The sequence below is a fragment of the Pieris rapae genome, chromosome 2 (assembly GCF_905147795.1).
Source record: "Pieris rapae chromosome 2, ilPieRapa1.1, whole genome shotgun sequence".
Classification (NCBI taxonomy): Eukaryota; Metazoa; Arthropoda; class Insecta; order Lepidoptera; family Pieridae; genus Pieris; species Pieris rapae.
This window is the reverse complement of record NC_059510.1, coordinates 5,267,678-5,556,035: the sequence shown is the minus strand read 5'-3', so window position 1 is coordinate 5,556,035 and position 288,358 is coordinate 5,267,678. Positions and strand designations below refer to the sequence as shown.

At 32.8% G+C, this 288,358-nt stretch overlaps 17 protein-coding genes across 30 annotated transcripts; 10 read left to right on the top strand and 7 right to left on the bottom strand.

Moving 5' to 3' along the window:
* Positions 1-5,499: 5,499 nt before the first annotated feature.
* On the top strand, positions 5,500-10,685 carry LOC123690546 (carboxypeptidase B-like). 2 transcript variants are annotated; one of them, XM_045634093.1, is made up of 8 exons: positions 5,500-5,679; positions 6,136-6,225; positions 6,724-6,857; positions 8,019-8,179; positions 8,923-9,048; positions 9,148-9,253; positions 9,760-9,906; positions 10,393-10,685. In XM_045634093.1, exons 1-8 carry the CDS (start codon positions 5,559-5,561, stop codon positions 10,654-10,656), a joined length of 1,149 nt encoding a protein of 382 aa, XP_045490049.1. In that variant the 5' UTR covers positions 5,500-5,558; the 3' UTR covers positions 10,657-10,685. The 2 variants fall into 2 exon arrangements, with proteins under 2 accessions (XP_045490049.1, XP_045490052.1); XM_045634096.1 differs by having other exon boundaries at positions 9,760-9,914; positions 10,393-10,537.
* Positions 10,686-10,809: 124 nt separating this feature from the next.
* Positions 10,810-14,136, bottom strand: LOC110998576 (carboxypeptidase B-like). Its single transcript, XM_045633916.1, has 8 exons — positions 13,987-14,136; positions 13,407-13,604; positions 12,735-12,868; positions 12,508-12,668; positions 12,231-12,356; positions 11,857-11,962; positions 11,568-11,714; positions 10,810-11,102 (listed from the first exon to the last, which is right to left on the bottom strand). The coding sequence occupies exons 2-8, from the start codon at positions 13,561-13,563 to the stop codon at positions 10,824-10,826; spliced, it is 1,110 nt and encodes a 369-aa protein (XP_045489872.1). The 5' UTR covers positions 13,564-13,604; positions 13,987-14,136; the 3' UTR covers positions 10,810-10,823.
* A 2,413-nt stretch (positions 14,137-16,549) lies between these two features.
* On the top strand, positions 16,550-26,762 carry LOC110998577 (carboxypeptidase A4-like). The gene is made up of 13 exons (XM_045632661.1): positions 16,550-16,915; positions 17,658-17,809; positions 18,295-18,455; positions 18,840-18,965; positions 19,053-19,149; positions 21,257-21,440; positions 21,698-21,886; positions 23,396-23,529; positions 23,773-23,933; positions 24,665-24,787; positions 25,415-25,520; positions 25,878-26,024; positions 26,377-26,762. Exons 1-13 carry the CDS (start codon positions 16,663-16,665, stop codon positions 26,647-26,649), a joined length of 2,106 nt encoding a protein of 701 aa, XP_045488617.1. The 5' UTR covers positions 16,550-16,662; the 3' UTR covers positions 26,650-26,762.
* Positions 26,763-27,010: 248 nt separating this feature from the next.
* On the bottom strand, positions 27,011-56,676 carry LOC110998565 (runt-related transcription factor 1). Its single transcript, XM_045634372.1, has 6 exons — positions 56,572-56,676; positions 49,548-49,840; positions 48,681-48,897; positions 37,494-37,691; positions 28,218-28,376; positions 27,011-27,705 (listed from the first exon to the last, which is right to left on the bottom strand). Exons 2-6 carry the CDS (start codon positions 49,713-49,715, stop codon positions 27,224-27,226), a joined length of 1,224 nt encoding a protein of 407 aa, XP_045490328.1. The 5' UTR covers positions 49,716-49,840; positions 56,572-56,676; the 3' UTR covers positions 27,011-27,223.
* Positions 56,677-67,032: 10,356 nt separating this feature from the next.
* On the top strand, positions 67,033-69,528 carry LOC110998187 (peptidyl-prolyl cis-trans isomerase sig-7). The gene has a single exon (XM_022266687.2). It carries the CDS (start codon positions 67,224-67,226, stop codon positions 69,219-69,221), a length of 1,998 nt encoding a protein of 665 aa, XP_022122379.2. The 5' UTR covers positions 67,033-67,223; the 3' UTR covers positions 69,222-69,528.
* A 2,563-nt stretch (positions 69,529-72,091) lies between these two features.
* On the top strand, positions 72,092-74,328 carry LOC110998192 (putative neuropeptide precursor protein). 3 transcript variants are annotated; one of them, XM_045634265.1, is made up of 5 exons: positions 72,092-72,274; positions 72,691-72,801; positions 72,878-73,112; positions 73,205-73,348; positions 73,434-74,328. In XM_045634265.1, exons 1-5 carry the CDS (start codon positions 72,199-72,201, stop codon positions 73,957-73,959), a joined length of 1,092 nt encoding a protein of 363 aa, XP_045490221.1. In that variant the 5' UTR covers positions 72,092-72,198; the 3' UTR covers positions 73,960-74,328. The 3 variants fall into 3 exon arrangements, with proteins under 3 accessions (XP_045490221.1, XP_022122389.2, XP_022122390.2); XM_022266697.2 differs by having other exon boundaries at positions 72,661-72,801; XM_022266698.2 differs by having other exon boundaries at positions 72,093-72,274; positions 72,676-72,801.
* An 885-nt stretch (positions 74,329-75,213) lies between these two features.
* On the top strand, positions 75,214-77,826 carry LOC123690057 (protein VAPYRIN-like). Its single transcript, XM_045632657.1, has 5 exons — positions 75,214-75,439; positions 75,603-75,816; positions 76,132-76,302; positions 76,865-76,953; positions 77,465-77,826. Exons 1-5 carry the CDS (start codon positions 75,214-75,216, stop codon positions 77,785-77,787), a joined length of 1,023 nt encoding a protein of 340 aa, XP_045488613.1. The 3' UTR covers positions 77,788-77,826.
* A 728-nt stretch (positions 77,827-78,554) lies between these two features.
* LOC110998182 (mitogen-activated protein kinase kinase kinase 7) lies at positions 78,555-100,479 on the top strand. Its single transcript, XM_022266683.2, has 10 exons — positions 78,555-78,791; positions 78,865-79,164; positions 79,275-79,454; positions 79,858-79,993; positions 80,421-80,521; positions 80,940-81,662; positions 83,038-83,128; positions 97,212-97,390; positions 97,769-97,879; positions 98,423-100,479. The coding sequence occupies exons 1-10, from the start codon at positions 78,708-78,710 to the stop codon at positions 98,516-98,518; spliced, it is 2,001 nt and encodes a 666-aa protein (XP_022122375.2). The 5' UTR covers positions 78,555-78,707; the 3' UTR covers positions 98,519-100,479.
* A 1,922-nt stretch (positions 100,480-102,401) lies between these two features.
* LOC110998180 (polypeptide N-acetylgalactosaminyltransferase 5) lies at positions 102,402-125,342 on the bottom strand. Of its 2 annotated transcripts, none has more exons than XM_022266680.2 (14): positions 125,234-125,342; positions 124,749-124,980; positions 124,419-124,629; positions 124,143-124,272; positions 123,411-123,577; positions 122,850-123,014; positions 119,753-119,906; positions 112,195-112,372; positions 111,785-111,965; positions 107,349-107,488; positions 105,865-105,963; positions 105,487-105,621; positions 104,783-104,949; positions 102,402-104,428 (listed from the first exon to the last, which is right to left on the bottom strand). In XM_022266680.2, exons 2-13 carry the CDS (start codon positions 124,899-124,901, stop codon positions 104,797-104,799), a joined length of 1,866 nt encoding a protein of 621 aa, XP_022122372.2. In that variant the 5' UTR covers positions 124,902-124,980; positions 125,234-125,342; the 3' UTR covers positions 102,402-104,428; positions 104,783-104,796. The 2 variants fall into 2 exon arrangements, with proteins under 2 accessions (XP_022122372.2, XP_022122373.2); XM_022266681.2 differs by lacking the exon at positions 125,234-125,342 and adding an exon at positions 125,078-125,222.
* A 4,159-nt stretch (positions 125,343-129,501) lies between these two features.
* LOC110998183 (solute carrier family 41 member 1) lies at positions 129,502-131,665 on the top strand. Its single transcript, XM_022266684.2, has one exon. It carries the CDS (start codon positions 129,742-129,744, stop codon positions 131,053-131,055), a length of 1,314 nt encoding a protein of 437 aa, XP_022122376.2. The 5' UTR covers positions 129,502-129,741; the 3' UTR covers positions 131,056-131,665.
* LOC110998184 (60S ribosomal protein L37a) lies at positions 131,552-132,425 on the bottom strand. Its single transcript, XM_022266685.2, has 3 exons — positions 132,318-132,425; positions 132,022-132,150; positions 131,552-131,728 (listed from the first exon to the last, which is right to left on the bottom strand). Exons 1-3 carry the CDS (start codon positions 132,318-132,320, stop codon positions 131,588-131,590), a joined length of 273 nt encoding a protein of 90 aa, XP_022122377.1. The 5' UTR covers positions 132,321-132,425; the 3' UTR covers positions 131,552-131,587.
* A 291-nt stretch (positions 132,426-132,716) lies between these two features.
* Positions 132,717-138,522, top strand: LOC110998178 (dihydrolipoyllysine-residue acetyltransferase component of pyruvate dehydrogenase complex, mitochondrial). Of its 5 annotated transcripts, none has more exons than XM_022266678.2 (10): positions 132,717-132,964; positions 133,469-133,644; positions 134,251-134,433; positions 134,680-134,721; positions 135,048-135,230; positions 135,532-135,764; positions 135,845-135,939; positions 136,227-136,426; positions 137,096-137,198; positions 137,535-138,522. In XM_022266678.2, exons 1-10 carry the CDS (start codon positions 132,846-132,848, stop codon positions 137,662-137,664), a joined length of 1,464 nt encoding a protein of 487 aa, XP_022122370.2. In that variant the 5' UTR covers positions 132,717-132,845; the 3' UTR covers positions 137,665-138,522. The 5 variants fall into 5 exon arrangements, with proteins under 5 accessions (XP_022122370.2, XP_022122367.2, XP_022122366.2 ...); XM_022266675.2 differs by having other exon boundaries at positions 132,718-132,964; positions 135,051-135,230; positions 135,484-135,764; XM_022266674.2 differs by having other exon boundaries at positions 132,718-132,964; positions 135,484-135,764.
* Positions 138,523-138,979: 457 nt separating this feature from the next.
* LOC110998191 (radial spoke head 1 homolog) lies at positions 138,980-141,595 on the top strand. The gene is made up of 2 exons (XM_022266696.2): positions 138,980-139,216; positions 141,155-141,595. The coding sequence occupies exons 1-2, from the start codon at positions 139,057-139,059 to the stop codon at positions 141,553-141,555; spliced, it is 561 nt and encodes a 186-aa protein (XP_022122388.2). The 5' UTR covers positions 138,980-139,056; the 3' UTR covers positions 141,556-141,595.
* A 4,675-nt stretch (positions 141,596-146,270) lies between these two features.
* Positions 146,271-165,099, top strand: LOC110998181 (integrin beta-nu). 2 transcript variants are annotated; one of them, XM_045632634.1, is made up of 13 exons: positions 146,271-146,452; positions 152,926-153,070; positions 154,875-155,029; positions 155,325-155,490; positions 155,776-155,920; positions 156,601-156,790; positions 159,247-159,368; positions 160,326-160,652; positions 161,038-161,210; positions 161,672-161,863; positions 162,351-162,520; positions 163,635-163,823; positions 164,638-165,099. In XM_045632634.1, exons 1-13 carry the CDS (start codon positions 146,401-146,403, stop codon positions 165,021-165,023), a joined length of 2,412 nt encoding a protein of 803 aa, XP_045488590.1. In that variant the 5' UTR covers positions 146,271-146,400; the 3' UTR covers positions 165,024-165,099. The 2 variants fall into 2 exon arrangements, with proteins under 2 accessions (XP_045488590.1, XP_022122374.2); XM_022266682.2 differs by having other exon boundaries at positions 152,920-153,070.
* Positions 165,100-168,032: 2,933 nt separating this feature from the next.
* LOC110998193 (estradiol 17-beta-dehydrogenase 11) lies at positions 168,033-206,150 on the bottom strand. Its single transcript, XM_022266699.2, has 7 exons — positions 205,932-206,150; positions 193,498-193,847; positions 178,030-178,154; positions 174,822-174,932; positions 170,164-170,411; positions 169,540-169,656; positions 168,033-169,283 (listed from the first exon to the last, which is right to left on the bottom strand). The coding sequence occupies exons 2-7, from the start codon at positions 193,802-193,804 to the stop codon at positions 169,106-169,108; spliced, it is 1,086 nt and encodes a 361-aa protein (XP_022122391.2). The 5' UTR covers positions 193,805-193,847; positions 205,932-206,150; the 3' UTR covers positions 168,033-169,105.
* Positions 206,151-209,345: 3,195 nt separating this feature from the next.
* LOC110998189 lies at positions 209,346-264,629 on the bottom strand. Of its 4 annotated transcripts, none has more exons than XM_022266692.2 (10): positions 264,284-264,629; positions 251,391-251,844; positions 233,866-237,731; positions 231,240-231,468; positions 216,025-216,146; positions 213,563-213,757; positions 212,425-212,679; positions 211,906-212,078; positions 210,806-211,014; positions 209,346-209,892 (listed from the first exon to the last, which is right to left on the bottom strand). In XM_022266692.2, the coding sequence occupies exons 2-10, from the start codon at positions 251,824-251,826 to the stop codon at positions 209,753-209,755; spliced, it is 5,625 nt and encodes a 1,874-aa protein (XP_022122384.2). In that variant the 5' UTR covers positions 251,827-251,844; positions 264,284-264,629; the 3' UTR covers positions 209,346-209,752. The 4 variants fall into 4 exon arrangements, with proteins under 4 accessions (XP_022122384.2, XP_022122385.2, XP_045490333.1 ...); XM_022266693.2 differs by lacking the exon at positions 264,284-264,629 and adding an exon at positions 252,292-252,491; XM_045634377.1 differs by lacking the exons at positions 251,391-251,844; positions 264,284-264,629 and adding an exon at positions 241,980-242,001 and having other exon boundaries at positions 209,348-209,892.
* A 2,150-nt stretch (positions 264,630-266,779) lies between these two features.
* Positions 266,780-278,021, bottom strand: LOC110998177 (zinc finger MIZ domain-containing protein 1). Of its 2 annotated transcripts, none has more exons than XM_022266672.2 (11): positions 277,682-278,021; positions 277,097-277,245; positions 273,474-273,603; positions 272,249-273,032; positions 271,894-272,026; positions 271,608-271,818; positions 271,043-271,380; positions 270,714-270,861; positions 270,062-270,397; positions 269,647-269,847; positions 266,780-269,401 (listed from the first exon to the last, which is right to left on the bottom strand). In XM_022266672.2, the coding sequence occupies exons 3-11, from the start codon at positions 273,570-273,572 to the stop codon at positions 269,240-269,242; spliced, it is 2,412 nt and encodes an 803-aa protein (XP_022122364.1). In that variant the 5' UTR covers positions 273,573-273,603; positions 277,097-277,245; positions 277,682-278,021; the 3' UTR covers positions 266,780-269,239. The 2 variants fall into 2 exon arrangements, with proteins under 2 accessions (XP_022122364.1, XP_022122365.1); XM_022266673.2 differs by having other exon boundaries at positions 273,474-273,600.
* Positions 278,022-288,358: the final 10,337 nt, after the last annotated feature.

The following is a 288,358-nucleotide window of genomic DNA, read 5'->3' as shown; positions in this document are numbered from 1 at the left end:
GCAATTTGTTATGTCTCTAGGTATGTGTTCGTTGAATTATTTATATGCTATATAACACTACGAGCACGGGCTTTAGGTTACGAATATATTTAACTACCCCGCAGTGAATCTTTTTTTTGTCTGGGTCTTAGGGTAAGTTAGCGCGACATCGACGTCGAAAACTATTTGATTATACATAAATGATATATTGGTTATTTAATATTAGTACCACCAAGTAACGATGCTATCTATACAGATAGGCTTTATTGATGTATTGTGTAGTTCCAAAAGTAAGTCCTGCATTATATTCAATCAAACTTAAATGTAGTTGAAGAGCTGTTAATACATTTTGAATGAAGTTTCATAAATTTGATAGTGCAAGACGAGACTGAGATACGAATAAGAAATACCTTAGATTATATATTGTATTTAAGCAAAAAAGCGTTACGTGTCCACTGATAATATAATAATTACATAAGTGACGTGTGTCTTAAAGACGCAATATTCCTTTGTAATGCAGATGTTTTTGAACAACACAAAAAACAGAAGAAGGAGGTTATAAATATCAGAATTTTTTAAATATGTTTAAACATAGCTTCACAATCCGTGGATCGTTCCTTAAAAGTTACTGTTTTCAAGGAATTTATTACTTTACTTAAAAGCAAAAGTTTTTGATCAAGGCAAACGACTTTGGTAATCGAAAATGGTGTAAAAAATTTTTAATTAAATAAGCTACAATGCTATATCATATACAATAAATACATAGATACAACATAACATTAAACATACTAACTATTACTTACAATTGACATGAAGCAAACCATTTGCCAGTTCAATCAAAGGTAAGTTAAAAACGTCTGTTAATCTATGAACTGCTGTTTTTAAAGTCGATGTTGCCTCCTAGTGTAATTATCAAGCCCCCTAATGCCTAGGCATTGTAACACTACCGAATTGTTTTCCCTTCCACGTAAGATACGGATTCCAGGTAAGCATAATTCTCGGCGCATTCAGACAATCTATTATTATTCACCGATAAATGACGGCGTTGAAATTTACCTCCAAACAAATTCTTATATAATTAAATTTGAGTTTAATGAAAAATACAAGCAGCCAACACAAGAATAAAAAAAATCTTTTCATCATGTAATCATTATTGACCGTATGCAAATATCTGTTATCCGGTGTTTGAACACGGGCGGGTCCCTAATCAAAAAATTGAACTTTCAATAAAGAGAATCATTAATTTTGCTTAGGGAGAGCTCCCGTATAACGAACTCCGCAAAAATCCAAGGATGTTTTCCTCGGATAATTATGTGAAAGACGCTGGGGTCAAACTTTTTAAGACTGTTTGGGCTTTTTAATTGTTTAGGCGCACGATAAAAATGTTCATATACATGGTTTTAAGATTAAGCATCTGACAATCGTAACATTTTTTTTATTTCTATAAAAACAATAACAATTAATATTAGATTCGATATTAAATAAGTACAACTGAGTAAGCCTCGCATTAATTATCTAATTAACAAATAGAAGCCCCAGAAAGTAGGATAAGAATAGCATGAATATATAAGATGATTAAGCCAATCAAGGCAGATAAATATCCGCGACAAAGTAGCATTTTACCGGATATCGACCGGTTATTTTTCTCAGAAGCTATTAGAGTAATGCAGGCAATCCCCCGACATCGCCCGACCGGCGAGAATTAATGATGTCCCTTATTGGAAGCACAATTTTTTGATTCTACCCATCTCCCTTCGTATAGCTCAAAGATTCGCTAAACAGATACAACTAATTCTTTGCGTCTTGAAATGCTGCGTTTTGGAACATTTTCTTTTTAATATATATTAATACAGACGTTCAATTATGATTAATTTAGAAGAGAATACAAGCTTTTTTCACTAAAAATACCATTTCTAGACATATAATGACCGTTAAAGCTAGACTAGCTAAATATGTAAAAATACCAAACATGACTACATAATTTTCAATAATTAACTAATAATGAAAAAAAATATACCTATAAACCGAAAAGAGTTCTTTAACATTAAAACTCTTCGTAAAATCTGCTTTACAGCTTAAATTAAAAATGTATTGTATATTTTTTTTTTAGTTAATAACAAAAAGCAAAAATAATAAAAATTCAGAGATGAGACTTCTTAAATTATTTTATTTTATTCTTTGGCATCCCGCGGGCGATGGAAACCAACAAAAGCCTTGTTTACACGATCCAAGGTTTACATTTAAAAATACCCCAATCACCTAAAGGCAATTCTAATTTCTATCGAGGAGATTACATCCCCTTGACAGTTTTAAACGATTATTAAAAACATGAGTGAGGAAATCGAATTTAAACGGCATTTAAAAACGGGGTCGACCACGGTATAGGTATTGAGAAAGGCAGGTCGAATGTTGTACTGGTAATAACTTCGATTTGATTGCTCAAACCTTAATTGTATTAACTGGTAACTTTTAACGACGTCTTACACTGATGAATAATCCAATTACTCTAATTGACTTTTCATGTGTGTATACTGCGTATAATTCAAATGTCATTTGAGTAAAGCATAGATAACGTTCAAAACAGATTGTTGTTTTTATATTGTAGGTACGTTCGGAGTTTTGCTTTCGAATTATGCCCTTAATTTGAGAACTATTTGAGAACTGGCAGTAAATGTAAAATTGGATTCATTTAATATTTATTTTTTTGACGTTCATAAGTATACATTATGTTACCAATATGAATAAATGAATTTTGACTTTTGACTTTTGAATGTGTGGCGCTCTTAGCGCGATTGCGTTACGTTCCATCCTATGGATACTAACTGTGGGACACTTTTTTATTTCTTTAGTAGGTAGAAGCTGCAAGTAGAAGTTTCTAGGAATTAATGCTATATTTCCAACCTTAGGATGTTTTTAATCTCAAATATTATAATATACAAATCTTCCATTCTACACAATCATCTGAATTAATAAATAAATCTCCTTGAAATCTTTGAACACAGTTGTTAAGTATAATATTGTAATATACGGACGCCCCACATCTCAATTAGGGTGGGTGCCGACATTGCACTATCTTCCAAGTAATCGTGTTAATTATACGCGTCGGTAATCGAACTCCGATCCTTCGCCTTCCAAACTAGATTAGCAACTCTCATACATTTTGTTTACGTTGAATTGTGAGGGTTTGCTCTTTAGCAAACAGATCTGTATTATACATATTACCTGTAAGCTTATAAAATTCATATTTTTTATCACTATCTTCTATTGATTAATATGCATGTACATACATTTTCTTTACTACAATTATCGGTTTATGTTATAAAATTTAGAATATTAAGTATTTACATATCTCATTTAATACTTTTTTAACAATGACATAATAATTATCATCATCTTAAATGTACTAATGTCATACTAATAATTGTTATGTCAAAATCATACATGGAGCTTATATTCCTAAAAATGTATTTACAGTTCGTCATGAGTGTTCTCAATTTCATCAAACTTTAAAAAATAATTTAACGTTTAAACACTCTAAATTAAAGTAACCTGACGTTTATTGTATTGGCGCTATTGGCACAGATAAAAGAGAAGAAAAGAAAATATACAACAGACAATTTTTTATAGAACAGGGTCTAAATTTATATACGATAAGCGATACCGACTTGTTTTTTAATAGCCCAATAAGGAAATACATACATATCATTCACAGAGAACACACGTATTACAGAAAACACAATAAAATAATAAACATTTAAATGATAAGCTAAAAATAAATAATACAATAAAAATAAACGACAATAAACTATATTAAGAAATACAAATATTAAATCAATTAATCGATTTAAAATTTTAATATATTTCTTCTCTGCAATTGTTATTGCAGAGAAGAAACAATTGACGGAACAATATAAATTAAGGAACCTTTAACTATAGAAAAGAGAATTTATGCGACCAATCATGTGTAAAACTATTTAGTGCAGTAACTTATAGTTATACAAGTTAGAAATCGCATGTCCGTTTCAATCAATCCCGTTTGTCTACAATTAGCGTCACTGCGTCCGACTGTTCAAAGTTGAACATAAAAGTTTTCACGTCACTATTCTCAGCAAAATAGAAATAGCCACTCTTAAATTTAAATTTATCGAAATTGTTATTATTTGTTAAATGCGGATAAATCTTATATATAAATTTCTCGTGTCGTGTTTGTGGTAAAACGGCTTTCCCGATTCTCATGAATTTTTGTGTGCATATTGGGTAGGTCTGAAAATCCAACAACATCTATTTTTCATCCCCTAAATGTTAAGGGTAGTCCACCCCTATTTTTTTTTTAAATTCTAGATAAAAAAAATATGATACAGCATTAAAAAATATATACAACCCCTAATTTTCACCTCTCTACGATCAACGCCTGTTTTTTACTATGGATGATGGCAAAATGACGTTTGGTAGGTCAGCTAAATTTTATAAATATAAAGTATTTTAAGGAATTTGTATTCGTCAAAGTGCACCAAAAACAGAACATAACATCTACTCTAAATTCAGACCAGTAATTTATAACTAACCTTATTTCCTAAAAAGTACATTTAACATAAGAAAGTCTAATAACACTACTTACAGTCTATATTAAGAGGGAGACACTCTGAGTATACAATATAGACACAGCTCTAAAGTGCAGTATTTTGTATCTTTATCACTGTGTGTATCACACATACATCTCTGTATGTTTCCAGAATAATACAGTCATTTTACAAACGAATCGCGACGCGTAGTTGAATGTTGATGACCAGTTTTCTGCCCGCGGTTTTCTAATCCCGGACCGAAATTTGTTCACATTTCCACTTGCACAATTTCCGTCAATTGTACTGCGAAAGTTCACTAGTCAATTTATTTAAAAGCCTTTTAAATAAAGCAACAAAAAGTAACTAAATACAGTTTGGTACTAATAATGTAACGTAATAAATAGATATTAAAGGTAATGTCCATTACGATAAAAATTAATTTTGAATTTTAATCTTGAATCTGACTAAGTTTTAAAGGCTTATTTTTGAAGTTATGCTTCTTTTGGCGCGTTAGGGAAAAATGATGAAAGTAAACTTTTACGCACACCGTCACAATAAACCGACACCCTGAAGTTAGCTATAGTCATCTTTTTATTTTGTGATACTTAATGCGTCGTAATAAAACTTTCAATGTATTATTTAAGTATATTGTTTAATTAAATTAAATACCTTTTGTCTGGTGTAGTTTCTTCTAAACGTAGAATATATTTTCTTTAAGATTTTTATCTTGTTACTCCAAAGAAGTACATCTTCTAACGCGTGTAATATACGTACACTCACGTTTTTTTTAATACCTCCACCTCAACCGCAATGACAAGGAAAAATTATTTGTCTATGGTCATGACATTAGCGTTTGTCAGAGCATAGCAGATTTGTAATCAGTTATTACATAACATATTTTCGTAACCCAAATTTTATGTAGTTTTTATTTATTTTTTTGTGAAATCAATTCTGATTAGGTACCCGTACGATTCATGAATTTTATGTAAAAGTAGTAGGTTTAAATTTAGCTTAATTATGGAGTTATATTCAGGAGATGCGTATTTATCAATCAAAAGTGATCTGCTTAGTTCCGACGAAGAAGAAAAATATAAATCGGAGTCGGGAACGCAGACACAAAAATGTTTAACAAATAAAGGTACACAAATATTATTTTATTTTTTTGTGATATCAGAATACATAAACGGAATAATTTGCTATTAGAATTGGTATTTTAATCTTCCGATTGTCATACCGTCTTGTTTCTGTGAAGATCGCGCGGTACAAAACCTAAAGCTGTATTCAGAGCATTCACTATCGATGTTGAGAGGTACAGTTTTTGGTTCTAATACCTACAAACTACTTGCGATCGTACGAAAATATAGATTGTATCGCAGTTCAGATGACCCGTGATCGGAATCGTTCGTCTTTTGTTTTACACGAAAAACGAATTAAAAGCAAAAGACGAGGTTTACTAGCTAACTAAAAAGGGTCAATAAAAAAATGACCCCGATAATATATTATTTAGGTAAATGGCATACAGCATGTTCTAGAACTAGAACTATGTATACTTTTTTTAGTTTATGTAGTAGTTTAATCAACAAAAATTTTATAGGGAAACTATCTTCCAATAGTATGATGAAAGCGTCTATGAGCAGCGGTTTGAAACAAATAATACCAACTAATAAACCGAAAAGAAGACGAGGTATATATTATACCTTAGACATAGACATAAGATATTATATTTAGTACTAACGAAACACACAAAATAATACAAATAAAGAAAATAAAAGAATGAAAAATAACATTTTTTTTTTCTTTTAAAGGTGTGTATTAAGTGTGAAATGTGTGGGTTTTGTGATAGTAATCGGCTCTGGCTTAGCATTATGCTGAGGAGCAGATTGTTGTACAGCGCTGGTCATTCTGAGACCACAACAGCTAGCGACTGATCGCAAAAAATAAAAATAATATTTATGCTTAATTTATTATGCATCCTTCAAATTGCGTATGGTTGCCGGCTGTGGGTACCTTTAAAGTAACGCACATACTACATAAAGCATTTTTAATTGATTTTCGAATCGTATAATGCCGCGGAAATCAATACATAAACAAAAAAATAGTTGGAATGGTTTTTGTAATAAAAACGAACTTGGCATACAAAATATTAATTACAATTTTGATTTTTTATTATGCTTATTTTCAGTTAAATTAATGAACTGGAAAAGATATCATAAGCTAAATGTAATTTATTCTTTTTTGGACGAGCTTGAGAGGGACTATCCGGCGATATGTACAGTGTCTGTAATTGGAAAATCGGTTGAAGGAAGAGATATTAAGGTTTATTATTAACTATCTTTAGCAGTAGCTTCTTTTTAGCTACAGGCGATAAAACACTCACTTTCTAAATTTAAAACTTCAAAAGTGTTCGCTACTAGGCATAGTCTGTTAAACTTTTAATTAATAACATTTTAGGCGTAGTTTGCCTGCTACATGTATTTCATTATTACCAACCGCGAGTTGACACAATGTGAGCTGTAAAAATGGCGGCCTGTGTCCATTTTGCTATATATTTATGTCCCATAAAATTGTGGAATTTACTGAATGACTTAAACTCTTCTCTCACTCTTCTCTCTGTACTCCTCTCTCAAAGTCCACTAAAAATGCGTGTCTTTTTGGGCGTCCGGCAGGCTCGTTTATCCCCCTATTATATTTAAATCTTAATATATATATTTCTTGTGTGCGTGTGTATGTGACTGAACTCATCCTAAACGACTGGACCAATTTTGATGAAATTTTTTGTGTGTGTTCGTGGAGATTCGAGAATGGTTTAGATTCACAATTTTATCCGCTGGACAATGTTTTTTTAAATTAATTAGTAGTTGTTGATTTTGGAATGTTTTACATTGGATCCGACAGACGGCGCTACCATCGCACTGTCAAATTTTAAATAATATTCTAATTTTAATTTTAGTCTGTCCCGACAGTTAGCGCTGCGATCAAATTAAAAAAAAGTTTTGTTATCATTGTGTTATTGTAGACCATGTGCTGGATCGTTAGATATTGTCATAACATTTGAATAATAATTTTCATCAAAATGGTCCAGAATGTTTTAGCTTATTAAAAAAAGTTTGAAATTTTCAAATTAAAGACGTATAGACAGGACAACGTCTGTCGGATCCGCTAGTATATATAATTATATATATATATATATATATATATATATATTTATTCGATTTATTGTCCCAAGCTACAAAAAAATGTTATTTACCCATCTAAGTATATTACATAAATATACATGTTAACTGGCTAGATGACTACGACTATGAGGTCGTAGTTTCGAACCCCGGCTCCACCAATCAAGTTTTTATTTTTGCGCGCAACATATTTATTTATACATTGAAGAAACGAAATCTGAGGAAACCAGACTTACTGAATTGCTGTGACTCGCAGAAAAGAAATCGGACACAATGACTAAATTTTTTGTCATATTTCTTTCAGATGTTAAAAATATCAAACAGTGACGCCGGTAACGCTGCGGTCTGGTTAGATGCATCAATACATTCAAGAGAATGGATCAGCACAGCTGTTGTTACCTACTTAGCTGAATTCATCGCTAAGAATTTTCAGAAACACCCCAAATCGATTACCAATAAAGACTGGTGCGTACAAACAGTATTAAGATTTTGTTTTACTGCAATAATTTAAGTCAACGTAATGACAATCAAAACAAATAAATATAAATTGTATTATATTTAAGTGATTTGGTAAATTTTGCAAAAAAAATTTAAAAATAATTAAAAAGGAAGAAAGTATATTTTTTTATTTAAAGTACACATACATAAAGAGGGCCCAAATCAGCTTCAAGTTGCAACAGCAACACTGATTTGGTCCCATACTATCTTTGATTATAATATTATAACTGATTTCAATTTTGTGTATACTTTAGATAACCTAGGCATACAATTTGACCTTCCTTTCAGAAGAACGCGTTTTGGCCAAAATTCACCGATGTCCAGATTAGGCATTCCAATAAACGAGCTAGATCTGGATATCGATAGTTGCTTCCCTCACCACCTTGCTTTGAAATCAATTTTCATTTAGTTTCTATAATATATGAATAATGTAGTGTTTTCTCTTCGTATTTGTTCTGTTTTCCTGTAAGTGCTTGTCACATTAAATTTTGCAGTTTATTTTTCTTGAATAAGTAATAAACACATGTATATGTCATCTACATTTCTAGGTCTAGGGTCTCTTTCAGGGTCTAGATAGTTTGCAATATTATTTTCGTGCATGTGAACATTTTCGGTTTGTCATGTTCATTTGTTTAGTTACGATATAGCGATACTATGGTCATTTTTCAATTTGTTACTACCCGTTTAAGAGAATACACATTATTTTACAGGCATATTGTACCGGTATTAAACCCAGATGGCTACGTATTCACACATACAAAAGATCGCATGTGGAGAAAGAATAGAGCACATCACGAGGGAGAACGCGTGGGAGTCGATCTTAATAGGAATTTCAGGTTAAATGTTATTTAATTTTTTTTATTATTTATATTGAAAATCTTTATAAAATATCATATAATTGCTATATACACTTAATTTTTTCTAATATATAATAGCTATGGGTGGGGCAATAATGGCGACCAAGGTTCATCAGGAGAGCCAACCAACGTGTTCTATAGAGGTCCTGCGCCGTTTTCTGAACCGGAGACAGCAGCAGTACGGGTAAGGAATATATAAATTTGGGTCAATAGTTCCAGACTCAAGATGCCTATGGGCCCAACTGCCTCCGATGGCCTTATAAAAAAGAATAAGGTTTATTCTTTCAGTAGTGTTGATTTTATTCGGCTTCTACCCTCGGCTGCACTCTAATTGAGTTTCTGTCTATGTACATTTAACACTCGTTCATGCGCTGAAAGTAAACATTGTAAGGAAATCGCATACCTTATCCATCCAAAAATCCAAAGATCCAAAAATATGACGGTTTGTGGCAGTCACAGAAGTCTACCTACTTGCCTATTAAAATCACCAAATTATCACGAAACAGACACTGAAGAAAAAATCTGAAGTCCAAACCTCAAAGATACAATCGACAAGCACCACTGCTTTTTTTCATATTTCCTTAAGTGCATGATCAATATTATATATTACTGTATATGTACTAAGAACATACAATAGTTAAACATATAAGAACATATGACCCCTCGCTATAGACCTGTTTGAATTTTCAGGACACGATCCTCGGGTCAGCGTCGCCATTCAAAGTATTCCTGTCGTTCCACAGTTACTTTGAACTGATAATTTTCCCTTGGGGATACAAATGTGAGCCGTGTCCTGACTACTTGCACTTACTGGAGGCCGGCACGGTTATGGCAAGGGTATTCGCGTAAGAACATAGTAGATTAGTTAGTACATCCTGTTTGCATGGGACTTGTAGGTATTAATAAAAAAACATTTAAAAGGATAAGTCTCAATTAGCTCAAGAATGTCTTAAAATAATCAATCAGCTTCAAAAAATTTATCATTGATCTGGAATTCATTTCGCTTGTAAATATTCATTACGTATATATTTAGCATAAACCTTGCGCGAACTATGTCATAGTCATAGTCCAAAAAAATTCTTGCTTAGGGGTCAAACACCAATGTACTATGTGCGCATTCAACAGTCACTAGATCGGTTAATGAAATCATCGTGAGGAAACCAAGGGCCAAATAAGTCGACGGCGTATCAAGCACACTTGGTCAACTTCTTGCCTATTAGATTGACCATGAAACAGATACAAAAATTTTAGGCCCAGACGTAAACAGGTTGTGGCAACATCTGTGTGGTGTAATATAACTATACTAAAATAACTTATTTTCAGGCAATATATGAAAGTACTGGTATGATCTACAAGGTTGGAAGCACGAAGGACCTAACCTACTTTGCATGCGGTACAAGCACAGACTGGAGTTATGCTATAGCAAAAATACCATATTCCTTCATGATTGAGCTACGTAGCAAAAAATATAGATTCCGGCTCCCGAAGGACCAAATTATCGAAACGTGTATAGAAATCTCTAATGCTGTGACCAGTTTAATGGATTTTATAGATAACACCAAATTTAAATTTAAATCAAAAAAATAATAAAATCCATAAAATTAAAAAAAATGGTAACTGTGTGTAACTTGTAATCGTTGTTGTTTTTATTACGTTGAATTATGTTAAAAGAGTTTTAATAATAAACAAGGGATAGATATAATATTTTATTTCAATAAAGAAACAATTACTAAAGGACAGCAACATGCAATAATTTACTCTTTTTTTCTTGAAAACATTGTACAATTTATACACTTTTTCTGATCCACAAAATTAGCTAAAGCTAACACGCCATTCAGGACTTCTTGGCAACAGTCTTGGATCTCTTCTTTTGGTAGGAGAAATTTGAACTCCTTACTTCGCAGTTCAACGAGATATGAGAACGGTATGTGTGCGGTGCCATAGCTCCAATCAATACTAGTTCCAGCAGCCAAGTACATGAGATCTTTGAAATTTCCAACTTTATACATACGACCGTTTGTTTCATACATTGCCTACAATCAAAATACAAAATTAGCTATTGGATACTAAACGAATAAAATCTCAGCATTGTCAGATTGTCATTGACTTATTTACGCTTATTTGCAGTGATTCCGAAATACAGTACAATTAAAATATATAAAAAGGAGGGCAACTGGTGGCCTTATCGCTTTCGGGCGACCATGCAACCGACCTGTGAGGCGGAAATATTAAATTAGATGAGGTGAGCGCCAGAAGAACAAAACAACATAAGATATAAAATAACTTAGACAAAAATAATGAACCAAAACAAAGCAATAAAAACTTATGTAAACATACTTATGTACATCTTCACTTCCAAGTAACATATTTCCATTCATAGAACGACATATACAGCTTTGTTAGTCCATGGACGTAGATGCATGTGCGTGTAGAAGATTTTCCTTCAATTAGGTGGCAATAGAAAAATTTGAATAAAGCATTTTCTACTTAACATATACCTTAGCCATGGCTGTGCCTCCCTCCAATAGCCTGACATAATCGGCACAAGGCTCATTGGTGAAACACCAAGGAAAAGATATCAACTCGCTGTACGCATGAAATGTGATAAATATCTTGAAGGGAATAGTTGAATACAGTATTAAATCCTGAAAACCAAAATAAGTATGAGAAGAATTAGTACAGGACTCAAGTTAAGGATAGGCTAATATTATTAAAAGAAATATAAATGCCATATATTGTCAGATTAAATGACCTATTATGATTGTGAATGACCTAATTTCACATTACCTTAACGGCGGCTGCTTCAGGCTCGGAGAATGGCTCGATACCACGGAAATTTTGGTGATACGGATCGCCTGAAGAACATTCAGATCCACTGCGCCCCCAATTATACCTAATCATAAGAGTGTATGTTACAGTAAACACTAAACAAATTTAATCAAGGCCAAACAATTTTATTTTTCAAAATAAGTAATTTATTTAATTGTGTATATGTTCGTCCTTCTTATTCATCCTACGAATCAATCCTGGATATAATTCAATGATATATAATCCTAAGAAAGCACTTATTGATAAAAAGTAAGTATGTGAGTTAGTAGGTAAGTTTAAAGTAGTTTTAAGGAAATATTTTTGCCTCTCATCGTAGAAAAGATGTTTCTCACCCAAAATTCCTGTTCAAGTCTACTCCAACAATTGTGTTATCCACACGAGCTCTGTTCTTCCGCCACATCCGGTCGTGTAAGTGAGAGTGATAATAGCCGTCTGGGTTCACGACAGGAACGATAAACCTTAAACAACATTCATAATTTTTACGATATTTTTACTGAGGTAATACATACATAAATTACAATTATCCAAACAATACAATCGTAATTTCAAGCGCTCACTTTGTTAAAACTCAACTGCCTCCAAATACGTCGTAATATATATTGACCTTACCAGTCTTTATTTGTTATACTCTTCGGTAGATTATTAAAGTTTTTCGCTATGTGATCCGCGATAAAAGTCACAACAGACGTACTGATCCACTCCCGCGCATGTATCGTACCGTCTAACCACACACCTGTGTTCGTAGCGTCACTGTTTGAAATTTTTAACATCTATAAACAATTTAAAATCTATTCATTCATAATTTACTAAACGAATAATTTACATGCAATACTAACTTTTATATCTCTGCCTTCAACAGAACGTCCGATGCTAGTAACGGTGCAGGTAGATGGATATTGAACCTCCAAATTCTCCATAAAATTATAAACAACGTTAAGAGGATAATAATCTTTCCAGTCCAAAGTACGCCCTGGAAAGATTAAAAGGTTTCTTTTTGAATAAATATAATGAGATTCGATAAAACTAATGTTTTTATAAACATTTTGACATCGTATTTTATTTTTTAGCACACTATATTATTTAAACTGCTATCGGCGGCTACTGCCGGCTATTGCCGCCGCAAACTACATTTCGCCTTGATATTATTCTTTTACTTAGCACAATTTTTGCTTTGAGAAATATTAAAATTATGAATAAATAAATCAAAAAATAATTTAGTCGAATTGGTCCAACCGTCTTCGAGTTTTGAGCTTACCAACATATTTTGCGATTCATTTTTATAACTAACTAATTAATTATTTCTAATACAAATGCAAACATTTTTGGTTAATGCTTTAAATAATAAGTCCCAGAGAAAATATACATCTTATCCATGTTCAAAGTAAAGCACGTCTTTATACCACGTACCCATAAATTAATAACATGCCAAATATTTTCTTTCATGGAATATTTACCAAAAAGTAACAAAGTTTTTCTACTGCAACCCCTAACATTAAGAAATTACCTACTTTGAAAAGGATTTTGAGGTGATTTCGATTGTCTTGATAACGAGATGTTGTTTGGACTGTTCGGTCTAACAACTGTATCAGTCGAGGTAACTTCGAATACGATATTTCTATCACGCAATAGTTTTTCCACTTGCATAACCCTATTTCCTTCGACCATAATGTCTAAAGCACTCTTTTTCTGCTTGCAAATAAAAATAGCTGTAAATATTTCATGGTTAGTACTCCTAATTAAAATAAGTGATTTACCTGGTTGATATAATATAAGGGTCAATATCTGTCAAATTGTCTACGTTGGGGTGCAAAGAGAGAGAACTATGTTTTGTTTGAAAAGGCTTTTACGATGCTACTAAATATGTCTTAGAAGTATAGCTGAATGACATTAAATGCCTGAATAAAAATCCATGCTCCCAGTTCTTCAAGTTTTAGTTTTTGTAACAGACATAGCTAGAACTAAAGTAGTAGACAGGGGGATATGAGAGTAGATTTTAATGACTTTACGAAAATCTAGAATCTTAGAGAACATATAAAGGAATATGTTAAGTTATAACGAATAGTTCCTTATAAGGGATGTTATACATACAGCCTTTTGTATCTAGGCTCTTTAGGAATGTCCTTTGCCCTTCTTTTACACATTTTACATCCCATGTTTGGTACCGTCCACTTTTAAGTGCCACTTTGGCTGAATTTTACTAAAATTTTTAAATATAACAAAATGTGACTCATCTAAATTTTGACATGGTTTGACGCAATCTTGAGAGGTGGAGAATATCAAAATTGTCAAACACATTTTTGTCTATGCTATAAATAAAAATTTGTTCGGTATTAGAACCTCAGTTGGGAATTAAAAATGGCACCCTGATTTTTTTTAATGGGAGCGCCCATGAACAAGTTACTATTTAAAACTTTTAGACAGTCAGAAAAATATTCAGGTTTAATTTCAGAATATAGAACGTTTCTATTATTCAAATAAGCCCATCGCACGCAATTAATTGCGTAACAAACGCAATTAATTAATCAAAATAAAATCAAAGTCAAAATAGACCCTGGCTTCAAGCAGTTGGAATTCATCCATATTCGTAATTCAAAAGTGTATTTATTTATTTATTAGGAAACGAAACAGAGACATCCTTATAATAAAAACAAAGTCAAAAATAAAACACAATACAAACATCCACTTACAACACTGGATGCATCCACAACAGGTTACACTTATACAGCCATATGATACAAAAATCAACAAAGACCGAATCACTGAAATCTCACATTCAATAATAATACAGTAGTTGCAGAGTTTTGAGGACAGCATACACTGGAACATTATGAAGTTACTAAAGTCTCGCTGATATAAAAAATTAATACAATAAATAAATTGACTTTGTAATTAAGTATATGATCTGTACACACCTTTGCAGCTTCCAAAGTTGGCGATGCAGTCGCTTAATGAAAATCATTATCATTGATTCTCGATTCGATTACGACAAAAATATTGTATTTTAATTTTTTTTAAATGTGAATGAACTTAATGGAAAATATATTAAAATAATTAATTATTAAATCATACAAACGCTTGAAAAAATGCTTGTTAATATTTCTCGAAATTAATAAATGATATTGTTGTAACAGTTACCTGCTTTTAAATAATTGTAACTGACATAAATGATGTTTAATATTTATTTACCTTACTAACACAGGAAGCTGAATTGATTCCGAACATTAGCCGTTGAATCATTTAATTCATAAAAAATTATATCAAATGTACAGAGATTTTTTATAAAGGATAAATTAAATAATATTAACATGACAAATTCTACAGATCAGCATGGTTTACTGTTACATTTACAGCTCTGAGGGCGTACGTACATATGAGCAGAGAAGTAGTCCCGAGACGTAGTTTTCAAATCGATTAAAAAATATTAGCCAGACGTGAGTAGAGGAGATCCTAAATTCATATCATAGGATCGAGTAATGAGTTATATGTGATAATTAAAGTGAGAAATCGTAGTAAGCCGCGGCAGGCCGCTAACCAGACGGCGACCCCAAACATCACCCGCCACCCAAATGTCGCCTCGACGCTGTCTTACAGGCGTTTATCTTTTTAATTGCGTCTCCCCCTGCGACGCTTGTTACCCGCTTGTTGGATTTATCGGTACCTTTTATATATTTTACACTGTAAACAGTACGGAATCTATTTTGTATGATTGTCGGCTTACCTATAAGGTCGATTTTAAAAAAAAAGTCTGTCGTTATTTCTTTACAGATTTAATGAAGAAGTCATTAGTAAATAAAGGTCATTATTCTGTTTTAAGTACACAAACCTATAATGATAATTATTCTATTTTTAACTACAATTGTATACAATTCTCAAAGATTTATATGTACCCAGATAATTAATTACTATTATGGGACTTAAAATACTTTAAATTGCTTGGTTGTCTGTACATTAACTTATGTATTATAATGGCTATAAGCTTAATATAGATTAATTTAACTTTAGTCCCAGCATCCACGTGAAATTATGTTAGGTCTTTACTTAGCACGCTTTGCTGTGAAATTTTTACACAAAAAACAGCAAACACAACATTAACGTTTACTATGCAAATTAATGAAGTACACAAAAGTCTAATTTACGTTCCTAGTAACCTTAGTACAACCATCGAGGTTTTGGTATGCTTGATTAAACGTGTGGCCAGTAATTCGGCTCTATTCCTTTGACATAAAGTTCAAATTTAAACGGTGTAGAAAAATAAATTGCTGGGATCGGCAATTAGTCGCTAAATGTAGGTATACCAATGTGGGAGATGGGGGGGTCTCCCTGCTTTGTTTTTCATTAGAAGCTGCTTACGGCCCTGTGTCACCCGCTGGCTTAGTATTTAATACGAAAAACTATTTGCTCGCCTATTCTAAGAGATTTATTAATAAAGTTTTCATTTTATCTCATTGTTCTCAAGTTGGAATACAAAGTTCGCGTCGACTAAAAATTTGAAGATACAATTTCAAAGACGCTTCTTGCCAAGTTCTGGCTTGTTAACTAATGAAGTCCCAAGTAGGTTTCGCTTTTGTTCCATTTTGTCTACGTTTTTGATTTATTACATGACATTTGACATTTTCTCAGACACCAACAACGGCCATTTGACACAATAAATACAAAAACAGTTTAAATAAAAGATGTAGGAACAAAAATGGATATTACTTACAATAGTTTAACTTTTACTGGACTTCTAAAATGACAAAACACAACACAAGATAAGCCATAATAATGCAGAGCAAATCCGATCTCTTTTACTTCGATACGCCAACAAAACCGCGATTTTCCAAACGACAATTCTCAAAATACTATTTTCTGAATGATTCTGAATCTGATTTAGACGCAAGTGATGTAAGTCAAGAAAGCTTTGAGGATACAAAGATACCAAACAAACCAACACATAAGAAAGAACTTGGTAATCGATCGATCCCTGAAAAGTTGTCGAAACCTGTTTTAAAATCGGATGACATAATTAGGAAACATGGTATGAACCTGTCTTTTGCGCTTGCTTATTCTATATATTGTTGGGTTTGGTCCGTGAGGTCTTAGGTTCGATCCCCACCTGTGCAACAATGGACTTTCTTTGTATGTGAGCATTAAATTGCCTTAGACTTAAAAAGTTGATGGCGTATGTCAGGCATAGGAGGCTGACGACATGCATATTGTATTGTCTTTTATTAACATAGCTTTTACACATTTAATGAAAACACTTTTTTACCGGATTGAAGCTATGATAATTATAAGTTTACAGTAACACATAGCTTCAATCCGGTAAAAAAGTATTTTCTTTAAAATTATAAGTGCATATTGATTGATTTAATAACGATGATAAAACAGATACAGAAATAAACTTTATAGAAGTAGTGTATCCCTAGTCCAATTGTTCGGGGTTGGGATTTATTATAAAAATATTTAAAAGGATAATTATATATTTAAAGAGCAATGGACTAAGCTAGTGGGGTGGATGAGATTGGGATAAGAGTCGCGCCCGGTACAACGTCTGAATGCGAACTAACACTTAAGTGAATATAATAAAATATAATTAAAATGAACACACTAGCAATTTGTATTGCATGGTGTCATTTACATTGCAAATACCTGTACCAATATAATCCAAACCACAGCCTGCTATATTAACTATGTATTTTAACAAATTTATATTCTTATCAATAATATAAATATGTACATAAAAGTAAATAAAAACTTAATGTCTTATACGTTTTTAGAATCAATCGAAAAGCCGATTCCGTGCTTGGACTGGGAGAACTACCATCGTCTTAACGTGATACATAATTTTATGGACGAAATGGAATATAGTTACCCATCTATATGCACAGTGGGTTTCATAGGAACCTCTCTCGAAGGAAGAGATTTAAAGGTATATATAAAAATATCTTAATGGTTACATGTATTCTATAGGATGAAACCTGCCCCTAACAATAGATGTGATTCAGATTTAAATGTGCACAATAACCATAGCTCACAGGATAAAGAATGCTAGCGGCATGTAAACTACACAGGTCTGGTTGGTAGTAGACCTCAGACATCTGCATCTGTTTTGTCGTCATTTGTTTTTTTCTATTAGGGAAAGAAGCTAATAGTGTACACTCGCGGTATACATTTGGGTCTTAGGCATACATTTTATACACAATGCTTTCCTTTAGTGCTTTAGTGTTAAATGTGGACACAAAAGGTCATTCACTAGTGGTATGTCCTATACAACACAGTCGGGATCGAACCTACGCTCTCAGGGATGACAGTCTCACGCTGAAGCAACTAGGCCCATACTACTGAATACATTGGCTATAAATAGATTTAATGGAAACTAAAAACAAACACACAAGTTATTTGTTTTCTTTTTAGATCCTTAAGATCTCAAACAGTGTTGCTAGCAATGCCGCAGTATGGATGGATGCTGGAATACATGCCAGGGAGTGGATAGCACCCGCAGTAAACACATACATCGCCAACCATATAGCTAAAAACTTTAATACATTGCCAGCATATCTTACCAATAAAGACTGGTTAGTTATATTATTTTTGTTAAAGGATAGACAAAAATGAATATTGACAAACTGTAAATTATTACAAACATAACATAATTATAATTTGGTAGAATTAGTAATGTAGTATATTTGACTAAATTTATAATTTATTTCCATAATTTAATTGAATTTTTGAACTTCTGTTTTTTGTTAAAATTTTATACCTCGCGCACTGAAACTGGATCGCTTTTTTGGATATTAATAGTGTTAACTGGTTTATTTAAGCAACACAAAGTAATTTAATATAAGTATATTCGCTTCATGAAGTTTAAAAAAAATATATGACCATAATTTGTATTCAAGAAATCGTAAAAAAAGTATGTAAAGCTCTGGGTTTAATTTATTATATTGCTTCCTTTTTAGGTACTTTCTTCCAGTGGTCAATCCAGATGGTTATGAATATTCGCACACAGTTAATCGTATGTGGAGAAAGAATAGAGCCTGGCATGGGGGTCAATGCTTGGGTGTCGATTTGAACAGAAACTTCAGGTTATTATCTATCAGATTGAGCTGAAATCATTACACATGCATTTCAATATTAGTATATTTATTTCGGTATATAAATTTCTGTTTAAGTTACGGCTGGGGTGGTAGCGGTTCTTCGGATAATCCAACACATGCTTTTTATCGTGGACCAGAGCCTTTCTCGGAGCCAGAATCATCAGCTATGAGGGTACATTATGTTCATAAAAATTTAGCTTCTGTTCGGCAAATTATATTTAACAATACAATAAATTTAATACATCGTAGGTTCATTTTGTATAAATCGTACACTCTCAATTTCAACTGAAATCCATTTTTTCTCACAATCAGAAGTAATTGTTCACCTATCTCTATAGTAGCTATTTAAACTGATCTGCGTAAATCAAGTGAAAAATGCGAGTGTTTGTGTTTATTTGTTAATATTCTAATTAATATGCGTAATGTTAAGAATATTACATTTTTGAATGATTTTTTTCTGACTAAGCCGTATACTTGTGCCGTATGTTGCGACGTTTAACACTCGTTTAAAACTCATTACATAAACGCTAAACTGTACATTGTAATAAAGTAGGGTAGGTAAATGTATCATTTGGCTGTAATGTGATGTTGATACCAAAATCGTGTCATCGGTACCGGACGCCGAGATTAAACTGCAAACAGGATTTAGTCGTAAATCAATTTCACTGCATTGGTTTTATATCAGTCTGTTGCATTTAATTAATATACTAGGTACGCGTTTAATGTACACGTTTTATTATTTTCAATCCGTTAATTCAGAAAATATACTAAGCTTATTGAGCGATCAGTAATCTTAGTAAAACAACTCTTTGGTTTGTTTGAGCCCCGCTGGTATAATGATTTTATACATCATTATACCAGCGGACATGACCTGGTATTTTATAAAGATAATTTATAAGAAATTATGAACCAGATGCATTGAGATGGTATCGGATAAATTATACTAATTTACTCAGGCGATATTTGAAATATGCTATGCAGATCGAGATTTAAATATCAACAAAGCCTTCCTTCAAACGTTTGTTTAAAATTTCAGTCGTAATTTTATATTTTCAGGATTTTCTGTCCAAAAGCGGTATTTCTTTCAAAGTCTATATAACACTACATAGTTATGGACAAATTATTCTGTTCCCTTTTGCGTATAGAGATGAACTATGCCCGGACTATGTAAGATTACTCGAAGGGGCTGCTGTAATGTCTAAGGTAAAAAAACAAGAATGCTGTTAAACAAGATTGTCGTTTCGCTCAGTTTTTTTGTTGTCGTGGTAAATTTTTATATCGTTATGCCGGTAAAATATCTATCTAACTTAGAGATTAATTTGTTTCTTTCCTTTTCAAAAACAGTTTCGTATGAGTTTTCTATCTTATTTACCAATCTGTCATTCAGTCATTTATCATACGTACCACTGTGTTATTTGATTGCTCTTATATATTTGGTCCAAAATTTAAACAGACTATTTACGAAACCAGTGGGAACATATACAAAGTAGGTATATCGAGGGATGTTATGTATGGTGCGGCTGGTACTAGTAATGATTGGAGCTACGGGGCAGCCGGAATCCCTTACTGCTATCTAATAGAGCTGCGAAGCAAGAAACATAAATTCAAACTACCGAAAGAAGAGATACAAGAGACGGGAAAAGAAATACTGAATTGTGTGATGGCGTTAATGGAATTTATTGATGAGAGGGAACGGGTGAAGGATCAAAGAGATGAGGCTTTCTTATAACAGAAAATAAACATTATCCTAAGTTAAAGTAAGTTTCTTTGAAAATTTGAAAATTTAGTGTTGACAAATTTATCAAAGTACACAAAATAAGTAGTCGCCACGATCGATATTACTTCTCAAAGATTTTAGTTATCTCTTTCCTTACAAACATATAGGCCTATGTTGTGGAAAACAAAAAAAAAACTTGGCGATTAAAAAGAGTGGCGGAGAGTTTATTGCTAGTTCTCTTCCGTTCTACATCCCTGATTTGAGAACTAATTTAATTAGATTTTTGTCGATCATAAGTGTTCAATGTGTTACCAATATGAATAATAAAAAATTACTTTGACTTAAAGACATCCTTCGTGCTAACTACCGATTATGAATGTGAGAATTCACCCGTTTCAAATATGATTGAGGAGAAAATCATATCCGCCATTATTAATTAAAATGTAAGATAAAAACGAACAACGCATTTGATAATACCAACTCGATTTACGAATAATTTTTTTCAAATAAGGTTTTTATAGTTTATGACGATTAAATTAATCCTGTCATTGTCACATTGCAGTCAACAACAAAACATTTTCAAAATTGCAAGTATAGTGAAAATAATTTCATAAAAAGTCTATTAAATAGAACAGTTTCAACAAAAATCACAGTGGCACCACTCAACGCCAAGACCCAAGTCTGGGAAATAAGATTTACGAATGAGGGACAAAGATTGTTTATGAAAACATTAGACACAGCGGGAGGTAGGCGTACAAAATATTTCAAAAGTCAGACCAGGCAAGACCTCCAAGAACTTTAAAAAATATTTAGTTAATTTAAAATGACAACCTTCGATACTCGTTCGGCCTCAATACCTACCTACCTACCAACCGGCCTACAATTTCAGATTAAATCTAGTCATCTCTGTACATTTTGTCTGAAATAAACGTTATTATTACCTGGGAAGAGTAGTGTTGTTATTCGTAAAATTATTTGAGACTGAAAATAAGTTGTATTTTAGCAATTAACATTTGGAAAGAAGAGCATAGTACCATGGATGTGATGGTGGAAGGGCCTAGAGCGTCTCAAGTCGCGGGCATGTTGCATGAAAGGGAGATTCCATATGCAATCGCTGTAGGAGATGTGAATGTACTATTGGAAAGAGAGCAGGGAACTGTTCTGAATAAATTAAGACGACAGCCTAGTGCAAGTGTGTATACGTTATCTTTTTATTGTTATCTTTGTTTCATTTAATTTACAGAAATAATACACAATATTCTTAACCTACATAGTAAAAATATTAATTAGAAATGGATAGAAAAGTTAAATAAAGTTGTGGTCTCTGCGAGAGTGACCTTAAATGCTGGCATTACTCGCTGTATTGCGAGCTCTGGGTAGAAGGTATGAAAACCACGTCCCAAGACTATTGGACTATTGGTCCCAAATGGAACAAAAAAGTTATAAAGTTTTTGTTATTAATAATCGTTCCATAAGCATAATAATAGTTATTGAATATTTTGTGCTCTTGTCAGTTCAAAATTTGGATTTGTACTAATGATTTTTAATGTGTGCGCATTAAATACTTAGTCGTGTGATAAACGCCGTTGCACGCCGTCCGTACCTATCGTCGAAGATACGTTGAATGAAAAATTATTAACATCTTTTATCTTGTGTTTTATTATGTGTGGCTTTGTTGGCGCCATTTTTAATAAATAAATAAAGGGAAATGTCGTAAGGGAATCGATGTCTCTTAAATTCAACGCGAGCAAGGTGCAAATGACAAAATATACTTAGTATCTGTAACATTTTTAATACTGTCATTATTACGTGTATTATTTTAAAAAAGTAAAACTATTTATTGATAATCAGATAAAAAACTTTCCCGTGACGTGTCTAACGGGTCGAGACAGTTTTTTAGATTAAAATTCAATTTAATTGCAATGAACCCGTTTCATTCCCTTATAAATGGATTTTCACAGTGTTTAAATGTGAAATTATTTATTTATCATTTATATCGTTGAAAAATTTGTAGTATTTAACAGGTATTCTGACGACATTTAATTAACATTGTATCAATTAAATCTTCATTTTCTGTTCAAAATTTAAATCAGAAAATATAAATTATTAAAATGAAAATTTTCTTATCAGTTAAACAGTCTAGTCCATTACATTGTGTTATTTAGTTATTACATAATCATTAAGATTACTACTAAGTGAGCCTTTGTATTTTTATTACTTGCATGACGTGGTTAATTTTGTTTATAAATTACTATAATTGCTAAGCCTAAGCCGTATAGTAAAGAACCTTTTTTAATGATACGGGCTTAATTGCTTGAGCTACCAAGGGTACAATATTTAGATTTTCACTAGTAAAAGTTACTTATCGAGTAATCAACACCACAATATCTTCTTCGAATTACGACGAACGACGAATAATCTTTATAAATCTATATAAATTTAAATTTATCTAAAGTTATAATTTAGAATTTCATTTAAGCCATTTATTAATGAATAAGATAATTACCTTGAAAGCTTTAATTGCTATAAGTGTATAAAATAAACTAATGACAATAAGATTTACAATAATTTAATGATTATAATTAGGTAATATTTTTATCATTTAACATATAAATATAACGATTTAGTTGATGTTAATGTAGTTGCATTGTTTCTCTAGAAGCATCAACATAGTAGTTATAATATTGTGAAAATATAACAGATCGTAATATGGATTGGCATACATTCCACCGATTAGATGTTATCTACGAGTTTATGGAAAATTTGGCCAAGGAATACCCTTATTTGTGTACTGTGATGATCATTGGAAAATCAGTTGAAGGAAGGGATTTGAAGGTAATGTTACAGCTCTACAGAAGACTTACCATCAACGTTTCGTTATTTGAATCTACATTTCAACAATGTTGATTTTCATTAAAACAAAAAACTATATTCCACATCAGTACACGCTATAATATTATAATTATATTTTTAAATAAATAAGTCAGCTCAACATAATAATTGTAATGACATTTTATAATTGAAGCTACGGTTATTCTTATTTGATACTTACAAATTTTCAATGTTAATATTTAATAGTTACTGAAGATATCGAATGGAGACTCCTCAAATCCAGGTGTATGGCTTGATGGTACCATACATCCTCGCGAATGGATCAGTGCAGCTGTAGTGACATACATCGCTAATCAGCTGGTTCGCAACTTCCAAATTCAGCCTGATAGCGTTAGGAATAAAGACTGGTAAGATAAAATTAACATTTTTTCTCACTGTTCATGCCTCTGCCGCATATACTTCCCTAAATAGAAGTATTAAACCAGCACTTACTATAATATTTGCGTTGCTGGTAATCGTTCACACTTCATTTTATACGTGTTGCCTACTTCCTTGTTCGAGGCTAGATTTACATTTATGACTTTCAATAACGTGTTAAGCATTGTGTGTTGTACCTTTAAGTGAAAGAAACGAATAATCATAAAGATTGTTGGCGGGTTCCCTTATTGCGTTTAGTTCCAAAGTTATATATAAAGTTATAATACACCAATTTTGAAGATGTTTTATTATGTTGTTAGTCTTATATAAATGCAGTTGTATTATATATTTTTTTAATCATACTACGTAATTCGTTAATATTAGATAATGAGTCTTTTTTAGTTCCTCTTCGGAAAGTCGCCAAAATCAATCCACATAAATATTCAAATCTAAATCTCCCCGGAAATAATGGAAAAAGTAGCAATAAACGTTACGCATAACGGACCTAATGCCCTAGTGTGGATATTAGTCTAGCAACCATTTAGCGATAAAAATTTTACATCTATGTCTTCCTCTGAGGATAATGATTTTAAAAATGAAGTGTGTTCTTTCCAGCTTGACGAGGAGAGATTGAGTTTACATTTTGGTAGAAGCATGGAGAGTATTTGACCTCAAAAGAGTTTGATATAGAACAATTCACTCCATGCATTTTTATTTTCAGGTATATTCTTCCAGTGATGAATCCAGATGGCTACGAATACACACACACATTCGACCGCATGTGGAGAAAAAATAGAGCGCGGTACGGTGAATGTGTTGGTGTCGATCTAAATCGAAACTTTAGGTATGTCTTTTTATTATAATACAAGAGAGCAGTATTCATCCCAGAGATCGTAGGTTCAATCCCCAGCTGTGCACTTAACATTCGCTCGAACGTTGAAGAATAACATCGTGAGGACATCGGCTTGCGTTTGACCCAAAAAGTCGACGGCGTGTGTCGAGCACAGGAGTGTGATCACCTACTTGCCTATTAGATTGACAAAATTGCCCCGACCTAAGAACGTTGTAGCCCAACTGATTCTTTTTTATCATAATACAACATAAAAGGTTTATTCATTGATTTTATTGATTACAATTAGGAAACTAATTAGGACATCAAAGTAAAAAGAAAATTTCTTTTAATCCATGTGTGTCGTATTATTCGGAAATATACACAGAAATTTCATTATTACATTCCTATTAAAATACCAGTTACATAATTTTCAATAGGCACATTGGTTCTACGAACTGTCTACGAAATATTAGACATTTTTTAGTAAGAATTATATAGACAAATAGGCGCTGAAAACATTTTACATTAATTCAATAATTTAATGTGTGCGTGAATTTTTTCTAATATCGAGTAAAAATGTAATAGGAATAATTAATACATAATAGTTGTATGTGTAACAAAACTATGTATCTTTTTCAGTTATGGTTGGGGCGAAAAAGGTGAGGAAGGATCTTCAGATGACCCCGGAAATATCTTCTTTCGAGGGTCAAAGGCGTTTTCTGAACCGGAAACCAGTGCTGTAAAGGTACCCTTACTATTTGATCATCTAATGGAGACTTGACTTAAATTACAAGGAATTTAATTAACTATTTGAAGGATTTTTTTATTTTCATAGTAACAATTTTATAATAATATTACTATGCTAATTAAAAAGATATCTTCACGCGTGAGCTGCTGAATAAATAAATTTATTTATTTTGTCGCGTGTCATCTTTAATGCGGCTTTATTTTTGGAAATTCTGGAATTATTGTAACTTCGGGATCTACAAATAAGTGGTTTATTTGGTGATGAATTTCCATGACATCCCTAGTTCTAGTTGATGTCTATTAAATTAGTCCTTATACATATAATTGTGTCTTATATTAAAGTATGTACTTTCAGCGGCTAATCTTGGAATCTCCGACCACTTTCAAGGTGTTCCTCTCATTCCATAGCTATGGAGAAGTCATAATTTTCCCCTGGGGCTACATTGGCGACCCTTGCCCAGACTATATTGAACTTCTCGAAGGAGGAACTGCAATGGCTAAGGTAATGATTAACATAATACAGTGCTTTTTATCAGCTCGTAGATGATTGACTGTTATGTAGATTTTTATTAAAAGTAGCAATGGAGCAGCGTGAGAAACTATTTTGATTTATGGCCTACTTGAAAGTAATAAAAAGGTATCGGTTACCGATCCTTTACATGGAATGCGGATTGACCTTTTAAAATAATGCTGATGAGAAGGCAAAATATAGTAAATTTTAGTGGTAACGATTTTTTTAAACACCTATATTCTAGAAAAATTTTCGATGACAAACCAAAATTGCTATTTCTAAAGCACGATTTGACCTGAAAATAGGTAATACTACTCTGATTAATTTACTTGGCTTCTTTCAGGCTATTTTCGAAACCAGTGGCCACACCTATAAAGTAGGAAGTACAAAGGACCTTATGTACTATGCAGCTGGCAACAGCATTGACTGGAGCTATGGAGTAGCTAATATACCATACTCATATATGGTGGAACTGAGAGGGAAACAATATAGATTCTTATTACCGAGAGAAGAAATTATACCATCGGCCCGAGAAGCGATGAGCGGCGTAATACGACTAATGGATTTTGTTGATAAAAGGACTAAAAGTGTACAATCTTGCGTTTGTTCTAAATAACACGTCGCTGTGAAATTTAAAAAAAAATTTAACTTACTGTAATTTAATTACTAAACTATACCAACTTTTTAAGTAGTCGATGTATACAAACGTTGTAACTATACAAAACCCATGTCCTCCTTTTTACTTAAATAAATTTTTGAACGCAAATTGTTGTGTAATTACAAAAGCAATGCATTTCGCTGCGGTTACGAATAATATGGATGCAATCCAAAAATGTATTCCATGCACCATCAAATGTGCCGTGCCCCAATATTTTAGTATTTCATATCAGTTGCCAAAAGTATCAATATTATATTTGGCCCGGAATTAAAGTCATGTTAAAAATTTCGATAACTTTATTTACATTCCTTGCATGTACAATCAACAAATAATAAACATCGTAATTTGAAATTCACATTTATCTAACACATACAATAATCACTATACTTGAACGGCCGACACACTCAACCAAATTGTTCTCCCTAAACTATGAGATCCATTTAAAATATCACCATTTTGTTTAATGTCCTTCAATCAGTGACTTTATAAATCGATGTATGAAATAATTGCATCTAAATAACTCTTTGAACACCTAATACGGCCGCCAAACGTCCACTGGCCGTCTTTCTGAAGACATCAGAGCCTGGCTTCTGGTTCTGACTCCTTGGTCTGACCATTCTGGTGAGGCCGGCCGTTTCTTTGAACTCGTGGAAGCTGAGTCTTCCCTATCAGGACTTGAATTCGAATCTTCGTGAGCCTGCGGCGGTCGAAGCCACCAGTCATATCCCCCATAAAGTTGTGAGTATAACCAGGCAGGTGGAGTCGGGAGTAAGGGAGAGTTGAGGAATAGTTGAGCTGCTAGTGCACTGTGGAATAAGCTAGACGGTGGAGGTAAAGGTTGTAAAGGCTTCCGTCTAGTGACGGAAGTGAAAGCTCCGGGACGTTCGTCCGGAGGGGGGCTAGTGGAGGCTGTTACAGAGATGTCATCGTCATCCTGTGGGGAACTCGGCCGGGAATTTGAAGGACTTGTAGTGCTATGCGCGTGCATCGTTGTTGGGTTTTCTGACGTCAGATCTGAAAACAAAATGTTAGAACAATAAAGTTTGCAAGATTATTTTTTTGTTATTATCAACGATTATATCTGCGTTATCATGTGTCAACTGTTACTGTCTATAATTTCTTGCGACATTGTTTAAGTAATACTATTATTTGTATAATACAGCTACAAGTTTATATATGTCATGCCGTATTTTGCAAAATATAATCAATCAATTTAATAGGTGTTTAAATATAAAAACCTAACAACGATATATTATTTGTCTCTAATGCCAAAATATTTTACCTTATCAACGATTTTATCACTAGGTGTGGATTATTCATATTTCAAAATATACTCATATAAATAATCAAAAACGAGTGGTCTTGTAATCGGACACAAAAGCTTTTTTAATGTTAAATTATTCCAAATATAGTGTACGAATTTCTATAGTAATTTTACAAAATAGTTTCAAAATATAACCACAACACAATCACAATTTAAAAACCAATTTTTTTTATAATATCATAGATATACATAAACTACAAACCATTTTCATGTGGCGGTGGAGCAACGTGGGGTTGCGTGTGCGCCGGCGGTAGAACGTGGGGCGTAAAGTGAGGATGTGTGGGGAGCATTGGAGGAGGATAATGCCGAGCCAGTGCCCCCCACTCATTACCCGGGAGACCTGCCAGTTGGTGCGCAATACCTGCAGCAAGGAAAATAAACGTTAGTGATTGGCTAGATAAAAAAAAACAATAATTATGTTCATGATAATATTTGCTATATCTTTGTATAAGATGTTCCACGCAAAACGGAAAGTTTACAAGAATACACACACAGCAAAATTATCCAACGACTTTGCTATGCGACCTGCGCATCTAAACACTTTGCCAAGCTACGTGCCGGGAACTTCTAATAGATCGAGAAGTAAAATAAAAACTATTGCCCGTGCATTTTTACTTCTGAAAAACTACTAAAAAACTTAATCAGATAAATAATTGCACTTTGATGATTAAACTTTTGAATGTAAAACAGACAAATTTCTGCGTTATTTCCGTAAAACATTGCGCTACCTCGCGACTGAGTGTCAAAATAACTCCATCAACAAAACAATAAGACTGAGAGTTATCTGAAACGCTCCACTTACGCTAACGGGCGCTTAACGCACTCATCAGAATATTTAAATAATGAGAAAGACGCTTTTCGACTCCCCCGCAAAGCTTGTTTCAATTCTCGCCTTATCTTACTCGTGGCACTCCTCAATTGTTACTGTACCCATTGCGTGAATCGATTACGTTTGAATTTTAAATAAAGAATTGTATTTGAATTTAAAAATCGTTCTTTTTGCAAGGTCCTATACAGTTGCAGTTTTTAATGAAAAAAAGATGTTTAGTAAAAAATTAATTAAGTTTTGTGTTGACAAGTGTTTAACATAAACATTTCGGACAAATTTTACTAAGAAGTAGATGTGTGTCGGTATATAATGTGTAATTCGACTTTTTATCTTAAGCGGAAATATTTATTCGAAGTTTATTCAACAAAAACCATTTCAACTCTGAAATAAAAAGGGCAAATTTTAATATAAAACTGAACATATCACAGCCCCGCAATATTACGATATCATAAACGCATTTATGAATAAGGAAATGTGTTTCGGTGTCATAATTTTCAGTTGACATTTTTAAGCGCATAAATTAACAAAGTTTGCCGGCGGCACTCGGCTTAACCCTTTAGCACCCACCTTGGGTAATTCCCACCCCGGGCCTAACCCTTTCAGCAATAGAATAAATTACATGCCGTTTTATGTCTCTGATACCGTCGCCTACGAAAATGTAAAACACATTACTTTGAATCCGACCGCTTAGCGTTTATAGTGCTTCATGAGCGCGATGCAATTAGACAAGTACACCTTTTGGATTACCCTCCTTAATCACTTCTTAACCGTTCATTGCTCTGTTTAAAATCTATAATTCATTTAACACTTTTAATTCATCACTAAATATTAATTGTCACAGTAAACTTGCCTGAACACAGAAAGGGTGTCACCTGGTACGTTGAAGTTGTAACGTTTCTGAACACAAATCTTTTTAATTCCAAATCATAAAGAGCAAAGGTCTACTAAAGCATACTAATATACTATGTTTGTTTTATTAGTAAGAATTCCAATAAGCTTAAACACGGTCTTAACTCAAAAAAAACCTTCTGACAAACTTCTTTATGCGATAAATGATAGAATGTTTCATTTCGTATTTTTGAATTCCAAATCATAAAAAGCAAATGTCAACTAAAGCATACTAATATACTATTTTTTTTATTGTAAGAATTCCAATAAATTTAAACACGCTCTTTATTAAAAAAAAACCTTCTAACAATCTTCTTTATGTGTATCGTAATAAATGATAGAATGTTTCATTTCGTATTCCATGTTCAGAGAGCAGAAGAAGGGGTAGACGATTTGCATTCGTTAAAAATGTTCGAATTCTTTGTGTTGTTTGTGTGCACAGTGTGTAATCGATGTATACTGCGATGAAACAATAATGATCGTGGCATCCATTTTTTTAATCTTTTTTATACTCGTTACAATCATTGAAATCTTCAGCTGTGTGAAAAATGTAAAAAGATATATTTTCTTATACAAAAACGATGGTCATCGTTCACTTTAAGGTGCATTTTACTATTTTCATGATTATATAAATTTTGCAAGCGTTACTGATACGTTTAAAAATGGTTTATATTTCTAATGTAAATCCAATAGATTTGTAAAAAATATCAGATTCTAAACTCCTTCAAAATTCTCAACATTGAAACAAAGGATCAAAACCATTTCAGCTCTTATTGAGATTGGCTAAGACGTGGCAGTCCGCTACATTTCCTCCGGTGAAGGGATTTTTTCCAGTTTGAAAAATCGGTCGCCGCCGCGAGAGGGTTGAGTCCAAACATTTTAATGCCATTTGCTAGATTGCGTCTTGCATTCTTCCTGCTTTCTGTGTAGCGTTAATCCGCGAATCGACTAGGATTAAGGGGATAAAAGTATTTGAGTTTTTAGTGTGATTCCGATGTCCTGGGATTAGGGTGGAATTTTTAACGACTGTCTGAGACCGTTCGTGATTAGGGAAAGGGTTAAGAGCACTTTGGTATAATTATTTTACATCTATCGGCCGATTACCCTTTTTTCTCGCTTTCTTAGGACACTTTTTAATCTATTCGTAGAATACTTGATAAGAATTAAAAGTGCAGCTGTTCCGTTTGTTAATATGGAAATAAGCCTTTTTCGCATACGTTTTAATTGAGAACTTCACCAACAATCACAGTTATACACTTTAAAATAGTAATACGTATGAATGTCTATGTCATGTGCTAAAGATACGTATAGTATAATTGTATGATTGTCAAGGAATAGCTTGTGAGCCAGTTATATTATACCATTTTACTTGAGTAGCATTTTCGGAAAGTTATTCCACAAGTGTGTTTAAAACAAAACTAATTATTCACATGCGGAAGATGCCATGAAATTAATTATAACAGTTTTGCGTACATCACGCGTAAAATTAAATTGGCATTGTGATAATATTAATGCGAAACTACATAAAACAGTTTTGTGATAAAAGTACTAGATTGACTTTAATGAATTTATTATGCATAAAAATTTAACGTTCATACCGAATAAGTATTCCAAGTCCTACTTATTATTATTTAATATAAATTATCTATATAATAATATTATAATAGAGCAGTGGCCTAGTGGCTCCAACGTGCGACTCTCAACTCTGTAGTTGTAGGTTCGATCCAATCCCAAAGGCTATGCACAAATGGACTGTCACAGAAATGTGCGCACTTTCAAACCTTGGATTAAACCGGCTTACCGTAGACCCAGAATGTCGAGGGCGTTTGTCAGGCACAGGAGGCCTACTACGAACACTGACAGAGATCTAAGGCCAAAACCTAATAAGGTGAAAGCGCTACTTACAATTTTTTTATTTTACATAGTAATATTGTTTTCAAGTTTCATATCCCTAAATACAGCATTTCTACATCGTAATATTACGACAGTTTTAGAGTTTACACAGCAAGAATAGAAAAGATCTTTGTAGGTTCATAACGAACTAATCTAATGGATTAAACAGCGTCCGCCAGCATTTTACTAAGAAATTACCAATACATTCTCCGTGTCCAGTACCTATGTTACTGACAAACAGCTGTTAGAATGACTGATGTGTATCGTACATCATAATGTTAATAATAGGGTTCGTGAACTAACGACTCCGCTTTGTCAACGACTTAACCCTTCAAGTTCCCTTTGCCGCCATCTTGCGCCATGGGTTTCAATCTGCTTAACACTTAATGAATTTGCCGCTATTGATTTTGTTAAACCCCTTTTTGTTTAGATTAATTAACCTTTTAACCGGCATCAAAGTTTACCTTTAGCGAGGTTGAATTTCAGATTACATTATCACATATTTTATATAAGAAAATTAGAAAAATTCATCAAAGAATAGAAATATTAGATGTCAGATTAATTGATTAAATTTAAGCGAACTTCTTCTATGATTACCTTCGGAAGTATTAATCTGAAGTGTTTATATTTAGATCATTATATATTTTAGTTATGGCATCTATGTAACTAAACCATGTCTGAAAAATAACGCATTAATAACGTAACTGATATAAAAAGTTGTAAAAATGTAAACACTAGAAAACTCGTTCGGAAACACTGTTTCATAAAAATAAAGATAATTTAAATTTAGATGGATGAATTCATACATTGCAACTCTATTAAGAAATGTCCGCAATTTTGTTATCTCTATACGTGTTATGTAATTCTCATTGGTATTTGATGACGTAATACTCGTAGTAACACTTTGACGCAAGATTTATGAGAGCCCCTTTAATCTAGATAATATTTTCTAGTTAATCATCTACCTAATCAAAACTGTATAAACTTGATCGATAATTTCAATGGAAACAATGTATTTTTAAAATACAACACGGCATTCAGCAATTTCCAGTAAATTATTTCCTTTACGTGCATTTCATAGTCAATAGCGAAAATTAAGCAGTGTTAATACGTATATGAAAATGAGTACATATTGTGAGCCTCATTGAGAGTTAATCGTGTTCGCGTCATCATCATACGAATTCATTTGAGAGCATTTAAGGCTGTATAAAAGCGCGAATCACGCCATACAAAAGGCTGTATGGGTGGAACATTTAAAATTTACAAATGCGTAATTATGCACCCGCATTGTCGCGCGGTGGAAGGGTTATGCCGCCCCCCTTTCTTCCCCCTGCCCAGAATCCGGAGCTTCCGGGCCTAATGCTATATTTAATTTTCTCTAAGGCTCCCTCATTAATAATGCGAAAGCTGCGACTTTAAGTGGCGCTCACACGGCGATGCGAAACATGGATGTTCGAATATTTGACTTGCCTTTTATCTACAATAAACATTCAAAATTAAAAGGTTGTTTTTTATATAACAGGTGCAAACGGACAGGAGGCTAATCTTAGATGTACCCACGAACATCGCCACAAGGCTCCCAAGTACGTTGCCTTTTCAGTATTAATACGTCTATGTCTTATTGTTTCTATTCTAGTAAAATTTTAGTTTCATATAGAATTTTATTAGTAGTTCGATATTGTTCTTCAATATTACTTTTATAAAAATATACTGAACGGTGATAAATTAATTACTATATTATAATCTCTAATTAAGAAATAACACTTGCATTTAACCTTTAAAAAATTACCTTATTCTCATGTTAAAGTTTAATACAAGTAGAATGGTATGATACTTTAAATAACAACGTGTACAAATACTTACTTTAAATTTAATAAAACTTGATTGTATATTATATAAAAATGACGTTGGATTCGAGGAATTTGTCAGTAAAATATAATATCCAAAATGAAATAGATTTCATGAATCGTTGTAACGCGAACAACGCGTGAACGGGAGTGTGTATAATTTATCATGATTTTCCAAGGGTTATTGGAGGCAAGAGGGCAGCGAGATCACTTGGATAAGAAATATTAGAACTGTCAGAGGAATTGAATAACTGACTTAAGTGATCGATTAAGTATTTTATTGTGAGTATTCTTTGATTGACTTCGAAAGTTTTAATCTGTAGTGATTTTGTTTAGATTATTACATTTTAGCTATGGTAACTATGAAGCTAAATCATTGCATAAAGTCCATCCTGGCATACATTTGAATAATTTCAACTGATATAAAATGTTGCAACAGTCTAAAAAGGAAGTCGTAGATAAATCGTTCGGAAACACTGTTATATAAAAAAACAAAAGTCAGAGACATCCTAAACGAAATGCCTGCAATTTTGGTTTTGGCGTATATTGTGTAATTCTCATTGGTATTCTTCTTACATAATATATTTTTTTAATATCGAACCACATAAATACTTTCCATTTAACATACAATAACGTACCAAAATCATCATACGACGTTGCATTATTTGTTTTTTATTTTCTACATTTAATTATACATTTTGTATGCGTAGGTATTGCTACCGACCATTATCACAAAGTTATGTCAAATGGTTTAATCATATCAATTAATACATTATAACATTTAATTTGATTCAATTAGTATTCTCGTTACACTCTATACCGAACAAAAATCATGTATCAATGACCAATGTATTCAAAAGCGATGAACGTCAATAAAAGATTAATGTTTCTAAGTTAATATTCAGAATAAACTCTCTGTCAGTCGTATTAATACCAACAAAATGCTTGTAAGCTGTCATTATAATAAATGAATCGAGTAATATATCTGAGAAGAAAGTCTTGAGAAGGTGTAAAAAGCATAATCCAAAATATATAAGGCTACAATTTTATACATGTATATGTATTAAGCGACGGAAGTGCCGCAATATCTGTATCTTGTATGGGTACAAGAGCGCGAGGTGTGTAATTGAGTTACGGCCCTTTGACACCCGACGTAACGAGGTTTGCCCGCCACTTGCCTAGTTGCTTACGATACACTAAATTCCTGTACAATGGAGATGACAGCGCTGCTATAGATTCTATACAATCAATTTACGGTGTTGGATAATCTATGGCTTGGGATTTTTAGTGGATTTTTGTAAAATTTTCAGATCCTCAACCAAACAGCTACAGACAGAAGCATTTTAATTATTCTGTTAAATATATTTACTTATAAATACCTGTGTTTGTGACTAAAAAGCAATACTTTAAAATTGATTTTTTTTCGTAACATGACATACACATTCTGAATATTTTTTTAGAAGGCAAGCAATCCAGACGCAGTTTAAAATTAAAACTTGAATTAACTAAGTTACATTATTTAGGGATTATTCGTAGTACTAAAATTTTACAAACCGTTCAAAGAAATATTTTGAATAGGCAAGTAAATCCAAAGTGCTAATAACCTCTTCATATCCGTAGGGGCGTTGCCTAGCATCTGATGCTTAGATACCAGTACTAAAATTGTGTTGAGCTATACTTTTTTGCTCCTATTATATAAGAGGGAATTGTGATGGATTATTTCCTTTACAAATGCTTATAAAACGTAAAATGATGTTAAGCTTATTAATTAACCATGGAAAATGTACTCTATTCAATATATCGCAAGAATTATTTTGATTTTAATACAGTAAAGTATTATAAAAAATGTGTGTGTTACAATCGCATCCACTTAGTTTCATATGTGTTAATATAATCAAAAAGGTTATCTCACATTATATATGTATTAAAACCAATAAAAACTGAGCAAGTGGCAAAATTTAAATTTCGAATTCCACCTGTAAATTATAAGTTAGGGTCGGGAATTAATGATAATTAATTGTAACTCGAAACTTCTTAACCAAATTAACACTAGAAAGACGGGAAAATCTAACTACCTACAAAGACGGCGACCGGTCAAATGACTCCTCCAATATATTAAACCTTTTTTTATTATTTTAGCTGTTAAAAATGGTAACTATAGTAATAAAACAGGGTTTGATGTATGATTAATTATAATATTTATACACATATTTTACATTTTAACATTTTCTTTACATTACAAGAGCCGCAAAGTGGCTTTTTACAAGCGTCTTTATTAGTTTTAATTTTGCACCTTTGTACATTTAACATTTTCCGAGTTTCCGGATTTTGAGTAGAAGATCGAGAAGAATTGAAAAAATGTACGGCCACCTTCGAGATGCCGCTTTGACACTATGATTTTATGCCATCTGGTAAGCCACATCCACGCCGTACTTGGTGCATTGTAGAAAGGCACAGTTTTTGGCTTTTTCTTAGGGTGATTGGAGTCTATTTCAACATTGTTATGTAACGTGCTAAGGAATAACACGTTCTTTTTTCGTTTTCCTTGATAAATTGTGAGTGTACATCTATCGGATTTCAGGATTTTTGTTTCAAACAAAGTCATATGAAGTGATTTGACGTAAGGTGGAATCTCTCGTAGTGCCCTGTTCATGGTTCCTACAATCGTAGTGCGTTTTGCGAGCAAGTTATTTACCAAGCTTATCGATGTAAAGAAGTTGTCAGTAGTTATATTTCGGCCAGTATTTGCAAAAGGTTCCACGAGACGCATAACAACGGATTCACCAAGGCTTTGGTTTTGTGGCCTGCTTTCGTCCTTTCCTAAATAAGGAAAGCCGTTGCACAAACTTTGAATCCACATCGACACAAGCAAGAAATTTTATTCCAAACTTATCAGGCTTGTTAGCAATGTAATGAAGAAACCTGCATGTAACCTTAGTAGAAAACAGTTGTTCGTCTACTGTAAAATTTTCTCCTGGCTTGTAGCATGATAAGCAGTTCTCAATAAATTTCTTCCAAACGTCTGATATTAGTGCAAATTTGTCTAATTGAAGTGACCACGACGTACCGTCGGTAGAGGTGATAAGACCTTGAAGCTCAGAAACTTTTAAAAACTTAAACTTGAAACTTATAAACACTTATCGGATCTCAGCCGTCAAATGACTGCCGCCGTCTTTGTCGGTATATCAAGATTTTAAATAATAAACAAAAGCGATGTGAGTTATTTTGATATATAGTTTCATTTAACTACTAATATTAATAAAAGTCACAAAGTTTCAATACGTTACGTCAAATGGTTTGTGAATTATTCAACATTAAATTCAAATTGACAGTCAAATGACTGCTCCCGTCTTTCTAGTGTTAAAACCCTTTGCAAATTGTCTATGAGCGCTTCATATAAATCGAAAACATTCGAATTTAGTTACAAAGTAACCTAGATGTTCTTACTTTAATGTTTAAAGAACTTCTCAATACAAAACAAAAATTACATGAGAAACTTAATATTAATATCTATATATACGAGCGAGATATACTTTGCCTTTTTACTTTAACTACGTTTAACGTTTAGGTAAACATATTTTCTTGAAATATTTCAATACAAATAGGAAAATCCAAATCTTACTGTGAACAGTAACTAATTTCAGTAAATGTTATATTTAGTCCCCTTCAAGATGTTCTCAGGTGACGAAGGTCCGGTGACAATTTAATATCGGACCCTCGACTATCGGAAATGGACACGTGTGAATTTGACGTGCAACCGGACAGGATTGGGAACTTTGTGTTAATATCTTATTGCGTTAATACTTGATTTATTAATTTGCGATACAGTGAGCTTTTGTTAAAAATTGATTCCTGCGAAGTTTCTTTTAAGCTTCGTTATGGTAACATATTTTTGTATATATTTAGTTACTGCCGAATTTACGGATGCTGTTTATTTATTTACAAGGCAGGATACAGTACCTACTATCTTCTAGAATAAACCTTCCTACTACTATCTTAAACTAAATAAGTGAGAGGTTACCTGATAATTTGAAAGGCAGCGATCCCATGAGTGGATCCGGGGCGAATCTTGGTCCGAAATGGAATGGATGGAAGCCATGATGTCGTGTCTTTGACCTCGGCTCGCGTGGTCCATCCACTGTTACCTTGATGGCCTTCTGGTATGTCGCCACTTGTGGTGGAGATGTCGCCAGCATTATGGTTAATGTGAAGGATTTACCTGTAAACCAATATAACTATATTATTACAAATTTATTGTTAGGCATTTTTAAGATCCATCCTTCTAGTTATTTGAATGACTATGGGCAGCGGTATAATTATAAAATGGTATAGAATCAAGCAAGTAAGAATAATTTTTAATGTTACTAAGTGTCAGCGTTTCACTTACATTTAAATAAAAATTATCTGTTACCATACTCATACATAAATTGAAATTAATTTAAAATTGTATAAACTTATTATACATTCACCGCAGGTATCAAGGATTTAGCCAGTATCAAACTCTACCACTTAATTAAATAATAAAGACAAAATACTAATATTCTATTTTCAAACTATTTAACAAAGGGGTTTTCAAAATTGTACAAAGCATTTTCTTTTAACACAACTATTCTAAAAATAGGTAATTCCAACTCTCAACCTCCCCAACATTCGTGGAATATTTGGCGCAAGGCACGTCTTAAAACCATCTAGCAAGCAGGAATGCATTGGGGACTGAAAAAATTCAAGACAGTCACAATCGCGTTGATTTGTGGCGTTCGTCGCCAAAATCGCATACCTGCACGTTGAAAACATTCCGCTATTCCAAGCTTAAGATAGCTTCAACACCAATACTGTTTTACCTTTGTACCAAATAGTACTTAGCTTTCGTATTCGATATATAACCAAGCGAATGACTATAGATTTTTCAAAAGCCTGAGAGTGTTACAGATATATCATTCAAATGACAAATATATTTAGATCTAATCAACATCACTGTAACAACTCTTTCTATTAACACAATTGTCAAATGCGCTTCAAAGCAATTACGATAGAAAGGATATTGAACCTACGTTTTACAGATATTTCACGGAAATTTACTTAGAACTGAAAATATTATCATAACTTTATAGTCACACGCTATAGTCGTAAATATATTTGCTTAAATGAAATCGTTGTTACGCAAAGATGAAAACGATAATTTGACATTCGGTTCAATCTAACGTTCGACTTATGATATGTGTTCATTGCTGCTTAACTACCAACGTTACTACACTAGCATCGTTCCACAGCCGTTTGAACACGCAGCATTGAGATGTAATCGTAATATTTAAGTAACGATCGTAGGATCAGGAGTGACGCAGTGGAATGCCACAGTAACATATCCACCGCAGAACAGCCGCAAACACGGCGGCAAGCGTTTGAACAATCGCTGCGATATCGACACATACCAAACGGTAATTCTGGCGAAATTCATGGTTACACGCTAGGAGTCATTAGCGGTAGAAACGTACAACCGATGTCACTGAAATTTCATGTAAAAGCTTATTGACTCGCCCCAAACATTGCAATATTTCAATGGCTGGGAATAGCTGATTACCAGACGGATTTAACCACTATACAAATCGAAGAATACGTTTTTCACGATGAAACCTTCTAGTATATAATATTATAATTACTTAAAGACTTGTGTTTTAATATGTGTGTTTAAATATTTTATTTTAAATACGTTTACACTTAAATATATTTATATTATCTCATTATTTTTTGGCAAAGTTCTCCAACTCCCGCTATTCCTGTCTGCACTATCCACTCTCTGCCATGTACCACCTGCTGTTTCCTTAATTTGGTCTACCAACTTCTAAATTGTCTACCTCATTTGCGTTTATTTAACCTTGTTTAGATGAAGACGTAATACTGTTACAAGTTGCAGAATTTATTTTGTGTTTAATAGTTCTATACGACGTTCTATTCTATGTTAAGTTGATAAAACATAGAATAAAATTACATTTTCTAGAAATGATTCCTAGCTAGACCGATTTATCGCCCCCGAAACCCCCCGTATACTAAATTTCATGAAAATCGTTGGAGCCGATTCCGAGATTCCAATTATATATATATACATTACAAGAATTTCTCGTTTAAAGAGATAAGATAATTAAAATCTTATCTAATTGAAAATTATTTTGTCTTGCGCTTTTACGCCCATTAATGAAAGCTTATAATAATAAACACAGAGACGCTACAACTATTGCTCTTGTACTTTCTGCATCTGTTTGTCGATAATATTTTTCTAAGGCAAGTATCAGCATCTGTACCCGAGACACGCTCTTGCAAACAGATGTTCACCTTCACCAACGAGTATATGTTAAATTATACATATAGAAACATAAGGTGCATTTCATTCGAATCATGTTACCACTAGACCGACACATGAAGAATTTCAAAAATATTGGCTAATGTAATAAAACTGTAATCTTTATCTCTAAATAGCATTTTCTATTGTGTTCAATTTATTTAATACCTGTAAATCTAATCACTTTAAGAACGTACGTGTATGAAAGTGCAACGAACGTAGCCAAATCTCATATTAAAAATTGTGAACAAAAGAAAAGCTCGGAGTAAGCAGGAAACAAAGATAGACATTTAGGGCTGGCTTGAGGCCAAAAGCCACTCTGGCCATGAAAACGATATAAACACACCCCTAGGGGGCTTATTCCTCTCACACCACTCCAAGACCTAAAATGAGCGGCCACCCGCGTATTTTCATAAAACGGTCATAAAGTCAGACATGAGATTGAGAATTTCTTTACCCAATACGAGCGAAGCAAACGGTACAAACAATAAAAAATGTAGATTAACTTCTTTACGTACTAATATATTTATTACTATTATTTATGAACACTTCATTACATTACAATATAAAAATTGAACATAATTAAATGAAAAGGAGGTCAACTGGCGGCCTCATCGCTTTCGAACGATCTCTTCCAGGCAACCACTATTTTAAAGATGGAAAATTTGACTTTAATTTTTATCTTAAATTAATTTAAATAATTTAATAGCCCACTGTGATGGGCGACAAAGCAGGTGATAAAAAAATATAATCAGCGATTCTCTGAAGAAGGACTTCCGGACTAATTTAATGTAGGTTCCTTATAGAAAAAAATTCAATTCAAAAGCCGGGAATGTGAATTTCTTAGCTTTATTAGAATTAATATATCATACTAGTATTAGCAATTGTAGCTATAATAGAAGTGAATTAACGATAATAATTTATGTATTTTTAGTTTGTTATGAACTTAGTACCGTTTATATAAAGCAGATGTCACATTATGTTTTAGATTCAAATATAGAAAACTATAATGCATACCAAATCAACGAACAGAATAAATATGGATTTATTGTATTTTCCTGCCTCAAACAGAGTATGAAGTAGAAAAATCACAACTCCTTAACTCCCCTTCGCCACATTTGTATCAAAGGGCGAACTCATAGAAAAATAAACGCATTCAGCGTTTACTTCATAAATCATTTAAGTTATTCATAAAAAGACGTCTCCCCAAACGCGAACATATTGCAGGCTGCACGTGCGACACACTTCATAAAGTGTGATATTGATCCGCGAGGGGGCGCTTCATAAAAATATGTTTGCACCGTATAACATGGATTTAGATCTAATACTCTCAAAGTGATTTTACGACACAGTTTCACTTATCCGGATTAAAAAAACCTTTCGCGTAGCTGTGTTGTTTAGCCATACTTTTAATTATGCGTTACTTAAGTATTAAACAAAACTATGCAAACAACAATAAATTAATGTAAAAAAATTTTTTAATTTTTCTTTAATTATTCATAGATTGTTCATTGTCAGTTAGCCACATATTAAAAAGTCAAATCTATTTATCAAGCAACGAGTGTAACCTGCCGCACTGCACTGATCCTTGAGAGTAGTGTTTGCCTAATGGCTTTTGCGTGCGACTCTCATACCTGAGGTCGTAGGTTCGATCCCCGGCTGTGCACCAATGGACTTTCTTTCTATGTCCGCATTTAACATTCGCTCGAACGGTGAAGGAAAACATCGTAAGGAAACCGACATGTCTAAGACCCAAAAAAAGAGTCGACGACGTGTGTCAGGCACTGGAGGCTAATCACCTACTTGATGAAATTTAAAAATGATCATGAAACAGATTCAGAAATCTGAGGCCAAGACCTAAAGAGGTTGTAGCGCCACTGATTTATTTTACTTATTGATCCTTACTCCTATATAAGTTATATCGTCTAATCTAAATAAACATTCTTCCTCAACAATATTGATTAAAGCTTTAAGCATCAGAATCCGATTTCAATAGAAATTCCCGTTTCTTCTACGCAAGATTAAAAATCTGCTTTATAACATCATAAAGTAAGCGAGGGCGTTAAGATAAGAATTCTCTCCGATCTAAATAAAAAATGAGCCACAATCGTAATAGCGCTCTTTGATCTCGGTTTCAGGAGGATTTTCAGCTTAGAACGGCAATTTGGGTATAAAATACCCGATACGCATTAGGGGACATTAGCAAATTGACTGCGTATTACCCGCGTATGAGGGAGTATGTATACGTAGTTGACTATTCTTTATGTAAAATTACAATGTATATAATAACAACTGATATATTATTATATTGAGTACTATTTTAAAGAAATGTGTACGTGTGCAAAACTTGTTTTTTACTTTAAACAGACAATAATAATTAAACGAAGTATGTATAACTATATTTTAATATACTCGGCACCAACGTAAAAATATAAGTAATATTTTGTTTTTGAGTTTACAAACGAGTCCCCTATCACCTCGAGACACCGTAAAATTCAAGTTTATTGAGGCGTCTCAAAGAACAAGAGAAAGTCAAAAGCGGGATACAATTAAAAATCTCCCCTGAGCACCTCAAGGCGAGCGGTCAATATTACCAGGACCCTCAATTTTCACCACTCCCCAGCGTTAATAACAATAATTAGGAATGAGTGGTTCAATAATTAAAAACGGAAAGAACCTGCAAAAGACGGGCGCCTCCCTTCAGAACCGTCTACATTATACAATGTATTTCAATTCTTTTTTAATTCAATTTCCACCTTTTAAGTATTAATTATATGGATGATATTCTGTTATTTAAAAATAGTTAAACGTTAGGTTCTATTATATTAAAAATACTGATAAAAATTGGTTAGAATTTTTTTAGAAAGAAAAAGCCATCATCTATTGTGTAATCCAAATCAAACATTATAAGTATTCTAGTAAAAAACATAATTTTTGTTATGTCAAGCAATGAACACTCAATCGAATCAAAATTTCACAACCGGAACCTTTTTAGGTAATCAATTGCGTAATATTCTGCTCTACATGCATATAAAACAAGAATTACGAATACTAATTCATATTCAAATATCCACGTTACACATCCGCTGAGAGGTTTCGAAATAACAGGGCAAATTTATAACCATTAGTTGGTATTAGGGTAACCGTGCACTGCATCAAAGGGGAATCTCTCAAGTTAATAATGAAAGGTGAGGCAGAGATCTTTTTCGCCGCGGCGCTTGTAAAAAATAATTTCCCACCTCCGGACGAGGGCGGGCGGATTGGGGGGCGCCTTTTGTGTCGTTTCACCAACCTTGTTTGACTAACAAGCTCCTTCTGAGTTCATAGTGAGCATAGTTTTGCGTGCATTGTGTCTTTTAAGTTCTTTTGTTCTCGCAAAAATAACAAAGCTTGCTTTTTATACCGAGATTAGCCTCGGGTCATTTGTGAACAAGAGAAACTGTTGTTGAATTTTTATGATATTTGTAACATTTCTTTTTAGTTACAGCCACTTAAAATAATCGTTTAGAATGAAAAAGTTTTGAGAGCAATTGAGCAGGGGACATACGAGCCGGGGGTTTTTATCGTCCTCCGTAAAGTGGGGTCAATCAATCGATTAGCGATGTCGCGTCTTGACTACTGGTGCGATAAATTGGCTCCTTATTGCGTTACAAATATAATGAGATTGAAGGTAGCGAAGCAAATTATATTTTCCGATGTTTCGTGGGCGTGGTTTTATAAATAAAAACCTGAGTAAATTGGATTAATATCATATGTTTCTACGTTATGTGATATACATTTTACATCGTATATTACCTAATTCAGTCTTTAAATATTTAATTCGTGTTTTATAAATTACGCTCTTTTAGTGTAATCCCCAAAACAGCAAAGTGCACATTACGCATTAAAAGAATTCATACCCAAGAGAGAGCTGTCCATTCCCCCACTGACACAGCTAAGCAAAAACTGTTTGAGGGGTCATTAAATTTTTCGCTTATTAAAAATTCCCCGCGCCGTCCATCAACATCAACTTTTTTTAGCAAAACAAAAGTTATGTAGCGATCTCCCCTCGTCCTTAGCGATAATTTGAGTGAGATTTTCTCGCAATTTAAGATAAACAAAGAGAGCGCTTACCCTTAATTGGAAAGCAGAACGTTCAGGAAGGAACGTGACAAATAGACACCTCTTAACTTCTTTTCCACTTCCGCTGGCCTGTATTGGTTTTTACTGAACACACGACTGGCCTTTGTTTGTTTAAGATCTCCTTAATGAATACATCGAAATACTTTTAACTTTTCACTCGCTTTATTTTATTTAAACAGCGCTAATGTTTAATTCCCTTTGTCTATTTACGTTTTAGATTTTGTGAGAAAAAAGATTTTCGTATCAGAGCACCTTATATTGTCGTCTAAACTTTTTATCATTTTTGGTTTACACATGAATTACTCCAATGCAAACTTAAAACGTAACTTGTAAACTTATGCTATGTCAATCAAATATTATAAAATATCATAAAATAGTTTTATGTCGAAATCAATATTATTTCAATAATATGTAAAGATACTGTGTTATTTATTTAGCTAGCCAACAACAACATAGCTATCATGAAAATTACAAAACCAAATGTATGTTCATAGAATGCCATGACCCTAGTAAAATGTAATACTTATAAATATTGGTGTTTGTGCGTACGTGTGTGTAATGAATTGAAATGAAATCGTTTATTTGCTAAGATAGTGGTACTATTAGATAGATTAATTATAAAAATCCGCACAATCAGCCATTTATAAATAGGCATAAAAAAACATTAACATATTCTCATAATAATAAGTTAAGTTATTTAGTGTCAATCTCATTGTCCAAATACGCGCCCACGCTATAAAGGTGTTTTGTTGACTTTAAAAATTTAATCACCATTCCCTTGAGAGAATTGCATGTCAGTGATCTATAAACTCTAGGAAGGTACTTAAATAGTTTAATAGCAATGGCGTAAGAATTTTTTGCATATATCGTAGTTCAGCATGCAGGTACCCCACCTACGAGTTGATGTGTGTGTGTGTGTATCTATTTCTTAAAAATATTTTTTGTTTTATTAAAATTATATGCTGAAATACAGGTCCACGCCTAGTTCTGCGTCAGATAAACCTGACCAATTTGTTTATATAACTAGTGCAACTTTTCCTGTGAAACTTGAAATAAATTATTATAGGTAGATAATAAGTTCTAAATAGTAAGCAGCATGTTAGTGACGTGACACAGTTGCTCCCCCTACAAGTTTCCGACACAAGTTTAACAGTTCAACGGCTGACAGGGCTTACACATATAGTATGAATCATTTATGTAGTATTTATACCTATATGTATATAGAGAAAAAATCATACATGAAAAGACTATGTTGACTAATTAAACATTCAATATAAAAATATGACGTAAAACTAAAATGCATCATTTCGTACTTTGGTCACAAGATGCGTAGGGGATACGAGACCACAACCTCCGCCGGTTCCTCCTTCGGTGTTTGTGAGGGTCAACGTGTGATAGCGTGGACGGTCGCCAATGTCTGATCAAGTCAAAGATCTCCTCAAAATTTAAACAGTTTTAAAAGGATATGCAGGAATTGGTATGCAAACATTACTTGCCAGATCTCACTGTATCAAACCACGATACTCAGATAAGAGTTACCGATAAGAGATAAAATACAGTTAATAGGCACACGCTTCGTTTAATACTAATATCTTTCATTATGCATTTAGCGCCTAATACTGACACCATTGCTTAAACAGATTCAGCAATTCTCTGTAACATCCACGTATCAAAATTGGATACATTAAGCGTTGGGTGGCACTGATGTTTCAACATTAGAGTCTGGAACGATTGGAAGCTACACCGTAGTGGCTTAAATCTATTATCAATGTTTGGACCAAATCATTTTATGAATATATATTTGTTATTTTACAGATATAGATAGATGAAATAGTAACTCAGAACTAAATACAAAGGTTTTTTATATGTACAATTACAATTATTAAATATTTATTGATTTCTTGCAATGATTCGGATATATTAAGTCCATGGGCGGTGTCATTTAACATCAGGTGAGCTTCCTGACAGTTTGCCCCCTGTTCTATAAAAAAAAAATTATTTGAAGTAATATAGATTTCATTTAATTTGCGAGATAATTCTTCTTTGGTGTGCCCGTAGATCTTTGAAAATCGAAAACGAATCAACTCAGAAGGAAATAGCGAGGGCAGTTTCAAAACAAATTAAATTTAGCAACCCTATCACCGTCGCTCGCTTCGTTAGCTCCCTGCACTATTTGAATATGAGACAAGTTTACAGTTCAGCGATGTTCCGCGACCCTTGAACCTTTAACTTTTGTTTCAATATTGAATAGTTTTGCCTATTGCTAGGTATAGTGTTGGTGATTTATAATCGCTTGAATTATAAAAATAAGTATGTTTTTTGTGAACCAGTGGAATAACACATTAAACAGGTATTCCTAGTATAACATCTGCAAAGAAAAAAAACTTTTCTACACATAATAAAAAAGGATGTTATAACATATAGTTAAAAGAGAAAGTGAACAAGCCCCAACTCTAGGATTCCCTGTGTCGTGAGCCAGTCACTAGCCATTACACATGCATGATTTTCGGTACTTGACTTAATAAATTCTACATAACGCTTAGAAGTTTTTAATTGTATAAGAAAAATACTTTCCGTTTTAGCATAGGAAAGTTTGAGAAGATTGTTATAAATGCAAAAGTGACATAGTTTTTTTGTTTTCACGCCTCAATAATGGCGTAGACATATTAAAAACCTCCGATAGCTATATTTTTCAGAAGTTTAAGGAAAAAGATATTGCAGTGGAGGCCAAGTGTAGTGAGCCTCCAGTAGGTTGTACATTCAAATCAAGGGCTCTGCACAAATGGAATGTTTTTTATGCGCTTATATCCGCTATATCCGCTACTAAGATGTAGGTACATGTAATTGATTACATTATCAAACTAAGGAATTATATTAATTCGTTCGAATTTCAAAATCTTAATACTCAAATAAGCATAAACTTTTGTTTATTGAGATATCCAAAGTACTATAAACTTAAATAGTGACTCATAGCGAAAAGCTAGATATCGACAACGAAACCATTAACGAGGCGAAAGGGTATACAATATCACAAGAAGGCACGCAATTAGGAAGAGCTATAAGTGCATTAAGTGCTCTAGACTTAGTATCAAACTGTTTGGTATCATTAGAGCTAAGACTTTAAGCTTCCAGACGAAAAGGGCACCTCAGTTTTACGTTAATTAATTCGCGTTGGGTTTCAATATCTTTATCACTTACAAATATTCTATGACAACCTCCTTGTATATCCCGCCGCATACACTAAAGTTATTCAAATGACGAAATCAGGTTAATAATAAACCTTCATAAGAAAATAGTTATACAAAATGGTCCGACGCTAGTCTAGACTAGAGAGGACCTGTACCTGGTGCATGTCTAAAATATAAAGAAATTTAAGTGATGTACAAAAATACTGTTTAAGAAAATCTAATAAAGACCATAAGTATGCGTGTATGAGTATGTAAATGGGTGTGTGCGTGAGAGTATATTTGAGAGTGTGGTTGAGAGATGTTATAAGAGTAAGAGCGCTGTATGTGGGTTAGTTGTTGCAAGCTCAGAGTGTCTAAAACGCGTGGACCCGTGCTCCCCGCTTGGCACTTTTTAACTGGCGAGGATTATGCCTGCGGTTTCCTTCGCCGTCGCGGATAGGCATCGGGACAAACCGGCAACCGCCGCATCGCATGTCGGGAAGCGGATAAAGCTCTGCTGTTACCGCATCCCGCATAAGGCGATTGTTGGTGTCGCCTTGAGGTTTTAGTGGGTATGCACAATAGCGAGTCCCACATAACCCTTCCGCACAAAGCAGTCGCGCCGCTAAGCCGCCAAGGTATGCGCAATGCATTTGCCCAAGTAAAAAAAAGGAAACTTAGAGTGTCGCTAATGTAGTCTTCTGTAGAATCGAAATTCAATTCTACCTGCACAATTGTTATGTATTTTGTGAGTGTATATACATTATACTCTGAAACAACGGTTTACGAAAATATTTTTTCGGCGTGAATACAGGACCTCCTACGTATTCATGTGCATTAACCACTGAGCCGCCGAGATCCCTTTTAGGGAAATATAAAAGGTCAAACACTCAAATGACAAACTCACTCGTTCATTAGTGATGTCTATAAGAATCTGAACGATCCAAATCAGTTTCGCAAATTAATATCTCTAAAAACTAATACTTAAATCCCTATATTTTGTACGCATAAGCTCCGAAAGCTCTTAGCATTTTCAAGTAAATTCGTAAGAGATCAATTACCTTCAGTGACTTAATATTTAAACAAAGGGAATACTGTTGAAATATTCAACAGCTACTCCTGAGACGCACAGAGCGTGTTCTTGAATGTTTACGAGAGGGAATCCTTTGCGTGGAATATTGAATTTATTATAGTAAATATATGGACGTGCAGGATTATTGATATAAATTCCAAACAAAGAATTCTTTATCAATTTGTTTGTCAATAGAGCAGAGCAGTTTCATATTAAATACAATTTTCATTCAAGGTATACAATATCCAATACTCGAATATATTATGTATAATGTTCATTAAGCAAATAATCATGTAAAAATGATTCATTAAAGAAAACACTTTTTTACCGGATTGAAACTATGTATTATTGTGAACTTATAATTATTTAACATAATCACCGTGACCACGCACGCTGTAAAGCACGCGAAACGTCGGATAAATTTGAAATTATGTTTTATGTATACATATAAATAAATGTGTAAAAGCTATGTTAATAAAAGACAAAATTATTAATTAATTGTAAATTTCGTACCTCTCCCACTTCGTCCCACAAATCTCAGGTCATTGAACTTAGCTACTTGGTTCTTCATAACAGCAGTGCAGTTTCTAAGTTCCGCTGAACAATTTTCATCGTTTCCGGCGCGGACCGTGACTAATGTTCCATCACCGACATCTCCCAATGCAACTACTTTAAATGCTACTGGTAATGTCTTGTTTGACCTCCAGTGTGGTGGTAGCACTGTACATACCTAGAATAAACAAAAATGTCTAATGTTATAACGATAAAGAGGCGCTTAAAGTCTATATTTAAAAAAATATTACTAAATAGTTATTACGACATAATACTTATATTTTTAATTACTCGTTAATCGTTATATTATCACAGAGTAAAATATTATGTTTACTAAGAAAATATTATTTAAATGTAGATTCTGAAATCCTTTTAGCTTCTCTAAGTTAAAAAAGATGTTAATTTAAATTACGCCTTTAAACATTTACACATGACTAAAGGGATTTATAAAAAAAAACTAATAAGTCATCTACAATTATATAATAATTGAAATAAAACTAAACTAAATATTAACATTGCTTATTCTTCCATCGTTTTATGTGGTAATTAGCACATTAGTAATGTGTTTTCTATTATTATATAGATGGTACCTCTTTTTAAGGGCTTTGGAAGACGCACAAAGTAAAAAAACATAATTTATATATAAATAGAGATGTAAGCTTTCCTATTTTTTAAGTAAAAACAAACTGCACACGGTGTGCAAATTTGATTGATATCGGTTCGGTAGTTTAAGAATCCATAGCGGACAAACAACGTGACAGGTAATTAAAATATATTAAGATTACCAACAATAATATCTTTATAATTAAAAATAAATGTATTACTTACAACGTGGGGACAACCAGTCTTCACAAGCTCTCCTGGGTGGTCAGCCAAGAGGCCCTCAAGGGTCCTCTCGGCCAGCAACTCGGCAGTTAACGGCTGACTCGGTAAGCCGTACCCAGATGCTTCATGCCCTAAACCAGTGGTTGAGCTCACTTCACTAGATAGATGCATCGTCCACTGAATGTTACTGTCCAAAGTTAATCACTATATACGTCACATAATTCCATACAAATCATCTTTTCGAGGTTCTTGTTCAGGTGGCTTGAATGGTAGTAAAGCCATCTTCATGTGTGTATCTGTAAAAATAATAATTGAATTTTCTATTAATTTAATATAAAGTACTGGTAACCCCAGAGAATAAGTAACACAGCGAGGAAATGCTGCCAACATGAAAGGTACCAAAGGAACCAAACTTTTCAAATTTATTTCACTTCTCTATTTATCCATCTTAATTATTACTATGTAGGTTCAAAATATTGTAATATTTGTTTGTTATTAGATTAAACACTTTTCTACGGATATAAGTGTATCTTTCTAGTGTAGTTTTCTAGCCGACTATACTACACAGCCTTATTGATTTGTCTGTCTAATTGACACGTTCGTACATGACAAAAACACCGACGCAACTTAGTTCTCTTTAAACTGTCTCATCATGGGTTCAGGTAGGCCGCCAGGCATACTATATATCTATACATAAATGATAGACATCAAACAATCTCTAGTAAGATAAAACGCACAAAAACTGAACATGTTAGCATATTGACAATCGTTTGTACCTTCAAAGAATACATCGCGAGGGAGAACACATTCTCGCTTTGAATTATCTCCAAGCAACTTTAGAACACTTTGTTGGATTTTTTTTATAATACCAATGTATTTACTTAATTTATTCAATTTACTTTTTCTAAAGTTACTGACAATTGGTCTATTAACGTATCGGGTTAGTAAACAAAATAGAAAACTTCAAATGGTTTTCAAAAGACTTAATCTAACAATTGTATACGTTTCCTTAATGCATTATCGATACATAAATTGATCTAGAAACAAGTTATCTTTTATATTTGTAACATATGTTTAAAAAACTTAAAAATATAAATAAATATGATCGTAAAAAATAAACCAAAGAATTAATACTATACAAAATCTGTTTGTACCTACATAAAGTTCAGTATTGTTTGACACCGAAAACAAAATATCATACTTTATTGAAAGCACACTGTGTTTACCTCGACAATAAACAACTTAAACGTTTTTTCTTTGTTACAGAAATCAAAAGATGCCAGTATTGAATTCGTTCCTAAATTAAGGTCAAATCACGAACGATATTAAAACAGTATAGGTAATGTTTACTCCAATATCTGAAAGCTCCCCTTTAACATGTTTGCGAACACGATATGTCGATCGTGATGTTAAACTTAATTTCTACAAGGGGTTCACCCCGTCTGTCTTTTTACGGCCTGATGTTTACTTTGATTCCCGCTCGATAAAGGCTTGTGATCCACGACAATGCCATTAAGTAATTTTGCCAACTTTTCGGCTTTCTTGTGTTGCCATCTTTTATGGCAATGATATATTTTTAGACAGACATCTGGCTGCAATCCCATCTCATATAAGGTGGCCTATTAGAGGGCACGGAAAATCAGGTGGTATTATATAGGTCATTTAGCCGTTTGAATGCACCCATGCTACATTCTAGTCAAGATTGAAAGGTGCTAGGTTGAACTTCAAGATCAACAAGATATTTGTTATTATTATTAATGATAATGAAACGCTTTCTTTCTTTCGCTTTCAAACTTTAAAATAACATATTATTTTATGATGTACCAAACCAAGTAATGTCTTTCTGTAAACGTTAAATACGATATAAAAGGTACTTGACGTAATATTTTACTCAAAAAACTTAATTTTTTAATTAAACAACTGTTGCACAAAATACTTTCCTTTTCAGAATAGGACAGGTTGCAATTTTGGTTTTGACTAAAGTGATTGAAGATGAAAGGGCCTCTGAAAGATCCTTTTTCTCCATTGGACGAAAGAATGTGCATTTTTGTGTACTTTTTTTTATTTAGTCATCACATTGTGAAATTGTAAAAAATACACAATGATCTCCGCCGCGCCTCTCATTATAATAAACTTATAAACTACTATAGTTTTTTATTATTACAAGATTTGTCAATGATTTTTTGGAAATCGGATGGAAAATAACAATGATTGTAAATGAACGTAAACGGACAAAGTACTAGTGACTCGTTTAAATACTAAGAATTGATTTAAGAATAAGTCTTGGATAAGTAGTCTATAAGAAATACTTTTTATATTACACCAACATAGTTTCTTGTGGTACTTTTAAAGTCAATTGATTCGGAGACGTTGTTTTCTACAGAAAAAAAACATTTTTATCTGATTTCTATATAACACATCTTATCTCTTTCGATAGATCTCGGACAGTAGAAAATATACCAAAATTTTAAATTACTTACCTAATCATAATATTCTAGTAATAATGAGTAGTGCTGACCTAATGGCTTTAAAATACGACTCTCATTCATGAGGTTGTACTTCGAACCCTGGCTGCGACCAATGGTTTTACTGTCTATGAGCGCGTTTAACACTCGCTCTTACATGGAAGTATACACCAAGACCCAAAAAGTCGACGTCGTGTGCCAGGCACAGAAGTCTGATTAACCACTTGCCTATACCTAAAAAGTTGTAGCGCCACTGCTACTTTTCCGTCATACAAAATAACATATACAGTGGTGCTTTACGGTCCGTATTCTGGAACGCCTATCAAACTTAAATTGAAGTCGAGATTGAATACGAAAATATGGACTAAATTTACAATAAAAATCAACTACACCTATTTGTCTCTCATGAATGGGTCGGCAATAAAATCTTAGCCCAAAATATTTAAGGTCATAAATAATAAAGCATGGGGACGTACAAGTGGGTAACGCTCGTTACTTAGCCCTACCCCTATAAAGATAGGAAATGGGGTACAATATATTGCACACACCACCGATACTGAAAATATAAAATATAGATTGAAACTAGTTGCTTTGTTGGAAATATGTATTAATAGAAAATATTTATTTACATATAAGTTACTTGCTACGGATGGCCTTATCGCTAACAAGCGATTTCTTCCAGGAAGCCCTAGTATGGAACAAAAAAAACAGACACTTAAAGGAAGTGCAAAAATAATTAACAAAATATAACATCAAATAAATTGTAACACTAACTATTACTAAAATAAAGTAAAACATAAATAAAAAAATTATATCATATATTAAAAATAAACTCACGTCTATCTTGTACCCTAATAAGTAGTTACTAGAACATACAGATACATCGAAATTGCAGAAAACTTCTTCAGAAGCTTCAGAGCTCAGGCTAATTGTTCTTAAATGCAGACATAATCTTATCTATACAACTCGCTGTCGTTAAATACTTAAAAAATACCAAACAATAGAAGCATCTAAAGCCTTTTAAAATAATATATCAAATGATACCCTCATTATGTACTGCATTATGTACCTGTGTGATCCACTGGTACGTTGTCAGCATTTCAGAAATCGTATCCTAAAAGTATGTCGTGGACATACATCCAGATCTCTCTAATTCCACCGTTTTTCGTCATTGTCCAATCCCCAATAATTGTCACATGTTCCACCTCGGACCCTCAAGTATCACTTCTTGAATAAAGCAATCAATAGCTGACCGAACCGGATTCCTAAGGGTCCTCAGAGGGACAAGGATAATGATCGTCCAACGACGGTTACAAATAGCTTAGCAAATGTAATATCCGACCCGTCCTACCCTATTTAAATGTGCTAAAATGTGGACAATTCGATTTTGAGGAATGCTTCTAACTTAGAACGAAGAAAGTGTAATTAAACCGCTAGTATGTGAAGATATCAGATACAAAAGCCTTATTTAGCGAATATAATAAAATATCAGTTAAAATATTCATTTATTAGAACGATTCGAAGTTTTCTCGTATGTCTTAATAATAATAAAAACATTATTAATAACAAATTGGTTGTGCCAAAATTCGTATATCGAATATAATTATTTAATGTAATTTCTTAGTTTATTATAGTCTAAATTTTGGTAACTTAGGTCTTAGTCTCTATGTGGTTTTATTATAAAGTTGCTATTACTAATCGGGTACTTCATATTGAAATTCAATTTTTGAGATTTGAGATTGAAAACACATAAATTTAATTATTATCTTCCAACTGGAAGATTCTCAGGGCCACGTCTTTTAAAATTTCACTCTTTGAACATGGTATTAAAAATAGTTATGTTGTTCTCATCTGTCACGTCTATCGATTTGTAATCGTTATTATTATTGTAATAAAACTTGATAATATAACTGAGAAGTGTCATTTACTTCAAAATATAGACTATTTCTTGGTATTTCGTTTGGCAGCGATTCCTCGCTGCATTGCTATACGAAGAACGAAGAAAACACCAGCTCTGTGGTGCAAGCCAAATTTAAATCTCTCATTAGCACCCACGCACTTGAACCCCACTGCCCAAGAATTTCTACTACAAAATCAAAGTTGAGGGTAGATTATTATTAAAATATAATATTGATTTTGTCGACATCACAGGAGAACGAAGAGCTGGCAGCTACCTTGCACAAAGAATTAGTCTAGCTATTCAAAGGGGGAACGCTGCTAAATTTTAAGGTTAGTTATTAGATATATTTTTATGTATTATGTTATTTCTGTATTAAACTGTGAATAAAGTATATGGCACATTAATATATTGATTTTATATAACAAAATAGAGTAGTAGATAACAAATATAGCGTAGCAGAATGCATATGCACAGTATTGTTACAGTAATAATAAATAATAATAATAAAAGATAACTTGGGAAAAGAAAAGTAAAGAGAAAGCTTTACTTCAATTTTGAAATTGATTTTTCACACCTACTCAAAGTTATTCGAGAAGTAATTTCGCATTTGTTACAAAAGGGTCGTCCCTTCGATATTGGTGACAATAAACAACATCAGGCACAATCAAGCAGTTAAATAAAAATCGCGAGGAATGCGACGCCAGCCGTGACGTCATTTATTAAAACCCATCCACATTTTTTATTCTTTTGTTTTGAAGATGTGTACAGATACAATTTTAGTTTTATACAGTTCAAATTTTAAAATATTATTATTACAAGGTGAAATATATTGTAAATGCCCCATATTTGTGTGTTGTTAAATATATTTTAATTGAAAAAAAATGGATCTCGTTTATAAACAAATACTTTAATTGATATTAAGCAAATAGTTCTAGGAGTATTATTCTTATACAATCTTTTTTATAAGAATAATACTCCTAGAACCTTCACCTTCACTGTCTAAAGTGCTTATATTATATATTTTATTATTGATTTATCTAAAAATAAATATATTATCAAATCATACAGATTGCATACTTTTCTGTGGCATTAAACTTAGATACAATTGACTAATTCTAACTTCTTTAAAAAACGCACTATTACGCTTGATTTACCGCAACTTGGGTTAGTAAGTCTGGTCTCTCTCTGGTTGAAAGTACTTAGCGAAAAAATACATTGGCTTTGCGCTTTAAAAATAATTCACATTCTGCTGGGACATTATTCATAGTATCCGATTCGACGTGGTAATGACAAGACATCATTGAGGATGTCTGTTTATAAGCACATTGATAATAATCAAATTGCACAAAAGAAAGTTAGGCTTTATACTATAGCAATAAGATGCAGTGGAGGAAGTGAATTTGCACCGAATACTTTAACAACACTCTACTTTAACATCCAGATCTTAAAGTAAGAGAACAACACATATAGTTTTGTTTCTTTATTTTTAAAGATGTAATGTATTTCTTTGGCCTCCTCCTTTCCTACAAAAGTTTCGTTTCTATATATTCATATTTATTTATTATTTAGTAACACTATTAAATAATTCCGTAGAACATTATTAAGTAATAACAGATAGTGCCCAAAGATGAAAACATTTTTTTTAATAAAGAAGGTTGTTTTTTTATATTATACGAAAAGAAAACGATTAGAAAAAGTAAAAGAACCTATTTGCAGTATTGGATTGCCCATAAATATTTTATATTTAAAAATGGAATGTATCATAGACGAATATAAATAAAAAATGTAGCTTCATATATGGTGTCGATAATTAGAGACAGGTGTAAGTTAAGGGGAGCGTTCACCTTAATGGGAGTTGAACTTAACTTTTTAACAAGTCCCTTACCGAGTTACGGAAATTGGAAATAATGAGTTTGCGCACTTATCAAAGAGATTTTGTCTCATGTAAATTGTTAGACTAGAATGTTTTGTTTTCGTATATGATTGAATACTATTTAATACTTGAAAAGATAATAGCGAAACGATATATTTTTATATATAACGATGTATAAAAATAATTAGTAATAAATACTTAAAAACGTGAATAGCTTTAAGCAAAGGCTCATTCTTTCTGCCGTCGTGATGTCCTAAATTATTGTAATTATTTTTTTTTTACAATACACATACACGAATACGTAATTTTACGTAAAAAAAACAGTATGTTCGTTTGTTAGGATCACCAGATTCTTTGTTAGTGAAGGATATTAATTAATTTATTTTATTTTTATATTTAAATTTAGGTACAGAAACAGAAAACAGATTGATTAATTAATTAAGATATTATCTGTATAATTTGAGTTTCAAGAACATGGTTTAAGTTCATATTTGCCGTTTAAACTTGAGGAACAAGGTATGTCTAAATACATTACAAAATCTTAAGTCTCAAATATAACTTTACCTATTCCATGTTTAAATTGTTACGCAAACAGAACTTTAATTAATCCACAAGCGTAAAGGTGCGACGTTATCACAATGTGTGCCCTTATCTTAGAAGTTTAATAGTCGCGGCGTAGTGTGAACGCGGCCTAATGAGCTTGCGGTCTACACGAAAACATCACGCATTCAACTCCAACAAACTTCGCCTTAATTAATTTTACAATGTTACAAATGTTCGCATACTCACAGAGATAAAACTCTTTGCAAGTTTTTCAAACACTGGCACAAAACACAAAAGTCCGTACAACAAAAAAAAGTTTCATGAGTAACCGCGAAGGCGCGCGTTCGCCACCGAAACGTGGTCGACATTAAAACCTTAGCGGGAAAGAAACCGTCCCCTTATTACGTCTCGAAAGAAATTCACTCGCACACAGGGAGCGCGAAAGAAGTCCACCCACACAACGACAAGCAACGCGACAGGGGGACGACGTAGGTGTGTGCGTACAAAGTATTAAAAGAGATAGTTAGGTAGGACTTCTGAACATACACGAAGATTTTACCAAAAACATCTCTCTTAAGAAGATTAACTCTCACCCTTTAAACATTAGAGAATCAATAAGTTTTAATGTAGATTTTTTTTCTAATATTATAATATTTGAAATTAGCATAGAAGTAGTAATATATATATACATAGTTTATACGTCATATAGAAGTTTTAGGAAAAAATATTTTTGTAGCCTCTACGTCGCACCGCTACGCTCGTAGCATTAGTTCTTAGCTTGATTGTGTCAGTAGCCAGCTGAAACAATTAATTCTACGGTTTATATTTGATTTTTCAAACTTTTGTATAACCAAATGGAATATGTACATAATAGCCTTTTGAATAATATATTTTACTGAAATTTTAGTTATCTTTGGGACTGCAAGAGTAGCTTCTTATTTTCCAAATACAAGTAAATTTATGTTGCATCGATTTATAGTGAACTGTCACATTACTAGCAAATAATGCGAGTGAATCCACTAAGCACTGCTAATTAATTATATAAAATTGTATTCAGTGTATGAAGTAACAATAAGTGAAATAATAATAAAATAGGGACAGATTTTTTTTTTAATTTTTGTTTAGAAATTTGTCGATGAGTTGCACCACTCAACAATAGATATTTACACTGACACTACTGGCTCTGCGACCCAAAAAGTGTCTAGCAAAGATATTCAAGTACATACATACATACATACATTAAAACATCTCATATAAAAATGTAACACTTGTAAAGTGTTACTAAAAAGTTGTGGTAGTAAAATATAGTATAACGTTAAGCTAAAAGTATTTATCAAAGATTTTATGGTTAGATTTGGTTACTGTTTCAGTGCACTTCTAGTTTCTGTATTTTATCAACCAATAAAATAGACCAAACAGATTTTGGACTGTATTTTTTTCTTGTTAGACAAGGTTTTTGTGCCTAACATGCGGTCGAGTTTTGGGTCCAGGGCAAGCGTGTTTTCTCACGATGAAGTATTCACGAGGGAATGAGAAAGAAAATTCCACAACCATGATTCAGACGCATAATCAGTATAGTAATTTCTTAAAGTAAATAAATTATTAAACTGAAGGGACACATTTCTGCATCTGTTTCGCTGGTACTTGTTTCAATAGAATCTAAAAACATTATTGTAACATCTTAGTTTATATGTACATAAAACTAAGTAAATAATGTGATGGTATGGAACTTAATATTACATTATTGACAAATTAGGAATATTTAATTCTAGGTCTCTTTGAGGCGTTGTTACAAGAAGAATTATAAACTTGTCTTCATTCTAATTGGCGTTTAAATGACCAATTAACATTTTTAAAAAATTAAAAATTTATAGACATAAATTGCATTCACATTTATTTAGTAATACACTTTTTTTATAGAATAGGTGTCAAACGGGCAGGAGGCTCACCTGATGTTAAGTGATACCGCAATATCAATTATTATAGTAATATTGATACGCTTAAATATTATTATAATAATGACAACAGAACCTTTTTAATACTGATTAAAAAACATATATTTCTTTAAATTATCCATGTTCCAATTCAAAATGTACAAATTCGTTGACCACGGAAACTATACAATTAAGTACTCGTGAGACCTGAAATTTGACTGTGCACTTAATTGAAACCCGAAGCTGATCATATCGTTGACAAAAGGATAAGTGTGCCCGAAACCTCTTTACGGTCTCACCCACACACCTGCGACCGCAATACATACACACACAGAAACCACACAACTACTAAGCCAAAACCCGCACGCCCATCCGCCAAACACGCCCAACGTCTTGCGTTTTCTTATAAACCACGACAATTCCCGTCCCGCTCTGACGTTCTTGTAATCGCAAACCTTCTCTTTCTAACGCAATGATGAGCCTCACATAAAGCGAGGCCACATTCCCGCCTTTTTCCCCACTCCATTTTGACAGCTCGCGGCTCCATATCTGGCCGGATGCTAAGACAGTGTTCACAAGTTATATCTATTGTTTATGACCTGAACAAATGTTCAATAATGTCAATTTTATTATTTATTCTAAAACTTTATGCCGAGACGAATGTATTTAGCAATGTTTGTAGCTTTGTCTTTAAAATAAAACCAATCATGTTTCTCACAAAATTGAAACGCTAAAATTAAATTCTTTTGTTTTTACTTCAATCAGTAACTTTATTTTATTGCAATACATTTCAATAAATAATCAATCTCAACAGCATATACTTCTTAAACAAAGCTTAAAAATAATATTAATAGCTTCCTATTGTAACAAATGTGTGTTACAATTAGCACACATTCACTTCAATTCAATAACCCTGCTACTTAACTTAAATACAATAGAATATGATGTTGAAAGACCAAAAAAACATATATTGCTTTAATCTTTGAACAGTGTGCTCAGCGTCTTAGCTTAAGTGGCTCAAGACGCGTTAGCGGGCGCGGGCTGCCTGGGCGGGGCTGCGGAGATGCGGCGCTCCGCTATCGGCACACCGAAACACACATTTTTCCCGCCGCAAACCTCGCGCCGAAGGTTAGCCGCGATCCGCAGACTTGGTCGGAGAAAACGAAAAGGAGGATGTCTTCGTCTCGCTCGCACGCGCCTGCGTCGTCCTTGAGAAAAGCGCGGCAATTTTGACAGTTTCATAAACGCTCGATACAACATGGACGGCAATGACGGCCCTGTAACAAATATACTGTATTAAGCATAATGAGATAATAATTGAAACCAGACAAGATATCTGATTCGTATTATGTGATATACATGAATCTGTTCAATTTATAGTCATATTCAAATACAATTTAAAATTACATACATTTTTTAACTGTTTTTCCTTTATATATCTTATCTTTCGACTACATCTTATATGTTCTTTATATCACACAATTACATGACCTAAATATTAATGCTCTGGACAAACAACAAACCTCGCATTTCTATTGTACATATTTTTAAAATATCATATAATTAGGATCATAATTCCGTCAAACAATTCTCAAGAGTAAGGGCTGGTCGACGGCCGCAGCAGCGGTTACGCGGCTAACCTACAAATTGTCACCCGCGACCATGTGATTAGTTCACACGAACTTGTCTGACCTTTACACCTATTGCTAATTAAACTATACACAAATCTATTAACCCAAGGCATTTGAACCTTTCTTATCCTTTTCTACTGATGGCAAAAAAATAGTATTTCTTATAGAAAAAGCTTCTAAAGCATATTAAGACACGTATAGAAAATAAATGTTTTCCTTCAAAATGTACATTTCAATTGTAGTGTGTAAAATATTCAAGAAGAAGTTTGTACTCTTTCCAAACGGCGAAGTCATAATTGCCAACATTAAGGATATTATTATATGGAACGATGTGAAGACATTTTTATTATTATTATGAATAGGTTTTTAATCCATTCGTGATATTCAATTATTCAATTTTATAAACGTCTTCTTACATGAGAGATAACTTATTTATTTTATACATCCAGGCTATTTGGGAGACATATAATTAGTTATCAAATACACATAGGTACCCCATTCTATGAATTTCTTCACTATCGTGTCTCTATTGTTTACAAGTGGATGCTATAGTGTGTTTTTAATGTTTCACTTTAGAATGTACTTCTTCTTCGAAATTATTTAAGTTAAAAAATGTATGTGAAAACTGAAAGGTGTAAAATTCCGTCTGAAATAAGGCTAAACAAATGTATTATTCCGATTATTTGTAAACTATTAAACTATGACGTCACTGTATAACTTTTGTGCTGATCTGTCAAACCGACACTGTGGCCACAAGCGATACAAGTTTAGGATCACTCCGAAGTCACAACCGTTTTGTGGCTAACACATGAAATAAATATAGGTAGATGATTAATTATAATTAACCAGGTAAATAAGTAATAAAAGTGTCTAATAAAGTGCAGAGAGGTAAGAAGTAACTTTTGAATTTCGAATTTGGAATGTTTTAAATATAAATCGAATCTTAATTGATAAGTAAGGCAATCGTTTATTTATTAGTTTTATATATGTTACCTTTTTTTTTATTTCAACAGTAAATAATGTCCATTATTCAATTATATAGTATAGAATTATTGTTAGTATATACAATTGAATAAAACATATAGATATATCTGTATATCCGTTAAATCACTTACTACTTAGTTTAGAGTTCGTGTTCACGACAATATTCAAAGATAACATATTGTAAAATTTATACCACGTTTTGATAATTGCTAACACCCCATGCCCCAGTTAATGTCCCAGACATCAATCAATAGCGTAAACTCGACACGAGTATGTAAACAGGAAAGCGCAGACGTCACTGAATAAATAACTCGACACTTGTTCGCAAATAAACAATTTAAAATGTCAAGAATAGGGTAAGGGCAACCAACCCTTTTCCTTCTGACATTATGTTTTCTGACAACCAATTTTAAAGGTGTTTACGCTTTACATTGAGAAATGGAATTTACAATCACATGAAACGATGTTATTAACATTAACAATCACCATATATTCAAAACGGGCAAAGGCTTTCACTTGCCTTTACTTGCCCAGTCAGTTTTGATTTGTGTCAACTATCACCTTGTCACGTGGTGCAAAGACGAATGTCATAGATCGAAATAAATGTATTTACCGACTTTTTCAGTACGCAGAGATTGTAGAGAGATGTCATTTGTTTTTGGTACCCGCTATAAGATGTATTATCCAAAATACTTAGCTTTATAACCTCATTTGTATGTGTTCTTTCAATCGACCTCACAGTCATTCTCATAGCTACTAATCAGTCATTCAAAAATGATTATCGATTTTTAAACTTTAATAATATAATCTTAACATAATAATCGTGTTCTCAAAAGTTTTGCTTCAACATAGACATAGCCACTATATTGGAAGACCATTCATTGGTTTATTTTTCTGACTTCCCTTAGCTTGTGTTTATAATCGAACAAAGTTATATATACTACAGCTGTGTTTGAGAAATGAACATTCATAAGTGATGTCGTATTATATCGATAAAAAATACACAGATTACGAAATATGAAAATTTATTTATTTCTGGGAACAATGTTATGCATTCTTATAACACGTTTGACTAGATTAGTGATTAAAATTGAAAATGATTAGTGACGAACAAGATACGTCGAGATAAGACGTATATAAGCCACTGCAAGTTAAAAATACCAACAAAACGAGACTTATTTTGTTTTCCCCACTTAAAGAGATTAGGACACGTGTTCGTTAAAGTTTTGATAGCATTAAGTAAAATAGTATTATGTGGAATTTAATACTTCAAGTTCCCATACTTATAATTATTTGAAATGAATGAGACTAGCTGCCCACAGCACTGGGAATCATGGTTTTGGACACCAGCTCTTTGTCATTTTTCAGTACATCTTCTTTTATTGTGTAAAATACAAAAATCTCTACTTCCTTTTGTTACATCTTTTTACAATATATTTTTAATTTCATGAGCAAAATAAGAGGTGCTTCACAGATTATACATAATTATATTGATCTGCATGTTCATGGATCATGGATCTATGGATCATAATTGGCCCATGCATTATTTCTATTTTCATATTGCAATTTTTAAAAGAATACCTTTTACATAATGGGCGCTAATTACATCGTATAAAGTATCGATATCGACAAATAGGGCAACCCTTTCACTCACCATATGCCGTCGCTCGGAGCGCGCCCTTAAATTACAGAACTTCCCGCTCATAATAGAGAGATATGCCTTTAATATCTGCCTGCTACTGCTTCCGCTATGTTTACTTTTTGCTTTCGTTCTTACATTAGATATTGTATACTGCTCGGCTCGCTAATTAAAAGACATCGCTCTATTCGTTATGTGAAATATTTTTATATTGTGTAAGAAAATTAAATTATAACAAGATTATAATTAAATATAAATTCATCAATCCGCATAAGAAGTTTATAAAATACCAATATTTTGAATGAGTCAATAATAAATCGTTTATTATGTCTACCCACATTTTTGTTGCTGTTTAATTTTGTTTTGTAAATTTATATACATACATCTGTGCGCTCTAATTCTTAGTTTGTATATTGTTTCTCAGTAAGTGAATTATGTATGCAATTCTTATGAAAATTAAGTTATTCTTAACCTAAATCGTTTATTTGGAAAGAAAGTGATACATTCATATTAATTTTATTATAATTATATGTCAAAAGTTGATTCAAATACTCTCCCACATTATAAAAGCACCTTCCCGTAAATATCTAATCACCTTCTCCTTGAAAGCATTACACGGTAGTGATCTATCGTATAACTTCTGGTTAAATAGTTTGATAGCCATGTAACAATGTTTTAATACACTCGTATATTATATAAACCGCAAAAAAACTACTTCACTTTTTCAGCTACTACTAAGATAATAATTAAACGCAGCACAATCCGTGAACTTGTAAAATTATACACAGCTTTTTAACATTCAAAAATGAATTTCAATAAAAACAGTAAACCTATAAAACGAGATCGACGCTGCAAGTATAACGACATCATTACATTCTTTAAATACGCCCCCGAGGAAGTCTGCAATTTCAATCACATTCGCTTCCACGCACCTGCTGACTCCAATGTACGTGCTGAGCTACTTAACCTAAGTGACCCTTGCAATCCCAACTGTGCCGTAGAAGACACTCTATGGCCAGCAATTTAACGTGAACGGGTCGCCATCTGCGCCCGACGCAAAAAACAGACCCCAAATACATTGAAAAGAAAAGTGTATTTGTCTCTGCGGGGCTATAATTGAAGCCAATCGCAGTATCGGGTGTATAACACCGATTCCGTTTTATTTATATGGGTACCTGTTATTGATCATTCAGCAAATATTCTGTAACATTTTTGTATCTTCCTTAGTTCGAAATAATATTTATCAAAACTTATATTGCTGAGTTTGTTTTTAAATCCGTTTTTTATATATTATATTAAATGTAATCTGCATACATTTTTATGTTATTAATGCATAATAATAAATATTTTTTTAATTTAATAAGTTTTCTTATGCAATTCAACAAAACTATTGTATATGTAAAAAAACTGATCACTAAGGGTTACATAATGTAGTGATTTGAAAGTGTTATTAAGATTCGAACACCAAAGAAAACAGCCGTTTAAATGTGTTGTGTGCAGTAAAAATATAGACGAAATACATAGATACTATTAAATTAAAATTCCACTGAATCCCGTAACGTATCGAGAGCATGCAATTTTCTTTCTCCATCTCCCTCAAATTTTTTCAATGTGCGTTCAGGACCATTTAACATTTTTATGTGTAATCTTCCTCGGTGGCGATAAGACAATTTCTGCTTCTCACTTTATTTTATCGGCGACGCTTTACGGCGAAATCTAAACAGATTAAATCTAGAGGGTGAAAATCATATTTGTTGCATTTTATGACATTGTATTATGTATTTTATGACTCTGGATTTTAGAAAAACTTTGAAAGTATTTATAAAAAAAAAATTGTCTTTATATATAGCATAACCTTATCAATATAAGTATTTTATTATTATTATACACTTATACACTTATTCAATTATTTTATTCTCAATGGTTTTGAAATTAAAAATACTACTAAAAGTTATTTAATATAAGACTCATACTTCAACACGAATAATACATTAAATATTTTATATGTTGGTTTCGAAACAGATAAAATATATTGTATATGCACCATAATGCATATATTTAGTCTATACATTGATGATACTTTTACTTAATCATTTGATGGCTAAAGTTTATCTGTTTTGTTTGAAGGTTGTCTATGGTAAAAGCTATCGAAATCACGCTAAGAAAACAAGGCAACGCTCGAAATACAAATCATAAAAGCAATGGGCAAAAACGTACTCTTAAATTATGCAGCATTTGTATGGAAATATAAGCATCAAGCCCGGACCCTCTTCGCTGTTTAAAAATACATACCATGTTATTTGTTGTTAGTTTGACGTTCGCTGATTTGATTGCTTTTTCATGTAGATTCTCTACTGCAAGGCATTAAATTGAGAGTTTATGTGAGATGACTTTAATGTAACTTTTTTTAATTTAATACCAGCCGCACTTTTGGAGAAAAGAAGTCGGTTGCCAATTTTATTGTGTGACATTTAAATTTACTTTAATTATAATATATATAATATTCTCTTAAACTTTAATGAAGATGGACAGGGGATGTACCAAGGCTGTCAGACGATCAATGGACTAAAAGGGTGACTCGGTGCGTATGCTCCATTGGGAAACGATACAGAGGAAGACCGCTCACGAGATGGGCGGATGACATTTTCGAAACAAGAGACTCGAGCCGGAAGCTGCTTACCTATGACAAAGAAACCTGGAGCTCCCTGAATGAGGCCTTCATCTGCGGAGGGGTTCTTGTAAATAATTTTCTTAAAATGTTTCAATATAATTAAGATTTTTCAAGAAACCTTTTTTTTATATTTATTTATTATACAGAAAAATAAACAGTAACAAAACCTACATAACGGATATTACAGCAAACAGCAAATATCAACGACTTAAAATAGAACTCACTACCGATAGTTATAGATGCAACAGGAATAGTAGCTTAAAGTATTACTAAATACATTTGTCAATCAAATGTCAAACATCATTCTCCAAAAACAGACGCCCATTTAAACCTCAACTATACCAAGAAATTATTTGGAGATACAGTATTAGATTATTGTAGATCTTACATCGAAGTTCGAACCACAACACCACAGGACTCGACCAATCTATAGACTATAATTAAAAATATTAACTTAAGTGCCTTTTTTATGAGCGATGTACAGGTTTTAATCAAACTTTCAAATGTAAAAATTAGTTTCATAATACTAAGAATTAACAAACTCAGAAATCGTCGCCCTGAGCAAAGAAAAGTTGTGAAAATTTTGAAAAATCACTCCCCCAGAGTGATCCAATGTCAAAAAGGCAAAGCTGTCATGTTTATATCATATTTTCCATCCGGCAGGGCTTATTATTTCAAAAGGCTACGTAACCTCGTTGGCTTCTACCGAGAACAATTTCAAACCACTACATCTTAGGTAGTGTACAAATTTCAACTTAAAGTATAGCGAATAGAGTTCATTTTTGTATGTTATTACTACATTTATAGGTGAGATCGCCATTCATGCTGGGCTAACCTTATTTCTCGAAGAATTGTTGGTAAATTTTCAATACTCACTTTATTAGGGGCGAAAACGGAAGGAGGGTGAACGAAACTGCCTTTATTAGATTTTCTAGAAACGTGAGCATACAGCCAATTGCCATAGGCTGACTTGCTATTGACACTTCTTTATTGAAAATTAAATTGAAACCTTCAGTGGCATATTAGCTTAGACGGTCCAATATGAATGACAGTTTCCAATATTTATATGACTCCAAAAACTTCAATAATAAAAACAGACGCTTATCTTTTCTGTTATAAATCTAATGCCAGGCCATAAAATCTTCAAATAAATAAAATATAATATTTTATTTACATCTGTAAATTTTTGGGAAAACGAGCACCTACTATAATTTATTAACTGTCAAATATTTTCTTAACACTGAAATAAAATCTTAAGCTATAGTGGTAGCCGTTCCAAGCGTTAATTAATAATGGTTAAAATTTAATTCAGTTTTTGTTTTTTTAAACCACATAGATTAAAGTGAAGATAAAATCTGCATGAAATTATTTTTATATTATTTGAGAATACTTAGAATCTACTAAAAAACTAGTGTATTTCTTTGTTTGCTTATTTTAGATTAATTGTTAGATTCGGCATCACATGGAATAGCGGCATCTATTGGTAATATTTACTAAACATTGAATTGTTACCCGTAGCAATTTCTTCGTATCGTTGTAAAATGATGCATATTACGCTAATTTTAAATATCAACACTAGATGTAGCCATACAAAATTTACAAATTTTAAACTATAATCAAATCTGGCTAATAGATGTCACTATTTTAAATCTACTTACACTAATACACTTGTAGTATATTTAAAAAAAAACAGATTTTATTAGTGTAACTTTTCTATGAATATAAAAATCAATTTAGATTTTTTATTAAACTATCTATATCCTACTAAATAATTATACCCTTTAAGTAACTTTAACTCAAGGAAATTGGAATATGGAATACTCTGGGAAAATTCTCTCTTCGTTGTCAATTGACATACGATACAAAGGACATTGCGAAAACACAGATTTAAACAATCGAAAAACCTAAATTGACTGATAATTTTTAGGTTACAACAGTTTTCGTTTTATTTTGTGATTTGTCCATTTACAATTATAGCAATAATTCAGGCCACATTATTGTACAATATAAATGAATGTGTGTACTTATAACGTGCAGTAATGGCAGTCGTAATAGAAACAAGTCTTGGTGACATTACTGTAGATCTTTACGTAGAACTTAGACCCCAAACATGTCGGAACTTCCTAAAATTATGCAAGATGAAATATTACAACTACAATCTATTCCATTCCATAAGAAGTGGGTTTATAGCCCAGACAGGTGATCCGACGGGTGAAGGATCCGGCGGACAATCCATTTGGGGTGTCCTAGAGGGTCCAGAAAAAAGATTTTTCTCTGGAGAAAAAATGCCTAAAATTCGTCATTCTGAAGTTGGCTTACTATCTATGGTGGGCACTGATGATATGATGGTAGGTTCTCAATTCTTTTTTACTTTGGCCCCTGACTTGAACTCATTAGATGGCACACATTGTGTGATTGGTGAAGTGACTGAAGGACATGAAATTTTAACTAAGTTGAATGAAGTTATATGTGATGAGACACATAGACCTTACCGTGATGTGCGTATAACTCATACAGTTATCTTGGAAGATCCATTTGTTGACCCTCCTGGCTTCAGAGCTCCATCTAGATCACCATCACCAAACCCAGAGCGGTTGAAAGGTGGACGTATCGCTCCTGATGAAGATATTGATGAAACTGAGGGTAAAACTGCAGCAGAGATACAAGAGATGATTGAGGAGAAGGAAGCTAAAGCACGAGCCACAATTCTTGAAATAGTAGGAGACTTACCAGATGCCGATATTGCCCCTCCCGAAAATGTTCTGTTTGTTTGTAAGCTCAACCCTGTCACTACAGATGATGACTTAGAAATTATATTTAGTAGATTTGGAAAAATTGTTAGCTGTGAAGTAATTCGTGATAAAAAGACTGGGAACTCTTTACAATATGCATTTATTGAATTTGATAATAAAAAATCATGTGAAGATGCTTATTTTAAAATGGACAATGTCTTGATTGATGACCGACGAATTCATGTAGACTTTTCACAGTCAGTGTCTAAAATGAGATACTTAGGTAAAGGAAGAGGAGTTCAATATTTAAATGATGATAATAGTGAAGCAGATATGGTAAAAAAAGGTAGATCTCTTAGTAGAGATCGTGAAAACAGAAGGCAGAAATTTAACCATAAAGACTATGATCGAAATGACAACCAAAGAAGTTATGTAAAAACTGATAATCACCGAGATAGTAAATATAGGCGGGATAGGTCTCAGCGTAGTAGAAGTCGGGTACGGGTAGATAACCCACGAAAAGTTAACTTACATGAAGAAAAGAAGGAAAGTAGAAGAAATCATATCAAACATGAAGATGACAAACACACTAGAACAAATAGAAATAGTCTCAGAGACACCAAATACTCTCGTAGAATGTCTTCCCCTTGTAATGGTGGTAGAAGGGAGAGTACCCCCTCTAATTATAGAAAAACTAATCATAAAAATTCCATTACAGATAGAAATGATAAGAAAAATAAAACTTTAGAAAATTCTTGCAAAGCTTCCTCTCATAGCCATAGAGATAGAAAACCAGAAAAAACTGAACATTCAAAAATAAAGAACATAGAAAGCTATGACAAAATTAGAGGAAAAGATGAGAAATGCAGTGCCAACCATAAAAATAAACATAGAAATAGTTTTGATGATGAGGACAAACAAAAATTAAAGAAAAAAACATACAAAGAAGAATATGAACCCAAAACACCATCGCCAATTGTAGATAGGAAAAAAACTAAATCTTCTAAATGTAAAGAAGTAATTAAGGTGACAAAACCATTAAAAAGGCGAAGAAATGTCTCAACATCATCAGAAAGCTCATCAGAATCAAGTTCTAGTTCAGATTCATCCAGCTCTTCTAGTGATTCCGATAGGAGACGTAAAAGAAAAAAAAGAAAGTCATCTTCATCAAGCAGTAGCTCAAGTAGTTCATCCAGTACAAGTTCAAGCAGTGACTCTTCAAGTAGTTCAGAAAGTGAGGATAATTCTAAAATTCACAAAAAAAGGCGTAAATCTTCCAAGATTGTAAAGAAATCTAAAAAATAGCCATACTGTCTAAAGTACAACATAATATCCTTAAACCTTACTTTTTGCTATACAATTGCATTAGATTGATTTCATAATACACAATTGTGCTTAGGTCTTATAGGTTAAATTATATACAATATTTTTCAGTGCTTTAATATTAAAGCTTTATTATACAAATACAAAAGTATAAACAGCAATAACTTGAAAAGTACATATTCTTAATTCTAATTAAATGTACTATTTATGTAAATCTATTTTTAAATAAGTCAAAGAATGTGAATAATGATATTTCTTTACACAATATGTAGGGCAATTATAAAGTTTTTAGTAAAAATTTTGTTTTATTTTTCATACTATAATTTTACAACCATTAACCAACTGTAAAAATTGAGTTTATCCATTTGACCTGAATGCATGTAATATATGTAGTAGGACTTGGATACTTTAAGGATGAGGATGTGCATGCTTCCAAGCATAATGTACTTAAATAAGATAATAAATTTGATAAGTTCATGTATGTCCACAAGTTTCTCGGAAACTAAAAGACCCACCATTTTTCTATATTTTATCATTTAAATACTCCAACTTAGGGAACAAGATTTCATCACGACTGGATCAATAGCTTTATAAATATTCTGGAAAAAACAAATATAATATACCTATGTTCCTAGGTAAACTATAGTATTAAAGTTTGTCAGGATTTTTTATTTCACACCAAATTTCAAGAAGGCAGTTATATATAATAAGGCATATTGTTTTATGAATAATTGACATCAGATATTTATTACTTTAGGTAATTGTTGTATTTTGATTGCAAAATACTTTGGAATTAATTTTTTTAGTACAATATAAAATCAAAATGAATTTATTCATCGAATACACTACATTTTTTTGTAAACAACTTAAATGCCATCTTGCGGCTTCTTTGTTACACCTGTCATACATTTACATTTTAAGATATAATAGGTAAAAGGAAGTGATAAAGATATCAAAGTATCTGGATGATAACAGGACGTTGTTGACTCCGTCCCGAGATTTTATTAAGTAAGCAGTCTGCCTTTGTATTCATTGTATGATAAATGAATGACTGCTATTGTTAACCTCATAGTGTGGCAGGTTATTTCAATTCCACCGTGACATACGTGCAAAATAAAATATTTGATACGATTGCAATATGAATATGATAGATTCAACCATGAAAGATTCACAGCTATTCCGATTAGGCCCTCTAGATATATAAATTATCTTACTTTTTACAGTTTATTCTTCTATAAACATTAAGTGTAATTTAAAACTTAGTCTAATAATTGCACTAATGAGTTTTGTCTGACCTACCTACTCTTTCATATCTTTCTGTCAAATTGTACCCATTAGAACATCAGTAAAAACAGTGCAATAATTAAGACCTTTTGTTTAAAAACAGTACAGTGCCTGTATTTCATTTGTGAAAGAAAAGAAGAAAATCGATCAAAACTTTATTTTCTTAAACATATTTTTCTTCGGAGTGGATTATTTTTTTGCTAAATGAGGATGTACGTCTAATTATTATTATATATTTAGCCACATGATTCATTTTAGATATAAAATTTGACTGTTAAGACGGCAGATAATGTTTTTACAGAAAGTTGCGACTTCTCACTGCTCCAATAATTATTCCCTAGAGAAAATATCCTTTCATTAGGGAATGCTTATTGCAGCATTACTGCCTGGACAGCATAAGAAAATTCTATAAAAATCTTTTAAAATTTCATGTGATATATTCTACTCTAAAATGTCGAAAGGTTTCCACCGATTTTTAGAAATTTAACAACAGTATCTTCTACTTTCCTTATTACCAATTCGACTGCTGAAGAGACTTCTCTTCTTTTACTATTTAGAATTATACAAATGAATACTTTCAGAGTAGGTACAGGAATAAATATGATTTGTGAAAAAGAGTACAAAACTCAGTTAATGAGTTTCACCTTTCACCAATTCACCTTACAATAATCTAGATGTATTTTATAATGAATCAGTATTTTCTAATCAATTAGGTACCTATATATTTATATATCATATAAGCAAACCAAATTTATAAAATGGAAGCATTCGCATTGTCATCACTGAAGCATACTAATAAGTTTGTCTTTTTACATTATATAACAAGCAAACTTATTCGTACTCCAGTAAACATATAATAGGCGTCTGACGACATAAAAAGGAGACAATAAAAATTTGTTTAATGATATGTATTTTATGGGAATATCTCGGCTTGACGTCATACTTTCATCTCATATTCCAAGCACTGCTATTTTCAAAGGGTTTATTTTGGTAATAGGTAGGCAGTTGAGTACCTATCTACCTACGTAGCTTTTACAGACGTCATAGGTTCAGGGATGTACTTATCGTGAGTATTAGTATTAATGTGCATATAGTAAAATCTTGAAAACGCCTATATTGTATGTTTAATATAGGTACATAAATGGAATGCTTTATATTTTACACCTTTTTTTAATAAATTTACTCGATCAAAAGATATTTACTAAGATTAACGAAGACGAGGTACTTCGCTTATTCCCTTTAAAATTTTCAATTACACTAGACAAATTTATAAAAAAGTCTATGTTACCAAAATTCGTCCCTGTGTCTCATACCTACTAGTGAATAATAAAGCCCAGCGTCCATAAAAAGAGAGCATATAAATGAAACACACACAAAAATTCGCGAAGCAATATCTGCAATCCTATATCAACATCAAGAATGATTTAAAACTGTGTGATCTAGTCAAAATATTTTAATAAAATACAATAAATGCGGTACTTAAATTTTAAAAAAAATGTGATAGTCTACTAAATTAAGCAGGGTTAGTGGTCACCAAGCTTTACCGAGCCTGTATCTTTTAATGCGCATGTTCGGGCAATATCGACAGAGACGATAGCTTTTTCTCCGGTTCATGCTGCTGCCTGCCACACGTCCTCTAGAGTAGTGGGAATTTAAAAAATATTAAAACCCGAATATGTTGCTTCTATCGTTTACCGCGTTTATCGCGGTAATTTCTCATAGTGGTGCACTACCTACACCCTCGAATAAAGGTATGTTGATTTTATGATTTTTAAAGGTTTTTTATTTAAGCAGTAGGTTTCAAATCGAATAAAATTTACTTTTGCATAGATTTTTTGTATTGCAACAAGGGTTTTTAATTTGTTTGTATTGATCACCCGGCATGATGCCGCGCAGTTCTATATTTAGCAACAGGTGCCCTGCGCGGTTCTCTCGCGAATGCTCTATGACCTTTATAGATTTTTTATTTCCCAGGTTATAAGGCTACCAAAACCCTGGATGCCTCTCATGCCAATTTATCAAGGTTTCAAGTCCTTATTAAGTCCTGATTAAGCAATATATTATAACATCTTAAATAAGGTTTTATTTGCATTTCACAATTTTTTATTTTTATTATATTAGCTTAAATTTTTTCAAGATTATTATTTATTAGAAAATGGCCCCGTAGCTGAGCTGCCCGAAAATTGGGACCAAACTAAAGATGATACTCAATCTCTATTCCTGAATAAAAGCGACAAAAATGATTTGGAGCCATATCCGCTCGCCCTCAGTGAGGAAGGTAAATATGAAATAGGTACCTTTTTACCGTTAACTTTCTATAAAATTTTAGGCTTATATAACATTCAAAATTACAGGAAACCCCGACGGGTTCGAACAAGCCATTGATCAGAGATATGATTCCCCGGCCGCAAACGGAGAACTAGACAATCTGATCATGAGACCTGAGCTATACGGTGAACCTCCAGCAATCGAAGGTCTTTCTTCTGGATATGACTCCCGGCGAAGAAAACGTGGTAGTGGAAAAGTTGGGGGCGCCGGTGCAGCTACAAAAGTAGCTACGAAATCCAATTCTGGAAAGAAAAATCTAAAGTAAGTACCACTAATTATATCAATATTCATTATTTTAATGTGTCTTTATTCTCATCAATATAATCATCTTAATACTTTTTCTCACTATTTAGACCTCAAGAGGGCCTTTCACCCGTAGATGCCGTGGCTGAAGATCAAGATGCTTACCGTCTTAAACGTGCAGTATCAAAGATTACAGACACTAGTTCAGCTAAGTTAACCACTAAGAAGTCCGCAGAAAAGAAAAAGATTTTCCGGTACGTATCGTAACCTAATAAAATAATCTGTAACGTTTAAAATAAAAATTAATAATACATTATAAACACAACATTCTTCTTATAGCCTTATTTCTGACCGCCGCAAGAGGGATTCTGGTCTAAGTGCTGCAGATGTGCGAGCTCTACTCAATATGTGGGAAGCTCAAGAACGTCGCAAGCAAGAATGGAACACCAATCGCTGGGCTGCAGACCGTTACTATGGGCAAGTTAACAATATTGATGAGGAGCAACCCGAAGTTGATGAAAACGGTGATGTTTGGTATAACGAGCCAGTTGTAGTTGGTCATGAAGGTTACCCACGTCACTCTTACTTCTCTGAACAGAATCGCATGGCCTTGGCGCAAGGTTTGCCTGATCTTTACCAAGTCGATCCAAACGAAGTCGCACGTAGATATGAAGAAGCCCGCCGCAAAAGAATGTATGCTAACAGAATGAAGCGTTTCATGGTCGCACGTAAACGATCAGATGGCATGGCCCATCAAAACAACTATAGGTCCCGCGATGATCTCTACACTTTGGCAGAACTTCTTCGTTCTTCCCCACGAGCCCAGGCGCAAGACCTGCCCGTTTACCGGCGACTTATCCTCTAAATGACATTTCATTTCTGTCAGAGAATCATGGGATATTTATTCTGTAGTTCTAAATATATAATAAGTGCAAACTGTACCTATCGTTACTGCATTTAATGTCAAACTTTATTACTTAGGGTTATGAAATATATTATCTACCTTAGGTAGCATAAGAAAGTTTAGACAGTGGACCTTCAGTCTGGCCTAATCAAAATACTTTCCCTACCTCAGTTAGCATATCCATTAATGATTCGTACAAATTTAATCACACAATTTCAATGATGCGTCGCAAAAATCAAGTTTGGGTAAGAATTTCTTAGTTATACAAAAATTAGTTATTAATAGATGTGTAAATGTAAACCTACTGTATTAATAAATAGCATAATCTTATTACTGTTTTATTTACACGTTAAAATTAAATCAACTTTTTGTTGATATCCTAATATGACAAAACCTTTATCAAGAAATAACTAGGTATTATTTAAAAAAAAGCAATAACTGTCTAGCTTACTGACAGTCTTTATGTCTTCAATAGAGTCTTTTAATGAACTGCATTATATACAGGTGAAGAACCTAAATAAGTATATGATTAATTAGATGTTACTATGAGTGATAAAAGTAAATCAGTTAAAATAAGAGAAAGTATAAAAGGAAAAGCGTTAGATACAGAAGAACAAATTGAAAGACTGCAAGATGGCGAAGCCTCGGCGAGTACAACGTATGAATTGATTTTATGGTTAATTAGCTATTCTAAAACCTTCATTGGTCGAGTAGGCAAAGACTTTTTTATTTCGTTTATCCGGTGTTTTTGCCCGACGTTTCCACTGCCACATCATATCACGGAACTCATAGCAGCGCAAAAAGAATTTAATACAATACGCGAACAACATTCACCAGCTTATAATAGATTTAACAAAATTAAAAAAATGTACAATGATGAAGAATCAAACTATAACAAACGCCGATTTTAAAAGTGTTTGTGTTCTTTCCAGTGATTATAAACCCAGTACATATTCATCAAATAAAAATCGTATCGAATTCGAAATTATTGACAAAGAACCAATTTTCGTTATTGTCGACTCAAGTTGTGAGAGCAATCCCAGCTCAAGAGAAATTTTAATAAATAACAGCAAAGGATGTACAAAAGAAACCGATGTACCATCATATTTAAAGAAGCATGTGTTTCCAGTTGATTTTCCATCAACAAGCAAAGAAATAAGAGAAGGATCTCGGTGCACGACCAATGAAGCAGAGTCGAAAGAAGAATTACAAGTGATGGATATAAATCTGCAAAGTGATAGTGAACTTCCTGAACAAAATTTTAACGACAGTGAAGATGAATCTATAGTCGTTTCTTACCTTAAAAATAAGGATAAAGTGAATCGCAGAGATGGCGTCTTATTTTCGTCGAAGAAGAAGTCTTCTCTACTAAATGATGTCCTTAAACTAGAAACCATACCAGAAAGCGACCAAGTCTCTACTGTCATCGATCCATCAATAAGTGATCAGTTTTTGATAAATTATGACAATAATTATAATTCAACTCTGTAGACTTTTAAAACCTTAAATAAAATGTTCTTTTTAAAATGTTGTTTTTCGTTTGAAGCATAATTTCATTATTAAGTATTGAACAAATTAAAAAAATCTTTTATCATTTAATCCAGAAATATCGGAAAATTCTCTGGACGTATACATCCCCTCATTTCCTGGTTCACCACGATCTCTTGATTATGGATCTGAACCCTCCATTGATTCTGAATTTGAAGAATACCAGCACGATGCTCGGTTAAAAGAAGCTATAGAGTTCCTTCACGCAGACAAGGACCTACTCATCGCTGCCGAAACTGGCAATGATCAACACATCGAGATGATTTTAAGGTGGTTTATTTTTTTTACTGTTTATATGTTATAATATAATATAGCAAATACCGGAAGTTGCATCCCTTTTCAATCCCCAATTAAATCAAATGTAACAGGATCTGCGCAAATAAAATATTATGTACCTCAATTACGAATGATTAAAAGCTGTGTTTTCGTAAATTACCTACTTCATAATAGATAGGACAATATGTTATTTTTATGTCAATAATTATCTTGTGAGTTTGATTTATTTGGTTTATCAACTCGATAAAATCAAATTGATTTAATAAATGGTAGTAGATAGAAATGTTAAAGCTTTTTATTACATTTAAGGAGGACAGATATACATGTTCAACAGATGGACCACCTGGGAAGAAATGCACTGCACCTTGCAGTTTGTTCCGATAATTTGAGAGCTATAGAATTATTGTTGAAAGGTGGAGTTAGTCCCAATGTTAAAGATAGCGTCGGAATGACTCCGCTATCTTTGTGTTTGATGCGCAGGTAAACCTGACGACACTTATGTTTTATGACTGTTAAATGTGCTTCAAGCAGATACATGATAATAAGTTTTTTATATAACTAGTACTAGTACTACAGAGACCACTTGTCTGTGTTGCTACTTCTACAGTCTGAGCGGAAATTCATCATTTCAGGTCGCAACAATGCCTTATTTTACATGCTATGTTGACATGCATCATGCATGTGGTCATCATAAGTCATCACTAATTATCTTGATACTGGTCTGGTGTACCTGTATTTAATTACATATTTTAGTAAAAGTAAAGATGTTATAAGTTATACCCAAAACTTGCTGTTTATTTATATATTTATGTATCACAATTTTCGTGAAATAGGTCGGAAGTGTCAAGATACAGGTCCGGGATTTATTTATTTATAATTTACTATGTAGAAAGATGTCGTCTTATCTGCTAAATTTTGATATAATATACATCTAGTTATTTTAGCAACAAATCGCAGCGAATTGCTTTTCTCGTTTTACTCATTTTCCTCAGTACTTGCGTACTCATTTTCTTACGTTTTGGTTTGTTTATTGTTATTACAGACCGTCGTTGACTGTGGCCAAGCTTCTTTTTGATTATGGGGCTAAACTGATGCCACGAACGGATCCTATGGATACAGGACTGTTCATTCGTAAGCCAAAAATGATTTTATAGGGCCGTAAGTAGGTAATAGTAATGTTATGTAGTATGGTAATGCTGTAGTAGGTATCCAGTATGTATATCTGGTATTGGACGGACAAATGCTATGAGTTCTACCGCTAATTTGTTTCAATATTGCTCGATTGTTTCATAAAAGTCACGGTGATGTGCCATCCTATTTAGTCGGTTGAATAAGGTTGTACTTAGCAAAAGCCATAATATTACGTAGCACTACTTAATTAATAGTTTATCAACGTACTCATGTTTTATCTTCCGATAAAAGAGCAAATTTTCTAAAAAATTGCAATAATTACAGAGTTGTTGCAGTAGGCTAATTATCACATGTAAATAATTTATTGTACCACATAATAAGATTATTAACGCACACCTCATCCCAAATTGACTTCTGAAAAGAAACTGTTCTGAGAGACTTTCGAATAAAGGAGGCATGATCTTTACTTTATATTTAAAAAAAAATTATAATACAATAAAAATATTTTTAGAGTTTGTTATGATGTCAACTCCGACAGATGAAGAAGAGAACATAATGGAACTTCTTATACAAAAAGGTGCTCTTGTTAACGATCCCGATGCACCAGGAGGCCGGCAGCCTCTGCATTTTGCGGCAATGAGCAACAACTGCACTCTTATACGTATTCTTGTGAACTTAGGAGCAAGCTTGTATTTAACTAATCACAGAAATGAAACGCCAAAAGAAGTGGCAGCTACCTTTGATTGTAAAGATGCTTATGACCTTTTGAATGATCTCGAGTTGGAAGATATGGTGCCTATGCAATCTAGAGGACGACAGACAAGTCCATTTTAAATGATGATTTACTACGATAAGATTAGTGCCTGGGTTAGTTATCCCTGTGACTCGAAGCACCAAAAACCCATAAACGCCGTATAACCAATTTTAAAAAATAGTAGAGTTTTTTGAGTTTTAATAATAAATAATTATTTCTGTTTTTTAGATTATTAGCTCCATAGTAGGTGAGTCGAATGTATCATTTCGACAGAGATTTCAGCGATCTCGCGACACCAATAAGTAGCAGTGAATATAGCATCCTTCATATTATCCATATTAATATCCCCTTCCTGGCCCCTTACGGGCAACGAGAGAGAAATGTGTTTATAGTCGGCTAGCCGAATTCCTCGGTTAAGAGAACTTACCTGACTGACTTTGAATAACATTCGTGATTAGTAATACCAAATTAATATATTTTTTTTGTATGGAATCTCGCTGTTGGCCTTAAGGGCCTTTACAGCCCAGCTCGGGCTGTTTTGGCGAGCTTAACTCAGCTGGAAAGGGTGGGTTCCCGCGACTCGCGCAAGGGCGTCTCCTGTGAGACTCAAACCTCGGCTTGGACTGTCGCGGGGGGGTCAATTGCCTCAAGGGCAGGATGGAAGCTTACTGGAGTGAAAGTAATATTTAGACCGCAAACCTTTATGTGAGAGAATCAAATTTACGCCATAGAGAAGCACATTCAATGACATTGACGTAATTATAAAATTTTTGTTTCTCTTCAAATTGAGAATCTGTAATTTGTGTTAATTATTACTCTACTATCTATAGTATTAAAGATGGCGTCCTTGTCGCAGTTGCTATTCTTTACTAAACAATAATGAGCAAATAAATTTTTTCACTATTTTTATAACTTATATTTAAAAATTTAATTAATATTTTGGAGAATCCTATTACCTTCACCAGCTATTTATTTTGATAATGTGATAGTAAGTGAACCGATGGCTTCAAATGTGCAAGGCTCTTCTTTCACTCAACAAACATTTGTTGAGGAAATTGATTACAATGAGATTCAGGAATTACAGGTATTTTATTTTATTAACAAACTTGTTTTTGTTTTCAAAAGTTCAAAATTTAAAGATGTTCTTGTGTAATTAGGTGGTAGGTAAAGGAGCTTTTGGTGTCGTATGGAAGGGTCTTTGGAGGAATACATTTGTTGCTGTAAAGCACATTAATTCCGAGGCAGAAAAACGTCAATTCGCAATTGAAGTGCGACAATTGTCTCGAGTTTCTCATCCTAATATTGTGCAGTTGTATGGAGCATGTACACAAGGTGCTCACGTGTGTCTTGTTATGGAGTATGCTGAAGGGGGCTCATTATACAATGTTCTTCATGTCCGGCCAAAACCGAAATATACTGCGGCTCATGCTATGAGTTGGGCAAGACAGTGCTCAGAGGTAATTACTGCTTACTGAAAGTTTCAATATTTTGTTATACATATTAGTTACATGTAAAGCTTACTTACTTTCCAATTTCCAATTTATTAATTAAAATTAAAATTTTACAGGGTGTGGCATATCTACATGCTATGAAGCCAAAGCCATTAATTCACAGGGATCTTAAACCTCCAAACTTACTATTAGTTGCAGGAGGAAAGAAATTGAAAATTTGTGATTTTGGCACTGCTGCTGATAAAGCCACATACATGACTAATAATCAAGGTAGTGCTGCTTGGATGGCACCAGAGGTAAAATATTTTCTAAATTGTACTTCTACATATCTTCTAAATATAAAAGTTTTTATCATTATTTATTATTTTTATATAGAAATAGATCTAACTATGAAAATGATAATCATCAATAATTTAATTGTTTTATTTTTTTACTGATTTGCAGTAGCTTAAAATAATGATTTTTATAGTTACTTGTTACTTACCAAATTTCAAAGTATATTTTTTTATTACGGATTTTGATGCCTTTGTTACCTTTTAGCTTAAGTCTGCTTTTGGCTTTTTTATACCTGGTGTAGACCATACTACCTATAATAGGAAGTATTTTGTTGTAATTATGAAAAATAGACAATACTGTGTGTTGCCTTAATGCATAATGCCATAGTCTACTATTCTATATTGAAAAATCTATCAATTTCAGGTATTTGAGGGATCTTCTTACACAGAAAAATGTGATGTGTTTTCATGGGGAATTATTTTATGGGAAGTTTTATCCAGAAGAAAGCCATTTGAAGAAGGAGGCACAGCATATAGGATAATGTGGGCAGTTCATACAGGTAAATGTCTTAAATATAAACAAAATACCAAGAAGTTTAAACTGCATTGTGGCCTAATTGGTATAATAATATTACATTTACAGGTAATATTATATAATGCAATGTTAGGATAAGACCATAATCTGCGGTCATAGATCAGACAATGATAAGTACATTGTTTCTCTGTATGACTTATCATATTCTGAACTATGGCCAAAGATATATATATTAATAGATATATTAATGTGATATACATTTTTCAACTGAAATGTGCGGCAAATATTCTTATGTTTGGTTCATAACTTAAATTTCCTGAAACATCTCTGCACTGTGTTTGTTTTTGCATTATTTAATGTCATGGGCTAAGCTTAACAACAAATCAGAAATTGTAGGTTGATTTGTGTCAATTCTACACAAAAGTTTTCTTATTTTTAATATGTTATTTCAGGGGAGCGGCCTAATTTAATAGAAGGGTGTCCGGAACCCATAGAGCAATTAATGACTCAGTGTTGGCATAAAGTTCCTTCAGAGAGACCCAGCATGGCCAAGGTAAGTGTTTCAAACGTTTCTAGCTAGAATTAATGAAAGTAATTGAAATGTAAAAGGCTATTTAAGCTGTCCTTCAGTAAAAAAAAGTGATTTTCTAGGGCCCTTTGTGGGATACTAAATGTTCTTATTGTATTTCATTAATTTTTTCTTATTTTCTTTAATTTCTGATCCATCCGCAATCAGCCTCTTGGCTTTTATCAGATTTTATGAGAAATGATGGAATTTAGGGAACGCAAATCCAATAATTTTAATTTTAAGTATTCCTGAAAACTTTTCCTCAGAAGTTAGAAAAGGCTCACATAATGTACAAAAGGCTGAGTGCATATTCGAGAAATAATAATTTCCAGAATACTGCTCATAGACCTACTTCTTCATTTAAATTGAATTAATGATTAATTGAATTTTTTGTTTTTTTTAGGTTGTAGAGATTATGAAAGCACTATGCGAATTTTTTCCCGGCGCCGATACTCCAATCAACTATGATGACCTGGAAGCAGACGAGGAAGAATACTCTGACGACTACATGATCTACGACAGTCGGGAGAGCTATGACACAGACACTGAGAATATGACACAAGCCCACAATCCCATATTTTCAAATGAATCAAATTCAATAAGGAATACAGGGAAACTCTCCCCTCGGCCTAGAAGCTTTGTAGAGAGCCAAGTGAATAGATTACAGGTGTTAATGGAACCAAAGCCTACAGTGTCTGATTTGAAACCAAAAAAGCCAGAGTTGTTAGAACCAGGTCGACTGGCAAAATTGAACTCCCCCGGATCCGAGAGGTGTATGCCTAGTGAAGGAAGTACTCCTCAGGACACATTAAGAGTGTTTCGGAGTCCCAATATTTTTAGTGAATCCTCTACTCCTCGGGGGCCATCGCCCATCGTTAATTATAATATTGGGAATATGAATCCGAGGCATATTGACATTGAGCAGTATTGGAATAGGGAGAATGATAAGTCTCCAGCGAGGACACCCTCAGCTATTAGCACAAATTCGTCTCGTAAAGAGGATTATAACCAGAATTACTGTGATAAATTGAGTGCGGCAAATAGTCCTATGACTCCGATAAGGGAATACAATGGGAATGTGGGTGATACAAGATATCAGACACCATTGCAAATTGATGTTGATCCTGTAAGTTTTTTATTATTGGCTTGTTAATTTTAATTAGTTGGTAAATTTGAGTGATATTTAGTAAGTATTATCGCTTGATAAAGCCAACCCTCTCATGAAAATGCCTGAAATTAGACTTATTAACGTTGTTAAAACTGGGCCATATTAGGTCATGAGGTATATTTTTTTCTGAGGTCTAAACCTCATTGTGTAGGCATTTGTACTATTTTGCTTAGCCATATAGTCCAAATGCCTACAATAAAGTTTACAAGCGTGCATCTTTACATGAGTTACAATCTAGCTTATTCAATAGTTATGTAGAATTAATTTTCTAAATACTTATGAATAGCTTAAACTAAGGTTGTGTTCATTAACAGTCTTATGCGGCGTCCTAATTGGCAGCGATCGTACGATGCGTTTTTCACACGATCAAAGTGGTCGTGCGATGACCTAACAGGTGTCTCTAATAGATCGCGCGATGTCCATCGTGTGATGCCGTCGTTCGATGGCAATATTGCTTTAAAAATTGCAAATGATATTGAAAAAAGGAAACGTAGACAACATAAAATACTTTATAGATCCAGGAATCTGCGCGGTGAATTTTTCAACCTTTATTTTGATGTACGATATAATAAAGAAGTCTTTTACGATTATTTGTCCATGTCAAAAGAAACATTTGACTACATCTGCAATGGAATACAAGAGAAAATAGGACATTTAAAAGAGATCTGTTGCTTTGATTACATGATCGCACGATCAATCGCATCGTACGATCGTTATTATGCATTTCATGTGCTCGCACGATTACTTGCGAGGTTCAAATAGGACACTCTGATGAAATCTGTATGTGTGTAATGCCAATTACAATTGTAAACATATACAAAATTCATTGTCAGTAACAAAATATTCTAGACCTGTGCATTTATCAGAACTTTTCTAAACTTATCAAACCCAAAACTCAATGTCTTACAGCCAACAGAAAAAAATGTCTTTGAACTTAATTTTTAGAAATATATTCCCACTTACACTGGTAGACCAGTATGTGATTATTCATTTAATTTTATTATTAACACTTTATTGCCTTGTGCAATGGAATAAAAAATAATTATTATAAACTGCTACCAAGCAAGCTATCCAAATTAAAGAGACAATAAAATAAAAATTAAGTAAAAGAGTCCGAAGCTTATTTTATAATAAAATAACAATAAAAAACAATTTGCAAAGAGGAAAAAGAAAATATGATTATTACAAGTAACTTTACTAAATCATACTAAAGGCAATTTTTATGACGTCAGACCTCTTCCTAACATTGTTTGTTTACACCATTTAAACGCCCAAAAAAACTTTATTCAGCATTATTTTTACACTATAATAATAATAGTAAATAACATTTTAGAACTCCTGGGAATTGCGGGAAGGACTTCAAGATATTGACGGCTACGTTGAAGTGAGACACACTGGCGGACTTGACAAGTTTATGCCGATTGGTAAGTTTAATAATAATTAATTTTTACAGCTGTTATTTTATATTGATGTATGTTTATTATTTCTAAATATTTTGGGAGTATAATAAATCAGGTGAATGTATATTTGAAATCAGAATTTTAGATTCATTACAATTACTTTTATTCATTACATTTAAAACGTCAAATGGATATCTCATTGCGCATTGTATTGCATTATTGGAATGCTGTTTGAAGACAAGTATTGCAATGAATTGATTCGCATACACCTTATAGAAATTTTATTCCTACTTTGCCTTTATTGTTGCTACATAAGCAATATGTTGAAAACTAAATTAACACTTATCTTACTTAAATAATGAATCACTATCCCTATGTTGAAGACAATAGGAGATGATGAATGTTTTAAATTGAGTCAAAATTTATCAACATATTTTACTCTTTTGCACATACAAAAAAGTCACACAGAAAAAATGTAGAAGTGTATACATATAAACTTCGAAAATATTAAATTTGTAAAATTAAAAAAAAACTGTTCTTAAACATGACGCTTTAAATAAAATTACTTAATGCCTACATTAATTTCAATATAAATATTCAGGAACCTTGAAACTATTTGATAGAGAAACATCTGTAAACTATGAAACCTCTTAGATGATTCAAGTTCATGCGCAGTAAACATTTGTAAGCGATGAATACTGTATGAGCAATGGCATCGAAATAATCCTGGAACAGGACTTGTCTGAATCACTTCTATTCTGTTTTCTAAATATTTTTTGTTTCAATTTTTAAAGGCAATCTTTAGTCATTATAATTATATCTTTAATCTGCTATGGTTAGGTTTGGTTATCTTGGATTGATATATTTACCTATTTAAAAGCGTCCTGTAAAAGACAGCATTAAAAGGCTTAAAAAACATTCTATAGATTTTTTCTGGCCTGCACGGTTTGTGCATTGTGGCCCAGGGTCGAAACAGGGAAACGGGTAAAAATATAAAATTATCGGATGGAACATTCTATAAGTTAGAAATTAAGTATAATACATGATTACGTTCGTTACTTTGGATATTATTGTGATGTGAATGTAAGTCGTGTCTTCTCTATCTTGAATAGATTTTTACGTAATGTTTGATTTTGTATCTGTAATATCTAGGTGGCTAGTAGCATAACGTAAATAAAACTGCTTTCTCAGAAGCCGCGGCCTAAATGTAGTTTTATTACTAAAAGACCTCTTAGCCCGCTTCTTAGAAGCGCGGCACAAACAACGTTGCCATTTGACATGATACGTTTGCAAATTGTTTGGAAGTTACTCATTACAGTACAGTCGATAAGAATTGTGTTAATATATTTTCACATATTTAACAGCATTAATGATATAATGTTAGGAATTTTCCTAATAAGGCAGTGATAGAAACCTTGTTAATTGAAAACTATTTTATGAATTACAATAAAAACTTAGTAGGTATTTGTCGCCATCAAAATACATATTTTTTTATATAATATACTATAGGCCTTTATGCACTAACCTAACACATACATTGTAACTATATTTATTTATTTTTATAGCAGCTTGGTCAGTTTGGTCACGATGTCTTACGACCTAGGCCCCACCTCGTTGTTTCCACTCGTCTCTTTTACAAGCTGATCTTCTCCACCCTTCCGGCAGATCATCTTTCCATCGCTGTTCCTTCTCTCATCTCTTGCATACCATTCCATGACGTCTTTCCTCTATTTTTCTTTTTGCGACCTCATATGTTCAGTCTAAGTACATTGTTTTTTAATTTATGTTAATACATCACATAGTTACTATTATATACATATAACATATTACTTATTTTTGTGGTTGTCCGTCTGTCACACCGTATGTTCAACATACTCCATTCCATGTCCCGTTGACAAACTGTTAGTTTCTGATTTTTTTTTGCTGAAATAAAAGTTGCCATGACAGTATTATTTATAATCAGTATCGCCAAATGACCTATTTGATCTTCGGTGGCGAGCCTTTTATTGTGTGCTAAAAATCTAAATTCGTATAACCTATTTAACTTCAAGGTTTCACCAAATACAAATGTTTATTTGTACCAAAAAGTAATTCAACAATTCACTATTATGATTTTCGTATTACAATATGTACATCGTTTCCAAATACATGTTTGTACTTTCTTATGGTTCTTAAAGTTTTAAATTCTGTAAGTTATAAATTCTGACTGTTTAATAACATTTTTAACACGTCTAGTAGGGTATACAGCTTCTTTTTTCAGTATAATGATTACCTAACGCTTGAACCCTGTAATTATTCCACAATCTGAGATCAGACCGTGACAGTCGATCGATCCTATCTGCATCCCAATAACCACACCCTACGGAGACAATCCATTTTTGGCGAAGGATAGATTGCCATCTAATCGCTCTTTACACACATATTTCATTATCAATTGAAACCAAATAAAGTAAATAAAACCGTACAAATAATATTAAAATGTACTTGTCTATGTTTAAAACGTATCAAATAGCTTTTTAATCATTTTAAAAATATTATAGGATATTGGCACAGTTAAACTGTCATTTTCATAAAAGGTCTATCCATATACACCGATCGGCCCTACCATAAATAGCTTGTATCGACAGATGGCTATTACATTCCGTCGATTGGTTATTGGCACACTTTTATCAATATTTGGATTAAGATGTTTATGTGATATGTTCAAAAATGGATTGAGTTAGGTGATTGGGCCAAACCCAAAAATTAATCGTAAGTGAATATCACGCATCTAAATTATAGTTCTAGCAGCGACATAGTTCAGTCCAGATGCGTTATAGGACGGTCCCGATATGAGTCACCGTTCTCGGAAGAGGCCGTTACTATTTTAGACTGTGTCCGCTTACCTTCTAGGAACCGCGAGGGACCAACGACCGATCTAAAGTATTGTTAGATCTTGAACGGGGTTGTTGGTACCGTTTTATTCCCGCTAGTATTATGTCCACCTCCAGGAAGTCTCGGTTCGATTAATCAACATTTATATAATGATTCACAATACATCACACTTCTAATTATGCATGCGGAACTGATTATGATATTGAAGTGGAAAATATTATGAATATAATACGAATATTTACGACTTGAACTATGCATGTATGTATGTTTAACTATGTCTTATTCTTGATCTTTTTAAAATAACAAAAAAATATTCCTTGTCGTGACTAAAACCATATTTTTGTTTGAAGAGGCGATTCGAAATTCCATGATTTGCGTGATGAAAGCATTTCCTGTCTAGTTAATATTGACAGGCGTCCGCGCAAATAGCTAGACTGTTTATTTTTTGCTTCCGGTTAGTCAAGAAAATTTTGTCTGTATTTTAGACAATTTTGACGGTGAGTATTCACTTGTCATAGTCCAATCATTCAAAATTTGTGACACGAAACAAAGATCATTAAACCAAGTATTGAAATTAAAAAAAAATAGTTTCTCTTCAAAAACTTGTAGGTACCTTGAATCTAAATTTCAAACTCTCTACTCTCTCTCAACTCTCCGAGCGGCTTGATCCATTGGCGTTGCGTAGAGTGTGGGGTCTCTCTGCATCTTCTACCGCATTTACCATGGAGAGTGTTCAGAGGAGTTGTTCGGATTAATACCTGCAGCTGAGTTTCATCATCGAACGTCGAGGCAGAATACGAAATTCCACCCGTATCACCTCGACGTCCACCGTTCCACAACTGCGCGTTTTTCTAGGCAGTTTTTGCCGCGCACCACCACTTTGTGGAACCAGCTGCCGACTGAAGTATTTCCGAACCAATTCGACTTAGGGTCCTTCAAGAAAAGAGCAACGTACTCGCGAGCCTTCTGGCATTGAGAGTGTCCATGGGCGGTGGTGTCACTTAACATCAGGTGAGCCTCTCGTGCCCGTTTGTCCCCTGTTCCATAAAAAAAAGCCTGGCAGAATATCTTGTTAAGTATCAACGATAACCTGCACGTTTTGATCACTATGGAATCGCAAAAACTTGAAATCTATTGTTGACATTTTAACCCCGGTTCTAGCTCACATTTTCAACACTTCCGTTTTCTCTGGTGTCTTTCCTAATATCTGGAAATTTGCCCATGTTATTCCTATTCCTAAAATCGCTAACCCAGTTACCTATTCTGATTTTCGACCTATTTCCATCCTTCCTTTCCTTTCTAAGGTTCTTGAACGTATTCTTCATCAGCAATTAGTTATCTTTCTCAACGAACACTCCCTTCTTAATTCAGTTCAATCCGGTTTTCGTCCTGGGCACAGTACAGCTACTGCTCTCACTAAGATTACAGATGACATAAGACGTGGCATGGATAATAAAAAACTCACAATACTTACCTTGCTTGACTTTAGTAATGCCTTTAATTCGGTAGACATTGATGTTCTTCTTGCTTTGCTGCGTTCTATTAATATGTCCCCTTCTGTGATTAATTGGTTTAAAAGCTATCTATCGGAACGTCAGCAACGAATTAAATTAACTGAAAGCTTTTCCTCTTGGTCTCATGTTTCTGCTGGCGTACCGCAGGGTGGTATCCTCTCTCCTCTTCTCTTTTCGCTCTTTATAAATTCTATTACTAATCAACTTTCTTCCAACTCTCATCTTTATGCTGATGATCTTCAAATTTACAACCAGTCTACTTTTGATGAATTGCCGGCTGCTATTCTGACGGCAAACTTTGATTTAGACAAAGTTGTGAAATGGAGTAAATCGTATGGTCTTCAGATAAACCCTTATAAGAGCCAGTCTATTATCATCGGAAGTGCATCGTATATAATGAGAATAAATTGGTCAACTTTACCCCAGATTACTATAGATAGTACGGTTGTTCCGTTTTGCTCCACTGTTAGGAATTTGGGCATTACTTTGGATAAAACCCTGTCTTGGCAGCCCCAAATAAATGAACTGAGCAGGAGGATTTTTTCTTCTTCCCACGCACTTAATAGGTTACGCAATTTTTTGCCTATCTCAACTAAAATTTCTCTTGCTCACTCTCTTTTACTTTCTATTCTTGATTATGCTGATGTATGTTATCCTGATTTAACTGAGTTGCAGCTTGATAAGTTAGAGCGCTTACAAAATGTTTGCATCAGATTCATTTTTGGACTCCGTAAATTTGACCATATTTCGGAGTTCCGAAGAAAGCTCAATTGGCTACCCATTCGATTGCGGCGTAAGATGCGCATTTTACAACTTCTCTTTAATATTCTTTTTAATCCCAAAACCCCTAGTTACTTAAAGCAAAATTTTATTTTCCTCTCCGGCGGCAGTTTTGACTTACGTTCCTTAGACAACCTAATTCTTGAAACTCCTACGCATAAAACTGAATTCTATCACTCCTCCTTTACTGTGCAGAGTATCCTGCTATGGAATTCCCTACCAATCGATATTAGACGAGCGCAATCTTTAAATGTATTTAAAAAGCTTCTTTTTGATCATTTTCTTTCTTCCTCGTAATTAGTTCTGCTTATATATATTTATTTTTATAGGTTAACCTTTTTATTTGCTTTTAAATTTTTGTCTATAATTATTTTTATTTATTATTATTGCTATTTTTTCTTTGATTTTGTTTTATTATATTCAATTAGTTATAGTAACGCATGTTCTAAGTTTAAGTTTTTAGTTTTTTTGTTTTTTTGTTGCTTTTGTTAATTGATTTTTTTTGTACTCTACCCTCTGATGGTTTTTCTTTAACGTTGTGTTTCTCATTAGGGTTGCCTGGAAGAAATCGCTTGTAAGCGATAAGGCCGCCCTTTGCCTTATATCTTTTGTTACTGTTTTTTTTATTTTTTATTTTTTTGTTATGTGTGTTTTTGTATAAGGCAATAAAGGATTAATAAATAAATAAATAAATCTATTGGAGTCTCTGACTTATGAAAATACTAGACAGACTATTTTGTAAGTAGCGATCTTATGGCGCGTGCCCTGCTGAGTCAGCGCCCACGTCAATGCGGTAAGAGCAATATCGCGGTAAAGTAAATAAGTCGTAATATTTTCATGGGTGCCGCCGCGGCGGGCTTCTTGCCCGTTATGCGCTACTCAAATAAACAAAAGTGTTGATTTTTATACAGTAACGTCCGCCTGAGAGCCGGCTAGCTCTATCGCTTCTTGAAAACTATTTTACGAATTTATTACAACCGTTTAATGAATAGCTTGAAATGCCATTCAGACTTCTTTGATTTTTTTATATGTTTTTGGTGATCACTCTGAATTCGTAATAAAATCTTTACATTATTTTTGGTACTTTTTGTAAAAGTAAAAGAAAATCCTCTAAACTAAAATTTTGGCAGCACTGTATGAAGGAGGAATGAAGAAGCTAATTGTTTTGTTTAGTCATTGATGGAACTACAACATTGACACACCTGTGTCGTGACTATTAGCTTTAATTTTAAACAATTGTAATTTGCAAAGTGCGAATCTTAATCTACGACCGTTATATTGAGCCTACACATTTGTCGGATGTCAACAGAGACACGCATGAATCAGCTCGCTACAATTAATCTAATTTAAGGTTATCGGGAAGGCATGGGTTGGGACGACGCACAGTCTCGCGCCGCCGTTGAATGCCGGCGCATCGCTGCACTGATGCAACTTTGTCATACGTCCCAACGTATACGCACGCAACCGTGCACGTACATATACCAGTGAGATGCCGCAAACGGATTGTTCCGTACAAGTTTCGATAACTGTGAAAGAGATTTCTAATAAGTTGGAAGTGTTTGTTGACGTTTTCATGAGTGAGTAATTTTGTATTGGATATGCTGATTGATTTTACTTGTATTGAATGATATCAGATTTATTAATACTTCAGTTACAATGTAAGTTGCTAAGTTGTTGATTCATAGTAAAATTTTGCAATGAAAGAAATAAGGTTTAGGACTTTATCAGTAAAACTAAATGACACTTACACCGTTTTTACTAAAAAAACTTATTACTATCTTCTTGATTAATTGTGTTGCTTAATTTAAAAGAAACTGGTTCATTTTTCAATAAGAAAACTCATAGATTAATTAGAAATATTTTCATGGCTTTATATTGTAAAAAACCTAAAACCTCTAATCTATTTGCTTTGCACAACCTTCATGAACTACGGAAAATTAATCACTAAACAATTATAAAATCCCTGAAGCAATGTAATTTGTTAAATTAATATAGTAAATAATAGTATTATGACAAATCACTTCACTTGCCCGCATCTATCAAATCATAACCAAAATAAAAAGCACGCGTCATTAAATGTATAAATTATCAAACACTGGGATCATTGGCTGATGGCAATGCCAAATCTTTCGGCAAACGTCCGTGCAGCGACGATAGAACTTTTCGTTAAGACCGTGAATAATGGCTAATTATTTTGTGAGTGAGCTTTTAGTTGCAAATAGGCTCTATGTCCATTGTCATTCTAAGTGCCTAGAAAATTTATGCCCGACCATCTGTTTGCACTTTGATGTTAAATACATTATGATTGTTTACAGTTTACGGCCCTTTGTTGATTACAAATGAATTATGATGTTTGTTGACACTGAAAATAACGTTTATACCCTTTGAATTTTATCGCTCTCGTGAAAAATATTTCGGCCTAATAAATGTGGAGTAGTGAGACATTTTGCAGACGGCGCTTAACGGTGATTCAGAGAATACAATTGCCTTTATAGCATCGATGTTGTGCGCAAACGTTGGCATCGTGCGTTATGACTAAGACGCTCTAGATATAATCAAAATATATGACATCTGTTATTTCTATTCAGGTACCCAGTGCGTGTTGACATTCGGTAAACGTGTGCGAAAATTTAGGCAACATTAAAGGTCTATTTATGATTGACAATGTCGTAATACACTCGTTCAAAGCACTTCCTCACTCCACTAGCTCCAATAAGTGTATAAAAAGCCTTAAAAAAAATCTCCTAGCGCTCCCAGTCCTGTCCAGTGCCGAATTGTATCGTTCAAAGCAGCAATGTAATATTACAATAATTTTAAACTAATCGTAGTAAATTTGCCTATATGAATATTTTATTGCAAAACACTGGTTTGAATGTTACAGGTAAGTATAGAAGTGCCTGCTCAAACCCTGCTCGTTTGCCTTATGTACCATTAAAAACATGAAAGTGAAGTTCGATTTAATTCATGTAAACCCGTACTAGGCATCGGGAACAAACCCTCTCGATATAATCTAGTAGCATCTGTTTTTTTTTGACAGCGTAAGTAGGTCGGGGCCTGCGCCTGCGTCACACCGCTGGCCGCCGATCATCATCTTGTTAACGTAAAAGTCGTTACGCTTCTCTTAACTTGATGGCCCTTAGAAATAATTCTTATTTTGTTTTCTAATTATATAGTAGACATTATTTAAAAGAAAAATACCCAACGTCGTCTGACGGTAATGGCTAAGTTATTGTAACAATTATTAAAAAAATCTTTCTAAATTTATAAACTTTGAAGCTTTAAATAAAATGAATACTCCATAGCAACGTTCATTCAAGAAATTTTGATGTCAGCCAACAAAATGCTAAATTAATGATTGTTTGGACGCAGACAATGAAAAGTCGATTTAAATTACATTTAGAAATCACATGAGTCAAGATTATTTTGGCTCGTATTTAAAAAATATTAATACTGAGAATACTTGTTCACAGCATTGTATAAAATATTGTATTTGATGAATGATGATTGAATGGTGTAGTAATTCATGATGAAAAGGGGATAAGTAATGGTAAAGTCCTCGTAATTTTAAATAACAATTTTAAGGACTATTTAAAATTATAATAGCTGGTGACACTCTCTCACTAGGGTAGATGCAATTATTGTGCCTATATATTTGTCCAACTACGGTTTATCCTTAATTATAATCAAATGATTTAGCATTTTTTTTTATCCATATAGAAATAGAATAATCATCGTTTAATGTTTCCACATTATTATGAATTATCAGTCACAATAATATATTATAACGGCATCGAAGGGCTGCCTAAACTACTCATATTTGGTCGTAAAACTCATAGGCATATATAAATAATCAATACAATAGAATTAAGCCGGAACCTTTGATTTAGTTCAATATAACCGGTGCGTTGTTCTTAACGATGTTGTCGTAAACGGTTTTGACTGTATTAAATTCTAGAGGTACAACCTAAATCTAGGGTAAATTTCTTGTATCTTTTATACTAGGTTTTACTAAATGGCCTCATGTAAACATTGTAAGCTAAAATCGTTGTTAATATTCTAAAATGTCACAATTCTGTTAAACCACAGCTCCATAAGAGTGTTTTCCATGCCATATAATATAATACATAGATATTTAGGTTTTGAATCTTTACTTTTCAATAGTTATTCAGTGTAGCTTATTTGGTAGCACTCGTTCAAACATATGCATGACTCACAATACTATTTTACAACGATTCCTTTGCCAATCGCTTTTGTATTGCTTCCTGTTGCTATTACACAAAAAAAATTGTAACACTCCACTAGTCAATTATTGTATATAATCTTGATCAATAATCACATTTGCAGTACAAAGAATTTTCCAGCCTATTGGTATTTGTGGCAAAAATCCAGTATAGTGGATCTATTGAAATGTACGAACGAAAAATTGATTCCCTTAGTAATTTCTTTCAAGTACTTTTATAAACTAATTAGCATTACAAGTAAAAAACAAAATCTTAAGAGCGTTCATTTGTTTTAATTTAATGATACATATAGATCAGTCACTAGTCATTCTTTACTACTAGCAAGTCTTGTAAACATTTTCGTCGCTATGCGAATTTACGAAGTCCCTAGTCCTATAACAAGCTCCTGGTTACTGTCTTTGATGTAATCTGGAACCGATCACGTATATAGAACGTTAACGATGATCGCCCTAGATTTTGGTGTAGGAGTTGGCACGGAATTGTAAACTGCCCTCTTTACAATAGGCGCTAAATAGCTAACCATTTCACCGACAACGCACATTAATCCGCTTTAAATATCTATATTTCAATGTGCTCTCTGAAAACCGTCAAAAGATTAATGGATATGCATAGTTCAGTTGGAGAGATATATAGTTTTTCATTTTGATGGAAATAGATCTTGATGTGTCCCATATATTAAGACGTATTAAACTTTGTGACATTAAGAAGATAACTTGCGATAATACTCATAATAATTAATCGTTTTTTGCAAAGAATGTGGTAAATTGATATAAGTAAATTATATTATAAATAAAGGCATTAGGCATGCATGTCATTAATTATTATTATGCCATAATAATAACAACAGGTTGTTACATGGGCCCCCAAAACTAAATAAAAGTTCTATTTCATAATTATGCCAAAGCCTTAATCATATAAGTATATACATAACATTTTATATTATCACACAAGACAACAGTTAATTTTATATAATATAAAGTTGACTGTTGTGACTGATACTGTTTGGTTGTTATTCTGCGTAAAAGTTTAAGTTCTTTTATCTAACAATTTTTAAAATTCTCAAAGGTCTTCTAAACATAGTACTTTCACTTTGTATATTAAATAAAATCAATAATATTAGTACTCACATATGTGATGTTCGTGGTTGTCTATTAAGTATTGTTTTGCAAACAATCATGAATGAAATTAAACCTACTGTAAAAACAAGAATTGTTGTGTTGTACTTTTTATTTGCATAAGTTTTTGTTGCAGCGATGAATGCGTTGATTCACATAAGCAAAACCAAATAATGTCGTATTTTAAACAAAATTGCTGCCCGTTAAAAATTATTAAGGTGTACGTGCCAATAAATTATTTCCAATGTTTCATCACTAATTTGAGCTGTGTATTATTGTCCTTTATATTTTTGTTTTAAAACAGTACAAGGACACCTAAATTCGTACAGATATTTCCGTATCGAATGAAAGTGCGGATGAATCAGACTTTTTTTAAATCTACTACGTGCCTGTCATCTGCCCAACGTTAATCTAACATAACAATTTTGTACATTCAGCTTTTTGGCACACGACATTAAAGTAAGTGTCAGCATTTCAATCTTTCCTACCTAATTACAGATGTCCTCTTAAAATGCCTGCGGATTCTTTTATCTGGGTGGTTTTAATTAAAACTAAATGTGTCACCATTTATAAATATCTCAATGAAATACTCTATATTCGATTTGTCTGTTAGCCGTCGGGACGTATTAATGTCTCCGATCAAAGCCAGAGATCCGATCTTGAGGAAACATATTTATGGCAGCCAGTTGAAGGATTTTATTAGTTTCGTATTAACATCATTAAGCTGTTTGTGTCACGTAAATCCTGAAACTTACCCTCTGCACTTTACGGTGCCCAACCAAAAATAGCTGTGTGTAACATCATGTTATCATAATATATAAGCGTTTAGTTAACAATGTAGCTTGCCAAAACTAATTTCATCCATTGTAATTTTTCATTGTATCTAATGCTTAGCGTGACACCTGAGCTGATCCATCAAGAGACTCGTGACATTAGCCTTATATCCATCATATTGGCTGGACAATAAAATGACATCAAGCTAAGTTCAGAAACATTTCTTCGGTAAGAATTACCATGATTCGTATCGTGACCGAGTAAATTTCAAGCTTTTGTATCGAATAATTTCTTTATCCCTATGTTTCAGAAACAAAAGATAACAATATATATAAATTAATCACCGAGGCCATAAAAATTATATTGCGTTGTAGTTTTATTACTCATGCTAAAGGAAGTCCAATTTGGTCCAGTCCTCTCGGTTACTAGTCTGAGAAATTGAAATACATACGCGTAAACTTCCCTAGTTAAAGTTTTATGGTTCATCGATGTTCGCAGTCGTAAAATGTGTCGTGTATTAGTCATGATCTAACGAATGCCCGGAGACTATCAGTCAACAGCTCTCCCAGTATGCCAGATGCCTGTCAGCGACATGCGTATGCGTTAATTATCACGCCTTTGTCGCAATTATCCACATATGCTGAATATTACACTAACTGAAGTGTCTTCCTTGTACTCGTGTTTGTCACATTCATTATACAATAATGGTGAATAATGGATGTTTTTCAGTATTTTGGTACTTTATCAAGATCGCGTATATCCCTACAACTCTCAACATACCATGAATAGTCTCGACAAATCATGTTAAATTATGTATAGGTATTTTCTAAATAAATTGAAAATATGGAAAGATGTGAGTAGCGTCGTACGAAATTTTAAATATATTGCCATCCACTTCCGACACGCGTAAAATTTTATATCTTGGATTATTTTGGGCACTCCTTAGGACTATGATAGTTATATATCGTAAACATTGAAATTGGCACACCGAATCAACTACGTTTAAGGGCACGTGCTCGGCGTTTTGTAATACACCGTCATAGCCCAAATAAGATTAGAAGAAAACAATTTAACTTATGCACACGGCTTAGCACAGACATGTTAAAAGGCGATGATTAAAGATTTCTCCTGTCCTCGTATATGTCATAAGGGAGGTGCTCAATTGTTAACACGTTAAGTACCGTGTTTTGCGCACTGCTCTTTGGCTGGTGCAATGCGACCGCAATACTACAATCAACTGTTCATTATTACTGAATGAGCGAGTACTATCCGTATGAAAGTGAAGTAAGATCGTAAGGACATCGTCTTTATTTTTTTTTTCACTTTTTAACATTTGTACTAGACATGCAAGTGGCCACCATGCGGGTGTGTAGTAATACGAATGCCTCCTGCATGCGTGGGACGGGGTCGTCGACCTGTTGCAGAGATCCCGCCCTGCCAGCGGAAAGCAGAAAATCTGACGAAGGGCGGCAGCGCACGGCGTCCGCATTTAGCTCGGGCTGACGTCTCTGAGTCATCCCACCGGGAATAGCGGCAGTTTGTTGTTGCATCGTCCGTTCCCGGCTCTCTCACTTATTTCGAGCTAGCGGCATGTATTGCCTGCTTTTGAGTGCTTTTCTTAACACGACAATTATATACGAATATTGCAGAAAATTCACTTAAACAGTTTTTACTTCAATATATAAAAAATAATGAAAAGTTTTTTTATGTTGTAATAACTTGTAAACTTTAAACATTAACAAAATTATAGCACAATTTTGCCCACTCTGAATACTTAAGCATATTAAGGCTTTCGGTTATCACGACACAAGATAGCCTTGGTCTTCACACCTGTGTCTGTCTACCTGGTGATGGTGATATAACAAAGCGCCGTGTACGCTGCGTGGTCTGTACCCACATCTCGGGCCTTGGCAGTTGGCGCGCGCAGTGCCGGTCGTAGTGTCTCGGTGAACGCACGCGCCATGCCCCCGTTGCCTCCGCCCCTCCGGTCCCGCGACCCTCGCGACACCATCCTCACAACCATCAGGGATACAGTCAGCTGTAGTTGGATATTTTACAGTGAGTCTCGCTGTTCGAACGCGTCTAAACGCGGAAGCTCTGTAGGCCACATTTTACGTCAGTGCGTCTTAAATAGTCGCGATTATTTTTGTGCATTTCTTGTGAGTTTTTGACTGTGATTTGAAGTGTTCTCAACCTTTAGGTCTATGTGTGTCGGTGTTATCACTGAGCTTTGTTTAGTTTCACTGCTGCCATCTACGCGTGGGTAAAGTTTAAAATCTAGGTGAACGTCTGACATCAGCACCGGGAGTAAATTTAACTCTTGACGTATTTTAACCCTGCTAAAGAACTGCGTACGATTCTTTTGGATCTATTATAAACTCTTATTACGTTATCTAATTGCTATTGACGACATTGGAAATACGGCATTTTTTTTCGTAAATCGAATTTCGTGTTGCAACGAAAATTGTTATTATATACATACACGTTAAATTAGGAAGAGTATAAATAACTAATGTTGATAGAGATTTTCTCTATTTCTTTAAACATAACTTAAATTCAAATGTTAACTGTCTATTAATTTATATTTGGCCACTTTATTCAAATTTTATTTGAAAAAAATCAAATCGCAACTAAACTAAAAATTTCGGTTTCAAAATCCAACTACTTTTAACATGTACATATAATAAATATGCTTGTAAATAGTTCAAATATTACATAAATTGTTACTAATAATGTTGTAGGCTGATTACACTTATTATGTATATAAAAATGATTAAAATATTGGTTAACTATAAGATTTTGTTTTCAGGTAACAGCAGTAGTTCGGGCGCGGAAGGCGCGGCCCCAGCAACCGAACCTGACCCAGATCTTGATTCTATGCACATGATGCTGGACCCACACTTAAGGCCTATCTCGCCTGACCTCACAAACGAAGAATCCAAGCGGATATTTGAGGAGCACAAGCAGTTGGCGCAGGAGTATCTCAAGGTACGTTATTTAGACCTGCTAGTTTTGTATGTTTTATAAATGAAAGTTGGAAGCATTCTTCAAATTTTTTGTATTTTGCATTCCAATAACGGTTAATGTTGACAATTTAAATTTCTACATGAATTTGTAAAAATATACCATAGATCCAAGGTTTTTACATTTACTGCTTATGACCACATTTACTGTCCTGACAGACATCTCAACCCTGATCATGCCTTTAAATCCCGGTTAAATTAACACCTATTCTTAAGTTAAAGGTATTCTTTGTGAGATTACGGATGTCAATATGTATAAGGGTTGTATCGCCGCTGTGATATTACCCATAATTACAAGCAAAAATATGGGAGATGGGTTTCGTAATATTTTCTTATATTTCAGATACAAACAGAGCTAGCGTACTTGAGCAAACACAAATCGGAGCTCGAAGAAAAAATGGATGATGAAGAGTTGCGACAAAAAAGAGAGATCATACAACTTGAGAATGAAAAGGTAGCGTAATCTCAATTTACATTAAGTCATATAGTTAGTCTTTGAGAAGAAAATTAATCCTCGAATTGTTAACCTACTCGAAAGAGCAACATGTATTTGGGTATTTTTTATAGGGCTGATAACAAACTGCATATTTATAATATCTAGTATTTTCATAAATACTAGATATTATAAAAACTCAGAAATATGTCTTCAATCTGGTATTTATCTGATAAATTTTTAAAAGCTTTCATGTATCAAATTAATTTACTTTTGATGTTTATAATTTTTATTATGGTTTTCATTTTTGAAAATCTCGTAAGATTTTTCGAAATATTTTTTTAATATAAGTCATATTGGCTGACAAACGGATCTTATTTATTGGAGCTATTTTTTGACAAAACATCGAATAATGGAAACATTTTTATGAGCTGTCCAAACGCAATACAATATCTAAGTGTCTAGAAAAGTCTAGATTCTATAGTTTCCACATGAAATTTTAAAACACATTTCTTTCCATTCCATTTCCAAAACAAGCTTTGTATTTTTTAATATTTGTTTCAGGATTCGTTAATTAAACTTTATTGTACATTGAAAAATCAAGTGACTCGAGCGGAAAATGAAAGCTGGCTTCTGGGAGAGGATGCGCCGCACCAGTGACGTCACACGACCCTGACGTCACGTGACGCCGCGGACCACACGCATTTGTCCAATTAGGTCAATTGTCATTTTGATTTTTGGCATGGAATACTTTCGGAAAACGTTTGAGATTTATAGAGACGCCATTTTGTAAGTTATAGTTACCGTTGAATTATTTTTTTCAAGGTTTTCTCACATTACAATAGATGGAAAAGTTTTAGTACTTTTTATGTGTTAAAACTTTACAAAATGGTACTGTGGTGCGTTTTTTTTAATTTTACTTTCTTTTACATAATGCTAATTTTGGTTTACGAGAGTATATGTAATTAAACTTTAAACGCGTATTTAGTACTGAAGGTTTACGCGTTTCGTATTAAATACTAAATCTAGTCAAACTGGACTTTAGTACTTAGAGGTTATCTAGTCTCGATGCGTGTGATCGCGGTGACTGCGAAAGACTTAGAGTACATCGTTACTACATTGATCTCAAGTCGCCGAACGAGTTTTTCATTATATTATAGGCATAGCTAAACAGAATTTTCATAATTAACGATTTAAAGCTGTAGAGCACCAACACGGCCACAAAAGAAAAAAAGAAAAGAAATAAGTTTAACAAAAATAGTATAAATATAATAAGTATAGGTGCGGACGGCGTTCACAAACAATGCTTTTAATTGATAAGTTTAAACAAGGTTTACATAACATGATTGATTTAATTTATTCGAAATAGTAGAGGATAGGATTTTCTAAATCGCGAGTGACGTCATTGACAAATTTTCTCAGAAATAGTTGCACGTCCTTCGTGTATAATTCGATATTTTATTTATCTATACTATTATCTAAATAATCTTTATAAGATTTGATGTTTTTGTAAATAAAAAAATTGTTTGATGATGATTTTAATGATTATAATGTGAAGGATAGTGCCTGCTTCTAGCTATACTCTCGGGGCGTAATTCTGACTATTAATTTACTTCTAAAACTAAAAAAGGCCTCATTGAGTGAAATGCACAACCTTGGCTCGTAAAGTTTTAATTAGTACTGGGATTATGTGCTCCGCCAAAAATTGGTTCATATTTTAGTGGTAATCTGTGGAATAGAAAACAACAGATACATAATATTTTAAAAGAGGTTTAGAATATCGAAATGCGTTGATTATGCGATCTCATTTCAATTCATAAGAGGAGAAAGAGATAGAGAATTCGATTTTAATAGCTATGCCTATACTGATTTTAATGTATGGTTCCTTTTTTAATCGCTTTACATTTGGAATTGATTAATTCCGTCGTTTTCGTTGACTCCGTTTGTTTTTTATTTGATTTGAAAATTTTTGCACACAAAGGATAAAGTTTGCACACATATTAAGCGTTGAAACTTAGAGTGAAGTATGATTCCTGTATTATAAATCCTAATACATTTTGACGTACGGGACGTACGTAACTAAATCTTGTTTCTGATTTAGTTCATTGTCAGCTTAATTTAACTTATTGATTTAGTTTTTTTATGAATAAGGTACGTGTTTATTACTATTTTATGTTAGTCAAAAATCATTTATTCATATAGGTAACACAATGTACACTTATGAACGTTAAAGAAAGAAATATACATGAAATGCTTCTAATTTTACATTTACGGCCAGTTCTCAAATCAAGGGTGCAGAACGGAAGAGCTATGCTGACCTTGTGTGCAAAAATTATCGCAGTAGATTTTGAATAAAAACTATGTTTTTACTAATCACAAAAGCGTTCAAGAGAGCACGTTTTAGGGCTCTTTTAGCTATGGTTCACAATACATGTAGAAGGCCTTGTAAACGAGTGATTTTCGACTTTACTGAGCAACTTAGCCTGTTTACAAACCCCTCTACATTATTATTAATATTTAAATGATGTATTCGGTGTGCATATGATTTTATTAGATTTAATTTAGATATAGATTACATAAGTATTGTTAATGTTAAGTTTAATAAAGTATATGGAATTTTATGTTTTCTTTCACTCAATGCAGTCAGTTTTTCAACCTTATGAGGCAAAAATTCGTCTATTGTAAAGAGTCTATTAAAACCCAATTATTTTTTAAATCACGAAAAATATGTATACATATATGTATGTATTTATTTTGGCACAGTTGAACTGTCATTTTCATACAAATGTCTATCCACATATATCGATCCGACCTAACATGGATAACTTGTATTGACAGATCAATTACAATCTGTCGATTGATTATTGGCACACTATTATTAATATTTGGATTAAGAAGGCTATCCATCAAACTAACGCGGAGTACAAAAGTATCGTAAAGTTAGTAAAGGGTATACGTGGTGCTATTCTGCCGATTTATCAGTCTGTTGTAACATCCACTTTGATATCTGACTCCACAACTCTCCATCACTTCAAAAAAAAGTACTTTTACTTCGTAACATGCAAGATGTCGAATTTGAATTTTGTTATATCCCTTTTCCTCTGAGTTCATCCTAACATTATTTTTGTTACAAGTGAGAGAACAACTACCTGTTTAATAGACCGTATGTTGTAATAATTGACGTTCTGGATAAATTGCTAAAAAAATGTTGGGTAATGAACCACTACTTTGCGAGAATACAGCAAGATTATTCTGGTGAAAAACTATATTATTATATAATTTAGACAACTTGTGTTTTCGTTTTGGTAGAGCTTTTGTTAACAGTACAAGCTTAAAAATCTGCCCAGCCAACACACCGCTTTTTAGTCTCGTATGAAAAATTTGGCTAGTATAAAGGTTAAGAATTATAGTAAAAACCTCCGATTTATATAGGATAATAGTAGAGACAAGTTTGTACTGTTCGTACCGAGTACTGAACATTTCATTGGATTCGATCTCCGGACTATGTTGCGATGTTTAACCATAAACCAACCAAATGATGGATAGACATGGACGATGAACCATGCAAGCAAGCTTTTTTTTTAACGTCAGGAAATGCTGTTACGTATATCCCTTCGGTATTTTACTCCAAGCAAGCGTACTCAAGGTAAGGAAAAAAAACACGATTTCAGTCAAAATATTTTTATTTTTAATTGTTGACTATTGGAATGGTGAAACATTACAGAATAAATAATATAAAAACTGAATTTGGCACGTTATAATATTTACAAATCAAAATATCTTCGAGATTCTGTGTTTCTAATAAATAAATGCTTTTTCGATGCAATCATCGATTGGACGAAATGGACGTAACAAATTATTTACAATAATTACATATTCGCCTTATTGACTGACAGAAATGAAATTTTCGTCAATAACTAACCTATTAACAAACCCAGTAAAAATCTATTAGGAAAAATAAATTGTGATGCGACCCTTAAATTTTAAAATGCCAAATTTCAAAATAAATAATCTCCAAATTATTAAATCTCAATTAAATTCGTTAGAATCGTTTTTAACATGTATAAAACACCCTCATTACCAAGTTAATAATCTCGAATTACACGAAATGCCGAAATCGTATTCAATTCAAAATTACTTAAATGCCATTAAAATCAGCATATCAGTAATTACTACGACCAAATATCGAGGGTTACCATACGTAGTTATAAAATATAATCCTAGATTAACTATGATAATATAGGCAATTCCATTCAGCGCCTATTCTACTCGATATGCACTAAATTATTCTCATTCTTATATAATAAAGAGTAAATTCAACATTTTGTAATACAAGAATTTGAGACATACAAATTAAGGCAACAGTAGAAGTGTATTCGTTAAACCTGCACACAATTCCTTTACACAAACACACAATTGATTTACATATTGTTGTATCAACTCATTTCCTAATAAACAGCACAGAGCTGGCAACTTTGAAATATTTTGCGAAAAAAAATAATATCAAAATAATATATTTTATCGCAAAATATACTAGAATAGGTTCATTTTTACTTTATAAATTTGTAATTAATGGAATGATTAGAATCAATATGCAGATTTAGCGTGTTTTATAAATATTTATAAAAATACCTAATGTTACAATCTCTTGTTGCAACGAAATTAAATATATAATATAACAACCATGCGACGTAACATACATTTATATAAAATCATTCAATAAATTTAATGAAAATAACTCCTATCACTGGCAGTAAATAAGCATTACTCAAGAAAATAGTAACTTCAAACATAGTCATACATCTTCGAGTAAAGACAGCTTACGCACGTAGTCGCAGATAAGAAGAACGGATTTGATATCAGGTCGGCAAAATACTCAAAGATAGTAATTTAATTACACAAGAATTCAAAGTAATAATGATACAATTCCGATAAAAGCGGTGCTTTTTCAATAAATTTTAAACAAGAGTTATACAATTTTAATTCGAACACTTTAAAAATAGCCTTTTTCAGGCCACCGTTTAAACGTTGTAATACACATTGTTATATCAATGTGGTGGAAAACAAACGGGAGTATAAACAATTTTAACTTTATATACGGTTGGATATAAACCCAATCGAGAAAACACGTAAGAAATAAGTCAATAGAAATCGGAAAAGCCCCTTTTGTTTGGAATACAATCTAATTTATTCTCCCACGTTCCTAATCCTCTCAAGACTAGCTTAACAATTACAAAATTACTCGAAGATGTTAAATGTCCATTAAGAAAACATTAAAATGGGGTTTACATGAAGAAGGAAGCATAAATCGAATATGGCACAGAGTGCCCTAGCCTTCTAAATATGATAGGAAAATATATCAACAGAGTGCTAGAAAATATGCAGATAATAGTTCTACTGTTAAAATCTTATTGAATAGATAGATCCTATAAAAACTATATTATTTCTGTCTAGTGAACACCTGCATGTGTTTACCAAGGTAGCATACTTTTCCATTTTTATTCTCTCGATGTCAAAATGACATCTTATTACAGAGGTGTAAAAAATTGTTTATTTGAGGACGTTAACAAATATTTATAAAGAATTGACATATATTTTGAACAAGGAATGTTTCTCTAAAGCGTAAATCTCCAAATGAGGAGGAAAATGAAATTAAGGTGACGCGTAGAATTGCAAAACCAAACTGAAATATTGGAAACAATCTTTAACATATCAAACATTGGAATTTGTAATGTTCAACGAGAAAAAAAACGGAAATGTAAAATCTCTCGAAAACTTCAACAGTCACAGTACTCGAAACAGAAATAAGCGTTAAATAATTATGGAACATTAACAATAAATTCGTGATAATTTCTGGAAAACGTCATAACTTTTGATTTATCACTTCACACGTGGATAACTCAAATGGGCATCATCGAAATTCCTTTTATTATTTATATTCAAATACGCAAAGAAGAATTCAAGGAGTTGCTCAAAATTGTTGTGTGTGTCATAATATTGTAATACATATTTAGTAATAAGCAAATTTTTGGGAGAGTTTTCAGTATTTGAACATGTATAAACTGATACATGCCTTAAACTTATAAACATAAGCTTTTTAAAACGTTTTAAATACATAAAGAAAATTAAAGAACAACTCAAATTTATCTTTGTAGTATTATTTGAGAGTTATTGGACATGATACAACTCATAGATGTATTAATCAGTTTTTTAAGACGTTTTAAACACATACATATATTAAATATTGGAGCTGGTAAAAACTTTATCTCCTTCCAAAATTTAAATTTATCTTATATAATTAATTTATTTGCGTATTTGAACACGATTAGAAACACTTATAAAACTTTGATAACGCGAAAATTTCCAACGTGGATTTAATCTCAAAATTCCATCGTACGATTACAATCTTACGCTAAATAATTCCAAGAGCAAACAAACAGTTTGAGCAACATCAGGGAATACGAGATGTATTGTCAAATTGGGCAAAGTCGATATAAAACTAGACATAGGAATAAACGAATCTAATATATAACGATAGGGGAAGACTGATGTGGTCTATCGTTGTTAAATCTGGAATAAATAAAAATAATTTTATTTTACACTTATACGGCCTTATTAGAAAATATGGATTGAAGAAAACAGTAGATGTTTTTATTTCTACTCCCCTCCGCAAAGGTAACCATGTTATTTAGTGTTAGGTTACCATGGTAACTAGTATGGTACCAACTGTAGCCCATAATAATAAGGCTTTTAGTGAATACTGACGTCACGTATGTGAACTTCCGAAGAAAATATAAGCAATTAGTTTAAACAGTCTTAATAAGTTATCGAAACTAGCTATCTATACAAGTTACAGAGAAATATTAAACTAAAAAAAAATTATAAATATTTTAGTTTTATAATAGTAATAATAAAAAACCTTACATTATCGAGGTGCACTAGCTGCGACGGGCTTGCCACTTGAAGTCAAGTTGCATCAGCCACTGCTGTCCCCTTGACTTATCACACGCCCTCAGGACCGGCTTCCATACATCCGCTGACTCCGGCTTTGTAAGGCACATACCCGTGTTGGAGTGCTTTATCGTGCGCAACTGAAAGATTAAAAAAAAAATTTGTATTAGGAATCTTTGAGCTAAATTTCCGGATATATATCTGTGTAGGGTGTTACCCCGCCCCGTCCAAAAGGTTTTTGACCCCCCCCCCTTAACGCGCCTTACCTTGCCTAACGCTTAACGTTTTTCTACGTTACCCAAGTTGCCATTTAGGTGGTGTAAATTATCGGATAGAAACAAACTAACAAATCCAAACCCCCCCCCCCCCCAAATTCGTTACGTAACACTTGAATGCTCCCTTTATTATTAAGTAGGACCTGGATGACAAAGGATGTGTCACTAGTTTAAGAGCTGTTAAAAAAAAATTCTATATGAAATTTGCCAGCGCATACTTTTTATTTTAGATTTCTTTCATTTTTGAACTTCGTACCTCGAAGGAGTCCGGTCGCCCCACAAGACATGAATAACCCGAGGTCCTCACACATATATAATCTTGAATGGGTTTTTTATTTATTTTTGTAATTCAGAGATTAAGCGCAATTTCTGACTCCTTATGAAGAAAATTTTAAAATCTACCTTAGCATCATAAGTCCACTCCTGGTTTCCTCGCATCCCATGACATCGGATTAGCTTAATTGGACCCCTTGGGTGGGCTGCATCAAGGCAATTGTCATCAGACATAATCTGCTTGCGTTTTGTATATGCGAACACCTGGAAATATGAAAATATTCCACATGTATTTTAAATTCTTATAGAACAAAAAATTCAAAGTAACAGGCTCTTATATAACAATAATTAAGAATTAAAAAAAACTGAATTCTTTTATACTAAATACGACAAATATTGAAACAAATTTAATAACATTTAGGGGAAACCAGTCCAATTTGAACTTTTGCCGAAAAATGAACACATGACCATGTTATTTTTAACTTGTAATAAAAATTAAAATTTTACCTGATTCCCACCCATTCCATGACAGTATCCCATTCCCAGGGGCTGCCCAGCTTTCCCGCCCAGAGTGTCGAGACAATTAGACGTTTCAGCGTTTCGAATCTGAAATTTTGGAATAGAAAAAAAAGAAATAAATATTAAGCAAGTAGTTTCTTATCGTTTACAGAAACTACGTTGGTTTATCTCAAGATCTTGTGTTTGATTACACGGAAAACTAATAATTATTTAAAATAAGTTTCCGAAAGCCGATTCTGATCTAATCATAACAAAGAAACAAACAGAACAGCTGTACATTTACCGTATTTGGTCTTTTATTTATTTACGCTTTTGTAAATTCAAAATTGATGACCTATTTACAAAATTCATTTTAATTTGTTTCGGGATCCACTCTCCTCGGTATCTTCACAAAACTTAGCACAAGGTCTAATTGATACCAAGATTATTACACAATATATGTGTAAGTGGTGATAACGTATCAATAAACAATCCGACACGATAAACGCTGATTTATTTTCTTATCATTTCTGTTGATAGTGATACGAGATTATTATCGCATGCACCTATTATAATAATCAGCAATCTACAATTATTATATGTACATATATAAATATGATATAATTATATATATGTCCGTTCGGTGGAAAATAAATGCTAAACAAAACTGAGACACACGTTACGCATAAATAAATCATGATGTTTTATACATTGTTTTCCTTCGGTGGATATAGGACGCCACAAGAAAGCACGATGCAATAAATCACAATGTATAAAAAAAAAAATTTGGCAAACAAAGGAAAAAAAATTATTGCCAAATAAGTTGCTTTTTATATTAGAATATAATATAATATAAAGCATGCATATCCGCTTGTAGAATCCTCAACCATCTGTAGTCGTTGGAACAAAAAATAGTTTTAATACAGTTGCTCAAAAAGTGGCGTATTGCAGGATCTTTTCCGCACTCGTGCGTTCTCTTTCCTAACTGTCAAAACAATGTCTACTAAAAAGAAATAAACCAGCCACGAAGTTTTTACTAAATAAATCATAGAAGTTTTTATGATTCATGCTAATATTTCTAAAAGGAATATACGCTACATATCTACGTACGACGAATTTATTTCGTGGAGTGAAGAGAAAAATAGCAAATACTTTTATTAAATTACTTTCCCAACTGTATTAAAAATAGTTGTTCAGTACACGTGCGGAACCGCCATTACAACTTGTTCCGACTGTCAACCCTCGCCTTCGTCTGCGCCTCGGCTAGACATTTGTCGGAACTCTACAATGACAGGCTTTCCGCACTCGTAATGAAATAAACTATTCATGAATGATAATATAATGAAATAATGATTATATTCTCTAAGTTAAAAGGCTTACAACGCTCTCACGGACCCTCTGGCATTGCGTGTCCATGAGTGGCGGCATCGCTATAGATATTAGGTGATCCTCCGCCCGTTTGCCCCCCATTCTATAAAAAGAAAGTTACTCACCTCTCCCAAATAATAATATTCAAGAGGCATCTGACTCTCCGGGTAAATATTCTCCAGGTACCATCTGAAGCTCTTGCATTTCAGGTTCTCCCGCAAAGCCTTCCGTTCAGTGACGTCACCGACAGGCACGTTCAAGGCACCTACTCACACATCATTAATGCAAAATCGCTAACAAAAAATTAAAGTTATATAAATAAATACATGCATAAATTAGAATACATAAAACATACCCATAACCATATTATCAACTCATTCTTATTCTGCATAAAAAAATGTCAATCATTAACCAAATGTAATGATAAAAAGACCGGAATAATGATGTCAATAAAAGATTGTTGATCGTAAGTGATAAAATCGTTAATTGTAATTAGCAGAACAAGAACAAGTGCGTTAACCATGACGCGTGTTGCGAGTTATTTAATGAATTAAAATGTGTTAATGCAATGATATAACCCAATGATGCATATTACGGGAAAGAGCAATAATAGCAACCATCTATACTAATATTATAAAGAGGAAAGGTTTGATTTTTTGTTTGTTTGTTTGTATGAATTGAATAGGCTCCGAAACTACTTGGCAGATTTGAAAAATTCTTTCACTGTTGGAAAGCTACATTATTCCTGAGTGACATAGGCTATATTTCATTTTCAAAAAAATAGGCATCCTTACTAAAATTACGATAACATTAACATTTGTTTATTATTTGATACAATTCTAACAGATGGCGCTGAGTTAAAGGTAGTAGTTTGGCAAGACGACGTTTGCCAGGTCAGCTAGTATTATATAAAATATTTATATATAATATTAATGGTTTATATAAATAAATAAGGAATTCGCCAGGATTACTTTTATTTGGCGTAGAAATAGGATAATTTTTTCCTCGATAATCACGATTTGGGAATATTCAAAAAGGAGTGTCAATAATATTAATACATTTGCATGTTAATAAAAATAAGTAATTTTAATATATTATAATTATTTCGTTATTATATATATATTTTTCTTTCTTTGCTTTACTTCCGGCAATTGAAATTGCGTTATATGAAAACGTCTTCAATAAGAATGTTCCAAACCTGATTCGTAGGTGCGTTTGTACATCCAAGAATTTGTATCTGATCGTAGAGTCATATCATAGATTCAATTAGTTTCCTTAATGCACATGTTTTTGCAACGGCAACTTTTAAATAGTATTTCTTCGTTGAAACAATTACAAAAGTAAATCCAAATATACCTCGCGACACGTTCACACCATATATAAGTCACAATAACCTGGGTTAATATTGTAGTAGAAATGTTTCCAGTCGTCAAGCCAAACTTCGGCGAGACGCGCGTTGTTGTGGTTGACGACACGGCCCGTCCCTCCCGGGAACGAATAGGGCGTGGTCTTGCGAAACACGTGGCCCACGTGGGAGCATGGCGCTATCTCCAGAGTGCCCCCACACATCCATACCTGGGGCACAAGTCTGGTATTGCATACGTGGTACAATGTTTTTCTAGCTTAGGGATTTGTTCAATCTGGTTTTCCAAAAGCATGATAATCCCAGCTTCAAAGGGGATTTAATAAACGATGAAGGGAATACTGACGAGGAACAAGAGGGATATCAAGGTTGTATATATATATGTAGATACTCTAGACACACGGTATTTGTCACCAAAACCCTAGGAAACGAGTAATCCTATGGAGGACGTAGTCTTAAGCTACCAAAACTGTCAGAATATTTGTATTGCAATAACAGAGTTACTTTCCGGTCAACATGTCATGTGAAAAATCTGATGTTACAATAATGTATAAAGCGAGAGGTTACGTATAACTTCCTAGACAATCAAAAAATTATATGATTTCACTTTCGAATGCGCATAAAATTTATTCAAAGGTCAATTGAGTCATGATGTGACATTGTTGAATCATATTTCTACATGGCAAGACAATCTTAAACCAATAGAAAATCATATTCTTAATTTGTTATTGCAGCAACCCAAAAAGTAAATCTATCGAATACGGAATAGACATATTGTACGTTATGAGAGTTATTTTCTCCTTAAATAAATGCGAAGAAAATAACATATATGGTCCATGTTTATATCAACATTGCGACACCATTAATTCAATAATAATCAGAAATCCTTTCGTATGTCCTATGCATCTCATTAAATACCTTCCACGAATAATAACACTTAACAGAGGCCATTATTTTATAATTACCCCAATTAACTTCTATGAACTATCAAGATAACGGCTACGATGATAGCCAATTAGCTTCTATTTATTAGTAATTTATGGAGTGATTCAATACTAAGCCCACTAGATGTCGGTTTGAAAAAATTGTGAAATTCTTGATATTGTAAGTTTATAAGACGACAAAATAAAACTGCTATTAAGCAGTACTAGTATAGACTAAACTCTAGGCGATAAAATTATGACGGATGCACTGGTTGGCCAAATAATATCTTTAGAACGTCGAATCTAACGGAACTCTTGTTGGAGCACTCCTGCAATGTACGGGGTAGACCAAACCTTGACCAAAGCTCCCTCATGCTTAGTTCTGTCGCCCAAAATTTTTGTCTAGGGTGGTGCAGGTTTCGGTCGAGTATAATTTACTAATATACCTAAAATAACATTTGGAACAAAAATTGTTTATAAACACGATTATGCCGGTGCCACTCTTTTACATAGTTGTTATATAAACAATTTTCACAGTTATTGAGCGTGAGATGAAACAAATGCGTTCGTCTCAAATTCAACACATTATGTTATATTATATAATTATTTAATACATTAAACAATATACATCGGTAAATCAATGGAAAGTTTCCCAATATTTAAATATTCAGTAAACATTTAAGACATAAATAATGTTAATTATATAAGTGTTATAATAAAAGATTAAATATTTAAACAACTGAATAAACAGAAAACAATATGTTAATTTTATTCGTCTATACTGTATAAGTGTAATAGTTGCTTGCAGCCAAGAGCGCCTGATCACTTAAATCTTACCATTCTTTTGCATTAATTATAACAAATAAGTACATATTTGTCAGAAGTACGAGCTTCATATGTAATATATAACGTAATAAACATATTAAATAATAAGATCAATAATATTTCAATTAGTAATGGTTTAGTTTTTTTTAATCTATACTATTCTATTAAGCCATGACACGGAGAGTATACATGTTTCATCTTAGACTCGGTAAAGGTCTACTATAGCCAATAATGTTTATATTTTTAAACCTGTTCCTAACTAAAATACGATGTTGGAAGATGTAATCTTTCGTAGAGGCAAGTCCAGAATATCTTGGTACAGAAGGCACTGAAGGCTGATCACAAGGTCTATTGGAAAAAAAACCACGAAACTGAAAATAAGAGCTAAAAGGTTGTATCGCCACGTCTAATAAGAAATTATACCATTCCTTAGTAGCTGTATTCAGAATCCGTAACAGAAACAAATGGCGTAACTATAATTAGTACGAAAGACCCTTCAAGGTTACAGCGACCTGTACGAGTCAATGACCTTTGCTCATTTAAAAACCATTCAATACTCTCCGTGAAGAATTGCTGTGGGATTTTTTATATTTAAACCTCATTGCTTCTGCATTGAGAAGAAGCAAAACAAAAGACAAAAGAACGAAAATTCCTAAAAGATATAAGATTAAAGGGAAAATATAAGCATGCAATAGAAAGCGAAATATGAAAATAATGAAACAAAGATGGAATGCAGTTGCAATGATTATCAAATGTTATTAAGCGTTAATAACACACAAATTGTTAATACTCCCAAGCCACAACAAAACTTTGTGCGAGCGTTTCACGCTTTGCCAATTCATTTTCACCTTAAATAATTATTATTAATATAAATGACAATTGTATTGCTTGAAAATAACCTTATTCGCTCATAGGAAAGTTCAAATATTTTATTAATCGACGCTAAAGGATGGTAACACGGAATTATAGGCTGTTTTATATTTTCTTAGAATAAATATCAAATATCTTTACAAGTATTATTCCTTCATCGTAAAGTCAGCCGAAATTCATTATTGATAAAAAAAAACAAAAATAAATGAAATTGTAATCGATCAATATTAAATTTCGAACTCAAAGAGCCGACATAAAATCACGGTAATTGCTCGAAGATTATCACAAGATAAAGCAACGACACATGCACACGATACATTAATACGTTTACACGCCTTAATTGTTTTATCTGTCATTGGTTTCATTTTAACACCTAAAAAAATCAAGTGATTTGGTAAACAAACTTTCCAATTACTAGTAAGATCATGTTATTATTAGCTTATGGCATACACAAGTAAAAAGGTTTCGAAGTTTGACAGTCTAAGAAATTCTTTACCTTATCCCTATCATAATAACAAAATATTTATTCTCTGTAAATCTTTTGGCAAAACGTGCAACGCATACGCAAGTCCAACCGAACCTGGATTCATGGCGTAATAGAACTCTCCCCATTCGTCCATCCACACTTCGGCAACTCTTGCCGCGTTATGGAGGACCACGTTTTGAACTCCACCGGGGAATGAGTACGGAGATTTATCACGAAACACGTGGCCGACGTGAGAGCAAGGCACTATTTCAAGGCGCCCGCCGCACTGCCACACCTTCGACCCGGAAAGTACCAATTAATGGGACATTTGGTCATTATTGCCAAAGCTATCGAGTTCTTTCATAATAATGTTGGGCTTTTATTATTAATCGTAAACAATGTTTTCATCCAAGTAGGATTCAGTCATTTCGGCCTGCATCATATTCGGTAAGCTGCAGACACATTAATCCGACGAATGTTACCCTGAATGTCGAAATTCACCATAAATAAGTCGTATACGATACCCTGAAGCTCATCTCCAAGTTCTCTCCACCCCAGATGTCCATACCCTGGTCGTAAGAGCCGATTTTGTAGAAATAGTCCCTGTCGATGGCAAACAGGCCACCGGCCATTGTAGGCGTGCGTAAGGGAGCTGTTCGGTCGCCCCCTCTTCTCGCCATTTCACGCTCTGGTACACGGTACCTATAAAATATATATATAATTGTAAAGTATCTATAGGTATCTATTACAGTAAGTATCAACTGGCAAATTAAGTATTTAACAATTTGTCACAGAAATTCACCGTGTCTGCATTCGGAGATACATTTTTAGCTTCATTTTGCTTACACAAATGAAGCTAAAAAATAGTTCTAGCGTAATATGTAGTATTTCGGTCTTAAAGGCTAAAATAACATACTATAATAATACAATATACTAATACTTCTGGAATAAAAAAATACGTGAAGAACGAATAAAACTACAAGATAAACATAGCGTACAATGTTGTACGAGTAGGTACGTACAAATTTTATATGGTTTGTCAACTAAACATCCGTTAGAAAATCAAGTTTTGCCGACTCGCTGCCGTTCTAGTAGTAAATGAGACTGTCAATATACTAATTATATCGTCATAGTATTGGATTTATTTACGTCTTGTTTAATTGTGTTAATAAACCAAATGGACTTTTTAAGACAAACATCAAGTACATTTTATAAAACGTATACGTACTACTAGTATAGGTTAAATGTCTTTGTATCAATTACTATGTTTTTAAAAGAGCTATAATAATAAACCAAGATATCTGAGCAACGGCCATATTCTTAATCCTATGTAAAGTGACAACCTCGTTTACTCTATTAAATGTCAAACTCCGTACGTAAAATTCAGCTCTAAAATCTCAAAAAACAGCTCAAAACAAGATTTTTATTGATTGGTGATCGAATTAGTAATTCGTTATAAAAAAGGAAGATCATCTTATATATGTAAACGTAAAACTCACATTAGCTTTGGTTCCATAATTATTTCACAATAGTTGTATTAATATTAATAATACACACAGTTATGTAAAATGTAATTGAAATATTTGCACTGAAGATGTATAAAATAATAAACGAATTAATAAAATCTGCTTGGCGGTTTTCTTACTGTCAAGTTTCTCACCGAGTAATTTTCCTAAACCTCAATTGCATGTATAGAAAATCCATTAGCACAGCGCGACCAGAGTGCGCTATAACTACTGCTTATTTACTAAGCATTTCATTTCAAATACACATTACATTTATAATTCTATCATCTCCTTCAATCTAAGGTATATCTGTGCCTTCTTCCAAAAACCCGCTTATTCTATCTGTGCCCTATTCCAAATCCCGCTTTTTCTATCTGTGCCCTCTTCCAAACCTGTTTTTTGTGTCTGCACACCACCTTCTAAATTGTCTACATTGTGCACCAGTTTAATAGTTTGTAGCTATAATTTTCTATTCCTGTTATTATATGCCCCGCCAATTTCCAATTAATTCTTTTTTTTTTCATTTTAAAAGTATGTTTTATCTAGTCTTCGCTTGCCTATCATTACGTCGTTCCATCGAACTTTGTTTTATATGGTGCGCTTTAGTGAGTGCCCAAGTTTGCCATCCATACATTAGTAGGTACACATAGCACACAAGTATTGACATTTTTTACATACATATGACTAATATTAAGTAGAAGGTCTGTTAACCACAAAAACCAGCTACTGTAACTCTAGACGAATCCGTACGAATTCTACCAATTCTCAAGTTAATTTGATTTGTCACATAATTACAATAGACATTCTAAAGTCATATGTTTATTACTGTATACGTAGTTAGTACGCGCGAAATTTCCGGAAGCCTAAATCCACTCCTCGATTTGGGAAAAAGTAAAGAACTAGTAGCGGTGGTGGAAATTTGTGTATATTAAGGTGTTTTAAGTTTAAAAAAAACTTATATAGAACAGCTGGCAAACGGGAAGTAGGCTCAGCTTATGTAAAGTGATACCCATGGATTATTTCAATGCTAGAGGGCTCGCGAGTGCGTACGCTCTTCAGGCGTTCTTACTGGACCCTACGTCGAATTGGTTCGGAAATATTTCAATGTAACAACAAATCCCCTCAAATGTGTGTTCTCACTTAAAACACTTTTCAATTCCTTGGACGTTTTGGCCAGTAAGATCTTTATAAGTTTCTTTGAGAATCCTCTGGAATAAGATATAATATCTTATTCCAGAGGGATTCCATTCTTTCAAACATCATTACATTCAATTAAATATGTGTGTTATATAGTTTCACGATTTATGAAAGTTTCTTGCCAGTTCTTCTTACCCGCTCTACGCCCTTGACTTCCGAACTGGTGGTAAATGTAAATTTACGATTAATTTAATTTGTTTTTCTTGACGTTCATAAGTGTACGTTTACCTAAATGAATAAAGATATTATGACTATGATTATGACTATTCTTGACCATCATATTATTATTATTAAATTAAGCGTATCACATAATATGTTTAAACAATTGTCTTCTCCACGTCATGTTGAGGATTATTGGCCCACCCTCATCCAACCATCAAAACATGAGGTTGTAGTTTGTGTAATGTGCGCATTCAACCCCTACGGTGAAGGGAAGCATATTTAGGAAAACGTCATTTCTAAGACCCAAATGTCAACGAAGACAAGTCAGGCTGTCATGGATGATGTCAAAAATAAATAAATAGTAACAGATAGGTACAGAAATCTGGCGCCCAGACCTAGAAGGTATTTTTTTCTACCCTGGTCTACGTTTTGACTTCTTTACCGTGTTAGTTTTGAAAACCAAACATAGTTTTCCGCGCACGTTCATTCAAGTCTAATATTTTCTAACAATTTAAGTTACGTCAGGGAACCACCGCAAGCACCGAAATATTTTATATACACTGAATAAAAGAAATATACGTAATCTAAAACGAAGTTGTTCAACAGCACAGTCGGATGTCATGGCCAACCTGAATTTATCATAGCCGGTTATAACGCGAGCCTGATTGTCTATAATAATCATTTTACTTTCATCCTCATCAAAGATCATAAAAAAATTTCCAAGTTTTACAAAAAGCACTTAAAGCTAAAGAACAAGTACATCAAAATCTGAACCATTCTCGAATCCATCAAAACACAATAAATCATCAAAATCCCGCCGTTTAGGAGTGCAATTACAAACACACAAATATATATAAATATAACCAATAACAACACCGGAAAGTTACCACTGTAAACCAGATCAATATAATATCTATTTTCATATCCCGCTTTCCCTAACATGATTAGCAAACTGATCGCTCAGCAAATATAAATTCGTCCATGTACTTTAAATGGAGCCGTATAATGATCTAACTAATAAATAAATAAATCAGTGGCGCTGCCACCTCTTTAGATCTTGGCCTCAGAATTCTGAATCTGTTTCATGATCATTTTTAAATCTAATAGGCAAGTAGGTGATCCAGTGCCTGACACACGTCGTCGACTTTTTGGATCCAAGACATATCGGCTTCCCCACGATATTTTCCTGCGTTCGAGCAAATGTTAAATGCGCACATAGAATAAAAGTCCATTGGGACACAGCCGGGGATTGAACCTACGAACTCAGGGATGATAGTCGCACGTCGATGTCGAGTCGATGAAGCCACTAGGCTAACACTGCTTTTTATCAATAATGATCTAACTAGTAGTCCCTTAACATTCATAACAAGTCCCCTTTAAGGCAATAAAAATTTTAAGCAAGAGCGACGGCTCTTCGCAAATTATGTAATTGACGAGTCATCAACCCGTTTATTTATTAGTTCGTTGGAATTCAAACTTAGAACCGCCGGATACGGAAACTATCCCTAAACTATACTATAAAACTTCAAAACCAATAAATTTAATGAATTATATTTCTACGTAGCCTTTATGATGTACCAAGGCCACCTTTCTCCACGTCTAAACTAAAGTTCACATACAAAACCAGTTCTATCAATAAAATAACAATGTGCATAACGAATACCAATAAGTGCCGTATTTATTATAAAAGCCACAAGAATGAAGATTATTTTTTTTCACAAGAATTCAATTTTTATTTAATTAAATTTTAATTACATATATAATTTCCATTGGGACATAAAACACAACAGAAACTATACCCTGGCGTTAAATTAGATGTGCGGTATGTTTGCATCTTCTACAACATTAACCGTGGAGAATATTTGGAAGAGTTATTTGGATTAATACCTGCAGCCGAGTTTCATCATCGGACGTCGAGATAGAATACGGAATTCCATCTATATCACTTCCACGTCTGTCGTTCAATAACTGAGCGTTATTTCTGGCAGTTTTCCGCGGATCAACTATATGTGGAACAAGCTACCCATGGACGTATTTCCGAATTAATATTTATAATGAGTGACTAGTGCACCTATGTACATAATTTTATTTTATAATTACAGTGATTGCCTAAAAGTCATAAGGCTCATTGCTTTACTTTTAAATAAACCACTTTAATTAAAACTGACATCTTGCAACGAAATGTTAAATAAAATAATAAATAAATAATAATATATAATAACAGAGTTACGAAGAAGAAATCAATTTTAAAAAATCAATTTATATATGAAAGATTTGTTTATAAATGTATAAAGCATATTCCTTCGGAGCAGTAAGTATACACAAAGTTTCAACTCAACCATGAAAGACATAATTACAATGCGTGACTATAATGTACGTACGTACGATAAACGTCATTATCAATTTTCTACTATTTGGTGAAAATGCCTATAAACATGAAATGAAGTTTCAAGGCTTACCTACTTTAAACAAAACGTATGTATACAGATATCAAATAGTGCTTCCTCTAATAGAATTAGGGGATTGTATTAGAACCACTTTTCGACAGTCGTGACCAATCACCGTTAAACCAATTCGTTTTAAAGCTTTGTCACGTGACCATCATAGGAAATCGTCTGAATTATACAAACAGACCAAAACAAAAATGACAAAGATATAACAAAGATAAGGCTTGTTAAATACAATAAAATTGTGCAATGTTTAACCAATTTCGCATCAGCGCTTATTGAAAAATGATATGATCAAATGATGAATTGTCAAACTTTATTATTTTTAATAAGTACACAGCATCATATATTTCTACCTTATAAGTTTATAATCTATTCTAAAATACATGAAAATTACGATCAACAAAAAAATATTACATTTCCAAAATAGAGAAAAAAATATTAACCACAAATTATTTCTTTATATCTTTTATTTAATTTTTTCTCTTTGATTACTGCTGTGTTGTATATTTATGTGTGTGTGTTTTGTTTGTAATAAATATGTCTATGTCTATGTCTATTACTTAGTACATAGTTACTTTAGTACATTTTCGTCTCTTTCTGAGAATTGTGTTTATTACGTGATTAAAAAAAATCAGATTTTAGTTGAAACATTTATAAAATGTAATATTTTACACCCAAACTTAATTTAAGGGAACGATAAAAACAAAAAACAAACTCGTTCTATAATTTAATTATGCTTTTCAGCCCATACTTTGTTATCATAGATCATATCATCTCATCAATGCAAATATGATTCAATAGGCAATGTGTGAAAGTAAGAGATCTCTAATAGATTAACTCGGGTTTATAATCACAGTTTTCGCCTCGCGATGGACTTTAATTAGATTATGGAAACGTATGGCTTACTGTGGATTCCTATTAAGATTACCGACAACACCGCTTTTTATATTTTCATATGTATGTTAATGTAGACATGTGTTTGTCCTAATTTTGTGGTCCAAATAAAAAATTTAAAAAAAAATCTTTGAAACAAATGTTTAATATAGAACTGTTTCGTTTTATATAGAGCATGATTACTATTAGAGTCATTTGTCAAAATCAAATGCTTGCTTTTATAAATAAACAAAGTTGGAGCTTTTTTAAAAAAAATGTTAAAAGAACTTTATTTCTCTTTACAAAAAAAATATTTTATTTACACGAGAAACTTAATATTAATATGTATATATACGAGCGAGATACACGTCGCCATTAACTGTCTCAATTTTAGTCTACTATGTTCACACTAACATGCATCTTTAATGTCTTTTTAAATTTGTCAAACACTCCAATATAGATGAATTTTAGATGGTAATGGTGATTAGATAAATAAATAACAGACTCTGTAAAGATAATACAATCAATACATGAACATCACTTTCCACTTATTAAATTATTGAACCAGTCCAATTAGATTTTTTTGAATCGTATATTGTGTCAGTAGAGGTTGTGCCAAGTGCAAATGAATTGTATATTGCCGCCAATTATTTCTCCCCTATTTTATTATACGTGCCCGTAGTTTAGTCTTTATATTTTACGTTACCGATTTGATAGTAGGTAAGTATATGAGGGTTCGAACCGAGTCTTATGTAATGAGATCATTACATCAGGATAAGACTCGCACGCTTAACAAGCAATCACTGTCCTTAGTGAATAAACGTCAGTTAAAAGAGCATAAACAAAAAACAATATATATAAATCTTAAAAAAACTACATAATTCGTAGAAGCATTCGTGTCATAGTTTCTGTTTTTTTTTTTAAGAAAAAGCCGGTAACTTACAGTTTAACGTCGTTTGATTTTAAATATTTCTATAAACGTGTGTTTGGTATCGCAACTAATTAATTAATACCTCTAACGACATTGGGTAATTTAAGATAGGCCACGACATATTAATAAGGCATTCAGTCTCATATATAAACGAGGTCTACCTATTTAGAGTATAAATAGAGCTATATACTAAACGGACGTAGCGCGAACAATGGTGCGGTTATGCAACCAAAACAATCGTGTGTTACGATCGCCCTAACCTTGAGACGTGAACTTCTATGAAAATTTCTACTATTATGTACATCATATAAATATACATTTTTTAATACATTGTTTTATATAATTTCACATTAATTACGTGAAAGCCTAAATAATATAGAAGCCCACTTGGTAATTTAACAGATAGTCTTATTCAGAGTCAAACTTCTAAAATAAATAATGAAATTTATACGCATTTTTTTATAAGGCAAACCGGCGGCCTCATCTGATTTTAAGTGATACCGCCGCTCATGGAAACTAACATTGCCAGAAGGCTTGCATGTGCAGTGCCGCCTTTTAAGAATTGTTCTCTCTTTTCTGGAAGGACCCTAAGTCGAATTCTGTTCGAAAATCCTTCAGTAGGCAGCTGGTTCAACATAGTGGTGGTGCGCCACAAAAACTGCCTAACGAAACACTCCATTGTGGAACTACGGACATCCAAAAAAATCCCCTGAACACTCAATTTTTACACTTATACACTCTATAATTAAAATTTTTGAGCACTAACTTGAATGAAAATGTAATTTAAAAGCTCGACCCAATAAAAGGTAGAAAACAATTAGCAAACGCTTGACAATGATACAAAATAATTGAGAAACAAAAATACTCCATATTTAAATATGAATTTAAATAAAATACTTTAATTACATTCAAGTATCGGCCACTGCAGCCCATTAATTACTAAAATAATGTCAAAAGCACTCACCATCTGAAGTTGAGTTTCCAATTAAAACCGCCCCACGTCATGTCCGAAGCTTGAATGTACTCGAATGTTGAGTCCGAAATTACATCAATGATCGGACATACAACTGTAGTCCTATCTTCAACGATCCTCGCGAGAAGCGGCTCTAACCAACCCTCTGTTGAAAAAAACTATCGTTTAGTGACATTCTTAAATATGTACTCAGACGTTAGAAATAAAGTATTAATTTCCGCATCATTTTATCATACCAGTCTGGTTTCCTACCGATGTATTTATCAACGAGTCTTGACATGGAAAAATCCAGATTTAATTCCACCATAAAGGTAGCACATACCTAGCCATATAGGTAGCACAACTCGTGAAGTATTTTAGCCAAGTAATTATTTAAATACAATGTTTTTTTTTGTAACAAATCAAGCAGTGAAATTATTTTTGTGTTGATTGGCACCTGAGCAAATCGCATTGAATACCGTTGAGTTATATTTGTTATAGCATGTCGTTCCACTTAGCACGTATAATAAGGTTGGTGAAAGAGTCCATGACCGAATTTTGTCCATCTGAGTGCCTTTGCCTAGTCATTTCTAGCCATAAAAATAAATCAATGAAGTATGGTTTTAGCGCGATACACTGACGGAAGCCTCTATTTCTGTACTGATTTATAATCTCCGACGCAGGTGGAATAGTTAATAACAAAAAATTTAATAATTTCTCATGTGGTTTCTGGTAGTAAAAATTTAACTTCATGTTAACCGAACCGATAACTGCTATAAAGCTTGTGAGATTTACTGAATTTTTATTTTTTACGCAATTGCATTTAACACATAAAAAACATTTTTTATATGTTGAAAAGATCTCTCACTAAAATCCAAATATACGTTTCTACAACACATCTCTGAAGCTTTTAACATAATTAGTATTAACTATTTACTAAGTACTTATGCTAAACTCTTGACCTGTAATACCTTGCCCTATAAAAATACTGTGCAGTTTACTAAAATATACCTTATCATTTAATTTACAATTGACAATACCAAAAAGAGTTAAGTAAATGAGGAAAAAAGTAACATTAATACATTAAATCAACAATTTATTTAAAACATGTAATCTGTATCAGCCTTTATCGTATTATTTACGGCTACAAATTTATGTGTTCCAGTAATCGGTGAAAAATTGTTTCATGTCAATTATTATCGTAATGTATAAAACAAACGAAACGAAATAAAATTGTAATCACTACATATTATAAAACAAAGTCGCTTTCTCTGTCCCTATGTCCCTTTGTATGCTTAAATCTTTGAAACTACGCAACGGATTTTGATGCGGTTTTTTTAATAGATAGAGTGATTCAAGAGGAAGGTTTATATGTATAATAACATCCATTAAATAGTGGAGAAGTACTGTTATTTTAGAGGTTTCTAATGTGATGTCGTAAATAATTACATTTTTTCCGAGTACATTGCAAACGCAGGCTGAACCCTACGAGTTTTATCAAAATATTGTACTAAGTATTGTACACATTGAAAAGGTCTACAGAAAAGTCCGTGATGGTATATGTCTATCTCTTACGGATAACCCACATTTTTATATACAACGTTCACAGATTTTCTGTAGTGTATTTAGTATCAGCATTGCACCCGTGCGAAGCCGGGGCGGGTCGCTAGTACTTATATTATTAAGGAATAGAATAATTCTATTAATATTTCAATAGAAAAATTAGTATTAAAATTTAAGCAGTATTAAAAATTATAGCTTTCGGTGACAATATTTTATTTTCTCTTGTAATATATGCGTATAATTTAAAATCTTGTATATTTAAATTTGGATGTAACTCCACAACTTATTTAGCCTCTAAATTGAATCCTTAGTGAAATCAATGCGAAATTTTTCTTGCGAGATTTTTGGACGAGTTTTCCGAAGTTCTTCACTCACGAAGTCATAATTTTTTATGCACAGTTTTCAAATGTATGAAGTACATACTTTTCCAATAAAAGTTGTTAATTGCACTAACAGTAACAATTTGAGATGTCTGCAGTTCAATTCGCAAACTGAATATTTTTACCAATACACAATCTTTTAATTGGAAAAGTTTGTATGTTAATTAACTTTGAGTTGATGATACCAGGTACAGTTTTAAATATAATTTTGTTATTTTAATTAGAATTAGGAGATTTTCTTTCAGTGTGTTAAATGTAACGGTAACTTTTCTTTTCATTCATAGAAATATTAATTTTAGGTTTGAAGTTCAATTTCAGTCTCGTGATTATCCTTAATAATGAAAAACACAAGTTCTATAAGTCTCAAATAGTTATTATATATATGGTTTCGTCCCTCAGTCTTCAAAATAAAGATTATAAGAGTGCAACACCCGTTCAAGTTCCCGTTTTACTTCACATTAGTGTTACAAATGTATATAAATAATATTCTAAAGAAGCCAGTTAACAATAAAAATAGCTTCTGGCATTAGTATTGAATATTCATTATCCTATAAATATGTAAGAGGTGTGTATATATAGTTATTAGGGTATTCAGAGTCCTAGCGCCGAGTCTGTCGAAAATGTATTGGATTTTGACAAACCTCTACCATAATTCGTTAGTCTCGTTTCGGAATCTCAATTTTGGATTTGGGAATTAAATATGGTAGGAATACTACTGATAATAAATACGTGAGAATTTTCGTGAGAAAAATCATTTCCAGTCCTAAAAATATTTAAGACTTTAACCTTTGCGTCGAATACAAAAGATTTTAGATTTTAAAACCACGGTCTAAGCAAGTGTTTCCAAATTTAGGGTCCACAGGGGGAAATTTGGTTAAATTTGAATATCAGTTTTTCATATGTTTTGAAAATTTACTTGATGTGTTCTTAAAGGAACAATTATAATTTTTTAATATCAAAAATTATATTTGGTAACAAACTCTAGTAGGTTCTCATACAATTTTCAGAAAGGTGGTGACGGCACAAAAAAGTGGTCTCAGTATTTAAGAAATTTAGTTACTAGAAAATAAAGTAAATATAAATATTCATAGAAAGTAATTACACAAATCCTTGAATAATTATTTAATATGTTTTACCCGTATTGGTTTATATCTTATCCATCTTACCTGTGCACTCGCAATGAGCGTCCAAGAAGGTGATGACGTCACCTTTCACGTGTTTCGCGCCGAGGAGACGCGCGCGAATCAGACCCGAACGATTCTCCGTACGAAACAAATGCGTCGGCACCGGCAGTGTTTTAATATACTCTTCTAGCTTCTTGCCTAAATGTTCTGTTAAAGAATTGTTTTAATTTAATTTAATTGCCTTTACAAAGCTACATAAATGTTTAATTTTAGTTGTAATCTATATATAAGTCACAGTTTAGTTTGGATCTAATTTTTAAGATAGCAAATATATTTGTGTACAAATTGTGTCGCATAATTCCAGTCCCTCTTGTATTCTTCTGCTGCTTTTGCCAAAAAGCCGATTTTGAATCGGTTTTGATAGTGGGATGTGTAACAGAAGTATATAATTTAAAAAAATTAGTTTCATTAAAATGCAACATTAAACAAACCATTTGTATCATCGTAATAAACAAAGTTTTTTTTTAATATAAAATAAAATAATAGATATTAATTTTTAATTATAATTAAACATCAAATTTTAAAAACATATAATAAACATACCTTTCTCACTTGCGTCATCAACCAATATAATTTCCTTCAAAAGTGGCCGTGGGGATCTATTTATTGTACTCCATATAGTTCTTATCAGTGTGGACCATGCTTCATTATGGAAAACAATCACTACACTTGTTGTTGGCAGTAGTTGTGGATATGGCTTATCTTTACACCTAGGTTTCCAAAATGATTCAATAATTATATTTTGTATAATAAAAATATAGGTATTCGTATCTAGCTTATTTTGAAAAATTTATCTATAAACAGAATCTTTGATGTAAGGCAAATGTATTACAGTGTTCTAATACTATACTGTTCTAATTTAGTATTAGATATCATTTGTTTTTTCATTGTAAATCAACTTTATCTTTTTTTTTCAATTCTTTTCATTATAACACTATACTATAAGTGGTTTCATTTCTAAATAACTGAATTCAATTCAGATTATTCACATTCTCCTACCTACCTTATCCCTAACTAACTTCACTAATTTAAATTTATCTGTTATTATTACGATGTATATATATTAAAAATTAGATTGAATTTACCTTTATTAAATAAACTATGAAATCTTCTGCTATATTTCATAAAATTGAGCAGGTATTTAACTTCAACAAAAACATGTTAATGGAATTTAAAAACCAGAAAATTGAGCATTATATGTATAATTGTTACTTTATTTTTAATACTCCAAAAATTGTAGTAAAAAATTGTTAGATTACCAAAACAAGAACTTACTTTTCAAATCTAACATCAGTCAATGACCTATTATATGAGATCATGTCGCTAGCCATTAAATTAAATTGATTTTCCTGAAATTTTTCCAACATTATCTTTTCTTGTTCTATTGGAATGTTCACTGGTTTACCTAAAACATAAAAAATACAGGCTTTTCTCAGACTCAGGCTCATTTTTCAAGCTATCAATAAAATAAAAGTTTGTGATAATTCACATTTCAGTTTATAACAAAGGAACACAAATATTAATTTAATTGTGTTATATTTGTAGCATTACCCATTTCTCCTGGTAAGTCTGCTTGAGGTTTTATTTGTGGAGCAGGTTTCCACTTCTTAAGTCTAGATCTTGGATATGAGGGCAAATTTAACCCATCATCACCAACTTCTGGTTCTACCTCATTCTCCTCAAGGTTCGTATCATCATCCCCCACATCTCTATGTAATCCGGCAGCTATTGCAGCTTTTTTGCCCCTTAATTCTTCTACATCCTAGTCATAAATTGAATTTACTTAAAAAAACAATTTGTTTGATTCACATTTAATATCAAAACGCAAGACTCAAAATCGTGGGTGATAATGACTTTTTTATAATAATAATTATCACTTACCCTTAATCCATAATCGTTTGTTGTTTTCTTGTTGCAACCATCACCAAAACAGTCAGAATAAAAAGTTAGTATTGCAACATCAACTAACAACCACACAAGCGATGTAAGAAGGATAATTCGGCATGTGTGTATCCTTATTTTACTTCTAAACATTTTAACTAATAAGATTTACTAGTTTATTCACTGCCACATGTCAATTTAACACGCGAATGTCAGTGGTCCAACCATTCACCTGAAACAATGGGACAAAGATTTTAGGAATTAAAGACTAATCGTCTGGGCACTCGTGTATGTTTTGGTTAAAATGCAATTTAGCGGCTTACACTTACAGACCCGTCTACTTCATGAACCAAGTTATTTTAAAAGTAGGTTTCCGGATATATAATTTTACTATAATTTTTAACATAACATTTGAAACAATTATCTACACTGCCATTACAGAATATTTTCAAATTCCTTAAATAATTAAGTTTACCAAAACTTACGCATATAAGTTAATTATTTTTAATCACTAAGGACAAGCTAACACTACTCAGCTTCCATTCAGGCCAGCAATCAGCCAGTTAGTCTACTGCCCTGTGGCCTCCAATTGCCATCATTTGACAGTGACATTGGCAATCTTCGAATACGCATCACAACCTATTTTCTATGGTCACAACTATCAAATATTCTGTAAAGTAAATTAACACAGTTTTTTTTATGACAGGCATTAGTAAGACTGATAATGTTAAAAATCAATAATAAATATACACAAATTTAGATCAGTAATAAATATACACAAATTGTCGCAACGAACTGTCGTTTGCATACAAATTTAGTACGACTTTCTACATAATATACCACTGTTAAGGCATCTTGAATAGGACCCAAGGCATTTTGACTAAAACCCTAGGAATCCGAATCCGTTTATAGACGGATAAATACCCAAGTTTTAAATTAAGTTCAATAAAGGAAATGTGTGAGTCTATATTCTGAGTCTGATAGTGAGTTTTTATTAAAGTTTAAAATATGAACATTCCCGTATCGAATGCAATGATTGATTGTGAAGGAATAACTAATAAGACAAATCAACATATTGTGTGGTACGTAGAGATCGTGATCCTGGATTTTGTCGACGGTATGGTAAGGATCATGGAGGTGGTGTACTAATTGCTTATTCTAAGAAACTCAAAATTTTGTTGAGAGATGACTGGCAGTCTGACTGTGTTGAGGACTTGTGGGTACAAGTCACATTGAATGGCGATTTTACTATGAATCTATGTATTGCATATCTGCCTGGATATTTATCGTCAAATGCAGCTTGCGATTTTATTCAGAAATGTGGTCGCATAGTTGGTGACATGTCTGATCACAGGACTTGTATATTGGGTGATTTTAATCTTGGTAATGTTCTCTGGTCAACTGAAACTGGCTGTCCTCTGAACAATTGCTGTGAAAAGTCAAAAGCTTTGTGTGACCTATTCGATGTTACTATGTTGCGACAGCTAAATTTCAATAAAAACTATAAGGGTCGAATACTAGATCTAGTTATAACTGACTGTCCAGACTTATTTACAATTTTACCGACATTACACATGAGCCGTCTAGATGAGAACCATCCGACATTTGAACTAATACTTCAAACCACTCCTTCTACATTGATTCAGCACACATTGCTTAAAAAACTATGTTTTCGTAAAACTGACTATGAAAGCTGCAGAAAGGATATATTGAAAATTGATTGGGCTGAATATTCATTTAATATGGGATGTGACGAATTTGTTCTGTTATTTTACAACAATATACATTCAATCATAGAAAAATATACTCCTAAGTCTAATGGTCCAAACAATAAATATCCGCAATGGTATTCCAAAAATTTAATTAAATTGCTTACATCTAAAAACAAAGCTCATATTAGATATAAGCGATTTGGTAACCCAAGGGACTATGACGAGTTCTCTATGCTCAGAACTAGAACTAAAGAAGTTATTAAGAGGTGCTTCAGAACATATATAGAACGAATTGAAGAGGATGTTAAACTCAACATAAAAGCTTTTTGGCGCTACACAAAATCTAAACGTATCACCAATAATATTCCTGGTCGAATGTGTTATCAAGACAAAGTTGGTACTACGGGTGAAGATATTGTAAACCTGTTTGCTAGTCATTTCTCATCAATTTACTCTTCTAATACCACAAATAATTACTTTCCTAGCTTTCCGTCATCAAACTTCTCTATTGGTAATTTACAGATAACTAGAGAGGAATTGTTAAAAAAGTTACAAAGTGTCGATCTCTCTAAGGGTGCTGGCTTTGACGGGATTCCACCTATTTTTGTTCGTTTTTGCGCTACTGCTCTTGTTACACCGTTATTGATTATATTTGAGAAATCTTTGCACGAGGGAGTATTTCCTAGCCTATTGAAGATAGCCAAAGTTACACCAGTGTATAAATCTGGAGACAAAGGTGATGTTTTGAATTATAGACCTATCTGTATTCTAGACTTATTTGCTAAGATATTCGAGGGTTTCATCTATACCCATATGTATAACCATCTCAAACATATATTGAGCCCACGACAGCATGGATTTGTTACTGGAAGGTCAACCAACTCTAATCTTTTATGCTATTCTACTTATTTATGTTCATCATTTAATGATAAAAAGCAGGTGGACGCTATATATACCGATTTCTCAAAAGCTTTTGATAGAGTAGACCATTTTGCATTGCTTGTGAAGGCTCAGCATGTGGGGATTCATGGGAACTTATATAGATGGTTAAGTTCTTACCTTTTGAACCGTACCCAACTGGTTGCTCTGAGTGGTTACGAATCTGTGCCTTTTTTAGCAACATCGGGCGTGCCCCAGGGATCGAAGCTGGGTCCTTTACTCTTTTTGTTATTTGTGAATGACTTGCTTAGCAAAATAAGCAGTGAATGTTTGGCATATGCAGATGACATTAAAGTCTTCAGACGTATATCCGATGAAAGAGATTGTGAGACCTTACAATTGGATATTAATACTATCTCTGCTTGGTGCGATGAAAACTTTATGGTTCTGAATATTGAGAAGTGCCGAGTTATAACGTTTACAAAAAGTAGGAACCCTATCCAGTATAAATATAATGTTAAGGGTATTCTAGTTGATAGAGTTGAGGTGATTCGTGACTTGGGAGTGCTATTTGACTCTGCTATGTCTTTTAGACCTCATTACAATGATATATGTAGTAGAGCTAACCGGATGCTATCGTTTATCCTTAGAACTGCTAAACCATTCAGGCGAGCCGACTCCTTGATTATCTTATACAGCTCTCTCGTGAGAACCATAGTTGAGTATTGTTCGGCGGTATGGACCCCGATATACCAAACTCATATAGATAGATTGGAGGCTATACAGAGGCGGTTTGTCAGAGCATTGTGCTATAAGTATGGTCTTAGGCGAAAAATAAACCAATATGACCAGCGTCTTGCCCACTTTCAAATGGTTAGTCTTGAAAGGAGGAGGTGGGTGAGCGACCTATGCACTTTGCATAAAATAGCAAATGGCTCATCTGACACCTGCCTTTTGGAGAGGCTGGAGATCAAGGTGCCGACGCGTTCTGTGCGCATCCAGGAATTATTTGTTATACCTATGACTGATAACAATGTTTCCCAGAATGCTCCGCTCGTAAGAATGTGCAAATATTATAATGCTGTGTGTGCTGAGGTTGATATTTTTCACAATAATATTTGTAAATTTAAAAAGATAGTTCATAGTAAATACTTGTAACCTTAATTACTAATTTAATTGATTAATGTATATGTATATACATGTGTGTGTGTGTATGTATATATATATTTTTTTCCTTTATTTTTTATTTTTTTGTCATTCGGTTTGATATGTGTATGTTGTTTAGTTGATATTTAGTGTAAATGCTGTGTACAGATATAACTGGAAGTCAGATTTTTAAATGTTGTTTAGTATGTAATAATTTTATGTATGTAGTCAGTCTGTTTTCTGTTTCTGTACCTTAATGTGAAAATAAAATAAAATAAACAATATCTTGGCAACACTAATGCGTAGATGACTCCACGGCCACATACTAATAATAATTATACCATTACTCTTGCCATTCACGTTCTGCTGAATTCGATTCACTGTTTCAATATGTTTAGAATCCGTACCGATTATTTAATACATGTTTTAAGTGGGAGCTTAGTCAAGATTTTATGTATGGAAAGGCGAAAACTAAAATTTCCTGAAAATTGCAGTTCGTGTCGATAATTTTTCATAAAATGTGGTTTTCAATTTTCTAATACACTATTACGGCATCTTGACTAAGCCCCTTTGTATAATGATGAACATAATACTAACAGATCTATATATAAAGGGATCTATTAAATAATCTAAAAATATGTTATATTTATGTTTTACGTCGCAAAAAGCAGAAAAGTTACTGAGACCCAATAAATATACATGATCTCTACTTTCGAATTACTTACATTAATTAAGACTGCAATAACTAATGACAAGAGATACGTATTTAGTATTTATCAAACTATTGTTTAACTATTGTTAAACAATAGTATCTCTGGTGGTTTTATAATTTTATATACATTAAAGTACCTATTATTTTTTTATATTACTGAATTCGATGTAGCATAATATGTTTCAAGTCCCGATGTTTTAACAGTTAACAGATGACAGGTCACTTCACTAAAAAGTATAGAGCAAAGACTGATACATGTCAAATATGATCTTAGGAGATTTTGGCCCTACTAAATTACTAATTAGTAATTAATATAGAGACTATAACACCTATTAAATAATACTTATTTAACTGTTATTTAATGGTAAAATCCATCCATAAGTAAGAAATACCTTACGGAGATTCGATTTTAGATTCTGATTAGTAATTTGTGTAGTATAATAACTAAAACCGCTGGTCGTAATGAATTTTAGTTTCGTAAATTACTTACTACGAATTAATTAGGAAATATTAATTATATTATTAATAGCTTTTTCAATTTAAAATGAATAGAACTAAAAGTATTAACTCCAAAACTGAGTGTAACCACGAGAGTGATATGAGTGCAAACGTGTACAAACTTATTACCAATGAGGATAAACCACCAGATATAAAATATGATAAAGAAAACTCGTGGATCGCAGCAGTTCAAATGTTTGTGTCTTTCCTTCTTGCTGGATTCGGTATGGTAGCAGCAAGCCTTCTCTTGGATGTGGTTCAACACTGGGAAGTATTTCAGAAGATACCAGGTGTCTATATACTTGTACCAGCTCTCTTGGGACTTAAAGGAAATTTAGAAATGACTTTAGCATCAAGAATGTCAACGCATGCTAACATGGGCCACTTAAGTACCTGTTTAAAGCAGTTAGTTGTGGGCAACCTGTGCCTTATACAGTGTCAAGCAGTGCTTGTTGGATTCTTAGCAGCCATGGCTGCTGTGGCAATGGGCTGGATACCTCAAGGCTTATTTGATATTCACCAGGCTATGCTGCTTTGTGCATCAAGTGTACTTACTGCATCATTTGCAAGTTTTGTGCTTGGACTCATTATGATTGGTGTTATTGTAGTCTCCAAAAAATTAAATATTAACCCAGATAATGTAGCTACACCAATTGCTGCTAGTTTGGGTGATTTAACAACTTTGGCACTGCTATCATGGATTTCTTCAATGTTATATCGATCACTTGGCACAAGTCTTATATTGCCATCTATTATTATCATTATTGGGGCAATTTTGGTCCCTGTTTGTGGATATGTTGCATCTCAAAATAAATTTACTACTCAAGCTTTAGATGAAGGATGGGTTCCCGTTGTATCAGGAATGGTTATAAGTAGCACTGGAGGTTTAATATTGGGTTACACAGTTTCAAATTATCAAGGTGTTGCTGTGTTTCAATTAGTTATTAATGGTATCGGTGGAAATATGGCTGCTGTACATGCTTCTAGACTCTCAACATTATTTCACACTGGACAACAAGAGAAATATGTTATAAGTAACACAACTAAATTGTTGATGTTGATGGTGGTGCCTGGCCAACTTGTTTTTGTTTACACAATTGCTTATCTCAAAGCAGGTCATACCTCTGTTACACCTATATTTATTTTAATTTATGTGTGTGCAGCACTATTGCAAGTATTTCTTTTGTTGATAATAAGCCATTATTTGGTTGTGTGGATGTGGAAATTAGGGTTAGACCCAGATAATTCAGCTATACCATATTTAACAGCTCTAGGTGATTTACTTGGTACAGCGTTGCTTGGTGTGGCATTTTATATTCTATTTGCCATAGGGGATCAAGATAGTGATCTAGGTGACTGACAATACATTTTTATAAATATATACCTAAACTAAGACTGTTTAACAATTTTACAATAATTAGTTTCATCTACCTTTACAATTGTCTAACAATTTTGTTGTGATGAATGTACTTATACTTGATTCTTTTAAAGAATACATTAAGTGAAGCAGTGTATGGGATATATTATATCTAAAAACTGCATGTCAATTGTTTTATATCCTATGCCTGCTGTTTTATAATAAAAATAATTTGTATAAATGTATTGAGCTAAAAGTACTTTATATTGGTGCTAATACTGTACTTTTGCATATCATTATTTTATTATTAAATATTTTTACATAGAAATTTATTTCATTTTTAAAATTAATTACTATAGAACAATTATTTCTTCAGGCTGCTCCCTATACTCTACTAAGTATACAGTTATAGAGAGCTTATGTCCTCATATAATATGGTAACATAAAAACATCTTTTACACTGTACCTATAGTTTAAAGCAGCTAATAAAACCCCAAGGCATTTTGTAAATTATTTTATTGACTTATCCTAACATTTACTTGACCTCACGTAATCTTCTGACAGCTGAACGACAGGATGATGCTGCAGTTGTAGAGAAAACCCAGGCCCCACCGGCTACGGTTCTTTTACAACGCTTGCATGACCAAATACCCACACAACTACGTTTCATGGCATCCTGAAATAATAAATAACTTTGTTAACATAGTGTAGTGAATATATGAACAATTGCTATTTTATATTTAAATAGCCTATAGTCTACCTATTCTTAAACTCTTAAATTACAATGTTTTTATGGTCTTATTTGTGATCAAAACATAACCTTAATGACATTGAGATACGAGGAGTATTATATATCTAGTTGGATCAAGTTTAGCTTAAAAAAAATATTCAAAACCAAATCAATCTTTTTATTTAAATTTATTTACAAGTACGCAGTGGGACTATGATAATAAAGAAAAAAATACATACTTTTCCACAGAAGGAGCAAGTATATTTGGCGTGTTGGGTCACTTCCATCTTTTTGACCATTTTACGAAGGGAGGCACCGTAACGTGTACCATATTTGCCAGTAATTCCAACCTTCTTAGTGCGTTTGGCCTGTAAAAATATTCACCACTGTGAGATACATTTTTGTAGAAAATAACACTCACGCTCACGGAAATACAACGGTAATAAACAAATGATATTAATAAGCACTCGATTTAAATAAATTTTAATAGGTAAGTCCGAAAGATTTCCAAAATTATTAAGAATTAGTTTCTCACCATTTTAAAAGAAACCTGCCTAACAAAACGTATGACAGAAAAGAGTTGTCATTTGTAATTTTCCTCCATTCGTCGTTGGTTGACGACTGACAACTGACAACTAACAAGTTATTGACAACTGACAACTGAACTGAGAACCACAGCTAGTATTTCAAGAGTATTTTATATCAGTTAGTCTATCGATGGCTGTGATTGATTAAATGTTCTAAAATAATGTAGTTAAACTTTAAATAAAACTGAAAATTGCCGAAGAGATGCTAGAAAATTTACATCATTAGTATGAACTATCATCAAATTTATAATATTGATAGTTTGAAACTACAGAGTGAATATCAAAATTAAAACTAAATTGACATTGATATAACTTGACAGACTTTTAAAACAGTTATGTGCGAAATCGTTTGAAGTTGAGTGTTGGTTGACTGATTGAACCATTTCTTCGACCTACAAATTGTTAAAGGTCGATTTCGGCTTTAGGAAACCGTCCCGAAAATCTGGACGGGCAAAAATTGTAATATAAAAACAAACATGTTGCGAACGATTGTTGTACGAAACCAAGTTTTGGCTGATAGCGTTAAAAAAGCTATTCGGTGTAATGTCACGAGATGTTTGACCACAGAATTAGCCAGGAGGAAACAAGCCAATAAGTAAGTTCTTTTTAGAGTGATTTTACTTGTTATGATTAATTTTAGTCACTTACGTATAGCGTTTTTTTATCTTATAAAGTTTACTAAAAACAAATCTATAGGTACTAATTCTGCAAGTTCAAACTTAAGGTAATTGCATAATCGTAATGTCAAAACCTTGGAAAATGACATTGGTGGAAGCATGTGCGTGTACCGGTCTATTTGCCGATTCACAATATGTTATTATTTTTTTTATCCGTTTATGATGACAATTATTTTTCCATTTCGCATTCACTAAGTCATGACATCCTTAATCCTTGATCTATCTGTATTTCATCAAGTCTAATGATTTTTATGTTATATTTCGTTGTTTACAAAAATGAAAAAACAACTAACATTAACTCTTAGTGAGCACACAAGATTTCTATAATCATGAGATTAGAATAATTTTTCTCTCAGTATTCATAATAGACTCAGTAATAGTGGCTTAGCATTTTTATGCTTAAAAAATTCAAAAATTTACAGATTATTATCTCCGTCACATCAGCAGTTATCTGCAACTCAGCAATGGAGTATACAAGTAAGGCATTACTCAGATCTACCTCCTCATAACAAAGTAAACCTACCAGCTCTTTCTCCAACAATGGAAAATGGATCTATAGTAAGCTGGGAAAAGAAGGAAGGGGACAAACTTAGTGAAGGTAAAGTGTAATTTTGATTGTTAGAAACAAATATATCATATAATCAGCATTACACTGAACTTTTGTTTACAAATTGGAATTACTTAAGTGTGCTCTATCACAAAGATGCCTCAATATTTCAAGATATTAATTAAGTAAAAACATACAACTTCATTTCTGGGGCAGCAAGAGACCTCAGGCGTAAATAACAGACTATACTAGTAGAATTGTGTTCTAAGAAATAATCAACACTAGCATATAAACTTTTTCTAATACACATTTTGCTTCTTTTCATTTAATGATAACTCTTTGTAACATCAAAATATCCACAGTCCCTTGAGTATTGTTATACATATAGAGTTGCAAAATGGACTAAATTTAAGTCTAGTTGCGGAAAATGAGTCCATCTACCCACCTACTGACATATAGAGTTTACACTGTATAAATTTTTCCAAAATGTATGTGAGAGGCCTTTTTTTCAAGTAAAGTCTGTCTAATCCTGGTTAAAACATACATTTTTATAAAGTTATTCTCATTTTTTTTCTGTGGCAAATAAATGTAAGAATTTATTCACTAACTATTCTTATCTTAATATCGCTGAGTAAAATAAATAAATTAATGTTCAAGGTGACCTGCTCTGTGAAATTGAGACTGATAAAGCAACTATGGGATTTGAAACTCCAGAAGAAGGATATCTAGCTAAGATCTTGATTACTGCTGGTACAAAGGGTGTTCCCGTTGGCAAACTTCTTTGTATTATTGTTGAGAATCAGGCTGATGTTGCTGCTTTCAAAGACTTTAAGGATGACTGTAAGTAACATAACAGTTGAGTTAAGCCTGGCAATGAATTTATTGGTGTTTTTGCTATAAATAATTGCTTCTTTGCATGTATGTTCTAGACTTAAATGATTGATAAATGTAATTTGGTGAATTAATATTGTTATTGTATCTATGAAAATTTGATTAAATAAGGCAATATATTACGAGTAGTTAATATAAATAATAGTGTATTAATTTCTTTAAATTAACACAACTAATGTATGGGTATACCCACAGCATCAAGTGCACCCTCCAGGCCTGTACCACCTAAAGAAAAAGGTTTTTATTTAAAATTTCATTTTTTTTCATATTAACATGCATTTTGTCACTATCATTATTTGCTATTGATTGTATCCATTACATACATTACAGTTTCATCTTTGAATATTCAAATTATTATTATAGCCATTTTCACAATTTCATTTTACACAAACAGTGGTTGTTGCCAAAAGCAGATAATTAATATGAATATCAAAAGAAAAGCCAAATTAATTTAGTTTTTCTGAAAATTAAAGCTAGGATCTTCACATATGTACTTCATTTCAACAAGTTCCATGATGATACCACGATGGCGTTATGGGGCTGAGATGGAATTTCGTTTTTAGCAGCTGCAGCAACTGCCGCACCTTCCTCACCTGCAGCTCCTGCGCCTACTGCTGCTGCTGTCCCAGCAGCCTCAGCCCCACAACCGGCTGCGGCCTCCCAACCAGTACCAGACCAGCATAGCAGGATCTACGCCAGCCCTATGGCAAGAAGGCTAGCGGAGCTAAAGAATATTCGTCTAGGGGGTAAGTTACTTATTAAGTTATTTGTTTTGAAGATTGAAAATCTATATTGTAGGATGTTGTTTGGAAGCATTCTAGTCTATGTTCATTTTGGTATTAAAATTAGTTGTATATGTATTGGATTTAAATGTTTATCTATCTAAATCTATTTCTATTAGTATTATAGTTACTGGACTAAATTATATTAACAATTCTCTTGGAATATTAAAATTACGTCTATTGTGGTACATATTGGTTACCAAATGACCCCTCACAGGCCAAGGGTCTGGGCTGTATGGTTCAGTGAAGAGTGGTGACCTCGCAGGAGCAGCACCAGCACAATCACAAGCATCTGTATCAATTCCGGCACCAGCTCCAGGTGCCACCTTTGTGGATATCCCACTCTCTGGTATGAGGGAAACAATTGCAAAGAGACTGTCAGCCGCCAAGCAGACGATACCCCACTATCAGCTGTCAGCTACTGTCAATGTAGAGAAGACTTTGGAAATGCGAAAGTTGGTCAACGATCGGCTTGCCAAGGAGAAGTCTGATATTAAGGTATGGCTTTTGCAGTTAATATAATAATGTCTTAATAATTATTTTTCCATTTACGATAAAATATTATTTATTAATTTCAGATATCGGTTAATGACTTTATTGTGAAAGCGGTAGCGGCGGCCTGCAAGCGTGTGCCAGCTGTCAATTCACATTGGATGGACTCATTCATTAGACAGTAATATACTTTCTATTAATGAAGCCGAGAAAAAATGCAAGCTTTACTTAACTTACATAACTACAGTAGCATTTCTAAATAATTAGTTAATCAGTGATGTCTTTCCATAAGTATTGTTTATTATAAAAGCCATACTAATAGTATTGGTCCTTCACATTAATAACATGATATCCATCATGTTATTAATGTGTGTTAGTAATGTGTAGGAAGAAAGAAGAACTTCTATATTTAAGTTTATCCTAACTTGATTATACATAGTTATTAAGTTGTTTAATTTAAATTTTTAGATATAGCAACGTTGACGTTAGCGTTGCGGTGGCCACACCCACGGGCTTGATCACGCCCATTCTTTTCAACGCCGACTCACGAGGGATTATTGACCTCTCGAAGAATATGAAAGAACTGGCTCAAAAGGCCAAGGACAGTAAATTACAGCCTCAGGAATACCAGGGTGGAACTGTTACTGTATCCAATCTTGGAATGTATGGTAAGCGAGGAATTATAAGTTGACTCGGCCACAATCTATATTGAGACTGGCCAGGTGCTTTTTATACTATCTTTTATACAATGGGATGCTAAACAAAGCCCTGTAATTATTTGTAGCTTTAATATCTATAATAATCTTTAAGTAATGGCAAAGTCTTGTCTAATTTCACTCCTTTGATAAACCCTAATCGTCCAAAAAAATACTTTGAATAATTTTGTAAAAATCATAATCCAATTGTTGAGGGATAGTACCTATTTATTTTTGACAAGACTTCTCTATTAGTTTCTATATATTATTGGCAAAATGTTCACGCGCTTCAGAAACGTCCTAATCACACCGTCGAAGTCACCCATATATCAAAATCCAACCCTTATTTGACTTGGGTATACATATATATTAGACTTGGCGCCAAATCTAGTTCTCCCATTTAGAAAATTGGATAGGCTTAGTAGGGCTGTTTATATATATGTAACTGCAAGTTAATAAACATTATATTACATATACTTTATATTACAATGATTTTCTACTAAATATATCGATCACCTACTTGCCTATTAAGTTTAAAAATGATCATGAAACAGAATCAGAAATGTGAGGCCAGGACCTAAACAGGTTGTAGCGCCACTGATTTATTTAAATATTTTGTGTAAACACTAATTAACTTTTTAGGTATTACAATGTTCAATGCTATCATCAACCCGCCTCAATCCCTTATCTTAGCCTGTGGTGGACTACAAGAGATTGTTATACCCGACAAGAATGAACCTCAAGGGTATGTTGACAAATTATTTATTTTATTTATTTAATTATAAGAAATCTAACAGCTTACTTAATACATATTATTAAACAAAATACTAATACAATACAGAAAGCCAAAACAGATTACATAGATTAACAAATTATGTATAAAAAACAGAAAACAAGCAAGCGCATTAAAAGAAAATTTTACATTTAAAAAAAAAACAAAAGAATAAAATTAAAAAATTGAAATTTGACATTTAAAAATATTTGCGCCTTCTATCTTTATTTTATTATTTATTATATAGTGTATTTGGAAACGAATATTTAGTGTTAAGATTTTCTATTTAAATTGATTTATATATTCCAGATTCCGTCTAGCTAAATTCGTAACATTCACTGCATCGGCCGACCATAGAGTAATAGATGGCGCGATCGGCGCTCAATGGATGAAGGCACTTAAAGAAAACCTTGAAGATCCAGCCAACATGATCCTATAAGTGAACGAGTGAAAATTCTATAGACTCTTGTTAGCCAATCGTATAGAACTATGAGAAAGATGGTATAGGCGTTATTGCGCACGCAATAATGAACTTTAGTTGTATATAAATAAGGTCAAGTTATCAACATACAAATCACTTACTTAAAATTCTAAGAGAAGTTTTGAAAATGGAACGTTTTCTAATGTTTAAAAAAAGAATGCGTTTGGCTAACCAGAGTTGAATGGAGCAATTTTGACGCAACGAAACAAAATACCGAAGCTATAATTAAATCTACATTATGTATTTTTATTGATGATTAATATTTTTTTTTATAAATTTTTAAATAATGTTGCCTCATCATGCTCCTGTCTTAAATCAATTTATCGGGAAGTGATATGTTTGCTTAGATAATTAGTATTTATTTGAATAGTATGGACCTCGATGATTGATTTGAAATTGTATCCTATTGTTATATTTATTTTATTTGTTATATTTTTTAGGGAAAATAATATTTAAGAGATTATTGTGTACCAATCGTATTATAGACGTTAAATCAGAATAATTGGATATAGTTTATTAGGGAATTGTAAGCTGGGTAAATTCTTAAAAACTACCTTTTTTTATTTATATAAAATCGTTATCATGTAGTCTAAGCGAAAATATTTTAATTATTTTTTTGCTTTTTTTATGTATTTTATTGACAAATCGGTTTCATGCATTTTCTAGTTTTAGTACAATGATAGATCATAGTTTTTCATGAAAAGTGCACCCAATATGAAAAAATTATACAATAAATCTTGTTACCATCAAGGCTGTCGTTTTGATGCTGAAATGTGGTTTTATGAACGTTAGCGGAATATATTTTATTTATAATAATTTTGTTTTATTTCCTAATAACCCAGGTGAGTTAAAATAGCCGTAAAAGTAATTTTTCGTAACTAGTTCGAATCAATAGTACTTTTTAACTTATTTGCGTATAGAAAGAACTCTTTACTGACGACTGATTATTATTATCAGTTTGTTCACGTGAATGCGCTAAATGATCTAGTGAGTTGTAAGGTGGGATTTATTACTCGACTCCATTATAAAAAGATGATTAGGTTTTTTTCGTTAGATGTTTATATAATAATTTCGATGTTAAGCACTTTCCATAGGTCAAGGACATGCAATAAAATAAATTAAAAAGTTGCGTGTGAAAATGGTCATAGACTAATGAGAAAACAAGGTGAAACTGAAAGGTGTGTCAGTTGGGCTTGTCATTAATTTTGCAAATAATTAAATTAATACATCATTATATAAATGTACTTTTATTCTGAATGTATAACTACCAAATTAAAAAATAAAACTTCGTGGGGAGTGGGAGTATAAGAATACATTTATATTTTGAAATTGACAAATAGTCGTTACAAAATGGCTGACTCAACGGAACAGGAGGTTGAAGGCGATGAAAAAAAGGTCGTAAAAGAAATACCTGTAGTTCAGGATCAAGGTTACTTCATCCACGACACGGGAGATACTTATGAAGGGTTCTTTGAAGCAAAAAAGAAAGATAGAAATGTTAAAATGCATGGTTAGTTGACAGTGATCTTACCAATAATTACGGAGCCGGGACCGCGTCTCTCTTTTCCTTTGAACTAAAATCTCGGAAATAAATCTCTTTGAAATAATTCACGTCAATCATATTTATTACTTTTTGAATTCTGGATCAAATATTTTAAATTCGACACTAGCAAGAATTAGACCTATGAGATATCATAGCATCACAATTCTATAAAATGAAAGTATTATCGTTTGAATCAAAACTTGAATAAAGATCAAAAGGGCACCATGGATCACGAGCTCCACTTATTTTTTAACCTGTTTACCTACTTCGAAACAGCCGAGGATCAATATGTTATTACTTATTATCACACTGCTATGTAAATGACCAACGACTGTGCCCATACTCTGTAACATCATATGACAAGTGAGATCGACGTGTTTGTATGGGAGTTTTATGTAGTTCTTCTCAAGAAACGTAGCATTGATGTAGAAACCTTGGTATCGCGTAGAATAAAATCTCATTATTAAATAAGGGTGAGATTTAGAAAGTAATGCCAACTATTTCTCCCGTTTGTCAGAATCCAATAGATTTTTTTACGTATGGGAGTTCAACTTAGCGTCTCGTTTCTCTATCACCTGGAAGAAACCGGCATGCCATAGACCCAAAAAGTTGACAGGGAGTGGCGCACAAAGGCTGATTACGTACTCACTTATTAAAAAGAATAAATAAAGTAACAGATTTTAAAATCTGAAGCCAAGAGCTAAAATGTAGAGCCACTGGCTTTTTTGGGTGATTAGAACTTATGTAAACTAGGTGGATAGGTTATATATAAATTAAAAAGTATATTAATGATAGGTTCATCGCCCTATAATCAAAATTATCGAAGCGTTTCGGAACGCTTTTGTCTTTTAAGTTAAATTTAATGAACCATTCACCATTCCACTCCATAACTTGCGTTATGCTCCAATTGCTCAAAATATTAGATCCAATGTTTTTGTTTGGAGCGAACAAACGATATTTGATAAATCGCTTTATGGTTTATTGATATGACCCCTACTGTTCGCTTCGTGTATCGTTAGTCTGATAAATTGTAAATTGATTGAAAAATGCACTTACGATCAATAAGCTTTCGTTAAGTTTAATTATGGATTAAAGAATTGTGGCTAGGTTAAATGTTGACAAGACTAAAAATATACGACACCTGATAGGCGGCCACAAACTAATATTATAAAGTAATAGTTTGTAAGGTTGTAGGCAAAATATCTACAAAAAAAAGATTAGAATTTTTGAAACCTCGCTGGCAGCAAACGTACGCGTACGTAAGTACGTAAAGCGGAAAATACATGGGGTATTTTCGTACACCTCCAGGTGTGACGAATGAAAAAAAAAATTATTGACGTCACTAGTTGGACCAGCCTGTATATATAAGTTAGCGAATAGTTGTAGAGCGTGAACAAACAAAACAGCCCGTTCAAACTTTCATATTACATCCGCATCTGTCAGTAAGTTTTCGATAAACTCAAAACGGAATGGAATTTATTGCGATTTTTATATATTGAATAATTTATGACGAAGGTTAAGGCTGCCAGTGCGCAGCCAGAGCTGGTCGCTAGTTGAAAATAATATGCGGAGTCATGTAGAAAACACAGTCGAATTGTTAGTATAAGCAAATGGGTAAAATGAGTGTCCATGGACTGCGAAGACCTTTTTGAGCTCCCCGAAGCCTCTATCTTATTTGTTAGCTACAATAGGCATACCGAATACACAGAAGGTTAGGTATCTACTTGATGATATTTATTTTATTTATTAACACTTTGTTGCAGAAACATAATATCATTGACATAATTAAATGAAAAGGAGGGCAACTGGTGGCCTTATCGCTTTCGAGCGATCTCTTCCAGGCAACCACTCTCACTAATTAGAGAATATTAATTACCTTATAAAAGCGAGTACTTCTGTGTTTAGGTCCTGGGGTGTATACAACTGCTGAAGGAGACGTCTACGCAGGTACCTGGGAGGTCGACCGTCTAGGAGGCAATGAAGAATCAACCATAACCTTCACAGATGGCGCTAAATATGAGGGAACACTCAAAGACTGGTGCTACAGTGGCCACGGAAAGTACACATACCCTGACGAAAGCACTTTGCTTTGCGACTTTGCTGAAAACGCTCCCGTAGGAAACTTAAAGCTAATTGATCCAAATGGACACACTTGGCTAGGCAAAGCCGAGCAGGGTTTTGGATGGTTCCAACCGGTTAATCATTTCTATGAGATGTTGGAAAAGACACGCGATTTTAAATATCGGAAGCATACAAAGAGTAGGGATATAAAAGACGCGGATAAGGTTTCGAAGATTCTAAAATGAAATCGTTTTGCAATTAATATACAGGTCTAGATTAAAGTGAATGGAAATTATTTATTTTATTAATTATTGATGATAATAAACAATAAGGTTATTGATGAGTATTTTCATTCAAGTACTTACCGCATGTTTAATTTGGTAGTAAAATTATTGCTAAAAATATTTTTTATTATTATTTGAGAACACAGTTTTTATCGCGCTCTACAACTGTCTCGTGAGCTATAAAAACGATAAATCCTTAAAAAACATACAATAGAACGAATCACTCCGCGGTTGAATTTAGTTAACCATATAAAGAGATATGATGCAATAACCAAATCTACACGTCCATCTTACATTACTTACAAGGCGCATACGTGATTGACTATTATTAAACTTAATTCATAGTACTTCATTATGCTTTCCAATTAAGACGATAGCCAAAAAGGTATAACGGTATAAGGCCTATAAGTGGGTCATTTAACTCTAACTTTACTATTGCAACGTGACAGGAAGCCTTCAAGCATACCAAAATGCATATTAAACCGCCTTAATGCTTAGGCCGCACTGCAAGTTTCTACGTGAGTCAGGAACAGTAAATTCGAAAATTGTTATAGTGATTCTGTTTTTTTTAATGATAATAATATTTTTCTTAATACAAAAGAGTAATAGTAGACTCAGGCAGATCTGTGGCCGAGAAGTAAGTGTCAAAACTCTGGTTTCCTAAAAAGGGATTTTATTTGCTGAAGCTTAGGTCTGGTGGGCTTGGCGTCTCCCGTCGGGCCCGGTCGACAACTAATCCCGAAATATACTCATGATATTTATGGGTGAGTTGAAGCACGCTGGCCGGTGGGAGCCACATTATTGCCTCTTGTGCTATTTATTCCCATCCTTCTTATCCTTATCTTCCTGTCCCCATTTTTTTGTATCATATTCTTGGCAAAAATAATTAAGTTGGAAACATGGTACAAAAACAATATGGTGATACAATCTAAACTTCGCATGTTTAGTTATAAATTAAAGTTAATTCATAATTATTCATATAAATTCATATTAAAATTAATTTTTGTTTCTTGGTTTCCAATTAAATTCTGTTATTTTTTTTGTTACTAAATTTTTTTTTTCAACTTAAAAGCTAGCGGTTTCACTGTAGTGCGTACAAGGCGTAGGAAGCTCCATCAACTCGAACTTAAAGTGAAATATTTAAACAATACAAAACTGGTTGGTGTTAGGTGCAAATGGTATAAGTACCACTTTAAGAAATTAGTATTACACCTGTCGAGTTGATTATAATTGATAACTCTCTTAGTAAATATGGGTAGGTGTGAAGTGTTTGTTGCGAACAATGTTATTAATAGAACTATTATAGCTATATAATTTATATTATATATAATAATACTGTCTGTATTATTTTTAAAAGCATTATTTGAAATCTTGATGGAGAATCGTTAACTCTTATTTTGTATCTTAGCATCATAATATTATTGAATCAGTATTTTTATACCTACTATCATAAAGTTTTGAGTTACTCTATCTGTTTTTAAAACAGCGTATAAAGACAGAGCGACGGAAAAACGAGTATTTTAGTTACCTTCAATTTAGTTTTTATAGTTAAGGTTCTATATTTCATTAATTATAAAATTAATCTATAAAAACTCTTTCAATTAGATATTGAGTGTTAGCATCCGACTATTATGGTAGTATTTCTTAAAAATTCTTTAACTGAGGTAATAAACTGAGGTAACATCGTTAGTACATATATGTGAATAAAAAGGTTAATGGGGCAGCTTATTACAAGGGCTCTGTTCCAGGCTATTTATTTATAAATAATATATCATAAAGATATAATATATAATACATATGTGAATGTGTGAGCACCCTGTATCTACATAATGATTTAGTTATCTGCTGCATTGATTTTATAACACCATCCGCCGATCACTATTTCATTTTAGTATAGTTTAGATAACTTTTTCAAAACAGTAAGTATGGAGCTGATTGCCCATCTTCTCCACATAAAACTTCCTTTTGGAAGGGGCAACTAGTCGTAGACTTTCAAAAAAGCAATTTTTAATAAGCTTATTAAAATAAAAAAATTGACTTTTATGAATGGACTTGTATATACTTCGACAGTAAGGTAAATAACCATATAAATATATTTAGAGAAGCCTACTTTTAAACATAAGAGCAATATTCAAATGCGAAGTAAACGGAAAAAACCTTTTATGGTATTTGTAATCCTTTTAGCCATGTCGCAATTGACGCCATCCTGATTAGTAGCAAATGGTTTACGCCTACAAGCAAGCCTTAAGTAGACGTTCACTAAAAGCTGACCTAAGCCTTATTTCAAGGCCATAACGCCTACATAAAGTACATTCTCAGTTGAAAAGCCTAATTTACCATGCCTTAATAAAAAGCCGAATGATATTCTGTAGTTATTTATATAAAGTATTGAACAGTGGAGCGATTAAGCGTTGATGCACTAAGCTAAAGTTCCGTGGTTTAGTACCTGGTGGAAACATAATTGTTGTAATTGCATATCGAGATTAGCAATGCGGATTTAAGAATTATGTTTAAACGTTTATATCTCATAGTTTTAAGGAATCATATAACTATTTAGCTTTCTCACAATTTTGAGCTTTCTACATGGAAAACTTACGTCATAGAATTAGAAAAATAAAAAGTATATTATATAATAAAATAATAGTGATTTGTAGGGATTCTAAACTGGATCTTTCTTATGCAAATCCTTTCCTATACTTCGTACCCAGGTATAATAAGTTCATTATAATATGTATTATGTATTGGTTTCACAGTCCGTCTACTATAACATATTTGCAAATAATAGTTATCGACGTTTGTTGTAAAAATTGCTGCGTTTGGAAAGACCCAATCGTTAATTATTTGTATATCTTTCATCAGCATTATTAACTCCTACTAGTTAGGCCTGTATTCACTTTGATTAGTGCGAGTGCAAGTGATTAGTAATTTAGTATGACTAGTGCAGGTGTGTAGTGCAAGTAGAGTCTCTTGTTTAGTGGCTCTCTGAAGTAAATTCAGTCGTCGATAGCTGTCGACCAGTATGTGTGGAACTTGAAAGAAGTACTGAAAAAAGTATTAAACGTGGTGCTATCTGAAACCGAAGAAGTTTTTGAAGCTGATCTTGCAAGACCAAGAAAAGAATAGATTCGAAAATGGATTGATAGTAGACCCATTCATGACACCATCATGCATTTACAATTGTAATGTTTAATACGATATACTTCTGCACAAATGTATACTATATATACCTACTTTATGTTAGTACCGACACTGAAATTGATTAATACCTTATCGTGTCCCAGTTCCATCCCGGATTCTGTCTGATAGGATCATTTTTCTTATCCTTCTGACCTATTTTTAAGCTTTCCCGAGATTTCACAATTACAAGCAAACTATTAGCAGATTTTAATAATGTCTTACAATTTGGGGTTTTGCTGTAACTCTCATATTTCGATGACACAGATGCCTGAGTGACCAAAAAATCACGAGAAATCCACAGATTTACCCACCGAAGTTTTTTAATAGAAATATCGTAGGCTCCTACTGTGGTTTGGGCAGCCACATTCTTGTGAATTTATTGCTTCCGCGAGAATCATACTATATTCATCATATCTATATAATCATATATATTCTTGAAAAGAAAATAAATAATAATATAACATATTTTAATATTAAGCCCATTGAAAAAGTGTTTAAATCTAAATTCCCTAAAGCATATGGTCTAAATAAATAGTTTTATAATTTACACCACTATCACACACTTTTAGATGAAAACTTCCTGTATCAAATTACTGAAAAACCTCTTATCAGGCGTCTGTTGTAACACTGTTGTATTCAAAACGTTTCAGTGAAATATAAACGATGTAAATATAATACGGTATATACATGGGCGAGTTTATTTGTAAAGGCTTGATGTCACGTATTAAAAACACGCAATGAATATTTTTATTTTTTTTCGGTATACAACTTGTTGCGTCGCTTCTATCACACGGCGTTTGTAAACGGGCGTTTACTCCAGTCAAATAAAACGAAGAAATTGTCAAAAATTTTGACACTGAATTTTGCATTTTTTATATGATGTAATTTTAATGACACAAAAACAAAGATTTAGTGTTGTCAAACGCCTAGGGTTAAATTACAAAGTTTTAAAGTGGTTTTTCGCAATTACTCGAAACTTTTAAAGATGAGACGAAAAGGGTCAAATTTAAATTGGACTCTGACTATTTGGTGCCATTTAAATAATTTAACAATCTTACAACTTAAAAAACAAATTTACTTAAGTGAAGTTCATCCGAGTACAGGGATGATTAATAAACCTGTTTGAATTAGGGTTTATTTGTTTATTTATTTTGAATCCTACAGTTAACATAAATTATATACATTTACAAACAAATACACTGAAAATATAGCGACAGATGGAATACATTAAAACATCAATTCTATTAAAATCTTTAATTACTAAATCAGAATAAAAATAAATATTTTTGTTGATATTAAAAGTCCACAAAAAACAATATTAATAACTAAATATTTAATAGATACATATAAATTTAAGACGTCAAGTCAAGAAGAAATTTACAACGAATATTGCGCGCGTTTTGGCACAACTGTTTAGTATTGCGAGCTTTAGGAGCTCGTTTGTAAGCCCCATAGCTCTAGTCACTTACAAAGGTAGTCAAAGATTAGTACAACGGCAGATGTCGAAGGGACGGGCGGGAGTTTGCGCGGCGGCGCCGCCGCCTTATCATTTATCGGCCCTTATCTGTTATCAGACATCGCGAAACCGATCGGGTTACAGTTAATTCAGTGCAAATCCAATTCCCGATCATGTACTATAAAGTGTTGTTTTGTGTTTTTATTGGATATGTTTTCTGTCAAGGTGAGATTTTGAAGTTTCATATGTTGTAAAATAAAACAAAATGATTCCATATGCGATTGATAAGAGGTGTGGAAATTGAGTCATGCGTTATCAGTAATCATAGTGATTCAATAATTATGGACTTGGTTTTTCAATGCGTACAGGAAAATATTAAATTTCCACATATGTTTTATTAATCTATGCAATGGTGCATGGTGATTTATATATATATCTTAATATCTCAGTAATTGTTATGAGTAAAATACAAAATTGAAAACCGCAATATTAATTTATAAGATGAAAAGATACATTTATTTTGTATTTGATATGAAAAAATCTAACTAAAAGTCAAATCAAATTGTTATTTTTTTTGTCTTGTGAGTCCATATTAAAAATCCTTTGCCTAAAGAGCCCATTAAAATTAATTTTTATCAGTCCATAAACGTCTCTACTTATCTTCAAAGAATGATATATGCAGCTCATAAAATCCAAATATAACCTCGATGCTCTTCCGGATCCCACCTGCTATATCCATTAGATTGAATGTTTGTTTTCCGACATCTCTGTTTGGTTTTTCATACATCGACAATATAAATTATCAGTGTTATTAAGTCTTTACGTCTAACGACTGCTCATAGTGATAAAAGTTAAAGGTTCACATATAAACGCATTTTTATTGTATTATTGGGTCTGTAAAAAAAAAGATTTTTATTTATTCATTTATTAACACTTCGTCACATTACAATATAAAAATTGAATACAATTAAATGAAGAGGAGGACAACTGGCGGCCTTATCGTTTTTGAGCGATTTATTCCAGGCAACCACTACTATTTTTGTATGTTTCTAAATTGAAAGGATTAAAAAGTTCTTTACAAAAAAACTCAAACTCTGTAAATAGTTGCTTCATAGACAGAGATTTCATGGCTATGATGTTATCCGTTTACTTGCAATTCTAACATAAAAAGATTGATAATTTTTGATAGTAACCTCAAACATAAAACAACAACATAAAAGCTATACAAACATTTAACACCAAATTATCGCGAAAACGTAAGTGACATATAATTACATAAGTAATGATCTTTAAAAAAAATATTTGCATAACATAAAATGTCACAAGTCATGAAAAAACAAAGGAAGGAAAAATGTAAAATATATTTATCAAATTCAAACATTATGGGATAAAATTGTTTTCAACCAACGCACGTGTGAACTTTAAGGTATTTTTTCCGTGTGACGATATAAATAGACAACACATTTGTAAGGAATGGAAACGTAACGTTATTCTTTCTTTGTTTATTTCGAATCTATATTTTCTACCTTTTAAATCAATTTACAATAAATTAAACTTTTTTTTATCCATCTGCAATCAGCCTCTTGGCTTTTATCAAATTTGAAGTGCATAAAGGCAGTTAGGGAACGCAAATTTAACAAGATAAATTAAACAACAACAAATTATTTATAGAGGTATAATTCAATCACTCTGTTGGCTCAAAAAGTGTCTTAGAAACGAGAAACTTTCAATGTTCCCTGTCCTGTGCCACATTCCGTCAATTGCTGGTTTTCTGCAGCTTTCATCCTCCATCCAGCGGTATTTAAGTATTATTCACGAGATTTTTTATTTTAGATTGGTTAAAATACATAGAATTACTTCCTATCCGAGTAGTTCCTTGTGAACTTTATGATATCTATTAGGTTTGGGCCTGTTTCCTCTTGTTCCTTGGTGTAGCCGAAAGTGAATTTATATTTCAACTGTTTCAAGGGTTTTCAATAATTGAAATAAGTTTAAGTTATACATATTTCTGCATCGATTTAACATGTTGAAGAACATAAATCACGCTACTGAAGTAAGCAGACCCAAATAACATACCACGAACCATACTAAATTGTCCATAAAATACAAAGTTAACTTTGTTTCCTGATATTAAGGAAGTGATTTTGCACAAGTATTACTGCGATTCCTGAGCTCGTGCTTTCAAATCCCAGTTAAAAACGAGAGGTTTTATTTATTTTAAGTACATACTTAACACTTTTTGGTAGGCGAGAGAAACAATTGTGAGGAAATTAGAACATTGGCCACACTGAGGAACAAAATAAACGTAACTATTAACGAATGTAAATCTATTATTATTCATAAAATGTCTTATTACGGTTTGAAACGATCTTGCATAAGTTATGTTATTAATTATAGTTATGATATAATGAATAACTGATAATTAAATAACTACTAATATACGGGATATGAGTTTTATTTTGTGGAAAGGAACGTATTTATGGTAATTTACGTATGCTTCTTTGAAACCATCAAAGAATCTGTTAACGCATAAAAAATCTAAAAATATATTGGTAATCATTAAGATATCCGGTGAGAAATTATATTTATCAGAAGCGATTTTTAACTCCAATCTTAAATGCGTTTTGAATAAACTAAAGAATAATTTTACGAACAATCTAATCAGGGTTGTAATTGAAAAGAAATGAGAAAGCATCATATCATTGATCATTGATTTTTACTCATTGTCTTTGCTCACCGGTATTGCATACGGTGTAACAGACTATACAAATATGCATGGAATAAAAAATACATAAATGGATTTAAATATAGAACAGAAATGTTTATTGTTATAAAAAAAACAGAATACCCGTTAAATAAAGATAAATATTTAATAATAATTACAAATAACTAAACACTGCAACGTTAAGTAATGGTGTAAATGTGAAGGCCTACAATGGCTGTGAGAATGTAAGAATGAGGTAGGTGATTTTAAGCACTGGATAATTTCTAATCGGTACCTGCCCCACGCACTTTGTTCGCCTTAATATTCATGATTTTATCATATCCATAAAAATCATCACCAAAGTCCACATATCATGATTATTGATGTGAAACATCTATAGCCGCACGTAAAACCGATTTCTGGCGTGGCGACGCATCGCCACGCTATATGATATACAGTCTAAATGCAGTAGTAAATTTCACATTAAAAATATTTAATGAAAATAATGTTTATTCAACAAATAGTCATCGTTATCTGGAAAAACATCGTAATATTTGATTTTATCATTATGACATATTTAGTTCCTATCACAATCTGTTCTTTTCTGCATATTACTTTTACAAAATAATGTCGATGTTTCACATCTGCCAGGCGTCCCGTGACAGCTCACATTTTTTTTATTATATAAAAAAGCTGTGGATTTAAATAAATAGTTAAATAGGTTAACAAAGGTTTGCGTATATATAAAGCAAAAACATGTTTTGCCACTTGGATAAGATCGTTGATAAAAATTATATTAAGATTGTTCCATGTTTATTGGACCCTTGGAATCCTTTTATGATAATTTATTTATTTAATATTAAATAATATATAAAATTCTCGTGACACGGTGTTTGTTGACATCAGAAATGGCTCGACCGATTATCGTGAATTTTTGTGTGGACTCGGACTACATCTATTTTTCATCCACAAAAATGGAACAGGTGCTAAAAAAAAGAAAAACCCCAAATTTTATTTTTTTTCTAATTTTTTATGATACAATAGTACATATATACGTACATTATCTATTTAATTGAATATTTTTATATATGTTGTTGATCAATCTTTAGTACCATATTGATAGATTTTTAGTTTAAAATATCCTGGATACCACATTTAATTCCCCTTATATTTTAGATATGGTGTTGATTGAACAATATTAGCCTTTAGCACGACGTTTACGTCATTTAAGATAAATGGCATCCCATGGCGCCGTGCGTATCCAATTATTGTCAATACTCGACTTTAGTGGTAAATTAATTACATAGAAAAGGTTGCATGACTGTTTATTTTTAGAATGTTATTCGTAGGTTTGTTTGTGTTGCCTTCTTCAAAATTATGTATATCTTTACCTATACCGTGAGCTTGACAGTACTAAGTTTAAACTATAGTAAAATATCCTAGAAGAGTTTCTTATAGAGGGGGCGATATAAGAATAAGAATTTTTCAAATTTTTCAAATTTAAAAATCGAACAATACTTTAGAGAAGTCATTGGAGAGCTTCTGATTTTACTTACAAAATATCTTAGCTTGTATTGACTGACTTGAGATCCTGCTTGCAATTTTGCTCATATGTGCCAAGTGTACCTATGCCTATATCCTAGTGTTCCTAAATTTGCTAGAAGAAGTTGGAGCAGGTTTTTGGTAATGTTTTATATTCAATTGTCCCATTTGTTAAAGATTTTTCGGTCCCCGGCTAGTTTCTCTAAACAAGTGTATGTAAATAAAAATACGTGCAGACATGTGGACTTGCAGCGTATAAACAAATAAGCCATCAATAGTATGCGACAGGTTTGCACTCGAATTGAGGTCAGCTGTGTCATAATTTTTAACACTTAACCCACAAGAAAACAAATATCGATATTTTAAATAGTTTGATTTCTAATATCTACTTAGTTTTATTGTGTCACCAATATACTTCTCCTGTGTCGCCGATTATGATTTTGAATCATACGGTGACAAAAACTCTCATCTCGTCGTAGGCCTATTCTTTTTTGTCTTTCTGCGTATTTATAAATACGCTGAAGGAAAACACCGTGAGGAAACTGGCGTGCCGTAGACCCAAAAAGTCGATCACGTGTGTCAGACGCAAAACGGTAATCTACTCGTCTATTAGAAAAAGAATAAATACCTGAGCTAAAAGGTAGTAGCGCCACTCTATTTTAATGGTTTAATATTATTGCTTTTATATCATCAAGTAATATTTTTGCTAAAGGTAAAAAAAAGTTTAAGTAATTAATATTATGCTTCGTGGCAATAGTGTGATAAAGGCGAAATCTTTGAAGCAATTTAGGAAAGCGTCCTTAGCATATTAGTTACTATTACATATTATATTATTCTTTATTAAATAATACAGAACAATATAATATATATGTATCTTCGATACAAATTATAATTAATCACAAAAGCATTTCATTACGTATTTCCGTGTTGTTAATACTATTGCGGAAGTAAGTTATGGCAGGTTTCGATCACTAATGAACCAGTCTGTAGCTTTAATGAATGACATTGGTTCTTTTGTTGTTTACCGCTAACATTTATCTATTGTATTCACGCATGTCCCACTTTATCAGATGGAAGTATTTCAATCAGTGATCACTATGTGAACGACGCAGAGAGACTTGGTTTAAATCCCGTTTATAGAGAGAAATGCGTATTATGTATATTTGTATAACATAATTTAAATAACTAAACTAAGACGAATTACGACTTTTATTTTAATAATAAAAAGTTTTTAAAAATAACTAGACCTGAGCTTAAAGCAGGCCCTATAATCAAAGAAAAATACTCCTAAATGTTGTATAGCAGAGTGTAATATTTATGTTAAACGTCACAGATCCAACCAAGAAGACCAATTCCAACCATATTCATCTATTCCGTGGATATTAATCTCTTTATCATGTTAGTCTAGTCTCTATATTACGATATTAATCATGAATTTCGTGGTTTTGATTAACCCAAATACCATGGTTATCTTGATAAGTATAAGTAGAAAAACATAAAAAGGCCCCGTCTAAGAAATCGTGAGTTACATTTGAGGAAAATTTATGGTGTTGTGAAACTCTCTTTATATTCATCTACGCCACGTCGCTTAGTCAAGTTATTTAAAAGGCTATAATAACATATAAAAATGTTTCAGTTTAATTTGATGATTTGCTTTTTTAAAAGAGTACCGAGAGTTTTTTTACGCCGGCTTTTTCTCTCGGCCTACACCCTCTGCCTTTACCGATGAATAGGGATGCCTACAGGTTCGATTTTAATGACGTGGAATAAGTGATACCTTGATGATCTTATGTTCCAAAATAAACGTATTTTTTTAAATAAGTTAAAATTGCATAATTAAATCTAAAATGAACCAGCTGTTATGTCTTAAAACAAAAATCTACTAAGCAAAACAACGGGCTTACTGGCTCACCCCATTGCAAAGGAAATATGATTTAGGAAACAAATGAATACACTGTCCCTTTCAACTAAGAGATACGCCTGTTGAAGTCGATCATATAAACAAAATTGCATTGTTATTGACCTGATAAACAGTAGTTCATTATTGCATTGATATTGGGCACGATGTCAGCTGGCATTGTGCCTCATATGCCAGAAGTCCAAAACGCGAATAGTTTCTACTAAGAACTACTTTTTGCGTATATCTGTGATCTTTTTAACGTTGTTACTAAGTGAGAAAAGATTCACAAGATTATCTAATCACTATCAGACATTTAATGTCACTAAATCGAGCCATTTTAACACACAGGTTTCTGTTACACACCCACACACTACACGCAATTTCTCTCTCATATTATTGTTAAACTTTCTAATGGGCGTTTCGATTTAAAAAAAATTGTATTCCAGTTTGTAAGTTTTTAAATAAAATTTTGAATCGAATAATTTTAGATAACATGAAAATTATGGTTTAAAATTGAAAATAGAATTCATAATTAGAACTGTTTAGTTCCAGTACTGCAGCAACAAGAGCTGGCGAAGAAGCTGGTGTGTATTGAACATGACCAGTGCGGGCCTTGTCTGTCAGCCGCATCACACTGTCGATGGTGCGCTGACCCCTACTATCCCACCACTGCGCCACGGTGCAATGATGATGAAAGGTATCAAGCTAATTTAAAATATACCAACCTAAAAATATATTCCAAATATAATTTCTGATTTATCATTAATCCATATTCCAAACTCAAATTTATTACGTATGAGTATTTTTTTATTATGTTTTCAATCATAAACTATTATCGTAATTAAGTAAGTACATTTTTTAATTAAGTAAAAATAATTACAAAATTTTTAAATACCAAATCATTATAAACTGTTTTCATGAAGTCTAATATAATAATAAATTAAATAATAAACTATGTAATTTATTTATTTTTGTTTAATGAAGAAAATAAATAAAACTATGTCTTACGTCTCTGTAGATTATTTTGAAATCCGAAATTATTTTAGTTATTTGAAAAGATCAAAATGTTAAGCTTTCCCTATTCCAGATGCGTGAGTAATTTAAATTAATACAAAAATAGTTTCCACGTTCATTTTAAATTTAGAACAATGTTCAACGTTTAAATAATTCCATAGAACATTCTTGCTAACCAAAGACTATAAATATAATAGTCTTGCGCTAACATAGATTAGAAATGACAGTTAACATGAAAATGTGTTATGGGAATGTTCGCTTTAATCTTGGATTGTTCTACATGATCAAGAGATTTCTTGATCGATCGTGGAACATGATTAACTTAAAGACGCGGTTATTGCATAGTCACCTAATAGAGAGTGAATCAAATCTTATAATAGTATACTGTATAGTAATATTATATTACTGTTGTCACAATATTTGACATATTATGTGATTTAACCTGGAAACTGTTTTGTAAAATTTATAATCTGTTTAGCTAGATGTGCATTAGTTAAACGGCATAAATATATTAATTTAAAAAAAATATCTCCTATGTATATTTCATTATTCTTGGTATCGGAATCAAAGGTTTTTTTTAAATTATTAATTTGAATTTCGTTAATTGAGGTTTAATAATTAAATACTCGCGCCGACAAAGACCAATTACAATTTGAATTCTCTTTGATGATAGTCTAAATGCCGAATCCCATGCTGGGTTAGTTACTTTTATCATTGATGGACAGACGATTTAAAACAGTAAAAGGGGTCAGAATAAGATGCACATGTTTAAGAGAAATGACCTTTGTACACTCTGAAGTGTTACTTTGTTTTAGTGTAGGTACTATCTTTTGTAATATCAGCAAAAAACGTAATACATAACCAGTTTTCATTTGAACAATATTTTTAAATACTTTCAGGTTACTACTAAACTGTACATAGTACCTACACGAATTATTATATCTTGTAAAGTATATTTGTTTTTTCTATTTTTTTGGCGGCTGTGCAAATATTACTACGTAAGCAGATTTACTGCAATTTATCCCCCCCCCCCTTGAAAGCAAAGCTCTAAAAAATATGTAGTAATTATGAAAAGCTTTTAGATAATCAGATACACCCTCCCACCCCTATAGTGCTTGCGTAATACTTAAACGGCCACTTGGGGCTTGAATCCTGTCGAAAAAAAATTTCACAATACAATGTGATTTAAACTACAAACAAATGTGAAACGTTAATTATAGATAATATTAATTATCAATAATTTTTTTAAAGTTCCTATTAAAATACTACTTGTCTGATAGTACTCGTATTGGTATTGTGTATCTAATACATTTCAACTTGTTACTTAAGTGTGCTTAATTTACATAAATATATTAAATTTTATGTTTCCAATTTTGTCTCATTAGCGGGTAATTGAATCTCATGTACAAGTTGTTAAATAAATAAAATGAAATTATTACTTATATAGCACTCGTCTATTGTAATTAAATGATAAATATCCCTTTCAGTTTGGTAGCCTTTGGTTGCGGCCAAGGTACGATAGAGCGTCCTGAAAAGCCAGTTTGGGAGGTGGTTGAGAACAGCAGTTTGCAAGACATGCTGCCAGACGGCTTGGTTGCTGTACAACTACAGCCGCAGCGGATAAAGCTTTCTTTAAAAGCACGTAAGTGGGTAATGGATGAATGAAGCTTTTTGTCATATTTCTATTGGTGAAAAGATTTGTTAGGGCATATAGGAAGCTAAGCTCTAGCTACGAATCAAACCCAGGTTATACCAATAAAGCCACGAAGGCGGATCGTCATACTTTATACAAATATTAATGGGAAAGTTACAATTAAATTACGAGATATATGCTTTTTTAAAGGTACACTTTTTAGAATATTTAGTTTTCATCCGAAAAAATTGTTTACTATGTTTTCGTTTGAATTATTAAGAGTTGTTATTTACAATTGTTATAGGTGAAACAAAAAAAATCAAGTTCCAATACCGGCCAGCAAAGAACTATCCTTTGGATTTGTATTACTTGATGGATCTCACGTGGTCCATGAAGGATGATAAGAAAACCCTTGTGTCATTAAGAGACGATCTTCCTGAGATGCTGAAGAATTTAACCGATAACTTTAGGTAAACCAGTTTTTAAATTAATTATGATTTGAATTTTATTTAACTATTTTCACTATATTCAATCATAGTGTAAACCTAATTTGACAGGTTATATTCATATAATACGAGTATTAGTGATTAGAGTAGATTGTTGAGTAGTTGTTTATGAAGACGGAATATTTTTAATTTGACATTAGGTCTTACTTGAACACAGAAGACTATTACTATTACTAATTAAATTTCTTATAATATCTACACCACATGCGCTATGACAAACCAGTCATAGATATGGGTTAATTTTTTCAGATTGGGTTTTGGAAGCTTCGCTGAGAAGCCAATTATGCCGTTCATCAGTGTAGACTCGGGGCGACGCGCAAACCCCTGCACGGTAGAGGAAGAAGCCTGTGAACCCACCTATAGTTACAAACATCACCTGTCTCTTACTAACCAGGTACTTATTTATGTAGTCCTGTGGTGTCCGTATGATGAACGTATAACATATTACTACTGAAATCTGTAGCGCGAACATAGATCTTATTCTGTAACAACTGACAGCATTGCCTTTTACATGTTTATTATCTTCATCATCATTGTTCAACTCACCTAAATAACTCTGTAAAGAGTAACGTTAAGTTGTCATCTGATGCGTTTCCGATCTTGATAATGAGATTTTGTTCCGCGTGATCACAAAGTTTCTATAATACGGAATCGAGAGAACTACGTAATAACTTTTAGTTACAGAGTATTTGAAAGAAAATAGTACAAATTGTATCAAATACACTTGCTTGTACGGTGGAAGCAACCTTAACAAACTTAATTTAAAAATACACACTATAATTCAATCAAATACAGTTTACTAGTCGATTTGACTAATCTGTAGCCCGCAGTTTGTGTGAGAGACGTATGGAAATAATATTTTTATATATTATTATTTTGTGATAAAGTAATGATAGTTAAGTTGGTTTACCACAACGCTTTTAACCCTAAGTTTCTAACAATAACAATTAATTTTTGAAATAGGCCATGTTGACTGTAGCAAAAGAGGGCCGGAACGGAATTACACCAGTTTTTAGCCTATACAATTTATAGTTCTATCAAAACCGTCAATTCATTTATACTTATTATTTCAAGGTGAACGATTTCATAGAAAGCGTGAACAGTAGTTCGGTAACGGCGAATTTAGACAACGCTGAGGCCCAACTTGACGCTTTGGTACAAGCAATTACTTGTGGGAACCGTATTGGCTGGAGCCTGCGGAGTCGCAAGATTATAATCCTATTGTCTGACGGATTGCTTCATACCGCCGGAGATGGGAAGTTAGGTAAGACCATAATAAATTTCATATTTAATAGCCTATTGTAAATACATAATGTATGAAATAATAAAATATATGCCAAAGTTAGGAAGCAATGTTATTTATCAAATAGCAAACGCATTACGAATTCAAATGACAGGCCAAAATGTTTTTTTTTTTAATCTGAATATTTTTTGTTCGGGAATCGAATCCTCCGGAACACGCCGTTTAACTATAGCTACAGATGCGGAAATCTTTAGAATACTATTGATATACAATGATTTTACATTGTCGCACTAAGCAGTGTTGGCCTTCAGATTTCTCTCACTCCTGAGGTCATAGGTTCGAATCCCAGTAGTCAGTAGCCCTTGACTTTCTATACATTTAATACTAGCTCGTACGGTGAAGGAAAACATCGTCAGGAACTCGTCATGCCTTAAACCCAAAAAGTTGACGGCGTGTATCTTGCCAATTAGAAAAACAAATGATCATGGAACAGATACAAAAACCAAAACCCCAGACTTAAGAGGATGTAGCTTAAATGGTATTTTTATTTTTTTTCAAGATATAAAAAAAAATATATAAAAAATATATATAATCCAAGTATATTTATTTTATAATTAAGAATTAGAATTTTACGGTTTCACTATTAATAATTTAATTCTGTGGCCATATGTCAGTGACAATTTTATTATTATACTAGCTGACCCGGCGAACTTTGTTCCGCCTTAATGGCAATAAATAAGCAGTTTGGGTTTTTTTATTGGAAAAAATACAAAAAAATTAAATACCTACATTAATCATTCATTATTATTTCTGTATTTTAGTACATAGGTTGCTCTTCACTTAAGTACCTTGTGATACACATTTTTTCATTTTTTGTTTTATTATCAGGCGCAAAAACAAACAACGCTGATGGTCTTCCGACCCGTGAACATGCCACGTATAATTGACCATGGGAAAAACATGAATGTTCTAGATTTAAACCACAAACTTTTAAGGATTGGCCTTGTGATTTGTTGATGGTCATGGCAAATGCAAGACGTATCGGAAATTGAAGTCTTTTAAATTCAAACGGCATATCGATTGGGATCATCGGGATCCTCGGAATAAGAACTTCCTCACCTTTGAATTTTCCTATTATTATCGTAGCGTAAATTACATTGTTCTTCAATTTTCTAACCACCAAACGCATACCATTATGTAGTTCAGGTCATCTACATCTTTATTCTTTTTCTTCTTTTTTATCAGTAAGCAATGTAACTCTCATGTTTGTTGTCAGCTGCAGTTTCGTCACATAGCGCCATAGATTTGACGATTTGAGGCAAGCGTTTATTTCGTCGACAGCCGTAGATCTTGGAATTACTGGCAGTATTTGGCGGAAATCGCCAGACAGTAAAATCATTGCTCCTCCAAAACATCTCGATTCATTGCGTAAATCTTTTAATGTTCGGTTAAGTGCTTCCAATGCACGTTTATGCGCCATTGTGCATTCGTCCCAGATGATGATTTTCGATGCCGCTAAAACTTTGGCCATTGCTGAGTGTTTTGCAATATTACACGTTGGTTCTCCAATAGTTTGAAGATTTAACGGTAATTTTAATTCTGAATGAGCCGTACGGCATCCTTCTAACAATGTGGCTGCTATTTCAGAAGAAGCAACTGCAACCGCTATGTTGGATCTCGCCCGAACAGTTGCTAAAACTAATGACATGAGGAATGTCTTGCCAGTTCCACCAAGGGCACCTAGGAAATATAAACCACCATTTTCATCATCGTTTGCCTTCATTAAAGTATCATAAACTTCCTTTACTCGATTAAATGCGTCATTCGACAACAACAACAAATAGAAACATTCATCATTCTTTGGATGAACTGTATACATACGACCATACCGAGTTTTATAGTTCTCTTCACTGTTTATACGAATGGGCAATAGCACTATCATTATAATTAAATTGTAAATTGTAAAAATAATTAAACGTATTTATTTAATAGAAATATTTTGAATATTGATTTCTTACAAATATCAAATTGTCATATATACGTCATTACATAGCTGTCATTATACGTCAATTACATAGCTATCATTTGCGTTTTATTATTCCAAGTCTGATTCTTATTTGTTATACCACTTTTTATAGTGACTGACGTTTCATGTCAAGTCCCACGGGAACGCTGTCGAACGGGATAAAAAGTATCCTATGTCCGTCTCCTGGCTCTAAGCTACCTCCATACCAATTTTCACTCAAATCTGTTCTTTCGTTCTTGAGTTATAAGTGGTGTAACTAACACGACTTTCTTTTATATATATAGATATGAAATCTTGAAGGCACTATTAAAATATGAAACACTCCATTTATTAATAGTAGTAGTAATAATACTGAGCAAAATGTACTTATCAATGTCTGATCTCTGTCCAAAGAATTTTCTCAGCTGATAAATTAAACCAAAATATTAAATTATTTGCCAAAAAATTCCAGGTGGCGCCTCCCTGAAAAATGACGAGACATGTCACTTAGATGAAAATGGCTACTATGCAGAAGCAGACAAATACGACTATCCCTCCATTGCACAAGTGTACAGACTCCTAGATAAATATAAGGTAAATAGACCTCTTTGTTTAATCTATATTTAAGCTCGCAAGTGTTACGCAAACCTTTTCTTATCAGTACATGTATAGGTTTATTTTGTGTTCTAATCTATGTTTATTTTTGCCAGTTAAACACTGGTAGTGTTTAAATTATTTATGCAGTTGTTAATTCTGGAAAACCGCCCATTTACGCTGTATTATATTGCCGTAAAATACCCGTTCTTAAAAGGCTTCTTTACTTGCGAGCCTTCTTGCAGTGTCCATGCATCCTGCCCGGTCCCTGGTTCTTTAAAAAACCAAGGCGTAAACACATTCAGGATCTTCTCCCCAAAATTCATGCAGTAATTAACAAGTCTTTAGAATAAAGACAACTTGTCTAGTATATTTAATTTCGGTAATGAAATGCGCTGGCGCGTGTTTCTGTGACCCCCGTAACCCATCACATATTTATAATTAATAGATTTTTTATAAAGAACTGGACAGACGTTTGACCTCAATCCCACCTGATGTTAAGTGGGATGCGGCCTAGCGGAGGGCATGCCCAGTAATAATAATTAATCAATAAAATATTTGTTACAAATTGTACAATTTTATTAGACGCTACCTTTGATCCCTCTTCGATCTTATCAAATAACTATAGTCACCCACGAAATTAAGTTTTTGTAGCCTAATTATACTAAGTAAAATTATTTGACATAAGTCATATATGTAATAGTTTATAGAAACGTAATGTACTTTATCCTCAGCGTAACTTTAATTAAATAGTGTTGAGAATTTGCGAATGCATGAGTGTGTCTGATGTGCGTGCACTACGTCTGGATTAGTTTTTGATTAAAATCAAATTATTATTTTTACTGTATGTGCATACTAAACAGTGGTCATGTCTTTGCATTAAATCCGAGTATTAGTAGTGATACAGGCATAAATAAAAACAATATTCCAATTTTAATTAGTATATTTAATATCCAGGTTAACGTAATCTTCGCTGTGACAGAAAGCGTCAAAGACCATTATGACAGTTTGCACCAACTGCTCAGCGATTTCACATACATCGCCAAATTGGAAAGTGATAGTTCCAACATTCTCAAATTGGTAAAAATGGGTTACGAAGACATTGTCAGCGTTGTCAACTTCGAAGATGATAGCTCGGGGCCTGTCAAGGTCAAATATTTCACCGATTGCGGAGTGAAAGGTGGCTCGTTAATCGAGACCCATCGTTGCACTGGTGTCGAATATGGGATGACACTGAACTTTGAAGCTCATGTTACATTGGACTCTTGTTCTGAATTCAAAAAGGTGAGTTTTATTTGCCGTATGGCATCTGGTAAATGGTCTACAAAAATGGAGTTGATTCTTTTTATGGGAGGTTGAAGTTTAATTATATAAGGATTGTTTTAATTGAAATAGCAAGACCCAACACTTAAAAACGATTCAATAAATAATATTACGCACGAAGAATATAAATTTATATTCACTAAGATTTTAATTTAACATTTATTTAAGATTAAAAATTTAAGCACTGTTTAAAAATATTTAGAAGAATTTTTGCATCATATACATTCCTCTAAACACGTCAACTAAATATACTATTAAACGTCATTATGTTCACGAACATTTTGTATGAAGAACAAATGAACTATTACGGCAAATACTAGAAATTTTATACTATGACTATTTTCAGACGCAACAAATAATAAGCATATCGGAAAGTCAGCTGGGCCAAGACACCCTGACTCTAGAGGTGAATATCCAGTGTGGTTGCTCCTGCGAAAGTGATTTGATCAAGGATATGTCTTTATCTTGTCCAAATCATTCACACCTTGTATGTGGAGTTTGTCAATGCAATAAAGGATGGTGAGTAATAGCTTTTTCTAAGAAAAGACAGTTCATGAAATAGTTCTGTTTATCCGGACTCGGTATTGGAAATATGAATTCTAATTGAAAGATGATTTTTTCGGCGTTTGATTGGTCATAAAGAAGGATCGAACGTGTCGCGAGTCTGTGATATGACAAAATTCTTTATAGAACTAGACAAACCGGCAGGAAGCTCATCTGATGTAGGTGATACCGCCGCCCACACTAGCGAGTACGGGTACTGCTTTGCCGATATTCGTTTTTTATCAATCAGATTTAAATTATTATTTTCTAGTTTCTTTGTATATGTTAGCGCCTTTTATTTTACATCACGACCATGTTTCTTCACTTCTCCTGCTGCTTTAATGCGATAATTATTGAAAACGTACGAAATGTCTTTATTGAATTACCTAAGTATGCATAATTTTTAGAATTAGAATCATGTTTCACCGATACTCCAGGTCTGGTCCTAAGTGCGACTGTTCAATAGAAGATGAGGCAGCCTCTGCAGCTCTACTCTCGCAGTGCAGAGAACCGAACTCCACTCGACTGCTGACGTGTTCCGGGGCTGGTGATTGCCTTTGCGGAAAGTGCGAATGCGATAGAGGCTTCAGCGGGAAGTATTGTCAGTGTAAAGATTGTGAAATTAGCAGGTATGTCAAAGTTTTTTTTAATAACGGTATAGCTACGGTCTTTTGATAATTTAAATAAACCTAAAGGGTATTAGGCCCTGCTTAATAGATTAACTACTCCAACGATTCAACCACGTTGAAGTGTTTAATACCAGTATTTGTTTATGAGCTACCAGAGTCATTAGAAAACGGCTATTTGAATTGTAGCGGGATATAATGAAACAATGCCGGCTCATTTGAATGGGCTGTAAATTGAGAGCCAAAAAACCTTTTAGTTTATATTTTGTGTAAAATAAATAACTCTTTTGATTTATCGATAATCGATTTGTCAGTTGAGACTTTCACTGATAATTTTTCTGAGTTGTCAAGTGACTTTGTTTAGTTTCATTGCTAAGTTAAGTGTTTACATATAAATCGCAATGGTGTACAACTAGTCTTAGAACTTTTAGGGTTAAATATCGTTTTATTTTAGATATAAATCCATTATTAATGTGTTTTGAAATATCAGATCAAACGGAATGGAGTGCGGTGGTGTCGGACATGGTGTTTGTGTGTGCGGCCTATGTGCGTGTGAGGCCGGGTGGACTGGGGAAGCCTGTGATTGTACTGATGATGTTGACGCCTGTATTGCTCCTGGAGAGGAAGAAATTTGCTCTGGACATGGGGACTGTGTTTGTGGTAAGTTAAGAAATATAAAGAATACAATACAATACTTTTCACTTTACCTTGAGCTACGTACAATTTTTTAAGTAAACGAACGATAAATGTTTTTACAGGTCAAAAATAACAATATTTAATTTCAGTAATTAAAACGTATGTACTGGCAAGTTCACTAGTACTAATGTAAGCAAGGTGACAGGAAGGTCTTTTTGATCTGATTTAGTAGTTGTAATAAATATATGAGATTATCTGTAAGACTTGAACACACTGGAGTTATCTTATTGCTTATGCTGATATGGATTTTTAAATTAAAGTATTTACAAATCCAGCTATATAATGTAATATTTTTTATGTAAAAAGAGGCATAAACGTTCTAAAATCCCGTATAAAAACGTACTTAATTACAAATAAATTTCATATCTGCTACTGTGAACTTTGCTTTTCAAAAATGGAAAGGCGTTAAAATTTGTAGCAAATTACTAATTATGATTATATGGTCAGCCTTTATTTTGTTAATTTTGGTAGATAATTTGTTTATTAAATGCACATTATCTTTAATTTTTCTAGATTTTTGTTCTTAAAACTCATTGTTTTCCATTTTTCGCCTCCTTGCGGTATTTTCTTTATGCATGTTGTATGTACTTGTAAATCTGATTCAAATGTTTTATATAAAGAACTTACATCTACATAGTTTCTAGATCTGTCATGTCATTCTAATATGGTGATTTTTTTAAATTTCTATAGATTTTGATATAATATTCTTTAATATAATAGATTTTTTTGTTCTATCGTCTATTTCAATCGTTTTCGCAGCAGATACGATGAAAGATATAATAGGATTTTTTTACACCATGGGTGACATTATTGTAGTTTTAGTAGGAAACCTAACTTTTTTTCTTGCAATTAAAATAGCCTATATTTATCAGTCATAATGTAGTATTAACAACAGCGAAATAATTTTTAAAAGTACTTTTATTCAATAATTCGTCACAAACATACTTACATACCAATATTTCCTTTTTATTATATTAGTATAGATTTGACCTTTATCAAGACGAGATTCAAGAAATAGTATTTTGCTTGACGTCGTTCTCTTATGAAACAAGCGTACAAAAGATTTGTTTTTTTTCAGGCAAATGTGAATGTGCTTCGACGATAGAAGGGATGCGCTATACAGGGCCGTTTTGTGAAACGTGTGCCACTTGTGAGAATCCTCTATGCGCAAACGCAGAACTCTGTGTATTATGTAACCTTAACAACAATTGTAATGAAACTTGTACTGTTGGTGGTCTAAACTATACTGTTAGCCAAAGATTGAACGGTAAGTAAAAATTCCACTTATAAATAGTGCACGGTATTAGATATATAAACTCTGATTTTCTTAAGAAAACTTCAAATAGCGTAAACTATCATCTTTTATACGCACTGTATGTCATAAAGTGTAGTAATTTGCTTTGATATGTAGGGTAATGACACTTATAACTGCGGTTCTAAGAATAATAATCGTACTACCATTAGACTGTTTTTTACCGCAAACGAGATAGTCGTCTGCGGTAAAATAAAACGGGGTAATTTTCGTATAGCGTTTACTATCTAATCTTTAATAGGTAACACTGAAATAAAACACTGCTACTGTCTGTTTTTTTTAAATTGAATCTTACTGTTAGCCTAAAGGACAGCTTAGATCAGAGGTTTTGGCGAGCTTAGCTCGGTCGGAATGAAAAGCTTGTCCGGCTTAAAGTTAAACTTATTTAAAAGCGTGTTTAAATAAATTCATCATCATAATTATTTTATCGCACAATCTATTGGTAAATATGCGAACTATTATGATTGTGACACAGCATCATTTAAATGTGAATTTAAATTATATTAGAATGCCACTGTGAAAATAAAAAGTACAGAATCATAATCGTGTCTGGTTTATAGCATCAATAGTTTTAATGTCGATATTTGATTTTAATTGCTTTATATTTAAACCCTCGTGGTCCAAAATATGTCCATTTGGATCGTTTTAACTAGAGTACTCATGTCGCTTTTCATCACAGCGTAAACATAATTTAATAGACCGAAATGGAAAAATGTTTAATATGAATGAAGAAGATTAACATTAAATTATCGAGTCTATTTTATTTCAGAGGACGCAGGAATAAATGACATACCTTGCATACTGCGTCGGGAGGAGGATGGTTTGGAGTGCGAATACAAATACACATACAATGCCGCAGAGCAGGCAATGATATCTATGGAAATAATCATCCGATCTAAAATATGTTCGCAGCCTACAACAGCTAAGATCATGATGAGTGCCATTATAACTATGGCATGTGTGATACTCGGCGGGATAATTATTATTTTAGCTGTAAAAAGCGCGCAAATTGTGTCCGATCGTAGGGCGTACGCAAAATTTGTACAGGAAGCGCAAGAGAGCAGAAAGAACATGCAAGAATTGAATCCTCTGTATATTTCGCCTATATCAAAGTTTACGTTACCAGAATCTTATCCGAGGGATAGGAATGATTAGGATTTAATAGTCATAAGTTATTTTAAGTGAATTACAAACTAGGTAAGCAGATTTACTGCAATTTATCCCCCCACCTCTTCTTCCTTTTGTCAGCAAAAGTAAGAAAAGCTCTCAAAAAATACATAAATTTATTTGTTTATGTATTTATTATGTATTAATTTTTTGTAGGAATACTCGAAAATGCATTTCGTGTTTTCGATACATACATAGACAATGTGTGGGTTTAAAAACGTAAATAATTACTGTTGACGTTATCACCAAATAAAAAAATCAAAGATTCCACTCCCCCTAATAATACTTAAGAGCGGCCCCTTATATACGCGTAAAATATGAATGAGTAAAAACAATAGAAAATCACATATAAGAAACCGATTATTCAGGTCACTTAAAATTAACATTAAAACATTTATTTATTTATTTTATATGTAATCACAGCCTCCGTCTTAATTAATCGCTGGTTCATTATTTTATTTATAAATACATAATTACAGTAGATACAAATCGATAAAGGTCTTTGTAAGTCACGATGTAATTTATTAAAATGTATTTTGCGAACACAACTTTACAAATCATGACAAAGTTAAAATTGAAGAGAGATCTAAGACTAAGTTTTCGGGCATTATTACTAAGACATAATATAGCTAAGGCATAATAACTATACTTTAATGTCTGACCCCCTGTTTTGTACTATAACTATTTTAGTTATATGACTCCTGTATCATTGGATAAATATGTTTGATAGAACACTGTAACTGTAGAAGGGGTTTGTGAATAAAAAGATGTTTCTTTATCATAACTTTAAACTGTTAACAAACGTAGATGTTTCTTGACCTAGTCACTAAAATCACATTTTAAGTTAATTGTCAAATAAAAGTATTTATATAGAATTATATTGCGTTAGTAGTTAATAGTATGTGTATAATCGTTTTTATGTTACTGATATGGAGAAGAATGTATGGTTCTTAGATTGGGTTCTTAGATTGTCGAGTATCCCAGTTAATAATTTATTTAAACCTCCTTGAAAAGACAGTAAACGCGATTTATTACGTTATATTTTTTAACTCGCTGACCATGACTGTAGTGACGTCACAAAAAGCGTGCAGTTATTATGTTAATAAAGTAATAAATTCGCTTTTAAATCTTTTAAGTGGTGTATAAAAATGTATGAGTTGCATTTGTTTTTATTAATAATCAACGTATGTTTTAAATGTTTTTCTTTTAATTTATCCCATTCCAAATAAAAAAAGTGAATTAATTTGAATCAAAAGTACTAGGAGCTAGTAAAGTACAAGGAGGAGTCAGCAAGTCTTTATAGACATCTTGAGGCAATAGACAAAAATAAAGATAATTACTAAAATACTGAAAAAAAGACACTGCCTTGCGTGAAGATAATAAGTTTAAAAGTAACTTTTTTACTAAGGCGAAATAAATAAAATCATCTCTAAGCTATTATACATAGGTTAAGGAGCTACTGCTTCATTTGCACACATTATCTAATGTTAATTAACACTCTTAAGAAAAACAGATATACTAAATACGTAAATCGATAAAAAACATACATAATATTTTTCCAACCAAATATATTATGCTTTATAGTTCAGATTTTTTTATTTAAGACAGTTTTATTTCTTTTCAAGACATGTTAATAGTGTGTTTTTATCTGTGGAAGCGTCAACGTAGACCATGCGCGGTTCGCGTCAATTTTGGCGCCAATGATAAACTAGTGTTTATAGTATTTTATAGGTATATTATTATTGCACATTGCTTAAATAACTATTCATATGTGTATTTATGGTAAATATATTTTGAGGTAAAATGTAATTTTGATACTGAGAAGCTGGAGACGGAAATAATTTGATATTTTTATAAGAATTTTATGGTCATATGTGGAGAACATTAGTTTAGGTACTCGTTGATTGATGATCTGTGCCTTCTAGAAAAAATGGTTTTGGTATTTGATAGGGTAACTTAAAGCGTTTTTAATAATAGCTGCCAAAATACCTTCGTTGTTTTTTTGTTAAATTAAAGTAAAAAATTATTATGAATAATTGTTTAATTCTTTAGGCGATTAACAATATCATTAATTACAAAAATATTTATCGAATTTTAATACCTTGATTTTATCACAATATGAAAAAATCAAGGTATTAAAATGCTAAATTGTACAAACCATACATACTTACAATTTAAACGAATTATTTACATGACATACATATACCTTATTACACAATAATCGGTTAAAGAAGTAATTAGTATTTAGATTATATTTAATTGTTATCCATATAACTTGACCGTCTGTAAGAAAATATATTTAATCATTCTTAATTTTATCTATATTATTGTATCCTGATATGACACCTGTACCAACACAAAGATAACATTTTTATTGTTTAATTGTTTAAACGCATTTAAGGCGCAAAATCTGAAATATTGCTTGTTTTATAGTTCTCAATATTACAAAATTCTCTCGTTACTATCAGCAAAAATTGACTCTATGGAAAATTACTGGCGACCAAGTTAGATGAGACAAACTAAATTGACTTATACAGTTACCTATATACACATAACAAATCAGATCTTGAGCAAATCGTGTTATCTAACCAAACCCCTTTTTGATTACCTAATTAAAAATAAGAGGTAATGCCATAAAAACTGATCTTAAAAACAGCTTTATCACTGCTATAATTACAAAAAGTGGTAACTTTGAATAAAATAATAAAAGAGATACAACTCTTTTATTATTTTTTATTACTCTATTATAATAATAGTCAAATAATAAGGAAAATACATTATATGATGTTATTTTGTTTTTATTCTTTAAAAAAAATCAGTGGCGCTACAACCTCGTTTAGGTCTTGACCTCAGTTTTCTAAATCTGTTTCATGATCATATTTAAATCTAATAGGCAAGTAGGTGATCAGTCTCCAGTGCCTGACACACGTCGTCGACTTTTTGGGTCTAAGACATGTCGGTTTCCTCGCGATGTTTTCCTTCACTGTTCGAGCAAATGTTAAATGCGCACATAGAAAGCCCATTGGTGCACAGCGGGATATCGAACCTACGACCTCAGGTATGAGAGTCGCACGCTGAAGCCACTAAGCCAACACTGCTCCGCTGTTTTATTGATTTAACGCGCGGTTTTGCAACTATAGCAGTAATTAACATTTCTGAAGAGACATAAAATAAACTATTCAACTAGAAATCACATCCAGAATCTCCTGTTAACATATTGACTAAGTACCACAGCTTTACTATTTTATTCCTTAACTTAATGTTAGTATCAAATGTCAATATTTTACGATCGATGACAATGTTTTAAATGTAGCCAAAGGTACATTAGTGAATTTATTTATTTTCAATTCGTCAACTTGTTTAAAATTCTAAAGACGTTGTCAATGTCAAAAGTAAATGATTTGTTCAGATCATTGACTCAAGGTGTTATTTTAAGATATTTATACATTTTATAAATTACACATTATATTTGAATAAGGACACTTATCAAATTGCACCATTACTTAGGTTTTGGTGAGCATAATTAAAAAATAAACCAATCTAGATTATACATGAAGATAGTACAATTCAGATGTCTTAATAAAGTTTACTTACTATGGTTATTTAATTATTCTTAAGGGAATGTTTTTGGTCCATAGTTAATTCAACTAAATTTTATTCGCCAAATATTTTATTAGAAGCACCCTTTAATACGGTTTTTCATCAAGTCAAACCAACATGACATTATACATTGTCAGATATAATTTGTCGTTTAAGGCTTTGAGCTAATTAGATTTATATTATTGTATATATAAATAGCATTTAAAACAAGTATGTGGTCAAATATCGAGAAAAGGTCATTAACATTTTTTGTAATATATAAATGTCGATATTTTATGGGTTTACAGATACTTTTTTATTCTTTAATTTAAACAATACTTGCCGAATTTGCATGGCGATATCGACTCCACTTATACAAAACTTTACATTTTACTTAGTTCCGAACAATAATATATAATTCTAGAGTCAAAAGTGCACACTATTAGAAGTGTCCTTGGCACTATAGAGTCATGGAAATAATCAAGAGAGTGTCAGACACGTCGGTCATCTCTCGCTGGTGGTATCAGGGTCATGGGGCGGGACTCCAATTTTCCGTTTGGTTTGAGAATATCTGCCTCAAGTTTTCTTTCTGGCAATGGCATAGGTGCTGGCATTGCGTCTGGTACTAAGCCTCGGATGAATTCAGAAACGCATGCCCAAGGTACCACCCTATAAATTAGTACAAATTAATATTGGCACAAATAAAATCTTAAATGCGCTAGATATAAGCTAGGAATTTATATAGAATAAAAAGTCTAAACGTATAGCAATGCAATGAAGTTTCATAAACATTAGACATAATTTCCTCCATCAGAATAAAGAATTTGATTAACAGTCAGAGGCGGAGAAAAAAACTATGCCCATGTGCTTCAACTACTTAGCAAGCTACTTGACCTTATGATATTTTGCTTATAATAACCATTACCATTTTAACGGCAACAGCACTCGAAGGTAGCTGGGGATGACTGCGACATTTTCGTTCGTCCGTATAGCGTAGACCACTCTATCTGCTACGTCATTGGAATTCAGCTGAGGGACGATCCTGTAATAGGCGTTGCTTATTCAAATATTCAAATTATATACAAGTATACTATAAAGAAAACAGTGATGCTAAAACTTTTTTGAGATTTTTGGATTTCTGTATCTATTTCGTAATCATTTGTTTTTCTAATAGGTAAGTAGGTGATCAGCCTTCTGTGCCTGGCACATGCCGTAGACACAAAGTCTAACACATGCAGGATTTCTGACGATGTGTTCCTTCACCGTAAGAGCGAGTTTTCACTTAAGCGGCACTTAATAGTTTTACTGTGCAATCAATTTTAAAAAAAACCGAGTAAGTGAATATCATAACCGTTGACTTGGAGGAATCTCTCCATCTACTACATTTCATATAAAAAATAATTTACCAAGTATAAATCGGATATAATGTATTAAAGAAACACGATGACATTAATTTTAATGGATTGGCAACACCACGAAACATGACCTAATAAAGTAATATTTTTAAATATGCAATATTGTTGCCATCTTAAAATAAATAATTAGTAACCTTGACTTTACTTCTTCGAACATTCCAGTTGCCCTGATAAAGTACGGGCATATCAATGACGTGCGGACTCCCTTTATTCCCTTTGAATCTAGCTCCACCTTCAGGGCTTCATCGAAACCACAAGCAGCCGACTTGGAGGCACAGTAGTCCACGAGTTTTGGAACTCCAACATGTCCAGCCATCGATGCTATGGTTACTATATGCCCGTGGTTGCTGTCTATCATATCTGGTATGAAAGCTTTGACCGTCTGAAACCAGGTTACGTAGTTAGAAAAATTGACATAAGTATCGCAGCGCAGCGCGCGAACAACGGAAGTTATAGGATTAGATCAAGGATTAGAGACAAAGCAAGAATTTTGAAGACACTCACTTCTTCGGAGGTTGTGTGCCAGTATAATAAAAATTGATTTAAAACCACCAAAATAATATTTATTTATTCACACTGTTTAATTGTACTGTAACGAAACACGTGTTCTAAATATAAAAATACTAGAATATACAACTTGAACAAAGTTATCGATTTCCATGCCACCTAGACCTAACATTACTGTTGTATTTTTGTTAGAAAAACTGATGAAGCTAAAGCCATCCAAGTGCGATCCAGTGATGATCTAGCCAAATTAATATGACTATATTCCCCTATTTACATTTTGTATATTTTTTGTATTGTGTTCGAGTGTTCTATATGTTTAGTTGGTATCTTGCTCTTTTTTTGTTCTTTTATTGCGGTGCGGAGTGCGAAACTGGATTTTTTTTTTATAATCTTCATTTTCTTCCTTCATATTTTTGAGTATGGGTAATGGCTCTTAATGCCTTATCAATTTACTATCAGAACTGTGGAGGCATAAAGAGTAAAATAAACAAACTCAAAAATAGTATTCTTCTTAGCAACTTTGATATTATTGTTTTGGTAGAGACTTGGTTAGTGGATTCTGTCTTTGATGGAGAGTTGCACTCGGGCGGTTATGATATATTTCGACGGGACAGAAACCTCCAGCTCTCTCATAAAAAGAGTGGCGGCGGTGTCTTGGTCATGGTGAAAAGAGGAATTAAATCTATCAGATTGACTGAGTTTGAGGCCCCGGATTTGGAGGAAATATACATTCACTTGCCATCTCACGCTCGTCTCCTCCTCAATGCTTGTTACTTTCCCCCCGTAACTCATACCTCTGCATACATAAAATTCTTTCAAAAACTGCATGACATACACGCTAGTGCTCGATTTTCTAATTACATAATTACAGGTGACTTTAATTTACCTCATCTCATCTGGTCATCCTCTCCAGATACCCTACTACAATCTGCAAATACTGAGTCATCAAAATTATTGTTGCATACTATATCTTTTATGAATTTAAAACAAATTAATGTAGTCTACAATAACAATGCGCGGCTCTTAGACCTAGTCCTAACAACACTTCCTGGGCGTGTTGATTGCTCTGATGATCCGTTGCTTAATCCTGTTCCTCATCATCCGCCTTTAGATATACTTAGCACTGTTGATAGGTCAACTGTCATGACATCAATTATTTTCAATCAAAGAAATTTCTTTAATGCAGATTATGACTTAATAAATACTGCTATTGATCGGGTAGATTGGGTGACACTACTAGCCTCGCCCCATTCTAAAGATGCTGTTGCCATCTTTTACTCAAAAATGAATGAAATTATTGCTACTAGCATGCCATTCTCTAGACCTAAATCCCGTAAGCATCCAGTTTGGTTTAGCAGAGGGCTGATAAGAGCTCTTAATCGTAAGAAGAAACTTTGGTGTCGTTGGAAGACCTACAAAAACTTGCTCGACTATCAAGAATTTTCTTTATTAAGGGCGCGCGTTAAGGGTCTTATGAAACTCTGCTATAATCGTTACATACAAGGAATTGAATTATCGTTAAAAACAAATATCAAATATTTTTGGAAGTACACGTCTACACTAAAACAGACTAACTTAGGATACCCTAAACTAATAAAATACGGCAGTATTTCATCTGACGACCCTAAACAAATAGTTGAGCTATTTTCAAACTATTTTCAGTCAGTATTTGAATCTCAAACTGACTTAGGTGGAGGCACTATGTACACCGTTGATGAGAGCCTTTCCAGTAACGCTCAGATCCTTCTGAATAATTTATTTTTCGACAAAGATGAAATCAGCAAAGAATTATTTTTGCTTGATCCAAATAAAGGTCCTGGTCCAGATCAAATTAGACCAGTTTTTCTTAAGCGTACATATCGGTCATTATGTGCCCCCTTACAGATTATTTTCAATAAGTGTATGTCCAGTGGCACATTCCCTGACTGCTGGAAATTATCTTACATAACGCCTATCTTTAAGGGTGGTGAAAGGAGCGATGTCGAAAATTACCGACCGATTTCAATACTCTCTGCAATCCCTAAAGTTCTGGAAAGATTAGTTCACCAACGCATTTATTCCAGTCTAAGGCATGTTATTATAGACCAACAGCACGGATTTGCAGCTGGTAAATCTACTCTCTCAAACCTCCTTGTTTTCAGTAATTATATTTTTAACGGTTTAGATAATAACCACCAGATAGACACAATCTACACAGACTTTCAGAAGGCATTTGATAAAGTTGACCATATGATGCTTTTACAAAAGCTGTCTTTTAATGGTATTAAGGGCAATCTTTTAAGATGGTTTACAGCATACCTACATAATCGTGTTCAATCGGTGGTTTTAAATGGGTTTACTTCTTCTCAAATAGTAGTGACATCCGGCGTCCCCCAGGGCTCCATTCTTGGGCCGTTGCTCTTTTCCTTATATATTAATGACATATCCAAATGTTTCTTACACTGCAATTACTTGCTCTACGCAGACGATTTAAAGTTATACAGAAAAGTAGTTACACTTTCTGACGTGAAACTTATCCAGGAGGATCTCGATAGGCTTGATGACTACTGCCAAATAAACAAATTATTCTTGAAATATAGTAAGTGTCAGCATATCGTGTTTACAAGAAAAACACATAACACAATCACCGCCAACTTCACCCTTGGATACCATGCCCTCGAACGTGTGCGGTCTGTAAGGGATCTTGGTGTCCTTTTTGACTCCAAATTAACCCTAGATAAGCACATAGGCTTAATTATTAATAAAGCCTACCGCATGTTAGGTTTCATAACACGAGTCACCAGACCCTTCAAAGACAAAACCACATACATCCACCTTTATAGGACGCTCGTGCAATCCCAGTTGGAGTACGCCTGTCCAATCTGGAATCCGCATTACGCTATATATGTCGCACAACTGGAGGCTGTACAAAAGAAATTTTAACGCATTTTAAATTATCGGATGAATAGTGGTAGGGCTAATTACAAGGAACTTTTAAAAAGATATAAATTACCTTCTCTGAGTACTAGGCGTAATCTAATAGATTGTGTCACAGTGAGAAAAATATGCGTAAATGAAATAAGTTGTTCAGATCTTCTTGAACTCATACCATTTAATGTTCCTGCCAGGTCTCTACGCTTACATAGAACTTTTAATTTTCAGACTCCCAGAACCAACATTGGGTTCCGCGAGCCTCTTCACAGGATGTGTTCTTCCTTAGATTCAATCAAAAACATTGACCCTTTTTCGCACTCCACTACTGCTTTGTTTAAGAATAAAATAAAGCAACTCTTAATGTCATAACTTTATATTACTTTGATGTGTGTTGTTGTCATGTATTATTTTTTGTATCATATATAAGTGTAACCTGTTGTAGATGCATCCAGTGTGTTTGTATTTGTTTTATTTTTGACTGTGTTTTTATTAAGGATGTCTCTGTTTGGTTTCCCAATAAATAAATAAATAAATAAATAAATTACGATGTCGAATTTAGGTGTTAGTGTGTGCGCGCATCGTAAAAATTCACTCTCATTTTTCTCCATCGCGCCAAAAGAAGTAAACTTCAATAATTTAATTTAACATATTTATTTATGTTATTAATATGTTAAATTAAATTATTATTATTATTAGTATACGAGAGGCTATTTTAAGTAATTTTATTGCAGTCAAAATCCCTCATTGGACATTTCTAGTTTCGTAACTGATTTTTGAAAGTGTTGATCAGTCTTCAATACCTAAACAACCGGAAACAACCGAAGATACGCAAAGCCTTGAATAAGTTAGAATCTTAATTCAGCTCAGGTTATTAAGCATTCTCCAAATTAGTCTCTCAAGTCTAGACTGTGTAATTTAGTTAACGGGTTTTGTTAGAAAACAGACAGTCATTTGGTTCCACTTGGTCGAAAAATATATTCGATTTCACGATAATTATATGTACTTTGGTGTTGAGAAAAAAAGTTAATACGAAGCTTTATTTAAATCAAAGTAAAAAATTCCCAATAACTTATTATAATATTTGTATTTCAATATATTATTTTACGTCGAATAATGAATCTTATTGACATTGGTTTTTGCTTACATAATTCATATTTTTAGGTGTACCTACGTAAAAATATGAATTATGTAACGTATGTGTACGTTGTCAATACGTTGGTTATTTTGTTAAGTTTAGAAGACCGGAGTCCGAGTCGAGAGAAATCCTTTAAAATATTTTTTGTTACAAAATAATAAGTTCTTGACAATATTCTGAATAAAAAATGTTTATATGTATCCAATGCGATATAGAACATTTCTTTGCTATACTCACCCAGAAATGTGCTAAGATATTAACGTCGAAGGTCCTCTGAATGAGATGATCTGGCGTCTCCAAAAGATACTGACCCGATACCACTCCTGCATTGTTTATGAGGAGCGACACCTGCAAATTAAATAATTATTGCAACTAGCAGATCATCACAGATTCCGTAAGAATATTCCCAGTGATGCATGTTCAAGACTCAAGTATGACCGTATTTTATTGGTTCATAATACATTGAACTGAAAGAAAATGTCATAGAGCATCAAACTGCAAATGGGCCCTACCCATACTCTGGATATATTTATAGTTGTGTAGTGAAATAACAAAAAGTGTGAATTGCGATAAACACTTAATACTCTTTTGGTTACGAATTTTCTTATGGTAGTCATAAAGTTTTTTATGGTAGTCATTACGAAGACACAGATTCGTATCTCAAGTCACACTTAAGATTAGTGTTGCCCAAAATCGGTCTTGGTCTTGCAGTCTTGGTCTTGTTCTTGCATTTTTGCAAGACCAATACCAAGACCGCCTTATCGTAGCAAGACCAATACCAAGACTGAAGCCTGCAAGACTTGAGCAAGACAATACTTAAGCCTGCAATACTCTTGCGTCTTGCAGTTAGGACAAACTGAGATTTGGGCGTTATCAAATTTCTTTAACAGATTTTCAACTTTATCCTAGAGAATTAAGGTTCAAGGTTGATTGGGAAAATGTGACGTTCTGCGAATAAACTATTGGTCGGTCGGTGTATTATTATATACCTACATATTTGATAATTTACCGACAAAGACGCCGCGGTTTGCAACAAGTGTATCACAGCATTTGACACTGTTTGAGCGCCGCATTCGCCGACAAAGAGTACGGACAGAGGCACACAAAATTGTTACCTATTTTTGTAGGGTTGGTACAGGAGGATAAAATTAAATGACCGTGAAGATGTCTAGCAGTCGGTAGGTATAAATTGAATGCTCTGAGTTTCTTGTACAAATACATTCTCACACTGGCTGTCGGGCGAAATGATAATTAATAACTAAGTAGGTATTGCATCTATTGAATTGCGAATATTTTGATTTCGAAATAATCTTTGTTTATATCGGTAAATGATAGATAGTGAGTGATATACCTAGGTACTAAAGTGTGAGCAGCAACATTGAAAATTGTATATTCCATGTCAGTGCTTTCGTTTTATTAAGTTTATTTTAAAAAAACTCTCAAGTAAGATTTAGAAATTACTATTCAATTACACAGAATAAATTATTGAAAAACAAAAAATTATGCAAAATTATATTAAGACTGAGTACTTAGGGAATTAGTAGAAAAAATATTCTATCGTGGATACCTAGTTATTAAAAAAGTGATAAACGTTGTGTTTACTTAATTTTATTTTTCTGTGCTAATGCCAACATTGACAATCCTACCAAAATAGGTAAAAATTTAGTCCTAGACTTTGTGTTGCCGCCGTCGCGTCGCTTTCATGTCAAAGGTCGCCGCCACTGCCCATGGTTCCAAAGAATAAAATAGGTTTTCGGGTGCTCAGAACGGACGTAGATTATGTTGTCCTCGGCAGGAAGATTGTAGTCGTAAGGATATTATAAAAAAATTAGTTATAATAATATACCTAGCTTATATTATTATTAATACCTATTATACCTTTTTGAAGGACATTGCACTGCAAATTTGGAAGTGGGTGATTTAAACAAACTTGAAACGTGGAAAAACTCCAAATATGAGCGACGTCATATTGCTTTACGCATTTGGTTTTAAAATCACACATTTCCAAAAATCGAGATTTGCAGTGTCGGTTTATCAACTTCTTTCGTATCTACTCTAGTAGCTAGTAACCTCCATAAAAACAGCAGGCAACGTATAGTTCCAATAAAAAAGGAACATAATAAACAATATTATTTGCATAATTATCTACACTTTATTTTTGCGTAGGCATTTATCTCATTTTGATTCTGATACTTTTTTAATCTTTCAAAGATTTATTCTATCTATCAAAGAATGCCGCATTTTTCTTTGTCGGTCTTTGGCTTGTGTGCTTATAAATATGAGTTTTTATTTCAATTTCAGTCATTTCCAATTGAGTTTCGCTTCGAGTCTATCATATTTTTTATTCTCGCCCATTTACCTAGCGAGATACTCTAAATTCTTATTGCTTTCGGAGTGAATGTTTACAATTTGACATGAGTGACGAATAAATAGCAATAGGCTAATAGGTATTTACAAGTCTTGCGAGACTTGCGAGAGTCTTGCTGCAAGATCAAGACCAAGACCAAGACTGAGAGCGCAATACCAATACCAAGATCAAGACCAGGTGTATTGACGCAAGACCAATACCAAGACTGGTCTAAGTCTCGTCTTGGTCTTGCATTTGGGCAACACTACTTAAGATAGCTGTCAAATATGCCAAACTTCATACACAAAACAATATTGCTGTTGTTACTAGATTTAAGTTATGTTCTACGTATAGAATATGCGACTCAGTTTTATTAGAGCTTCTATTCTTGCTAAATATTTTTATACGAACGGTGCGCCTGACCTTGCGATGAACGTACTAGGTACTTTATAAAAAATAAATGAAATATATAACTTCAATGTTGTTTAGCTTACATGCTAAATAATAAGTACATATACCTAAGGTTATATATAATATTAATTTCCTATACTTATTATATATCGGCAAACGGTTACTTTTTTGCTTCTTTTATCTCATCACATGAACTGTCCACATCGTTTTCGGTATACGTCTTTTAACTTTGTTTTAATTTAAATATGACTTAATGTTATTTATTTTTAATTTCTACTCTCCTGTTGTACTTCTTCTCAAACTGTTTTGACAATTTTTATTGTATTTGTCAGATGTTTAGTCAATTCAGCATTGTCTGACATCCGTACAATAAACATGGCAAAATACAGGACATTCGTAAATATTTTGACGTCTCAGAAAAGTTAATTATTAATACAAATTTATTTAAGGAAGTGTGACAGCGTTATAACAAACTTGTGTATTGTTATCAGATGAGGTGAGGCATAATGTTAAGCAAAAACATTAACAAATTATAATATTTATATATATTTATTACACACAAATATGCAAAACTGAGTAGAACTAGGAAGACCTACTGTAAGGGAATAACATATTCGATATAAATTCAATTAGGCGCCAATTCATTCCGGCGGTAATAGTTTTTCGTGTAATAATATATTTACTTACAGTTCCAACTTCCTTCTTGACCTGTTTAGCCACCCGATAGATGTCATCACGAGCAGCCAGGTCTACTACATAGCCGAAGCATTTGCCACCGACACCTTTAACTAACTTCACGGTGTCTTCCAAGCCTGAAATAATATTATGTGTATCTTAATAAACGCAAGATCAAGACGCAATAGTATTTAAGTAAAATTATCATACATAGATTATTATATTCTATCATATTGTATTTCTACATTTGTACACCAACAAGCGATGTTTAAGACTGAAGTCGCGCATTCCAACCTCGTCTATGCATCAATTGATCCCTTATATTTCTTTTGTTTAGAAAAACAACGTCTAATACCCGAAACAACTTTATAAGAAGACATTTTTATTTATTTATTACACTACATTTTTCTATCTTAACAGTAACTACTAATACGATGGAATTCCAAAATAACTCCCACACCAACTATTCTAAAAAAAAAACAATAAAAAAGTTAAACTTATATTCCTAAATTTCAAACCTAACAATATAGCAAGCAACTATTTCTTGATTATACATATCTTGTATAATCAAGAAACACAGTTTCCTGGTGAGGTGGATTTATTTAAGCCCTACCTTTCAGCATTGGGATAATTAAACGGTTGTTGATTATTGATAATCTACTCAGGCAAATACGGCAAACATATCGCAGACGTCATTTACAATACCTATTGTCTTTGCCTTACATGAAGACTTACTTTGGTCATGGTAATATTCAACACACAAAATATGGATGTAATTAATTTCAGCCAAGATGGATGATGATGGATTCGTTCATTGGTTGGGGATGCAACTATCAACCTAGAGTTAGTGCGATTGTACGCGCGCCTTTATGAATTTTTATTCCTACGGATGTGCCCGACGTCCTATAGCGAATCACGGGGCTCCATACTTTATTTACATATACATGTTAAAAAAATTCGAGTTGACTCGACACGATAATATGACGATGATTGATATTTTTAATTTTCGTTTTCTTGTATTAAAAATAATAAAATTCAAATTATAACCACTAAATACATAAAAAAGACTCTTTTACTAAAATAATTGAAACTAATTGCTAATATAATTTCAAATGGAATGTAATAAATAAAAATAAATCTTTAACATTAAGAAAACCTAGTAATGTTGGAATAAAATATCTTGTAGGTAAAAGTTTAGAGTTAGTATCGTCGTTATGCAAAAATTGTACTGAAATTTAACACGGAAGTAACAAAATTTCTAACAATTAAAGGGCTTCTAAGTACGTCATAAAATTAGTAATTACTGTAATAAGACATTCTCTCATTAAAGGTACACGTACACTTGAATCGAGAGATCAAGTTCCTGGCATCATTACATAGAAATGAGAAGTATGTAATAACTTTAATGGGCTAGCGGTGTAAGCACAAATAGAAATGACTACCTCGAAATGGATCTTGTATTGAATTGAAATTCTGCACAGAGTATCACAAAACTCATCTCGGTATTTAACGGCGTAAATATTACCATAGATACTATTAATACAACGTGGCTTATTATGCTACCTAATTTAAAATTATTGTATTCACAGTTTGTTTTTACAACTACTAGGTTCATTTATACGTTCTTATTTCCTGTAGGCATAAATTACACACGAAAAAAAGAAATCTTGTTTTTGTTAACTCTTAGACAAAAAATTCTACTCTCCACGTGTTTAATTTCAAAGTATCGAATTTGCATACCTCGAGTATTAGAAACGAGATACTTTGACCTTGGTGTCATTATTGAGTATTATGAGTATAAGGAAAGTACTTTTGTCATTTTTGGAAAATAAATTTACATATAATTAACCGACATAATCTTTTGCCCCTTCTTTAATGATTACTACAATTAATTTTGAACATAACAAAACATTTTATAGTTTCTTTCATCATCAAGAGAATTAAAACAAATTGCAAAATGTCCAACAAAAAATATTAAATCTCCAACATAAAAAGGAATTAAATAATTCTCTCACATGTTTTAAAGCTTACTTTAACAGCATTTATAATGTTGTAATGGATAATAAATATTGTTGTGTTAAGATTTTTGTTTGCGGAAATATAGATTTAAAGATACATACATAGGATAATTGGCAGGTTCCTGCAAGATAACAGTTATAAAATAAAAATGCATGTTGTTCTCTACTTTCAAGATAAGTAATAAGTTCACTGACATCGTAGATTGTGGGTTGGTGATATAAACTTTCTATAGATAATAACATAGACAATTACCCTAGCTCAGATTACTATAATCTATATCTAACGGGCGCCATCTAGATTCGCGCGTTTAACAATAAATACATATTTAGATTTTGTTTTTATCAATATTATATAATAGATAAAATATATATCTATTATATAATATTAACAAACAGATTATTACTCTTGTAAACTTATAATAATTCGGTTATTTTTGACGATATAGCGGATACAATAACATACGTATATTTATATAGGTAACTTTTCTGTTTGTGAGGAAATAGCAAAAAGTCAACATCACAGGAGACCGAAGAGCTGGCAGCTACTTCGAAAGAATTAGTCTAGCTATTCAAAGGGGCAACGCTGCCAGTATCTTCGAAACCTTGCCTAAAGGGACTCCTTTTAATCATATATTTAATTTTTATGTTAAAATAGTAACAGCAATATGGTCACATTTATTAGGTCCTGTTCCATTAGATGTTATGTTAAATGTTTATGTGTAACGATAAAGCAGCTTTCTCAAATTGCAGTTGTTATAAACGCGTAAAAAGATATTATTAGTTCCTTCACTGAATGAGTTAAATAGGGGTAAGATAATTAGCTATTAGGATATTTAATACTGCCGCCAGCGTTCTAGTTAACAATTAATTATATTCTTATGTTTAAGTAATATATAAAATATTTATTAAAATCTGAAGTTATATCACATATTGAATTAAACTTTTTTTTAAATTAATTATAACATAATACATTACATAGGTTTACAATTAAATTCCTTGATTCACTGTTCATTGCGTTCCTTTCCTCATTTCGCAAGAATGCTGTAACGCGATTGTGATCTGAAGCGTGACCATCACTCCTCAATGATAACTACCGTTTCTCACGGAAGATCAGCTATATGCCTAAATAGATACAATATATACGTGCTGAAAGTAGTGTAGTAGACTCGGATAATATATTAAAATATTTGAATCTGAATTTTCTTATATAACCACGCACTAACAACGCGCAAAATCGAATCGCTAGGATATTTTTTACCTCATTTTGTTGGCATACGAAATACATAACATAATCTATACTAATTGTTTGAAATGCCAAAAAACTGACATCGTATTGAAGGTACCGAAAACTAAAGAAAAAGCTTGTATCTAAGGACTTTATATTTTGTACACATTACATAATTGTTTTTGTACGTTTTTTGCGTAAAGTGTTTGTAATTTAAACATCCAAAATATTTTGTGTTCTTTGTTACTTAATAATAATAAAAGTTTGCCAATTAAACCTTATTCTATTATTGCATTATTTTACTAGCGAGATGATGATGAACATGATGAGGGTGACTCATAAATACTATTTAAAAACTATAATCATCATGGACGTGAGCCGAAATTAATGCACAGGTCAGTAACAAACATATCAAAATCTATAGAAGACATTTTACACAGCATCCAAAGCTTTCAGATGCATAAAATATTCAGAAGAACAGAGAATTCACTTTTGTGTATATTAAATGGAACCAAAACCGAATGTGGCATGTAAATATAAATTCCTTATTTGGCAGAAAAATTGTAGCTATGAAGGCTAACAGTCGAATACATAACCCATCAAGTATAACAGCTAATTAAATATATTTTTAGCAGTATGCAAACGCAAACGATCATAATTTTTGCACGTTTTTACTGACCCATACACACTCAAACTAAGTTCATATATGTAACCAAGTACACTTATGAACGTCAATAGTAAAATTTATTTAAGTGATTCTAAATTTAAATTTACTACCAATTCGCAAGATAATGGCGTAGAGCGGGCGAGAACTGGCAAGAAACTCTCAGACAGTTTCTTTTAATTAAAAGAATTGTAAATTAAAATTAATTAACAATATGGCTGATAAAATAATAAGATATATAAAATCAAAGAATCTAAAACGAAAATATATAATTAAAAAAAAGGCTTAGTACATATTTATAAAAAAACATAATAGGTCACATAAAAACACATATCTGTGCTGTTATTTGAACAAATTATACTTGCGTGTAAAATATTACAAGTTAATGATAAAACATTAAATTAAATTACTAAACACAGATGAAACTAATAAAATATGAATTTTTATTAAATAAAACCTTATTTCGTAATTGATCTTGGCCCAATACACTTGGCGATTGTTCCAATCAGCGAACACTTGCAGAATAGCTATTTCCAGTTTACCTTGTTATAAGGAATCATGTTTTTTGTTTTTTTCGCAGAGATGTAAGGTTTGTGAGATATTGAGGAATAGAGTTTCTATTTTTGTATATATAACAGAATGAGGCACAGAGTGAGGGACTCTCTAAGAAACCTACTTTTCATTTCATTTCATTTATTCATTTAGGTAACATAATGTACACTTATGAACGTCAATAAAAACAATACATTAAATGCTTTTAATTTTACATTTACTGCCAGTTCTCAAATCAAGGACGTAGAACGGAAGAGAAGAACTGGCAATAAACTCTCCGCCACTCTTTTTAATCGCCAAGTTGTTTTCTTTTACACAACGTTTGTAAGGAGCTGCAACCATTATGTTTCATATGACATCTTGAGTAATAATAATAAAATTAATTAAAAACAAAAATTTGTCCTCTATCAGCAGGAGGCATGGTGAAATAGGAGCACGCACTTACATACTCGTGTGAACAACACGCAAATACGTAGTAGAAACAACTAATATAACCGCATACACGAATTCAAGTACGACCAGTCACCACAAGCAGCAACCGTTCACGAGTATGACGCATGGCCAGCCATCGGCCCCCTCGCCATTTTTTAGGGAGAGAGACAACCCGACGCATGGACACCGCCACAAGCAAACTTAATAACTAAAATATTGTTTCTTAAACCTAAATCCAAAGTTATTTATTAATAAAAAAAATGTGAGCTGTCACGGGACGCCTGGCAGATGTGAAACATCGACATTATTTTGTAAAAGTAATATGCAGAATATAATAGATTGTGATAGGAACTAAATATGTCATAATGATAAAACAAAATATTTCGATTTTTTTTCCAGATAACGATGACTATTTGTTGAATAAACATTATTTTCATTAAGGGCCTGTTTCACAATGTATGGTTAAAGTGCCAAATAGCTATGCAACACATAAATTATTCGAAAGATAAAAGTTTCGAATAAGATACTTCGAATTTCATGACGTATAGCGCTATCTGACAGTCGTGAAACGCAAAAATACTATTTATCCTACCAATAGTGTAATAAATAGCTTATTTGGAACTTATCCGGACAATGTGAAACAGGCCCTAAATATTTTTAATGTGAAATTTACTACTGCATTTAGACTGTATATCATATAGACCATCACATACATAGATGTTTCACATCAAAAAGTTGTCCCTTTTTGTTGTAACTGTGAAACGTTGTCCCAGCTCAATTTGTGCATCTGTTTCACGGTCCAATTGCTTATATGTATTGTTTTCACGTGAGTACTACACATTAGGCGAACTTATTTCTTTATTGCGTAACCTGACGTTTTGATCGATTTTCAGTTGACTTAGTAAATAAATCAATGGATTTGTGTAAATGGTAATTTTGTTTCAAGCTTATGTACTAAGTCGACACTTAACATAGAGACGAAAAGTATGTTACGGGTTACCCTTATTTTCATGATTGTATAATAATGATCCGATTTCCTATATATTACGTCACATTTGTTAATATTTATATATTTAAATTACTTCGTAATGTTTATGAAAACATTGATAAAATACTTTTATATGCTGGTATTTAATATTTCATGTTTCGAACAAACTAATATTCTGTTGTCGCTTGCCATATTATATTTGTTTAATTTATAAACTAATTGAGGTTAAAATACTTAGTGAGATTATAAATGTATCACGAGGACCACACAGATTCCGAAAATGGTAAGAGGAATAAGATGTGCAAAGCAATTATATCGTTGACTGAAATTATACATAACATAAGTTGTGTTTAAACCTTACTTGGAAACCGGTTTGTATAAGCTCATAGTTGCAGACACTTTCTTGACATTTAATTAAAATATTTATCTGGGGAAAATTACAAAAACAACGGCTAAAGTATCAACATTTCCAAGGATTTTATATTTTATAAGGGTTTCATTGACTGTTGCTGAGGCTCATAAAAATTGAAATTTATTTTTTTCCCTTTATTTTACTAAATAATATATCACAAAATGTAACGTTAGAAAACCGCTGTGGTTAGTATTAATGTAAACATAGTCTTGTTTAGGAGTGCGACAAATGCATATAAAATATGTTTTTAATTTTCTGTTTATACTGGTTAGCGTTAGGCTATCGAATATCTGATTGGATAGACTATTTATTAGCCTATTGAATAAACGATTTTTGTTAGCCACAACGAATTATTGTTTGGCCGGGAATCAAATTTTGGCATAACTATGAGTTGTGATATACTATTGCATATTGTGATGTTAATAAAACTTAATCCTCCGCGTCATTTGCTCTGTCATAATCATGATATTCCATATATAGATGAGATTCCAACAATATTTCAAAATCTTAATAAAAGCCTATTCGGTCCAGCCAGCCCGATATACAAACAGCAATAATTTTATATATATATATTAGACACTAATTAAGTCACCCTGATCATCTCTTCGTAACCACTATTATCACTTATAGCCGAAGTTGATAACATAACATCTTCAAGCAAAAACAAAAAAACGTGTGCAACTAAATTTAAAAACATCACCCAAAATTACTAGGTACAATAATTACAATTTTATATAAGACGAATGCACTTGAGAAAATCCTAGTTTTGTTAATTAGTTCCACCGTATAAATCTAAAAATCATATTGCATTGCTATATCTAATTTCCTAACTGACGCTAGACGTTCTAAATTACACCAAAATTAACATTGCTTTTTGTCCACACTAATAAACAAAATTTTTATTACTGTTACGCTCATCAAATTAACATATTTATTTTATTATAAAAAATAATTTTATATATAATATTAATAACAAATCTATTAATGAATTTCGTGACTTAGTTATAAGTCTACAGTCTAGACTATAAAATTATGCATTGACACAATATTTGACAAAGCAGCTTGGTTTTGCAAGACATGTCAGTGTCATTTTCATGACGTCAACTGTATGAAAGTGTTATACTATACATATCTGAGCGTTCTCGAATATGGTTGTTCAGTTTGGTCGCCTTGTTACACAGTACCCAAAGAAAAAAATAAAAAGATAACTTTATAAGATTTAACTCGTTATAAGACCTTTAATAAGTTGAATACCATTAAGCCGCCTGTGAACATTTTAAAATAAATACTTAAAATTAACACTCAACGAAAACAATTTTTTATTACTACTACATTACATCATCTCAAATAAAATTAATTACAGCTTACTTCTAGAAAACTAACCTATGTTTCTCGCATCAACTCTTTATGCATACCTGACATACAACGACCAATATTCAAGCCTTGACTAGATTAAGGTATCGCGGAATATGCTTAAAAGGAGTATAATAATATGCTAAGAACAATGTTACATGCATCATGAGCATACCCCACACACCTTCTCCACCAGCCTTGGCTTTTATACAGGCCTTTAATCTGTTTGGACACAGGAATCCATGGATTTACATTTCCAAGGGAAATTTCGCAAAAATATATAAAAAATAAAAAAATTTAATGTTCTGAGATGTCAGCCCGGAAGCAGAGAATCATTATTTAAAGTTTTAACATATTTATTTTTAATATTCAGTATCTCATCAATATTAAAATACTACATGTTAGTCAAGAAATAGGAAAAATAACATCCAATTAAATACAGCAAACAAGTGTAAAAAATTTATAATTAGCGTAATTTTTAAAATGCCAGATCTATGTAAAATATAAAAAAGGTTAATTTGTTAATTGTATAATCATGTTGGATGTTTTTACATTTTTAATGAAGTTTTTCTATTGTTTTTGTTACATAAATTTGCGTAAAACAACGTTAAGGTTGTAGTTCGAGGAAGGTTAAATAGCCCTCAATGAAACCTTGACTTATAAAACTTTATGTATGGGAATATAACTTATTTATTTATTTATATATATCAGAATACATAATATATACATTATAGCTATTGTTTTTGTTAAGGTACGATAACTGATTCTGTGTGCCCAGGGGCAAAGGCCTCCCACATTTTTATTAGTGTTAAAATTTAAATTTGAAAGGACATGACAATCTTCGAATGATCTGGCACTATTGGTAATATATTATATGTTGTAGTCGATCTCATTTTTAAAGCGCCCGTCAGGGGATGACCAGGTCCATCTTTTGTTTTGTTTTTTCTTGATACAGTGAATTTGAGATGACTAAGTGTTGTTCGAAGCTAAATCTATTAGTATCTGTCCATTTCATGATCTTTTTTCCCTCCTAGGGAGTTGGTGATAACTAATAAGGCTTAAAGAATTGAATAAACACTGAGAAAGAGGCAGTCGCGTCTATAGAGGTGTTCAGTTATTTAAATAGATAGATGTTGAGTGGTTTTGTGTAGAGAAAGGAGTAAACACGTGAAGTAAGTGTGATTTTAGCGAGTGAATAAATTTACACTCCATCGGTCATGTTACTTATACATTGTAAATACTTAAAGTAACACTTAATATTTTTTATAAAATCTTTGTTCTGAATTCAGACACTAGGTGTTTTCAATATAATCTGGATCTAGGGCCGTAACTTTTAATAGCGATAGAGATTCTGACTTAAATATGTAGTTTTTACTTTTTATACCAAAGAATATGCTGAGGTGGCGCTATGAATATATAAGGACTATATATTCTATTAACTTAAACTAAATATATATTCTTTATATTTTATTTATCGTTCAAAAGTGCGATTTTTGGTGGTCTAATTGGAATAAATGATTTGATTTCATTTGTGAACTGTCTCTGCTGCTGTATTACAACTAAGTATACAATATAAACATAATGTCTATGTAGATTAAAAAATAAGTGTGTATGATCTTCAGGCTTTTACAACGTTTGTATGCAAAATCGTTTTGTCTATTTTATTATTCCTGTCGTATTTCTTTTTGCGTACATGGTCTACTTGTTGCGCTCTGACCTCTACCACCTTCTTCAATTAATTATAAATATTATAGGTAAAATCGTGTAAAGGTAAACGGTATGTTAATAGAATAAATGAGTTATGGCTTCGTAATATTAGGGAGTGGGTGCAAATTGCAGCTGCTGAGTTGCTGCATCTGGCATCAGTTTGTTCATCAGTCAGCAAACTAATGCCAACCTTCAGTAATGGAGACGCACCAAAAGAAGAAATAATTCACTCACGAGAGTTATACAGATACAGATTATAAATGTACCCTTTTAAATCATAAATAACCTTTGCAGTATCACAGTCATTACTCATGCATAGTCATTATATACATTTACATTTGACATCAGTTCACAGCACAGTCAATTAAGATCCATTATTTTAATTGTTGTTTATTTTCCAAGATAAGCGATTCCATAATCATTATTGCAATTATTTCTGTTATGACTTGTACTATAATAAGCATCTTTTTTAAGACGTTTTTCACTATATGACAAAGACGAACCGACATAACAAAAATGTATAAATACAAATCTAAAACGTATATGTCAAATTCATGATTTTGCTTGTAGTGCATATAATATATTGTCTGTGAATAATCTATTGACAGCAGTGTTTTTAGGTTATTTTCTCGGACGTTAATTGTTTGCTTCTATAGACTATTTAGTGTATGGTTCTATCAAATGTATCAATGGTTGTGATCAATTATATTTAAGATTTTGCAAAGTTACTATAAAGTATGTACTTCAGTAGTTAAAACCTGTGATAAAAAATCGAGTTAATACGGGCACAATAAAAACCACAGGAAATATTGTTGTCAAATGATTATTTCATTTAACAAAATTAGGTCCTATAATATCATAGTAGAGTCTCTCAGCGAATAAATAATTCAATATAGGTATATATTTATATTGCAAAAATTTCCACTACTGATTCGGTTTATGTTTTGATCTGTTGACTATAAAAATACAAATTTGCACTTTAATAGCATATTATATAACATGAAGTTTTCCTTGATCTCTTTGTGGCACTGTGACCTCTTATACATACATAAACGATTTTATGATTCTTTGCAACAGAGTATTTATGCACGTCATACAGGAAATATAAGCGAAAATTGGCAAAAACTACTTAAAGAGATACTCCCATCAGTCATATGATACTAGGATTTTGACAGTTGAAAGAGATTTCGCCGAGCATTTTCAACACTAAGAGAGAGAAAGTGATTTTTACGACATTCTTTATTTAATTTATGAATTTATATAAATTTGACGTTACTCTACAACAAATCAAATATTCGTTTTTAATTTATTTTTATTACTCAAGATGTCATATGGAACATGGTGTAATGGTTTCAGCTCCTTACAAACGTTGTGTAGAAGAAAAAAAAGCCAGTTCCAGTTGCCAGTTCTTCTCTTCCGTTCTACGTCCTTGATTTGAGTCAGTACTGCCAGTGCAGTACATGTAAAATTAGAAGCATTTAATGTATATTTCGTTTTTTGACGTTCATAAGTGTTATGTTATCTACATGAATAAATGATTAATGAATTTTAAATTTTGAATTTTTACATTCCAGCAATAATAATAATTAAAAATAATTTAATTGAAATTAACTTAAACATATAATTTAAGACATTTAGTTAAACGTTTGTTTATTTATTTTTATAGTGACACGGAACCGTAAGAGATACAAAACACATTCAATAGTCACCCGGGGTTCATAATTTAATACTAAACAATAATATAAATAACATAGATAAAGGTTTCATGATATAAAAACGTTTATTATTGTCCTTAAAATGATTAAAGTGCAATCAATGCATCCCGACAAACGAACCGGTTCAGTTTCCGTTTTCCGTTAAGCTATCCCAAGGTTCTTGCGACCTTAACCTGATATAATACATTTATTTACAACAAGACGATGTAAATCTGTTCATCATCGGATTCAGATCAGTACACCCGAGGTATAAACATTTCTAGGCATTGTCTAAAGTCAAAGTCAAGTCAAAGTCAAAAATTTATTCATATAGGTAACATAATGTAAGTACACTTATGAACGTCAAAAAAAAAAGAAAAGTACATTAAATGAACATAATTTTACATTTACTGCCAGTTCTCAATTCAAGGGCGTAGAACGGAAGAGAAGAACTGGCAATAAACTCTCCGCCACTCTTTTTAATCGCCAAGTTTTTTCTTGAAAGGAGTTTGTTTGTCGAGAGAGTCTTTGTTTGTAAGGAGCTACAACCATTACACCATGTTTCATATGCCATCTTGAGTAGAATAGAATAATAAAATAAATTAAAAACAAACATTAATAAAACTTAAATCTCTGGGTAACACAACTGAATATTATACACGCACCAGTAATAATAAGAGAAATATCTTTTTAAAATCTTGCTATTTATTTATATATCACACAATACATTACACGGTACAAAGATGTTGCCAATAATTACCAGATACATATTATGAAATTGAAAATTTTTAGTTACGGTCCTGTTTCTGTGACATTTTCGAAAGCCTCGTAACATAATAATAGACAAAAGAATTACGTGACATAGACGAAGATGGCTGATTTTGTTACATTTTCGTTTGCAACAGTCCAAATAACCATAATTGGCGACCATTATAAAAACGTACATACATTCTCGAATTTTACGAATACATTCTCGAATACGCAATCGCATATGTAACATTGTACCTACTATTAAGCGTAAATCTACGTTTTATTATGCAATAGTAATAATATGGTTTATGTTCACAATTAATTCAATTTAACGTAAACATTGCTATTTTATTAATAAAAGATACATCAAAGATAAGGAAAATATCTTCTTATCAATAAGAAAGCTGCGAAAATATCTTTGATCCACCTTGAGAAATAAAAATGGCTTGTATTGCGAAATACCGATTACGATGTGATTTGTGATGGCCCAGATATCACTGTTCTGACAGTTGGCGCGGTGATGATCCTTTGCGAAGGAAGTGAATTATAAAATAAGACGGTCATTAGACTATCGGGCAAGTAAATGCATCAATGCTTATCAGCCCCTCGTGGCTATAAGCCTGCAGTATATTTCGCCATTGCAATCTGTTTGGTGCTTCTTGCGTCCAACTTCGAACCGGTACTGAGGTTTCTTTAGCTGGTTGTGAGTTCAGTAAAGAAATTTTTTGAGCCTGTTGAATTTTAGAATTGGACTATGTTGGCGTGGTCATGGATGTTATAAAGTTCTTCATTGTAGCAAGCACCGTCGTCGCAAACAAAAAACAAATCTACGGCCACGTATAACGAATAACTAAAAAATCGTATAGAATTTTTGAGTAAGTGCCGAGACAATAGCAGTAATGGAGGAGTTCTCTTATTGCTATATATATATTATAGATATCATCCATTAGTTAATGTCCTAACTCTGTCGAGTTATCTATTATTTGAATATTATCTATCTTATAGTAGGTACTTGAGATCAAGACCTATATAGATAGGACCTAGACAACGTACTACATACAATCATTATAGTTAATATTAATTTTCCTTACATTTTACGTTATAAAATATGAAGAACATGATTGTCGTGAACACTCAATTACCCTTGAAACCTTAATAGGTTTTTAAAATGTTCTCGCATTTAAAGTTTCTAAGGATCATCAGATTTTGTTTGGATTTAAACTCTTAATTTTATTAAACGAATATTAATCTGAGATCTTCAATTGTTTTAACGCGTGTTTAATTCTTATCCAATCAAATATATGTCTTTAATTTTCAAATAATGTTTTTAATTTTATATCATTATTTTTTCCTCTTATCAATATATAACATTAGACAATTTTTATTTTACCGCTCTTTTATATATACCTATGGTATATGTACAATAGGTGCTACAACTTTTAAAGTCCCTCAGATTTCTGTATTGCCTATTAGAAATTATCGTGATCATTTCAAATAGGCAAGTAGGTCATCAACCTTTTCTCCCTGAGACACCGTCAACTTTTTGGTTCTGAGGCATCCCAGTTTCCTCCGGAGAAGCACAGATGTATAGTACCTATCGATCGAATCTAGAACCCATGAGAGTCACACGTTGAAACCACTAAGCAAACAATGCTTCCGCTCATTCAACTCAGTATTTTATTGCAATATGTCTGCCGCCAGTCAAGGCGAGATGAAATCAGTACGTTTCACAAAACGCTTGAAAGCAAAAATTACTGTTCCACAACGTTCCGCTGTTTGATAACCATCTACAAGATTCAATTATAAGAATTATTTTTACAACGTACTTTTCATTCTTACACTCATGTTAAGTATATGCGATGTGTGGCGAGGCACGGATCTTTTAGATAAATTACCTAATAATATTTATTTAACAATTATCCGTAAGATATATTGAGTGCACATACAATCATAACTTATAACAAAACTACTTCAAATCGAATAAATATAAAGTTAAAGTTGTTTAGTTTATTGTATAAATTGTATTCAGGTGTCGCTTCAGAATTTGTCTACAATTATTGGATTACTTTATTACTTTATAAAGTATGATACTTCAACAAGACGTATCTCTCTTTAGAAATACATTACGATATGGTAAAAGTAGCGGCGTATCCAATCAAAGTGGTCCAAGGGCAAATATAAATCCCCGTGGATTTTTTTAAAAACTTAAATATAAAATTCTCGTGTCGCGGTGTTTGTGGCTAAACTCCTCCGAAACGGCTTGACCGATTCTCATGAAATTTTGTGTGCATATTGGGTAGGTCTGAGAATCGGACAAAATCTTTCGTCCCCCTAAATGTTAAGGGTAGTCCACCCCTAAATATACATTTTTTAATTTTTAGATTTATTTTTATATCAACTGTATCAACAATTTTAAAAAATTCTTACAACCCTAAATTTTCAACCCTATTTTTTTATTATAAATGATATACATGGCAAAACGACGTTTGCCAGGTCAGCTAGTGATCATATAATAATAGAAAAGGGTGTCTAAAGCGACACCTTCATTGGTCTATTAAAAATGAATTTTTCCATGTTAAAATTTTCTATTTGCCTAGTGTTGTGCCTTCACATGCTGAAGCACGAAATGCTCGACAGACATCTACATTAGTGAACATTTTAACAGCATTTCCAATGACACACGGACATGTAATAACTTATAACTATCACTCACTTTCCAAACGATTAACTCATAAAACGAATGAAGCATAAACTACAGATTTATCACAGTACTTCAATAGCTTTGTAGGTCAAGAGAAAACATACACTTTTTGTACGAATTTCAGGATTAAGATTTAAGGTAAGTAGGTCATGGCTAGTTCACATTAACTAAATTTAAAAAGTAATTACCATGTCTATGTGGTAAGGTAAGGTTTTATTACGGTGATTAAAAAATATATTTATCTATTTTTTTGTCTCACTGCTGAAAAGAAAGGTGGCTTCGATCCAACCCTGGTTTTTGCTTTGTCTATTGTCCACCTAGGTCTCACAGGAATTTACATTCCTCCAACTATTAAAATTATAACCTACATAACATTATGGTTGATATCCAAGGTCTATAAACTTCCTTATCGTAAATACTACGATACAAGTGTTTAATTTGATTTGAGACTTAAGAAGTGTTAATAACAGTCTTAGGTTATAAAATGCTAAGGATCCGAAGCTCAGAACGAATAAACGGGAACTTTAAACAAGTTTACAAGTGGGTGTAGAATTATTTATATTTCGAATTGCAAGGTTGTTGATATCAAACGGATATTCAACCTCATTTCGTGCGAATTTAAAAATAAAATTTTAGAGTCTGAAATGCATAAATGATTACTGGAAAGATAAATCATAATATAGAAATTAGGACAAAATTTAATGGGTTTTTAAAAACTATAAATTATGTGTAGCCGCTTTAATATGACCAAATAAAGTTATTTAAATGTAAATTTTTGTTAAAAATATTCGCTTGTAAAAGAAATAAACGACCGCGGATCGTTAATTTTTATATGCTAAGCGACTTACATGATATAAAACGTTTTTTCGTATAAACGTAAGATTAAAAAATTACTCATAAGAATACGATTACTATGCAAATACAAATGCGTTGAATATGTAACAATCCGTGTTATTTTAAAACTGTTTACAAACAGATACTGACCTTGCTTATTTATATCCCAAAGTACGATGACACATCCGAGCCTGGCGAGCCGCAATGCTATAAGGCTTCCTAAGCCACCTCCACCTCCAGTTATCAAGGCAATTTGACCCTTCAAGTCCTTTTTCGGGTCTCTAAATATTGATTTGTATATTTCGTAAAATAAGTGTCCAAGTGCCGTCACTAGAGTGACAATAAGCTCGAAAATCGCTTGAACTAAAGTGTATTTGTTCCTCATACATTCTGGTATCTCTCTCGTCAAAGGACCCGGCCTTAACCCATTCATGTATTCTTGCGTTTCGATATTCATTGTTTCCGTATTTAACTATCTATGATCGCATCACCGTTATTATCTGAAACAAAATAAGAGATTATTATTAATATAATAAATACAATTTGTATCCAATCGTTTTCTCATATTGAGGTTTTTTTTAAGCAAGGCCCTACAGGAATACTGTATAAAATATATAAGGTAAATAGGAAGTAAATACTGTGTAAAAAAGACCAGTGCAGTGTGAATTACAGAATACCTATATGCAGTAATGCTGTGAACAACTTATATTACAATAATCCAAACGACTAAAAGCTATGTTTATTGTTTGGGTAACCGTATAAGCAAAATAATATTTATTTCCGTTTATGTTCTTTTATTTTCGTTTCTGTTCGTTTATTTCAGATTATTTTCGTTTGTTTAATATTTTTTCGGTTTAATATAAATAGTGACAAAAATTTTGAATTCATAAAAAAAAGTTATTTGATTAAAGTATACATATAAAATGCAATGTTGGCCGCAATCTTTTGCGTATATTTTCAGGATGAAATGGTGAAAATTAAACAACTCTGTTGCAATCACACATTAATTCATAGTTAAACAGCCAATCATTTAAAAAACGTTACGATTCGGGGCGGGGATTGAATTAAGCGACTATATATATATATATATATATATATATATATATATATATAATAATATCGACTTTCCGATACTTTATACATGGCAACTTTAGGTTTAATGTTCAGTTCAGAGAAACGTTACGGCGCGTTACATGAGGGGGGTCAAGGATCTCCAAAATTTCCGTGATGTAGGTAATACTCGTACTTAAACGCTCCCTTAAGTTATAAATATTATTTATTAATTTAATAAATTAATAAAAAGATGTTATGATTTTCTCAAAGTGTAATTAGACAAGATTTTATTGATTTATCTGGTATGTAATTAACATTACATACCAGAAAATCTTGTCTCATTATTCATGATAACAGAAGTATAATGAATTACTATACTATACCTGACAAAAAGTGATAAATCAATAATTACTCCGTTTTTCTTTTGAACATATTTTAATTTATTTATTCTTTTACTAAAAATGCTAAAACACAATTTCAATATTTTAAATACAGTATATAAGTGAACAAATATTTTTTGCTGGGTTACTACATTTTCTGTCTTGGGTTTTAAATTGACCCGTATAACTTCGTAATTATATATAAAATTTCGCTGTTAAATTATGTTACCGTATTAGTGACGTAACGCAAATTAACGGTTTATTCGCTTTGTAAAGAGTTATGTCAGAGACCTTAGCATAAGCCGACAAAAGCCAATCAAATCGAGATAGTGATCATTAAACAAGTTTTTTTAATTTAGTTTCAATAGCGGTCTAATGGCTGTCCCATCGTAATATGTACGATCACTCGTGATTCAATATGTATTTCTTGTATACATATGTACATGTTTTGGCGTGACAGAATCGGTCTGACATTATCACACTAGACGTAGCCCAAGTATATAATTTGCCATCATCGTAAAGTTCAACTAAAATACCAATTATAAATAATTTTAATGTATCTTCGATAGAGCAGTTTATGCAACTTTTCCATGACGGTTATTTGAAAAGTAGTGTTAAAAATTCCTTAATATAATAAATGAATCACACTAGGTACTTCTCTTGAATGCAATTTCGTACTGGACTTATTTTCTTAAACCAGATTAAATATCTACATAAACATGAGTTTGCCGGTGAAGACGCACAATAACACACAATTATAAATCCAGTTTGACGGGTACAGTTATTTTTAACTCGGTAACTTTTTCTGTTCTTATTTGTTAACAGACAAACACTGTTAATACTTTTGTTTCAATAAGGATTTACTTATTTGAAAGCGAATTGTAAATAATAAATCCTTTAATTGCAAAGAACATTGCAACGTACATTCAGATTAATTATAAAGAACCAAATAATACTAAAAAGCCACATAAAAATAGGCTTGCAAATGTTACATTAATTGTCATAATTTCATAATAATGATTAGAACAGTTAAGTAAGTTATAATTGTTGTCAAAACCCTACGTTTGAAAATTTAACCGGCTTCCCCTTGAAAGAAGGTGGTTAAATAGTTTTATAGTCAATAAATAATAAATTTAGTATTATAATGGGTGTCTCAGTAAGAGTGCACTTTTTCATTTTAAAATGAAAAACAAAGTACTTTATGACAGAGTTGTAATATTTTTATTGTATTGTAAAGAATATATGTTCCGCTTCCGTTTAAGTATGGAATAAAATATCCGGCTAATGACCCCCACGACTCCGATCACAGGCCATTACTCTCATCAAATTTTCCATGACTTTTGCACAGAGATGTCGCTGTATCTCACCGATGAGGCGTTGCATTTCCGATTTGAGGTCTGGAATTATTTCCTTTGTTCAATCCTTGTTCAATTGTTTTCGACATTTCACAAAAATCGCACGTCTTGGTGGTCAGTTAAGATCAGATTTTCGTGAGATAATCGTTGCTGCAATAATTTGAAGTTGTTGAGAACGATGTCGAAATGATGTTTTTAATACAGTTGCTCAAAAAGTGGCATATTGCAGGGAGGTATAGCGTTCGGAAAGTGGGCTATTACACACTCGTGCTTTTTCTTTGCCATTCCCGCACTCGTGCGTTTTCTTTGCCAACTGTCAAAACAATGTGTATTAAAAAGAAAAAACCAACCACGAAGGTTTTATTAAAAAGATTCATAGAAGTTTTTATGATATATGATTTCTAAATATTATAATAATTGGATTCAATAAGTTCGGTCAGGTATCTTTTCATTTCATATCAATTAAAAAAATATTAAAAAGAATTTTATAATATATGTAAATACGTATTTTTAAAAAGTTTACTAATAATTGGATTCAATAAGTTAGGTTAGGTTTATTTTATTTCATATCAATAAAAAAAATATTAAAAAGAAAAAACTAACCATGAAGTTTTTACTAAAAAAAATCACAGAAGTTTTTATGATTCATGCAAATATTTTAAAAAGAAGCTACTATTTGTTTCAATATCAGATTTAATGATTGGACTCAATGAGTTAGATTTGATTTTCTTTCAATAAAAATAGTCTACTGAAGAATTGGCTGTATGGGCCAAGTTCCCTTTGCCTACCCAGAATGGGTGAAGAAAAGAAAAAACAAGCTTTGCTCATATTCTTGCGGTTGGAGCCATTTTCCAAAAATGTTCTTTCGAGTTGAGTTATTTTTTGCACAAAATGAGTAATTTCGACGATATTTTATTTGAATGAATACCACCCGAACGCAGTATAATTGCATAAAATGCTTCGGAGAACAATTTACCGGAAACATATAAGTCGCTACATATCTACGTGCAACGAATTTATTCCCTAGAGAGAATAGAAAAAAAGCAAATATTTTAATTAAATTGCTTAATTTTTTCGCAACTGTATTAAAAATAGTCGTTCAGTACACGTGCGGAACCGTCACTGCAACTTGTCCCGACTGTCAACCCTCACCTTCGGCTGCGCCTCGGCTCGGGTAGACATTCGTCGGAACTCGTTGCAATGACAGGCTTTCCGCACTTGTAATGAAATATACTATTTCGGGTTTTCAGCGACACTCTCCTTTATCAGCTATGTTTTCAAGAAACCGACCGGTACGTTGACGCAAAGAATGTTGACCAGTCTTCTAATGGTTGACACATTAGGTGCACTTTCTGCTGAAAATTAGGTGAAGTTTGCGAGTGGTTTCAGCGTAACTTCCCCCATTTTTGTAATGAGTTTTCATATGATAACGCGTTGTTCTTTCGAAAAGCGCTCCATTTTTAACAATCGGAATAAACAGAAGTGACAGCTGTCAAATTGCAGAGTTGCCACTTGAATGAAAAAAAAATTGTAAAAAGTGCACTCTTAGTGAGACACCCTATATAATAAATAAAAATAAATAAATCACTGCCGCTACAACTTCTTTTGGTCTAGCCCTCAGATTTCTGAATATGTTTCATGATCATTTTTCAAACTAATAGATAGGCAAGTAGGTGATCAGCCTCCTGTGCCTAACACACGCTGTCGATTTTTGGGTCTAAGACATGTCGGTTTCCATAAATTGTTTTCCTTCACCGTTCGAGCGAATGTTAAATACGCACATAGAAAGAAAGTCGACTTGAGGGTCGCACGCTGCAGTCACTAGGACAACTGCTGCTTTACTGTATGTATTTTAAAATAATAAATATAATATGTAATACAATCTCACAAGTACAATAATAGTTTTCACAATTACAATTATAAATTACAAATTACAATTTGTACCAATACGTTCAATACATCGTATGGAACGTATTGGTACAAATTGTAGAAAACCATGGGTATGCTACTTCATACATACCGTGTCGCAATGACGGTCGGTGAATGCAATCATTGCACAAACTGTGTTTGAACTAGGGCTACCGATGTGATTAAAAATACACGAAAAATATATTGGTAGGCACAAAATTCGAAGACGCCTAGACGAATTCGGGTTAATTTTTTAATTACGATTTTTTTTATATTAGGATATTGGAAAAATTGATTTTTATCCCGGAAAATCGAATTCTATGGGGTGGTACAGCAAATGTTCCATATGTAGGTATGGAGCATAATGGAATATGGAAAAGAGCATATTATGACAAACTTTGCGTTGTATTTCAATTTCAATTTAGGATTTTTGAATATCAATCCAAGTACATCGAAATTTCTAAGATGATGTTATAATTATCGTCACTTTGTTTGAGAGTGTAATGTAGATGTTAATTTTTATTTGTTAATTTAAGAGTAGTAGTAACTGAGTTATAATTTTGACTTAATCCTTATTTAGTTGTATATCTTACTATTTTTAATATATTTATTGATTTTCAAACAACATTTATAAACATAGTGTATTCACCATAATACCGTTAAATTATATTCTATATGACATACTTGACATCCCTAACAATACATTTATCACACTGAAGGTCACTATAATATTTACAAACGATCATTTATGAAAATAATCATTCATATGTGTTAATCACGAATACATCATAATTACATGCCAATTATTATTATTATTCACATGTTTCTTTTAACCTAAAAGCTATTGAGTTTTGAAAATTGTGGCACTATAATTGATTTGTCAACTGTCAAGTACAAGTTGGTAACATTATAGAATATGTCAAGAAGATGTGAAGTAGATATTGCGATAGCATCTGTCACAAGAACGAAGTGTACTTAAAATTATTATGTATTATATGGGCTATTGACTATAGACACAAAAGTGTATGAGTAAGACTTTACGATTTGTCATATGACCATTTTCAAATAAACTGTAATAGATTACGCAGGCTATTTCACGCAATATATTGCTGGCTTTTTATCTAGGGCTAAATTATAATCATTTCTAGAGATATAAACAAGTTTAATACGAAGGAATTAAGGAATTACTAACATTTCGAAATATCATTAAAACACGAAGCCCAGATATACCTGTCATTCCATCATCCCATTTGTCCCTCCTTTCAGAAGAATGGGGTTTAGCCAAAATTCACCAGATTAATCCAGATATATCCAGATTGAGCTAGATCCCAACGAGCTAGGTCTGGATATCAAGTTTAGTTTTTATAATTTAATTTTTTGTTTTTTATTTATGGTATGTTTGCCTATAATTCCATAGCACAATAAATAATGTGTTTTATTCTTCTTATATGTGTGTCAAGCGATGGCAAGCTTTTGTAATTAAATGAACCCTAAGGGTGCATAGTATTAGTGATTATAAGATGCACTGTCAAGGCTCTTCGTTGTCGTCATGGGCACTTTAAATACAAAACAATAGAGCATTGACATCCATAAATGACTAGCCACTCAACCGTGGCGACAATGCAACATCATATTGTATGTATAGATGAGATTGTCTTAGCACCTTAATAAAATAATATATGCGAAATGAGGACAAGTTTAGACGTTTATATTTACAGAATAATAGCTAATTTGAATGGAACAAAGGACAAGGAAATAAGATTCTAATTTCGTACAAAAACTTTGACCGAAAGCAAAGATAAGCAAAATGACAAACAAAAACCAAAAAACTTCAAATTAACATGTTCTTTGCTAATCATGAGCTTACATATACCGTATAATCACTACATTTCACAATCAAAAAAACCCCGAAATACGGAAGTTTTGACACGAAATGAGTAGTAATATTATTAATTGGATGTCAGATATAAATATCTGTTTATGGAAATTTCACGTTGATGTAAGACAATGTTGAAATAGATATTGGACAAGCGCATAGATAGCATCACATATCATAAACTTCAAATCCCCGAATAGGGGTTCATGAAACTACTTTTGCATATCTCCATTATATTTATTATTTTTATATGCGTTTTAATCACCAGTTCAATTAATTTTTCTGACCAAACAGTATCTTAAGCTCTAGATTGAATATAAATATGTAAATATAAAACTGCTACTACTACTACTGTACTGTACGCCTTATATACTTAGAATTATGTATATTACACATAGTAAGACAGTAGATAGTAGTATTTTATCGAGTTTGTGTGTGTGTGCTTTTACCTTGCGTACAAATATTAATAAATGTCTGACCAATCAACGCAAGCAAAGAAAATATATAGTAATGAATGAAAAATATAATATGGACGAAATCATTGTAAAATTGTGATTTTTAGACCCGTTATTTTTATTATTTCTTTTTTATAAAAGTAATCAAAAATATGTATGAAAAGAACGTAGAAATTATATAGTGAATAATGATTTGTATTTACATTATTGACTCATTTATTAGCCCTTTGTGAAAACATGTTTAACTGTTGAGCATTCATTACAAGAGTAAATACTAGCCATTTCGATGCCTTTCTTCCTGAACTAATGAAAGACGGGTTATTATGGCAATATGACCTCGAGGTCTTTTGTATCCACGTCACAATTGCTCTCGAAACAACTGGTATTAAAGTTAATTAAGGTATTAAAGGTATTATTAAAAGTAACTTATTTTTTCTTATTTAAAATAGACAAATAAAAGAAATTATAGAACTGTGTTAGTGATTTACGAACATCGCATATAGCCTAGGATCGTTGGTGTCTTTTTGTTTTTTTGTTCGCAGAAATGTGTTTCTAAAGCCAAAATGTAAACATATTAAAAATTTTAATCCAAATTAGAAAATGTTTTAACTTAAATTATATACTTTTAAATGCATAACTCGAAATATTTCTTTTAAACTATTTATTTAACCAGCTCCCCTATAACTTATTCAAATAATTTTAGTAAATAATAAAAACAGTGTTAGATTTTAACATCAGTACTATTATTTGGGCGAAATTATCGAAATATCACATTACACTGAGCGAATTTTGGATGGACAATATACATGCAATATAGGAATTCTGAGTACCGCTATGACGTCAGCAATACAGTGAGGTATCTGAGTAATTCCGACGAATTAAACACTCTCACAAATTAATAAAGACGTTTATGGCGATGGAGACGTTTATGGGAGTAACCTATAAAAATGTGACGTTCCTTTGTTCATAAGATGAGTCTTATGTCAGTAAACATAAATGCCAGTATTGTGTAAAGCTTTAGTCAGATAGTTTTACGCACATAATTATATGTACTACAGTAGGTAAATGACATCCGTATAGTAACGCAATTTAAATTTAAATAGATTTATTTTGGAATATAGTCTGTATCCCACTTAAAATGTGAGTGAAAATATTTTTGAAATCAGCCCAAATGTTAGATTATGCGCTGCATAGTAAATAAAAATCTTTTCTATTTGTATTAGTAAAAGAGATTTTTTAGTTTTAAAGATTTTTCGTCGTTAAGTCGCACTTATTTATTTAGAAATATCTAGCAAAGCACATACATTATATGAAATAAACACATCTAAAATTAAGCTACTCGTTACGTCTTAAAAAGGATTTGTTTTATTAATTTAATTGATATTGATTAATTGATTGTTTCCTTCTTCCCTTTTATAAATTATGAATTGATGTTTTTTCCTCCATGTTGTATGTTTGACTATAAGTGCTGGTCAGATTAAATCTTGTATTATTCTTATGTGTGTGTTCCCAGATTAAGAGTCAAAACAAAGAATTTCACTCGTGCTTCAGAGTTGCGGCAGCCCTCGCGATGTTCTTTTTTTTCAGACCGAATATGCCTATAAGTTTTTTAATGATATTGTGGAGACACCAGTAGACGGTAATTAGACGTGGAACTCATTTTATTAAAAAAAATATTTTGTATTATTTGTTAAATTTAAATTATTGTTTGAATTGATAAACACATATTTGACGCTGTCGGATAAATACAATTTGACCTAGCAATGGTTAAAAATTTGAAGTTTGACAAACCAGTTATTTAACTAGTACAAGTGCCGTTCAATTTCGGTATTTCTTTTTCTTTATAAACTTTCTCTCATACTTTCTCTGACCGATGCACTCTGCTGGATATTAGCATATTAAATATTTCCAATTTAAAAATAGAATATTAATATTATTAGAATGAAAAACATTAAGTTACATTTTCCCGACAGATCCGGTGGTGATACTTACACAATAGGTGTATCATAATTATAAAAAATTAAATGCCCAATCTATCATACACCAAATAAAAAACTTTGCTAGATTATACAAGTATTTTATCGCATAGAAGTAAAAAATCTAGTTTTTTAAACTTTATATAAAAATGAGAAACTCTTAGATATCTATCTAATTACTATTGTCACTTAACAGGATTCTCTTTAATATTATTTAAAAAAAAATCTGTGATAGTAAAAGTCCATTTAGGGCCTTTCAAGAAAGGAGTGTACCAATTCCTAAAAGGCCGCCGAAGCACTGCTGGTGGTGTAAGCGTCCATGGGCTTACCTGTTAGCCCTCTGTTTTATATATAAAAAAATTCATGCCTATTATATATATACGCGCAAGCAATTATATTATATCTACTTATGTATGAATGTAACTGTATGACAATGTCCTTCGTTAAAAGTTTTACAGAGACAAGGGCACAGCAGAAAAACAGGTCAGTTACGATGTATTTACTTATAAAACAAAGAAATCGTAATTATGTTGGAAGCACAATAGTGAACGACTAGTACAGTCTTCTAAAAACATGACTTTAAGTCTATTCATTAATTAACCATAGATCTAATTAGAACCTAAAACATACTAACACCCTAACCGTAATTAAATCTTCAACTTATCGCCGTTGCAAATGCCTAATTAGAGATATAGAACGACTAAATGTTAAACAAGAATTTAAGCAAATATTCAAGGATTATGTAATACATAGTATTCAAATAAATAGCATCAAACACGTATGCGAGCTGGCAATGACCCACAAATATTAACTATCAATACAAACTTGCTTGAATTATAACTGTTTCGTAATTGCGAGTAAATTTTAAAAAATGCTTATTTTGTTCTTACAAATAATAAAAAATTAACACATTAATCAATTTAATGTTTCCACGAACTCGTTTCGTTTCAGATCAGCATATAAAATACAAATGCATAATTCGATTTGGATTTGATGTCTTTTGTATTTATAGATTTTTAGTCACACTCATATGCCTTAGATATCAATGCAGATAGAATTCAGATAGGTTCGCGTTGCTATGGTACCCGATGTCATAGAAGTTTTTAGTTCATCAAAATGTAAAATAACCTTACATTTAGTCATTTTAAAACTGTACAAAAATATTAACATAATTTTAAAAATGCACATTCACTTTGCAATTAACTTCTACAGTTATGATAATATTTTTATAACGTGCTCACTTTGTAGACTGCATTTAAAAATGCATGTCATGCCTTCGCATTCTGATGAGGGTTCGAATCTCAGTAAAATAAAATGCATTATTAAACAATGGAAATGTAAAATAACCTTACATTTAGTCATTTTAAAACTGTGCAAAAATATTAACATAATTTTAAAAATGCACATTTACTTTGCAATTAACTTCTACAGTTATGATAATATTTTTATAACGTGCTCACTTTGTAGACTGCATTTAAAAATGCATGTCATGTCTTCGCATTCTGATGAGGGTTCGAATCTCAGTCAAATAAAATGCATGATTAAACAATGGAAATGTAAAATAACCTTACATTTAGTCATTTTAAAACTGTACAAAAATATTAACATAATTTTAAAAATGCACATTCACTTTGCAATTAACTTCTACAGTTATGATAATATTTTTATAACCTGCTCACTTTGTAGACTGCATTTAAAAATGCATGTCATGCCTTCGCATTCTGATGAGGATTCGAATCTCAGTCAAATAAAATGCATGATTAAACAATGGAAATTTCGGGAGCTGATTAGTAGCCGCTGAATTGTCTGGTATCGGTAAATAGCCAAAGTATTAATATTAATGAAACGCAAAAATGTGAGTCCCATACCCCTTGTGGTGTTTGTAAGAGTACTAGTATAGCTAGAATTCTAAGTCGAAGTTTTACAAACCATTTAAGATATGAGAATGAGGACTTTATCATATTCCCAGTATTGTCAAATTTTTAAGCCTTGGTTGTTTCGTCACTAAAAACTTTTCCTTTTGACAAAAATGTAGGTTACTCCTTTTAGATCACACAGCCTTGGCATGAAGCAGTAAATAAAACTGTTTTTAGTCATAAGTACAATTTACTTCAATGCCATTGAAAAATTGAAGTGATTATAATTATTAAATTATATTGAAATTTAATTATTAAAAGAACTATTAATTATTTTATGTTACGAGTGATGTGCAGGCGCAGAATTAAATGTTAAGTTTTAATCCCGTTTCTTACTGTATATTTTGATGGGTTTTAATATTTTAAGACTCTAAAATTAATTACGATTAGCTGATTACAGTTGTAGTACATTGAAATTATTTTACTTATAAATTTCATTATTATGGTCATCTAACGACGCGGTGTTGTAAGTAAAGTACCCACAATGAGACTGGTCTAAACGGCCTTGTGTTGCTTAATATACGATAACTTGCAGCCTGCACCTGATCTTTAGTACACTATGAAGTAAACAGCATACCTACTCTATGAAAATACACATTAATAGTAGAAACAATTTGTTCAAAACTCTTCTGCAATCTTTTAGCACCTACAATCCACATAGTCTAATTATTATCTACATATTTTCTGTTATAAAAAAACGTCAAGTTGTTAATTTTTTTTAATCTAGCGAATCGATGGAATAGTGCAGAGTTTAAAAAGATAAAATACTATTGCTATAGAAAATATGATCTGCAGTGTTATGCAGCTAGTGTTTTTTATTTGTTCTTTTTTTGAATATTTGAATTTTTTGTTTCGAAGTGTTACCAATTTTGGTAAATATTAATTGCGTAAAAGTAATTGTCAGTTCTTTATGAAATTTAAACTTGACAATCGACTTTCGAAATATTTCGTACTTCGCGCTCACAAAATATTTTGCCCCTGGCCCAGAGAAGATTCGGTATTGAGTGGTTTGCGCAAATATCAATAAGAAATTATTTGTAAGCAGCTCGTTACTAGTTCGTAGAGCAATTTAGAAATCGATAACTTTATTGAAAACTTATCAAACTATAATGTATGAATTTATACAATAAAGGTTTATAAATGTGTAAGGAAATACTCAATTCAAAGTATAAAACTTTGATCCTAATAATCAATATAAAATATACGCGTCGAACATAAAATCACCGCTTCCTTATTTTTATTCGCTTAAAAAGCAAACCCATATTTCTTTATAAGAAATGAATATTATTTTTCTAGACATTCATATTATATACTTTAAAGCTAAGTACCTTGTGCCCAGTTGGACAAATTAAAGCCATTAAAAAATGTCATACCACGGTTTTTACAGATTCATTAACCTTTATAAAAACAAATGAAATTTTTCGTTTTTTTATAGAAGTTTTTAAGCATCTAGAATTATCTTAAATATGTTTCATTTCTCTGATGCATTTAACGTCATCGTGATATGCTTGAGGCAAACTGAAAATGTGCATTTTCCAAATTCAAAGTCAGCACACTGCGAACCGCGATCGCCTTGAAATACTTTCCAATATCTTATGAACTATGCGAAAAGGTTTACCTAACATGACAACATTTAATTAACACGACATATTCAAACAAACTCACCTATAATTTTTTATCACTTTGATAATTTACACTCACTATAATCTGTCTTCAAATTCGATGATCTTGATAAAGCAGTCAAGACAGACGATTATAAAAAAATAAAAATAAACTGTAATTTGAATTTGGAAGGCGATCCGCGCGGCTGCTGGGTCGTCGTGTCTGACTGGCCGGCAACAGCGCGCGATGCTGTGAATCGACTGAGCGTAGACGCTAGTAAATGTTGCTGCACACTGCGCACGCAGGTTGAACTATCGTCGCACCCTCGAGATCGTGACCTTCGCGGAGGTTCCCTAAGTTGACAACTAACAATTTGGCAGAGGGATGATTATGTCATTGCTTATTCGACATTTGACACAAATAAGTATACGCGTAAATAGATCAGATTAAAAATTAAGAGACGCTAAAAATAACATAAACACGTAGTTTTGACGTTAGGTAGCGAGCTGCCATTAGTAAATGTTCCATCTTATGCCGGGTCGGTCCTTGTCCGTAGAATAACTCCTATAAAGGATATATATAATATATAAAGGATATATATATATATATATATAGCTTAGCGGAAACAGGCACGTGACTTCTTTTGTTTGTTTAATCGAAAAGTAGGTTCAGGTCACTGTGCGTAACAAACGAAAGCCTTGAAATAAATCAATATTAACAAATTAATTAGTAAACTTTAAAACACGGTCTCTCTAAAGTTTGGACCCGGTTATTAAAATATTTGGCAATGTAATTGGTATGTCAAATACCATACTATAATTCTTATGCCCCAAGCATTTTATACGTAATTTCCTTTTCTACCCAAAGATTAAAGGCAATCTTGCGATACAGATAATATGTAGAACTTTTTTGCCTAAAAAAAATTGTTGTTTCTTTCGAGACAAGAGAATCACTATTTTGATGATAATCAAAATTTCAATCGAAGCTGCAAAATCATTTCGTCGAAAATCATTAAGACTAAATCAATGCAATTAACACTATTTTATGATCTGCTTGTCTCTTTTTAACATAGGTACCTTTTGATAAATGTAGAGACAAAACAGGTTGCAATAACACCGAGACTTATTGGATTATTATGCTTAATGACAAATTATTTGTTTTTATTACGTATACTATAAGCAATATTAAGTATGGCCTTTTTTAAATATATATAAATACTAAAATTTACAAATATTATTATTTTAAATCTATTATTGAAGTAAGTAATATCTAATATTTTCTGTATTGAAGCGTTAATGGGTATGTGTTATAACAAATGAATTTTATATGACTAGTTTTAACGGTTGGTTAAATTTTTAAGTCACTGAGTTCAGTGTTAAATTGTGAAAAAGCATACAGGTCGTATGTAGTGTGAGTTTGTAACCTGAATACCTTGCAAAAAAGAGGTGTTAACCAGGTGATTTCAGCGTGCGACTCCTGAGGTCGTAGGTTCGACTTCCGGCTGTGAATCAATGCATATTTGTCTATGTGCGAATTTAACACTTGATCTTACTGTAAAGAAAAAGATCGTAAGAAATCCATCCTAGCCACTAATGTCTACTTCCATATTAGAAAAAGAAAACATTTAATCTTGAAACAGACACAGAAATCTGCGGCCCAGTTCTTAAATAAGCGCCACTGTTTTTTTTTCGTTGGTACTAGGAATATTAACAACTATTTGCTAGTTAAATAAATACATATTATATAATATACTAAATAAAAACTTCTACGGCGTAGAAAGGACTTAGGTGGCTGGTAAATGAGTGCTGTGGTGTTGTATTCTTAAACCCTAAAAATAAGGATTTTTTAATGGTTATACATATACATTGTACATTTCAATATTAAAAAAGAGAGCTTAAAATAACGCTATGATTTGCTATGAATGCTAAGTAGCTACACGCCGAGAACGACATTATACTTATTATTTTTAAGCCTTTGGAAGTTTATAAGATTAAAAAGTATTAATGATTCTAAATTATGTATTAAATAGTATCCATAATTACAATGCAGCTCCAAAGATAATATGTACTTAATGTTTACCTCAGGGTCAAACAATTGTCACGATCCATCGGTTGTCTAACCTTTAGTATGTTAACGCCATCTATCCGATCATAGAAACAATTATTAAAGATAACTTGAAGATACGCCCTCTGCCGACCACGGTACACAGTTGCCACTCTGTTTGCTGGCGCTCATCCGCCGCAAACGCGCCCTACGTCGACGCTGGCAACATACCTGCTGTCCTCGCATGCACGCAGAATTGCTTTCCCTGATCGGGTCAAGACCTAACCTAACGACAACGGCACCGAGTCGTGGGAGCGCGGCCTCGACGAGCCAGCACGGATCCCAATCCAATCCCAAACGACGCCGACCAACAAAACGATGACCAACTTCAACTGCAGTTCTCCTCTAACCCGGCGGAGGACCCAGCCATTCTAAACAAATTGGCTGGGACTCTCCCGCCGGGTCAAATCGGCGCGCACAAAAGGATCGCATTGAAAATACGCATAAGCATCACCACCGCACGATGGGGCAGGTGACGCAGAGGCTGCGTTTGTGATACAGTCCGGGCCGGGAGCCTTCTTGAGCTTGTTTCTTTACGGCGCTTGGCGAGAAGAACAGCACCTCTTTGTCTGCCAGTGGAGGGCTCCCGACGGCGGTCTCGACCTCTAGCGCGCGGGCTGGGTCCTCCGCGAGGTTAGGGGAGAACTGCTGTTTTTGGAGTTGACGGTTAATGGAGTCTAAAAACTTGTCATTATCACCTTATTCATATTTAGTAGCGACATCTTTTGTACGTCGTTGAAATTACTATCAATCAAAATTATTTTTTTACTGAATCCGTAGCAAACGGTTTTGATACCTAGTCATTTACGTAGAGGACGTTTTGAGAATCATGTTTACGAATACTAATTTTGTAATTGGGTTATTCTATTTTCAAGTTTCATACGGAAATATTTATGTCAAAAAAAAATTCAAGCGATTTTTCCTTAAAATACTATGAGATTCTCTTACAGATCTAATCAATCCCCATTTTAATCATTCATAATATTTATTGGGGTAATATTTATAAAGTTTTAAATATGTAATAATAATTGTTTAGTCCCTCAATTGAAAGCGACTATATAAAAACGCGAGCGAAAATGTGAAAACCAAATTATGCTCGAGTTGTTATCAAGTTGATGAATGAAAATTAATAGACAGTGTTTGAGGTTCTCTTACAGATCTCATCAATCCCCATTTTAATCATTCATAATATTAATTGGGATAATATTAATTATAAAGTTTTAAATATGTAATAATAATTGTTTAGTCCTTCAATTGATAGCGACTATATAAAAATGCGAGCGAAAATGTGAAAACCAAATTATGCTCGAGTTGTTATCAAGTTGATGAATGAAAATTAATAGACAGTGTTTTGTAGTAAAAATATTTATTTAAATCGTCTTTTACATTATTTTCTAAAAAATAGATGTATTTATAAAATAAAAGGCACAAACAATTGCCTTCTTAAAATAAATCTTATCGTGTTATAAAACAGTTTAACACTAAAATGTCCACAAACTTACAATAAAATCTAGGCTTTAGTAAAATAATTAAATCACAATAGCCACGACGATTTCGTGTTTCAAATTTGTACAAGTCTTATTTTAAATGCGTAAATTATAACTTAATCTAGCAGGCGTTTAAACTAAACATCGCAATACCGGAATGTAATGAAATTTGCATTAGAAATTGTTAATTGGCACTTTATTGCTCCGAAAGATTATTAAGTATAACTTGGTCCTAGAATTCGTTGGTTTACAGTATTATAAATAGACAATTGGGGCAATTTCCATTATAAATGATTAGTTATTGTTGTTAAGCTGTGGTCTTAGAGGGAGGCATCCTTCGACCCAGAAGTTAGGACGCTGCATCATGGTCTGCCACAAACTGACTTCTTTACCGACACTATCCATCCAGTTAACACTTGCCCCCATGTAGGTTCCTGTAAAGAAATTTATTTTAATATTCATTCCTCTTCACCTTTCAAACCCACAAATCATTATAAACTGCCAGCCTTCTATAAAAAAACGAAAAATTTAATTTGTTTTTATAAAGGTTAATGAATCTGTGAAAACCGTGGTATGACATTTTTTTTAATGGCTTTAATTTGTGCCAACTGGGCACAAGGTACTTCGCCAGTGTCGTGTAGATGGAGAATGCACGAAGGAGATTGATTATATATGACATTATAATTGACTTTGTGACTTATCATATTGGTTACTACATAGTGACAATCACGACGTCAGTTTCTGTATATCAGGCTGGAAACATAACCTTAGCTTACAATGATTAAAATATCCACTTTTAGTGAATATTTTGATTTAATAAAAAATGAATATGCGTTATTCATTTGACAACAATTCATTATAATGTGTATATAATTGGGAACCCTTTTAAGTAAAAAATATACCTGTGCCAGGTTACCAATAAATTACTTATTAATTATTTAATATTATTTATTTATAACTGTTTTCAACACGCCTTAGTGTAAAGTAGTAAGTGTGTGTGTGTGTGGGTTCATATGATAGTGAATAAAATGTGTGTGTGTCCAGCCAGTCGTTTCATCGTATTTTTAGGTTCTGGACTGTGTGTTATACTATAAATGGAATAACATAAGATATCAGAATATCCATAATTTAAAACATATAGATTATAACTAAAGTATTTTTTCTTTTATTAGAGAAACATTTTATATATAATAGTATTTAAATGCATTTGATCGAATTATAAGAGTATTGGGATTTCCATACTGTTAAGATATGCACATATGTTAACTCTTTCTAATCTAATATGTATAATAGCTTTATTTAATTAAACTTGCTAGCACACTAAAGTGAAAAAAAGTTTTTAATAACCTGTTCCTAGTGAGAGCCTAACAGCACCCATGAAATCATTTGAGGCCAGCCGGTCTCGGTCCCACAAACTGAGTTCCAGGGCCCGGGAGGCCACATCCTGTAGAGTAAGGCCGCGGTAAGTAAAGGTGTGTTCCCACCGTGGATTTAATGTTCGTCGCGCCACGCCTGTCTTTTGTTTCGCGAGTCGTCCACGCTCTGGTAGCAGATAGCTGTAAAAAAAAACGTTACAAAACTAATACTTTATATGTACGAATTATAGTTGAATATATGTACGTAATTATTATTTTGTTTTAAAGGCTATAGATGTGTTCCTCTTTATATGGTATATTACTAATATACGGCCATTTATGGGCTCCAAACTAATATTGAACCAGTTTGTACACTCAGAAATCCAAATAATATGTATATGGAAAGTAAAATTTTCTTTAGAATTAAAACATTTAATTGAAAACATGACTCGTGAAAAGCATACTTATAGAATAGTGATCTTATTAAAACGAATAAATAGCAAATATACTGACCTACTTTATGTATTTTGTGTATCAATGCAAGTCAATATGAAAATTAGTTTATTATAAAGTATTTTGTTTTAATCACATTTAAAAGAAAATACATGTGTCTTAAAAAGTTGAACAATTGAATTTTGAAGAGTTTGTCGGTAAAAGATTGCCTTTTGTTTATAGTCGAGTTTTAAATGCGTTTTCTTCGAAATTATCTCCATTGTCATATTGACTTGAATAGAAAATATTGAAATAATTTCTTCGTATTTAGCTTAGTCTTTAAAATATTTATTAAAATGGCACAACAATACAATATGCTTCAATGAATCGTCAATATAATGCTTAATACTAATGGTTATGATAAAATTGTAATATTTACATACAAGTATTTTTGTAAGCATCAAAGAATCCTGTTTTTTAAGCGGCTAAAAGAATAAAGATAAGATATCATTCTGTCAACAGTTTAAATAGGGATTATCAATTTCTGAGGAATTTGGTTTAAAAATCATTTCTAGATTTCTACTTTTCTGAATGCCAATTAAACATTTCACTAGTATTATCAATTCGTCAACATAAAATCTTATTACAAATAAAAGTTACCTTTTGCAAAAAACATCTGTCAGTCCACTGGGTTTGGTAGCTACGAGATTCTTAGCTTCCTTTACAAGTACATGAAGAGTACCCTTGCCCCTTGCACTTGCCTCTTGTAATTCAAACTTCAACCCTATTATGATGTCACCTCGGGTGCCTTGCTGCTCATCAAACTGTTCGGTCTGAAATTCAATTATAATTAATTAATGCACGAGCTAAAAATTTGTAATTGTATGATAAACTTGTAAATTTTATTTAGAAAAATATATTACGACATTCATGGCTGAGCATTTTAAACGGCTTTTTTAATATTTTCTGCTGTTATTTTTGGATTTTTATAATAATGCTATTCAAAAGCAAAGTGTTTTTTATCCTCGATGTGCGGGCATAATCTGGATTGTGCTCTTTAGCACAATATAACGCGAACTTTGGACGATCATCAATTGTAGAATATAGCTGATAGCCCGAAGTATCGTCTAACGTAGGGTTCTGATAAGCGTTGAGGCCCTTTTGCCGTCCATAACTCACCCTCTCATGCAGGCGGTACCACATAGGCGCGGGGTCGTCGAACACGACGTCGGCCAGCGGCAGAGAGACCTCACCAAGGAAGTCGTTCCGGCCGAACATGTCCGCATGCCACACACTCAGCCACAGTGTCCGCGAAGACAGCGAGGCGAGCGGTTGCGCGAACGAGAGGGTCTCCTCGAACACGGGGTTCAGGGTGTTCTTCTTCACCTTCGTCTTCCTCTTGCCAGCTTTCGACTTGTCCGGCAACAAGTACACCTGGAAATTGTTTAGGAATATTTAGATTATAAAGGCTATCAATATCCTAAAACTTATTTAGAAGTTTTTTTTAGGTTGTTGGTCGATGACGCATCCTTTGATTAGTTTTATCGCCTATGAAATTTATGAGTTATTTTATATAATCTAAATATATATCTATTGTATCTCCAAACACTGTACATGTTAATCATAAATAATTATATTATAAAATATTGACGAAAGACTATTAAATTAAGAACATTTACTTGGGAATTACCAATAGAGCGAAGCCGACGGTATCGAAAAATTTTGATGACGGTGGCCCAAAATAAAATAGGGTGGATAAAGTTTTATCTCAGAATAGTAGATATTTTATTTATATCTATTTTTGTAATATATGTCAATAAGAACTGAATGAACTATTATTATTATTACTTGGGACCTAATTCATTTAATAAAATGGGAATTCAACATAACTACCCGACATTATAACAAAAGTAATGAATAAAAAATTTATTAAGTATACATCATGAATTATTTATGGAAGCAAGTTCGTTTGAGTCTACAATTTCAATTACAATCTGTTAATAACAGCGGTCCACATATGTGACACAGTTATATGTATAGAAAATATTTTTATTAAACTAATGCAACAAATATGTCCTGACAGGAATATCTTACATTGTAATCATGGCCCCTTTATCTTTTTATTGTCTATGATAATTGCTACATAGGGCAATCCTACTGTATTACCAGATCAGAATTAGGTATTGTTTCACCAATAAAATTTAATAAAATATAAATGTATAGTAATGCTTGACCAATTAAGTCATAAAACAAAACTAGACCTTTTTTGAATAAATAGTGTATTCTTATTACTAATGTTTTGAAACTTTGAACATACCTTGACATAAGGATCAGACCGGTTCCGTTTGACATCTATGGGGGCGAGATCACGACATCTCTTCACTCCAACCTCCAAAGCACCTAATCTGTAGTTGTACAGAAGTGAAAACTGAACTTCTCCTTTCACAGTCACACTTCCACGTAGACCTTCCCCTGCACCCGAGTAGACGGATGCCATGGATTCAGATCGATTCTGGAAGTATATTTTTTAAGGTTTAAATTCAATAATATTACGATGGTATGTATGTATGTATATTATGGCTAATAATTAAAAAATTTCTTCTTAAAAAGCCTGAATACATCACGTTATGTTTCGTTTATTCATTTGTTAAGTATCACAAGAGACAAATTTTTTTTGAGACTTAGTGCTTAGTTAAAAAGTTTTGTACAAGTTTTAAAAATCAAAATATAGTATTTAATGTCGGTATTGACACAGATTACCTTGATGCGTGCATTTGCTTTGCATTCAATCAAAGAGAAATTCAATAAAGAATAAGTATTATGTAAAGTAATTAATAAATACCATTAGTAGCCACGCAACGGAGATATCAGAAATCCAATCAGCGAAAGATATAAATAAACTAACAAACTCCCACTCGTAGTGTAATGACTAAATTCAATATTGTATCTGGCTTATACCGCATTGGTTTTTATTTATCACCTGACCGTCATTTGATACCAGTTATTGTCAATTGCTATAACATTATTTTTTTAATTGTATGCATTGTATGTTTATGTTGCTGCATAATGCGATTTTTAAACGTATTACGAAAAGGAAACGATTCGTTATTAGTCCTAATAACGAATCGTTACCTAATTAATTAAGGCTTTTCAAATTTTCAAGACAACTATTAGATATTTAAAAATAAAAATAAATAAAAACTAAAAAAACATTTTATATTAAACCACTGGTTATACTGTCAAACATAATATACAACGACGTAGAATCATTTTGAATTTAACAAAGTTAGGATATTATTAGATATTACCATACATAAAAAATAAACGGTAAGTTATTTTTACATCACGTTTTAATTAGTGAACTTGTGTGAAGTCGAATAAAAATAATAAATATCGGTTGACCTGTTACAGAGAGAGGTAATTAATGATTATTCTTTGAACCCAGTTAAACAATGTAATATACATTACATTATAATACAGGTTGCCTCCAAATACAAATTTAAACACTGGTCACATCTCGAGACTTTGGGGACTGCGGAGACTGACATTGACCGATTTATTTAATTTATTTTAAAAGTTATATGAATCTATAACAAGAATATAAAGTAACTTTAACGATGTTACGTAACATTAACGTCGTATCTAATTATGCGGAAATCAAGTTTGTTTTTATACTAGTTATTATAGTATAATAAAATTATTCAAAGACTATGTACCTGTTAAAACCAAATCAATTTAAATATTACGGTTAAGTTTAATCCCGAAACGAGACTTATCATGACCCCAAATTCAGATACGTTTTGACATAAGGGGCCACAGGGTATTGTGGGTTCCAGAAACCAGATCGCTTGTTAACGTAAAAATAATGTGTAATTAGATTCAATGACATGGATTTAAATTTACGTCGTATTAAGCTCCGCGCTAATCATTAGTGTTCCGTGTAAACAAAGATTACCTTAAATTTTAATTAATAATTAAAACAACAATTAATATTTTAAGTCCAATTATTTCTGTTTAAATATAATAGGTTATTAAAAACGCGGTTTTTAAATATTCCCACAGATAATCATTACGCAATACATAAACGTATACAGTAAAATAATCTAAGGTAATAAATAGCAAAGACAATTATTGTTTTGTAATAGATACAAAGCTATTTTAAATTTACGAACTGATTTCTGTGAATTTGCCACAGACCGTTCGGATACGCATCAGACCGACATTTTGCAAACCCAGTTATTCGCAGGCCATGGCGTAAGACATTGCCCCTAATACAATACAATGGCCACTGCGAGGTTTCAAAAACAATACCTAACGATTACAGTTATTCGCAATAAGGCAACAAGAGTCCCTACGCCAAAGACATTATTTAACCTAACCATAAATTGTAGAATGGCGTGAACGACAGACTAAGGAATAAGGTTTTTTTTATATATGAACAATTGATCTCTTATATTTAATTTACGTCCGTGTAATACGTCTTTTTATCACATCACTAACACAATTTGACAGAAGATGGATGAATAGTATTTTAGTTAATTTGATGCAATCAGAAGAATTTAGCTGTATTTATATCGTTGGATATAGTTGGAAGTGAAGAATAGATATCTCACAAAAATGACACGTCTTGTCTTTAAATCTGATTTAAAGTCTGATTTAAAGACAAGACGTATATACTTGGCTCGCGGGTACATTGCTGATCGTTTAAGCTTATCTTGAATTTACCTTTTGGTGACAAATTAAGAAAGGGTTATGATACCTGCTTTTATATTTGCATACCTGTAGCCCACTCCTGTTGAGTGAAAACCTGTCTCTGTCAGCATCATGTGGCAAGGGCGAGCTGGATCTTCTTGGCAGGGTTGCATGGCCAGGAGACAGGTTATCCGACATGTATACTTCATCTGAAACAATTAACAGCGTTAATGTTTGTATAAGAAGTTAAGTTCGTGCAAATCAAGACTTAGCATAAAATAATTTCGTTTTATCGGTTAAGTACAATATCGTATGGCGTGCAATCAATCCTTTGTTTAGTATGTATAAATATGCAATATATTTAAATGTATTCATAGTTATTTACGTTTAATTTATTTATCTTTGTGTAATATATGCGGTGATGTTAGAAAAAAAATGTTTGAATCAAGAATAATTGTGTGAAGGTGCTTTGTAAAAAGGCAAATAAAACATTGCTAAACAAATAGACGTGGAGCTGTTGTATTGTTAAATATATAGTTCTAAGTAATGTGCATGCGTGCACTGTGAAATGAAAACAGATTTCTTGGTACCACCCGGCTGCAATTCAACCCACTCATCGCGTTTTATATATCGACACTTTTTGCTCCTCGTAAGGGAATTGTCACACCACTCCAATGATTTTAAAAACGAATCACGATACGCCAGAATTTCGCGAATGAATGAAGCTTTCTCACCAGTGCGAAGGGTACTGCAATTGCTGTTATTTCCAGAATCATTTCGAGATTCTGAAACACTGAGTTCAGGAATTTGTTTTTCTTTGTAGGGCTGACTAGCGTTTTGTTCTGATGCCAATAATAATTTTGTAGTTGATTTCAAAGATATCGTTTCACCATCGTTAATTTTTGTTATTTTTATGCTTGGCTGAGGTGAGGTATTGCTTATGTTCCTTTTAAGAGAATAACTTTTTTTCACATGGCCGACTAAAGACGAATTCGGATCATCTAAAGGAGTCTCATACACTTCATAACTAGGTGCACAGCACGGAAAACAGCACTCAAAACACTTTTGAAAATATGTTTTTTTATTTGGTTCTATATATTCACTTGTACTAATATTGTAAATATTCACTGGTTCGTAATGATTTATCGAGACATTTGAATTCGGTATAGTTCTTCGTATTGAAGTGTAACCCGGGGGTGGCGAACCTATTAAAGCCATTGTTAAAATTCTACTGCGACACGCGTCCAAAACGATATAACATTTATTTTTAGTATATTTTACAAGTTATCACATTTCCCGTGCGTTGAACATTTCCTGTTGCGTACAGAGTCCAGTGCACAATGCTACCAATATTAACATATGACTAGTCAGCCACTAGTAAACCAGGCTATCGAGGTATGTCCTGAGCAATTACTTTAATTAACACGATGCGCCCGACCACAGCAGGACATTACTGAGTATTATTAAATAAGGACAAGGATTTAGTTACCATTTTTTTTAAATTGATATCATAACCAAATTAAGTGAAAAAAAGATTAAAAGAATATTAGTAGTTACCTTCTACACTGTAAGCCCGAGCTGGCAACGTCGCTGTACTCCATCTTATTGATTTAGGTGATTTTTTATGGACAAGATTCATGTCTCCTCCAACTGAAGACGATGGCATTTTCAATATTTTCTTTTCTACTTTATTCAGAGCCGGAAGGGATGTTTTAAATTGTTCGCGAATGCTTAACTTTCGAAGATCTTCTGTCAGTTTTTCAATGTTATTTTCTTCGTTTTCTGCTACATCTTGAACTGTAGCTACAGACCCAGCATATCCTGATTCAGATCCATTGGAACTTGTATTATCTGCTTTTTCTTTTAACGCTAATTCTTCGTTATCATTACTAAGACTGCTTTCAATAATTGAAGACTTTATTACTTTTTCTCGCTCAAAATCAGAAGGTGTATTCTCCTTCGGAGTAGATGTCTCGATCTGAACTTTATGTAAGATTTTGACTTCGTCAGATTCTTTATCTTTACCTGTGCTGAAACTGCTATCATCCATTCTGGAGTCTTTAGAAGTGTCTAATATGTGTTTCAGGGATGCAGGAGATTGACTTCTACTTAACGATAATAAAGATGTATTACTCATAGTTTCATCATCAGGGTATTTATTTTCTATAGAAGATTTAATATTGGCAGATGCTCCCGAAGAATCGAATGATTGGGATGATCTATACTTTGTTACATCTTCTGTAGATGAGGAACTAGGCGTTCTATCAACTTGAGCGATAATTTTACGTTTAATTGGTTTCACAGGTTGCAAATTCTTTTCGCTTCGAGACTGATTGAGTTTGTTTCTTGCCATAGCAAGACTCACCTTAGCTGCCGCAGAAGAATGGGACTCAATAGCCTTTTGTTTCTGTAAAGCTAATTTTTTTCTTATTATTTCTTGTGAATCCATACTTCTTATAAGACTACTTTTTACTTTAGCTTCGGGTTGTTTACTTTTTGTTTCAAAAGATTTTGAGTTTTTATCCTTTTCGAAATGTTTTTCTGCTGCATGTTTATATTTTACAGGGTCAGCTTTTTTGCCAATTTTTTCGTCAATTTTTTTGGTTACACCATAATGATCACTAACTTTTTGCTTCAATGATACAACCTTTGGTCTACTTATTTCAGCTGCCAAAAAAGAGTATAACTTTAATTTTTCCCTTTGCTCTTCTCTAATCTTTGGCAAAGGGATCGGTTGAACACTGTCCTCGTTGTCACCACCTTCAGACGAAAAACAATTCCAGCAACTCACTTCCGGTTCACTTCTATAATTGTCACTTTCGCTTACACCTTCTAAACTCATTTTAAAGTTTTTATGCACCACACTAATAATATAATTTTATTATGTATTAGCATCAGCCCCGCCGGCTGGCATCAGACTAAAGGTTTTTCAACCGGTTTGTACATTAAATAACGAAGGCTTGGGGCATGTATATTAATGAATATTAAACGACATATAATATAGCTGTTCAAATATTTAAGATAAAAAAGGTTACGCAATATTTAGAACGTCCATCTAGAATACGCCTTTTACATTTGTAAACACGTTGATACTGTCCTTAGGAGCTTAACATATGAAAACATATAAGTTTAAAACCAGTTTCAATTAATTATTGTGCACGAACAATCTAGTGAACTTGTGAAGGATAAATTAAATAACGAAGCGATTAATTCTTGACACAATACACAATTCCATTAAGGCCAACATTAGTGCACGCAAAACTTAAACAAGAAAATAAGTTTTTATATTAGAAATACACTTCTTCCTTCTAAGCCTCCTTGAAATCGTTTTTCCGAATGTTTTTGCGTACAACTGAAAATATTAATTTTGATTGAAACAAAGATACAAGGTCTCTCGGTAGGTGTTTTATAATTAAATAATAATGTAATATATTTAAGTGTGTGCTATGCTACAAATGTTTATAAGCTAACAAACGCTGAATGATTATTTTATGTCAATTCCAAAAAAAAAATATTATCTGTAATATCTACAGTAAGATTGCTGACAAACGAGATTAATTGCGTAGGTCATGGGGTGCAAAGATCAATGTTAGATGACAGTTTCATCAATGTATTATACACCAGGATTCGAGAATATTTTAATACATTTAAGCCCTGTTTCACAATGTCCGGATAAGTTCCAAATAAGCTATTTGTTACTTATTGGTATGATAAATAGTATTTTTGCGTTTCACGACTGTCAGATAGCGCTATATGTCATGAAATTCGAAGTATCTCATTTGGAACTTTTATCTTTCGAATAATTTATGTGTTGCATAGCTATTTGGCACTTTATCCATACATTGTGAAACAGGCACTTAGAATTTTATTAACACTTTTGAAAATAGAATAGATACATTTCAGATTGGTAAACCGTGATTCGTTCTTAAACGCGTTATGACGTATAAGTGAACTTTGGGTTACACTATAAGAAAAACAGATTCGCACACAATAGGCACTGTTTTAAGTTAGACAGAACTATGTCATGGTCAATAATTACAACACTAAATACACACGGTTGTGCAACAAACAAGTATCGATGGATAGAATTACTTTACAATATCTTGTATACATTTTGCTATTGATACTATATAGGGAGGTAATAGTGTCTTGGAGGTTATCATGGCCAAATTTGAAAAATTCCGATACCGAAAACTTTTTATCGTTATCTCTTAAGTTAAAGGCTTCTTTATCAAATCATTATTAGATTTAATACCTCTCTCTCTGAAGCAAAACTTTTTTTAAAAACAGGTAACAAGTTGGCAGGAGACTTATCTAATATCTAATGTTAAGTAATATGGACCTGCAATGCCAGAGGGCTCGCGAGTGCGTTGCCCGCCTTTGAAAATTAAACACTCTTATCTTGAGTGGACGCTTACTAACTATATGCACATGAAGGCTATATATAGTTAAGTCAACTAATAGTCTCATCTTTCCGATTACAAGTAAATCCAAAAAGTTGTATTTCAATGCAATGCTTTCAGTGGTTTTGGCGCAATAACTTTGTGTTATTATTGCGTCTATTGATTGAGAAACAGTGCTATCTATATACGTCTTACACATTAAAGTCAAAGGGAAAAAGTAATAAGTTATCAATTAACCAGTAAAACTCCGACCTTGCTCAAACCTGTTAGCTTAATATTGTATTTAAAATACTTCCTACGTTGAGAATATAAAAATGTAAATAGTCAACAAGGTCTTGTCTAGTTTTGTGGAATTTCAAATACAGATACAGAAAAGTCCAAACTGTGTTACACTAAAAAACTATTGTTGTGTATGGTTAACCGCAGGTGTCAGTATTGTGCAACATGACCCACGTTCAAATATCAATAGCTGCAAACGGGTTGTTTAAATCCGAATTCATCGTGTATTCAGGACAATCTTTCGTATTTAATTACAGTAATTTGATACTATATTCCTTATAAATGTATTATTTTACACGCGACTAGTTTTTTTTATAAAAAGCAGGAAGAAGCGCTTAATATCAGAATATTAAGTGCTTTGGACACTCTCGAGGGCTCGAGAGTGCGTTGCCGGCATTTAATAATAGGTACGCCCTTTTCCTAAGGACCAAAGGAAGAAAGACAAGTCGAATTGGTGTTGCCAATCAACCTACTTAGTCTTTTGCATATTTAAAAAGATAATTAAAAGTTCTAATTTTAAAAATTGGTTTCCCTAAAGAAAAGCAACCGCTGTGACAATTGACCATGAGCTAACGTTCTACGTTAGTTTACTTTAGCGCCATCTACATCAATCCTTATTGTTTGTCAATGGATTACGCAGATTACTAACTAGTAACTAGTCATTGTTTTGTAAGTCTCACAGTTTCAACTCTCGCTAATGTGATATTCAATCAATCATTGAGGCCGTGACCCATAAATTGTAGAACTATAGACTACACTTGTTGTACGATGTGTCCACTATCATTTTTGTGATTATTGACGACAAAATCATGGTAGTACGTGAATATTTTAGGAATAGGCAGGTTATTGTAAATTTACAAAAATAAAGCCACTATGTTTTTTTTTTCTTAAATTTATCCCTAATGGGAAAGGCAAAGGACTTTAGTCCATACAGCCATAAAGCCACTATGATTCCTTGTGACGTATTTGTTTTAGAATATTTAGAGTTTACGACTAAAAAGGTGTTTTATTACAAACAAAATTAAATTTTCTCTTACGTATTCTCTTATGCGAATGTTGTATTTCCTTAACGGTAGACAAGTATTATACATTCACTGTGTTTGTAAACTTAACGACATTTTAATTGTTACTGCTCCACAAATGTCTTCTGCGATGTAGAATGTAACAACATGTTGTGAAATATTTTGTAATTAATCTCATACAAATCTCAATTCATTTGTGCTAGTTCAGTCCCTTACGGCGTTGCTCATTGCGTTAAACCTAAAATATGTCAACTTATTGACAGATACATAATCACTTTTGACATTAATAACAATGACTATATGATTTTTTCCTATTCTTAATTTCTTATATTTTACGTTATCTACATTGTAATATTAATTTTCATTATCTGTAACTTTAAGAGTCTCGTTTCACAATGTATGGATAAAGCACCAAATAGATATGCAACACATAAATTATTTGGAACTAATCCGGACATAGTGAAACAGACTCTAAGAGATATATCTTAAATATATGTGTTGGCATAGTTGTTTATTCGACGACTCTTATCCCTAAGTCGTGTTAAAATCGCGCCTGGGCACTAATAAAGTTTCCTTGGTATGTGCGAAACTTGCTCCTACGGTAAAGGCAAACATCGTGGGAGTCATAGACTGCATGTCATATTCCCAAAAATCAAAAGACAAAAGAATAATAACCGACTTGTCTATTAAAATAATTGGATACAATCTGAGGCCAATATAGTGTTGTAGCGCCACTGAATTGTTTTATTATTATTATCCTAAAACACGACCCATGCTATGCGTATAATTTAAATAGTGAGGTGATAAAATAATGAGCGCAATTCACGCACAGATCACTGTTACGCAGTTCTGCACAGCTGCATTTGCTCGTTCATACGAAACTGAACAAACACGTTGAATACCAGAGACAATGTGTAATATTAAAAAAAAGTATTAGAAAAGAGACAGCACCACACATAGCATGTATGGCTATTATTTCATAAATAAAGATTTTCTTCTTTATTTGTAATAAAATGCTTAATTCATACTGTAATGTTTACACATTTGAGCGTTTATTTTATTTAGGTATTTACTTTCGCGTACTAAGTATGTGTTTTAATCCGAAACGATTGTATTATCCCAGGGCCGCTAGATCCGTATATTTATTGGGAAATCTCAAATTTCATCGTTCATCCGTAGATTTGTTGCAATAATTTCAATGTATAATATTAAATATTGTGAAACATATACAATTCTCCTTATTTATAGAAAAACATCCGTGCAATTTTATTGTTTTTACTAAATCACTCTTCGGTCTCTTTTCAACAGCGCAACAACAATTTAACAAAAAGAGACGGAAGATTGGTTAAAAGAACGAGACATATTTGATTTTTACGAATAAAAGTATACTACATTTGTGCTAAAGCCCCTAAAAAGAATTCCAAAGTATTAAATCTATCGCAATACGTTTTAATACAAGGTGGGAGTGATTGATCAATAAAAATGTTATCTTATTCCGGTTAAACCTAGAGCCTGTATTGGCCAAATATTGTGCAATATACCTACGTGCTCCAAGATCGCTAAGTCAGGTAAACTCGGTCAAACTTGATACCTTAAACCACGCAACATTTATAACCTCCGACAAAAACATTAGTTAAATTTGGCTCCGAGTTCGCAAAACATAGTATACTATTACAAAAAAAGGTAACATAAGTGACATTATATCAAAGGAAGGAATTGTTAGAAAAATTGTTTGATACATTTTTGCATGAATTACTCGGCAATATGTGTAATAATAGATCATGCAATGATGTGATTATGAAACATGCTAATGTAAAACAGTCAGGAATTAAAAATTATAAAGAATTTACGATGTACTGAAGAAAAAATCCCGTATTCAGTATCGACAATATCTAAATAGTACGAAGTTATAGCAACGACTTTATTTCGACGATAAGCCAAACATTTGCATAGGTAACAATTAGTAAATAGAAACAAATGGATAGAGATATACGTATAGTGCAGCCCTCTGTGGCTATAAATGGAACTAAACGGAAAGCCGAACATATCACGTGGGTCCTATATTATTCTACAGCAAAAAAATATTTCCATTGTTCTCTATTTAAAGTTGCTTATGATTGAACCACTGATGCAATCAATAATCTTACTTACACAAATACATTATTAAAATAATTGTATCAGGAAGACGGAAACGAGAAACGTACGTCCGAGTGTAAGTCAACGCACTATAATCGTAGGCTAACGAACGCACTTCATGGGTTTCATAAATTCTTTATATTACGAACAATTCTTTGCAATTTCATCACAAAGTACAAACTAACTGTACTATAAGGAATGTGGCGTAAATAATTCAAACTTCGAAGAATGAATGTCACGCTAAATTACTTGCTAAGGAATTAGAGGGTGAACAAATTTCGTATACACATATGTCGTTACACAGATGTTTATGTTGACAAATGTGTTTGCAATACACAATCTAAAAAATGGTCCTATATTGCACTGATAAGTGTAAATTTAGTGTTATTCTTTAACTCACACATTTTCACACGAGTAAACAAATACTTAAAATTTTCCAACAACTCTGGCTGTGTGAAACGTGCGGCCTTATAGATTATAAGCGATGTCTTCCCAGTGCTTCTGCGAGCCATATTTAAAAATAAGAGGCAAATAATCTTCAGAATTGCATTTTACGGCTTTACATGCTGCAGGTTATGACCTCCTTTGTGAGAGTGCCTATAATACAAGTCCAGTGGTAAACAGACCAGCAAATACATTACAAAGCTTTTTTATAAATTCGCGCACATCATATATTTTTTATAATATTAAAACTTGTATAACAGGTTTTCGACCACATTTCTTTCAAAGTAAATCGTAAAACAACACACGGTCAAAACTTAACCGGTTCTAATGACCATTTGAATAAGGTTAGGTTACGAATCCTGTTGTTTCATACAACGATTGTTATTAACATTACCATTAATGTATGCGCAAATAATAATTAGGAGGATATACACAGTAAAACATTTAGTGTTTTACAAATGTAGTAAGAATACATAATCATATTTACATTGTTTAAAGCAAAATCGCATCGGTGATTTTTGAGATCAACTCATATTTTTCTCCTAGCCCTGAAAAGGTACTTAGAAAGTAAGAAACAATGAAACACAATTTTTAATGGTATACCAGACTGGATATGACTCGAGAAAGTCATCTAGACGTGTCTGCATTCGTGTTTCCCATGACGATAGAAAGTTGAACAATCTGCAGCCATTTTTAATTGCTTTTGTAATTTACGTAATGCACTGTCGTACAATTTATAAAATTATATGCAAGGCACGTAGAAATTATGTGCAATTTGAACTTGTAACTTGGTGTTCGATATTTGAATTCTGTCTATAAAGCACAACAAATAAGTATTACGCCCATTTGCCTGTTTAAATAAAAAATAAACAGAATCTACGAAGGTTCATCATGAAATTATTTAAGGAAATTACGTCTACAAAGATTGTTCCATATTTAACATGTAAATGTGATATACGTGAACAAACATAATGTAACCGGAAAGCAATACAGAACAGGTTAAGGTAGCAAAAGTGAAACAGTTGCACAAGTACACTCCAGTGTTTGACTAGAAAATTTACTGAGATAAGGTTAATGACACGCTTTGCGGAGGAAAAAATCTCTGACTTTAGAATAGACAATCTAGTAGGATAGAATCAAACGTGCCGTAACCTCCAGACGGGCTATAGTGTCATATATCCCTAAAAAATAAAGGGAAGCAGGTCATTCCGAGCTTCACATAAAATAATAAATTCCTATTAACTTTGAAAGAAAATATTAAATTTCCAAAATAAGTATTTGATTTAATAGTTGTATTTCTGAATCTAGTTTATTGTAATTTTTTAGTATTCTTTTTATCTCTTTGATAATTGTATTGTTTTTTAAATGTTGTGTACACTTGTCATTGATGTACATTTTGTACATATTTATGATATAGGTAGTGTTGTGTTTTCTCTGTAAGTGTATGAACAAGTTACTTTAGTGTTCCTTTTTAATAAAATTAAATAATACTAGATTGTATGCACTATACCTATGCCACGGAGGCATTTACGTACTTTGTTAGGAAATATTTAAAAAATACTAAGAACCGCGATGTATGGATGTTTGGTATAGTTCCCTCAATTTCTAAAGCGCTGTGCTGACTTTGGGAGCGTGATATTAAACATAGCTGAATTGAAATCTATCGCTTACAATTAAATAAAAAAATGTTCATAAGTAAGGAACCCACAAATTAGCTAGGAAGTCAATCCGTTACGGAATGAACTCATCCGTATTACGTCATATGGACAGCCTCCACTAGACGACCTCGATAAATCTTTTCTTGCCCGAGCTTTTACCTAGTTTTAATACTGTGTCTAGAATTCTTAAACTACACTCGAAAAATTTAGGGCTATAAGTTTAGACGTAGCAGAGAAGTAAATGATTGATGGAAAATATAGTGTAAAAGTGTGTTTGATTGGTCGAAAGGTGGAAAGACGAATCCTGTTGCGTGTTCGTTATTGGCTTACAAAAATGTAAACCAACCGAAATACGCTAGTTTCGTCTATGTTTAAAACTGTCATGTCCTTTGACATATTTGCTATATTTCTTGGGGGTAACATAGAAATTTCAGATGACAATTGACTGTAAGACGAATGTAAATTGTCAGTGATAGATTTTTCATTTTAAAAGTAAGGTATTTCACTACGGTTCTGTTATTTATGATTAAAGATTTTCATTCAATAACTTAACGTCAGCCTAGCTATTATGATTGATTACATGAGTATGTACCGTCGACCTTTCTATCCTATAAATTGCGCACCGTTGACATTTCGACAATTTTGCAAGAAACGTGACATACCGCAATTGAACGACTATTGACACCCATATTTCTTGTTGCACTACTGTTTACACTAATTTCATGATTTGATCGATGGTATAATGGTGAGCGGATGCGGGCTAGTTAGTACTTGAGATTTTAATCTGGTTCCAAGTCTAGATAGTGAGCACATTACTATCTAGACTCGGAACCACTTCGAAAGTCTCATATCATTAAAGTAATTCTTCCGAGATTTCAAAGTTTGATGTGTGTGGGAAAGATTAGATACTCCTAAGTGTCGACGACCACGCCCAAATACTAGATGCACATACATTCCACCCAAACACATTGTTAAGTAATTTAGTACTTGTTATAGACGGCTATCAATAAGATCAGTGCACGAGTTTTAGCAACGTGTTCAATATATGTTGTCAAATATAATTAATTAGTAGCTCCATATTGACGACATACATATGCGTGATAACGTGTCAGACAAAACTTGCTCTCACTTACAAAGTATGCCTTATTATACTAATTTCTAAACTACTTCAGCTGCAAAGATCGTGAATAGCCTATTGGTTCTCATAATGCAAATTGTACAATGAAAGTATTTAATATCATTAAGACATCGCACAATTGATTGTAAAAAGATGAATAAGTTTTTAAGTGTGGGAAATACAAATTATACGACATCGTACTTTCACATTTTAACTATCTGTAATTAAACGGTTGGTCATTGTTAATGCTTTTAACTAAGATAACTTTCTCGAGTTTGAAATTACGATGAATTTTACCGCTTGCATTAAATATATTTAATTTTTAGAAGTATAGAAAAATTACACTTTTATATAAAACAAGGTACTTAAGGCTGTAAAGGACCTAAACATTAAAATATTAAGTGATCGCTCATAGACATTACTGCCAGAAGGTTCGAAAGTACGTTGCGGCGTTTTAAGAAATTGCCCGCTGAGTAACTAACAGAAATTATAAATTTCGAAAAGAAGCATTTTATTACTGTATCAGTATGCAATATTTTGATTATATTAAAATTAAACTTTAAAGCATAAAAACGCTTAGCGATATAACAGTAAATAGTAAAATATATTGCTAAGCGCAATACACAAAGCCGACACTAGGAAGGTTTTTATGGAGGCAAAAATTGCAAGAAAAACCCTTAAACCCAGTTTACATTTCGGAAAAGCCAACAATTTCTATAGGGTAGTCAAGATGTCGCGTATGTTGGTATGTAGCTACTAAAAAGTGGAAAGCGCAGATTGTACCTGGTAGTTTGACGTTTATAATGCTTTTGCAATCGCGGTCAGCGAGAAGTTGCTGCCTCTTTGACATTTTGATACATTGACATACAATATTTTTTAGATTTTTTTGTAAAAATATCCGACTTTATTATGACTTAAGCGACCTTTTGATAAGTATTAGATATGCAGCTTTATAAGGTCACCATAACGTCAACGTTTCTGACTTGTGACTAGTACGTGGCCTTCATATTTATAGCGGAGACAATGCGATTGAGATTCATATCCTTGTAACGACAGTTTATATGATTTTTTACACAATTCCGTGCTAGCTTCAAAATTGTTGGTAAATAATATAAATTGCGAATAGAGCATATTTTGACATATTTTAATATCATCAAGTACGTCAGTCTTATATTGTAACTAGCTGACCTGGCAAATGTCGTTTTTCATTTATAATAAAAAATAGGGGTTGATTGTAGAGGGTTGAAAATTAAGCGTTGTATGTATTTTTAATGCTGTTGATAAAGTTGATAAAAAAATAAAAATTTATTTAAAAATAAAAAATAAATATATTTAGGGGTGGACTTACTCTTAACATTTAGGGGGATGAAAAATAGATGTTGTCCGAGTCTCAGACATACCCAATATGCACACAAAATTTCATGAGAATCGGTCAAGCCGTTTCGGAGGAGTTTAACCACAAACACCACGACACGAGAATTTTATATATAAGATGTATGTTGACGAATAAGGTTGTAGGAGATAGTTAAGCACTTCTTTCGACCCGGAATATCGAAATCCGGTTCGGAGCTTTTGAAAGGCATTACGTTATGACCCGAAATCAAAATACTATGCCAAGTACCTTGTTTCAATTACGTTTTAAAGACCGCGATGCAATATCTTATGTCATTTCAATAGCCTTGCGCGGTCAAGACCGAAGCGCTTTTTGTTGAAGACTATTATTATTACGACTGAGAATATTAATTACCTAACTTTTCACTGCTTAGATGATTTATGATTTAATTTGTACATAAATTTGTATTTTCCGGATAGCATTATATTATATAGGATAGTAATAACGCGTTTAATGTTTTTACATTATACGAATATTTTGTGCTTATGGGGGTCGATGTAAGCATGAACTCGCCTAAATAAAGCACCCATGTAAATGGTATTGATTAAGTATCTACTGGTTCAATGTAAGGTTATACTGTATAATTCGTTTGGATGTCGTAAGTTACTCTATATTAAGGAAGTATGTACAAGTGATCTTAAATTTAGCTGCTTAATGTCACAGAGGGGAAAGGAGAAAGATATGCATAACCAACATCACCTTCAGTAATGAAGACGATATTCATGGACCACTAATAATAGGCCGTAATAGGTACGCAGATTTGTTAAGTTAACATTGGCTTCCTAATAAGTACTGTATAAAAGAAATGCTTTAAAGAAAAACACTTTTTTAACGGATTATAGATATGTATTATTATATTTAAACTTATAATTATTTGTACATAATTTTAAAGTGTTTTTCTTTAAATGTGTAAAAGTTATGTAAATAAAAGACAATACTATATAGAAATGCTTTATATTAACAATGGAAGTGAAGTATTTGTAGAAGTACGCATAAATGCCGCTATTTACGAAGGAATGTTGAACAAAGAAAATGGTGAATGAACAGTTTGGTCTACTTTTTAAGTCAGGTTGATCGGAAAGGCGTGACCATTTAGTAATAGACGCATTTCGAATACATTGTAATACGTGTCTATCAATAAGTTGAGGAAATTCTTGACTTATTCGCACATGGGCTATTTGACAATATTTAAAAAAAATGTACGTAAACACAAAATATTAGTTATTATTAATTTAAGTAGTTGTCACCGTGACAACGCACACTGTAAAGCACGCGAAACGTCGGTTAAATTTAAAATAATGCTTAAATAATTATGAGTTTAAATACAATACATAACTATAATCCGTAAAAAAGTGTTTTTCTTTAAATTAGTAAAGATTCACGAATATTTTATTTAATAATTAAAAGCGTAAACAGAATACAAACAAGCATCGCACGCTTGAAGCCAATATGAGCTCTTTAGTTTTTACCACACTCATAGTTAGTGATTTAGTTTCCGATAAAACCAATAACATAGAGTCACTTAGATTTACGATTTCTTCAATAAGTCAAGTTTTTCCAGCGTCGCAACTCCACTACTCCTAATGTTATCTTAGTTTAGCCATGCTTTAAGAAATTATAGCAAGTTGTTACTTAGCTTCAAACATAGTGTTTTTTGTAACGTAATTTGAACTTATCTAACAGAAACCGCCCCCGAACTAAACTAGCTTTAATAATTTCAATTCATAACTTCAAGGGTTAATTATTATTAATTATTATTAATTCATGCAGAATAAGACGGAATTAAATTCAAAGACAGTGTTAGTGTTAGATGGGCGAAGGCATTATTGCATTATTTGTGACTGTAGCTAACGTAATACAAATATGTTTATGTATTTTTTATGTATTTTTTTGGTAAATTAATAATTATTTTTGAGGTTTTTTACTCTAACTTTAATGTAGTAAATACAAATGTATTTGTATTACTTCTAAGTACGGTAAGATAAGTAAGTCTTATCTTACCGTTATATACCTAAACGTTTCCGTCTGCTGCTAAGCATTGAAAACATGTATTATTAATAATAATAAAAAGTCCACTTTCAGTAAAAAAAATATTTAAATAAAACATAGATGGTCAGTTCCTAACTTATACAATTATTGTTTATTATCTGTAATATACATATTTATGGCAAGATGACGTGAATCAAAAATGGATATAATTTGATAATTTTTTCGTCATTACAGTAATTAATGTGTGAATAATTTAGTAATAACGTATTGAAATTGAGTGAAGGTAACTGTGTCATTGCAATTTCCTTCCGGTGTTTATCATTTCCGTGGTTTGTATTAAATATAAAAGCCTATTTTAGTTGGGAAATAAAATATTATATTTGGAAACACCAGGACGAAACAGAACTGAGCTATTTAAAAATTGAATGAATCAGATTGAAAAAAACTATCCCTAAGAACGCCTTATTGAATGCTGGTTATTACAGCCCAGCTCTCTTAATATCAATTGGGTATTCTTGTATCTACTGAGTATACTGTATATTTATCGAAACATGTCAAATTTATAAAAAAATATATACAGTATTTAACTACGATAGCAATTTAATAATACAAATCTTTTAATCAAAAATCTTAGGTTTTTCGAGAGACAGTGGTGGATATTGTATTGCCCACAAAAACTGTCTTTATAAATTATCATATCTTTCAAATCTCTGTTCAACATTTGGGCTTCGTTCTGTATAAATTTATTGTTATAGTTTTAGTCTATGACTAACGGATATATTATCGTAGTGGGGAATATTCTGGACGTATACTTTAAGTATAAAAAGGCTTTACACACTCATATACATAATCTAAGCTTACCTTGTAGACTTGGGGCGGATGCTGGAGCAGCTGGAGGTGGTTGTTGAGGTGTTGGTAGAGGTCGTCTTCTTCTAGGTGCATGAAGACCTGGGGCTGAAGCCGCTCTGGTGGCTGTTCTGAATCCTGGAGCACGATATCTGGCGGACTTCACAGGGCCCACAGGGATTGGGGTAGCCCCGTTTATTGATGGCAGCCGTGGCAGCGACCCTGCCCTTTGCTCCTCTTCAGACTGTTGGAAAATATCACATTGAAACTGAGGTCGTAGGAAATAACAATAAATAACAGACAAGGTAAACGTGTGAGGAGTCGTTAGAAAAAACTTCGAAACATTTTGTTTGCCTAGAAATCACAGGTTTCTTGTAACTGTTGCGAGTTACAATTACGTTTACTATAGATATTGTTTACACCATTAAACCATTATTACTGGTCCTTCATTAATTAAATTTACGAATTAAATGTGAGAGAACAACATCAGCATGCCCATTCGAATATAAAAATACTTAATACAATTTTACTTCAATTTAGTTTTAATTGTTGGATTTGTCGAGAAGGCCAACCGGTAAAAAAGGGATTTTTAGTTATATTGAAATTTGATAACTTTTTAGTGTGATCCATGGAGGCTTCCAAGCAGTGCAAGTTTTCATATATGTAGTTGTACAAAAATTTCTCTGAGTCATATTGATGATTTATTTTAATTTACCAACTAATGGAACGGTTGGACCGTTTGGACCGTTTTATCCTAATCGGGTGTCATTTTTGAGAACTTTGTTAAAAGTTATTTGGAGTTAGGATTTTCTTTATTTTTATATTAAAAGTATAGCACATCTCATCACTCTGTTAACTTCGGGTTTCGTGCCCGCCCTGCATAAAACATGTTATTCCTATAACACTAACTTCTTCTTGTTTTATACTGCTTTAAAATCGTTTTTGTGATTGTTGTCTCCAAGGCCGGATTTAGAGGTGTGGAAGCCCCAACATTATTGTCCAAATAAAATTAACAACTTTTTTTAGTCGAGCTTTTTAATAAAAATTTATTATAAAACCTAGTAGATTCTCTTAGTATTTAAGTTTTAACAAACATAAAAATATATGAAAATGAAAGTTGTTTAGTAGTGTTTAACTAGTCGGAATTCAAAACATTTTTCCGAAGTCTATTGTGAAGGCCCTTTTTTTCTGTCTCTCCCCTCTTCCCCTTTCTTACTGTAGCCACGGTTCCCCTAAACCCGGTCCTGGTTGTCTTATATGTATTGTGTATGTACTATAAATTGCTGCTTTTACATTTTCGACCCTATTACATACTGTAATCTTCTTATTTTTAGTTGTGTTACAACATTTTTTTTTATCTTGTCATGTTTCCTTATTGATAAGTAAACTTACAGGTTTTAACTTTATTATTACTACAACATACGAGAAGGGACGACGTAAAACTGCAATTAAATAATAACATATGCAATTACGTGATGTAATTTATTAAACTGTCTAATCCATTATTGCGTTAATTGATATTCTAGTAACGTAATTTATGTTATCATTGAATTAAGTAATAAAGGACAAGGATTTTAAATAAGTATGCAAATAATATACATTTATATATATAGTAGCATGTCCAAGCTCCGCACGACTATATACTTGTATATTATTTGCCAATAAATATAGCTTTATACTCAGAGATAATGTAGCATTGTTATGGCGTACTTCGCGTACTTTGCATATTTCAAATCGGTATTATTAGGTCAACTTCCAAAGATACAAATCTTTCTCCACAAAGCAAAAGTATAGATGTATATGAAATTTACATACATAAATGTTTGTTACATTTGAAATTTATATAGCTACCCGAAAAAGCCTATTATAACGTTAATGATTTATTGCACAGTCCCGCGTGTTTGGAAATAATTTAAGTGTGATTAAAAAGCGTTTAGGTTTTTGGGTTCTTTATTATCCATGGTGTAGTCAGTACTTTTAATTGTGTCACTTACAAGAACCATGGATAAATGTAAGCGACTCCTGGACTTTCGAATTAAGTTAGGCGCTCTTAGGGAAATAATTAAAACACACAACCTATGACTAGTTTGTGTTAAGTTTTTCTGAAATCTTACTAGAGTCATCAATGAAGCAACGGAGACGGAGATAAGCTTTAAACGATATTTATAATAGGTTGTTAATTGAGAAATCACTTTATATTATTATTGTTGCTTGTAAATTAGTAAATGCTTTAATTTGAATTTACAATGTTACCTAGAAATTCCTAATTTAAGTTAATTTTCAAATCATTTTTTAATAAGTGCCATAATTTAAAAAAAATATGGATTTAACGATTCATTTTAATTGAGACTTTTGTTTTAAATATTATCGATATAGATTGCCTTTGTTAACTTCACTATCAAAGATAATGTTATCAATATGTTGTAATAAAACATTGCCAACATCTACACGCGATGGAAATACTTGTTTGTATAAAATGTATGGGTTATGTGTGCTTACATTGTTCACGTTAACATAGTTGATACTCGAAACAGCTGATGTTTGTTTATATAATTATGAATAAGAATCTGTCTGTCAGTTTGTTAATGTTTTATTAAAGGATTTCTTACTGCATGTTCAATGATTGTTATCAAAATCTTACCTCAGCATCTGGAGCGGAGGCCCTTCGCCGTCCTCGCCATAAACGGTCTTCGCTACCACTTATCGCTCCACAGCTTCTCGAGTGTGTTTTGAGAGCGGCTAAATCAGCCCCGGCCGGGGACCGCCTCGTCTCACAACCACCTCCCCCTAATGTGCCTCTTGAGTCAGCCGCCAATAATGCTGACTCAAAGCTACCACGCCACGAAAATCTTTCACTATCACTCGCGACACTAGCCCTACTTGCAGTCTGTTCTAGAATATCATGAGATCGACTTCGTGCCAGCGCTCCCGGTTCAGATGCACTATCGTCATCCGTGGTTGGCGATGCGCCCGCCGACACCTCGTGCATCAATGCCACTAGCCTGCCGCCTATATGCCGCATCACTTTACCAAATAAAGGTGGGGATCCGTCACCCACACGACCTAGAGTTGCAGCCAATCTCTGGTATGCACCGACGGCGTCACGTTCAAGAGAACCCTGTTCACTGTTGCCTTTATCAAATTCGTCAATTATTTCGCGACAACTATCTGATATCTGTTTCCTCAAAGCTGATCGATTTGCCGACACCTCCAAGTCAGACCCGGCATAATCTGATGAGTCGTAGGAGTCACTCCACGTATCCTCGCTTGATAAATACTCCACTATTTCTCGCACCTCTTCATCTCTGATTCCAGGAACTGTTTTCATTAATCTCGTTAGTTCAGTTTCAAAGTAAAGTAACTGCGGTGGTTTCGGTGGTTTAGGACTTTCAGGGTTCGAAGAGGCCGGTGTAGATGTTCGTACGTTGGTAGAATTAATCATTTGCTTGAAGAACTGTCTCATTTTAGTCATCATCAAATTTGTTTCTTCATCTGAAGACCAGTTGTTAAAACTATCTTTCCTTGAAAGTGGACTCGGTGGAGGGCCTGACGAGGGTGTTCTTTCTATGCGTTCATCTGTATCGGGTCTTACCTCTTCTATTATTTCTTCTAATTCGGTTTTAGGTTCGTGAGATTTTGTAAAATCAGAACTTGAATCGCCATTTCTTAATAAATCGTCGCAGCTGCCAACAAACCCGCTATCACGACTAGTTTGTTTTTTTGATTCAGAAAGTTCTGATCCAAGAGGTGGGAACTCTGGTCGTGGGCTTGAACGGCCATCCTCTCCTTCTGAGACTGACCGCGTATCATCACGGGTTTCTTCAGGAAATTCCATAGACTGACGCCGTTCATCAGCGGGCGAACTTCGCAGCTTTTTATTTTGTTTTTTACGTTTCGTTTCACTTGACAAATCCAATCGCTCCAGTGACTCATTGCAGTTATCGGATTCTGTGCTTGAGCCACCTGAAATTTCTTGGTTTTCTTGTGATGGTTCCTCACCGGCGAGTAAGTTGTCTAAAGATGAAGAATGTGACCGCGGTGTACCTCGAGCACGAACTAGGCGTTTTCGTCGTTGCTCCGGGCTCTGTTTTCCTTCACTGTCACTTCCCACACTTCCTGAGCCATCTGAATCCCTTCGTTCCTGGTTGAAACCCATAAAACCGGACAAAAAATATTTTTCTAACCTAGAGGTCACAAGCTCATCACTATCGCCACTTTGTCTGGGTTGTTGTTCACTATCAACTATTGATTCACCGTCCTCACTACACACACTAGAGGTGTCCGATACATGGTCATCTTCATCCCGAATATTTTTTCCGTCACCTAATCCAAAGAAAAAATACTTTTCGAGCTCCGTTGTTGATAAAGGACGTGGCTTCTTTGTTGTGGCCTCAGTCTCGCTTTCTTCACAACTTTCTTCTACTATTGTATGTAATGTGAAGTCTATGGAACGCCTACAATATGCGAAATCATCTGCCCGGGCAGGTAAGCTCGCTTCATCCCCTGAATCAGAATCTGACTGAGAGGTGGCTTCCTCATCGTCATGGCTGACGTCGTCGACCCAAGAATCATCATCCGCGAGTCCGTCCTCGAGGCACACAACTGCAGAGAGAGTGTCGGCGTTACTAACAACAGTCACTCCAGCTGAAGGTTGCGCCGATTCGTCGTCGGATAATCGTTCGTTAATTTCGTTTTGTTGTGCACTTGCGTTAGGGTCTGGTTCGTTGTCTAAATTTGTGTGGTGCACTGTGATATCTTGCATTAGCCGCGTCGTGTCTGACGTGACTACGGAGACACGATCGTGCGTTATCATAACGCGGCTAGTGAAACGCGCGGACCCGTCCACACCGGCCGTGCGCGAGCGGCAAACTGTATTCTCCACAGGTGCGCCCGCGCCCCTCTCCGTCTCAACGCAAACCGGCCGCGAAATGTGCATTTTCTCCTCACCGCGGCCCTCCATTAATTCTTTCTTCAATAATTCACTAAGCGTACGTTCAATACCTTTAAACAAATCAATTTTTTGTACGGGCGGCAATGATGATTTATTTGAGTTTTCGAAGGCAGGTTCCGGCGAAGGAACCGGTTCTGGTATTATTGCGCTCGGTATTGTCGTGGGGCTTGATATTAATTCCGCGTTATTATTACAGGATTCCGTATTTAAGTCTTCCGAAACTTTAATATTGCAATCGAAGTTAAATGAATTGTCCAAAGAATCGCACTCAATAACATCTGAGGAATTTCCACTTTGTGAATTTTGATTTAATGAATCGAAACTGTTTAGATCCTTATCACTACTTGCTTCAATAAAACTGTTATATTTTTCATTGGTTTCACTCGAGAGCATATTTGTATCACTGAAATTTGAAATTTGTTGGTTTTCATTGTCGAAAATTCTTTTGTTCTGAATCGGATAAACGGAATATTCTTCAGTAAAATTAAGAGATTGAAGTACGACCACATTATTGTTAGAACAAGAATCCTCCTGATAATCGTGCAGGTTAATATCGTTTTGTAACGCTAGCTCCATAGCTACCATTTCTAAGCTGTCAGATTTTTTGTCATAAGAGTCGTCACAGTCAATGCCACTACTGTCAGCGTTTTCTTCGTTTTCTGAAGATGAAGAAGTAGGATTAACAACAAACACTCTTGAAAACTGGCCGCCTCCGCCGCCGGAGTCATCGGAGTCTTCGTCCGACGTAGGGGGCTCCTCCGGGGCGGCGCTTCTTAGGTCATAGCTCCTGCGCGCAACGCCCTTCTCAGAATCACTAGATTGGGCTGACTCATTTGACGAAGGGAAAGCTTTTTCAGCGTCCAGATGATCAGGCATAGCTTCTGTGCCTTCTGACAAAACCGAAAGACAGTCGTCCTCTGCGATCACTTTTATACCGTCTGACGTTTCATGTTGAACTGCGTCGATATTGTTATCGCTCTTATCGTTATCGCCGAGTTCGACTGATTGCGTCTCGGACTGTATGGCTTTATCAGTCTTTTCGATGGTCATCTCAAGCCGATTTCGAGGTAAAGCGTTAGCGGTGGCGGCTGCGGTGACGGCAACGGCGGCGGCCGTTGTGATGCGTGCGAGAGCGGCGGCATCGAGGGGTGGGAAACCGGGGTACGTGCTCCAATGGGGAGTCGGCGGAGTTTGCGGCGTAAATGCGAGTAAGGCGGGCCAAAGAGCAGCTGGGACTGGCACAGGTACGGGGACTGGGACGGCGACGAAACGTGGTTCAGCGCCGCAAGAGCAGGCGCGTTGGCAGTCTTGTGGTGTATGTTGGGGGGGCGGTTGTAACGGTGGAGGCTGAGCCGCCGCCGCGCCGGGCTCGAAGTAGTCCCAGTCGCAGTCGTCGGCCACGGGGGGCGCGGCGGAGGACGCAGTGGAGGCAGAGTCTTCCGTGTCCTCACGGCACGACGAATCCGAGCTCAGGAACACAAGGCGGTAGTCCTCGGGACGCATGCGACCGGCCTCAGGTTCACTCACTTCGCCCGGCTCACTGTTGACGCCCCAATCTGAAATCGAAATGGTACAATTTTAAATATGAATTATTTGAAAATTTACAAAACTGCTTACAACTCTAATAATTAATAAAACTACAGCAATCATATATACGTGAACATTTGCTAATAACATTCAGAAGGCGTTTTTTTTTAAACTAAATGTGTAGTCCTAATAAATGTTCAAATCGCACATCGATCCAAATCAACATGGTAATAAAATATTTGATGCATTATTTATTAAAAAGTTGCGTGTATTACAAAAGAAGACATTTGTGTGTCAATGTTTCGATTCAACTAAATCTACAGGTAGATTGCAAATCGTGCCGGACGAAGTGTTGTTGGAAGATAAAATATTTTCAATGTAAATATTAGATGAGGAAGTGTGAGTGCAATGAAAATGCAGTGATCAGTAGAAAGCAGCACGGATGGGTGGCCCTCGTCGTGATTTGAAAGCAGCACGCTACACGAACCATGCTTAGATAAACTATGTATTAGTATGAGAAATTAATACATTCAATGACAACAGGGAATCTGCGATGATTCAGAGCGTAATTCGTTTGGAATATGGCAATATTAACAAGTAAGCCGAACTGCCCTAGACGAGATAATTTTTACCTTATACAAAAACATACACATAACCAAAATAAAAAAAACAGTTTATAAAAGATATGAAGCAAAGGGTGGCCTTATCCCTTACAAGCGATTTCTTCCAGGCAACCCTAATGTGAAACAACGAAAACGAAACACCAACAGAGAGTAGAGTACAAAAATGCAAAAATCAAAAAAATAGCAATAATAATTAAATAAAAATATTTATAAACAAAAATTTAAAAGCCTAGAATAATTAATATATATAAGCAGAACTAATTACGAGGCAGAAAGAAAATGATCAAAATGATACTGACGTTTGTAATCTCATAGAGCAGTGTTTCATATAATTTCTGGACCATGCCCCACCTTATCCTTTCTAAAATTCGTGCAGTATGGAATACATAATGTTTCTATTAAAATATTGAAATTAAAAAACTTAAATGATAGTATTTAGGAAGAAATTACTAACAAAACACAGTAGTAAATTTTACATATAATAAAAAATTGAATTAAAATTGAAATTAAGAAACCTCAAAGTGGGCTCGACGTTGTGAAACACTGGGTATAGAAGTTAGTGTATCTAAAGAACTCCTTATAGTGTGTCTCAAATGACAGTTTTATCAATGTTTGACTGAATCTAACAAATTTTGGTTAGTCAAACAAAAGGATTGACGTTGACTGTCAACGTGATTTAAATTTACCGCGTAAAATAACGACCTCTAACTACAAAAAGCAGCCCTTTATTGGCACACCAACGCATACAATGTAGTACAAATGTTTCACCTTAATATATACAACATAAGTGTTAAGCATTCATATTACGTATAAACATTAACATAATGACGTCGTTTGGCAGAGGTAGCATATAATAATGTTGACTTGTGAAAAACCTGCCTGCCAGCCTGAAATACAAATACTTAGCAAACGTAGAAAATTGTACAGAACATATTTTAATTTAAACAATTTTCGGTGTTCTAAACCTAATGTTTGGATCATCTATGAGTTTTTACTGATTTTCAAATATACATAAAAAATAATGATTTTATATTAAACATTGATTTTGACGTCTTTTAAATGTTGGAGAAGTTACTATAGGTTATTTTCCTGATTTTCGTTAGTTGTTACTTGTATATATGCAACGAACTATAACTGAGATATTATGCTGGTGATTTAGCGTCGATTTATTTTATTTTATATATTCTTAATACACCTTTAAACCGTTCTATGACCTTATTATGTTAACAGAAAGTTTATCGCTATTGTTAAGAATCTAAATTTATCGGAACTACATAAACTGTTAAGAATTCTTACAGATCATATTACGGAACTTTGTTCTAAAATACAAAGTTGTAATTATAACTTTAATTATTATTCAATACATATTTTGTTCTTTATAGATATTGTATGTTACAAGGCAAGAACATCTGTGACCTGTAAAGTTAACAATAAAGACAATTCAACGAGGTCGTGGTACTTATTGAATATTGAATTATACATTATGGCAATATGAATTACGAGTATAAAATTATATTACAACTACAATGTTTATTTAAAACAATCTACGTATATATTGTGTTTAGTTTGACGGCAATAATCTCGAGCACTATACATATTTAGTACTAATAAAATCGGGGTTTAAGTAAGGCAGTAAATTAGAGGTAATGGGCAAATTACCGCGGGTAAATCGCGCGATATATAGTGCAGATAATATAGTATATAAATAATTAATAAATATTTGTACATAACTAGGAGTTAAAATCTACTTTATTTACCTATAAGTCACGTTGTTATAAACGTAAACATAGGTCAAATATTTGTTATATTATTTATTTTCAAAATGGCATCAATTGGTAAAATCATTAAACTGCTATTTAGGGCTTATAGTATAGCCACGTTTCTGCGTCTTCATCGTTTACCAGTCTTTTGCACTATATATACCTCATTAGTTTTTCTATCTAAGACTTATAATAGTATATATGATTATAGTGTAAATTTCGGAAATAAATCCGTTTATGTAAATAGGATCGCACTCATCAGGTTTAGAATCACAAACGTTCACTGTTCAAGTACCTACTTGTACTATGAATCTACTATGTAATTTAAGTTACATAACAAGCAAAAATATACTTTAATGTATGTGTAGGCGCAATGTTCTTTATATTTACCTTGAACTGGCATTATACGAAAGCTTATGAGAGATATAATACGTTGATTGCATGAATTAAATATTGGATAAAAAAATTACATTACGAAAGAAATTAAAAACCATGCAAAAATTGATTTCATATATATTTGTTACGGAGCATTGTTAGCTACGCAATTTTATAGGCTGTTATTTTATTACATCAATATTAAACGTTTTTGGAATGTATCGGTCTCTTTCCTTATAATAGATAAAATCGTGAACATATGTAGAGAATGACTAAATTATCGGGTTACAAGTCCTTTCTTTGTTTCTATTGAAATTTTGAATCAAACATTTTAAATCACGTATTACATAATTTCTGTAACAGTTTACTGAAACATACGATTAGTCTTAAAACCTTCAGATTCTAAACCGTTATGCGCGGTTTAAAATTTAATTCGAAATCCAACAATGTCACACTAATCTTTATCCAATTACACGATACATGATACTCACATACGAAGGCTTCATATAATTCTCATATGGTTTCATCACATTTATACAATTTGGATGCGCACAAATTAAACACAGCACTATAACTGTTGTTCACTTAATAAGATAAAGTTTCGGTTAGGGCTGGAAACGAGCGCGAAGTCGAACGCGCAAGCGGATGTGCGCATGGTGCCCGGCGACTGCTGCGCTTGCTAAATAGTGTTGCGAGCAATGATCGATAAAAGCAGATGTATGAAGATGAAATTGTGTGTATATTTTATTAGAAATCTTTTTTGTCTGATGCTAAATGACGTCCCGTTATCATATCATTATAATGAATATATAGAATTATGTAAAACTTTATATTTGTATAATATGAATGTGCTTATTACTATATAAATACATGACGCGGCTTAAGGGTTGGCGCGCACTGTTTTTTTTATTATTACCGGGAGTATTAAGAAAAAAATATTACTGATAGGTATGTTAGAAGAAACTAGTTACAGTGGACTGTCTAAAAGTATTTCTAAATTGTTCAAATATTACAAATAATATAACACTAAAATAATAAATTTATTTAACAAAAACACTATACTAATGATAGATGAAATGCATAATACATATATACATTAAGTATCAAACATAAACAAAAGGAAAGGAATATGAGAAAATTTATTTAGTTATGTGATAAATAACTTACAATATAATTAGGCTTATAAAGACGTACTTACAAGTGATTTGCACCCGTATATCGTGAAATCTTTTTGACTATTCACAACACTATAACTTGACTCACCGCACGTCTCAACGCCAACAACAAAACTCATTCGAATGTTTAAAAAGTCGTAAGTGACCGGTGACGACAGACGAAACACAGCCTAGCCAAGACCAGATTTCCAAAAAGCGACCGCGGCTTTTAAGACCTTTCTCGCATTAAACGCAGCCGAACAATGAACTTGCAACTAGACCAAACAACTAGGCGCAGGTATATAGACTACTGAGCCAATTGTTCGTGACACGGACGCCTACACATTTGCGTGTGTCCCTCTTACCTGGCATTTAAAGGCACTAGGCGCGCTGTTTAGTCCCCGCATGTTGGTAACGTACTGGAGTTTACTAGCAAGTGAGGCAGGTGAAACCATAAACCGTATCATTGGAGGGTCGGTTGGTCGGTCGGTATCGGTTTTAGGGTTTCCATAAGTGTACCTTGCAATTGATGTTCAATTTCTATTTAATTTGTTTATAGTTATAATTATAGTTTTAAAACTTATAATATTAGTTTATTACATTTGTTTTATTGTTCGATAACAATTGTAGTATGTTATTACAAAAATACCTAAACTTAATATAACATATAAAAACAATGTTCAACTGTTTTTATTCATAACGCATGTTGTTTTTTGTCTCTTTCATTTATTAGAGAAGTGTCACAAGAGTGTTAGAGACCTTATAATAGCCAAAACTAAGCCCAGTCCAATCCAGTAGGAGAGTTGCGTTCGAGTTAGTCTGCTTAAATAATTTTAATTACGGTATTATAATTACCAAATCGAAGCTGAATCTAATATAAAATTAATTATAGAGTTTACGTTACTTAAGTTGCAAATATGTTAAATGTTGGCTGAAGTTTAAATACATATGTATTTTATTTATTAAAAAAAAGACATGACCATATCAAGATTAAAATTAACTACTAAAAAACAAAATACGTATAAATCAAAATACAGAGTACAGTCAGAATAATTGGTAAGACCTCGAAATTTGTGGTCATCTTCCGTTTGAGGCTCTAAGCGTGACGGCGTTGAACTTGTCAGCACAAAAAACTTTAAAAACTCCAAGAGCGACGGTTTATGACCTACGTGGTTCTGTAGGATACTGATGTTTGAAGCTTGACCCAGAGTCTATTTATAAGCTGGCCCAGCTTTTAGTAAAAAACTTTTAGAGTTTAGTAAAAATATTTTATAAAACTCGCATTTTACTGTTTTTCTGGTTGAATAGTCTTCCCATACACAGGGACAAATGTTACTTACTTTACAACCTAGACTTTCTGGACGTTCTAGCTTAAATTGAAATCTGTAAAGTTGTTTACGCGTGAAAGCGTTACAAATATAAACTTTCTCTTTGTTAATTATAGTCTATGGATTCAAAGAATAACCTTAGTTACACATTTACTGGAATTATGCAATCACTGTACCCTAATCATAAACACTGAATTTTTTCTCGTCTTTTTTCAGAATATGAATCGCGAATCAAATTGAAGGCTATGTTAATGTAAGCAATAATCTGAATTATTTTTATGCCCCGCACACCTTGATCTTGCTGTACTATATCTAGGCTGTACAGGAATCTCAGAACTTGGCTAAAACAGTTAACAAAACACTAGGTCGAATCAGGAGATTTAATTTGAGAGAATTTATGATTTAAGTAGCTCCAAAGGATTTCATTCCGTGTTATTCTTGAGTTATATTATTAGGTATATAGGTTTAGTAATATAACTTAAAATAAATATAATATATATATATATATATATATATATATATATATATATATATATATATATATATTAATTCTCGTTTCCGATAATGTACAAATGGTTGCCTACACTTATATTCATTATAGGCAACATAAGTGTCACTTAAGAGCTTTTCAATTAGTTAATTTGGTTTTTTGTTAATCCAGCGTCTCAATAAAGTCTATGTTAGTTATAAGCTCATGTATTAAAAGATTAAAGTCAGTTGACACCCAGTTTCAAACAAAGTATTTCAATTAACATATATTTGAATATACATATCTACAACGACCGCCACCGAACTTTACTCGTGTTACTATAGATAAAAAAAAATAAACAGCATCACTACATAGTATAAAACAAAGTCGCTTTCTCTGTCCCTATGTCCCTTTGTATGCTTAAATCTTTGAAAATACGCAACGGATTTTGATGCGGTTTTTTAATAGATAGAGTGATTCAAGAGGAAGGTTTATATGTATAACATCCATTAAATAGTGGAAAAGTAATAATTTAAAAATTAATCGACCACGTATATACAGATTTAAGAAATGACTGTTTTCATATGGCATTTATTGAGACTGGAATGTCTGACCATAGGCAACATTCTTAATACTCCTTTGATAATATAGGTCATGAGCATACCCTACATACACACCTTCACGTACTAACCCTCACTAACACACCATCACCTACAGATGGATCGTATACCTACAGGTTTTTTTTTTTTTTTTTATAGAACAGGGGGCAAACGGGCAGGAGGCTCACCTGATGTTAAGTGATACCGCCACCCTCAATGCCAGAGGTACAACATAAATTACCAGCAAATCGATATATTGAATGTGATAAACAAAAACTCTGATATCTTTTACTAATAATGGCTTTGTTTGTTTCTTTATATTCAATATATTATAATCTATCAATAAATCAATCTTAGATAGAACTTATAAACTAGAATTTAGTATGAATTTGTGATTTGTAAAATTGTGCTTTATGTTAATATTTTAATGTGTATTCCGTTTTGGCTTTTGTGTATAAAATAATTATTTGGATATTGTTTGATGAGTAGCTGTAGGAATACTTTAATAAAATAAATAAATAAATTACACAACACAGCCAAATAACGTATCACTTAGTTAAATGTATTGAATATTTTTCATTGTTTTGTTGCCTTTTGTAAAAGTTAAACCTTTTTGTATGTAAATATCATGTGTATGGAATACATATCTCTCTGAATATATTTTCTTTGTATTTATTACGAAAGTTAATTTATTATCAAATCAACATTATTTAAAGCACAATTATTTATAGGATCGTTCAGTTATCGTTCGTTTAATGAAAATTAAAGTAACCCCAGAGTTTACACGAACCAAAATAGTTGGGCGCATGCGGTTCTAAGAATTCAGAGAATTTATTTTGTATTCAGAGAATTAGTCCGGTCTCGCCAGACTCACCAGTCACCACTCACCACTTCATTCACTCATGTTATCCTGGTAAGTGTGCCCAATTTGTGAAAGTTTCTTTGATTCATCTTAACCCCTCAATTGGCACCATTTAGATAATTTTAAATTCTAAAAGATATTATTGTTATCAGAACCTATCATCTATCTATGTATAATATAATATAACATAATATAATATAATTTTATATATAAATTTCTCGTGTCGCGGTGTTTGTGGTTAAACTCCTCCGAAACGGCTAGACCGGTATGTCTGAGAATCAGACAACATCTATTTTTCATCCCCCTAAATGTTAAGGGTAGTCCACCCCTAATTATTTTTTTAATTTTTAGATAATTTTTCATTTTTTTATCGACAGCATTAAAAAATACATACAACCCTAAATTTTCAACCCTCTACGGTCAACCCCTATTTTTTATTATAAATTATATACATGGCAAAACGACGTTTGCCAGGTCAGCTAGATTGAAATAAACCTACGAAAAAGAAATACATAAAGATAAAAAAAAATACTAAATTACAATCTACACGCATTTGCAATAATGAAGCTATGAATTTAGGATGTCATATAAAAGACATCAACGATGCATAGTTGGGTTGATTTACGAAAATTTTATTTATAACAGATTTTTATATCCAATTTTCTTATGCTGATACATGTATTGGTGCGATTCAATTTTATTGATATACAGTTAGTAAATTATTAATGTAAGAAATGTATTTTTGACTGTGGGCTGTGGCCTGCCACTGTTGGAGATTTTTATTTTTTTAACAAATATAGCCTTAAAATATTGCCCTAGAAATTATAATAGTGCAGATATTTTGAAATAAATCAAATAGTTTTAAACCCAGAAATACGCTGGAATCTATGGTGAAAGATTTAAATTTCAAGTTTATTCTAAATTTTAGTTTATTTATTGTATTGATGGTTGTTATAAAGTATGTCAATGTCATTTCCTAACTAAAAGGTTCGCCTTCGATACATTATCATCCCACTCCTGCCTCCCACGCGCCACCCACAGGATGCACTTCCTTTGTAGAGAAATATATGTAACACATTTCTTAATAGATGTCCGTATGAACAATATAAAGATTTTTAATCAAATATCTACGAAATTCATCACACAAATTATGAACGGTTTAATAATAATAAATAAAACAAGCTAGAATAATTTAACAAAACTAACGGGATTCGTTTGCCCTTGTTTGTGTGCGTATTTGTAAGCTAAACTATTGAACACGTGTGTTAAATTTATCTTAATTTTTAAATATACAGTTATAAAATTACATTAAAACACAGCCTCGATGCAAAGCCTACGATAAACCGAAGTAAACAATATTGATGTGAGATTGAAGTTAATTCATTAATCATGCAGGTTTATGGTACAGGCTCAGGTAAGCTGTTAAAATGCCTTATTATCATAGTATTAGACGATAAATTGAAAATAAAATACCTTTGAAATATATTTCTAAAAAGATGTAGAGAAAGACGATGAATGTGATAGCATTTATGTTATTGCATCTTGCGATTGTTGTGTTAAATGTAGAGAAATAATTATTTACATGTGCAAGCCTGTTTTTATACAGATCAATCTCAGAAATACAAATCTGTAGAGTACAAAATAATTATAAGTTTGCGACATCTAGTGTTCATCCTTCGAACGATTATATAATTTCCCACCAAGACATTCGTGTAGAATTTCAAAGTTTAACGGTCAGTTTTCAACGCTTAAACATAGATGTCGCTCAACAACATAACAGAAAGCAAACAAACTTATCACTATTTAAATCAATACTAAGTTATATTGTATGTTCAGTAATAATATTATAAGTATACAAATAATAATATAGATTGATTTATAATCTAACTAACATATAGACTGCTCGAAACTATGTTAAGTAGTTAATAAGTGAATTTAACATATATAACCCGACTTATGAGAATGACTCTGGTAACCTTGGCAACAATGCATTCTTTTACTAGCCTTTTACCAAGACTATATTTGTTAACATAAATATATATTGATAGTAGATTGTGGTACATAAATTCACAGAAATTTCATTTATTCATGGGCAATATTATTAAGAAATATTCATTATGTAATATAAATAATATTCATATGGTGGTGACTAAGAAATATATACATTATATAAAATATTTAGATCATTTCTTTGTAAATGGATACCTTTTTTATCGTTCATATTCATTAGCTGCAATCTATAGAAAATATGTATCACTTCCATGCTTGTAACGATATGATTTGTCATGTAAATTAGTATTCATATTACCAAGAAAATTGTTACCAAGCCAGTCAATGTAAGACATGTTACAAGATATTAGACAAGAATTGTTGATAAATATTTTAATATGTAAATAGTAAGGTTGTAGTGAACTTTTATTTTTAGTGATCGTGTGTCTTTGGAAATTGCGTTCCTTCACGGAGGATGTCTTGTTCACTTTTTCTCTCATCACTTTTGATAACAATTCATCATAAATTGAGAATATTTACACACTTTAAAAAAATAATTTATCCAAATTTAATTGCTGTTTTTACCATCCATTAAATGTAACTATGATAATATTTTAGACAACAGCAACACAAAATTATGCTGATTTCCATAATTGACTAAATAACATTTTTTCATTTTTATATTTAATTCAACTTTAACAGTTATCTTAATCTAGCAAACGTCGCAAAATCTTAATTATATGGTACAAAAGATTAATATTAAAATCTGTATCGCTATCGCTATTTAAAGTTACCTTATAGGTAAAATTTATAGTACACTAGTTGCTACTAATTTCATGGGGTTTCCATAAAACCAAAAACTATGTGTCCAAGTCGTATGTATTACATTTCTTACTTATTTTTACTTTACTTATAAGTGTGTCTAAGTTAAACATTACACTTATACAAGAAATATGACTAAAGTTAAAAATAATTTGATCAAAATTTGTGATAATATTTCAATATTATTATAATGGATTAACAATTACATAAAAAAAGAAATCAAGGATGACACTCGCCGGCTTAAGCCACTAGGCCAACACTGCTCTAACAATTGCATATATATAATAATATTTATTATTAACTTGATCACAAATTTTTATTTCGAAAAACAGTCCGTAATCTTATCTTGAGAGAGCGACTTCAGTCTATCATTCTCCAAAGAATTTTTATTAACAAAGAACAGGTCTGTGCATCATAAACACTTCAAATTATCATGAGATTAAAATTAACGATATTCAATTATAGAGAATTTACTGTCAGAATTAATTCATTGCACATTTCTTAGGCACAGTGGGAATTTGTACTACTCTATAAATTACTTAAACCACTTGTATTGTTTGAAACGGTATCTTAAGCATATCCTAGTTTTCGTCACAATGTTGTCGTACAATGTCTTGTTGATGACGAAACACTTGAAACTGTGCTAATGGTCAATAAATTGATAAAACATTTATACCAATTAAATCAATTGCAGTGGCTTAGATGAGATACTTTAGAAGATAATAAGCAACACATGGGTACTTTTTTTGGTTATATTAATTTGGTCGTTTCACAATAGATTAATAGAATATAAAAAGAAAGATAGTAGAATTTTTGCCCTTATAAAAATATGCTCAGTTATTGCTCTACGTGCTTGATTTCGGAACTAAATTTGGGAAGTCGATCAATATTATTAAATACATTTTAATTTCAAGCTTAAACTATGTTTTTTAAGAAAGCTTTGTTGTTAGTTTTCAGAAACAAAAGAAGAGAGAACTCTACAAACAAGGATCTTTAATCTCTAAATTACAAAAAACAAGAGTGACCCAGGACCAAATAGCAACAGTTCATTTATAATTTAATACCATAAATCTGAAACATAATATTAATTACATCAAATTAGAAGAAATAGTTTTAATCAATTATGCGATCAATCAAGTATGTTAGTATGAAAATTACCAGTACCAAGGTTCACGTTTGAGCAAATTACTGTTTGTCCGTTGATGCCTTCTTGATGTCAAGGAAATGTTTGTATGCACTCTCTTGGAGGAAGTAATCTGACACGGTAGTCGGTAATAATTATGGCTCATCTACGTCGTGTTATATTGCAATTATGCAAATGGTCACCCTTCTAATGCGTATCCAAGTTAACCAGAGATATTAAAATATGTATACTTGACGCTATACATGACAAGAATCTATAACAAAATCAACGACAAATAGTCTTCAACTTTCGACAGTATCTTTGCTTCTTTTGTTTATTTCATGACACATGTTGCTCATATACTATAATATTCGTTAATTCTTTCCTTTTCAGGCTCTATGGTAAAAGTAACACGTCTTATTAAACTGAAGGATATTTTAATAAGAATCCTTTTAATCCAATGACAATTATTAAATTAGTTCCGAATAGTGTTCTACTTCGATAAATATGTCCCAGGTTGACCTTCTGAGAAGCTTTCCGGAATGGTTAATGATTCCGGAACTTATTATTTAAAACAAATAACAAGAAATTTGAATCTTAGATATACGTTACGAACAATTCAAATAATATCTTACATAAGTTTGAAGTCCCGTTTATATAATATTTTTAATCCTTAAATTATCGTTTATTTTCTACGTAATTTTTTTCTTTGTTACATTGGTATAAAGCGAGATTTATAACACCTTTATAATTATATATCCTTGGTATATAAAATATATTATCATAATAATTGTCATGTAATAGTGAGTCCACCAGCATGAAACTATGCAAATCAATAATTACTGAGTCAGAAAGTACATGCGCTTGCGAATACAGCCACGTGTTTTCAATACGGATTAAATTGCTAATATTGTGATTTTTATTAGTGTAATTATAGCACTGTCGTTTAAATTCATATCGTGTTTTATTATATAATAACTCGACCTAGATAAAAGTAATTGGTTTTTGGTTTTATGAATACACTTAATATATACAATACGTAATTATTCTTTCTATTAATCTCCGAGTTCTATTCATCTGTTTTTTCGTTGATTCCGCAAGCTAGTGGCAGTTGGGTGAAGAAGTTTCAGTCGAATTTATTAAGAGAATAGAATATGCCGGTTTCACAAATAAAAGATCATCCGTTTTCAAAACAACGAGTTAGTATCATTAATACAAAATACATTAGACAATTCGTAGTTAAGAAAGTTTTAAAATACGTAGGGAATTGTAAACAATAAGCTATTGATGTGCGCTGTCATATATTAGCCGTGGTCCTATGCAACGTAACAGAAGGTGTTTAAAAATATATAAGACAATAATCAAGAGCAGTGTTAGCCTAGTGGCTCCAGCGTGCGACTCTCATACCTGAGGTCGTATTCGATCCCCGGCTGTGCACCAATGGACTTTCTTTCTATGTGCGCATTTAACATTTGCTCGAACGGTGAAGGAAAACACCGTAAGGAAACCGACATGTCTTAGACCCAAAAAGTCGACGACGTGTGTCAGGCACTGGAGGCTGATCACCTACTTGCCTATTAGGTTTAAAAATTGATCATGAAACAGATTCAGAAATCTGAGGCCAAGACAAGAGGTTGTAGTGCCACTGATTTATTTTATTTATTTATAAGTAAAAAATAACTACTTAGTACCTAGTTGTGAAATTATGACACTAACCAATAACTAGATCATTTTCCATCATTAGCGTTTCAAGACAGGATGTCTTACTAAGTAAAATAAGCTCATTTTATCGAGCTTACGACTGTAATCTGGGTAATGCAATTATATGTATATAATTATTACTATTACTGTAATTTAAATAAATACCGATTTAGTACAGACCAACAAAAAAAATACATAAACGTAATTTTGTTTAATTTAATAGCAGATTTAAGAATAAAACCTAAAAATGCAAATTCGGTCTCAATGATATTAGTTTTGTATGAAACATTAAATTAATGAATTATTATAATTTAAAGTTATGTACTATGGAATGTCGTAAAACCGTTGGGAAATGCCAACCTATTTCTTCACCTTACATAAAGCAGGTATTGTTTTAGAACAAGATTTAAACCAGGTTACATAGATTTTAACATTAGTTGAGTAAAATATTATATTTCAAATGCCATTAACAGCCGATATCTAAAGTGTAGTACTCTATCGTAAGTACTCTCGCGTTCTAATGGGTTCAGGTTAAAAAAACAGATTAAATATACAATTTTTCCTGAACATCATGAACACTTTCATGAAAAATTGTATGGTAAATGAATTTTTAAAATCGTTTTAGTAGTTTCTGTATAAGACTAGATCATGTTTCTCCAACATGCGATATAAAAGACTATCTCTAGTTATCATTAACGTAATTTAAGTAAAGAATTAAAATCCTTACGATTTGAGAATTTAGGGATTATAAATAAGTCGTTTACGGGGTAAGTTTTCAAACTATGCATTTGATATTCAATTATATTACTTAGTTGAAATAGCCTTTATTACGTGGGTTACTTAAAAGCTAGCGCAACCGTGTAATACTTAATTAAGATAATACCTGGGTTAGCGGACGTTCGGCGTCGTCGTGCCGATGCCTTTCTCACTGCAATGGAAACAAGTGAATCCATTTCACTCCCCGAATCCCATCGCCGTCTGGTCGAAGGCGGTTTGGGTAGCGCGCGCGCATCGTCCTCTGTATCTCTATCACTACTTGTCGGAGGTACGTGAGATTCGTCACTTTCCGGCGGGACGGGTTCTACTTTCATGGCACTAACATCGATTGGCACTTTGTCGAAACACGATATCGGATGTGTCAGAGTTCTTTGTATGTTACTCTTCCTGTGTTTCACTTTCAACGAGACTTCTGATAGGGATCGCCGCCCCAGTTTCTCTGATTTCTCTACGCATTTTAAATCTGATGGAGACAGGGATTTCTTTCTTGAGCTACGTCTCTTAATGTTGCGCTTTCGACTGGAGTCTCTTGTGCTCTGCATTGTTGCATTGGTTGTTATCTGGAATGAGAAAGTAAAGGTTAGTGTTAAGAACCTGATGTGAGCGAGAGGATAGCAAAAAGGCAGGAATATATGGTTGTAAGTCTTGTTAGGGTAAGTATGAATCTCAAATGCATTTGAAACAACAATACTTAAAAATAATTATCTTTAAACATTTTCCGACGATCTCACAAAGCTATGATAATAAATTTAAATGAAATAATATGTATTCATAGCCTAGTTAATTATGTAATAATATAACATAATATGTAAAATAAAATATACGTCACTGAAATAATTAAATGTTTGCAAATGAAACAACGAAATGAATGAAATACATGCATATAAAATTTATCACCTCTTAAAAAATAACATTTTATCTAATATAATCCAACTTGAAATATAACGAACACCTTATTATTAAATATTCACTCATTAAAAAAGTAATTTTGCTGTAAATGAAATTACCTTATTTCACTAAACCACAACCTCAAACCAAAGAAATTGTATCGTTATCTGCATCGGATCACATTACAAGTTTACACTACACAAACACACGTCACTTATTATCTATGCACTAAAACACACTAAGGACACTAACACATAATGAATTACGTAATTATAAAAATAAAGCAAAAACTAAAATATCCAATGATTGTACAGCTAACGTCCGCAGCCGACGAATCGCTTCTCTCTACTGCCTGTGTTGTCGACTTAAACACTGCGATACTGTTATAAAGCCTAGACAAACAAGGCTTTGATAATATTTATTGCTAACCAATTAAAAGTAATACTCTCATTGGCTTGACACGATTCACGACTTCGAAGTGACAAAGGTTCAAATGTATTATTACAATGTTAATCACTAATCTAGAATTGAATAATTATTATTAGTTGATAAATTTTATGAGATAGGTCTATAGCAATGTTTTTCGAAGTGAGGCCTACGCCCCACATAGGGAAATTTGATTATCAATGGCTATTCGATATATTAAAAATATATCTGAAATATGAATTATGTTTGTTAAGTATGTTGTGTTTAGTTAACTATTATAAATTTTAGAGAAATGTTTTATAGTATTCGTTTTAGCTACTGTTTCACTGTTAGCACGAAGAAGAACTCAACTAGAACTATACTATATTTTATATTAATAATTGTTTACATTTCAGTAATAATATATAAAACATTTGTATGAATATGAGACAACCTGCCGCGGGTTTATAAAATTGCTAGGAACCTAAAGATCAATGTACTATACTTCAGCATATGGAGGAGTTCATGCTTATAGATTCATAAAATTAAAATTATGAGCACTGATCATTCATATGGCAAGTGTGAGAGGAAGTCTTCGGTAGCTTTTTGCCTGAAAGAACAAGCGTCACCACATTTTAAGATTTCAAAGAATAGAGGACTTCTTATAAAATTTTACTATGAAAGTTAACCTACTTAAGTTTAGCCGTAGGACACTAGCATAAATTAAACCAATAGTGCAGATTATATAATAGTTACGTATCAAGCGTCGACGAGACACAAATCAAACTGTCAATTGTCAATCAAGTAATAAAATAATGACACAAAGATTGTTAAAGGAATTAAATGAATACATCGGGTTAAGAATAACTTGAATATTATCTTTGAGAAAAACTACGAGTTTAAAGTCCGTTCTTAATTAGTTCGCACAAAATAAGAACTAATTTGCACAAAAAATTTAATCTTCAATACATATTCTTAAATGCAGCAGCATTATATTGCGTAAATTTTAAGTTCTTATCCATAAACTTATACAAATTGTTCTAAATCATATACCATTTTGGCTTATATTCTTTATAACGTAAAGAAACAGGAATCGTCTCGTATACAAATAACTGTTTATAGTAGTAATAATAAATAATTGACTTGTATTGAAAGTACTTAATTAATATTTGCTTAAAAATCTGCTTTAAAAATATCGCAAACCTTACTAGATTAAAAGTGGATAATTTAAAGTAATACTTAATTTTAGAAAAATGAAAACACATCGGCAGACGGGAATCGTCGCAAAAACTACAAACTTAAAGTAACAATCAAGAAATCTACTATTTAAGGAGGGAATTTAGGAAATAAACAATTACACATCGGCTTCTTGTACTAATAGTACCGACTAATTTGCTACTAAAACAAACGATATTGCCCTGTTATTACTCAATTGAGAACAAGTTCATCTAACTTCCCATAGTTCAGTCGGGTTAGAGGTTTCTCATGCCCGACAATGCCTTTGTTTGAACTCCTTGAGTAATGTTATACTTCATTACTGGGTCCACTCAATGTCAGTACCTTCGCCTTGTAGGGAAAGCGAGATAACAATGTGTGCTGTAGGTACATATATTTACATTATGTTTAAACTTGGAACAGAATTGATTTCCGTGAACTAATTATAATTCTATACAATTTCCCACAAAGTACAGACGTCACAGTCAAATATATGAACACGTAAATAACATAATACATAATATAATATTTATTCGTTGTCAAGCGTTATAATAAATTATTATTTCTAGGCAAGTTTTCATAATAAATAAATGCTTGTAAAAAGTATAATAAGGAAAATAAGTCATAGGGATTTTTCATCATCTTTTACTACCTTATTTACGATTATTATATACATAATAATTTTATCTCAGAATTAAACTAAAGGTTTTTACAAAGATTAGTTAAGTAATAAGTATTGCGTCACTGAAGTATTTAACTATACCTACAGCAAATAGATTTTTTGTGTATAAATCATTTCTAACGAAATCTAGACTTTTGTATCAAATAACCAAATCATTGTTCAGAAGCGCAGCATCCAAAATTATCGACGATGATCACCAAACATCGAAAGGTTCATTTTAAAACACAATCTGTAAATAACATTGCTTATATATGGAATTGAATAAAATGTAATGGAGAAATAAGAGTTTAACACAACGAAAATTGATAAAATTAGGTTAATGTGAAAACCGGATCGTATGCAGGTTACTGAACCCGCCATTTGTCAAATGTACGTGAAATAAAAAGGTGATGTGTTAGATACATTTATGGGAAGTTATTAATAAGTGTAAATTATTTAAATTCCAAATATAGTACATTATATATAAAGAAAATGTAGTTTTTTTCTCTTCAAGCCTGGAACTAGATGAAAGGGATTAGGATAAAGAATATAGCATTCACATTTTCATATAAGAGATAAGTAGCCTCATCGGGTACTATTTTGTAAGTAATAGTTGATTGACACAACTCAAGTCAAAAGCAAACCAGAGGCTCTTTGAGTTTGACGGTGACTTAAATCTTACCAGCTCCCTTTTATTTTAGAGAGGGCTCAAAATATCTTATGTTAAATGCTAACGATATCTTCATATTTCTTAATCTTATTAATGCAAAAAGCAGTTATATTTAAAAACACCTTTCCGATTCACGTTAGAATAAAAACATTGAAACTAGATTAAATAAAATATTTCCTACAAATTAAAGAACCAAACAAATGTGTTAACCGCTATTTCAGACCAGTGGCAATTGTCATCCTCACAGCAGAAGTCAGTTACATTTACATACAACCTTCTTGGCACGCCCATGATCATAGATAAAAAATATAAACCTTAAAGAAATCCTGTCTCTTATCAACGGTAATGGTTTCAAGGTACCGGATGTTTTAACTAGGGGAAAAAATATCAGTCTTCGAGAGACAAGTTTTTGTCTGTCTCTTGGAACTGATTATAATTACTAGACTCGTTTATCTACTCGGCTACAATTAATTACAGGATTGGAGCTTTATTTAAGTCAGACTTGCATTTACTATTAGCAGATAAATTACACAATATATATATATATATATATATATATATATATATATATATAAATATACCTTTTAAGTGATAGGTACCTAGACGTGTTTAAAATTTATTTGTGAAGATTTTTTATTTGGAACACAGAATTAGGACCACATGATGGAAGCCAACATTAGACGGACATAGAAAAAAATACATCATTAATAAGAATTATTAAGCTATTTGAATCAAGAATTGATTGATGTTTTGTGTTTGTTTATTATTAATGTATAATCTCCCAGCCATTATGAAATAAATGAGTAACTTTATATAGAGTTACTAACATTTTTTGATATAATAATTATTATACATATTAAAAAATGTTGATAGTACTAATCGTTTTCCTTTGGAATTTCAGAGATCATTTAGACTTATTTCACCAAACGAAAGCCTTAAACAACTCATATTATTTCAAATAAATACTCTTATAAAATGTACTAACTCAGCTTATAATGTTAATGAGTACCCATATTAAGAAATACCCATTGATATTTCAAGCCAGCCTAAGGATGTGCAAGTATTACACAAGCATGGAAAATTTCATTTTATATCTAGCACAGTTAGTACTTAAGCAGCAATGTAAATTATTTTGAATAAATATGAACATGAATATATGAATTTGCAATGGAACCAGAAATTTACGTTAAATCCAGATAAGACTATTTTATAATGTTGAATACGCTTCCGTCATTTTCTTTTCATTACTGGCGTAGTGATATTTTTGAAGATTGTAAAAGCTTCGATAAAAAACAAGAATTTTTTAATACCTACAGTATTAGTTATGTAGTTGCGTAAAATGTTTTATACGTGAAAACAATTATAATGCTCTGGCAACAGGAATATTAGCACACTGTCTGATAGTCTTTCGCAATACGCTTACAACGAAATCGTGAAAAGTTCCGAACATAAGTAATAATAAAATTAATTTAGAGCAGGTACTTCAAGCGCCTTCCTACCAAAAAAAGAATAATTTTGGCAAAACTTTGTTGTACCAAAATATGGCATTTATGGTAAGTATTAAGGACATACTTTCATGTCGCAATTCGGAACCTTTTTAACGTCTAGTGTATTTTTGATATAAAAACTTAAATCATAATATTGTGGTTTCCTTAGGTATTACGTTTGTATTAGTTTCCTCTTTATCGGCATTGAGTAATCAAGCTTGAAGATCGTACACAATTGATAATGACAAAAATGTCAGAGCCTTGCAATTTTCTTCTATTCTTAGCACTTTTTATTTGTATTGCGAATAACGTCTTCGGTCACGCAACTTGAGTCTTGAACTACTTCCGGTAGATGCATAAAGGAGATTCTATTTTGTCTATGAATAAACTAGATAGCCCATTCTATATAAGACGATATATGATTGGTAGTTTATTTATGTGTTTTAATGGTTCCTTTTTAAATTTTAATAGGTATATCAATCGTTTGGTAGAGCCAAGTCACTTTTTGGATGGCAGATGATATTTACTTATTTATTTATCCAAATAATTTATTATTACGGGTCCCCCAATACTTCAAGTATTTTCACATATATTATAAGAACATACAAAATAACACATAGACCAGTCAAGTTTAAGATATTTACTAAATGCGGGCACTATGGGAAGCCTGTCCACTGAAGTATTTTTCGAACCTATTCCACTTAGGATCGCTCAAGAAAAGAGCGTATAAATGTCCGGCATCGCAGCTGCGAGCCTTCCAGCAATGTGAGTGTCCATGGGTGGCGGGATATCTTTACATCAGGTGAGCATTCTGCCTATTTACCTCCTGTTACATGAAAAAGCCTAACCATTTGTACCACTATAGGATAGGACAGTCATAAAGCAAACCAGTTAACTTAACGGACAATTAAAAATGTCCGTTAATCTATGGAGTTTGTTCAGTATTTCTAGTAGCTGAGGTCTCTGTTGAGCCACGTATCAACTTTATATTCAGAAAAGCAAATTCTCAGCGAATTCTATGCTTGCCCACAGTAACTATTAGGAATTAAGTCTGATACTTGAGTGGGAGAAATGGGTCCCGTACATTATATGATGATAGATACCGATAGATTTTGAAAGACCCTAAGTCGAATTGATTCGGAAATAATTCAGTGGTCAGCTGGTTCCACATAGTGGTTCGCGGCAAAAACTGCCATAGGAAACGCTCAGTTGTGAAACGACGTACGTTGAGATGATACAGATGGAATACCATCTGTACAAAAAGTTGTATTTTGCCCTGACGTCCGATAATGAAACTCAGCTGCAGGTATTAGACCGAACAACTCCTCCGAACACTCTCCATGGTAAATGCGGTAGAAGATGCAGAGACCCCACATCCCACATCTCTATGCAACGCCAAGGAATCGGGTCAACGATTCGAATCGCTCTTCGTTGAATACGGTCAAGAGGAAGGAGCTGGTACTGGGGAGTTCCCAGAGGTGTGAACAGTATTCCATGTGGGGATGAATTTGGGCTATATAGAGTTGCAACCGATGGCCCGGAGTGAAGTACCGTCTCGCCTTGAAAAATATTACGTAGTTTCAACTTCTTAAAGCCTTCGAGTGCTTCTTTTGTCATCGTAATAAGGACAAGCCATTCAGAAAATAATTATAAATAAGAACGGTACACGCATATAATAAATACACACAGAGTGCATACCACATAATTCAAGAAGAACATGATTTAAATAAGTGTGTGGGTTGTGATAATGAAAATCTGTCAATGAATTACTTACTGACTCATACGAAAGTAGCCCACGATTCATAACAGTTGCCTACATACATTGTCTTCATGCCCTTGATCAAATTCACCTCTCTCTATGTCAGAAGGTCATACAAAACACTTGGAATGATTTTATTAAGCGGCTCGTTAGATACTAAACAGGTGGAATATTTTACGTAATAATTAAATTTGACACCATACCGTTATTTGAAACTGTCCTGTATTTTACTGAGAAGAATGTGCATTTTACCACAGTGTATATTTAGTATCAAGTGATTTCTAGTAACACTCCATTGGACTTACTTGGAGAAATATATTTTATTATGTTTTAATTAAGATCTATCCTAAGAGTAATAACGGTCAATAAGAAAACAAGGAAATAGTGTTACATATATGATAAGCTTTCTTATTAAATTTATAACTCTACAATCAAATATGCATGAAAAAACATTGTGAGAGAAATAACAATGTTTAACAAGACCTGGTAATCTTCGTTTTGCCAAGTATATCATTTATAATAAAAAATAGGGGTTAGAGGGGTGAAATTTAGGGGTTGTATGTATTTTAATGCAGTATCATAAAAAATATCTAAAAATAAAAAATAATAATTTAGGAGGATGGAAAATAGATGTTGTCCGATTCTCAGACATACCCAATATGCACACAAAATTACATGAGAATCGGTCAAGCCGTTTCGGAGGAGTTTAACTACAAACACCGCGACACGAAAATTTTATATATTAGAAGATTACTTACTTAAGATATTATCGGAAAATGATACAATTTTGTCTGACAATTTAAAACATTTAGAACTTGCTGACCCAGCATTTTAAACTATTGTACATGACAATCAAATGTCACCTCATTGCATATTAATTTCTTTAGCGATCTACGGCACAAGTTTCAAGAATTAGAATCTGGTTTCAACTGGCTTTTGGCGTTGACCTTGCGACTTCTCTGAAGATCAAGACGTTTGCAAAATATTGTCTAAATATTTATATGTAAGTGATACATTTTACTTCTGGTTTTTAGTCGATAGACTTATCATTCAATTAAAAAAGAGATGATAAAGAAGACATTTAAAAAGGACGCTTATTTGTCCCATTCTTGTGGGAGTATGAAGATTACCAGTTTTCGATGCCTTCAAACCACAAATTGATTCAACATTTATTATGGTATTCGTATACAGTTTTTACTTTATTCATATATTTACCATCATTCATTTTCCTAATTAAAGCTTAATATTTCCTGCATGTATTATAAAACCTCGTTTATAAGCAAAATTTCAAATAAAAGAAATTTTCTGAAATGATATAAGCCGAAACTTTCATGCACCTAATTCTAGCAAATAATAGCAATTTTGTTATTTGAGTGCCAGCAATTTCCTAAATAGCACGAAAAAACACTTTCTCAAATCTAATGTACTGTCTGATTCAAATAAGAAATATAATTTCCCTTTAAAACGATGTACGAAAGCTGTTGCACTTGATCAAAGTAGAAAGATTCTACTAATAATTATAAAGAACAAGTATTCATTTAATACTTATGGTTTTTAAGTCATTACCTACTTTCCATTTTGCGTGCCATGTTTCTCTTCCCTTTAAAAGGAAACACTTAAAATTGTATGCATCTATACAACACACTCAAACAATGCATCGTCTTGACAAGCGCAAAACTGGAGTTCAGGTTATTTAAGTACCAGAATGATGTGGAGGTATAAAGGCTTGAGAATCTGTGTCGCTTCAGGGAATAGTGACCTGTCTCTACTTAATAAGAAGGATTATAATTCCGTGTAAATGTGCTAGGTGCAACTCGATGTTAGAATGCGTACCGATTTGTAGAAATAACGGAACAGACCAGTCGATAACCGAAGACATTAAATGATTTGAGCGATTGTCAATACATAGGTGACTAAAAATGTATTTTTTTTTCTTTAGAGAAAAACTAAGCTGTCATATTTTATTTCGACACCAGTTAATATGTTTAAGTATAAGGCTCTTTAGGAACGTAAAGCCTTCACTAGGAGTCGTTAATTTAATTCTCTTATGACAGACTAATAAAAAAAATTGTTTTATGAAATCATGAGGCAAGAGAACACATCTTTTTTACCGACCCCGTGTATTAATGTGTATGATAAATATCAGTCTTTACATAACGCTAAAACGCGACTCTCAGTCACACAGTGATCACTGTTTAACGATTGTTAACGCTTAGACCTGTATTCTATAACGTTAATCAAACTAAAACTATTTTCAAGAGCGCTTAAACCATTTTTTCTATGTTATAGGAATATAATGCATGATTGAGAACCGTCGGCTCGTTATAAACGGAAACTTAACGTATTAAGATAATGTTTAAATTCTAACTATTTCTTCGAACTAACCGGATAGGATAAACAGTTCGCAGTGACAAGAATATAAAAACCGTTCATATTATTTATTAGTGACAGTAATAATATTTTTTTTAATTTCCCAAATTTAACTTTAAGATTTAATAATCTGCCAAACCGCTTCTCTATGCAAAATGGCGGCGCATCATTTCATGTCGTACAATGCTTGTACACGTAATCAAACATCGAGTTTTAAGTTGATATAGCTGTCATTTAGACATATATAATTACAAGCATGCTACGTTAACCTTGATTTGACAAAATTGTGACCTATTTGAATCACGTAAGAGACTTATTAAAATCAATATTTTGAAAAGTGGATTCTTTGATAAAGTAATTATTTCCTTATTTTTTTACTCCAAAAATCATGTATTATACATCTGTATAATTAAGTTATCTTAGGTCATTTTCATACTGTCAAATAGCCCATTGGCAGCACAACATATAGGCCAAGCAATATCTGTTGTATATTAGTTGTATATAAGTTTTCTAAATCGAACCAAATATTTGGAAGACGTGTCACAACTCTAATACATATCTACATTAATTAGTAGCATAGAAACATAGTTGCCTACATTTTGTGTTTATTAAAATAATATTGCAGGTCAATCAGATACAAAATATTATAACCGTCATTCGTACGTGAGGAAGTTGGCCACGTCGCGAATTCAGGACAGAGGTATAATATGCCTTTTGTATGGGCTATACAACAATTAGGTAGAGCAAAAAATTGAGCTGTACACTCGTGCAGAAGTCGTATATACATAATTTTAAACGACTTAAAATACGCAGGAGGTTAAGTGGACTACTATTTTTTTGGGTTTGTTTAAGAATATCACTTGGACCAACCAGGATGATAGAGATACCAAATGATTTGGATTTGCGAATAGGAATTTTGAAAAGCTTCCTTATACGTATAAATAAGCAATATTAATACTTTTTAAGTGTACTTTAGAGTTGGTTATAATTTTTATAAAAATAATTTATTGTACTTTGCTTTGTCACCAAATAGAAAGAGGCAAAGGTACGGACAGGTGTAAAAACGGAAGGATTATTATTTAAGTCTAAGTTTTGAATGTAAAAGTCCTAAGTATGACTTGGAATTAAGTTACAGTAAGCCTTTAGTTAATTAAGTTACACTGACTGTGCACCATTGTCGTTATTTTAATTAAAAGTTATAAATTAGAGTTATTTTTTTAGCGGTCTATTCCGGGTTTGCACACAGGTGTAATAATTATTAACGTTTGAAACTTGTTAGTGTATATTTTGATTTGGTACTGTTCTCAATAAATAAATATAGAGTCGACTACCAAAAATTCAAAGTTATTACTATCTACTATATTCTTTTACTTTACAGAAAAACTCAAAATTTTAGGAATAAAATGCTGAACCAATGTACATTTTAGATTTTGGTAATAGTGCTCTATTCTATTAGATTGTATCAAAATTGAATTGTATTTGCATGTAATTGCAATTATTACTTTCACAATCGCTAGCCACAATACCGCTTATCAACCATAGATGCGAAATTGAACAATGTTTTCAAAGACTATTTCTCGCATACGTCAGAATACAACGTTTAAGAGTAAATTTTTTAGTATTGTCTTTTATTTACATAACTTTTACACATTTAAAGAAAAACACTTTTTTAACGGATTATAGATATGTATTATTATATTTAAACTTATAATTATTATGTACAAATAATTATAAGTTTAAATATAATAATACATAATATCTATAATCCGTTAAAAAAGTGTTTTTCTTTAAATAAGTAAATTTTTTATTGAATACTTACGCGTATACCTTTGCTGTGTTTATTTTGATTAATGTTATGATCTTCTTCATCTTGTGTAAGACCTGATAGATTTTTCATTATATTTGCCATCGTACTAGGCAATGTCAATTGTACATATAAAATCTGGTGTCACAACTGGGATTCGAATACACGACCTCATCTTTCGAACGATTAATTAGGTTAGTCTCAGTTAAAAATACTTTACTAATAAAGATAATTACGTAGTTGAAGCGTAGGAACACAGAAACAATATTTCAATGGGAATCGAATGTGCGTTTATTGTGAAGCCACGTGTTAATTTAAAAATCTCATATTGATATTCTATTCCATTGGTGCAAAAAATATTATTTTTTATATTTCCTAAAAGAAAGTAGAGGCAAGTCTAATCGCCTTTTTCTTTCTATTTTAGGTAGCAAAAGCAATATTAAACTTTCGTTATGCTAGGTATGCTAAAGGCGAAGAAGTGAGGGCGTTCGAGTGCAACGTCCTTACCGTTCATATGCCGCGCTGCATACATAATGCGATACCTTAAACTCTCTATGTTTTTTTTCAGTCTTACTCTTAGTACGTTAATGTAATTGATTAAATACATACTTAGTTATTTGTTATAGAAAGGGAGTTGTCATTCTTTGGGCGTAATGTTTCGGAATGGGAAGATCACGTGACTTTTGAAATGTTCTGTAGTAACGAACAATATTAAGTTATATCCAACAATCTTGGGATCTACAAAATGTACCTTCAGACCTATTCAAAAAATAACAGCTTTACTCGACCCTTTAATTATATATTTACGATGCAAGTCAGCAACGAAATTTAATGCGATAAGGAAATAGTTAGTAACAGCAACCAGTGACCTTTTTAATAAGGTTTGGATCTACGGCAAACATAAAAATTACTTACTAAATTAATTAACTATCAGATTTTACCACTGGATTCGTGGAGTATCCTTACCCCAGAAAAAATAGTACATGTCTATTGACTACAGAGATTTGCGGTATATTTTTCCAATAAATGCGTCATAGTTAGTGTAATATATTCATATAGTGAACAGTATTCACATAAATTATCTGATGTTTAAGGTATAAGGATGTACACTTTATCCTTTGTAACGGTTAATAAGCCGTAAATAGATAAAGCTCTTTTCTTTTAGATTTTTTAAGATTTATAGCAATTGGACAAAAAAATATCGATGGATAGAAGCCTGTTTTTCATCCGTTTGATTAATTTTTGTCACATTTCAATTCATTACTCTTGATTACAAAAATGTGTTGTAAATATTATTAAGGTATACCTTGTGGTTTTAAATTTGATAGTAATTGAATGACCAAGAAAGCCTCGATGAAACTCTGTTTGTGTACATTTCCGTAAACAAGCTGTTTGAATTTTTTTAAATAGCAGTTTGTGAAATTTACTGTAAAAGGGGAAAGTTACTCACTGGTTTTCCTAATATTAATACTCAGATTTATGATGTGTGTGAAATATTTGACTAGCCTCTTAATGTAAGGTTTACGTATAACATCGTTCTGTAACACCATATTTAAATAAAACGCTTTTTTTTAATTAAACCAACCTACATGGTACTTCAACGAGGCAACCATAAAGCCCTTTTCTTAGAACAAGCCACAAATTTTTGTACCTACGGCACTGCAACTTTCCTGGTACCTCGGGACTTATAAATATTCGAGTATGGCTTTAACTTTTATTTATAAAAAAATTAAACCTTACCTTTTGTGAAGAAATTCTCCGCTGATAGCCGATGATTACACACGAACTTCTGTCTGTTTTATCTAAAATACTAAGTGGGCACAAAGCAAAATTCCAAAATCAGGATCGTTGGAGCGCCGCGATACACAACTATATTAAAACTTCAAAACACACTTTACAAACAAAGAGAAACAACTCTGATTTAATAATAAGTTAGTTCTTAAAATATCATAAATCTCTTATACATAAATTGGTAATATTGTACGTTCGTTCGATCGTCTATTCGTTAAACCGGTTTGTCAGGCTATCGGCCGCCGCAATCGCCTACCCCATATTCAAAGAATACGGCCGTTCGTATTCAATTCGACTATTCGACTTCAAAGTTCAAACTTAAAGTGTACTACAGTGTTGCCAGATGGTCTTGGCAACATATTACATATGATTAATTTGATTTCCCCCCACAAATCCCCTAAGTTACCCGCACCAGTTAAGAAAGACCCTCATCCGCCCATCATCATGTTTAGGACACAAGTGGCCCGAAATCTAGGTCACCATGAGAACATCCGTATAGAATATTTTTATTAAAAAAGAATGATCAAAAACTTTCAAATACACAAAATATAATTCTTGTGTAGTGTAGTTATTACAGAATTTTAATTTAATTATAGAATTTGTATTTAATTAAAATCACATTGTTCTTTAACAGCTCAAACTAATATACAATTAGTAAGTTTCAACCCTATTTTGACCATGTGTTTGTACTTCAATTTGGCTCCAAAATCAGGAACGTAATATACAATAGCAAAAAAAACTGTGCGTGTTTTTTTGAAATCTCCCTGAAATATTGTCTGCCCTTAACTTGGTTGAGAAACCCCTAAAACTAGGAGGTAAATGTTGCCTAGTCTGGCAACACTGGTGTACTTAGAAGTTTAACTTGTGCCAATGGACTTTGTATTCGACTACTAAATAAATTTAAAAAAAATAGAAGTTTAAAAATATTTCGTTGATACAGTAAAAAATATTACGGGAACATTCAACCTACAGACAAAGAAAATTATTGTACTTAACTAGTTTAAAATTAGGTTGGGGAAATGCTTTAGTCATACTACTGTAAATTGTAACTTGTGTTGTAAGTAGTAGTAATAATATTTTATTTAATGCTGATTAAAAAGTATACCGGCTAAATCTGGAAGTCTAAACGTATACTTTAGATCAGTATTATTTATAATAAAATTAATTTTAGATATTCAAACTTTCAAAACTTGGAAAATTAGGGGACTGGATAGAGCAACACCACTTGGATGTCAGTTTCGCAAACGTCATAATTCAACCAACTTTTCAGTGACAGATTGCAAACGATACCTCATAGTTCATACCACTGAGAAACTGTATATAAACCTACATAGATGGCGGTCGCAATGAAAAAAATACCAAGCCATTCCCATATTGCAAATTAGATGGCCTGAGCAAATTAGAGACGACAATTATTTAAAGCAAAATTTGAATCACTTGTTTATACAGATACAGACGACTCTCGATAATATGAAAGTCAAGGGACCAGCGATAAATTATAAATTACCAAGCGTTTTAATAACCACAAGGATGAGGAAGGATTCAAGTAAATGAGAGTTAATATAAAGAATTAATTGCAATAAATAATACAATTATTCGAAAAGAAGTCAATAATCTTCTGTCATTGATTTCTAAAAAATGCAATTGATAGATTTGTATATATATATATAATACACACAGTGACGGATTTACCAGCAGGCTGAGGAGGCTGGACCCTAAGGCGGCAGAATTTTGGGGTGGCATATTTGGGAATCGTTTTTTGCTACCTCCTAGATATAAAAATAAAATCTGCGTGACCTGTGACGAGTTTCTGATGTTTTACAGATAGAACTCTGCAACAAATGTTGTCAATGACCTTCCCCTCTCACTTGTCTCTGTCATTAATGTTTATTCGGTGTCCCAAACTTAACTCATACTTTGTAAAAAGAGCGTAATTGCAAAAAATGTATTTCCCTCTTTCCCTTATCAACCCAATCATGTCAGTACTACTATCTACTTCTGTTTGGAGGCTTCGAACTGAATGTTTTGTGTATTAACCCAAAAATTACTTTACGTGCAGTTTCAATGATATTTTTAGATTGTAAAAATATAATCTATGATATGACAATTGTAGAGGCAAGGGCGGCAAAAACTTCTCAGCCTGTCTCTTGAAAATTTGCAAACTCCGCCACTGGATACACACTTTAATTTGTAGGAAAGCCCCGACCTTAAATTATCTGATTATAATATACTATTACCTAAACTTCAAATTACTGAACGGAACAATTAACATTAATTTTATTTAATGGATTGAGTATTTTTCAAGAGACCGGAAAAAAAATTAACGAATGTCAAATTATCCAGAGTCGCCTGTATGTCGCATTTATGAAGCGTTAAGGTTGTAGTTGCGTTGGGTTGTATTCCCTTGTTTTCATATAAGGGTTTAGTTCTACTAGAAATAATAAAACTACCGTATTTTTATAGATTCATTTTATTTTTAATAACATAAAAATGTTATGTTTTTTATTTTACATATTTAAAAATGATTTCAGTAGGGTACCAGGTTTCTAGTATTCACAACGATTTCGGGATTTTCTACAATACAATTTGGCTTTCGATATAGGTCATGGGTTGCATAATTATTTAGAATATCTTTTTCACTTATTTCCAAATGCTGTGATTTACATTTTCGTCAAATCTACTAACTCCACAGCTGTTCATTATAATATTCAACAAAATATATTGTAATAATTTACTCATTTGGATGGATCATGTAATATCCTCTTTGTCTTCTGTTTACTGTGATATGCGCTACATTTTTATGATATTTTCATTTTATATAAACTTTCATTTTACCTAAAAAATAGGTAAACATGTAAAAAAATTACTATTTGGTCATACAAAGACTCAATATAATGATCCATCCAACAGCATATTGACTACAATAAATAGAACTAGCTAACTGGAATTGAAGGTCCCTTAAAAGTATTATAAGTTTAACTCTAAAGCAGTGATCAATACCTTTGCCATACTTAACTTGGAATTTGTAGTTTTTTTAAAGTTATGTTAGGAAATTGATCACCGCTTCATGTATACTAATTTATTGTTTTCATAATAGGTGACTAATCTAAAGAGGCGCCCATATTCATAGCATGTATTAAAGATGCACAAATCACCAATTTTTACAAATGTTAGAAAATCGACAGAGTTACATTTAAGAATCTTAGATATAGAGATGTTTAGAAAGTGTTAAGTATCTGTAAATGAATCTTTATCTTTTATGTGACAACTACAAAAAGGTTTCCTAAGAAGTTCTGTTACAGTAATTAACATTGAAATCATTTTTACATCTTGACTATGGCGCGCTTAGGCAAACATACAACCGAACATTTGAAAATATGTGAAATAAGTAACTTTTGTCAACTTAATGCTCATCATCAAACAACAATTATTTTAGGAAATAATGGAGAATGTCACTATTGTTAACTATTACTTATTGCTTTAGTTTACGGATCACGTAGAGATTTAATAAATTAATTTGTATAGATGAGCACAATTTGAAGAAAATTTAAACTAAATTGTATGTATCTATTTGAATTACCTATTGTTTGCGGATGATATTTCAGAGTACAGATAACATTATATTTAGATATTTTAGACAAAAATAAAGGAGCCAATCAGCTCTAGGATTTAAATTTACATAAATAATGGATTGAATTTTGTCAGAGTTGTATGTAAATGCAAATGTAAAAGATATTTTAAAAGATTTAAGAACTTTAAGTACAAACCTAATGTCATCTGTACTCTGAAGCTTAAATTACTTTCTGGTGTTCTGTACATGTAAAACCATGTGTAGATTTCATTTAATTTAGTAATACTACACTAAAACTGGCCATCATATAAGTATCTGCCATGTTCTAAATATATAACTAGGTCATAATATAATATTCTTATCTAAATTGGTATTTACAAATAATACATTTAATTATTACTCTTTTAATATAGAAATTAAAATATATTTCTATCATTCTTCAATTCACATAACACAAAATAATTTAACAGTGTTTTTGCACTCACATTTACAATATAGTTTAGTAACGACAGTTACCGCTTACTGATCTCAAACAACTCATTTAGAATATATCACCCAATCGCTGAGTAATGATACTCCTAGCATATCTTAATATTTAAAAATGCAGAAATGTGAAAACTTTAAGGAATATTTCATTGAAGGGGCAAGTGAACGTTATAGTTCTTTAGTTTCTATAGGAACTATAATATTCATTATGCCACTCGAGACCGCCGCGTAAACTATATGTACATATTGGCTAGCGGTCTCTTGACTAAACTGGAACCACTAGGAAAATAAAATATTTCACTATTTACATTGTAAACTATACACGTTATAATACGAATTACTTCATTGAACGAGTTTAGAATTAATTTAATTTGTTTACTCCGTTGAGAACAATGATAGCGCGCGTGACTGACGCGAGGAACATACATACACACCGCGGTACGGCCTTCGAAACCTTTACCTATATAACTATAACATTTCCCCAGCGTCGTTGTTTCAACGAGACGCTGCGTTAGACCACGCCGAATGTCACCGTGACATTAGAGATTCACGACAGCTGACAGCCGCTGTCAATATCAACGGTGACATTCGACGTCGACGCTCGTGGAGGAAAAACTAAAATCTAATATCACAATGTGGAGCTCTCAAGGAGCTTAATAGGCGCCAAAGTAGGCCACTCGATTTAAAGTTCTCCGCTATGTCTGAGGGCTACTATCTAAGACCCATATTCCAAAACGTACTTTCACTTGTCGTAAACACTGTCAACATTTCATAGAAATAGATGTTTTCGAACGAGATACGGACTCATCTGGAATACGAGCCTAAGGGCCCAGGCACATTTTTGTGACTCATTCGAAGAGCGCGAGCAGATCGTCCGAAGAAGGAGCTCGAGGAGGGTGTGAGCCTGCCGAAGATGACGATGAAGGTGGCGTCGCAAGTAGTTCTCCTAGCGCCGGAGCGTCTAGATACGATAGCAACTCCATGGGGTCTACACTCGTCTCTGGCAGCAACTGCAGCAGAAATAACTAATAAGTCACACTCAAGGAAAAAATAATACCTCAAAAATAAATTATAGAAATCTTAACATAGAAATACAAAAATATAATGCTAACAAATCAAAAGTGTTTACAAGTTATAGGTGTGAAATTTATTTTCCTATTGAAGCTGTAAACAAATTTTTACGTCCTAAACATTTTTTAAAACTATTTTAAGAAAACAACCATGAGGGTGGAACCATGGAAATAATTCAACTCACATTAAGGTTATCGGTCCCCTCGCCGTCAATAACTGCTGCAGGATCAAAGTTCAAATCAGCAGGTATGTCGACATCATTGAGGGAATGATGCCCGACGGAAGGAGGTCCTGGGGTATGGCTGGAGCCTGGTGTGTGCGCACCACCGCCACCAGGGGTATGTGCGGACCCAGGCGTGTGTGGTGTGTGAGGTGTGTGGGGCATCTAAAGTAAATAAAACAAAAATTTAAATATAGTGATTGAGGTATTTTAATGATATATTTTCTAACCAATTATGTTTTGTGCATCTACCAACAAAACAGCATCAAGAATTAACTAAATTGTGAAAATGTTCTACTGAAGTTTTTAGCCCGCGAATGTAAATTTATTCATATTATCAAATAATACTTGTACTAGTATTACGAGTATTAACACTTACTTGTTCATTAAGACTCTTCTCCATCGCGTTCAGAGGGTCCAAAGAATTGACACTATCATTGAGGTGTGACAGCGGGCCATTTCCTGCGTACTCATTACTTCCCGGTCCGTTGTTCATGCCAAAATCGTAATTTTGATTCGAACTAGACGCTCTATTCTGACTACTTTGATTGTACGACGAGATCATGGAGCCACTTGCTATGGTGTTCATATCTGGAGGTAGGTATGGTGATAACGCCTGGTTCATATCCCAATTGTTCATAGTTGGCATATTCATGGAGCCAGGAGACACCGCCTTGCCTCGTTTCCCAATGCTGTCGTTGCTATCGTCTTCTTGCTGCAATTTTAAATAATTTGTTAGAATTTACTTATATATATGAAGCTTCAAGGTTGACGCAAAACCTATAAATATATAGGATCGTCTTTCTAAGCGATATTGACAAAAACCTATTGCGATTGTGTCTAATCATTCATTTTTCTTACGTCACAATACATCATGGTGACAGATTTGGTAGAAATGAGAGATCTGGATAGTTCTGTTAATGTAAGAATATAGAAAAAGTTGTTTTCAAGTTAATCATCAATTCTTGTAGGTTTTGCTTAACAACCCGTACGGATGTTTATCACTTTACTTTTTTACAAAAAATACTTACCTTTATACTAGGATTAGCTGAATTCTTTGCTGCTTTCCAATTCGCTCCACTATCAATCGTGACTTCATCAACATCCGAGGTATTTAAAGTATTGAGAATACCCCACATGTACTGGTCCACTTCGAGTCCTTCTAATTGAGCTGGTTTGCTGTAGGAACACAAAGCAATTAGCGTTACGTTAAATTTAATATATACGTAATTAAAAGTAACTAAACGTTTTCACTAAGCTTCACTATTGACAAGAAGTTTTTTATATTTTTTTTATTGCCTTTTTATGATATACAGAGTAATTTTTTTTTAAACAAAATAATTTATAACGAGAAACTTACTTGCAAACTGGACATCTCCATGACCCTCTCTCACAGTTAAGCTGTAGGTATGATTCCAAGTCAAAACACTGTATGTGTTTGCATTCGTGCCCTCGTGCAGGTAAAGTTATCTTCTTAAACGTGATCGGACATTTGAGTGATACCTTTAACGCAGTTTGTTCAATACTATCTCTGTCATTTGGGGTATTAGTACCATTATTCCCACTAGAAGTTTGATTGAAGTTCATCTTAATTTTAGCAATACAATGGTCCGCTGTTAATAATCGCTTCCTTAATAATCCCTGTAGAACACTTCGTACGCTCGGCCGATGCACAAGTTGTAGGACGAATAGGTGAGACTGTAAACGAAGTTGCCATTAGTAATTCTGACATATTCTTTAAAAATTAACAACCAATTTCTGCTATTATTTAACACACAAATTATATATGTATTTAATTATTATGTTGTTTATTACGCAAGGCTCTAAAACGAGCACGATTAAGAATTACTGCGGACTCTCTGTCAAATCTAAAGCACAGAGGACAAGTCAAGTCCAGATGTATATTTAAATATTATGATACTTACACAACAACAAGCCGACACTGTGATCTGTATCGTGTTCCTGCCGGGTTGACAAACTTCTTTCAGGTACAATGGTTTGTGTGAGGTTTTATTCTCCCCTCGGTCTATTATAAGCGGTGTCGCGTTCACCGAAACTTGAACACTCGCCGGCCAATTCGTGTTCATTTGTCGGTCTTCATGATGGAAACATTTTAATTGTAGTTCTAGATCCGATCTGTTGACAACATATGGCATTAATATCGAGCATTTCACTAAAAAGTAATTTTGTAACTTAAGTTTAAATGGTTACCTCCATATTAACGTTGAATGGACTGTCGGCTTCAGTTGAAACACGTGATTGCTAACTGCTAAATTATGTTCTAATCTAAATGGTGGTAAGATGATACCATCTCTTACAGGGAATGTTAGTCGAAGCTCGTCATCTGGAAAGAAGAAAAAAAGGTAACATTAGAAATCTGTTTAATATTTAAAGTTTTCACATTCAACATTGTATTTCTAAAACAATTCGACTTAGGGTCCTTCAAGAAAAAAGCGTAACAATTCTGAAAAGGCCTGGGATTGAGAGTGTCCATGGGCGTTGAGCGTCCTACACTTTTGCCCCCTGTTCTAATAAAAAAAAATCTACAGCGAGGTAAAATACTTACTTTGCATACCCATCGGTGGTTTGAGCTCGTTGAAATGAGGTTTGACATCAGCATTGGGGCTAATGTACGGTGGCATACTGCTTGCTGGCGTCAAAGGCGGCGTTGGATTACCAGGTACAGGACTGTGTTGGTAGTTGTTAGTTCGCATTGCTACCTCTTGTGCGAATTGACCACTATACTGCCCTGCATACTGTGCTGAATTAGCTTGATGTTGAGGAAAATGGTTCGGGACTGCACCGTTGAAGTATTGCCCTTGATTGGAATAAGGCGGCGTCGTTTGTCTCATGTTCCCTCTCATCGTCGGGCCGAAGTTCCCACTTGGTCCCAGAGGCTGTTGCGGAGGGTATTGACCTTGGAAGCCAGGTCGACCGCCATATCCCGACGGGTATTGCCCGGGTCCGAAACCCGGTTGTCCGCCAATGTACTGACTCTTCCGCGATCCCATCAACATAGTACCCGTTGGGTAAGGCGTGTGTCGCCTTTGATAGCCGGGTCCCATCTTTGTAGAGCCTCCCATTTGGGCAGGGCCCATTTGAGACGGCATCATGTTAGCATGCATGCCCATATTGGCCATCTGGGCCATCGGATTCATACCGTTCATGGAGGCATTACCCATCTGGCCCATTCCAGTCATGCCGGTCATGCCATTCATGCCGTTCATTCCATTCATTCCCCCATTACTTCCCATGCCCATCCCTGTCATGGCGGGGTTATGGCTCCGTTGCTGAGCGTAGCCATTCATCGCACTGTATTGGGGGTTACCCATAGCCATGTTGCTTTGCATCTGAAACATAAAATAATAAATATATTTAAAATTTCACATTATACAATATTGAATTTCCGAAGATTAAATGGGGTTTTCCCGTTTCCTAATCAGTACGCGTTAGTACTCTTCGCACAAAGTACGAAGCGGACGTAAGCGCTGATATCTAATACTTTCGGCAAGCTTGGTGGGTTTTACACTTACATCTATGACTAAGACCTTACAAGAATTTGTAATGTTTTACTATTAATTACTTTGACGTGAAAGAGAATATGACTTGAACATATCGCTTTAACTTTGCACCAATTGCCTGGTGCATTGCATTTTTCACTTATGTGATAAGAAACAATTATTGAGCCGATTAATCAAAACCTGGGAATTAAAAGCTTAATGTCGGTCAACATTGCTCACCTACATTGATTAGAATTTGGGGCACGGTATTTAAAAGACAATTGAGTTTACCTGCGAGAATGGCTGTGAATCCTGTATCGCGGCCGTGGTGGCCGCGGCGACCATCGCGGCGGTGGCGCCGAACTGCGCGTTCTCGCCCCCGCCGCTCATCGCGTTCGAACCGCCATGGCACCCATAACTGCTGACAATTTATATCCAAATTAATTACTTATTAATTTACGTATACTTTGATAAAACTTGATGACTTGCAAATTGAAGTATTTTTATAATTCGGTCCAGGTTAGTGTATATTCTATTTCTTAAAGGATATTTCCCACCATTGTCAGCTTTTTATAGGTAGACGAACAGACACCGTGCTCGGACTGATGCAGCAACGGGTAGGTTTTCTCTTATAAAAATCGGGTGTCAGGTAGAAAAGTTATGGTCACTGACGAGAACAAAAAAAACTCATAATACAACAGAAACTGTTTGTTATTCAAATACGAAAAGATTTACGAAATTTCTTTTCAAAAAGTTGAAAGTGTGAATCTCATGACACATTTAAAAATCATAATAAAAATAATAAATAAATCTTGTAATATTTAGTAACAACAAAAATATAATTTTCATTAGCTAAAATAAATCAGCGCAGTTAATTTCATTTCGCGCACGATGTAGCGACTATCGAGTAGTTTCTATTGCAAGTGGCCTTGCGAAGTCCAACATTTTACATTCCACACGTTAACACGTCTATTATTATTAATAAACACAAGAATCAAAATATGATCCCAAATTCTACCGTCGCCGGCATTTTTAAACCTCTATAATTTTATTATATCATGAACAATGAGACAAAAAATCAATATGGACTATGACGCGTTGTTACCCCTGTGTTTCTCTCGGGATGTTTGATTTTTTGTATAGCGCTGGAGTGGGAGACAAACTCATGTGAACTGCTTTTGGGGCGAATTCCCGAGCCCTTTCTAATAACTTCCATTCGACAAAAGCTCAATAAACACTCGCACGGGCTACTTATTGTTGTTACTTGTCTGTATGTGTGCGTAACAGACATTTTAGCTTGTAAACGACTGTTATTTTTAATATGTTTTACATCATGATTTTATATGTACGTCATATTATGTATTATAAGTACCATGCATCGATAAATAGATATATAAATACTTTCGCATTCCAGTCTTTATTGAAACGTGTTAATAAGAGATTATTTAAAAATAACAAGTTCTCAAAGAGTTTAACAAATAATCACACCAGTTAACAACTCCTTAACTCAGTTCTTTCATCCTGCAAATGTGATTTACAAGGGCCCTTCCTTAGGTATCTAATCGCTGGTCTTTTATATCTTTTTGTAGATTTGCCCTTTTTGTTGCCGACCGTAATGTGTGCAAGTAAAAAAACGTATCCTGACGAACTTTTTGTTGAATTTGTATCACCACATCCGAATCACTTACGCCGCTTTCAAAATATTTGGGACTTTCAATGCAGGCGTCCAACGCGGTGATTCTTTTTGAGCGTTTCTTGGAATTCTTTACATGCATATGTTTTATTCGGCGTGCCGTTTTCCTTATCCTTCATAAGATATATTTAAAACGTAGCGTCCCAGTATAATGGAAGCTAAATAAATCAAAATGATTAAATCGCTATTTCGAGTAGCTGGAAGGTGTTTGGCATACTATTGAGAGATGTACGAGTAACGTAGATATTTTGATACATAGGCTGCAGTTAATTTTAGATTGTTGCGCAGACGTGGTGAATTCTTAGCTAATTGGCAGTGATGATAATCACGTGCGGAATTGATATCTCAAATGAAGTAATTTGAAATATATAAGCTTTTTATTTAAAAGAGATACATATATAAATTTTGAAATAGACCTTTCGATATTATGCACTTCAAGTGTTGCATTTCAGCCCTAATTCAAGCAACGCGACTTTTCAATGACAGTTGGTCTCCCCCATTTTAATGCTTCAAATTGTGGCTTGTGCGCTCATTGGTAAGGCATTAACATGTGATATGATAGTTTGTATCGATTATTCTGACGTACACGTTACGATCTGACGCGTCTATTCGTAAACCGTTATATTATCACAGTATTATTCGGAGGTTTTTTAATGAATAATTCGAAGAAATTCTGAACCTTATATATAAATAAACAAGTATATAATTGTTTTATTTGTATACGGTTATAACGGTATTTATAAGCGTTATTAATTTGGATTTTTATCTTATCCACGTCAATTGACGCCCGGAGCTGTGAGAGAATGAATCATGCTTCAAGGAGCGAATTCCGGGGGTTATAAATGGCGAGTGTTCTGGGGTGTATGGGACAATGAGTGGGAAGGGTCGGTTCAGTTAGGGCAAATAGGTTCACGTCAATGTGAGACGATAGCTATGATAAGTAATAAATATACTTTGTTTGCGATTCAACTGTAGCAATAAATTTAAAAACAAGGTAGCATCGTTACTATAGAAATAATCATTCGTATTTTGTTTTTAGACGCGACGTTTTTACCTGCTTAATCAATTGCATTGGATGTTAACATCCGTTGTAAAATATTAAGCACGTGGTAGGATTCATGCAGTAGTGACGGGTATCCGCCCCCAACCGACTCACCCGTTAAAAACTGACATGTTTTCCCACGATTCTAAGTGTTTTTATAATAATATTCTCGTGATAAGTAAATGCAACGTCTATTATCGTGTTTAAATTTTTGTTTTGCTCGCGATACACGGCTTCCTCTGTTCATTCAAGCCTCGAGCCCTACGTTTATTATTATTAACTTATTGGTTTTGTAATTTTAACAATGATATTATGTTGTTTGTATAGGGAACAAAACAAAGCATTGCTTAGCTTTTATAACGTTTAACCTTTAGTTTTAATAAAATATAGTATCCTAAAATACCGTGTGAAATATTTTTTATAGTTGCAATTATTTTAATTAGCCGAGTTGCTAAGCGACGATTTTAAAATTCTTGTCTAGTAATCCAGTGCGTTAATGTTTTGTTTATTTGTATTTATTGTAAGCTAAAGTGCAGTCACCGCTTGCATTCCCATCGCTCGCTTGTGTGCGTGTCGGCGTCATTGTGTGGGTAATGTGTAGTTGTGTGAGTGTGCAAGATGCTAGTGTGCGTTGATGGGCCCGAAAGCGTTTATAGTGCGTGTGAATGGAAGAGCACATTTCGTTTCTTTCATTATAATAGCAATGATGCGCGCCGAAATTATATTTAAAATTTAATAATAACTATTAGAATTTATAATTTAAACGTTATTAAACAACACAAGATTTAAAGGTTACACAAAAACTTACGCCCTATGCCAGTGTTTATTTTGGTATTTTTAGCGTGTGATAACAGATAACGAGTCGGTTTGCAAATAAATTTATTTCATGATATAATTATGCACATATTTTTAATACGAATGAAATTATTTTTAAGGCATTTTGTAAATAGCTATTTGATAGAATTTCAGAGATTTTAATTTACGTTTTAAAATTAAATATATTTTATTATTTATTAAGACATAAAAATTACGCAAAAATATATATTTCGAATCGTCCTTTTCTCGCGTTTGCACTATATTTTTAATATTATATATTTACTTTTGATAAAACAGTCATGTCAACATGTTTAATTTTCAAGTACCTTATTTATTTTCACACTTTTCTCACTAGAGACTTACCTTTGCGTATTTACTCTGTATCCTATGTTTTCTTGAAAATAATTCTGTTTTCCAGTATCGGGAGCTGCGGCTCCCGAGTAGCTAATTTTGTGTCCTGCGTATGCAGCCGTATTAGCAGAATTCGCCGTCCTGCCGTTTCAAAACACCTCCTGAAACACGATGGAGCTCTATACAATCTCTTTTTTGTAAGTCAGATTTCTAGCACAGTTTTCACGTTTGCAATTTCTGGCATTTATCAGCTCACGGTTACGGGATCCTTGTGCATTGCAATGTCAACAAATTACAGAACGTTAGTGTGCGAGTTTCACAAAGTTTTCGATGTTTTTTGTTTACCTCAACATGGATAATTTTTAATGGGACTATTTTATGTGCATATTTAAACTTTTACTTTTGATAAGTTTTTTAAGAAAATTTAATAGACGCCAGTATTTTTAAAGCACGCAATAAATTTTGATTTTTTGTACAAAACTTGCACCGTTAAACGTATCCAAAAAATTGTTCACTGCAATTTTACTTTCATTTAATATCCTTTTTTTGTTCTTTATTTTTTATATTTTTTTCTAATTTTCATTATGCGAAACACACCTTTTATGACATCCACTTTTGTTTAAATATTTCCACAAAGATCACAAATTTTTGCATCAATCCACGTTATGTCACTTGTAATCCTTCGGTTCACTGCACTGTTTTTAATTTTTTTTGTTGCCACTGCACAGGTGATTAAAAATCCAAATCCAAGGTAAGGTCAATATTTGTCACTGTGTTCCAGGTATGGTTGATAATAAATTAATATTATCATTCACTCACGAGTCCGACTGAGTTCTTCGTAACATTATAGACGTGTTGCACGAGCGTCGACGTCGACGTCACTGGCATCAGACAACCACACGTTCGACCGTCAAAGGTAACACTGGCTGGTAAACCGGCGACGGTGAGTGAGAGGTTACGCCGCGGGGGGAATCCACCCCGCGCGACGTTGCCGCTCCGCTGCGATAAAGTGGCGCACCACCTCGTCCCCCGCTTGTGTCGTCGTCTCGGCACTCTGCGCTCGGCCTAGCTCGGACGGCATCGTCGTCATGACGGTTTTATGCTCCACCCCGCGCACTCGACATTTCATTTCACGTAACGGTCCTCAATCGAGCGCGATACTGCGAGTGTGATAGTCGCAGTATAGTGTAGCACAAGTCATTAGTTATGTTAATGAATACATGATAGGCGGTTAAATTATGCGCTATTAGTATTGTTTTCACTTACTCGTAACACTTTTATTAAATATAAATAAATCTGAGCTTGCTTAAATAAATGCTCACTGACAAATTTTTTGTCCGATGCGAATCGTTATCGGGCCGCTCTCGGAATTCGGTGAGCGTCCGTCAACGCAGGGGCATAATAATTAACAGTGATAAACAATGGTCATGTCGCGCCGTCCTCTGGCCGCTACCTGCGCATGACGCTAGAGGACAAGTCACTCGTCCTGCGATGTCCTTGCTTCGATGTTGCATACATTTCGCACAATATTGACTTATTTGTATTAATATTAACGTTTCAGTAAAGCTATCAGCTTTTATCAACAAATTAAGACGTTATCAATGACCGTTTTATGTCAATGTTAAAAGCGCAATATTTTTGCAGATGTAAATAAAATCGATATTGATATTAATAATCAGAAACTTTCTCTATAATATGTATCTATAAAACGTAAATATTTTCATGCGGCGTTGCATTTGACGTTAACGTGGTTCGTTGGAAAGTCGGGAAAGCGGCGTACGAGCATTCGCGTTTCGCGCGTTGTCCGCGTTCCGGTATGTCTCGCATCACCCTTTACGACATTCGTAAAAAAAGTTTTTTTAAACATCATGTTGTTTAGTTAATTATAAATTTTTGTTAATACGCCTTATTTTCCATGCAATTTAGTAATCACTTTAATACTAATTAAACACTATGGAATTTTCAGCAGTAATTATAGAAATTACTTGTTTACATGTAATGCGATTGAAACGTGTTAGTTAACACTCGGTATTCTGAAATCTTATCGCAACTGATAACTGACGTTGAATAGTATCTGATAATACATTATTAGCTTGAAAGCACGTACCGCACAATATACACATTCCTACTATTCTGAAAACTAAAAGTAATTACGTGATTTAAGTGAAAATAAAATATTAAAATTCTCATATAAACTTATAACTTATTAGTTTTATTTTATGGCCAGAGAATTGTGAATCACTGATTTTGGAGTAATAACATATTTTCTTTGCCGTACGCGTATACTCAAAATAATATTTATAGCCGAGGTTTTAACACAGGCTTGAATTCCGAAAAAATATAAAACCGTCTTATGTCTTTTTTTCTTCTATTTTGACTTAATGCCCAGTAATTAGGCCTGGTGTCATGATCGTGTGTGATAAGGTAATCAGAAAAACAATTTTTTAGGGTAATCATTGAATGTTTTTAATATATATGACGTACGCGTAGGTACTAAAGCGATTATTTGGTAATCTTTTTATGTTTTTTTTTGTTTCCTCTGTGATAATTTATTCATTCATAAACTTAAAAAAAGATTCACATGTACTGTACTTAATGTTATTACGATAATAGCGACCGTGACTACAATGTCAGACATAGAAACAGGAACTGATTATACATATTAAATTGTTTTGCGTAATTCAAATAGCCAACGTTTATTACCTTCGCAATTCTTCTTAATCAAGTATAATAAATCTGTATAATTCAAAAATTTCAGATGAAATCATAAATGTAATAAAACTGAAAAAAACCGGTATACATATATGTATACAACGCCTACTGTGGGTGATTAGAAATTCTACCAGGCTGGGAGAAATAATCCCCCTTGTTAAGTTTTTCAGGAATACAAGTTGGAGGTTTACCAAATGTTAAGTGACCGACTCGACCCCCGAAGTTTTGAGTGCATCACAAATTTTATTTAGCTTGTCTTGACTTGCGTATCTATTGTCTACGTTTGTGTTATCTTCAACTACGAATATTTTTGTATCATTTGTTGCCTCCTTTGCAAAGATACTGATTGATTAATAATAATGGTAGGTTATATTAATTTAACTCAAGTTGCATATTAAATGCAATGTGGTAAGCGAGTATGTCAGCATACATCCACCTCGCAAACCAGTTTGCGCTTCGCATGGAAAATATGTCGCCAATCGCGCGTGGCAACCGGCTTGTTTCCATTACACTATTTTTTTATATCCCTCACACGATTATGAGGACTGTTTCATTGATATCCTTAAATAGAGTATTGAAACTCCATAAGGTAATATTATAGCCGCGATTCGTACGCGTGGTTTGGACACGTGGCAAAGATGAGTGCTGTCAGTGACATTATCGTGTTAATCTTGTCAATCTTCTATACATACTGCAACAAACAAACATTAAACTTCTGAGATAGGTGTTATCAACCTATTATATTGCTTGGCTTATTGGCGTTTAAAACTACCGTCATTAAATGTTAATTATAAAGACTGCTTTTGGGTAAAAATATAAAAACGAAATAGATATAAAAACTTGGATCAAGTAAGCCATACTGAAAATGACTTAATAATTGTGTCCCTAATAAGTTCCTGTGTATAACGAAACTAACCCAAGAACTGCATTTCTTAGCACGACGTTAATTAGACTACTAATCATTGCAATTAGTTCTAATGAGCTTACAAAAACATTAAACTGTACTAAGATTTCGAAATTGGAAAACACTACTTCCGAAATTGTACGGAAGATGAAACAATGATGAGCGTAAAAGGGTTAAGTGTTTTACGAAAATAAAGGCTACAGAACGGGCACAATGACTCAGATGGAATTCAACGTTACCCGCCATACTTCGTCGGAATCAGAAATACAATCCTAATTATAATCGCACGCATCCGTCCGACACCTCAACTCAATCGGTCGCAAACGCTTCGGCTAAACCGCATTAAGAACCAGATAATCATGCGCATCTTTAACTTGCTTTACCGCCACTTGATTCTTTTTTGCCGAGCATTTAGTAGATTTACGGATTGATTTTTAATCTTTACACGTTTGTTTTACTGTTTACGTCACGTACACTATCTTATGTACACATTAAAGTTTGCAGTCATTGTTGAGAGGATATGCGGAATTAAATCTTTGTGAATGTAACAATATGTCGAGTTCAGCATAGGAATAGGAAAGTATATCCGTATTTATTTTGTTTTTATTTGATCTTCCTGATTCTTTGATCCAATCATGAAACGCTGTTTTTCTGAATGACGTAAATGGCTTTAACCTTTTTGAGTCTGAGCCTCAGATTTGTGTATCTGTTTTATGATTTTTGTTAATGTAATAGGCAAGTAGGTCAGCCTCCTGTGCCTGACACACGTCATCCACTTTTTGGGTGGGCCGTTTCCTCACCATGTTGTCCTTTACCGTTCGAGGGAATTTTAAATGAGCACATAGACAGAAAGTTCATTGGTGCACAGCCGGGGCCCGAACCTACGATCTCAGGATCACAGTCGCACACTGAAGCGAACACTGCTGATCTTCGGTTTCATAACAAAACAATAATTCCATCCGAGAGTTGAACTACTTTCATGTATCAATGTAACATATTCAGAAATTAGCTCGGTCCGTGACTGTAAAGAAGGCTTTGAGAAGTATAAAAACGTTAACTTCAATTGCTTTATTACCTAAATAAATGCCGTTCGCCGTCGACCGTACTTGAGTCGCAAATTAGTCGATCCTTCGATTTGTTTAAGCAGTGTATAATAATAGCGAACGCATCATCAAGTTGTCTCGTCGGTTATTAAACTGCTTCGAATGTTTTCAGTATGCGTTGTATTTATAAATAAAGTACATATTAGCAAATTGTAAGTATGTACAATGTACATAGGAGCAACATTGCCGCATTGCGGGGCCGGCATGTGTCGACACATCACTTTGCCCTTTACTGGCAACTTGAACTAATAATCGTATTATTTCATATAGTAATCAGAATTTCTCATTTTTTAATATGTGATTTATGGGTCAATCGAACGTAGATGAAACAAGGAACAATAATGCGAAAAAACCTCATATTGAATTTCTAATTTTTTAGATTGCACTTTGTCTTAAGTGGTGCGTAAATAATATCAAAGGTCATATAAGCTGTATAAAAATAAAAATTATAAGTCGTTTTGGTACTAATGTATTCCGTGATTGGGGCTGAGGTGCCAGTCGCGACTATGTCGAGTTTGTATTACATTAGTTGGGTGAAGATTTACACGCTACATATCGTGGGCGCGATCTATTCATAGTTCCAACTAAATATAGCGACGATTTCTTATTATTTCTTGAGGCTGAGTCAATTTGTGGTTCCATATTTAAATTAAGGAGCTCGGTGTATTCGTATTATGGTTAGACGTATCCTTGCCGTGTTTCAAAGATAAGGAGAATTTTATCTGATAAGTTAAATATTTGCATAAAAATGAAAAATGCTACGTAACGAACACTCATTCATATCCAATTCTATATGTATAAGCATTACTAACTAATATAAAACGATTATGGTAATCTTTTGTCGAAAATAGCAATGGACTTAGATTAAGGTAATAATATCAGTAATTATTTTAAGACTTAAAAATCCAAATCTAAAGTGGCACGACTAAAAAGATGATTGCGATTTAGTTTATGGAATAAGCATAGACTTATAGAAGATTGTATGCAAAGGTATAGGTGCCGGGCGCGCACATCTGCCGCGCCGCGCGTGCGATGCAGCCGGCTTATTCGAGTCATAAGTGACATGTTTTTTTTATTACATTTTTCACCTACAAGCGAGCAGCCTTGAAACCAGAATAAACTGGATGGAAGGAACAATTTTTCTTATTAGTTACAGTTTGTGGGCGTTATATCGGATCGAATACTATTTTATATAATAAGACGAAACGTAAGAAGGAAAGAAGAGAAGACATAACGTAGCGTAGCAAGGACTTTTTAAATAAGACTCTTTCATAATTTTACTGAGAGAATATTACAAATATATTTTTCCAGATTTTTCAGTAAGATATAAGTTGAGTCACCTGAATTATCTGTAGTCATAAGTATTTTTACACGCGTTACATTGTTTATCACTAAGGTGCTTTATCAGTTATTCCCCAATGAGTTTATACAAAGATATACGTGCAATAATGCGTACGTAATATGATTTTTTTATTCGCTGTGTTTTATAGTCTGTCACTTGGACCACAAAACGCGAGTCGGGACTCGGGAGCGCAGCTAATTATAATCGACTAAATATCATCGAGTGCTCGTAACTTAGGGTCGCGCCTCAATGTATTTTTAAAAGTTTTTTCCTCCTATAACCGGCGTTAATATAGCATATTTAGTTCCATCCAATAGGTTGTTAAAATGCAGTTCGGAACTGGTACATTTTTTGCTATAGGAACATGTACTATTTAGCATTGGTGACTCGGACAATCGAATAATTAGTTAAATGTGACAAATTGATCGATTGTTGACAACCCGATAAGATCAAATGTCAAGTTAGTGAACGTTGAATAAGTCATGTGTCATAATAATTAATCTATCGAGTTTTGGTCTATTTATCCTGTGTTTTGGGTGGTTGCCAGATTCTGAAGCTATCTATGTGTGTAATTTTGTAAAATGTGCTTGTTTACTTATTGTTGTCGCGCAGCGGGCGATTTTCATAAACCAACAAACTTATCAACTGCACGCGTTGATATACTATCTATTTATTGTTACAATTTTAACAGTTTGTGTTCCAAGTTTAAAATGTCAATTACGAAGATAAAGCTTTAAATTTGTTTCACCAAGTGCATGTTGGCTTCATAAGCAATAATTCTAAAAGTTCCGTTATCATAATGCGAGGTTGACACTGCGGTCGTATGTTTTCCCTGGAAACATATCACCTTGTCGCCAGGTAGCTGGTACTTACAATTAAAAAGCGAAAGAGCGCAGATTCCGCGGTGATTTTCGAGAAATATCGACGGGGTCATCGAACCGTGTCGACGCATCGTGTCCGCGTAATCTCACTGTTTTTTTTATTAAAATATTATAACGATTCATCAAAATATTTTCGTCTCATAAGTATATTAAAACTCTTCACTCCTGTGATTCTACGGTGTGACGAATGGCGACTGCAAGTGAGAGCGATTACGATGACATGAGAAATCTAAGGAGCTTCGATATAAAAATAAATTATAACGCCTATAATATTGGAATATTGTACCCACTAAACGCGAGTATATTGTGAGAAACTAAAGCAATCAAAAACCTTGCTTGCTTTGATATTTATGATAGCGTAAATAGCATGAGGCTGCAGTCTTCTCTCGTCTGGACTTGAAGCAAATTTTCTCATACTATGTCAGCGGTTGTTCAATTCAAACATGTAGAATACCGCTCTGGCTTCACTCGTAGCGTTCAGAATGCGAACAATAAAAATATCAGCGACGTTGAAATAAATAAAAAGAGCAGCCGGTCCAGGTGCGGTGGGGGCAGGTGGAATAATTGGCAATTCTTTGTCTCAGCCGTTGAGCCAGCGACGAAAACCTACCTTAAGATGCCTTATTTTACAGAAATATGTTTTGGTTTATTTTGTTAGACTTCGTCTGCGATACGAAATCACTTAACGTTTTGTATTAGCTTGATTGGTTGCCTGCTTTTATTGTTAATACACTTTAACAATATGACATGTTATTATATGATAGTTCCTCCGTGGCTTGGTATTCAGGTTTATCTATAAGATTTGAAGGTTGGAAATTCGATTTCCGGGTACAATAGGAGTTAGTAACGCAGTATGTACTGTCTTAACTAAGGAGTACTGTCTCTCGAGAACTCTAGTTAACTAACAAAAAAAGTTTATGTTTTATAAACAAATTACCAATAAAATAGAAATAGATACATCTTTTGAAGACAGACAACATTAGACAAAAATTAAATCAATACGAATATTTTTATGATTATAAGGATAATGTAGGTTCAAGTGAGTGAAATTCCGGAAGGTTGAATGTGGGTGAGGTAACCTCATTCGGTGTTCGCGCATGCGCGGTGTTCTCCATCTGTAGCCAGATGAATCGAAAATTCCGTAGGCCGGTCTATTATTCCCTTTACATAATATGCCGCTTAAATGAATTAACATATCTTTTAAAACAAAATCATTCGGCTAAAAAAAAATAAAATTATTTTAGGCAAAAGGGCCAGGGCATATACATTAGTTTCTGTTATTTTCTTATTTTTTAATTGGAAGCCGTCGTTATTTGGGTCTGAAACATGCTATTTCAACTAGTTTTTTTTTTATTTTACGTAACAAGTAATAAGTCTGCATGAAAATGGTGCATAGCTGGCGTTTGAACGCACGATGTCAGGGTTAAATACCTAAGATATAGAGGGTAAGGTACCTTGAAACATGCCTAAGGTTTTAATGTAACTTTATTAGTAAATAAAGCCACATGTAGTATACATTATTGACTTAACTGTGGTGACTTAGGTAGCCAGTACCTATGCACGCACATTATCTCGATTTGCATAGCGCGGACGAATAGCGGTGTTGGCTATAGAACAGTTGCATAGGAACATGGAAGTCCAATTACTGTGATAATATTGAATTTATAACGAAATCAGTTGTCTTATACTATGTACGTAAAACAGACACACCTATTTCTACTCACTGTACAAAAAACAATTGCTATAAAATAAAAGATTAACAGTCAAAAGATGTAGTTATATATAAATCTCAAAATTTCTTTGGAAAGATAAAATTGAAGACTAATAATAGTATGTAACCGGCCTTTTTAAACTGGCCAGTCAGAACTGTTCTAATTTCAAAATAATACGTTACAGATAATAAGACCCTTGTTGCAATTTTAAAAATTCGAAATTCAAATAAATAATACTTGACAGCCAATAGATAATTATTCATATAAAATATTCACTGTTAAACACCGTCAAAGATGTAAAATATGCTAGAATATTGTTTGCGCGCGACATTGAACAAAACACGCGATCACAATGGATATGAATGAATGTCGTTCACAGTGTATACCCGGATAATGATGTTATTTACTTTGCCTTCCGTCATCGACGATCATTGCGAATTCATACGCTGCTGTCTTTTTGTTATTACAACTAAAACACAACATAGGTTCCAGAGCGTAAAAACACAGGTACTGCCAGTAAAATTGCTTGCACCCTTATGCATGCGATATTAAGAACTGCGTAAATTTATAAATATCAGAAAGCTCAAAAGGTTTGTTACCAATTATAAAAAAAGGTTCCTGATACATACTAACTGGTTAAAATATTAACTCAACTCATAGATTAATCTGATAGAAGTGGATGAGGAAAAATTTAAGGCTAAAAATAAATAAATATCCTAAATATAAAAAAAATGTTAAAGTTCAGTTGCGCGAAGCCGTTCAATCAGCCAGATATTACTATCCTAGAGATTATTAATAGCGTTCCATTATTATAGCTAATCCGCATATGCCGCTACTTAATATAAAAAAACGTTTTATATTTTTATTCATATACAAATCTTAGCAGATTATCAACAACCACTTTCGAATTCACGATCGAGCACATTCTATATTTATTAGATACAACATCAATTAATTAACGGCCTTTGTAGTCATTGTGTGCAGGATGTGACTGCACATACCTATATCAACAGATCATCGTTGACATAATAAGATTAGCTATTTGCATGGTTATAGAGATGGCAATCTGAAGAGAAGTTAGCGTTTAACCTAGTTATGTAAACTAGGTGTAAGTTAATAAGATAGTAATCGTAAGTTAATGAATGGAATGAAGAAAGCATGTATTAAGATTTATATAAGCTTTCAAACTAACCCATATATGAGTAAAATAAGAGAAGAACTGAATACTAAGGTGTCGAAAACGCAGTCATTAGTAATAATTGTTATATAACGCGATAAATAATAAACGTTATTCGTCATTATATACTTCGTCTTATTCGTCCTCGAATGTTATTATGTGACAACTACGCCACAGTTTACACAAGGCACCGTCCGTCGTTGAATACTTCCGCTAACAAATTAACTGATGGCTAGTGTATTCATAAGTAATTGTTGATAAGATGTATTATGTAACAGCATGGTTTATTATACACATGTGTTGCAATATTCTTTTCAATCGAGCATATAAAATAGGTAGGGTAGATCTCGGCAACTCTTAACCTCTCCTAAATCTATGATACCGACTTAATTAAACTAATTAATTATCTAGAGATTAATATCAGATTTCTCAGAAATAACGTGTCCCAATCTAGTTGAACGAAGTTACTGAGGCGGATCCAGCGGTAATGGGGGTCATGACCCCCTCCTGATTTGGTTCCAGGACTTAGGTGGACCACTTATTGAACATAATGATTTTATTTCTGTAACTAAATTCCCTTAATATTTCATTAATTAAATTTATTATAATAACTTTGTATGATGGCAACCTTCTTCACGTTCTTAAAAAAACGTTGACGTAAATGACGTAATAACGCGTTTCGGGAGAAGACGTAAAAGAAACATTGATTTTGTTATTTAATCAAGAAAAGATGGCAATATGTAGGTGTACAATTTATTTTGTGTTAAGATTTTAAAGTGTACAATAAAGAATAAATACTTTTATTCTTTGTTTTTTGTACATACGTACATTACGTTTTACTTGTATCTATTGTAATAAAATAAAATTATAATTTTATGACTTGACCACGACTATGACCCTCTCATGGCGCCAAAGCTAAATCCGCCCTTGCTTACTGGGCATCATTATTCATTATATTATATAATGAAATAGAGTCAAATTTGCTTGATATATAATAATAATGATAATTTGAATTTGTAGCAAAAGTGTTCATACGAATTTTGAAGATCCGGGTTAAGCATAAATACAAAAATATTTATGTAAGTATGTACATCGTAGATATACATATATATTATATGAGAACCGGATTATGAAGACGAATATTTATACATGAAGTAAAGATAAGTACGTATTAAATATGTGCATTATAAAAAGTAAGTAGGGGAAAAATTTATATTTATTTATAAACTCTTTGATGGTCATATATTTGAAACAATACAAAGCTATGGCTTTTACACTATAATTACCATACCTTGAACATTTTAATATTTCGTTTCATACATTGCATCCGTTATTAGGTTATTATCATCTGATAGAGATGTAGATGATATAGACAGTACATTTTTGATTCGAGTCTGATTTCCTCACAATGTTTTCCTTTACCGTGCGAGCTATTTTAGTTGC

What these genes read in the sequence shown, in the direction of transcription:
- LOC110998183 (XM_022266684.2), top strand. Translation starts at nt 129,742, where the DNA reads ATGAATAGAACTAAAAGTATTAACTCCAAAACTGAGTGTAACCACGAG.
- LOC110998576 (XM_045633916.1), bottom strand. Translation starts at nt 13,563, where the DNA reads ATGGTCGAAGGAAATAGGGTTATGCAAGTGGAAAAACTATTGCGTGAT. An exon ending in CTGAAGCAGCCGCCGTTAAG is followed by an intron (nt 11,715 to 11,856) that starts GTAATGTGAAAT and finishes TTTGGTTTTCAG; the next exon opens with GATTTAATACTGTATTCAAC. An exon ending in GAGGCACAGCCATGGCTAAG is followed by an intron (nt 11,103 to 11,567) that starts GTATATGTTAAG and finishes TTTTGATTGTAG; the next exon opens with GCAATGTATGAAACAAACGG.
- LOC110998577 (XM_045632661.1), top strand. Translation starts at nt 16,663, where the DNA reads ATGCAGAGCAAATCCGATCTCTTTTACTTCGATACGCCAACAAAACCG. An exon ending in TATCTTACCAATAAAGACTG is followed by an intron (nt 18,456 to 18,839) that starts GTTAGTTATATT and finishes CTTCCTTTTTAG; the next exon opens with GTACTTTCTTCCAGTGGTCA. An exon ending in GATCTAAATCGAAACTTTAG is followed by an intron (nt 24,788 to 25,414) that starts GTATGTCTTTTT and finishes TATCTTTTTCAG; the next exon opens with TTATGGTTGGGGCGAAAAAG.
- LOC123690057 (XM_045632657.1), top strand. Translation starts at nt 75,214, where the DNA reads ATGGATATAAATCTGCAAAGTGATAGTGAACTTCCTGAACAAAATTTT. An exon ending in TCTTTGTGTTTGATGCGCAG is followed by an intron (nt 76,303 to 76,864) that starts GTAAACCTGACG and finishes TTGTTATTACAG; the next exon opens with ACCGTCGTTGACTGTGGCCA. An exon ending in GGATACAGGACTGTTCATTC is followed by an intron (nt 76,954 to 77,464) that starts GTAAGCCAAAAA and finishes AAATATTTTTAG; the next exon opens with AGTTTGTTATGATGTCAACT.
- LOC110998187 (XM_022266687.2), top strand. Translation starts at nt 67,224, where the DNA reads ATGGCAGTCGTAATAGAAACAAGTCTTGGTGACATTACTGTAGATCTT.
- LOC110998565 (XM_045634372.1), bottom strand. Translation starts at nt 49,715, where the DNA reads ATGCATCTATCTAGTGAAGTGAGCTCAACCACTGGTTTAGGGCATGAA. An exon ending in AGACTGGTTGTCCCCACGTT is followed by an intron (nt 48,898 to 49,547) that starts GTAAGTAATACA and finishes TGTTTATTCTAG; the next exon opens with GTATGTACAGTGCTACCACC. An exon ending in GCTGCCTTTCAAATTATCAG is followed by an intron (nt 28,377 to 37,493) that starts GTAACCTCTCAC and finishes TCCTTGCTGCAG; the next exon opens with GTATTGCGCACCAACTGGCA.
- LOC110998182 (XM_022266683.2), top strand. Translation starts at nt 78,708, where the DNA reads ATGGCTTCAAATGTGCAAGGCTCTTCTTTCACTCAACAAACATTTGTT. An exon ending in GGGCAAGACAGTGCTCAGAG is followed by an intron (nt 79,165 to 79,274) that starts GTAATTACTGCT and finishes AAAATTTTACAG; the next exon opens with GGTGTGGCATATCTACATGC. An exon ending in TGCAAATTGATGTTGATCCT is followed by an intron (nt 81,663 to 83,037) that starts GTAAGTTTTTTA and finishes ATAACATTTTAG; the next exon opens with AACTCCTGGGAATTGCGGGA.
- LOC110998178 (XM_022266674.2), top strand. Translation starts at nt 132,846, where the DNA reads ATGTTGCGAACGATTGTTGTACGAAACCAAGTTTTGGCTGATAGCGTT. An exon ending in AGGGGACAAACTTAGTGAAG is followed by an intron (nt 133,645 to 134,250) that starts GTAAAGTGTAAT and finishes TTAATGTTCAAG; the next exon opens with GTGACCTGCTCTGTGAAATT. An exon ending in AGGAGAAGTCTGATATTAAG is followed by an intron (nt 135,765 to 135,844) that starts GTATGGCTTTTG and finishes TATTAATTTCAG; the next exon opens with ATATCGGTTAATGACTTTAT.
- LOC110998189 (XM_022266692.2), bottom strand. Translation starts at nt 251,826, where the DNA reads ATGCAGAGCACAAGAGACTCCAGTCGAAAGCGCAACATTAAGAGACGT. An exon ending in CCTCCGCTCCAGATGCTGAG is followed by an intron (nt 231,469 to 233,865) that starts GTAAGATTTTGA and finishes ATTTTCCAACAG; the next exon opens with TCTGAAGAGGAGCAAAGGGC. An exon ending in ATCCGCCCCAAGTCTACAAG is followed by an intron (nt 216,147 to 231,239) that starts GTAAGCTTAGAT and finishes TAATTGTTTCAG; the next exon opens with ATGAAGTATACATGTCGGAT.
- LOC110998184 (XM_022266685.2), bottom strand. An exon ending in CTTGCTCCTTCTGTGGAAAA is followed by an intron (nt 131,729 to 132,021) that starts GTATGTATTTTT and finishes TTATTATTTCAG; the next exon opens with GATGCCATGAAACGTAGTTG.
- LOC123690546 (XM_045634093.1), top strand. Translation starts at nt 5,559, where the DNA reads ATGGAGTTATATTCAGGAGATGCGTATTTATCAATCAAAAGTGATCTG. An exon ending in TTGAAGGAAGAGATATTAAG is followed by an intron (nt 6,858 to 8,018) that starts GTTTATTATTAA and finishes TATTTCTTTCAG; the next exon opens with ATGTTAAAAATATCAAACAG. An exon ending in GATCTTAATAGGAATTTCAG is followed by an intron (nt 9,049 to 9,147) that starts GTTAAATGTTAT and finishes AATATATAATAG; the next exon opens with CTATGGGTGGGGCAATAATG.
- LOC110998180 (XM_022266680.2), bottom strand. Translation starts at nt 124,901, where the DNA reads ATGTTTAGAAGTAAAATAAGGATACACACATGCCGAATTATCCTTCTT. An exon ending in AATATTATTATTTGGGAGAG is followed by an intron (nt 105,964 to 107,348) that starts GTGAGTAACTTT and finishes CCAAAATTTCAG; the next exon opens with ATTCGAAACGCTGAAACGTC. An exon ending in AGTGGACTTATGATGCTAAG is followed by an intron (nt 104,950 to 105,486) that starts GTAGATTTTAAA and finishes TTAATCTTTCAG; the next exon opens with TTGCGCACGATAAAGCACTC.
- LOC110998177 (XM_022266672.2), bottom strand. Translation starts at nt 273,572, where the DNA reads ATGAGCGGCGGGGGCGAGAACGCGCAGTTCGGCGCCACCGCCGCGATG. An exon ending in AGAAGAGTCTTAATGAACAA is followed by an intron (nt 269,848 to 270,061) that starts GTAAGTGTTAAT and finishes TATTTACTTTAG; the next exon opens with ATGCCCCACACACCTCACAC. An exon ending in AGGGGACCGATAACCTTAAT is followed by an intron (nt 269,402 to 269,646) that starts GTGAGTTGAATT and finishes TTTCTGCTGCAG; the next exon opens with TTGCTGCCAGAGACGAGTGT.
- LOC110998181 (XM_022266682.2), top strand. Translation starts at nt 146,401, where the DNA reads ATGTACTATAAAGTGTTGTTTTGTGTTTTTATTGGATATGTTTTCTGT. An exon ending in ACCTGTCTCTTACTAACCAG is followed by an intron (nt 155,921 to 156,600) that starts GTACTTATTTAT and finishes TATTATTTCAAG; the next exon opens with GTGAACGATTTCATAGAAAG. An exon ending in TGTTAGCCAAAGATTGAACG is followed by an intron (nt 163,824 to 164,637) that starts GTAAGTAAAAAT and finishes ATTTTATTTCAG; the next exon opens with AGGACGCAGGAATAAATGAC.
- LOC110998193 (XM_022266699.2), bottom strand. Translation starts at nt 193,804, where the DNA reads ATGAATATCGAAACGCAAGAATACATGAATGGGTTAAGGCCGGGTCCT. An exon ending in ATATCTTAGCACATTTCTGG is followed by an intron (nt 170,412 to 174,821) that starts GTGAGTATAGCA and finishes ACCTGGTTTCAG; the next exon opens with ACGGTCAAAGCTTTCATACC. An exon ending in GTGCTGTTGCCGTTAAAATG is followed by an intron (nt 169,284 to 169,539) that starts GTAATGGTTATT and finishes ACTAATTTATAG; the next exon opens with GGTGGTACCTTGGGCATGCG.
- LOC110998192 (XM_022266697.2), top strand. Translation starts at nt 72,199, where the DNA reads ATGTTGCTTCTATCGTTTACCGCGTTTATCGCGGTAATTTCTCATAGT. An exon ending in ACCTACACCCTCGAATAAAG is followed by an intron (nt 72,275 to 72,660) that starts GTATGTTGATTT and finishes AATTTTTTCAAG; the next exon opens with ATTATTATTTATTAGAAAAT. An exon ending in GAAAAGAAAAAGATTTTCCG is followed by an intron (nt 73,349 to 73,433) that starts GTACGTATCGTA and finishes TTCTTCTTATAG; the next exon opens with CCTTATTTCTGACCGCCGCA.
- LOC110998191 (XM_022266696.2), top strand. Translation starts at nt 139,057, where the DNA reads ATGGCTGACTCAACGGAACAGGAGGTTGAAGGCGATGAAAAAAAGGTC. An exon ending in TAGAAATGTTAAAATGCATG is followed by an intron (nt 139,217 to 141,154) that starts GTTAGTTGACAG and finishes TTCTGTGTTTAG; the next exon opens with GTCCTGGGGTGTATACAACT.